The following is a 288358-nucleotide window of genomic DNA, read 5'->3' as shown; positions in this document are numbered from 1 at the left end:
AATTTGGGGCACCCAGATTCTGCAGTGCCCTCCCAGGAAGAGCCTCATCAGCTTGTGAATGGCTCTCTTACCCTCTCCAGATGCACTCAGGGTTAGGGATGTTAAAGAAAACAATGCCCCTTCCCTCCCAACAGGCCATGTCTCAAATTGAATAGAATGCTCCAGATGAGAATTAACCAATGTCATTCTGTGTCAAAGGGTTCCAAATAGGTAAGCACACCTTCCTTAAGCAAGCCTCAGATATACACTGGCTAATTGTTACACACATGAAGCATGGGTCCTCATGCAGCCTTTAGCCAAATGAAATGTCAAGGTCAAAGTTACCATTAGTCTATGGCTCTACTACACTTTCTTTCTCTCTTCCAAAAAGCTTTTACTGACTGGGGAGGAGTCAGGTGAAAACCAGCATTCACTGAGGCTAGCATACACACACGCACACACACACACACACACACATATAAAAAGTACCTATTGACTCATTCATTCAGTTAGCATTTACTGAGGGCCATGATGTGCCAGGAATTGGGGGAAAGAACTGAGAACACAAAGATCACAAGATACCATCCAAGCCTTCAGTGATTTTGGTCCAATAGAAAAGGCATTCTTGTCAACAACAAATTACAGAACCATGTGACAAACAATGAAAATGTGACATTAGGAGGCAACACCCAATACTTTGTGAGAGATATTATTTGTCTATAACTATACTGTCCAGATGAGGAAGCTGAGGGTTCAAAGAAACAAGTTACGCAAGGGTGGAGGCAGAGATGTGAATTCGGAGAGCCAGAGTTCCAAAGTCCATACTCCTCCACTGTAATGATCTTTCACAGACTAAGTCATTGATATTTGTTCTACAAACTGTGTCCTGTGGTCAATTAAGTATAAAAATATAGAATACCACTTCTTCCTCTTGGAAATTCAAAATGCCCATATGACCAATAAAAGTTCTAAGAAGTCTGGCAATAAAGTATTTGTTTAACCCAGTAGTATCCTAGACATAAGTGATCACTGAAATATCCTTTTCTGAGCTCTTTTTTTCCAGAGAATACTTATTAAAATGTTGAGAATTAATGTTATAGGGACTGTAATTTGGAAAACTCACCTCTGTGTTCTGTTGTTAACCTATGGTAAACAAATTCAACTGTCAAGCCCCTGGGTTGGGGGTGGGGGGCAAAGTCTAACTTGGACTTGAAAGGTTAGAAATGTGACAAAGCCAAAAATGTCCCTTTGAAGAAATAACATAAATCATGAGGCTTAACAAGGGACTTTGAGCCTAGACGACACAAAAGTAAAGGTGTACTAGGGCCAAGGTCACTGCATTCATCTCCAAATTCTATTCTGTGTCCAAACAGCCTTCCAGAGTCCCCCAAGTAGGTCTTGAATTGCAGGAGGCCAGTAGAAGTTCTGGAGGCATTAAGCCAAATAGGAGCCAATAGGAGAGGAGAAAGATAACTGGCAACACAAGTCAGGAAAGAGAATCATGACAGGAAGGTGGTTGGGAATAGGGAGTTCCTTGGAGAGAGGGAAAGAAATGAACAATACCCTGTAGTAGCCACTTTGCCTTTCAGGCACTGCTCATGATCACAAAATACCACTGATAGCACCATACTTAGTTCCTTTTTCTTATCAATCCCCCTCCATCAGTTCCTAAGCTTTAGCATGTTGACATTAGATTGTTTGCTGGGGCAAGAGGACTGCCCTGTGCATTGTAAGATGTTTAGCAGCATCCTTGCCCTCTGCCATATGCCAGAATTATATGCTAGTATCACCTCTCCCCTGAATATAAGAACCAGAAATGTCTCCAGACATTGCCAGATGTCCCCCATGGGGCAAAATTGACCCTGGTTTTGAACCATTGCCCTGAATAGTTGTTGCTGTCTATCAACATCCAAACAGTGGTTAGCCTATAAAACAAAGACATAACCACTCTTGAATATCATTACCTGAACCTTAAACTGTTTTCCAGCAAGACCCCACTATTTAGTGCCAGGTCATGTGATGTCTACTCATTCCCAAGGACTGGTCTCAAATTTCACCACCTGCCACTTTGAGACAGCAGTGAGCCACCCTCTCCTGTTCTAACCTACGACTCAGGGTTCAGTGCCTTACAGCAGTCGTTCATGACTGACTTCAATTGAGCATCTACGTATATCTGATTTTGTGCTGTCCCATAATCCCTTTTGAGTGAGCAAACATTGATAAGCGTGTATGATGGTTCAGACTCTGTGCTGGCGCAGTGGGCTGTAGAGACATAAGGACATGATCTTTACCTTTATGTACCTTTGTGGGGAAGGTGGACCTGAAAGTTACAACCCTACACAGCTGCTTGTCTTGTCTCCTCTGTGGGACCCCTGAGAGTACAGGCAAATGTCCAGTCCTTCTTTTGTGCCCACCACAGTGCTGAGCCCACAGTAAGTGCCCAAGAGGTTGCACTGAACTGGAATCAGAGAGGAAGGTGAGCTTCTCTGAGAACACATCTCCGCTGGGCAGCTTCTTTTATTATGAAAGTAATAGTAGTGAAAGTAAATAGTAGTTGTCATTATCTGGAAAAATAATAAGATGGCAACCATTTGTAAGTTACCCTGCCTTTCCTCTTTTTTTTTTTTTAACTTTTGCTCTGTGAAATCCAAAAATCCATGGCCACTGCTCAAATAGAGAAAGTACAGGAAAGGAAAGAGGAAGGGGGGCCAAGAAACGCAGTTAAACATTTAGGAAGTAATGAAGACTTTGCAAAAACATCTATCGACAACAAAGAGGCTAGGGAATACTCAGAAAATGTGAACACATACAAAATCAGCAAATTGTAAGAGTCTGCATTACTGAGTCCTTGCAGAGCTATTCCTAACACTATCATTTCTGAAAAGTGATAGAGAATAGAGGGCTACTTACAGCAATGGATTGTCTTAATCCGAGGCCACTACAGATTGGACCCATGTGTCCTGGTCTAAATTTATTGGGCTGGCTAGTCCAATGGTAGCTTAGCCTTCACTTTCCTGAGAAACCTTCCATGAGAGAGAATAGGCTGCCCAGAGTGCCCACTCCCCTTGCCATTTCTCACCACACAAATTAATGGACTGGCATCTCTTGATGTGAGTCATGTGCCTCAATGGCAATGAGCTTCATGGGCCGACAGCCTAAGGGTCAGTCCTGGGTCACAGGGACTTCAATGAGGATCTGCCCCTGAATGGCTATGTACCCTTGGCTAAGTTACCTTTCTGTATTCAGTTTCCTGAAACATAAAATCGGGAGGACAATGGTATCTACCCCATCAGACTGTTGTAAGGATTTAATGAAGTACTATATGTAAGGTGTTCAACCAATGCCTAGTATATAGTAAGTGCTATGAAATATTAGCTGATTATTATTGTTGATTGAGCACTTAGTAATATCAAGTTTATCATCTAGTGGGAGAGACACTGTATAGATAATACAAGATCATGCCTGTATAATGCTGAGCAGGCGTAAAGGAGTTCAGGGAAGAGGAACTTTATTCAGCCAAGAAACTTTGTAAAAAATGACATTATCTTGAGATGAGTCCTGAATATTGAACCAACGGGTGAAGAATGGAAGACAGAATGTTCCACCCAAACAAAGGGAACAACTTGGCAAAGACACTGGGGAAATTCATGCGCAGAGTATACAGGAATAAATAAAAATGTGTCTGCACACTTTCCCCTTACACAGGCATGCCCATGGGCAATGTCACTCAAAAAATCTCCGCAAAAATTTCTGCAGCACAGGTTTTTCCAAAGTTGTTTCAGGTATTGACATATACATACAATGTGCAATTTACACAGACTCACTTTCAGCCCTAAAAGGAACTTAAAGGAAAAAATATACAGAGTCCCTAAATGCATTAAAAACAGGGCTGTCTCCCACCACACTGGACTGTATATAAGAGAAGTGATTCTCAAAATATTGTTCCTGGGCCTGGAAAATGCAGATTTTTGGCCTCACCCAGATCTACTGGCTCAAAAATTCTGGATGTGGGGCCCACACATCTGTGTTTGAGAACCATGCTTTAGAGAAACTTTCCAAGAAGAAAACAAGGATGCAAGCAACAGCAGGGTGGGCAACAGCTCAGGTGAGGATCTGTGTTCATTGTGCCCAAGCCCGGGCACCATCTGACACAGTAGCTAAAGAGTTTGGGTTTTATAAGCCCATAGGCCTGGGTTTGAACCCCAGCATGGGTACTTGAAGCCTCCCACTTCCCTTAACCTACGCACCCTCACCTACAAAATAGGAATAATGTTTCCTCCCTCTTAAGGTTGGTCCCTGCAAGGTCCTTAGCCCAGAGCAGTTCCTCGAGAGCCAATATGCTGGAAGGAAAACTCAAGCAAATGCATCCTCTCCAAGAGTATTAACATCTCTTGAGTTCTAACAGCCTTTAGAACAGCAGTCTTCAAATTGGGGTACACATGCTCTGGGGGTGTTCAAGCAAACTTGCTTTGAGGGCAAATCCTTAGTTTTCATTGTCACTCTCCCAGAATCAATCTGCCTGCAGGTGGGGCACAGGCAAGTTCTCTCCCTGCCCCCAATCTTCTTTATTTCCTCATCCCACTAAACCCAAAGAAAGACAGAGCTCTTGCTCGTCACAAATCTTAATGTGATGTGCCCCGGAGTGCACACTCCCAGGGCTCCAAGCAGGGGAGTCAATAGAAATGTAGAGGTTGTGTATGCCTCTAATGAGCAGGTAAAGATTCCCCTGCAAGTGAACAATTCAAGTGACTGGTTACCAGTTCTTTTCCAAGTCAGATGGTTTCCAATTATTCAAGGGCCCTAATTGAACTGTCAGCTGATAGAGCATTAAAAATATTTTTTATGATAGAGCACTGTGTGATTTTTTAATATATGACTTGGAAGTAGCTCAAACAATTCAAATGTAACAATATTTCTTACATACTTCCATTTACTTATGTGAACAATGTTTTCAGCGCATATGTCTTTTTTAAGTTGAGGTATAATTGAGATATGACGTTATATTAGTTTCATTTGAATGTAATAATTCAATGTTTCTATATATTGTGAAATGATCACTGCAATAAGTCTAGTTAACATCCATCAGCACTTATGTCTTTTTTTTAAATTTTTGTTTAGTTATTTTTCAAGTACAGTAAACAAAAAAACAGGCTTGCAATTGATGCCAAACTTAGACTCATTCTAGTAATAGGTGATACTCACCCACAGATACATGAAATAATTTTTTTAAATCCCATCTCATAGCAGATACATTTTCAATGACTTTCACTTCTGTGTTTAATAATTATATATCAAAATGTATAACATAGTTATGTTGTTTTTAACCGTATAATAACTTTAATGATAATTCAATCCAGAAGAAATGTTTCATACTTAAACTCTTTTAGTCACATTACTGCTTTAAAATGCTATTTTTGTTTATACATATGTTTTTGCTGCAGAAAAGTATGATAATAAAGCAATAAAAAAACTTTCAAGTATAAAAATATAATACATTAGAATAAAATTCTGTGGGAAATGTGGAATAAAAACAAGGAGAAAAGGAATGATGTAAAAAATTTTGACCATTAAAGAAAAGCTTATTTTTTGTATTTTTTAAACAGAAGGTCATAGTATCAAATCTCTACCATATTTATATTTCACTGGGAGTTTTTTAAAAAGCAATGTAAAGGTTTATCTTTTGATGTCAATATGCCAAAAATTATATTCTTTCCAACTTTTTAAAGTAATGAGGAAAACTGCAGATATCCAGTTAAAAACTTGCATGGGGGTAGGTACACTGTGACTCAAAATTCTTTCAAGGGACATGCAAAGTAAAAATTGTGAAGACCTCTGCTCTGGAAACACCCCCTTCGCTCTCCTGTGTCATTGCTAAGTGATCATGTTATGCAGAAGTGACCTTCTCAGTGCTGTGTTGGCTGCTACAAAGCCGTTCAGAGAAGTAACAGGCCTTACCTCTGTTTTCAAAGACTCATCATCTCACTGAGCCAAACAGAAAAATTTTTTAAATGTAAAATAATCGAGGTAGGTGGTAGACAATGGTCTTTCCCACATGGTGTTCATGTTCTCTGGTGTCCTTACTAACTGAATCCAGGTTGTATTCAGGACAGCAACATGCCAGGTAAATAACGTATTTTCAACTATAAGACGCACCCTCTCCCAAATTTGGGAGGAATAATGGTTGTTAATGCTGCTGTTGAGTTCTGTTTACTTTTACACTGGTGAAATATTATGTTATTTGTGTTATTAAATATTTTACCACATTTTTTGCTTCAATTTTTTTTCTTATTATCCTCCTCTAAAACCTAGGTATGTCTTATGGTCCAAAAAAATACGGTACTCATTCTCACTGGAGGTGACATGTGACAAAATTCTAGTTGTGACACAAGTGAAGACCTGGGAACTTCTGGGCAAGCTTTTGCTTTCTTAATAAGACCACATGGATGGCCCTGCCTGTCCGTTCCTTCCTTCTTCCTAACTTGAATGCTGATTCAATGCCTAGAGCTACAGCATTTACGCCAAAACTATGATGCAGCAAGCGTGAGGACAAAAGTCAGCATACTAAGGATGGAGACGTGGACATATGGAAAGATCCTGAACCCCTGATGGCTTTGTCAAGAAGTGACCTAATGCCAGCAAGAGCCTACCTCCAGATCACTCACTGTATTAAATATATGTGCCCACAAACACACACACACACACACACACACACACTCTCTCTCTCTCTCTCTCTCTCTCTCTCTCTCTCTCTCTCTCTAAGGGAAAGAGTAGAAATAATTTCTTGTCACTCTAGTGCTATAAATCACTGCTAGTAAGACATTCCAGTTACTTTTACCACATAACAAGCTACTTCAAAACTCAGTGACATAACACTGTCATTTAATTAAGCTCACAAAGTCTGCGGGTCAGGACTCAGACAGGGTTCTGCTGCAGCGGCCTGTCTCTACTCCATGATGCCTGAGGCCTTCACTCAGGAGACCCCGACAGCCGGAAGTGACTCAGACACTGAGGAACTAGAACAGCCCGGCCTGAGTGTCTACTTCCAGGCTGGTTTCTTCACTCGTGTGTCTCATACCCAAAGTGGGATGACCGAAGACTGGACTCAGATGGGACTGTTGACCAGAGTCCTATGCAGGTGACCCCTCAGCGCAGTGCAGGCTTTTCACAGCCCCGTGGCTGCCTTCCAGGAGCAAGCATTCCGTAAGGCCTGAGCAGAGGTTGTGTGGCTCTCTATGACCTTGCCTCAGGCTGGAGTCATGTGGTGTCGTTTCTGCATTACTCAGCTGGTTGAAGCAGTCACCAGATTCAAGGACAGGTGACAAGGACCCCAACTCTCAGTGGGAGGAGTATAAAGAACTTGCAGCCATGCTTTTTAAACCACCACATGGGTTGAGGTTTTCTCCTTGCAACTTAACACATTCCTGATACAACAGATGATAGTAAGATAACATAGAGTAGACATGAAGTTGAACGGTACAATTACGCTGTTGAACTCAAAGGAGGAAAAAATAGTAAAAGAGGAATAGTCGAGAAAGACTTCTTTTTAAAGAAAACACACTTTGAGGCCCAGAATGGCACAGCCCAGAACAAAATGCCTAGAGGATGGCAGAACTACTGGTGTCCACCCCAGCACCAGACATGAGTTCAAATTTTAGCCTCCCATTCATAAGCAGCATGGGTTTGGAAAATGTTAGCTGAGTCTCAGTTTGTAAATCAGCAAAATTGAAAGCATGTGCCAGGGTTGTGGGGAGGCCTAAATAAAATAGCTCGAGAAGGGCCTGGAGTGGCACCCAACACCCATTAAAAGTGCTCAATAAATGTTGTGCATTGGTTCATTCATTCAAAGAACTTATGCACATGGGAAAATTGAATGAGCACCAACCATAAAATTGGCAGAGAGTCAGTATTCCTCCAACATAAGTTAGCGCCCTGAACCTTCATTACGGGCTCTGCAAGCTTTACTGACATTCCCATAATGCAAAGCTGAGAGGACTTAGACCAATTCTCCTGAAAGAAAATTAGACTTTAAAAGATCTTCTGATGTTCAGGCTAATTTTAAATCTTTTGCCTGCAAAGCCCATCCCCACTTTGCTGCTACTTTGGAAAAAATCTACAGCATTTCTCAGGAGAGGTCTACCATCCCAATCTGGGATATGTTTTCTAAATATTTGATCTGAATTGATTTATTTTATCCCTAAATTCATTGGGCCACAATCTTCCTGAATGGATTAAGTCAGACCTTCTACTTTTAGCAGCTGGCTCAGTCAGAGCAGTTCCTTGCTATAAATACCTGGGTGCACTTGTGTTAAAGTAGAACTCTTTTGTCATCTGATTGTCCCAGGCTACATGAGAGAGGGATGGGGGAAGAGGATGAAAAATTGGGTTGCAGAGAGAAGGAGAGACTGCATTGCTCTAATCTGCTCCCCAGCTATTTTCAAAGACTCCTAGAGCCAGAGCTGACTGGGTACAGGAGAAAGCCAGGGGGTTCTAGCCCTTTCTCTGCATATTAACCTTGAGAAGTTGGCAGCTCTTTCGGACTCAGTGGAGCCACTTGGACTGTTTCCTATTATTTCATCCACGGAAAGTTCCATTTTCAGAATCCTGTGCCTCAGCCTCTCTGCCTCATAACATATGCATACTGATCCTAGCCTCCAAGGCAAGCAAAGAGACATTTCCTCTGGTCTTAAAGCTCTTGAGTAAAATTAAATTTTCATAATATCTCATACCCATTTTCCTAAATTCCCAAAGAAGGGGACACTGAGCTTTCAAGAAATAATGATCAAACTCCTACTGAGCTCAAAGCACAAGGAAGAAATCATCAGAGCAGAGTCAGGTTGAGGGGTGGGTCTCCCACACAGCTGCCTGGTGTACCAAGAAATATACATCAGGCAAAGGGCACCTAGCCATCACTGGGGAGCTAGTGTCTTTGGAAACTTAAGGAGACAGAGGAAAAGTGTATTTTCCAAACTTCTCTGTAAAAGTAGAGTGTGTGGTTTAAGGAATACTGTAACATTATCCTGGAGATGTGGCTAAGACCCAAAAGGGCCACGCTTTCAACAGTGAATATTTATCATTTTAGGGTAGCCAGTATCTAAACATTCTCCCTACTCTGAGGCTTCTAGCAGCAGTCTTCCTTCTCCATTCTCCCACTCATGATCCCGGTTTTCAGTACCCCCTCCAAACTAAAACTGAACAATATTTGATTTGAACAAATATATTGATTCAAAGTAGCAGGAAATTATCAAGATTCCCACGTGTCAGGCTGGGTACTTCTCCCAAGGATCATAGAAGGTTACAAAAACCTACCTGTGTAAGTTTCAGGCACCAAGGGGCTGTAGCAAGGTCCTGGACCTAGAGATCCCCCAAAATCCCAAGGCCTCCACAGCTATTGCTTTGAGGATAAGGGAAGTGGAGCAGGGCCACTAAGAGCTACTTTGCATATCTGGAGAACTTGGCCAGTGTTTTAGTAATGTTAAAAGCTGAGCCTGCTCAGAGCCAGGGAGATGGGCCTGACTCTAACCCATGATGTGATGCAACCAGAGGGGCTTCCTGAGCTTGTGGGAGCAGCTTGGAGTGGAGGTGGCTCCTGCTTCAAGGAGCCACGCTTGCCCGGACTAACAATGGCAGCCAAGAAAGGCAGAAGAAACCAGACTACTGGCAGGTGTAACCCAGTGTGGGAGGAGTTGGAAAGGGGGTTACAGAGGAAGATCAATGCCAGGATTTAAACCTAGGCATGGCAGCCATACCACAGGGGCTTAACCCTGTGGTTTTGGGAGCAGAAAGGGAGCGTGCTCACAGTCTCTCTCTCTCCCTCTCTCTCTCTCTCTCTCTCTCAGCCACGCTCTCTCTTAGCTGTGCTAGATAGACCTCTGGACCATGTGGGCATGAGAGTAGAAGAGCCATGAAAGGCTCTCTCTCTCTTGCTGTTCTTGACCATGTGGCTGGAGAAGCAGAAGCCTCTTGGCCATGTAGCAGCAGTGTGGGGTCTTGGCAATGTGGTTTGAAAGGATGCAGAAGGACTCCCACTGGCCCACCGTGAGGACATGCCATGCAGCTTTGGATTAAGAATGGGAGCCTCGCCGAGCTACAGACTTCTATTTTCTTTTCCTGAGATACAGTGCCCCTGACTGGCCTGGTTTGGCAAGAGGAAGCAGGACTGTGTCTGCTTGTGGGTGTTTTAAAGGGACTTTGCGACTTAACAGCAACATTCTGCCATTATTCTGAACCTGTATAACTTTTGAATAAATAGTTCCTTTCCTTTTTGCCAAACTGGCTTTGAGAGCCACAGTTCTTATCAGCAGTGGGCAAAGAGAACCCAGAGTAATAGAACCCATGGGGGGTCTCTGTTGCAGGGCCGCTGTGATGCTGCGCAGCAGCCAATGGGGAGCAGCATCTCTAGTCCTCGCTCACATGTGGGGAATGCAGATGTGCCTGAAACAACAGGAGAGAGACAAGTCTTCATCAAGTATTTTCAAAGGCAATTTATATGGGATGACTAAGTGGGGCTTATCTCAGAAATGCACTGACATTCAAATATCTGTCCATGTAATTCACCATATCAACATAACAAAAAAAGGAAAAATACAATTATCTTAATGGACTTGTGGTTTTTGGAAGTTTAGGAAAGAGCGACACAGACAAAGTAGCAGCCACTTCTGTCTTCACCACTCTCCCGAACTCCCCAGCCCTGCCACTGCCACCCACTGCAGAATAATAAGCTGGGATCTACCTATCAAATAACTATGGAATACTGTGTCAAAACAGGGGGAAATTGGAGAAAGTACCTAAAGAGTTACATCAGGGAAGATACAAAACGACAGGTCATGTGGTAGCCATGAACAAAATCGGATGGGAAAATAAAGAGGGAATGTTTCCTAGTACAGTAATTCTGGAAATTTCTCTGTTAGAAGAACTTTGTCATTCAGATACAGTCAATCTTTAAGATGCACTCACGAGGATTCCAGGTTATATCTTGTCTTTGAATACTTGGGATCTCAGAAATACTTGGATGCTCATAGCAGCCCAATTTACAATAGCCAAGAGCTGGAAGCAACCTAGGTGCCCGTCAGTAAATGAATGGATCAAAAAATTGTGGTACATATACACAATGGAATTCTATGAAGCAGAGAGAAAGAAGGTGCTACTACCCTTTGCAACAACATGGATGGAACTGGAAAGCATTATGAACCATCCATCTTTTAATCAGATTAAGGAGATGTAGCTTTCTGACAAAAAAAATGTCTACATGTTGTATCAAGAACGGATACTGATATTTCTACTGTTAACTCTGTCTTTGTCCTGAATATTTTTTCTTTTCTTTATTGTAAACTTAAGCTTTCCTTTATCTTCTGATTCCAAAAGTATAACTTAAACATGTAAATATGGTTTTATATGAATTTAAGTATAGTAACTCTATGCATATGTATAGATCTCACTGTAACAACTACCCATTAATATAACTGAAATATAAGCCTAGTATTAACAACAGAAATTGGGAAAATTTCTTAAGAACAAAAAGAAAATTTCCTCAACCTAATACGGAGCATCCACGGAAAAACTACACTTCATATCATACTTATAGTGAAAGACTGACTGCTTTCTCCTCAAGATCAAGAACAAGGCCAGAATGTCTGCTCTCACCATTTTATTCAACATAATACTGAAAGTTCTAGCTAGCTTAGTAAGGCAGTAGAATAAATAAAAGGCATCCGGATTTGAAAAGAACTAAAACCGACTTTGTCACAGATGTCATGATTAACCATATGGAAAATCCCAAGATGTCTGCAAAGGCACTGATTTGAGCAGGGACACAGGTTACAAGGTCTATATTTAAAAAATAGAAAAATAGAATTTCTATCTGCTATTTGGATATTGAAGAATTGGAAATTGAAATAAAAAAGATACTGTTAATTTAAAAAATAACATTGTATTAGTTTTCAATTGCTGCACAAAAAATTACCAACTTAAAGCAACAAATGTTTATTATCTCATACAATTTCTGAGAGTCAGGAATCGGATGCCATGGGTGGTCCTTCAACTTAGGGTCTCTCAGGACGTTGGAGTCAAGATGCCAGCAAAAGCTGCTGTCATCTGAAGGCTTGACTGGGGCTGGAGGATCCATTTCCAAGACCACTCACTCAGGGCTTGCTGGTGGAGGACTCAGTTCCTCATATATAGAGATCTCTGTTCTTCACCATACTGGACTTGCAACAGACTGGCTCCCATGTCTTTCAGGGAAAGCAATGCAAGGAGAGCAAAGAAGAAGCTGTGATGCCTTTTATTACCTAGTCTTACAAGTAGCATTCTACTTCTGACATATTCTATTGCCCACACAGAGCAGCTCTGGTACATAATGGGTATGGGAGTTGGAACTGTTGGATTGCTGTTATATGAAGTCATTAATATTACAAGGGAAGGATTACTGGGAGCCAATTTAGAGGCTAGCTACCACAAATACCATTTATAATAACAAAAAAAAGTAAAACACTTATGGATAAAGTTAACAAAACACATTAAATCTCTACACGGAAAATGATAATCACTGAAAAAATTGAAGAGGATCTAAATAAATGAGGATATATATGATGCTTATGGATTGAAAGACAGTTTTGTTAAGATACAGGTGTTCAATATAACCTCAATTATCATGTCACCAGGTTGTTTCTTAATAGAAATTGATACTCACTCACAAACTGGCAATAAAATTTATACATAAATGTTAAGGACATAAAATAGCCAAAAAAAACTTTGAAAAAAAGAACAAAGTTTGTGAATTTAGACTACCTCCTGCACTACATCCTAAAATAGTATAAGAACAGGGGTGTCCAAACTTTTGGCATCTCCGGGCCACGTTGGAAGAAGAGTTGCCTTGGGACACACATTAAATACACTGTGACATGTAATCACAAAAAAAGTCTCATAATGTTTTAGGCAAATTTACGATTTTGTCTTGGACCATATTAATAGCCATCCTGGGCCACATGTGGGCCACGAGTCAAGGGTTGGACACCCCGATACACTATTTTAAGATTTACCATAAGTCTACCAATAATAAAATAGTGTGCAATTAACATAAGATAGACACAGAGGTCAATGGAACAGAATAAAGAGTACAGAAATAGACCTCCTTGTACATGGTCAATTAAATTTTGACAAAAATGCCAAAGGAATCCAATGCAAAAGGATTTTCAACAAATGTTACAAGAAAAATTGAATAGCCCAGGCTAAAATAAACCTTGAATATTGGCTTACGCTACACACAAAAATTAACTTAAAATTGTTCATTGGCGGGGGACTTCCGCCAAGATGGAGGCATAGGTAGAAGCACTGTGCTTCCTCCCACAACCAAGTTTAAAAACAACAAAGTTTTAGCAACAAAAACGCAGCCAAAACCACAAAAAATTGAACTTCACGGAAGTCTGACAACAAAGAACCCTTCAGCCAAACCGGTAAGAGGGGCAGAGCCAGCAGCAGAGCGAGGTCAGGCGGGAAAGATCCACCGGACCAACCCGGGCACGAAACCCAGGTGCGCTGGCAGTCGTAGGCGGATCCCAGGTGTGGAGAAGCGGGCGGACCCACTGAGGGCACAAGGCGGTGGACTCACTGAGGGCTCAGGATGGCGGACTCGCTGAAGGATGACCACGGTCACACATTTGCGCGCAGATAAACAGGTGAAGGAGGGAGTGGTAGGAAGCGTAGCCCCGCCCTGGTGAACAACTAAGGTTCCGCTCCTCATACCTAACAGGCACAAACAGATAAAAACATGGCTCAAGAATAACTTAGAGCCCCAGAGCCAATAAATCTAAGCAATGAAGAAATAGCTAAACTTTCAGATGCACAGTTCAAAACACTGGTGATCAGGATGCTCACAGAACTGGTGGATTTTAGTCACAAATTAGAGGAACATATGAAGGCTAAACTAATTGAAATGAATGGAAATACACAGGAAAGCAATAGTAATGGAAAGGAAACGGACTCAAATCAAAGGAGTGGACCAGAAAGAGGAAAAAAATGACCAAACAGAAAAGAATGTAGAAACAAGAATTTAAAAAAATGAGGAGATGCTTAGGAACCTCCAGGACATCTTTAAACGTTCCAACATCTGAATTATAGGGGTACCAGAAGGGGAAGAGGAACAGCCACCAGTGGAAAACTTATTTGAACAAATAATAAAGAAGAATTTCCCCAGTCTGGCAAAGGAAATAGACTTCCAGGAAATCTAGGAAGCTCAGAGAGTCCCAAAGAAGTTGAACCCAAGAAGGAACACACCAAGGCACATCATAATTACATCAGCCAAGATTAAAATGAAAGAGAGAATTCTAGAAGCAGCAAGAGATAAGGGGACAGTCACCTACAAAGGAGTTCCCATCAGACTGTCAGCTGATTTCTCAAAAGAGACCTTACAGGCAAGAAGGGGCTGGAAAGAAGTATTACAAGTCATGAAATCCAAAGACCTACAGCCAAGATTGATCTATCCAGCAAAGCTTTCATTTAGAATGGAAGGGCAGATAAAGTGCTTCTCAGATAAGATCAAATTCAAGGAGTTTATCATCACCAAGCCCTTATTATATGAAATGTTAAAGGGACTTATCTAAGAAAAAGAAGATAAAAAAATAAACAGTGAAAGGACAACAAACTCACAGTTATTAACAACCACACCTAAAACAAAAGCAAACTAAGAGGACAGCTAGATCAGGAGCAGAACCATAGAAATGAAGATCACATGGAGGTTTAGCAACAGGGAAGTGGGAGAAGGAGAAGGGGGGAGAAGGTACAGAAAATAAGTAGCATAGACAGTAGGTAGAAAATAGATAGGGGAGGGCAGTAATAGTAGGAGAAATATAGAATCTAAAGAACTTGAGACACGTGATCATAAACTAAAGGGGGGGAATGGTGGGGGAGGGGTGTGCATGGTGGAGGGGAATGAGGGGGGAATAGAACAACCGTAATGGCATAATCAATAAAACATATTTTTTAAATAAAATAAACTCAAAATGGATTTTAAAAATTGTTCATTGGCTTAATCTGTAAATGCTGCACTGAAAACTTCTAAATGAAAACACAGGAGAAAAATGTTATGACCATAGCATAGGCAAAGAATTCTTAGTACACTAAAAGCATATATTCTAGAAAGAAAAAATTGACAAATTGGACTACATCAAAATTAAGGCTTCCTAGTCTTTGAAAGATGGCATTGGAAAGGAAAGAAAGGGCAAGCCATAAAAAATATGTATGCCATACATATACCACACAAAAGGCTTATACCTGGACTATATAAAGAACTCTTATAGTTCAATTATAAGATATTAACTTAATTAAGCATAGGAAAAATTTTGAACAGGCACTTCACAAAAGAGGAAATATAAATGGCAAGTATGCAAATGAAAATGTGCTCAACATCATTGTCATTGGGGAAATGCAAATAAAAACCATGAGGAACTACCACCACCCACTAGAAGAGCTAAACTTAGAAACAATACCAAGTGTTGGCAAGATTGTAGAACAACCGGAATTCTCATACTTTGCTAGTAAAAATGAAAATAATATAGCACTTTGGAAAAATTTGCCAATTTCTTATAAAGTGAAAAATTCTATTACTATATGACTGAGCAATCCCCTAGGTATTTACATGAGAAAAAAAATGAAAACATATGTCTGCACAAAGACTTATTGTAAGTGTTCATGACTTTTTCATAACTTTTATTCACAATAACTCAAAACCAGGCACAATCCATAAGTCCATCAAAAAGTGAATAGGAAGCAAAATGTATTACATTCCTACAATGGAAATTCAGCAGTAAAAAGGAACAAGCTATTGATAGAAATATAAGCAATGGATCATTCACAGAAACATTATGGGGAGCAAAGTAAGCCAGACACAAAAAAGTATATAGTGTTTGGTTCCTTTTATAGGAACTCTGGGAAAGACAAATGTAAGCGAAGATGTTGTACAGCAAAGCGGTGCTCACTGGGAGCGAGAGGAGGGAATGGACTGCAATTGGCCAACAGGGAACTTGATGGAAACATTACACTTCTGGACTGTAAGTGTGCTTATTTCAGTGTGTGTGTTTGTTGAAACTCACTACACTGCACACCTAAAATGAGTACACTTTATCATATGTATTATGTCTCAATAAAATTAATTAAAACATTATTAAAGAAATACATTTGTAGGGTCAAAAAACAGCAACTACTACAAAAAGTTCGACATTGAAAAATCAGTCCTCTGCCATACCAAATATCCAGACCTGCAAAAGTCCCAGCTCTCTACTTCAAGGTGACCTCTATTCCCAGGAATTTTATGCTTATTAGAAAACCGTGTACATGCATCTGTATACTAGTATTCATGTATGGATCTGTATGTAAGTATACACTCACAGACACACACATACACTCTGTTTACAGGCAAGTAGACATTTTTGATATTATACAGATGCTCTTGGTGCCTAGCATCCCATCTTATCAGACCACCTGGGATTTCTGCTGCAACTCCCCTGGACAGTCCCTTTCCAGCACACTGACAGAGCCCCACCTTGAACACTAGGGTTTTCTCCAAAATCGAATGCAGCCAGAAGTAAGAGTCAGTTAAGTCTATGGAACAACCTGATGGAATTCATTAATAAATGCCCAGCCTTCCATTTTCCAACAGAGAGACAATTCTGGGAGACAATCTGTGTTTTTCAAAAGTCTGGACTTGCATGGGCTTCCCTACATACAGCAATAACTCACTAACATACCCTTTATTTGAATTTTCTGTCCAGCTCTGTTCACTCGCCATTCATTTTTCCTGGGATCACTTTCCATATAACCGCCTTCACCTAAATGTTTTTCTAAGGCTCTGATTTAAAGCCGAGACAGGCACATACCTTATATTTTCACTTAATAGATCTCGTAAGTTGCACTGTACCAACCCATAAGATCTACCATGCTATGTCTCATGGATCTGTGTACTCCACTGCACAAACATGCCATAGTTTTTATAACTACCGCCCATCAGTAGGTATTTAGGTGGTTTGTAGTCACTTGCTATCACATACAAAGTTTTAAAAACATTTCTATGCACACATCTTTGCCAGATAAATTCCTAGAGATGGAATAAGGCAAAAGGTGATTGTGATTGTCTTTAAGTAGGAAGCATTCCTTGATGTGACTCAACTGTAAAATCTTATCTTGACATCTAATGTGTAATGATGCACAATGTGTATCTGTACTTGTGCATCTAATGTGTAATGATGCACAAATCTAATGTGTAATGATGCACAATGGTCCCTATCAGAGCTGATACAAGACTGTATTCAACTGTATCCCCTGTATCCTGAGGATTCTTCTGCTGAACTAAGTCCCCTTTTCTGTGGGATCAACCTGCCATCTTGCTGTGAATGCAAACACAATCAGGAGGAGCCCCTGAAACAGAGAGTGTGCGAACCTGAGCTGAAACACAGAGAACTGGAAACAGAGGGAGAACAGATATATAATCACCCTTTGATTACCAGGAAGTTTAGAAAACAGTTCTCATATTCACAGAAGAAGTGGAGAACTCTGGTCTAGGAGTCAGGAGACCTAGGTCCTGGGTTCTAGCCCCCTCTCAGCCAAACCAAGATCTGTCCTTAGATAACGTGCCTTGACATCCTCATTTCTAAAAAACAACAGCAAAAAAAGGGATAGCCCAAATTGTCCTTTCTCAGGCACTCCTCACTCTAATATTCCAAATTTCTATTACCCAGACAGTCCATAGAAATGGCTACCTTATACTCAGATCAAGTAATGATCACCTCCCACGGAATGATCCCAAGGTATCAAATCAGCCACCAGCTATTAAAAACAAAACACAAACAAACAAAGAAACGAATAAACCAAATCCCTCTCTCAGCCACAGGTGGATGCTTAGAAACTCCTGTGTGAGCAGCCCCCCACTTTAAAGCACAACCATAGTGCAAATATGTGGAGAGCTGATGCAAATATCCCTGAGAACGGGGAACCCTTTTTCCTAGTAGCACTCTGCAGGATCGGGGTTCTGCAGAGAACTCTTTGGGAACAGAGCTTTAACCCTCTACGCAGCTGGAGCTCAGGTTTTAGCATCAGGAAGACTTGAACTTAAATCCTAGTTCCTTCTAGGCCTTAGCCATAGGGCCTTGACTAGTTCTCCTATAGGAATAAGGCAAGTAAAGCCCTTCTATGGGGCTGCTGTGAGAACTAGAAGGGAGAGAAATAGTGAACTTGGATCTCATGCTGAGTGTTAGCTTCTGAAGTTGCGGTAAGGGACAGAGGTGGGGGGCTTGCCTTGGGGAGCCGCGTTAACCTAGATCACAAACACACACATTGGTGAGAGCTATCTTCTCACTGTAGACTGGATGTTTGTGTCTCCCCCCAAATTCCTGTTAAATTCTAACCCCCAATGTGATGGTGTTGAGAGGCTGAAACTTTGGGATGTGAGATGTGAGGACAAGTAAGAAGACAGCCAGCTTTGAACCAGGAAGCAGCTTCTCACCAGACACTAAATCTGCTGGCACCTTGATCTTGGACTTCACAGCCTCCAGAACTGTGAGAAATTCATTTTTATTTATAAGCCACCCGGTCTAAGGTATTCTTGTTACAGCAGCCCCAACACTCTAATAGTAAGGCTATATATTAATCTTTCACCATCTATTTAACTGTTCTGTTGCTATGAACATTTAGGGTATTTCCAATGCTTTACTTTTAGAAATAATGTGTCAATAAATATCTCCATATGCTCATCTCTGACAGCATTACCTAATCAGTCCTAACTACATGTTAGACAACCAGGACTTTCCAGGAGAAGCAAAGGGTAGATAATGATTACACAAGATACAGTATACCCCGTGTTCATCCAAAAAGTATTTGCTAAGCTTCTAGATGCCAGGTAGTATCCAGGCACACTTCATATCTCCTTACAGTGCTTTATCAAATGGGTACAGGCGTGCATCTTTTCATATAGAGAATGTGATTTTGTCATATAAATAGAATTTTTATGAAACAAGAGAGAAGAGACAAGAGCTGCAGTTAAAATATTGGGTTGGCCAAAATTTCATTTTTTTTTCATAAGATAGCTCTCGTGGCATTTACTTGTCTTTAACTTCATTTGAAACAATTTTGTTAGATTGTATTGTGAAAGCTATCAAGATTTTTTTAAAGCTATACACCAAACAATGAAACTTGAGTTCAAGCTCTTCTAATTATTTGCTGCTTGAGTATTGTGAATTCCAGTTCTATTATTTGTTAAGTTAGATGATTAAAGATTGCAAAACACAACATCAAAATTGGCAAATTTTTGTATAGCCATTTTAATATTGAAGATGGAAGAAAAAATACAACATTTTCAGCATATTAGGCTTTATTATTTCAAGAAAGGTAAAAATGCAGCTGAAATGCAAAAAAAGATTTGTGCAGTGTGTGAAGAGGGCACTGTGACTGATCAAACGTGTCAAAAGTGGTTTGCAAAGTTTTGTGCTAGAGATTTCTCCCTAGACACTGCTCCACGGTTGGGTAGATCAGTTGAAGTTGATAGCAATCAAACCAAGTCATTAACTGAAACCAATCAATGTTCTACCATGCAGGACATAGCCAATATACTCAAAATATCCAATCAATAAAGTTATTGTAAAAATAAAAAGTCTTTTATTTTACAGGAAAAAAAACTAAATGGACTTTTTGGCCAACCCAACAGTACTATATCTCAGCCTACCATAGAGCAGGAGGCAAGAGGAACCTCTTCAGAGAAGTGTAAGGAGAAGACAGAACCATCTGGATTTCTCCAGACCCCAAACTGCATATGAAACAGCCTGTTTCCTTCCGTCATCAAAACATGACTCCAGCCACCTGGGTGCAGTTTCAACATAATATATTCAACTCCTCAGCTATTTGCTGAGCACCAATTAGAGCCAATAATAACTTGGCTGTCATTCACTGAGGCAGAATAGAACAGGGGTTAGGAGTGCAGACTCTGCCTTTAAAAGAATGAGATCCATCTATAGGGAACAATCTGTAGGACTGTAAGTGACAAAAGTAAAATGCAAAACTGTGTAGCAAAGGGCACCATATGTATAAAGCAGAGGGGACCTGTATACCTGTTTATGCATAGTGTATCTCTGGAAGGATTCATAAAAATCTGGAGAAAGTGGCAATGGGTAGGAATGAGGCTAAAGAAGTAAGCAGAAAAATCATCTGCATATCATGCCCTAGAATCTGGACTCTGTGTCCTGATCACTATAGGGCACTATTCAAAGACAAATCAGGGCAGAGATATGATTAGATTTTTGTGTGAAGAATAGGTTAGAAGGGAAGAAAAGGAGGGGAGACCAATCAGGAGGATGTGGGAGTAAACCATACTTGAAAGTAACAGGGACTGAATTAAAAAATTAGAAGTAGGGATAGAGAGGAGTGAAAAGATGAATTTTAAAAGTTTTAAAGAGAAATAATTGGCTGAATCTGATGCTGATATCTGTCTGCCTTCCCCAAAGGATAGGAGGTAGGGAAGGGTACATACAGTGAGGTAAGGTCCATAAAAGAGACAAGGGTTATAGGCTTTTTTAGAAGGTGAGATCTGTAGATACTTGACAGAAGTGGTTCTAATTTCAAGTGTACATATTGCAAAAGGTGGATGACATTCTACCAACTGGCATTTGGGAAAGTGCACACAGGAGGAAACATACCACCTCACATGTGAAGGCATAGAAATGGAAAAATGTAGGTCACATTGAGGATGTAGCACACAGTCCAATTCAGTTACAAGTGATGAGGGGCAGCTCTGAAAGGTAAGGTTACAAAGGCACATTGGAAGTCCTCAAGCACCAGGAGGTGAATATCTGGGAATGCTTGAGGACACAGATATGACTGTTTAATGGGATCAGAGGCATGTTTTCTCCCTAAGGCCTCTAGAACTGTGTTGGGATCCCAGGGATACTGGAGCAGGCTCTCAGGATGTTATAAAGCAGGAAAAGAGCTAAGTGTCCAGGCAAGAGATAAGAGAAGTACAGTAACTTTGTTCCTGGCCCCAACTTTGCTGGGCAGGAAACCATACCATGTCTTCTGAGCCTGGATCCCCTCTTCCTGGCTCCTGCAGAGCCCAGGACAGGAGAAAAGATGGATTGTCACAGAGGCACCTGCATCTGGAGGAGCTTCCCCAGCCAGGGTCCCATAAGGTACACCAGCCCTGGGGAACGGGGAGCTGGCTGAGTTTTTTGAAGGGTGCCTGGCTCCCCTCAGCATCTCCTGCTGGGCCTAAACAGCACCTTGCTGCAGCCGACAGGAGCTGTGTCCCTGCTGCTTGAGTTAATTACAGTAATTATACCTGCTCCCTCTTTGGCTCTGGCTCCCTTTGTTCCCAGTTTTCTGCCCGCTCATTTGCAAATCTAATCACTCTGTGGACTGATTTTCTGAAAAAGAGAGATGACACGGAGAAACAAAGATATGGAGCAAAAAATGTGGGGGAGAAGTAGTGGGGGTGGGAGTGGGCTGGGAAGTGGGGTGGGAAGGCAGACAAGAGCCTCAGTGAAGGGAAAGAGCTGTGAGAGCAGGCTGGGCTGCTCTCCTCTGCTAGGGAGTCCCAGAGTCGCCAGCTGAGGTCTGGAAGGTAACACTGTGGAGACCAGGGCCCCCAAAACCCCCCGGGCCTTTCCTCAGAGTCCCACAGTTCTCGCCAGACCTGGCTGGTTTGGCACAAATAACAGGAAGCTGAAAGGGTGTCAAATTCAAACAATACCAGCAGATATTCATGCTTCTGAACTACTGCTCTCCCAGGGATTTGGGGGACTTCAGCTCATCCAGGACACCTACCAACACTTCAGTGTTAGAGGTAGGGGTGGGAGCTCAGGTAGGGAGCAGGAAGGAAGCAGAAACTGCTCTGAGGAAGGAAATCTGAGAGAAGGGCAGTGGGCCTTTCCTTTCTCACCCCATTTCTGTCCTGGAGACCCTTAGGAAAGACCCTGCCTGGCCCAGGGGTTTTCCAAACGTGCCGAGGAGCACTGTGCTGCCATGGAGAATCCGCAGGGAGCAGGAAAGCACAGATGGGCCTGTATATGCTCAGAACTCCTTTCACTGACCTGTGTTCAGTTCACATGAGCTGGGCTCTCCCTGAACTGTGTTTGGAAAGAGTACAAATTCCAAAGGAGAAGAATCCTCTACTATAAAGGGTTAGAAAACAACTGATTTAGTCCAAATTTCTCATCAGTCAGATAGGGCAAACTGAGTCTCAGATGCATCAAGTAGCCTGTCCTATGTCACGTGGCAATCGGATTACAGGCCCCATCACCCCCAGTCGAGGGAGATTTCCCCTGTGCCATGGTGCTTGTCAGGGTGCCGGGGGATTCCAGGGACTCGCCCAAGCTCCTGGCTTTTCTTGGGCCCTCTGGAACAAGGGGAATGTGGCTGATGGTGTCATTCTGCCAGAAGTCCTCAGTGAACCTAGGAATCCTCACTTCTCGGTCCTCTCAATGAACCACATCTATCCCATCAAGAGACAGAGTGATTTCCTCTCCTCTTGAGACTGAAAGGGCCTCTGTGATTGCCACAAAGAGCAAAATATGATGGAAGTGATAGTGCGTGGCTTCCCATATTAAGTTAGAGCTAAGCGATGCAGCTTCTACCTGCTATCATTTTAGGGAAGTTCACCATTGGAACTCAGCCTCCATGCTGTGCAGAAGTCCAAGCTACACGGAGAAACCACATGTAGATGTTCCAGCAATAGCCCCAGTGAAGGTCCCAGGCAACAGCCAGCATCAACTGTCAGACAGGAGAGTGAGGGAACCTTCAGATAACGCCAGCCCCCAGATGCTGAGTCAGCCCCAGCCTCTGAGCCTTCCAGCAGAGGCCCCAACATTGTGGAACACAAACAACCCATCCCTACCATGCCCCGTTCAAAGTCCTGACCAAGAGTCTTCAAGCACAACAAACAGTTATTTCATGCCGCTCAGTTTGGGGGTAGTTTGGTACATAGAAAGGGATGGTCGGAACAGGTGGGACCCAGAAGCTGAAGGAGATATGCCCCATATGAAGTTAGGTTTGGTAAAGTAAGCAACCAACAGCCAGGGATCCCAAGAACAGAGTTGATGGCAGGCACCCAAGTCCTCAGCTAGTATTTGGATTTACCTTTAGTACTTCTAAGTAAGAGAATGTCAGAGTGCAGGTCATTTTGGAGGTGGAAGTGGGAATGCGAGTGGGTGTGAACTCCCCACACTGGAGTCAGCCAGTGTCTACTAAGTACCTATCACGAGTCAGACACAGAACAGAGTCCCCGCCCCAGAGAAGCAGGGATAATTGGGGAGGCAGACACATCTACACTGAGAAGTAATTATAAGGCAATGAGTTAAGTTGCTATTAAAAATAAAAGTACTTTGGGAGTTCTTTGCAAACAGGAGTGCCAGCCTCAAACATCTTATGTCCTGGGATGGTTCCTATCCACTCGGAGGCACCAATGTTACCCTGTGGTTCTCAGCTCTTGGCATCAAATCTGGTAGTCCGGCCCTTGGATTAAAAGGCGTGCAGAGCATCCTTGCTCAGAAAAAGCCAAGGTCTTCATAAGTGTATTACTTATTTTATATAACCCTGCAGAAGAGAATGTTAGTTGTTCCCCAGATTCCACTCTGCCATTTTCCAGAATAATGGGAGCCTCGCTTTTTTGCTGGGTTTCATGGCCATGTGGCATTAGGGTTATGTTTCTCAGCCTCCCCCTCTTTGGAGTTTCCTGTGGCTATGTGACTGGTAGGGTGTATCGTAGGTGATGTAGGAAACTTCTGGGTTGTATCTAAAAGTGCCCTTCTTAGCATCACTTTTGCCTCCTTCCTATCTGGCATGAGGACATGCTCTTCACCTATTTCTGGATGAGAAGATGAAACACCTTAGAAATAGCAGGACTTGGGTCCCTTGTGCTTTGGAACCCGACCTTAACTCTGGTCTGTCTAGTAACAGACTGTTACATGAGAGAAAAATACACCCTTGTCTTACCTAAGGCGCTATTATTTAAGGGGCCTCTGTTACTAAGTCAAATCCTATCCCCACAAAAGTCTGTTACTTTACACTATCGCTTTTTATTCGTTTCCACACACAAGTATTGTGGCCACCCCCCAGCAGATACTCAAAAACTAGCTGAGGAAACTGTTGTACAAGAACATCACTGCTTCCTGCTGCCTGGGGGGCCAGCCTGCAAGGACATGAGACCAAGCTTCCCCACAGGTTTGAATGCCCCTGAGGGTACCTGGTGGTGCTGTCACGCAGTATGCAAAACAGCACTGTCCTAAGACCACTTGGCTCAAAGGTTTAGTGAAAATGGTTTGAATTTTCTCTCTTGAAAGATTTGGTCCTATGAACAAGATACAAGCCGCAAAGTTCCACTTTTTTTCTGTCAGTCAACCTTGGACTTTTTATGAACTGGAGCAAGCGGGGAATGTTTATGCACAGCAATGACAGAAAACGTTGTTCTTCTCATGATACCATGGAAGTCTCAGGGGTATCCAAGTGACCCGGGATCGGACTTCAGGGACAGGAGTTTAGGCCAGCCTTCCCTAAGCACACTCTCCTGGTGGATGTCATTGTACATGGGGGAAAGAAAGGAAAATATCACAGTCAAATGAGTTTGGTAAAGAATGAATTTAAAAAAAAACAAGTTCCCTTGCTGTGCAGTTGGTCAGGGTTTGTAATGTGGGCGCGCATATTACAGATCTCCAACAGGTTACCCACAGTACATCTCTGCACACACAGTGTCCTGGTGAAACATTCCCTTGCTGAGGTACGGAAATGGGACTGTTTTCATTGTCGGTCGCATCTGCCAGGGTGAAGGAGCAGAAATGTTTTTAACCTCTTACTAGGTTAGCAAAAAAGTCCAGATGGGTTTTTCCATGATATAAAAGGCACATTTTTCATTTTCACCAATAACTTTATTGATTTGGATATTTGAGTATGTCAGCTATCTCCCACCTGGTAGAACATTGATTGTTCTCAGTTAATGTCTCAGTTTGATCGCTATCAACTTCAACTGGTCTACCTGACGGTGGAGTATCGCCCAGTGAGAAATGTACAGCATGAAACATCACAAACCACTTTTGACACATTCGATCAGTCACAGCACCTTCTCCATATACTGCACAAATCTTTTGTGTGTGTGTTTCAGTTGTATTTTTACCTTTCTTGAAATAATAAAGCATAATATACCAAAATAATGTGTTTTTCTTTCATCTTCAATATTAAAACTACACAAAAATTCACTAATTTTGATGTTTTTTCAATGCAAGCTGATATTATGGCTGTCACAATACAACCTAACAACTTTTTCAAATGGAGTAAAAGACAACTAAGTGCTACTAAAACCATCTTAGGGGGAAAAATTAACCCTCTGGCAATCCAAAAAATTCTGGAGGAAGTAACATGCCAAACCCACCCCTCTGACATTTTGCCCCTTCCTCCCTCCCTATTCCCCATTGGTGATGATTAATTTTAGGCGCCAATGTGGCTAGGCAATTACCTAGTTATCCAATCAAATGCTAATCTAGATGTTGTGTTGAAAGTATTTTGCAGGTGATAAATATCTACAGTCAGATGGCTGTAAGTAAAGCTTATCCTTGACAATGTGGGTGAGCCTCATCCAATCAGTTGAAAGACCTTGAGAACAAAACTAAAATTTCCCCATGGAAGAAGAAACTGTCCAAAGTTTGGGCACCCAAAGAAGAGAAATGTTAGCCAGGATCAATATAATAAAATGCAAAAATCAAATAAGCAAATCTAAACATTGCTTAAAGTCCTCTAACAGGTCAGTTTGAGAATTGTCTAGAAAGGTAAATTTCATGTACTGAGAAAAAAATGTGGTAAACCTTGCTCTCTTTTTATTTGTCCCAATATGTTTTTGCATAAGCAGCCAAGTAAAAAGAGTGGCCTTATTAAACTTATTCATATAGGCAGATATTAATATACTCAAAATCATGAAAGAATAATTGGTCGAAAAACTAGAGATAACCAAAGTCTCTTTCTTCTATTTTAACAGTCATATGGCATTTTTCTGATTATAAAAATATTGCAGACTTGTGGTTGCAATCACCGGAGTAAAGCAAGAACCCCAACTCTCCCCTTTCACACACTCACTGAAATAAAGCAAAACTGTGAAACACCAGAGAAAGTCAGAGCAGCAACCAGAGAAGAACAGGGGTAGAACTGCATGTCACAGAATTCCAGAATGGCAGTCAAGAAAAGAAACAGTACTCCAGTGTGGTTCAGTCCAAAGGTTCCTGAGAATTCTCACAAATACCCTGCAATCTGGGGAGGCGTGGCCGAGGAGAGGAAGACAGACCTGGGAAAAGCCGTGGGGAAGCTCCAATGAGTAGAAGCCCCTTCATCTCACGGTGGGGCCTTGGCAGAGGTGGAAAGGGCTGCTGGGCCTTACCATCTTTCCAGGGAGAGAGATAATGGGAAAAAAGAAAGATCATAAACAAATCCAACAGTCGGGGGGAAAAAACATAACCCAAGAAATAGAAGTAGTTTTCCTGTGATGGTCCTAGTCTATAGAAAAACTTAATAAAAATATAAAATCACCTTGACCAGTGTAGCTCAGTTGGTAGGGTATCATCCCGCAAAGTGAAAAATTGCCAGTTCAATTCCCAGTCTGGGACATGCCAGGGTTGTGGGCCCAGTACCTGGACAGGGTGTGTGTGAGAGGCAACCCAGTGATGTTCTACTCATACATAGATGCTTCTCTCCTTTTCTTTCTCCTCCCTTCCCCTCTCTATAAGAATAAATAAAATTTTATGTGTGTGTGTGTGTATATATATATATATGTGTGCATATATATACACATATACATGTATATATGTGTGTGTGTATATATATATAAATATATATATAACCAATGAACAGGAGATGATAGAACAATGAAATAAAATTACAAGAAATTTCACAGAGCTAAGGAAACAAATTACGAACCAAAATAACTTACTGCAAATCTAATAAATAAATTGGAACCAGGTGAGTGAAAGGACACACACCCAGCTGAAAAACAGAACCAGCAGGACCGGGGACAGCCTGATGCAGTCACAGGGAATGAGGAGAACACGAAACAAAGAGGCTGAAGCAATGGGATTAAGAAGTATAGACGTAGAGGACAAAGATGTCAGAATACTGGTGCCACTGAGGTTTAACATAGTCAAATCAATAAAAATTCTGAAACATAATACAGGAAAATCTCCCTGGAATGAATAAAGAATCAGCAAATCAAAATGGTGCCTTATATATACCGAGATAATTATTGTACAATAAAAGACATTAAGATATTGCCTAGATAAGTTATTGAACATCAAAGAACAACCAAAACAAATGAATCACGATAGACACCTTGAAGGCACACCCTACCGGAAGTATTACACCTCAGAACTCAATAAAGAACAGACCAGTGGTGAAACGGCGGACTGGCATCAGACCTCAGACAGCAACACCTGATGTCTGCCCAGAAGTCTAAGAAGATGCCTACGAAGGTCCGAGGGAAATAAGGTTTGACATAATTACCAATTAAGACAGGTTGTTTTTCAAATGTAAGGTCATAATCAGATGTTCTCACGGATGACAGAGCACTGGGAGTAGAGCACCCTGGCACCTCTTTTAGGAAAAGAACTTCTCAACGCAACAGGAGAGAGGGCCAGAACAACAAGCACGTTGGAAAAGACCCTCAGGACGACGCCCTATGTGGGGCCTTTGACCTCCGGCCCGGCAGCCCACACGGAGATTCCCCTTCTCTGGGGGATAAGTGAGACCAATCGACTGTGAGCCTTGCTTTCAGGCAGCAGGTGTCAGGTGCATCTTCACGGAAGCAATACGAAGCTGCCTGCAAAGTCCTCCCTATTGTGTCTTTGTTCTGAACCTTGCTCACCTAGTCACTTGCGTATCACTTTCTGATATGAAACAAAGCAAAATGAAATTGTCATTGGATTTCACTCTGGACCCACAGTTTCTGCTCTAAAGAAATGAACTAAAATCAGGGAGTAGCCTTCATTTTGTGGGAACAACTTCGCTGCACGATCTGCTGCAGGCTCCCGGCGGCATAACCAAGCCCAGCTCTGGAGTCCAGCACCTTCAGACGATCGGTGTTCCCACTTCTGGAAGCAAGGCTGGAAGCAGGGTGGCTACTCGTGTCCAGACATTGTCTGGGTGCAGTGTTTGATCAGGAATAAAGGGCACACGAAGTTCTCTCTCCATCTCAATTGCTGACATTGCCACCTCACTGCAAGGGAAAGGAGTTATGGCCCGCCAGGGAGGCTCCTCCACCTGGAACAGCCCCCCAGTGCCGCGAGTGCAGGGACAGACCCCCAGAGAGTGCCCGCAGCATGAGAGGTGCATGTCAGTTAAATTCTCCTCTGAGGCAGCCTCCTGTTTCCTGCCAGGAGCTCACTTGAGAAGCAGTACAGCAGAGTGATTAGAACTTTACATAAGGTGGCCTGAGCATTAACCTTTTCTGCCACTTTCTCACCCTCCTCTGCATCAATTTTAATGTCTGTAAAATGAGGCTAATAGTAGTACCTACTTCATAAGGGAGTGATGAGGATTACATGTTAGCTCATGCAGTGCACTTAGAAAAGCACCTGGCACATAGGAAACTACATACAATGTTAGCCGTGAATGTTCATTTGGGGGAGTATGTAGAAATGTGTGTGCGCACACACGTGCTCTCTTTCACACACACATACAATGCCACCCCAGGCAGGGAGGCTGGCTTCCCTGCCCAGGAGCTGAAAGCAAGCAAACCTCCTCTTGTAAAATTCTCTGAGAAAGTGGAATTGGGGTCTAGGGAACTAAGGTTTCCTTCGTGGGATGCCAAGAGCACCTGTGCCCCAGCCCTAGAATTCAGCATGGACCAGGACATCCTCTTTCCTAAGATCTGGTTGACATTAGGTAACACCCATTTCATCCAGAGCCTTGTCACTTACAAAAGGACTGCCTCTGTGCCTTCCATTAGGTTCTTCTCACAGTGCTATGGATGAAGCGCAATCATTCCCATTTCCAGATGGGGAGACTGAGGCTCAGAGCAGTCAAGTGACTTTCCCATCTCCACAGAGCTGGAAGCAGACAGAGCTGGGACACAATTCTATCCTTCTGCCTCCAAACCAATGCCCCCACCTTGTGTGTGTGCATCGTGTTGTCTCTCAGTGTCTCTCTGTGTGTCTCTCTCTGCCTTTCTTCTTTGTGTTTATCTGATGACTGCTCAGCTGTCTCTTTCCTCAAGTTTTCTTCTCCCATATTCATTTCTTCTATCCCTTTCTTCCCAGTTCAGACCTTAGATTCCCCACGATCCATCTAAAATAAAACAGAGGGCTTAGAACAAATAGCAGCGCAGGTGACCAGCAGGACTGGGACTGAGCTCTGTGTGCACAAACATAGGACAGCTTGGTGACTCAGGAACAAGAGCAGAAGGGCAGCTCATAACAAGGAGAAAGAGACAGAACCATCACAAACAACAGCTCCTCGAACGTCTTGTCTTCTTTTCCATTCCCACTTCCCCCTCATCCCAGGGCCCTGGGATGAGCCACTGCTCAAGCTTCAGGGAGAGAAACCTAGAGAAATAGGGGCAGCAGTGGCGCCTCTGAAGGAGGAGAGATGTGACTCCAGGAGCTGTAGAATTGAAGTCCAGGCAGTTTCGTTCAAATGAACTGAGTGTCTGTAAAGAAGAGGGAAACACGCACCTCAGAGCATCTGGAATGGCAGCCCACGCCATGGAAGCTCATCTTTTCCCTCCCCACAGTAATGACCCACCACGGCCAACTGGGCAGAGGAAGGGTGCCACCTCCTGGTTAGACACGAGTGTAGGACCAGAGCAGCCAGTTGACAACCCAAGTCACACCTTCTGAAGAGCCACATTCACATAGTCTTCAGTGCCTTACACTGCAGCCACCAACACTTGCTTCCAGGCTTTGAAAACGAGCAGACTCCACCAAGCCAGGGCAAAACAACGCTGCTTCCACTCGATGGTTAGGGTCCACAAGACCACCGCCCTCATCAGTCCAGCCCTGGTTACCTGGACAACTGCCTAAATATGGAGTCGAATTTGCTGTTCATTTTTCATAACTGGGGAAGGGAAGGGGAAAGTGTTGATGCTACTGTGAAGGTAAAAAGTCTCATACACTTAAGACAATGGAGGTAAAGGTGAATCACAAGCCTTGACTGGCCACCAGCGCCCTCCAGCCTGCCAAGCCTGTGTTCAACCACGAAGAAAAAAACAATAATGACAGACACTCAGAGGTGCTAGAAATAGAGCAACAAAGGTTATGTCTAAAAGGCAAGATGTAATTAGGGATTATATAATTTGATCAGAATACCCTTGATAGCATGTAAGTCTATTGTTCAGCTTTCAGACATTTTGCTTCTAAATGTTTTCAAAAGCATAACAAAAGCAAAGGTGGTGGCACCCTCCTGGCATGTGACACAGGCGATGCGGTAAATGTTCAGGCACTGTTTCTCCAGCATTGGTGCCTGCTGACACCATCAGCCCAGCACGCCCAGAAAGGAGAGAGAGGTCGCCTGCTGGGAGGAAACAACATGGGGACCAACCCAGCTCTCCTAGGTGAAGGAGCTACGGCTTGAGGAAATTCAGAATAAATCTCTGGTCTTGATTTGCTCCCTGTAAAATGGGATATCAACACCTGTCCAACTTACCTCCCAGAGTTGGTGTAAGGCAAATGAGATCAAGAAAACTAATGTTTATTGAACATGTGTGCTACATGTCTCATCTGGACCATGGCAAGAGTGGAAACTGAGATCTTGGGATGAGCTGAAAGATGACTGGCCTAGGACAAAGTTGCTAAGAACTGTTCGGATGCAAATGTGTTTTGAAGGTAGATCTGCAGAATGTGACTGGAGTGCGAGGGATAGGTAAGAAACAAGAAAACTCGGGGGTTTGTCTGAACAGCTAGACGTGCCATTGCCAGGATAAAGAGAAGCACATTCATGTGGACCAGAGTACAGTTTTGGACGTGAACATTTGGGATCCCAGTGAAGATGTTCAGCAGGCAGGTGGATATTAAGAGTGTGATGTTCAGGATAAATGTTGAGGGCCAGAGATACAACTTGGGGAGTTAGAAGCATACAAGGGGATTTAAAGCCATGGGAATGGGTGAGATTACCTAAAGCATGATATATCTAGAGAAAGACACAAAGCAGCTGACCAACTGACTGTATTCTCCTCCTTTACCTCAACACTCAGTAGACAGCCACCACTTACTTTATCCCTCTCAAATGGGGACCCCCTGGTCTGTCCTCTTAGCCAAACTCTTTATCTGACACCTAGACCATGGCTGTTGCTTTCAGCTGGTCTCATCACCTCCAAAATCACTACATTGGCTCATGATCCATATAGTCACCAGGTTGATCTTGGTGCAACAAATCTGCCTTGACCATGCCTGCTTAAAAACCTTAACATGAACTCTGAAATGAATGGGTTAGCCTGACATCACCTGAACTCCATGACCAAAGTTCACCTAACAGTGAACAACTAACTATTCATTGTTCAGTAAGAACCATACAGCACCACCTATGAAGTCTTCCTGCCAAAAGAAAGAGAACTTGAATCTGATCAAGCCTCCACCTCTAACTACTGGGTTTTTTTAATTAAAAAATAATTAGTTTTTCTTAAGTTGGAGGATGGGTAGAGAACTAATATCAATTAAAAGAGACTGAAGACACGAATGATCTGTGTGCTGTATGTGGACTGGGCTTGGATTCTGATACTAACCAGCCAATTGCAAGAAGACATTTCTGAGACAGTGAGAACTGAACATGGATCAGATCTTAAATTATATTAAATATTTTCTTATTTTGTTGCATGTAAAAATGATATTGTGCTTATATCTTTAAAAAAGAAGTTACCTGGTATATGTTTTTGGTTCTACTTTTTTAAAAGAAATTATACTGAGGCATTATATGGTACTGGATTTGCTTCAACACACTCCAGCTATTAAAAGAGAAAGTTAAAGGAATCAGTGAAACAAAAATGGAAGAGTGCTGGTGGTTATTAAAGTTGGGTTATGGGTATATAAAGCTTCTTTACACTACACTCTCTGCTTTAATGAGTGGTGGAGACTTTTCCATTATAAAAAGTAGAGAGAAAAAAAGAAAAATCATAACACATGTGGCAAGTCCAGTACCAAGCCAGCCCTGTCTTCATCTTATCCTTCTCTCTCTCTCTCTCTCTCTCTCACTCATGACATGTTATGTTCCATATACACAAAACCCCTCAGTTATCTAATGAAATACATTCGTGATTCATTAACATACATTTATCAGGATGTTAACTAATATCCAGTTTAGTTTCCTTAAAGTCACAAATAGTCGAAATGTCCAAGACCAACATCAGCGCATTGCTGGCAAGCAGCACTCATTTCATGTCATTATTGCACACATTCTATTAGAATGCCGCCTACCACATTTCCTGGACTCCTATCCAATTCGTTTTTAAACCTCCACGCCCTTCCTTGCACTGTTTCCTCTTTCCGTAAGTCCTCCTCCACCTCACCATCTGGCAAACTTCTCTAATGTTCATTCAAATGCCAGTTCCTTTATGAACCCTTCCCTGACCCTACCCCATATCTTCTCATCCTTGACCCCCACCTCCCACTCTAATCAGTCAGTTGCTCCTTCCTTGGCTACCCTAGCTCCTTGCATAGAGCTCATTACCACTCTGTGTTATAACTGTGGTCTACCTCCCTGGCATAGTGTAGAACTCCTTGCTGTGTTTTCTCCACAGGTATATCACCCAGCTCTAGTATAGAGTAAGTGCTCAGTAAATTCTTGGAGAAAAAGGGAGGGAGGGAAAAACATGAAAGCAGAACCTCCCTTCCTCCTCTCTCATTGTAGAGAGAGTTCCAAGATAATACCTGCATCCTTAGAGGTCTCAAAAGCATTTTACCCCTCACTGCTCACATCAAGCACCCGAAGGAGCTGACTGCCCACCGGGCTCACACCCCACCAGCACGGACCATCTCTAAAAATGTAAACTACCAGCAGGGACCTCCCATTCCTCCACTTCCTCCAACCTCAACATCAACAGTAACACAATGGACAGCATTTAATCTCCAAGTTCCTAAAGACCACTGCCTCTTTGTCCCATATCATGTAGACTGCAAAGCCCCCATAGCTGTTTCTGGTCCTTTCCTGAAAGCTCCCAGCTGGGAAGCCTCCAGCAGGATGCTTTGATATCTTACAGGATCCAAGTCCCTGATAGAAGCAGGAAATGTGATTATGGCCACTCTCTCCAGCCAATTACTGGCTCGGGCACTCTAACAGCTCTTAGCAAAAATTACCCCTCCATCATGATGAAGGCAGAAACCACAGCCACAAATGAATGCCAACTCCTGCAGCAAGTGGCCTGCAGAGTTAACCCTTGGAAGTCCACAGACCCTGACCCAAACTTTTAATGGCTAGAAAACCACAGGGTTGTGAAAGGGGCCCATGGCCTCACCCAAGAGGACACTCCTACAACCCTCACAGGAGAGCCGTGTGCCCTTCAGGTAGGTGACTGATCCTGGGGTCCTGTCTGAAGCCATTTCTCCTCAGGCCAATTCCATGACCACAAGTTGAGGTTCAGTTTCCACTCAAAATGCAATTAGAACCCAAGGACATGTTGCAATCCACTTTGCAGGCCCTGTCACCTTCCCCAGAATGGCCCCTATGCCCAGTTAGATTTGTGTTCCCTCCCCTGTATTCTGGTTTAAGGGACAAACAAAATTAATCTTAGACACAAAGATAGCAGGGCATGGATGAGTGGATGTGTTCAAACTGGTGGATGATTGCGTGAGTCATAAGGGAAGGGGATAAATCCCCCAAACATCTCAAACATGTTGCAATACCAAGGGACCTCAGAAGTCATCCTGCCCCTCCAACACACAGCCCTGAGGCACATGAAGCCCACCTACAAGGCAGCAGAGTGGAGTGGAGTAGAGTGGTTAAAAGCAGGCCTCTGGAATTGGGCAAACCCAGGTCCAAATGCTGACTGCATCCCTGAGTAGCTATAGATCTGAGAGAAGATTCCTCCAAGCCTGATTACTCATCCATCAAGTCTCCTTTACCTCCCTCACCGAGTTGTCAGGAGAGGTAAATGAGATGACGTATTAATCACCCAGGGCCTGGCACAGAGCACCCCTCAAGGCTCTCACCTCTGGTGAGTGGTGTTTGTGATCAGTCGGGAGGACAACAGAAACTGAGATTTAGTGAGCACTTACATTAATGACAGTGCTGAGCTCCTGCCAGGCGCTCTTCCAGTGCTTCACACGTATTGAGTCAACTCATGTGATCCTCATAACAATCTTAAGAAGCAGAGACTGTCATGATTTCCTTTTTATAGATGACAAAACCAAGACACCATGATGTTAAATATTTTCCTAAAGGTTGCACAACTGGTAAGTGACAGAAGCAGGCAAAATTCAAGATCAGGCTGACTGGCTGGAGTCCAGCTCTTAACCCCCACACCCCACTCCCTCCAATGGAGCACTCCAGCAGCGAGTGCCTTCCAGGTCATGTTGGTAGACATCCCATGTTCCTATTCCAGAGACACATCTGCTGGGAATGAGCTCACCAGCTGTAAGAGACCAGTTTGTCTTGGCCTGGCAAATGTGACTCACCTCTGTATAGAAAACCTACAGAAGTGAAGTGGTGGGCAAGAGCCAGACCTTCAAACCAAGTTATCCTGTGGGAATCAGGCCTAGAAAATGCTTACAGATTGTTATGGCTTGCTCTTGCTAAAACTCCATCACCCTGGTCTAAAACAACAAATATGTATTGTCTATCTTCAAGATAATTTCCAAAGCCTGTATGAGTTCTCCCAAGAACAGAGCTAATCAGCTCATCATCATTCCCCTCTACATGTTATTTTCATTTCCTTGATTGTACCTAAAATGTAGACAATAATATTCTATGTAATAGGTAATAAATATTTCTATGATATAAGACCCCAGGAAAATAAAAGCCTGTCTAGGCAAGGGTCGGGGTGCTCCCCTCTTGAGGGAGTGGCCAAGGCACCATAGGCACTCTCCCCCTGAGAGAGTAGCTGTGCCTATTCCCTTCTTCTCCACAGGATTATTGTCTCCTGTGCATTCATTCTCATCATCAGCCACAACAGGCGGACTCTGCTAGACAGGGTCTGCTACAACCAGCCAATGAATGGGCCTCCCCCTATCATCTCACTGCAAAGAAGTCAGGACTACCTGGCATTTATTTTTGTTTTTATTGTGTTTCCTGTGGTGTCTCCATGGGCGTCCGGGGTCTACCATGATGTTTGGAGCCTCCCGTCAGCAGTTCCCTTCCTAGCCTCCTCCTTCTGGGCAGTTCTTTCCTGCCTTCAGAGTTTAGCCCAAACATCACTCAGTCCCTTCTGGAAGCCTGACCCAGTTAACACCCTGGCTCTGTGCTTCCACAGCATCCTGAATGAACCTCTCACAGAAGCATTTACTGCCCTGCACTGTCATGGTTGGCTCATATCTTGGTCATCCCTCTGAGATGCATGTTCTGAGAGAGTATGGCTAGAATCTCATGTCACTCACCAATCCAACCACCATGGTCTTCTCCCTCTGGCAGCACACAGTAGGTGCTCAGTAAATGTTGTGTGATTAAATGAGGGCCTTTACCCTCCACCAACCGTAGTGAAGAGACTTTGAAAACAGCGTGTTGACCATAATCTTGCTATGCTTATCTAGATTAAAAATGAATCATGATCGAGATCACAATCAAATCTTTCTATGTTCCTCTCTCCCACAACCTCCTTTAGAAGAGGAAAAGGTTGAAGGAAAAGGAGGAAAAGGTGGGAGAGGCATGTTATGATGTGTCAAATCTGAGTACAACTATCTCATTAAGAGAAATCAGACATGAAAAGGAATGAGGTCCTGACACATGCTACAATGGGGGTGAGCTTAGGAAATGCACTAAGTGAAAGGAACCAGGTACAAAAGGGCACATATCGTATGATTCCTTTTATACAAAATATCCAGAATAGGCAAATCCAGAGAGATGAACAGCAGATTAACGGTTGCCCGCAGTTGGGGCGGGGTGGTAAATGCGGGGAATGGGGAGTAATTACTTAAATGGCATAGAGTGTTCTCCTGGGGGAAAAGTTTTGAAACCAGAGAAGAATGGTGATTGTACAACATTTTGAATACACTACATGCCACTGAATTGTACACTTTAAAATGGTTAATTTTATGTTATGTGAATTTCACCTCAGTTTAAAAAAATAAAAGAAAGGGTCCCCAGAACCACCCTGAGGAGCTGGTCTATGCTACTGTGAGCTGTCAAGTGTGGGAAGCCCAACCCTATGCCTCATCACATCCTCTAGCACCCAATACAGTGTCTGCAGCAGCACCCAATGCAATGCAGCACAGGGGCAGGAGAGACAGGGCAAGGCCTGCAGCTTGCTGGCCTACAATCTAACTATGCCCAAGAGAGAGGTTTAGGAACCCCCTGCCCCCGAGAAGGGCATTTTCAAGGAGTCCCTTATACATCATGATTGCCATGGCTGAGTGGAAACATTAGCCAGAGAAGAGCAGGGCCAGGGACAAAGTGCTCTAAGTGCCCCCAGCTTAATACAGAATGCCTCCATAGTCTTAAAATCAATGCAGCTGCCACTTAGCTTGTGAAGGGTCATGCTCCTGGGATGAGGCACATCCCTACGAGTCTGGCACACCAGAAGGGAAAAGGGATTCCACCCAAGATGTCTCAAAAGGATGCACTTCTCTGAACCTGCCCCTGCCTTCTCTTCTTCAGGGGCACTCTAACCTGAGAGCCCCCTGCCTAGCAAGGACATGCCAACTTCTCCAAGCCCAGAGCTTATACTGCAACTTAAAGGCCATTTCTCTTTCTGGGAAACTTCCAGAAAATCAAGAGAGCTCTCGTGTACCTGGGAGTCCAATATAAGTCAATGTCTTCTTGTGTTAGGTGCTGTTTAAGCTAGGGAGTTGGGCAAAGCAAGAAGAGTGATTATAGACCGTAGGCGCCAGGACATCTACAGTGGACACCTAACTGGTCGTCCACAGCTGACAAACCAGCAAACTCCTCCCTCCTCCTCCACCCCCAGTCCACAGGACCGCAGCAGACTCCCAGCCGTCACCTTTGCTCAACAGCTCTATGTTCCTTGTACAATTTCTTGTCTTAGTGGCATGAGAAAACAAGTCTTTCTTTAGTCTGGGGAAACATAAAGGACTTAGGTCAAGGAATGAAGACTGTGTAAGGCAGTTTGGAGGGTTCTGTGTAGCCTCTGCCCACTTAAAAAAAAAAAAAAGATCAAGGCATGAACTTATATGGAGAGAGCAGTAGCCTTGACTGAGTCACATTTACAAATGGAGAATGTGGACCCCACTAGTGGGGGGTGGAAATGGGAGGAATGGGGGGCATGGGCTGGGGTGGGAGTAAAAGACAGAAAACTGTACTTGAACAACAATTCAAATAAAGTAATTTTTAAATAAATGAATATTTTTAAAAAAGAATGTGGACGCAGACTTGGCTACTTTAAGAGTACCCCTACTCTGCCATTTGTCAGCTCTGAGACCTTGGCCAAATTATTTAACCTCTCTAAGCCTTTGAGTTTTCTCATTATAATGAGTTTTCTCATCATAAAGTGGGAAAATTAAGTTTTTAGCTTCTTGGAGAACATCTTCATTACAAGTCTTCCTGAATACTTCACTACAAGCATTATAGAATGGGTCTCACTTTCATTCACTGAAAGGACACTGTACTGGACACAAGATAATAAGTTGTGTTAAAGAATTAAATTTAGGACTTCTGGCCGAGATGGAGGCGTAGGTGGAAACACTGTATCTCCTCACACAACCAAGTTTATGAACAACAAATATTTAAAAACCAGAACGCAAACAAAACAGAGAGAAAATTGAGAAAATTAAATTGTATCAAAGTCCAACAACAACGAACCATTCATCCAGACTGGTAAGAGGGGCGGAGTCAGCAGCTGGTGGAGAGGGGTCATTCAGGAAAAAGCGTCCAGACGGACCCAGGTACGCAGGCAGTGGTTGGCAGATGCCAGGCATGGTGGGGGGGGGGGCAACAGACAGACCCAGTGAGGGTGCAAGGCAGCTAGCTGACCGGTCACACTTTTGCACACAGATAAACCAAGCAAAGAAGCAAGCAGTGAGATAGACCAAGCAACCCAGGGCCCCAGCACCGGAAAATAAAGCCTAAAAGTACCAATTGGAAAAACTTTGGGGGAGTCGAGGTGCGGGGAGAGGCTCCCAGGCTCCCAGAGACTTTGTTGGAGAGACCCACAGGGTCCTGGAGGGTGAACAGCCCACACATCTGGGAACCAGCACCAGAAGGGCCTAATTTGCTTGTGGGAAGCAGCAGAGGGGACTGAAATCTGAGAGAGTGGAAAAAACACCATTGCCCCTCTTGACCCCCACCCACATACAGTGTCACAACCCAGCAACATGGGTTTCCCTCCCCTGGTGAACACTTAAGGCTCCACACCTCATACATAACAGGTGCAAACAGACCAAAACATTATGGCTCAAGAAGAACAACAGCTCAAAGCCCCAGAGCCAATATTTCTAAGTGACCAAGAGATAGCCAACCTATCAGAGGCACAGTTCAAAGCACTAGTGATCAGGATGCTCACAGAACTGGTTGATTTTAGTCACAAATTGGATGAACAAATGAAGGCTTCACTAAGTGAAATGAAGCAAAATGCACAGGGAACCAATAGTGATGGGAAGGAAATTGTGACTAAAATCAATCAAGTGGACCGGAAGAAAATAAAAAATGACCAAACAGAAAACAATGAAGAAACAAGAATTCCAAAAAAATGAGGAGAGGCTTAGGAACCTCCTCTTTAAACATTCCAACATCTGAATTATAGGGGTACCAGAAAGGGAAGAGGAATCAGCAACAAGTGGAAAACTTATCTGAACAAATAATAAAGGAGAACTTCCCCAATCTGGCAAAGGAAATAGACTTCCAGGAAGTCCAGGAAGCCCAGAGAGTTCCAAAGAAGGTGGACCCAAGTAGGAACACACCAAGGCACAGCATAATTATATTAGCCGAGATTAAAATGAAGGAGAGAATTCTAGAAGCAGCAAGAGATAAGGGGACAGTCACCTACAAAGGAGTTCCCATCAGACTGTCAGCTGATTTCTCAAAAGACACCTTACAGGCAAGAAGGGGCTGGAAAGAAGTATTCCAAGTCATGAAATCCAAAGACCTACAACCAAGATTGCTCTATTCAGCAAAGCTTTCCTTTAGAATGGAAGGGCAGATAAAGCACTTCTCAGATAAGGTCAAGTTCAAGGAGTTCATCATCTCCAAGCCCATTATAAGAAATGTTAAAGGGACTTACCTAAGAAAAAGAAGATAAGAAAGATGAACAGTGAAAGGACAGCAAACTCACAGTTATTAACAACCACACCTAAAACAAAAGCAAACTAAGAGGACAGCTAGATCAGGAGTGGAACCATAGAAATGGAGATCACATGGAGGGTTAGCAACAGAGGAGTGGGAGGAGAAGGGGAGAGAGGGTACAGAGAATAAGTAGCATAGATGGTAGGTAGAAAATAGACAGGGGGGAGGGCAAGAATAGTGTGGGAAATGTAGAAGCTAAAGAACTTGTGACACATGGACATGAACTAAAGGGGGACATGGGGGGAGTGGGTGTGCAGGGTGGAAGGGAATAAAGGGGGGAATGGGACAACTGTAACGACATAATCAATAAAACATACTAAAAAAAGAATTAAACTTAATAATATTATAATGTTTCTAAAATGGGAATCCACATATATATTTCTCAGTCTTAAGAATTCTTTAGCCCTGACCAATGTGGCTTAGGGGGTTGAGAGCCATCCTGGAAACTGAGAGGTCACAGGTTCGATTCCCAGTCAGGGCACATGCCTAGGTTTCTGATTCAGTCCCCAGTTAGGCCATGCGCAAGAGGCAGCCAATCACTGTTTTTTTCTCACATCAGTGTTTCTCTTTCTCCCTCCCCTCCCCTCTCTCTAGAACCAATAAAAGAAAAATATATATGTTTTTTATTGTACTTTTTCCATTACCATTTATCCCCCTTATACCCTCCTCCCTGCCCCCACAATCACCACACTATCGTCCATGTCCATGAGTCCGTCTTTTTCCTTTTTGCTGGATCCATCCACCCCCAACCCCCCATAGCTGTCAGCCTGCTCTCTATCTATGAGTCTGTCTCTATTTTGCTTGTTAGTTCAGAATCCTTTAAAACTACGGTTTTCATGTAAGTTTTCAACTGGATACCAGGCTTAAAATTCTAATATTAACATATTTCAGATCACTGGCTCAGAACGAAGTCCTGCTGAAAGATTTCAATATCCATGTTTTTGATGCCATTGCAGGAGTGTTGTCACCAATAACTACAGTTTTAATGACCTTAGGCTGGCAAGGGGGCAGGGGAGCTGACGTAATAAATGCTGCTCCGAGTCAGAGATAGGCCAAACACCACCACATCACACGGTGCAGAGGGAAGCCTCGGGGTGGTGCAGTGGTTACATAGAGAAATTAGCAGGAGCGCTGAGCGTGACTCTGCATGAGGGAGCAGAGAGGTGACAAGAACATGCACCACTGTCATCCACGACAATTTGCAGTATGAACAGCTACTTAGTTTCAGGAAACACTGTGGTCCGTCACATGAAATAAATGATGCTGGTTTGAATTGCTTTGCGTTCGGCCCTTTTGTTTGCATTTACTTGATACATTTCATTTTATTTAAGAGTTGTTTAAACACTGTAACACAGGAAGCTAAGACCTAGTTGTGTGTCAATACATGTTTAAGAAACAAAACGATAAAAGACAAATAACTTATATCAACTCTAAGGGTCTTGAAAGAATACTTTTCCTTTAAACAGAAGCTACATATTAGTCAGATTGTTGAGACACAAAATAAATCACATAAAATGTTTAGCGTGGTGTGTAGAAATGGAGATGATTATTAAATCTGAGAGAATACTGGAGTCCCTGTTCCAGGTAAGATGGAACAAGAGCACTTCACCCTGTTTCTCCCATCTAATGCAGCTGGAAATCGTGAACAGAATGCGTGGAGCAGCTATTGCAGTATTCTCAAAAGGAAGTAGTGAGTTTACCATTTTTCCATCTAGTATCTCCCAGTCTAAACTCAATGCAGCCCAAACCCAGAAAAGGCACAGAGACACAGAGTGCATTCCAGGAGAAGCCTCTAGCTCTGCCTGGGGATCAAGAAAGGTGACACCAGCCCTGACTGGTGTAGCTCAGTGCATTGGGCATTGTCTTGCAAACCAAAAGGTCACCGGTTCAATTCCCAGGCAGGGCACATGCCTGGGTTGCAGGCCAGGTCCCCAGTAGGGGACATGCAAGAGGCAACCACACACTGATGTTTCTCTCCCTCTCTCTCCCCCTCCCTTCCCCTCTCTCTCTAAAAATAAATAAAATCTTTAAATAAATAAATATACTAAACAAAGTAGGTATTATAAAAATGCCCTAACAAATAATCACTAACACTCCAGAAATTAAGGTAAAAATAGAAAGTCTGAGCAAAGAAATAAAAGATGTTAAGAAGAACCAAATGAAAAGTTTAGAAATGAAAAATACAGTAGGGCTTGATAGAAGAATATTGATGACAAAAGAGTAAGTAAACAAACCAGAAGAGAGATGAATAAAATTATCAAAAATGAACAACAGAAATAAATGAAATAAGAAATAAAAAGTGAACAGAGCTTTAGTGTTACTAGAGCCCCAAACAGAAAGACTATGCTACTGAAATTTTTTAAATAAACAATGGCTAAAAACTTCCAAATCTGGAGAAAAAATAAACCTAAAACTTCAAGATCAGCACACTCAAAACAGGATAAACCCAAAGAAACCCATGCCCAAACACATAATAATCAATTTGCTAAAAACAAATTGCAAAATAAAAGTATTGAAAGCAACAGAGAAAAACGCATTATGTATAGAACAATAATTCGAATGACGGTATATTTGTCATAAGAAACCATGGAGACCAGCAAGGAGTCGCACACCATTTTTATAATGCTGGGAGTAAAAAATTGTCAACCAGGATTCCACACTTCTCAAAAAACATTCTTCCTAATTCAACATGGAAGAAAGACCTTCTTAGATGAAGGGAAGCCAAGAGAATGTATTGCCAGAAGACCTGCTCTAAGAGAATTACTAAAGGAAGTCCTTCAGGCAGAAGAGAAATAACACCAGAAGAAAAGTTGGGACATCAGAATGAAGGAAGAGCAACAGAGAGGGTAAATAGCCTGTTAATACAATAAACTAGTCTTCATCTATTAAGATTTTTTTTAATTTATTGATTTTAGAGAGAGGGGAAGAGAGGATGGAAGAGAGGGAGAGAAACGCTGATGTGAGAGAGAAACATCTTTCAGTTGCCTCTTGCACGCACCCCAGCTGGGGACCGAACACACAACCCAGGTGTGTACCCTGACAAGGAAACAAGCTCACGACCTTTGAGTGTGCCAGATGACGCCCCACCAAATGAGCTACACCGGCCAGGGCCGTCACCGAAGTTCTTTAAAATATGTTTGATAACCAAAGAAGAATTATGACATCATCTGGTAAAGTGTGACAACTACAAGAGAAAACAGGAGGAGTAAGAGGAAGTGATGTGTCAGATGTCTGCATTTCACCTGAAGTGGCAAAATACTGACTCTGTGAAAAGACTCTGTGAAAAGTTCAGATGTATACTGTAATCCCTAGAACAACCGCAAAAAATATACAAAGAGATACACTTAAAAATAAATTAAAATGAAACACTAAGAACTGTTTAAGTAGTCTAAATAGTGGCAAGAAAAGGGAATCAGAAGAACAAAAAAAAGGCACAAATAAAAAACAAATAACAAAATGGTAGGCTAACCCAAACTTATCAATAATGACATTGAGTGAAAAATGGCCTACACACATCAAATTGTTGTCAGAATAATTTTTTAAAACTCCTGACCCAGCTATATCCTATCTACAAGAAACTCACTTCAAATACAATGATAAAGGTAAGTTACAATGTTTTTAAAGGGGAGAAGTATATAATGCAAACACTAAACAAAGTCAGAGTGGGTATGTTAATATCAACCACAAAAGATTTCAGAAATGAGAAGAGCGTCTACTGTCACATGGAGGAAAGAAACGATTAGAACTAAAAGAAGTAGGCAGGTCACTCTTAATGACAACCAGGACTAATGAACGGAAAAGCAGCAAGACTGTAGCAGATCTGAACAAATCACCAAACAACTGGATTTGACTCACATGCGCAGAGCACTCTACCCCACAACGGGAGAAGACAGATTCTCTTCCATAGTGCACTCCATCCAAGTGTAGAAGAATACACATTCTTGGACCATTTACAAAGACACACCACACTGTGGGTCATAAAGTAAACTTTAAAAAGTTTAAAAGAATTAAAACTGTACAAAGAACTGTTCTCTGACCATCATGAAATTAAACTTGATCCTAACAGGAAAATCTCTAAATTCTTGGAACAGGGAAATTAGGACATAATTTTTAAATAAACAAAAATGAAACTACATATCAAAATTTGTATCTCACAAGCTATACTTAGAAGTATAGCAACGGCCATACTTCTAGAGAAACTTATAGCAATAAATTATAATTAGAACACAATCAAGCTCTCAAGTTAATAATCTTAAATTCGCACAGTAAGAAACTAGGAAAAGAGCAAGATAAACAGAGAGCAAGCAAAAGGAAGGAAATAATAAAGAGCAGAAATCAGAGTGAAACTGAAAACAGGAAAATATAAAGGAAATAAAAAACTCAAAAGCTGGCTAAATGAAAAGATCAGTAAAACTGAAAAGCTTCTAGAAAGACAGACAAAAAAAGAGAAGAGACACAAATTACCAATATGAGCATTGAAAGAGGTGCTATCGCTCTGAACTCTACAGACATTAAAAGGATAGTAGGAATTACTATAAATAATTCTAGACACATAAACAACTTATGAGAGGGAACCCCCCAAAACCCAAAATTATCTTCTAGAGGGTGGGCCCCTTGTAGTGCAGGCTTCCCCTGATAGGTGAGTGTTCTTTTGGGGGGGTGGCGGTGGGGGGGAATAACTATAAATTCTATTTCTTTAACAATTATAGTACTGTTTGGTTTATCTATTTCATCGTGACTTTGGGTAGTTTGTGGTTTTTAAAGAAGTAGTCCATTTCATCTACAAGGGAGAGCCCCCAAACTGGAATTTATTTAAAAAAATACATATTTATTCACATGGTTAAACTTTAGGTAAGTGCCAAAGCCAGATTTCAAACCCAGGACTGGCTGGCTGCCGAGCCTGCGCTCTGTGTCAGTGTGTCTTGTGGACATGGCTGATGCTGTTGTCAATTTCTCCCCTTCCCGGAGTGGCAAGCCAGAAGGCCAGTGGGGATCACACTGCTCAGGCCACCCCAAGTCTTAGAAGGAAGAACAGAGCAGGACTCCCACTGTGGAACAGCATCTGGGACATCCTGCACCTGCGTACCCACTGGCAGGAGAGCGTGTCTGTGACAGCCCCTCTTCCTGTGGCTCTGCCGTCCTAAGCTTCTCCCCACCACCTCCATTTTCCTCCTTGAACAGGCCTTTTAGAGACTATCGAGCATGACAGAGCTGGGTAAGGCAGCTGGGCTGGAAAATTGCCCCTCTGCCCTGATCCCCAACCCTGCCACTCTGGGCCCCTTCCTTGGCCCTGCCCTCATCTACTCCCAGCTGGTGTCCCCAGGGACCCTGACCCCCCAAATCACTCAGAAGTCACTGTGTATGACTCCACTGCACACATAAGCTCCCTAAAGTGAGGGCTACAAACTATTTCATTGAGCAAATAAATGAGCAGAAAATAAATATTCCCTTCTTTTCTGCTAGTGGGCCTTGAAATTAGCAAGAACCACATGTCACTTTAATGTCATTGTCAGGGGCCAGCCCTAATGGTGATATCACAGTGTTCCCTGAGACTGGGACTCAGTGGCCGGGTGGGAGGCAGGCAAAGCTGAGGACCAGGGCAGAAGGGGAAGTAGACACTGTTCAGGAGCAGGTCCCGTGTGAAATCCTGTCGTGTTCATTTCTGGGCCATTTCCCAAGAGGAGAGAGTTAAATCTCTAAAAAGTTCACCGTGTTATGGTATCGAGTTTGGGCATAAATAGATTTTCAACACTTCGGTCATGTTCTCAACACCCTGCTACCTCCATCCCCGGTTCAGGTGGCCTGGTGGGAAAGAGCGTCTTGTTGTGCCTGAGTGATGGTCTCTCTGCTCCGGAAGAGTTTCTGCAACGTTACTGAGTGGGACAAGGAAGGATTAGCAAGTCCTCGGATTACTTGAGCAATGAAGATATACTGCCCACGGGCCTTTTCATTTGGAACTTAGTCTTGGTCAATATCAGCATGGTAACAGCAGGTCAATAAATCCAGTATCAGCGGCAGTGAAGAGGTGTCGATGCCTGCTGCCGGCAACTTAGTTTATGGTGAATCAAGACCTCGAACGAGGCTTTAAATTTGCTGATGCTTTTTTCTGCGGGGTTTGTCGCGGCTCACCCAGCCAGATCGATTTGATGCATCGTGCTGGGGAAGAGGAAAGGTCTGTGGCTCTCAGAGTATTAGCAAGTTCATTTCACGCTGATGCTGCTACAGAGGCCAGAGGAAGGTTTACGGAAGCAGCATTCATCAAGCCAGCCAGTCGCCCACGACATCCCTCAGGCTTGGAGCAGGAGACGGAGGAGGGAGGAGCTGGCGGCTGGCAATCCACAGGAAGAATCATGGCTTTGGGGGGTGAGGGGACAGGTCAGGGGAGAGGATCTGGGGGCTCCCACAGCCAGGAGAGGAGCCGGATGTGGGAAGTGGCCTCGTTCACTTCAGCCTTCTGGAGGGATGGGGCACAAAGGACATTTTTCCTTCCCACAGAGTCTGGGGCAGATGGACTGCAAAAATGGCTCTCCTTCACCATCCTTCCCATACCAAGTGCAATGTGACTTGGAAGGTCTTCCCATCAAGGGGTTCAGTCTCGTGGTCTATCTTACTGTTTGTTCTTTGAACCTAAGCTGCCTTGTGACTCGCTTTGACGGACAGAACACAGCAGCAGGAGTGATGGCACACCAGTTCCACACCTACGCATCAAGGGGTGTGCCCATGAGAACAGGGCTGTTCTCATTCTCTCCCTCCCTCCCTCCCTCTTTCCACCCACCCATCAGGAAAACAAGATCACCTAGCCTCCTGGAAGATGAGAGAGAATGTGGTTATCGGAGGCTAATCAGCCTCCAGCGAGCCTACCAACTGGCCACAGATGTGTAAGCAAGCTCAGCTGAGCCCAGCCAAGATCCACAGAGCTGGCCAGCTGATCTATACACCTGTGAGCAATGGTAAGTAGCTATTGTTTTAAGTCAGTGAGGTTTAGGGGGTGTTTTTGAATGTGGTATTATGCCGATAGATCACAGCTCATTCAATCATTTTAATAAAGAAAGCAATGCGCAGGGAAACCACCCCAGACCCTGAGCTATAGGGTTTCCTCCTTCTCTGAGAATGGGATTCTACCACCTGGTGCCGAATACCTGAAGTTTATACACTATACACATGCAACAGAAGAACAAAACCACCAGGCAATCCATCCCTTCCCCAAATAAACAGCCAGCATTTGCCCAATTTAACTTATTCTTAGGGCCAAGGTCAACCTGATTTCTAAGTCAGCCTGCCCAGCTCCAGGATGCTGGACAACACTTTTCTTCTGAAGTGGATGGGCAGATGACCCTTGGGCCTCCACCTCCCCACTTCACCTGAGTCACGGAACCATTTAGAGTCAGTGGCAGTATCAGCCATTTCAGGCTAAAAAAAAAAAAAAAGGCAGCGTGCCAGGGGTCTATGTGCTAGTTTTCTACTGCTGTTCTAACAAATTACCACAAATGTACTGTCTTAACACAGGGGTCCCCAACCCCGAGGCCACAGACTTGTTCACTGTTAGGAACTGGGCTGCACAGCTGGAAGTGAGCGGCAGGCAGGCAGGCCGGCAGGCTGGTGAGTGAAGCCATACCCCATGGCTCGCATTACTGCCTGAGCTCCGCCTCCCATCAGCTCTGCTGCAGCATTAGATTCTCACAGGAGCAAAACCCTACTGTGAGCTGAGCAAGCCAGGGATCTAGGTTGCACGCTCCTTATGAGAACTTAATGCCTGACGATCTCAGGGGAAGCTGAGGTAGTGATGTCAGCACTGGGGAGAGGCTGCAAATACAGATTATCATTAGCAAAGAGGTTGGACTGCACAGAGACCATAATACATCAATTGCTTGGAGACTCATATCAAAACCCTATCAGTGAGCAGCAAGGGACAAGTAAGCTACATCTGGTGGCAGGTCATGAAGCCAATCCCCCTACCACCAGTCCACAGAAAAACTGTCTTTCACGAAACCAGTCCCTACTGCTAAAAGTGTCAGGGACCGCTGACTTAACACAGATTTATTATCTGACTGTGCTGGAGGTGAGAGGTCTGACATGGGTCTCGCTGAGCTAAAACCGAGGAGATAGAGGCTGCCTGCATCCTTTAGTCCATGGCCCCTTCCTCCATCTTTGAAGCCAGTCACGATGGATTGAGTCCTTCTCAGGTCACAGCTGTCTGACCTACTCTCCTGCCTCCCTATTTTACTTTTAAGGACTCAGGAGATTAAAGTGGACCCAATCAGACAATCCAAGATAACCTCCCCACCTCAAAGTCCTTAACCTTTCTTTAAAATATATTTTATTGATTATGCCATTACAGTTGTCTCATTTTCCCCTTTCATTCCCCTTCACCCTGTACACCCCCTCCCACCCACATTCTCCCCCCTTTAGTTCATGTCCATGTGTCATAAGTTCTTTAGCTTCTATATTCCCATACTATTCTTGCCCTTCCCTTGTCTATTTTCTACCTACCATCTATGCTACTTATTCTCTGCACCTTTTCCCCCTCTCTCCCCCTCCCACTCCCCTGTTGCTAACCCTCCATGTGATCTCCATTTCTATGGTTCCACTTCTGATCTAGCTGTCCTCTTAGTTTGCTTTTGTTTTAGGTGTGGTTGTTAATAATTGTGAGTTTGCTGTCATTTTACTATACATGTTTTTTATCTTCTTTTTCTTAGATAAGTCTCTTTAATATTTCATATAATAAGGGCTTGGTGATGATGAACTCCTTGAACTTGACCTTATCTGAGAAGCACTTTATCTGCCCTTCCATTCTAAATGAAAGCTTCTCTGGATAGAGTGATCTTGGATGTAGGCGTTTGGATTTCATGACTTGGAATACTTCTTTCCAGCCCCTTCTTGCCTGTAAGGTGTCTTTTGAGAAATCAGCTGACAGTCTGATGGGAACTCCTTTGTAGGTGACTGTCCCCTTATCTCTTGCTGTTTCTAAGATTCTCTCCTTCATTTGAATCTTGGCTAATGTAATTATGATGTGCCTTGGTGTGCTCCTCCTTGGGTCCAACTTCTTTGGGACTCTCTGAGCTTCCTGGACTTCCTGGAAGTCTATTTCCTTTGCCAGGTTGGGGAAGTTCTCCTTTATTATTTGTTCAAATAAGTTTTCCACTTGTTGTTGTTCTTCTTCCCCTTCTGGTACCCCTATAATTCAGAGGTTGGAATGTTTAAAGATGTCCTGAAGGTTCCTAAGCCTGTCCTCATTTTTTGAATTCTTGTTTCTTCATCCTTTTCTGTTTGGTTGTTTCCTCCTTCTGGTCTGCTCCCTTGATTTGAATCCCAGTTTCCTTCTCATCACTATTGGTTCCCTGTATATTTGCCTTTATTTCACTTAGTGAAGCCTTCATTTGTTCATCTAATATGCAACGAAATTCAACCAATTCTGTGAGCATCCTGATCACCAGTACTTTGAACTGTGCCTCTGATAGGTTGGCTCTTTCTTCATCGCTTAGTTGTATTTTCTCTGAAGCTTTGATCTGTTCTTCCATTTGGGCCATTTTGTCTTGTTGCACCTGTTACATATGAGGTTCGGACCCTTAGGTGTTCACCACGGCGGGGCAACCCATGTTGCTGGGTTGTGATGCTATATATGTGGGGGAGAGGTCCGAGACAGAACAATGGCACTTGCACTGTTCTCTGTCAGATTTCAGTCCCTTCCATGCTTCCCCCAAGCAAACTAGGCCTTTCTGGTGCTAATTCACAGGTAGGTGGGCTTGTGTACGTTCCAGGACCCTGTGGGTCTCTCCAATGGACTCTCCTGTGAGGCTGGGAGTCTCTCCCAGCACCCCAACCCCCCACAGGTATTTTCAATCAGTGCTTTTAGGCTTTATTTCCTGGCACTGGGACCCTGGGTTGCGAGGTCTGTCTCACTCCCCAGTTTCGCCTTGTTTATCTGCACATGAATGTGGGGCTGTCTGTTCAGCCAGCCCTGCCTTGCATGCTGTGCCTGGCTTCACGATCACTGCCTCGCTGGATCTGCCCGTTGCCACCCCACACCCAGGGTCTGCCAGTCACCACCTGCACTCCCAGGGGCTGCCCTCTGCCAACTTGCATACCTGGTGCCACCACTTTTTTTTGCCTCAACCCCTCTCCACTCAGCTGCCCAACTCTGCCCCTCTTACTGGTCTGGATGAATGTGTCTATTTTAACTCCTTGGTTGTTGGTCTTCTATACAGTTCAATTTTCTGTCAGTTCTGGTTGTTATTTTGTTTCTAAATTGCTGTTGTCCTTATTCTGGTTGTGCGAGGAGGCACAGTGTGTCTACCTACACCTCTATCTTGGCCGGAAGTCCCTCAAAGTCCTTAACCTCAATCGTATCTTCAAACTCCATTTGAGTTGTAAAGTAATGGAGGCACAGTTTCCAGAGAACAGGACATGGACACTTTTGGAGGCCATTATTCTGCCTACCACAGTGTCATTGTGATTTTGTATAATTGAGGATTAAAAGACAGGAAGCTTTTCTTTTTCTCTGGTGTCTCCATAGAATTGATGAGCCTACACCTGGAATCTATGAGAAGGGCTTGTGTTCGAGAAAAAGGGAGGGATGGAAATGACCCAGGTCAGCAGCCTCCCACAACTCATCCACAAAGTTGTAAGGCATACCTCCGTCTATGACACAGTGGTCTCACTAATAGGAAAGCAGGGACCTGGCTCCCAATTTGAGGGCGGGACTAGACAGCCTTTGTCCACAAGGAACACTGCTCCTCGTGTTCCTTGTGGACTAAGGAACAGAACTTCCAGAGGAAGGAAGAACTTCTGTGTAAGGAACTACACTGCACAGAACTTCCAGAAGCTGGTGGCATCCCCCATGGCAGCTCTAAGGAGGTCACTCAGGAGCCACGGCAGGCTCTGCAACCCACGAGGTTCTTTCCCCACTGCTGAGCTTTTGTGCTAAGAGTTGAGAAGCTGCAGAGATGGATCGCAAGAGATTTTGTCCACAAGAAGGTTACAGACAGGATTACACAAAATAGGCGCATAAATTACTATTTAAACTTTTACAAAGAGGAAACATCGCAAGAAACAAATGGGTACAATGTGACACCAGTTCAGAGCAGGAGAAGCTGGGAAGTGAGCAGAGTGGACAGGAGAGGTGAGGGAAAAAAAGGAATCTGGCAAGGCTTCTGAGAAAAATTTAAGGGAGCATATTATAAATTTCATAGTTTGAGCTGGGCCAGGCAAGCTCTTTCTGCAAAGGGGCAGACAGAAAATGTGTTCACTTTTGTGGGTCATACAGTCTGTCTTGCAACCATTCAGCTCTTCTGTGGTGGTGCAAAAGCAGCCATAGACCAGGAGGAAGCACACCAGCGTGGCTGTGTTCCAGGGGACTTTTACTCATAAAAAGAGACAGGGCGTCAGGTCAGCCCCGGGTGGCAGCTGGCTGTTCCCTGCTGTAAGCCCTGTGGGGGGCACCCTGTGGAGGTTAGCAAAGCCATGGAAGGGTTTATGCAAGATGTAATGCTCTGGTTCAGCTTTGGTGAATGGACAGAACAAACCAAGAAAAGGGTAAAAACAAGGGTTTTTATGAAATATTAAACAGACCAGGACCTTAAGAGTTTCAAACAGAAGACTTCATATGGGGGAAGTACTTGAAATACAGCTGGTTTTATGTTTGTTTGTTTATCTATTTATTTATCTATTTATTTATTTTTATCCTCATCCAAGCACTTTTTTTATTATTATTTTTAGAGAGATGGGAAGGGAAAAAGAGAAACATCAATGACTCCCCAACCTAGGTGTGTTCCCTGACCAGAAATCAAACCATCAACCTTTTGGTTATGAGATGACGGTCCAACTAACTGAGCCACACCAGCCGGAGCAAAATGCACAAAGTTTTAGTAGGGTTATTTTGGGGAGAGCCTTGATAAACAAGTAAACAAGTTTAGATGTAAAACAATGGAAATCAGGAACACGTTAATAGTTTCTGAGTTGGAAAACTATGGCATGCAAATATTTTTCAAATCACTAAGTTCAAAGATTAGCCCCTGGGGCCAGGAAAGTATGCAAAGCAGAGGTCCTGGGGACTGTCCTCACAGGATAAAAAACTTGTCCCCGGCCAGCACGTGCTCAGACTGCTGCCTGCTTCCACACACAGCTGGAGGTGGTGTGCACTTCACACAGGGCTGGGACCAGAAGATTGTAGGTACCCATCAGGGTGTGGGCTTGGCTTCCCCAGAGCACCAGGCATTCTTGCCTTTCTGTCCTCTGCAAAGGGGACACTCCCTCCATCTCTTCCCCTGCTCACTCCTCCTCCTCCTCCACCCCAAAGCTCTCCTGCTGCTGTGAACCGCGTGTTGTAACAAATTAGTTACCAAAGGCTCCAACAAGCTACTGTCGTTATCCCCAGCAGGAGAAAAGCAGCCACGACCTGGAGCTGGGACCTTGTTAGAGTTTGTAATGAGCTGACGGGAAAATATTTCTGCCTGATTAGAATCCCTAATGAGCTGCTGACTACGGTGAGCAGGGGAAGGCCAACTTCCAGCTCTTTCCTCAAGCCCTCGCACACTCCCTGCTCCCAAGCAGAGCCCTTGGCAGGGAGGAATTCTTTGCCAGCAGTTAAAACCATGAAGAACAAGCACAAAGCAGGCCCCCAAACTCCCTGCCCATCCCAGTCCTCCCTCTCCCTAAGAGGATACCCCATCTCACTGGCTTTTCCATGCACACAGACTGCTGCCCCTGCTGACATCCAAATAATGCCACCTGGACCTACCTGTCAATGAGCGCAGGTGCCCCGAGGGTCCTGGCCAGGTCCTCACTCAGACAGAGGAGGAAACGTGGAAGAACACTGCATCTGACCAGCCACCGGACATGTGAGGCCACAGGCCACATTCCCACAGCGACCATGGGAGCACGGTCTCCCGTTTTGCTCGGGTTCCAGTTGGAGAATGTTTTGATGTCCCCATTTTCTTCCAGTTGGCTGGTTTTAGAAAGCCTCTGGGTTCATTCTGGAGTGAACTGACTCACCACAGTGATCATTTTTAGAAGGAAAATTAAAACTCGCAACATATTTGGGGTGGGGTGGCTATTCATGGTTCAATAAAAAATGAACATTCAGGTTCAGTTTGGGATTTGGGTTGCAGTCAAGTCCCTGGGTCAGCAGGACTTGAATGTTTGAAGGCTTGAGATTTTCCTGTCGCCCTGGGTCAGGGATTCGGGGGAAGAAGACATTGTGGTGGAAGGGGAAAGTGTTTCAGGTTGCCCTGCCCGTGGGTTCTGCCTGTGACTCAGCCCAGGCTGTTCCACAGCCCAGAAGGGGCAGCTCCCACTTCATTCCTGTGGGTCCCCACCAATATCGGGGAGCCCCCTCATCGTGCCCTCCACAGAAGAAGGCTTCCACTCTAAGCTCAGTCACAAAATAATAGGCATTTTAACTCCCACTTGGGCAAATCACACCAGAGCATTGGCTCTCAGCTTTAGCTGTGCATTATCATCATGTGGGGGCCTTTTAAGAACACCAGTGCTAGGGTCCGCCCCAGAGTTTTGGATTTAACTGGTCTGGAGTATGGTGCAGGTATTGCAACTTTTAAGTGTACAGCTATAGCCGAGAACCACTGTTCTAGAGTAATGCTTCTTAGACTTCAGTGTGTACATGAATAGCCTGGGATCTTTCTAACATGCAGGTTCTGGCTCAACAGGTCTGAGATGGGCCTGAGATTCTGCATTTCTAACAAGTTCCCGGGGGATGCCCTGGCTGCTGGTCCTTGGACCACGTTGAGTACAAAGGATCTAATATATCATCCTGAAGTGCTACTGCATGTATTAGACACTATGTTTGCCATGACTCTGTCAACTGCAATCAATGGAAATCCAATCAAATTGGAATAATCAAAAGGAGGAAGTAGCTCCTTCTTTCTCTCTGCAGCATAGAAGGAGCTACTACCCTTTGCAACAACATGGATGGAACTGGAAAGCATTATGCTGAGTGAAATAAGCTAGGGGTTGAAAGACAAATACCATATGATCTCACCTTTAACAGGAAGCTAAACAACAAAACAAACAAACAAGCAGAAAAAAAACAAACAAAAAACAAAGACACTGAAATAGAGAACAAGGGATAGTGACCAGAGGGGAGAAGGAAGGGAAGTTAAGGGGAAAATGGGGGGAGGGATTTGGAGGAACAAATAGGAAGGACACAGGGACGAGAACTAAGGGGGGTGGAAATGGGAGGAAGGTGGGGAGCAAGGGGCGGGGGAGGCTGGGATGGGAAAAATAGACAAAAAACTGTACTTGAAAAATAACTAAATAAAATTAAAAATAAAAAATAAAAAAAAGGAGGAAGTGATTGCTACAAATAAATGGGAGATCCAAGGGCAAGGCTGGCTGTAGGCATGACCGCATCTAGGAGCTCAAATTATGTCTAGGACCTTCTGCTTCTCTTTCGCTTTTCCTTGAGTTTTCTCCATTTTCAGGCAGGTTCTTTCCATGTGGCAACCAAGGTGGCCCAGGCAATTCCAGGCTTGCCTCATTCACGCAGCCAGCAAAGCCAGAGAAAGGAGCCTTCTGCTCTCTCCCCCACCATCCATACTAGTCCCTGAGAATGGCTTATAATCTCCAACTTGGGTCATGTACCCACTGCTGGGCAGAGATGGGCAGAGCTCCCTGGGTAACAGCCTTACCTGAAATATTTATTAGGGCATGAGGGTTTCCCAAAGGAAAGGATGCAGAGCAAACCACTAAGGAGCGCCCCCTATGTGCCAGAAGCTCTTCAGACTTCCTTTCCACCTCCCCTTCTCTTGCCACGAGCTCTCACCAGCATTACTCTTTGCTCCTCGCAAATGGGCTAAGGCTCCCCTCACTACACACAATCTGTCCCCAGTAGGCTCGCTGCAATCAGCTGCTTATATCCTGCCTGGGCAGAAACCAAGAAAGAGATCCTCCAAGCTGCAGCTTTCTCCATCTCTTCTGACCTCCAGGATCAGGAGAGGAAGAGGACCAAAGAACAGACAGTACTGCTGAGGTGGGAAAAGCCTTCAGAGATCGTGCTGAATCTCCCTTTCACGGATGAGACCGCTGGAGCGCAGAGTGGCTGAGTGGCTTGTCTAGGAGCACTCAGGTGGACTGGCGGAGCCAGACCCTACATTCAGGCTTTCTGACCCCAACCCAGCATTTCGTAGTGATGTTTATGTTGCCTCGTCTGAGCTCGGAGCCAGTCCAACGTAGGCCTCGGGCCTCCTTAGGCCACGAAAGCTACTTGTGCATAAAAGACAGAAGTGCTCAGATGGAGGCATCTCTGAGCTCTCCAGGCCACAGTCAGACAGCACGTCCAGCCCACTGCTACTGTCTCCGAATTCCCACAAGTCCGTGTGTGAGGTGCACATACCCACAGGGGTCCGCCTGCGGAGGGGGAGGGGCGGACGCAGGCCCCCAGTGTCTGTGGGTTCTGAGCACAGCAAGGGGGAGACACCAGCAGAATTCCACTCAAAAGAGCCCCCAGACTCTGGAAAGGGACTTTCAACACCCTTTAATATTATTTATACTAATAATAGTTAACGTGTAATGTGTAATGCACAACAAGCCCATTCCAAGTATTTTACATAAATTAACTCATTTAATCCTCACAAAACCACTATGAGATAGAAATGCTTGTTACTCCCATTCTACAGGCGAGTTAATACCACGTGTATGTGATGAAGTAATTTTCAAGGCATTTTTCTCTCAGTGGTCACTTACCTGCCCCTCAGCCACCTGGGAGACAGGAAAGGCGTTAATACTTTGATTTTACAGGCAGAGTGATTTACTGCCACAGAGGACACGAGATTCACCTAAGGCTGTGACACCTAGTGCCTGCGACCAGGCCAACCTACTGCCCCTGGAGATTGCTGCTGCTCCTCGTCACAAGGGGGTACCCATGCCCTGGGCGCCCATATCCTTAGAGACCTTCCCATATTAACTAGAAGAATTTCGGGGGGGGGTTAAGAGCAATCAGAGGGCATCATGGGACAGGAAGAACTGGCCTGGGCTTGAAGAATAGGAAGGGTTTCTGTAATATAAGGAAAAGGATTCACTCAAGATTTATTAAGCACTTACTAAGACATACCTGAGCGTGATGCCAAAGCCTGGTGACAAAGGACAGATTCACACCCGGCAGTAATCGCAATACCAATAGATGTGGTTTACTGAGAACTAGGGTTAGTAGAAGCACATGCTCACAAAACCTCTTCTGCCTTGAGAGGGAGGCCTTCCCATCTCAGTTCCACACACTGGCAAGGAGGCTGCGAGTGTGGATCAGCTGTCCGAGGCCACGCAGCGGCCGTGGCGTGCTCAAGCCGATTGTGTGCCTCTCTCCCCAGCTCCACAGTCGGTAACAGCACCCTGGGAAGCTGGAAACTGGCCCTGGCAGGAGCACTTACACCTCGGAAATGGGTGAACACCTTGGAGAGCGGGGCTGTCTGACGTTTCCCAGCACACAACGCACAGCTGAGAACAAAGGGAAGGGGCTGGGCCTTGAACCTACCTCTCCCGCACTCCTGAGCTGGTGTTTCAGCCCTTGTCCTACCCCAGTAGAGCTCAGTATACCCAGGACCCAGCAAGCCCAGCCAGGAACAGCCTTCAACGATAAACTGACTGTCCTCAGGCCAGGTTTGCCATCAGTCCTTGGCCTATCTGCCTGCCCTTCTTCATGTGTAAAATGGAATCACAGTAACATTGACCTCATGGGGTAGCTGAATGAGTTAATACACATGAAGCTCTTAGAATAAAACTTGGCACATGGCAAGCACTGTGTAACTGTTAGGTTTCATTTGTTAGCTACAACTGCAGTGTTTAAAATGCTATTTAAAGAAAAATATGAATTAGTTGCCATTATCTTTAAATCATATTTTTGTGTGAAAATCTAGCTATCTAGATCACTTTTGAAAATTTGTATAATCTGACCTCACTGTACCACGTGGCAACAACCAGCTAGAACCAAATCACACCTGCCCCCTACCTGCTCCTTGGATTGTGCCCTTTTGGGGGGACTGCTCTCATTTTACATACTGACCCCCCACAACACCCCCCAGCACACACACCCAGCATCGGTAGGCATCTGAGTTTGGGGCTCCTGCTCTATGCTTCTTAAAATGCACAGACTGCACGTACTAGGATGACGACCTGCCGACCACATGCTAATTCGGCAGGCTTTCCGCCTGCCTTACACCCATCTAGAGGTGAGGAAGCTGGGGCAGCCGGCTGTGCCCAACTCGGTGTTGGAAGTGCAGGGTGTTTTGTGCTGATCTCAGCCTTTCGACTAGGGCTGGGTGAACCCTGTGGTTCTTATTACGATTTGAAGACAGCCTTCAACAATAACCACCAGGAAACTGAAAAAAAGAAGTTTGTGACTTCCATGACCTGGAAATTACACACCACACTTAGGGCCACACAGTAAGGTCTCCTGAGGGAGAGAGGAGGAAGGAGGGCTGGAGGGAGGGAGAGGGAGGGAGGGGGAGAGGGAGAGCAAGCTCACAGGTGATTGGTCTAAGGTTCTGCCTGCCCCCACCCCCGGGTTTTCCAGAGCTCGCTCTGTATTGGTGAATTTAAAACATAAGAGGGCAATTTAAAGTGGGCAGAGGGGGACGGGGTGTTAGAAAAGAAACAAGGAGACAAAAGAATCAGTTAAAACAAAGGAGCCACAGTGGGGAAAGGAGGTCTCTTTAGTCCTGTGGCTGGCAATGTGTGTGTTCTAGATAGCTGTCTTTGCAGCGGGCGCCTATTTCAAATGGATGCCCAAGCAATCGAGTCCAAGTCAGACACCTGCATTATAAAAAAGAAGAAAAAGTCAACACAGGGACTCAGAGCCCAGGTCCTCTGGTTCCTAATTCAACACCCACCACCCACCTCTGAATGGGAGCCAGGACCGGGCGGGGTGGGGTGCGTGAATGTCCCCAGTGTCCCGAGGGCTCTGCCCACCCTTTCTGCTCCCTGCACAAAGCACCAGAGGAGATGTGGCTCTCAAGTAGTGTTGTCAGTAAAATCCAGAATGCCACTTAAACTTGAATTTCAGGTAAATGACAGACTTTTTAGGATAAGTATGTCCCATGTATTATTCAAACTCATTAAATTTCAGATAAATTATTTTAGTATAAGTATGTTTCCAAAAATGCGTGAGACATACTTATCCTTTAAAAAAAAAAATGTTCATTTACCTGAAATTCAAACTTAACTGAGTATCCTGTGCTTTTATTTGGTACATGCTGCCACCCAAGAGAGTCCCAGAGGCCTCTGCCAGCCCAGCCCTGCAGAAGCCACAGGAAAAAAAAGGGGGGGAGGAGCCCCTTGGCCCAGGGCTATTCAGGAGCTCAGGGTAGAGGCAGCAGCAAAACGGCCCACCCCCACTCACGCCACACCTCCCCCCTCCCAACCTCCCAGTGAGAACCATCTTTGCCTCCCTTACAATGTGGTCAGAGTCAGAACTGGTTTTATTCCATGTTGTGCATGGTGCCGGGATTCCAAAGCTCTTCATCCACCAACTCCTGCCCCCCACCCCCATCACCACCACTTCATTTCTGCATTCACCGGGAAGCCGTAGAGAAGTATCAGAAACAGAGGGACCAGCAGCCAATTAATTCAGTGTTGGGTTTATTTTGTTTTTGCACCAAACCTGCCTAAATCCCCCGAGGCTGGAGGAATTCAGGAAAGAGCTCCGCTCTCCAGACCTCAGCACCCTCAGGCCAGGGATCCCCAGCAGCACACCCCCTGGGACTGTGCCTTCAATTGCCAGGAACAGTGAGGCTGGTAAGGACCTGCCCCTGAGGACCACTGGTGCTCAGCCCGGCTCCTGACCCCTCACCCTGCCAGTCTGCCATCACCGTGCCCTTGCTCAGGCCGAGGCTATGCTGCCCTCCTGCAGCAATGGTCCATGACTCCAACCACAAGGGCCTGGCATGGGGGAAGGCAGCAGGCAGGGCCTGGGCTGACTGGGGGTGCCTCCCCCACACCTGTTCCCCAAAAGGGAGAGTCTACAGGCAAGAGCCCAGGTGAGTCTGGCCAGCAGACTGAGTGAGTGAGGGCAAACCCATAAACAGTTGTTGGCTCTGACTGGGGCCACCCACGCCCCTCTCTGGGTTAATGATCAGGCCCGAGGCTATGCCAGCTGTTCTGGGTGGAAGGTGACAGCAGCAGCAGGAAGACATGGCACCTTCAGCTCCATCCCCACCCCCCAACCAGAAAGCAAAGGGCCCCAAGGCTGCTCCCGTGATGGGGGCTGCCCCTCCCCTGGCAGAGAGGTAGGTGATTGCAGCCAAGAGATGGGTCAGATGGCAACTCCTGGGGAGTCCAGGACAAGGAAAAGCAGCCCACTGACAAGCTGTCACTGTCAAGTTGCTTTTTTCTTCCAAACTTCCCTCATTTCCACCCCCTGCCTAGCCATCAGCTTCAGCTAACCCTGTTCCCCTGCTTTGCCCTTCCACCTGATGTATGTTCCTCTCCCTCATCTCCTCGCCCCATTCATTGCTACTCCCCCAGCACCTACAGCAGTGCCTGACATGCACACGGCTCTGAGACAGCACTTGCCTCCGCTGAATGGAGCTGCCTGCCCCAGTCTCAGGTCCTTCCCAGGTCGGCCACAGCCTTAGGCTGATGGAGTCCAGCATCTGGGCTCCGCCCAGGACAACTCTAAAGAGCAGATCTAGCTCTGGCTGGCCAATCAGTGGTTCTCCCTCTGCCCACTCCTGCATCTCCCCCCTCCCTTCCCCAGGTGTTGGTGTGAGGACACTCCTTCAACAGCCTGCTCCGAGAACTCAGCTTCAGAGTCTGCTTCCTAGGACGCCAGGCCCCCAGCAATGCACACCTGTGGACTGAAGAGGGAGACCTGGAGAGGGGAGGAAAGAGCTTTGACTCTTTATTGTCGATCACCTTCCACATCCAAAAAATACCTCCAATCTGCCTACTTCTTTCCACATCCAACGCCTCCACAATAGCCAAAACCACAATCCTCTCTCCAGAGCCCTGCATGGCCTCGGCAGCAGACCCCCTTGATGCCCACCCCAGACCCTCTAGCCTCCTCTGAATGCACCTGCAGCTGTGGTGGGAGGTTGTCGAGAAGATGGCCCCTTCCCACCCCGAGTGGCTCCTCTGCCTAAGGGCTCTCTCAGCCCAGACCAGGGCAGTGCACAAGTGTTAGGGATTTGATGCTCCCAGGACACTCCTCAACCAATGAGGGCAAGAGTCATGGACAAATACTTGTCCCCACCCATCGGAAGGACAATGCTCAGGCATGTTCCACAAGATTACTCAGAGATCCCCAGTGGGATTCACACAGCCCCCATTCATTAACCCATGCTTTCCTTATTGGCTTTCCCCTCTTTTCTTCTCAGTTCCCCCATTCTCCCACTTGTCCTTCCCAAATAAAAACTACCTGCACCCAGATCCTGGTCTCAGCCTCTGCTCTGGGGAGAAACCAAACTAGGCGAGCCTCCTAACCAACACCCTGACTTCTATGCTTGCCACTGTGAGCTTCTGAAGACAGCAGGGTACTGGCTTTCTCCCAGACTCAGGCCACAGGGACTTCACCTGGGTGTCTCAGTTTATTGTTTCATTCAACAGCTATTCATTGAGTGCCCACCCTTTGAGAGATTGGGTACAGCGACAAATGAGATCCGTGCCTTCATGGAGCTGACATTCCACCGACCCCCCCCCGCCATTCTCTCACCCTCCCTCCCCACCACCCACATAGACACGTGCTTTTTTCATCTCCTTCCTCCTTACCAGGGAAGTCCCAGCCCACATGTCTGGTCCTCAGAGAGATCTTACCTGCCCCACCCTCTTTCCCCCTTAACTTACCCGCCCCCAACAACTGCCCTCACCAACCTGGTTCCTTTCTCATGGCAGCTGTCATTATACGTGTCTCCTCTACCACCATGCTCACTCCATACGCACAAGACGATGCCCATTTCTCTCTTATTATATCCTCTGCCCTTAGCACCATGCCTGGTACCTAGTGAATGAATGAAGGAATGAGGGAAGGAAGGAATATACAAATGACCTAATGACACCACTGCCATGAGTGAACGCTAAGAGGAGAAATGAGAAACCCAACCTTGGGGGTGGACAGAGATGGGCAGATAAGGAGCAAAATTTCACCGTAACCGCTACTGGTGACCGAGGTGACCACTGTGAAGTTGTAAACCATCCAGCAGCAGCGAGAATGTCCTGGAGCCTGGAGCAAATGGCAAGGAGGAGAAACAACAATGCAGAAAGAGCAGCCGCCAAACACTAACCATTTCATTCTCCTTCTCCATCTTCCAGCCAGAGTGTCAGCAATGGAAGGTGCCTCAGGGCGGGTCTGGTATTTTTGCAGCAGCATCTTTGGCAGAGGCATTTTTGCTGCGAACATCTTCATCCCACAACTAATTGGCCATAAGGCAATTCTGCCATTAAGAAAAAAAGATAAAATAACTGGTTGATATTTGGAGGGGAGTTGTTTATTTCACTCCTCCATTAATGAAGTTATCACAGTTATTTCCATTTTTGTATCATATATAAATCTTAGGCCTCATAATGGTCTATACCATGACAGATAGTCGTGGTGATGGTCTTTTCTTTTTCACATTCAATGTTATTTTGTATTAGTGTCATGGGTACAGCAGTTAGACACCCATGTACTTCACAAAGTGATCCCCCGATATTCCCACTGCCCACCTGGCACCAGGCACGGTTACGACAATATTACTGGCTGTATTCCCTGCGCTGCATTTCACACCCCCGAGACTCTCCTGTGATGCCACCCATCTGCCCTGCGGTGGTGGTCCCAAAGGAGTTAGCGTTTCTTTCAGATGACAATGACTTGCCCTGAGAGTTGTTTTCTTATTTCGAAACTCCCTACGTTGGGAGCAGGAAGAGAGGCCGAGGGCCCCCTCTGAGGATGCAGGTTTGAGCCCCACAGAATGAGGGCAAGTGCTCAGGTACAACCCACAATATAAAATCAGCTATTTGCACAGTGTTACCACGAACCTACACACATTTTAAGTGTCTTTAACATATTTTGTACTTCATAATAAAGTCTTTTCTAATGTTGCTAAGTCATTTTTAATGTGCCTCTTTAACTTTTCAAGATTTTGTCTTTTTAGGGCAAAATTACCTTACATCCAATTAGTTATGTAGCAAAAATGTTGGCAGCAAAAATGCTTCTGGCAAAGATGTCTACAGCAAAGATGCTTGTGGGGAAAGTATCTAAAATTGTGTCAGGGACCATTTATTCTCTCATTTCACAGGTGAGAAAACCAAGGCCCAGGGAGGCACCTTGGCCTACAAAGATCCTGGGATTTGTGACCATCCTCCAAACCCTACGCTCCTCGCTCCTGGCTGCAATCTGAGCCCCAGGCCGGCCTGTTCCAGGAGGCAAGCACAGCTTCCCAGGCACCGCTCACCGTACTGGGCGAGGGGGCTGCCAAGCTGTGCGCCAGCGACCAGACATTTGCTGGCTGATTATATCCCTCTCCTTGAAGCCTGGCACTCCCATGTTCCTCTCTTTCACCAAAGGACTGCTCTGTGGAGACCACCCAGACTCCCGCTTTCTAGAACGCAGGCTTCGGATTTCAACAACCCCTCTCAGGGTTGAAATTTTGCCTTGTTCCTGCCTGTTGAGGACTCAGAGAAGCTCGATGCCCACGGATGCTCCGTGCATCCCACGTGTCACTCAGACAGTAAGGCAAGCCTCCAGATTGAAACTGCACAGTACTAGGCTCCGCCCACTCACTTGGGTTTTTGTTCTGATAATAAACGCATTCCAGGCTGAATGACAGACTATCATTGACGACTGGAAAATGTCCCAACCAAAGTCTTTTTATATCTGGTCTTCAGAAGAATGAGAAAACATACAGGAAAAATAATAGCTCACACTTATTGAAGGTTTATTATGTGCTAAGACCTAGAAACACTATGTTGGTTTTAATACAATTCTTTGAGGTAGAAACCTTTATGATCAACCCCATTTACTTATGAAGAAACCGAAGTTCAGCAACATCTAGCTACCTGCCCAAGTTCACGCAGCTAGGGATAGAACTGGAATCCAAGCCCGGGTGCATCTGACCCCAAGCTCTTAACTTCCTGCCACCATGAAACCACTCACACTTTCCCAGAGGTCACCTGGGTTCCAGACACCAGAAAGGAGGCCAAGTTGGGCCAGACCCCACTGCCTTCGGAAAATGGGGCCCCAGAGCCAATCAATGATCAAAGGACGATAAGGCCTGAAGATGAGGAAAGATGGTGGCTGTTACCACCCAGGACACAGGATCTCAGATGACCACAGGCCTGCCTCTCAGCCTTTTGTGGGGCCCAAAGCAAGACGATGAGGCTTCGGAGCACTCAGCCCCCCTTCTCTGCCCACCCTTTTCTAGCAGCCCTGCCCCACATCCCCCACAACTCTCTCTACATGCCCATACATAGACACACTCAGGCAACTCCCTGTCACACCTGACACCACTCCATCATTACACAGACAAGTGGATAGGGGGTGACATGTCATTCCTTAAGAGCAATTACTGCTTTAAGTGGCTGTAGAAGGAGGCAGTGCTAAAACAAAGAAATAGTTGACTCTCTATCTTAGTGTGTCTCAATCAGCTGAAAGGTAATTTGTTCCTATTAACAGAAAGAATATTAAAATTTGTGAATGAGCTACATTTTGGAAAACAAGAGTAAATTCAATATCTTCCCTAAAATAACAACACAGTCACTTGAATTTAATATGTGCTCTTGAGTAGAAGAGAAAATGGCATGACAGCTAGTTCAATAACTGTGGAACTCACAACTCATTTTGAATACGGCGCAATCCAAGTTAATAATTAGAACTGGTGCATTCTTAGTGATTGTGGCATTTACGAATTACTATCTCACTTTACTTTCTCCCACCCAGTTTTTTAGACTTTATCAAAACCTGAGCATCCGGCCCTGGCCGGTGTAGCTCAGTGGATTGAGCGCGGGCCTGCGAACCATACAATCGCGGTCCGATTCCCAGTCAGGGCACATACCGGGGTTGCAGGCCGGTTCCCTGCAAGCCAGTTCCCAGCAGGGGATACACGAAATGCAACCATACATTGATGTTTCTCTCCCTCTCTCCTTCCCTTCCCCTCTAAAGATAAATAAATAAAATCTTTAAAAAAAAAAACAAAAAACCCTGAGCATCCTGGGGAATATATTCCCTGGCACAGGAATATCATCCATCATGAAGGCAACAGCTGGAGAGAAATGCTCTAAAGAAACTGCAGGTACAGGAGGGCACTTTGCCAAGACACACAGGAAGCCCTGACAGCTTGTGAGGTGCTTCCTGACTTCATTCCACAAGGTCTCTAAAACCTGCCTCCTCCATGAACTCTTCCTCCACCAGCATGAGAGAATGCTCCAATCCTATGCCAGGGCGAGGTAGGCTACCTGTCTTCATCTGCTCAGCTGCCAGACAAAATGCCATACACTGAGTGGTTTAAACAAGAGAAATCAATTTCTCACAGTTCTAGAATCTAGAAAATCCAAGGTCAAAGTGCCAGCAGACAGGACTCCTGGTGAGAGCTCTCTCTACCTTGCAGCCAGCCACCTTCTTACTACGTGCTTTCCTTGGTATGTGCAAGCTTTCTCTTCTTATTGAGACACCAACCCTGTCATGATGGCCCCACCCTCATGAAATAATCTAACCATAACTACCTCCCCAAAGCCCTATCTCTAAGCACCATCACATTGGGGATTAGGGTTTCAACACACAAATTTAGTGGGGAGGGGAGACGAACATTCACTTCATTACAGGCGCCATAACTAATGGGGATGATCAATATAAAAAATTGGTTCTCAGGTGACTGACATAAAAATTGAATCATTTCATCCATTGATTGATTGATTCATTCATTCATTCATCAAACTGATATTTACTAGTACAAGCTATATACCAATGCTCTGCTTTGGGGTTCCAGTGTTGATTTAAGTAAATCTAGTTCCTGCCTTCATAAAGATTATCATCTTCAAGGCTGACAACCAGAATCTGTGGAGGAGAGAGCACCAGATGTCAGTGTAGGCCTCCACCGAGTTTATTTTATTCATTCACCCAGCAAACATCTAGAGTTTGATTGTGCGCAGGGACACAGGTAGAAATCAGACATGGTCCTTGCCCTCAAAGAACTCACGGTTCAGGAGGCAGCGGCAGATGGCAAATGCAACGTGTTAGTTCTACAGAGTTAAGTCATGATGTGCGTGCCTGTAACACTGGTGCATGTAATTACACAGCAAAGAGAGAGAGAGAAAATGATCAGTAAATATCACAGTGGTCCACCCACCATTCCTCCCGGTAAGCAATGCCGTAAGGTAAGAAAGTGAGGCTAGTGCACCTCCAGTTTGTCCCACCTCCCACTACCTCATGTGGTGTGACCATGGCCTGTCTCACTGACTTTCATTTATTACTAAAAACACACTTTCTTCTTTCCTCAGGGCCCCTACACACGAGTCAACTACTTCATCTGGTCATCAGCCAAAGAAGTGGGTTCAGTTTCATCCAGGCTGGGCTGAACTGCTCACAGGCTACCACGTGCTTTAGGGGTGGGTTGACCGGACACTGTATCACACCAACCAGGACACCACTGAGAGTGAAGGGAGGCGATGGTGACACTCATGCCAGAACAACAGGCATAAGCTGAGACCTGGCAGGCGAGGCATATGCCATCTCTACTCATGGGTGACTTCAGGGATATTTATTTATTCATTTACTTATTTATCTGAAATAACATAAAAATCACAAAATCTGAGAAAAATAATATAATTATTCAGTCGCCCAACATATCTTTATAATAGTTTTTTCCCCCTATTTGGGGGGAATATATGATCTTTGATCACCTTTTCATAGGACCAGATCTATATATCTCCTGAAGAATAAAAAGATAATTAATTTTTTTCCTTCAGCATGGCTCATTAAAGTTTATTTTTATTGTTTAGTTGATATGCATAAAACACTTGAGACATACTATTTGCATTACTACTACAGGTTTTGCCCTATAAATACAGGAATTCTAATCAACTCCATGATTCATAACACCCATAAAAAAGTATTTGGTGTGTTTATAAATGTATAACCTAAGTTATTAAGCATTGTTCTGTTGGAGAAAGCTTCCATTACACCAGGCATCAGTGAGTACCAAATTTTCCACCTCTTACAATTTTATTCATCTGGTTAGTGGAAGAATATTATACAGACCAGCTTCTAACTCTGTACATTTTAATCTTTTTTTCTTCTATTCTACCAAATATTTCTCATGTTGGGCACAGGACACCATCACATTGTGATATTACCTCTGACCCCGCACCTTGGTATCATAAAGCCAGGGGAGTCAATACAGTAAGGAGTAGAGAGTGTGTATGGAAGTGAGCCATTCCTGCAACAGGACAACTAGCAAATGACTGCGAACCACAGAAGCATATCCCACTAAATACCAACTGAATGCATCTCCAGCCCAACTGCCTCTCCGCTGGATCCCCAGAATTCCCAGGGCCATTCCAATACCATCCAACACAGGGAAAGTGTGACACAGGGAAAATCAGAGCAGAAATGGCAGTCTTGATGATCTGCAGTTGAAATATCTTATTCATGTGAAGATGGTTACAAAAGCACATGACCATGTGAACACATAGGAAGTGAGGGGCTCTGAGGCTTAACTCTATTACCTGGGTGGTATAATGGCCCGGCCAGCAGCATCCTGGATGTGGTCTGGCCAAGCACACACGCAGGGTTGGGAAGGAGGAAGGGAGGAGGCAGCCCTTCTCCCGCTCCAGTGGCTGTTGCTGGGGTATGAGACTTTACAGTGGCCCTTAGGCTCAATGGCCTACGGTCCACACCCCCACTTTGGGGCTATGGGCTGGGTAGGGCAGCTTATGTGGGGCAGCAGCAGCTTTCTCTTGTGTTTTGTTCATTTGCTTTGATCTAAGTTCAATTCTAATTTCAAACACGCAGGAAAGAAGAGAGTACAATGAACACCCAAGTACCATCCACCAAATTTCAACCATCACTAATAATTATGCCAAGTTTTGCCTTATAACTGAACCATTTCATAGTAAACTTAAAACCTCATGACACTTCACTCATAAATATTTCCACACGTATCTCCACAGAGTAGGGGTATTTCTCCCATTAACAACGAACGGTACCAATAGTGAAATGAACAATGATAGCAGCAATTCCCCCAATATCACCTAACTCTTACTTCATATTTAAATTTCTACAATTGTCCTACAAATATATTTTAGAGCCATTTCTTTGAAATCAGCATCCAACAAGTTACAGGCAGTTAATTTGTTTACAATGCCTCTTAAGTCTGGTCTTATCTAGGACTGTCCACCCTCGAGTCATTGACTCTTCAAAGAGACGAGGCCAGCTGTCGTATAGGCTGTCCCACATTCTAAATATGCCTATTTCCTTATGCTGTCATTTAACTATCACTAGTATTTCCTGCAAAATCAGGAAGACCTAAAGGCTTGGTTTTTTAAGCCAGATTTATTGAGGTATAATTTATGTATGTGTAGTAAACATCATACAGTTTTTTACTTTACAGTTTTATGCTTTTCAAAAAAACGCAGTCACGTAATTGAAAAGTTTGGTCTGATTCAGGTGAACATGATTGGTCAAATGCCTTAAAGCAGGACTCTGAACTTCCTATTGAACTTCACATCACATCTACATGAACATGATATCCAGTTGTTCCACTACTAATGATTCTAATTTTGAACATTCTGTTTCTATAGCTTTCTGAACTCTGAATGTGTATTAGTTCTCCATTGCTGTGCAACAAATTACTACGCACTGGGCAGCTTAAAGCAACCCCTACTTATTAGCTCACAGTTCTGTAGGCCAGAAGTCAGGCACAGCCATGCTAGGTTCCCTGCTCGGGACATCACAAAGATAAAATCAAGGTGTTAGCAGGCTATGTTCCCATCTGGAACCTCATGAAAGTTATTCATATTTTAATTCAGTTCAGACTGATCTTGATTGTTAAGGGGGGGACTTGAGAGGCATGTCTGCAACCCAGAGGATGCCTACTACTACCACCTTAAAAGTTGGTGGAAAACCACAATAACTTAATACAGGCAGGACCACCAAGAGATCACATTCTTCAGCAAGGAAGGCTTGGGTCATTCCACAAGACAGAGAACCCAGGACAGCTGGATGCTGGCTGTTCAAAGGGAACAAGGAACAAGGGATAGATGGCAGAAAAAGGAAATGGGCCACCTAAAGGGACATTTCAGCGAGCCAGTTCTCTCCGTAATTCCTCTTTTCCAACACCCTAGTTCCTAGTAACCATCAAAAAGTCTGTCTAGCAGTCACCAGGTATTTGTTGATTTTTCCCTAACACCTGGTTCCTGGTGTCACAGGAAAAGTGCTGTCCGTGGCATGTGCTGATCTCCCTTGTTAACAGAGGTGGTACCTGGATTGGGGACTGGAATTTCTGAGACGGAAGGAACGTGAGTTATGGGAGCCAGCGCCCTCTCTGCACAATGAGGAAGGGGTGGTCAGAGTGGGCAATAGCCTGTCCAAGATTCCTGGAAGCGAGTGGAAAAGCCAGGATGAGCGTCCACGCCTCCTGGCTGTCCATCCGGACCTCATTCGGGTAACTGTTTTGGCCCCCTCAGAAGGCCGCTTTGCCACACCCTAAGTATGCTCTTCCTGTATCTCTTGGTGAGCATGGAGACAGATCTTCTGTTACTTTGATGCAGTCTTAATCAGCTCTTATCAAAGCAGTTACAGTGCAGTAGTGATAACACCGAAACTAAAGCCTAGCTTCTCACCCCAGCTTTTAAACATTAAATTATGTAGGTAGATTATAGTTTCTATGGATTTCATTCAGGGTAGTAAGGGGCAATACAAAATATTTGCCCTGGGCAAACTCTTAAACCCTCTCTACTCATTTACTTGTGTGTAAATGAGGAAAAGTAATAATACTGACCTCATATGATTATAAATTAATAGATGCAGTATGTGATGTATTTTACATGTTGGCTATTACTGTCTTACTGTTAACCCCCACTTGCTCTACAGCAGTTTCATCTCCAGGTTAGGCACTCACTTCTTAACACAGCTTGTGACTTCATGTACTCATTTATAGCTTTACCTCCTCCCAGGGGCTGCGGCCAGAAAGACGAGGCAACCCGATTGGCAAGGCCTAACCAGTGTTCCCACTCCTGTGCTTGTGGGGAAGGGGAGGGGTAATCTCCATCCCAACCATGTGGAATAAGTTTCTGAGTGGAAAAAGACTATTTCTTCTGCATACTCAGAAGAAACAAATGAAAGACAGCTGTATGTTTCTAGAGGGAAAAAAACAGGAAGCCTGTATTTCTTTACAGAAGCAAAAAATACATATTTCTGTTGGTTTAACATGCAAACAGTATATGTATGAATATAAATCCCTGAGCAATTGGACTCAGAAGTGGTACCTGCTTGGCCCAGGTAAGCGAGCTGGACTTTGCACCCATGCAGGGCAAGCCTAGGGCTACAGTTGTTCTCAGCAAAGCAGAATGTGGGGAAGACCTTCTGGTGGGGTCACTGAGAGGCTGGGATTGGTCAGAAGCTGAGGGAAGTCAGGGGTATGAAGGAGGGAGGGAGGGAGGGAAGCAGCGAAGCCATGTCTAGCTGACCTCTCAGTCTCCTGTGCCTCAGAGCCCATTTCTGCAGGGGCCAAGGAAAGGCCCTTGTCAGAGTTGCTCAGGTGTCTCTTCTGGACTTGCATGGAGCAGAGACATCCATGTGCCCAGAAAGGAGACGCGGCAACACAGAGCCACTCATGGTCACAGCAGCACCACGGGGTAACCACAGGGAGTGGGGCCGGGCCAGGCAGCACAGCTACTGCACCTGAGACTCCAAGAAGCCTCCTTCCCTGATGGTCTCTTCTATTTTGTCAGTCTTGGAAAAAGGGTGGGGGGAATGGGAGATGCTGTTTACATCCTGTAACCATGGCCTTGAGTAACCAAGCGTTTAATGTCAGAGAGCGGGAGGGAGGGAATGGGAGAGAGCAGGAAACAGAGAGAGAGACAGAGAGAAACAGCACGTGGGCATATTTGCCATCATGGTCATTACTTTAAGTCATTTATCATGCATTTGATTATCTGTGCATAGTTTTCTAAATTTCATTTAGGACGCAGGAGTCAAGAGAGCAGCCGGGGTCGGAATGCACAGGTTCATATTCCAGCTCTCCCTGTAAAATACTGCAGTTGTGGTAATTAGACAAAATAATGGATGTGAAAGTACAGAACAGCAGCTGGCATGCAGAAACTATCACTGTCATTGACTTGATGGCGCAGTAGCCAAGGATTGCCCTCAACAAGGTCCCCACCTTCTTTGACTTTAGATCAATTCTAACACAGAAACATATGTGGTAGTTTTTGTTTGTAAACATACAGACACACACACACACTGGGCTAAAATAGATACATGGACATGGAAGACACATTCTGTGATAGGCTGAACTCCAAAATGGCCCCCAAGATTTCCACCCCCACCAAATGCCCCCATACATAACTCTACACACCTTCTAGAATTCCCTCCCTTCTAAATGTGGGTGAGACTAATAGGATGAGGTGTCACCTTGTGATTTGGTTGGCTACTAGGCAAAGATGGAAGGATTTCGCCACATCGATTTGAAATTAACCAAAATGGAGATTATCCAAGCTGGGACCTGATGAATCAGGTAAGCCCTTAAAAGAGGGACTGGGTCCTTCTCGAGGATAGAGAGACATCTGGCTGCTGGCCTTGAAGAAGCAAAACAGCCATGTAATGAACTGGCCGCAGAGAGGGGCACCTTTGGGAGCTGAGGGCCTCAATCCAGGAGGCCAGTTCTGCGAACAACCTAAAAAAGCTCAGAAGAGGATCCTGAGAACACGGCCAGGCTGGTGCTGCATTCAGCCTGGATCTCAGCCTTGGGGGACCTCGAGCTGAGGACCCTACTGAGGTGCAGGGCTCCTGACCCACCAAAAGTGTAAGAGAAATGTGTGCCACTTTAAGTCACTAAGTTCATGGTGATTTGTTACACAGAAATAGAACACTGATGTACAGTCTGTGTCTGCTTAGAGACAGCTGAATTGTCAAAAATGGGGTGTGCCTGAGTGTGTGTGCACTCAGGCACACACGAGAGAGGAGGGATTTAAAATATGGCCCCATTATTTTTGGAGTATAATTGAAAATCTGGACTATCATTCATTCAACAAGTATTTACTGAGCATCTACTTACTAACTTCTGATTTCAAAAAGCTTATTATTTGGATTTTCCTTCAGGGAATGGAATAGACTCAAAACTTAAGCAAAGAATTTGGGAGAAAACATTAGGAATAAAAGCAAGATTCTCTCTTCCTCCTACACCCTCCACCACTTCTCCCAACCAAACCCCAACTAAAACAACATTTTTCCAGGCTGGTGGGAAGGGGAGAGTCAGAGGAAAGTTATGAAAGCTGAGACATCCCTGGGTCCCAGAGAAGGAGTCCTACTTCCTCCTCTTTGCACTTATTTCAAGTCTCAGAGTCCAGAGGGGTTTGACGTCAGAGGACACCTGTGACCATTTTATGGTAGAGCCACCTATGGACTGGAGGTAGGGTCCCAGAAAGAAAAAAAAATGGTCTCCAGGTTTATGGCCTCAGAGCTCCCCCATTTCCCAGCATGGCTCTAGAATGGCATTCCCGTGATCACTGCACACACAAGTCAAGGCAGAGCTGCCCGCCCTGACAGAGTGGAAGCAGAGGGGAAGGAGGGTCAGCGCCCAGGCAAACTCGGCGGATGTCTGCAAGAAGGGAAGTAGTGGCTCAAAATGACTGAGGACCAGTCCTGCCCAGCGGAAGCCTGAATGGCTGGACAGCATCAAAGGCAAGATGGCCCCTCGCATGCCTTGGCGCCACAGAAACCCTCAGGACTCAGGGGACAGAGAGAAGGACTCTGATGAGACCTCCCCCTCCTGGCTGGCCAGGCTTAGGTTCGAGGCGGGTGGCACCTGGGCCTTCTGGCCACAGTTGCCACTGGGGCAGAGTCAGAACAGGGAAGGCCCAGTGGGGGCTGAGGTGCACATCCCAGGAAAAGCGCTCTGCTGGCGCTGCAGAGTACGAGCAAGGAGGCACAGGTTGGAGGAGAAGGGGTCCCACCTCCAAGATTCTCAGCCTGATGAGCTGCCATCAGACCCACTGCGATGACAATAGACATGATTACAGCTCTTCCTCTTCCCTTTTTGAAAAGCAGTCCAATTGCCAGCACCTCTTTCCTGGTTGATTGCCCAGCAGCTCCATTCAGCGCTACTGGAAGCTGAGTCTCTGCAGAGGACAAGGAGAAAAGCAGAGGCAAGTGGGGAAGGAGCCAAAGATGGAAAAACTCTGGGATTAGGATCCTTTCCATGTTGGCCACTGATTCCCAGAGGGCTCTCTGAGGCAAGCTACCGATTGGACCATCCTGCCCACACCCCTGGAAAGTGGACATACAATCACCCTGATGCCAGAACACTGCTGGTCCTTAGTGTCCCTGGAACAGAGCAGGGACAGGTTGCTCCACAGAGGGTGCTGATCACATTGTAACCCCATGCTTTGGTTTGCATGCCTGCCTTTCCTACCCAAGGAACACCTTTGTTTACCCGCGAGTGTGCGCGCGGGGGTGTGTGTGTGTGTGTGTGTGTGTGTGTGTGTGTGTGTGTTGTGTGTGAAGGTAGTATGTGTGTGTGTGTGTGTGTGTGTGTGTGTCCTCTGTGTGTGTGTGTGTGCGTATGGTGCAGGAGTGTGTGTGTGTGTGTGTGTGTGTGTGTGTGTGTGTGTCCCTCTCTCTATTTTTGTAGGGCCCAGCTCATCCTAGGTAGATAGGAAGTATTATGTGAAGAACTCACTTAAATGCCTAACCAACCTCAAGGACATGTCGCCTTCGTTACCACACCTGAACTCACCTGGTGAGCTACTTCATACAACCCCTATGAGGACAAGTAAGGAAGCACCCCCTGCCCCATGAAAGAACACAGGAGGACAAGGAGAAAGTAACCCCAATGCAATTGCAGAGTAACTGTCCCGCTCCAGGAGAAGCATGACTGGACAGTCTCCTAAAGTTGGCTGTTTAATAACTTGGCTTCAGTTCTCCCTCGAGGAATGACGGCACCTGAAAGAAAGGCAACCTAGTGGCCCTAGCACCTTGCTGTGCACAGAGCGCTCTGAAGACCAGCAGCATCAGTGACAGCTGGGGCCTTGCTGGAAATGCAGAACCCCAGGCCCCACCACACAGGCACAGTCAGACTCTTCATTTCACAAGAACATATATTCAGCTTTGGGCTACAAGGCCTTCAATTAGAGAGAGAGAAAGGAAAGAGCCTGGAGAATTAGGAGCAGGAAGACCAGTGAGGTGATTAAGAGCACCTTAAATGCCAGGTGTTCATTGTATATATTAATTCCTAAACTAATTATTATTCAACAGTCCAATAAGAGAAAAATCAACAAGATACAGAATAAAACACAGGACATCTGGTGCCGAAACCAGCTTGCCCGATCCCAGCGTGTGGCCATGTGACATTTTTAGTGTACGATCGTTCGTACATGAACTAGAAGCCAGCAAAGCTTACCCACCTGCCACTTCCCCCACCAAATCCTTGACAACCACAAACACTAGGCCCCCATCCTCCTTCCTCGGGAAAAATTGGCCATTTCCTACTTTATTCCCAGCACAAAGTAAAAGCTCAACAATTGTGTGCCAAATAACGAAAGTGTTGGGCTAGCAGGCTTAGATCAATTAGTGATTGTAATTGGAGCTGAATGTAATTAATTATATAATTTGGGGCTGTTCAAGTTTAATTCTACTAAAATTACATCATGAAAACGGGGCAGCGGGAGGAAGGATCACAGAGAGAAGGAGCGGAGCCGTGAGCCATACTCCACATGCAGGAGGCGCACCTTGAGTGGCACCCCTCGCCAACGGTGAGGGACTCACGTGGCTGTCTACCTAATGAGGGGGTCTGACCCCGAGTCCCCACTAGACACAGAGTCCAAAACCAAAGACTTCACTACAGTACCAGGGCTGTGCAGCAGTGGGCACTCTCAGCTGTGGCTCGGCTCGATTTGGGGTCATTGATTTGCCTTCACATATTTCTACTGCTGTTCATCCTGCCACGTGAATCTCTTCTCTATCTCAGATGTGTTAGAGCTCAAAAAGGACCTGCGGAGAATCTTTAGACCCACGTACCCTTTTACAACAAATATTTGGCCTTGCTCCTTAGCATCCTGAAGTAAAATCCATAGAAACTATAATCTACCTATATAACTTAATTTTTAAAAGTCACGCTGGCACAGGTGGGTTGCACTGGCCATTCAAATGTAGACTCTTTATTGCCATTGGTTACGTGCTTTTCCAAAGTGGTGAACAATAATTCCTAAAGAAACAAATCATCCCTCCACTCTCAAGGTAATTGCATTCCTGGAATACTCAATGGGTTGTAGAAACCATGCAAAATAATGCCTTGCCTTTACATGTAAAACAGAATTAAGTTGTTGATTCAGTTCGCTGTAAACAGGATTTTCACCACATGGATATCCTGCGGGGCATTTGGAAATCACACATAAGAAAATTCTTTGTTGAATGAAGCTATGCTGCCATAGAAGACATCTAGCATTCCTGGTGCCACGCACTCAGTGTCAGTGACAACCCCCCAATCAGCCTGGAAATCAGAATGTCCCCACACATTTCCAGGAAGTGCTGGGGATAAGAGCACCCCACTGAGAACCAGTGATTTAACCCAATGTCTTTACTTTGCAGGTGAGAAATCAGAGGGTGGGGAGGAAGAGATCTGCTCTAAGTGACCCACAGGTCTCTCGACCCCCATGCCAGTATCCCTCCTAGCTTCACACGGCAGCTTCCCGCACTGAACACTGTGGGAAATCAGCCTCTTAACAAGAATGCCATGGGATCCAATACACAGACTCAGGATGGAGCCCCCAACCCAGAAGCTCCAACTCCCTGCAAGAGAAAACATGGTCATGCAGTGTCCATGCAGTCCTCTAAGCTGGGGAATGACACCGTAATGTCTTTGAGTCTATCTGCCCAAGTGAGCCCAAGACATCTCTTCCCCATCATCCGAAAGGGAGGACCATTCTGTCATTGTAAAGAAGTTAGTTTACTTGTCCTCCTATGTGCATTAATGAGAGCCCCGAAATGATACCAGGTAAAGAAAGAATCCTATTTTGACAGCAAAATTAGCAATTGGGCATTACATGCCAGCACTGCTCATTCAGCAGCAGTTGGCTGGTGTGCTGTGTTAAGGATTCTGGAGCCATGTCCCAGTTCAACCCAAAAGGAGGCAATGATGGATCTGTGAAGTTTGCATTGGCCAGAGTAGGGGGTGGCAGCCCCCTGCCAGATATTTGCCACATCTGTTTCGGAACCCCAGACAAATCCTATCTACTTTCCTAGGTCAAATCTCATTAGCTTTACCAATAACAGTCTGTTTCCTTCCATTGGTTTCCCTGTTTAAAATTTGAGGCAAATGTCTCCTTCTGAATGGTTAACACAGTTCAAGCATGAGATACCAGTAAATTTTTTTGCCACAAGTGACAGTACTAGGACCTCATCTCAGAATTTCACTTACTCGGTACAATATATATATATATATATATATATATATATATATATATATATATATATATCCATTAGAGCATATGTATAGAGCATATGCATATACCATTAGAAGGCAATATATACCTTCATATTGCACATAACAACCATCCTGTTTCATGGTTCCTAATTCATAAAATAATATGCATCACACAAAACTCAAATTAATGCCTACCATTTTCCATGTGAAATCTATGTGCTTTTTGTTAAAGGATCGAGATGACACAATGCATAACAATTAACTATAATTAAGGCTTTGAGTATTTCTTGCCAGGACATCTATATTTTGAAGAAAGTGTCTTTAGACAAAATGGCAATCTATTGGTTATCTTTAAAGTTAATGAAAGTAGGATATCTAGAAAAATACATCTATAGGAATGCAAAATAATCATTAAAAAAGCTGCTTGTTTAATAAATACTTTTAGAAATACAAATTTCAGTAAAATGTGCTTGCATAAATTGGTTTCGAAAAGCTTTAAAATGAAAAAGAAAGGCAAGAAATAATAGGAAGATCAAAAAGATTTGAACACTTTCAAGAATACTCAATTTGAGATAAACTGGTCTTCGGGAGAACTGATCCTTAAACAAAGGGTTTTTGGCAATGTGACTACAGGCCAGCTGGCTTTAGGTGAATTGAACAAGAGCTGGTTTGGCGGAACAGGATGGGAGGTGAGGAAAACAGTGAGGACACATGATTTAAACCAGGTTGGTGTTGGCAGAGAGGCAGAGGAGGGTTGGTGAACACGAGACTCAAGGAGGAAGAGTCTACGGGGGCTGCTCTGAAGGTCAAGGAGGGGTAAAATCTGCCTCGCAGCTTTTGGACCTGCGTGACTGCTGGCAACACAATCCACTGAGACAGTGCATGCAGGCACCTTGGTCAGAATGAAATTCGGGGAAACTCGGGCCTAGAAAAGCAGCATGGAAATGGCCTCATCAAATCTTGATTCCGGGTGGAGTTGCCGACCTGTGTCACTGATCCCAAGAGTTGTTCAAATCCCTCTCTTTCCTCCCAGACTAGAGACTCCCGGTCCACCACTGCCTCCACTGGCAATGGCCTCCCTCCTGACCCAAGCCAGTTCCTTTCATCAGAGGGGCCACAGTTCCTCACAGGCAGGCACCTTATCCAATTCATCTTGTCCCTCCACTCCTCCCCACAATAAATGCACGTTAAAAGAATGCATGAATTCAGGCATGTGTAAGTGAGCACACAGTGACAAAAGGCTTGCTCTGACCTTCACTGTCCCAGCATCAAAGAGCATATGAGAGATGAAGTGTTCCTGGCCCTCCAAGGACTGCACTGGGCAGGCAGACAGTTGAGTGTGGGCAGTGGCAGTGGAGAGAAATGTCAGGAGAACTGCGAGGAGGAGGCAGACGGACAAGCACGCAGTGGGCTTGCGAAGCTCACTACAGAAGGCAGGACTTCAGTGGGAAGCAGAGGGTGTGGACATGAGGAAAGGTAGAGAGGCAGAGTGAACAAGAGCAGGCCATGGAGACGGGTGAGCCCATCTGTACGCACATCAAGAGACCCAGGTATTAGAGACCTCACAACCCAGACAAGGAAAAAGGTGACGACCCTCACATGGGCTCCAGCTCACTCAAACAGACATGTGGTATTAAGGAGAGAGAAGTTTCCACGCACATAGTTCAGGTCCCCAACTCATTCCTGGTTAAACATGGGTTCCATAAACTGGCCAGCAACTCGGACCAATAGGGAGCATCTATGTGAGGCTGTGCTTATCTTACATCCCCCAGGGATGTCTCCATCAAAATAATACTGTGATTAGAGAAACAGGGCTCCTATCAGCCCTCTGAGGGTGACCTGTGAGGACAGCAAGTAGAAGCATCAATGAGAGAATTAAGCCTACTTCAGTCAAATAGCCAGTTTCTAAGAACCCCATGAGGCATGACTGTTGTAAAAAGCATTCCATACAACTGGCAGCCAGCCAGAATGACATGGGCCTTTGTGATGGTTTTGACCAGAAAAATGGCATATAAAGTAGCCAACCAGTAGCCCTTACTCTTATTGTCTCAGCAACAGCAATGACAGCAAGAATGTATTATGATTTAACTTTGTTTGTCCTCGTACAGCTCTCTGGAGAGTGTCCAGTCTGTAATCACCTCTTTATTTCCATCCCTGTAGACATCCCTATTATTCTCCTCCAGACTTCCTCTAGGCTGTCCACATCCTCCAAACATGGGTCTGAGGCCCTTAAACATAATAGCCACCACGGTAGCGACTCTTTGGGTTAAAAATTAGATACCCGATTTTAAGTAACTTGCACACACCCAATAAGGGGAGAAGGCAGATTTATTGACTCTTGTAATTAAAAGATCAAGGATGGATCCATGTTGGGAACTGCTCTGCCTGGTTTCAGGAATTGTAACTGCCCCCCATAGCTAAGGCTGAGTGAGTGATCTCCAGACTGAGCCACTAAAGAGACAAAGCTTGTCTCTGGCAGCAGTGGTGCTTCAGCCTCATCCCCTGTCCCCAGGGCTTGGTGAATTAGTCAGTGACGGGTAAGACCCCTCAGAGGCGGGGCAACCTAAGCCAGACACAATCACTTGGGAGGCCCTCAAGGAAGGACTCAGGGGGCTGCAATAAAGAGGGAGTGATAGACCCTCGCCCCCCAGCTATTCTGACATAGCCTGAGTCCCCATTTCCATCTGGGAGAAGCGATTTCTGGCTCTAATCCACTTAAGCCTAAAAACCTATGACAGGGAGGGCGGTGCAGCCCTTTGCCGGCTAGAGCGGGATTCAGGGTGACCAGGCATAAGAAAGGATTCACAAAGTCCTGTGAAGCCTGCTTTGCTAAGAGTGCTTTCATTCATATGATAAGGGTCCGAGCAGGAAATGAGTATGTCTCCCAAAGTTTCTGCAACCCCCTTACCTGACAGACACTGACTCAGACTAAGTCCTCAGATTTCTTTGAAATGTTATCTATTGTTTGATCCTTGCCACCTGACATTGAGTGATGAGCTTTACCTGTATTCCTGTGTATTACAACCCAGTAAAAGCCATTGAAGGGGCTCCTGGCCCTTCTCCTCTGAGAGATTGGCCACCTCTCCTCCCCAAGCAGATCATGTCTTGGTAGTGTTACTTTCATCTGTGGTGGACGGGGGGACTTGCTGGCAAAGTTGCCCCCACAGATCGGGCCTGCAGGAGTGGCTGGATCCAAGGGTTCGAAGGACGAGACAGGCAAAATAGCCACTGGAGCTTAGCAATAAGTGGAAAGGTAGTCATTCTCCACAGCCCTAGCTGAAAGGCACAGGAAGGTCCTTAGGGTCATGAGCCCATTCTAAAACCAAACTCTGTGACCAGAGACGTAGCCATCTTCCTACTCCCAGAGTCTGTGAGAGATGCTGGATCAGCACACTTGCAGAAATAGGTGTCCCTGAAGGAAAAAGAAGCTCCGTTAAAGCTGCAAAGAATGCTGAGTAGATGGGAGTAGATAGACTGTCCTCTCATATGCTACATTATGTTAGTCTTTCAGTGTTGCTTTGCCTGCCACTTTCACTGTCATTGTCCATTCATGGTCACCATAGCCCTCTGAGAAAGGCAACTTTCGGACAGGCACCCCACTGCACAGCAGGGGAAACAGAAGCTTAGAAACCAAAGCACCATACCCAGTGAAAAAAGAATGAGAATGATGTGCCTGACCTCCTCCTTCCTGGCCCAGGGCAGGCACCCCGGACCCCTGACAAGAGAACCCTGCCCAGCACTGGGAAGAAAAAAAATCAGAACTTATTCTGGACACATCCTGCTGTCACAGGATGATAGCAATGAACTGTTGCAAGTCCAATCTCACTTCAGATCAGCTCATTAAAATGTCCTGAATGCTCCAATTTCCTCACAGTAGTGCACTTCTCCCTGCATACTTGGGAGGGAGAGGAAGAAATGAAAAAGCAGAACCTCCTCTACGCTCCTACTTAACCATGGAGCAAAATCTCTGCCAATGTTAACTCCCCTTACAAGGATTTCCCAAGCTGTGTGTATATCACAGCATCTAGAGCTACCCAAGGGGCTAGGAGTCTGAGACCCTGCTGTTCAGATGAGCTCTGGGACATAAAGACTCACCCTCCGCAGAGAGGTGACTGTCCAGGGGCTGCCACTGCCCAGCTGCACCCACTGCAGGACCCCACCAGCTCCAGGCCAAGAAGGCTACAGGAAGACAGTGAGCTCCCACCTCTCACAGGCTCTATGGAAGCAGTCCACTCCAGCCAAGGGAAATGCAAAGTCAGGAGTTGAGAGCCCAGACTCTGGCCGCAGACCACCTCAGCTCAAACCTGTCTCCACCATTCACTACCTGGTTGCCTCCAGTAAGTAACCTGAGCCCTCTGTGTCTCAGTTTACTCCTGTACAAGGGCAATCATAGTGTTCCCTAGTCCTCATAGGGTTGTGACATGAACTAAGAGAAATTGAATCCATGCAAAGAGACTACTACATGGTCAGTACTCAGTATTAGCTATTATTATTATTGCTATTATTTTATCAGCTGTTGATAGCTAGTTCTTCCACTAGAACAAAGCCAAGCCTAGCATTCCCAAGACTACCACAGAGTTCCGTGGTGTGGTAGGTAGAACAATGACCCCTCTCAAAGATGTCCACTTCCTAATCACTGGAACCTAGAAATGTTAGCTTACATGGTCAAAGGCCTTGCAGGATGGTTAAGTTAAGGCTCTTTAGATGGAGAGATCTTCCTAGATTACCCTGGTGGGCCCAAAGTAATCACAAGGTCTTATAAGAGGTGGGTAAGGAGGGTTAGAATGAGAAAAGGTGTGGCAAAGGAGGCAGAGGCTGGAGCGATGCAGCCATGAGCCAAGAAATGTAGGCGGCCTAGAAACCGGAAAAGGTAAGGAAGTGGATTCTCCTCTAGAGCTTCCAGGAAGAATGCAGCCTCGCTGATACCTTGATTTTTGGATTTCTGATTTTTGAACTGTGAAATAACAAATGTGTGCTGTTTTATGCTACTCAATGGTTAGGATCACGGTGACTGACATGGGGCTCTTGACTACCACCGCCAGACCATGGGTGCAGGGAGCATCTGATGAAAGAACACTCCGAAGAAAGCTTCCCGATGCTCTAAAAGCATCTGTTCACATTCATTCCCTTAAAAAATCTTTATCATGCCTACTCTGGAAAACAGCCCACAGCCACACTCACCACTCAGCAGGGGGCTCATTCCTCGGCTCCTTCCATCTTTCTGGTGGGCTATTTCCAGAGTGTTGGATTTTCATGGGTGATAGAGTCTGATTCCATTTTTGATATTGACTGTTGACAGCTTTCAAGCCCCACCCCCACCCCTCTTCCTTTTGCTCCATCCCTGGGCCAGCTGATGAGAAAGTGCAGGTTCTCCTTCCCTTGGCTCTGGGGAAGTTCAAACTATGCAAACCCTGGCCCACCCATAGAAGCCTTCATACCAGTTCCAACCCTCAACCAAAGAAGAAACCAGAGCCACCCCAATCCTACGTCTCATCCATTTTTCACTGAGCCCAAACCTGAGCCCTTCTCCCTGGAGAATCCTTTTGCTAATTATTATATAGGTAATAAACTTCATTTCACAGCCATAAATGCCTGAGAGGGCATCCAAGAATGCTAGATGCCAAAAAAACACATCATGTTGTGCTTACTGCCTTAAAATCACAAAGGGGCTGCTATACTTTTACACATCCAAAACTATATACCAGCCTCCCCTGCTGGAAGGAAAAAGGGGCCACACCAACAAATTTCTAAAGAAAAACTTTCCAGATGTCTTCCATAAGATTCCCCCTCACTTCTCATATTCCATATGCCACCCCTAGCTGCAAGGGAGTCTGGGAAAGCAAGACCTCACTTTTTCAGCCTCTCAAGTAGAGGGCAGGCAAGAGTTAAGGGGTTTGGGGATAATGTCTGCCATGAGGGCTAGTGAAAAAAAATCAATCATTTATTGAGCACTTACTATGGTTTCTCTTCCCCAAGTACTTTTATAAGTACATTACTTATATTATCTAACTTAATCCTCCCAAGGATGCTATGAAGTAAGTATCATTATCTCCACTTTTCAAATTGGGGAATTGAGGCCCAGAGAGGCTGGGTTACTTGCCCATGATTAGGATTTGAACTAAAGCCAACTCTAGAGCCCAGACCCTTAAATACTACCCTATTCTGCCTGCTTCAGCATTTGCAGATGCTCCAATGTGTGTATGCTTACATTTGGCACAAAAAGGGGCAAGCCCCCAAAAAACCGGGGTAGGAGACCCCCACCATCACTAACCACACATAGTCCTAGCAGTTCTAAGAAAGCAGGAAACAGCAAGAACCCCTCTGTCCCTAATGCACCAGCCTGGGGAGCCCACCCATTGTCAGCCTGAATAAAGGAAATCCCATATTTGGAATCCACAACCTAAATATGACATGAAACAAGGGGTGCTTCCACCTCTGTGGTGTTCTTCCCCAAACGCATAGCCCCAGTCTGACCAGAAAAAACATCAGACAAACCAAAAAAGAGAGATGTTCTACAAAATACCTCACCAGTACTCTTCCAAAGGTCATGGTCTTTCAAGGTCATGATCTTTCGAGGTCATGAAAAACAAAAGTAGTCTGAGGAATTGTCACAGACCAGAGGAGACCAAGCAGACATGACAATTGAATGTAACAGTATCCTTGATGGGATCAATTTTTTAAATTCCTGGCCCTTATTCAAACCAATTACAACTGTAGTTCTCCCTTACATTCCAAGACCCACAGGGGATTCCTGAAACAGCAAATAGTATTAATCTCTACATACACAATGTTTTTTCCTATACATAGATACCTATGAGAAAACTAATTTACAAATGAAGCACAGTAAGAGATTAACAACAATAGTAAAATAGAACAATGGTAACAATATGCTGTAATAAAGACTATGTGACTGTGGCCTGCCCTCCTCTACCTCCTTCTTCCTCTCCCTCTCTCTGATAAGCAAAAATGCTGCTAAGTGACTAAGGGCAGGTAGCAGACAGAGCATGGGCAGCTGGAACAGGGATGATTCACATCCTAGCAGGACAACACAAGATTTCAGAATGGCACACATTTTAAAACTTAGAAGTTGTTAATTTTTGGAATTTTCCATTTAATATTTTCAGACCAAGACTGCTCCCATGTAACTGAAACTGTGGAAAGCGAAACCACTGATGGGGGAGAAGAACCATAAATCAGAATCTTGGACATTAGCAGCTCTCCTGGTGATCCCCGTGTGCTGGCAGGGTTAGGAACCATAGACCAGAGTTTCCGACCGTGGGTGCAGCAGCATCCCCTGGAGGGTTTATTGAAATATTGCTGAGCCCACTCGAGTTTCTGTTCAGGATGTCTGGAACAGGGTCTGAAAATCTGCATCTCTAACACCCTCCCAGGTTACACTGATGCTGCCAGTCCTGGGACCACTGATCTAGATCCTTGCAGCTCAAAGTGTGGTCCTCTGACGGGCAGCATCAGCATCCCTGGGAGCTTGTTTGAAATGCAGACATTCAGCCCCACCCAGACCTGCTAAATCTGTGTTTTAATGGAAGCCCAGCTTAGTCCTTTACACATGCGTCTGAGAGGCACTGCTCTAGAAGGAAAGTGCAGAGAGAGATGAGAAAACAGGAGCTGAAATGGCAGCAGTCAGAGGCTTGACAACCCATCACTGGACCACTTCACCAGCCTGGCCTTCCTCTCACACCTGGGAAAGGAAAACATAGGAAGAAAATATCACAGGAGCTCTGCCACTATTAAGCCAGAGGCAGAACTAAGCAGAAAGAGTGTTTTGTGCCCTGGGCAGGGCTGCCTGGGAGCAGAGCGTGGTGACCTGGCCTGGAGAGAAGTGAGCTGCTGGCGGGAGCAGAGTCAGGCTCCAGGGAAACCAGGACAGGAGGCGCTCGTCTAGGGAAAATGTACATCGCAGCCCAGCCTAAGGTTTAATGTTTATTCTGCTGAGGGCTGACCTCGTCCTTCCTTTAGAAAAGAAGAGAAAGCCAAGCTAGTCCGTGCAGCTTCATAACCAGAAGGATGGGTTGGGGGCAGGGTGGAAGGAAAGGAGGTGAAAGCAGAGCCTTTTTGAGCAAATAGGCTCTTACCAAAATGTTTGCAGACAGAAGGCTCAGGGGAGTGAGCCTTCCACAGTTCCCCTGTGGCCAGCTGTCTGTAGCAGTGGCACCTGGTCACCTCTGGCATTCCAGGCCTCTGGTTAAATACAGGCCCCTGATCCAGCCCAGCAAACATTGCCCCTCCAACAGGCCAGGCTGCAAGAAACATACCCCTCGCTGGAGCTTTACTGGTTCTGTGAAGAACTGTCGGCTGACCAGTTCCCGACTTAGACCCCAGCTCCTCATGGCTGTGCCCTTAAGACCACTTAAGACTCAAGTGTCACTCCAAGTGACTCTGCAACACCTCCCATGTGCTAGCTCTGAGGGTCATTCCACACCTCTCCACTGGTCCTGCCCCTGAGGATCTGCCCTGGGGCCTGTCAGAGCTGCTTTCGTTTTCTGAGATGACATTAGACACTTGCATTCTCAATGCCCTGCAGCTGTGGCAGGAGGACCCTAGGGAGCCTGTCAGGCTGAAAGTGCCACCTCTGATGCTCCAGCTCTGAGGAAATGAACCTGGCAACCAAACAAGGCAGCTTTCCTAATGGAGGATGAGCGACATGGGTAGCTTCTTTAACACACAGATGTCAACATCCCTGCAAATAAAGCATTCCAAGATCCTAAATATTTGCATGTTTACTGAGCACTTACTACAAGCCAGGACATTTGCACTTACTGTTGGCTGGGAACATATCTGAGGGTATTCTACCCAATGGGCCACAGAGTTAGAACACCTCTCTCCTCCACCTGAGGAGCGGAAGGGAAAGAGCCATGTTGCCCCATCGAAAGAAGCCAACACCTGAGGTGACTAAGTATCCAAGTGTTAAGAGAAAATGCTTTTCAAAGTAAGTTTGCAGCACCCTCCTGACACCCTGTCAATGCTGGGAGAAACAAGTCACAGAACTTTACTGCAAAGCTCCAGACCCAAATGAATTCATGGCAAGTCTCACGGGACAGAGGAGGAAGTGGGACAAAGGTCCCATGCAGAAGCCCACACGAGCTCTGTGAACCACAGAGCAGACAGCCGGAGAGACGGCCTCCTGCAGCTCTGGGCTCCAGAGACGGCTCCATGCAGGCCGAGCAGAAAGCAGGGGCCAGCATTTGCACAGTAAAGATGCACTTCAGGCCAAGGGCACGGGGTGAAAAGACACCAGAGTGATTGCTATCTGTCGAAGAATTTGTCTGGTCTTTGTCCCTGGCTCCTGGGAGAAAACCTCTGACTCCCTGGAATTTCCCAGTAAAAGGCGTGTCTTTGACATTCACGTTGTGCCCCTTGGATCACACCTGAGTTCTTCCAGGTGACTCACATGTTCTCTCGAGTGTGGGAGGCACTCAGTAGTCAACAGCTTACTCCTCTCCTACTCTCAAATTGCCCTGCGCCCAAACTCTCCCGGCCCCTCTCCACTGCCTGGGTATCTGTTCTGGGTGCTTGGGCCCACGGGCAGCAGGCTGATGTTTCACATCCCAGGCTGGCAGGAAGCCAACCACTAAACCAAAAGTGAAAAGCAAGTAACCACTACCTTGAAGAAAAGGACATATGTATTTACTTCAGTAACTACAAAAGACACCATAAAATATAACATACAGTATGCATCCTCATGATTAATAGCAGATCTTGCAAATTATTCTCAGGTGCTTAGATACATCCAAATGGTCACTAAGAACAATTATTTCTTTCAGGAAATAAAGGGATTGCAAATTGTCTCTGGTCAGTGGAAAATCTGCTCATTGTATTAGGATTAATAAGAACAGAAACTAGGCTCAAATTCGGGGGTTTTCTGCCCCATGAATCGGGTAGAGTAGGATCAGAGAGACTCAAAGATAATCACTGTCCGAGAGCAAGTGTGCTCAGTGAGAGCTAGGACACCCTCCTGAATCTGGGGGGTGACAGCTCTGGGGTGTGACTGGCAAGGAGAGGGGACCTGTTCTCCAACAAACCCAGAGACCATACTCCCCTCCAACAAACTTGGACTTCCTACTAGTTAACAAAGGAAGGGTTAACGGAAGCCAGGGGACTCCAACCCGGCAGCCTCTGGAGACCGTGCAGCCCCTACAGACTGTACAGGCCCAGGAGTTACAGCCAGAGCCCGGGATGTCCCAGAAATAGGTGCAGAAGACCCCGCTGGGAGGGGGCAGCAGGCAATAAGGCAAAGCACAGAGTCTGGACAGGTGACAAGGAGGTTTCAGAGTGGAACCCTAGCCACAGTAAGTGAGGTTCAGTCTACAGTCTCCAGCACTGGGGCCATCAGATAAACCAAAGGGCTAAGTCAGGAAGCAATTAATAGGACAAGGCAGGTGCCTGGTCACTGGGAATTAGGTGAGAACCCAGGAGAACCAAAATCGGAGGTTTCAACTGAGCCCTGAGTTCTGGTCTTGGGCTTCTGAACAATTGCAAGCAAGGTCTGAGTCTTGGAACATGACAGAACCTACCAGAAGCCGGAAGTGGCCCCACAGTGGCAGGCAGGAGAAACACAGAGGCAAAAAGCCAAGCAGAACACAAGGGCACGTGGTGTCCAGGGCTACTCCTACCTGATGGCCAAAGTGGATTCACACCCAGACCGAGAACTGCTTGCCAACCCTGAGGGGGTCTCTCCGAACACAGCACATAAGACACCAAAGGGGTCCCTATGACAGCAGTGAACTCACAGCTGCAGCAGAGACTCGCTAAGGGGAGACAGACACCTCTGGGGAGTGGCGGGGCAAGGAGAGGGACCCTGATCTCCAGCAAGCTCAGAGACCACGCCCCCTCCCACAAAATCAAACTTCCTGCAAGTTAACTGTGCCCTCGGTGGCACTCACGGTCCATCCTGACACGGGAGGGACTAACGGAAGTGAGGGGACATCTAACCCAATGGCACCCTCGGGGAGTGGGAAAGCAGACTGTGCTGTCGCCCCGGACAAGGACAGAAACCTATAGCATGGTACAGTGTGTGGGCCCTGAGACAGGAGCTGCAGTGTGGGGCAGGAATTCCAGAAGCGGAGCAGGACGGTGCTCGGGGCCGTGACCATGGGCTCCAGGCCACCATGTGGCAGAAACAGGGCAACTGGTAGAGACGTGCCCCAAGAATGAGTGAAAAGACCCCTTGCCACCACAGAGCCCCCCCAAAAAGGGAAGGGGGCAGAAGGTCCACTCAGTGTGGAGCAGGCAACAACCAGCAAAGCAGGGCCAAGACCCAGCTGGTCAGCCTTAAAGCCTTCACCCGCAGAATGAGTTCATGAAGGTCGATCTGCCATAAGCTGAAGGCCTCGCTGAACGAGATCTGCGTCCTTCTGAAGAACGAACAGGTAGTCTTCTTATTGTGCCTGCAGGAAGGACAAGAAGAAAGGTGAGAACCAGAGATAAAGAGGCAAGAAACACTTGGGATTGTTTAGAAAAATGGAAGAGAGTGGCTTTGCCAGCTCCCCAGCCCCCGCCCCAGTGCACAAATCCTGGTCACGTGATCATACCACTGCCTATCAGGGACCAGAGGGACTCAGCCTTCCAAGTTTTCCGAGTTAATTTGATATTTGATAGTGGGCATGTGATACAGGTGGTCGACTCTCCCTTCACCAAGTAGTCGGAGAAAACGGCCCATTCCCTGCGTGGGCCGGATGGGCTGGGAGATGACGCCGGTGGAGGCCTCCCCTCTCCGGGGAGAGAATTTGGCCACAGCACGAGCCTGCCCACACCTGTGCCGCCCAGCACTCTCGCTCCTCTGTCACCACCTCCCTGAGGAAGTGCCCTTCCACTGTCCATCCACACCACAGGGGTGGTGAGGCATCTGAAACGACCCGAGATCCTGAGAGAGCCCAGAGTCAGCTGCCACCCTTTCCTGTGTCACAACCACACCTGTAGGGGAAAGAACACTGGCATCCCTGCCTCGCTGCCTGGCCACTGGCTTCCTGGCCAATTCTGGGGAGACAGGTCCCGGGACCAGGCAGAGGTGGAATGTGCATCAGGCCATCCTGGTCCCAAGCCCAGGGGACACTTGGGTGAGACTGAGACCTTCAGAAAACATTTCAAACTTTACTGAGGGTAAGAATCACTTGAAAAGCATGACTGAGAGGGTAAGGACCTAGACCCCACCATTTTCAAGTGCAGGTGGCCCTCTGGACCACCCAGAACACTGCCCCAAGGCATCGGCCAGTGTGCTGAAGCAGCTCCCTGCCCCTAAATTCCTGCAGGGAGATCTGGATATTGGGACACGGGGACAGGGCCCTGGGGACCAGTGGGAGAAAGTGGAGGGGAGCAGGACTCCTGGGGCTGGAGGGGCAGAGGGGCCGGAGCCCGCACTCACGTGGCCAGCGCTCTGATGCAGCAACGTGACATGTTGAGGAAGGAGCTGGCGCTGGCGCGGGTGCCCAGGGCGGCCTCGATGCCGCGCAGCAGGTCGTTGGTCTTGAAGATGAGCAGCATCTGGCGTGGCACGTGGTTGAGGAGCTGGCTGATCTGGGGGAGGTAGTTGGCCGCATTGTTGCGGATCTCCAAGTCCTAGAGCAGCCACAGGGAGACAGAAATAGTTGGTGTGGGAAATGGAGCCCAGGATGGCAGTACCCAAGCCTGTCACCTGAGGGGCTGTGAGGACACTCCAGGAGGGAGCTTCTGGCACAGCTGCCTTGGTGCTACTAGAAACCCTCCTGAAAGGGAAGCTTAGGACAAGACTTGACATTTGATGTCTGATGAACACCCATCCTCCAAGCCTCCAAACCAGTACCAACTGCGCCAACCTTCCCACCAACCATGCAATGAGGCTGGATCCTCTCAGCTTAGGTGCCCACCCCTGAGTTACTCTTCAAGGCTTCTTTACTGGCCACCAATTTCAGGTCAGCCTCAGAAGGAGCCCTGGAGGTGAGCATCGGCTGAGTCACGTCCCCCATCCCTTCAGCCAAGCCCAGGCTACTGCAGCTCACAGATCTGAGCTCCTGACCCCATCCAAGCTCCGAAGTCCTGCCCATACCCTGCACCATACCCAGCGCCCCTGCCGCCCACACAGCCCTGCCTATTGCTGTGCTCCCCTCGGAGCCCATCTCAGCCTATCCGTGCCCAAGGCCCTGATGCCCAGAACAGCATTCGGGGCTAGCTAGCCCTTGCCCATGCTGGGCTCTGGCTTCCCACTGTCCCTGAGCTCTCCATGGCTCTGGGCAGATGACTGCCCCCTACTAGAGTCCTGAGTGTGGCAGTGAGGCTCTGGTCCCTCCTTGGTGTCCAGAGAAACAATGAGAATGACAGTTGACAACAGCCAACACATACTGCACATTCACCGAGCGGGCCAGGCAGTTTGAAAATGCTTGTGTGTGTTAACTCATTGAATCCTCACACCAACCCTAACCAAGCAAGTGTGTTACCTGCTTTAAGAGGGGAAACTGAGACACTGAGAGCTAGAGTAACTTTCCTGTCGTCCACAGCTGGTGAGTGGTGTGTCAGGACCCCAGCTCTGGAAGTCCTGCTCCCAAGCCCACAGCCTCACCACCAGGCTACCCTGCCCCCCACCTCACAGTGGGCTACGTGAGCCTGGGCAAGTCCTTCCATCTTCTCTGAGCCAGTGTCCTCGCCTACAAACTGGCGCTGCCAGTACCCCCCGTGTTCACCTCCCAGCAACACCAAGAGGGCTATCAGAGATAAGGCATGGGGAGGTGCCCGGTGCCAACTGGAATCACAAGGGGTGCCCCCGTGCTGCCAAAGGCTGCACCGCCTGGCAGTGTTCCGCAGCAGAAGCAGAGCTCACTGCCCTTTGAGGAACGCGTGTGCACCTCTGATAGCCGTGCTGCTGTGGAATTTGAAACGCCCCTCAGGCAGGAGCCATCAGACTGGAACATCTCAGCACAGAGCCAGATGCCCAGAGGCCGTCTGCCTGCTCGCCACCTCCCACCACAGCTGGAGGTCACCCTGCCAGAGGGCTAAGCCCTCATCGAAGCCCCGCTCACCACAGGGACCCCTTTTAGCAAGGCAGGGACTGGCCTGGCAACAGCCCGTCTCGGGCCGAATGGAAGGCACCCGTGCCCACCCACACTGGCCTTCAAGACTGGACGTGTCCGGGTAAGTCGGGATGGTGAGTGTTGGCAGTAGACCCCACTGAACAGCCTTCCCCCCATTCTCCTTTGTAAAGAGAACCCCCTTTTTGTTCTTTTGGCCCCTTGGGGCTATGCTCTTCAGGGACGCAGGGCCCCTCCCTCGCCCCAGGTCACTGACTGATCTCACAAAATACCGGCTCTGAGCTTAAAGCCCCTGCTAAGTGACTGGTTTACACATGAACATGTGACATAATTCTGGCCAATAAGACACAAGGAGGAATCTTTTGGGGGGCTTCTGAGAAGGGTTTTTTTGTTCTTGAGAAACAATATATGAGAAGAGCCCTCACTCCTACCTCTGGTCACCACAGAATAAAGAGGTGAAGCTCGAACCCAGTGAGTCATCTTGGCATCACGAGAGGAGACCAAGATAATCACAGAGGAGTCGGCCCAGAGCCCGAGACAGTCAACCTGCGCCCACCCACCTCCAGGCTTCTTACATGGAGAGCACAGGTTCCTAACTGTTGAAACCACTTTTAGTTGGGAAACCTCCTCCTTGATACAATGTTGCAGGGTCCTTGAATTCTAAGTTAGACTAGGACTCAGAAAAGTGGGCCCTTACATCTCAGAGACCAGGCTCGCCAAGAGTGGCTAAGTTTATTCTCTACCTGGGTTTTTGTCCAAAGCGAGCGAATGTTGTCTATGTCTCCAGAACCTACACAAACGCCTCTCTGCTGGACCTGGCCCCAGAACAGCAGAGACCTTATAAAAGATGGACCAGACAGAATGCCCACGGTTCAGGTCCTCACCGACGAGTCAGAGTTCATGTAGGTACAGGAGACGGAGTATAAGGTGCTTGCACATGTGCGACACAAGTATTAAGGGATCGCTTTTGGCAAAGGTATGAGGACAGGCTTCCTGGGCCGGTGCTCTGGACTGAATTGTGCCCCCACAAAATCCCTAAGTTCTAACCCCAGTGTGATTACTTAGAGGCAGGGTTTTTAAGGAGGTAATTAAAGTTAAGTGAATTTATAAAGGGGTGGGGCACCTAATTCAACAGGACCGATGTCCCTGTGAGAAGAGGAAGTGATGCCAGGAGTGCGCACACAGAAGGCAGGCCATGCGAGGACACAACGAGGAGGCGGCCATCTGCAAGCCAGGGAGACAGCCCCCTCCAGAAGCTGGCCCTGATGATACCTTGCTACGCACTCGAGCTCCAGAACCGCGAGAGAACACAGTTGTGTTGTTAAGACACCCAGCTGGAGGCATTCTGTTATGGCAACCCAAGCAGACGACTACAGGAGCATTCATGCTGGGTCTTTACCAATGAATAAAAATGCAAAAATAAAATTCAAACTTAGTTAATAAAATCAGATATTGTCTACTGAGTACCCACTTGGGCCAGGTGACCCACTTGTGCACTCCTGTGGCTGTAAATACCACCTGTCTGATAAGGACTCCCAAATTTCCCTCAAGCTTGGACCTCCTCTTTGAGCTCCAGGCTTAAGAGCCCATGACACCTCTACCTGAATGCCCGAGAGAACTGCTGACACTCCCAACCCCAAATGCAGCCTTCTCAAAGCCTTCCCTGGGCCAGAAAGCAGCACCACCCTCCCCTGCCCTGTGATTCACCCCAAAGGGCTATGACGCGACTTTTCATCCTCTTGACATCCAAGCCGACAAAAAAGCCCCTCAAATGTAAGTCCACCTGCTTCTCTCCACCTCCGTTGCCATGAGCGTAGTCTGAACCCCCAGCACCTCTCCACGTGGAGCTCTGCCCCAGCCTCCTCGCTAATCACCCCATTCCTCATCTTGCCCCACTCCGGGGAGATGCTTAAAATGGCAAGTCTGAGCATGTCCTTCTCCTGCTTAAAGCCTGTCGAAGGCTTTGCTTTGTACTTAGAATCCAAACTTCTTCCCATGGCTTATACGCCCAGAGCGATGCTCTCTCTGCTTGGTGCTCAATTCTTCTCACTCCACCACCCGCCCCCACACACTCCGGACCTCAGCGAGCTCTCCCGCCCCCAGGCCTTGGGACACTGTGCACTCTCCGCCTGGGATGCTGCCTCCCAGCTCTTCCTGCGGCTGGCGCCTGTCTTGTCCTCCAGGCCCCATTTTAAATGTCAGCCCCTCGGGGCTCTCTCCTCTGAGCACTCCATTTCTGGCACCCCCAACACAAGCTTGTTCCCTCCTGATACGTACAACCTGCAATTATTTCATTTACCTGTTTGTTCGCTGGTTTACTATCTGTCTCCCTCAACCACAGTGCAAATTACAAAGGAGGACTGTTTGTCCACTCACCGCGGGGTCCTCGGCACCTAGTCCAGGGCCCAACGAAAACAAATGTTCGCTCAGTGAATGAGCTTCAGGAGCTGTGGACAGCACTTCTCATGCACCATCAGTAAAGCAGAAATTTCCATCCTCATTCAACAGAGGAGGGAGGCTGCCTGTCTTCTTCTGAGAGGACAAGCTCTAAAGCTGTGTAGGCCTGGGGCGGTTGGTGGCCATCTTTGCCACCAAGCTGCTGGAGAATGATGGAAACTTGGAGGAAAGCAGAACCAAGAGATGGCAACAGGTGCCCTCTTCAGTGACACCTTTTGACACTCTAGATCTAGCTATTACTAAAGCCATCTGCTACAAGGCAGCTTACAGGGCAACCCCCTGAGGCCCAAAGAGGTGACAGGAACTACCAAGGTCATGCCACCAGGAAGAGCGGGTGTTGGAACTAGAACCCAGGACTTTCCTACTGCACAAGCAGGACCCTGTCCCTTGTGGTTCGCCCGAGCCCATTCCCACACGGACACCAGCAAGTCTGCCTCAGCCTGGCACACTGTCAGGCTGGGAAGGCAGAAGTCCATTCCATGGTGGACTGAGAGGCCAGGGAGGGAGGGAGCTGAGCCAGGAAGAATGCAAGAGTCCCTGTGGTGGGGCAGAGGTGAAAATGAGTGCAGGGAGGAGATGTCACTCGGATGGGTCTCAGCCCAGACACCACAGAACTACTATCTAGTTCTGATGAAGAAATGAACTAAAAAGCCGTTTCACTAAAAACTCCGTAGAGCAACAGGACAAGAGACAGTGCATGAGAACTGAAGCACACTCCCCAGTGGGGTGCCCCAGAGGAACCACACAACGGAGACAGTCCCCAGGAGGAGAGAGCAGAAGTGGCGCGAGGCGTGTGTGTGAGACAGTCGCTGGGGACTCCCAGAGGCCCTGGGACAGAGCTCTGTGGGAGCCTGAAGTCGTGTGTGAGCAGGTTGCAGGGAAAGCCTCAGGAATCCGATCACATGATTCATGTGACCTGTTTGAACTCCAGGTTGATAAGAAGGGCAGGAATGGGACATTGCTCCCTGTCCCTCCTTCTGTCCAGGGACACTGTCTCTCCTCCCCTCCCTCCTCATCCGGTGTAGCTCCCATTCTGCCCACAAGCCCCACCAGGCATAACCTCAGACCCTGGGTAGGAAGGGGTCCAAAGGCCATCCCTGGTCCTGCCCCTTCTCTTCAGGTGAAGGCAAGGCCAGGAGGGGGCCACCTACCTCAGTGGCACTGACTGGAGCTTGGCTGATGCCCCTGTTGACCGAGTTCCATGAGCGGGCAGTCAGCATGCAGGCGAACAAGGGGTAGAGGTCGCCAGCTCCCAGGCGCTGGCTGTACTTCTTCACCCTCTTCATGTCAGTCCAGATCAGCGACTGCCAGAGGTGGCAGTAATCCAGGCGGAACTCTTCCGTGAGGACCTGTGGTGCAGGGGGCAGCCGTCACCACATCCGAGCCTCCTCTCCCTATTGAAGACCTAGTCCCTGGCTGGATGACCACTGTGAACGGGATGGATGAAGACTGTGGCTCCTGCACAACATCTGCTTCCCTCTCAAAGTTCAGCCATCCTTGAAGGTCCAAGTTCAAAGCTACTATTTGGCCAGCCTTGGTCCTAAGTGGCAGAAATTACCAAATGCCCACCAAAATTGCACACCCCATGTCCCTAGATAGATGCGGTCTTGAGCTGGAGCTCCGATGGAGAGAATGTGGCAGGAGCTCCACTTCCAGACCTGGCCCGTGCATGCTCCTCCGAGGCCTGATCCCTTAGGCCAAGGAAGGCCTGGGAGGTGGAGCCTCAGTGAGACCGGGCTTTGGTCTCCTTCCCCTGCCAGAACTGGCACGGGAGTGAGTGTTAGACATCTGCTGTGTCTGGACCATCATTTGTTTGGGAGCTCCGTGTGACAGCAGCTGGCCTATCTTAAACTAATGTGTCCAACAGCAATGAACCTTTGAAAGGCGGCCAAGATTTGGGGATGTGGAATTAGGGCTCTGAGAGAAGGAGCAAGAAACCAAAGGGAAGACCTCCCCAAGGACCATCTGCCTCCTGGAATCAAACCAGACCCTGGGTCCCAGGACTGGCAGTAACTCCCCAACTTCCAGGTGGAAGTTGTGGCTCATCTGAACTAACTGCATTCCAGAGGACAGAGCCCCTGTCAGTTCCCAGCCCCCTTTCCTGCTACACACCCCCTCCTCACTGGGGCTGGTGGGACTTCCTCATCAAGTCCCAGTTCATCAAAGGACAGCTCGCGCCCAGGGTCTGGGCTGACCTGGGCTCCCCAGGAAAACATGGCTGTTTTACAGCTAACAAAGCACTTTCACATGTCCAGGTACATTCCCACGTGCTCCTTACAGCAGCCCACAAAGGAAGCATTACCAACCTCACCTTACCCTGCAGGAAGCTGAGGCTCAGAGAGTGTATGACTGTGACTTGCATGAAATGACAGCTCTGGAGACAGGACAGGGCCTCTCCGGACCCCTGGGCCATCTGCCTCCTGTTTCTGTAGCCCATAGGGGGGACCAGTGGGCTCCAAGCTGGGCAGGACTAGGCCCTGGGGCTGGCTGCGTGGGAAAAGACTCTCCTACCTGGTAGAGCCCATGGTCCAACAGGACAATCTCCGCCTTTCCCGTGTGTGGCTGCTTCCGCACCAGCACGTTGCCCGGGTGGGGGTCACAGTGCACAAAGCCATTGACAAAGATCATCTCACTATACATCTTGCCCAGGTGGCGTGAGATCTGGAAGAGAAGGGAGATGAGTGGGGGCTGATCGGCAAGAACACCTGTCTCAGAGACGTGTACTCTGGTCCCTCGATCTGGTCGCTGTCAAGAGGAAGGCCAGAGGGACCAAGTGGGTCTGAGTTTGTGAAGAGGGACCAAGTGGGTCTGAGTGGCCATGGTGAAAGTGAAGGTTTGAGACTGCAGGGTCCTTGAGTTTAAACTAGAAGCTGCGTTCTCATCCAGTTCCCTTTAACTTCAGCTGCACATCAAAACCACCTAGAACCCAGAAATGTTGTGGGCGGTACCCAGGCATCAGTATTGTAAGTTCCCATGGTGATTTTAATACATGCCAAAGTAGAAGAACCGCTGCTTCTAGTTTTCTTGGTGGCTGCAACACCCACCTCCCACACCTGCCCCTCCACTCTGCCCCGATTTTTCTCTTCCCCATTTCTATTATCAGTCCCTTTTCATTGTTTTCCCCAAAGTTGAATGTGGGCTGGAAATCTGGGTTGGAGGAGTCAGTCCACATGTTCTCCCTCCAAAGAGTAAGGCTAGGGAACTGAGGACCGGGAACAGGTGACCCCACCCACTCCAGGCCAGTCCCAGGAGGACCCAGAGTCATAGGCCCTTCTCCTCTCTCCCCGCAGGCCCCTTTCCCTACACTGCTCCTATCAGAGCCCAATGCTGATCTGATTTATGATGTCTGCACAGAAGAAATGACACTGGAGAGGCCGCTTAAATCATCCTGTCACTGCTGCTATCCCTGCCGAGGCGCTCTTCTTATCTCTGCTCCCTTTTTATTAAAGCTAAAAGCCTCTTCCCAGCTAGGGAGCAACTGCTGAATAGAGCCAAACCTGGGTCCACAGATGTCTGCCAATGGGTTTCCACGGGACAAAGAGATGCTCAACCCAGGAAGCGAATGCCCAGGACACGGCCCTTGGCATTCCTCTCAGCGTCAGCTGGACCCAATGGTCACTCACAAACATGCCCCAGCCAGCGGAGGGAAGCTGGGCTCATCGGGTGGGGAACACAAGATTGGTGTCTAAAGATAAAGACTCAAGTGCTTTCCTTGGTCTACAGTTTCTTGCACCAAGTCCAGCCTCCCTCCCTGATCTCATCTTGTACAATGACACTCCAGTCACACTTGTTTTCTTTCTCTTCTTCAATGATCCCCATGCCTTCCTACCTCAGGGCCTTTGCATGTGATATTGCCTTTGCCAGGACTGTTCTTCCCATCTCCATTCACCTGGTTCACTCCTCTCTTTCCTCCCATCCCAGCTCAGCATCTCCTCCCTAGAGAAACCTTCCCTGACCTTCCAGACTAGATGAGGTCCTCCTACCATATACTCTCACAGAATGTTGTACTTTATTTTCATGGCACAAGCACACTATTTATGTCATGAGATGATTACTGACCGTCTAGCCCACTATCATAAACTCCAAAGGTGGCAGGGACTGGCTGTATTTTGTTAAACAGCTTCACTGGGGTGTAATTCACATCCCATAGGCTGACTTTACTATTCATCCACTGGCCTGCAGTAGGCCAAACATGTGGGTATAGGACTCTGCCTTTAACATAAATGAGACCTTTGTGTCTATGTTTTCTGTGGGGTTCTTTTTTTTTTTTTTTTTTGAGATGCTATGGTTCCTGCCTCTATGCTCTTCCTACCCCACCAATTTCCCCCGAATCCCAACCAGTTATAATTGGGCCCCAAATCAATGAAGAATAACCCTATTCTAGTAGCAACAGATATCATCCTTTTGAGAAGGCACAATTATAACCCCACTTTGCAGATGAGGAACTGAGACACATTGAGGTTTAACTTCCCCAGAGCTACCTGGCTAGAAAGGGGTAGAGCCAGGATTCAAACCAGGTGTGACCCCACAGCTTCCTAGTAACCATCAGTCTGTACTGGTTCCCACTGACTTCTGCACTCAACTGAACTTTGTGACTTTAAGCAAGTTGCTCATACTCTCAGCTTCAGTAAAATGGAAATAATAGCAGTGCCACTCACAAGGGCTACCGTAGGGGCAAGAGAGAACATCACGGTGCTCGGAACCTAGTGACCTCCCATCGGTGCCCCTGTTGTTCCTGATCCCTTACAACACTCCTGGGAGGGAAGCCCACCATTGTGCCTTTTTAAGAGATGAAGAAATTGGGGTCAAAGAGCTTGTCTGAAGCCCAGCCGCCACACCAGCTCCCTGGCTCCTGACATTTTCCTCAGGTGAAATGAATACCCAGTGCTCAGCACCGCTGGCATTTGGAGCAGGACTTTGGACCGGTCAAGTTCTCAGACTCGGGCTGGCCTGTTATGGGTTCCAGAGCTACCATTTCCTGTAACCTGGAAGGGGGCTCCAGCCACAGCCGGTCCTGGGAGAGCCTGCGAGTCCTACCTCTGTGCCTCTGGGAACCCCTTTCGTTAGGCACTTTGGAGCTCTGCTCTGAAAGGCTGTGTTTGCCAAACCAATGGCGTTTATTAAGTAATCGTTCATTTTTATTTGTCAAGGATGCATATAAGGTCCATCAGGGCTCCTGATCAGCCCAAGATAAGCAGCGCAGCCAGACCGCGCTGACGGAATTCCAGCCAAAAGCAGAGATATGACATTTCATTTAGTCTGGGCAGACCTGTCATGGGGAGATGTATGATCTCCCTTAAGCTTCCTGAAATACTGCTTGATCGCTCTGGGCCCCCTATTACCACACTGAAAGATGGCCCCAGGGGGTCTGGGGACTCAGGATGGGGGAGTTCTTGCCCATGAGAGCGAGCTGCTGTTGCTGGAGGAGGAGCAAGTATGGCCCACTGCAGCTTGTACACACATGAGCAAAGCACCCAGAGTGGCCCTTCAACACCCCGTCTGTCTGCCCAGACCTGCATACCTTTCCACCTAGGGGCTGCTCTTGATGTTGACTTTAACCAGACTTTGCCAGGATAGCAGGTATGCTAGGCAAAGACAGGACGGAGAACTAGCCTATGCACCCAGCTTCACTCTGGAGCCATCTTGGTATTGCCACTTAGGGTCTGGGTGAGCTTCGGGACAAGTCACCTCCCTTCTCAATCCAGGTCTAAGTTTCCTCAGCTGTTCAGTGGTACTGACCCTATCTGCTCTTCTTCATCCCAGGGAAACCCCAAGATTCAAAATCAAAATGTGGTCACACATGGGAAGGCACCTTTATGTACCATATCACAACTGTGTGTGTTTGTAACAGGATAGCTAATTATTTTAAACTTGGAAAAAAGATACCTGCTATCACCTTCAAAGTGTAATTTTCAAAAAGTTAAAAGCATGACCCTCGTTCAAATATAGAATGAACATGTGTTAAAACCAGAGACATGGAAATAAGGGACAAACAGTGACCAGAGGGGAGTGGGTAGGGGGGAAACAGGGGAAAGAAGGTAAGGGGTGTCAAGGCACATGTATAAAGGACCCAGGGACAAAGACAAGGAGGGGGAGGATTGAAATGTGGGAGGTGGGGGGTGTGTAGGACAGGGGAGAATGGGGGGGGGAATGGGGACAACTGTAATTGAACAACAATTTTTTAAAGCTTTAAAAATTTATTTAGCTCATCAGTAAAGGACCAAACATGAAGGTAGAGTGGCTCAAAGAGAATATTTATAGATATTTAAACAGGAATAAAAGCCTAAGATTCCTGAATTAGATACAAAACTGGTTATTGTCCTTCAAGGCAATAAGAAAATCATAACCTTAGAGGGTTCTCATAACCTTACAGGACAGAAATTACTTGCATCTCTACTGGATAAGATCTACAGGTTGACATATGACTTCAATCTAAGCCCTTAATTAATTTTTCAACAGCAAAGTCCAACAAAAGTACATTCCTCTAAATATTAAAAAATCCTCAGGGGAGCTGGTTAAACAATGCTCAAAAATGACTTTAAAAACACAGTGCGTACTCCTGGCTTTATTTCTAAATTTTGGGTACAAAAGAATTTTAGTACAATTCATTACATTTGTCAGAATTGAACTAAACAGTCTCTGGGAGCCAATTTGCCCAGAAAAGGGCAGCCAGTTCCCTCCAACTCACAAAGACATCGAGGGTCCCAGGAGACATCTAAGGCCATCGCTGGGCACACAACCCTCTCTGCTACCCCTTCAATAATACTTCAGCTATGCCTCATGATGAAGAACAAACAATTGACCTTTTGGCTTTTGGCTTCTGGATTCTGGCTTGAAGGAGGCCTAGGAGCAATTTTCTTTGGTTGTCCCAAATCCAGGTTTATTCGACACCAGCCACCTCCACCATTCTGCCAAAGCTTGGCCCCAAAGAGATCAAAGTTGTACACCTAAGGTGCACCACTGGGGAAGTTGGTGCCATGTCTGCCCTGGCCCCCAAAATTGGTCCCCTGGGCCTCTCTCCAAAAATGGTTGGCAATGACATCACCAAAGCAACCGGTGACTGGAAGGGTCATGGGATTACAGTGAAATGGACCCTTCAGAACAGACAGCCAAGACTGAGATGTACCTTCTGCCTCTGCCCTGGTGATCAAAGCCCTCAAAGAACTGTGAAGAGACAGAAAGAAGAAAAGTAAAATGACCGTTACACACAGTGGAAATATCACATTTGAGGAGACTGTCAACACTTTCTGACATAGGTAGCACCATGTCAGGTGGAGAGATCTTCAGCTAGAGAACTCTCTGGAACCCTAGAGAGATCATGGGGAATGCGTAGTCTGTGAGCTGCAATGTGGACGGCCACCACCCTAGTGACATCATAGAGGACACCAGCAGTGGTGCAGTGAAATGCCCAGCTAGGTAAGGACTACAAAGGAAAGTGTTTCAATTAAAGTCCCTTGACAACCAAAACAAACAATTGAAATTAATGCTGCAATGAACATGGGCGGGGGGCAGGTATCTCTGCAAGATAATTGATTTCATTTCCTTTGGATGTACCAGGTCTGTCCGGAAAAAGTCCAGCCATTATCAATCTAACAAGAATAATTTGCATGTTACCCATGTAACCTGGCAGCCAAGGAAAGTGGGCTGGAATGTACATGTGTGAACAATGACGACTTCACTGTACTAGTCAGTGTGGGTGATTGAGTGAGCATGTGTATTGTGTGGCCATTACATTCAAAGTGACTGAGCGAGTACAGCAAGAATCTCCACCAAATTTTGCATGAAGCTCCATGGAACATTCCTCCATGGAAACTATTCAGATGATTCAGAAGGCCACAGCTATGGGCACCGGTGACTGGTAGCTTCAACACGACAACATGCCCACTTGTACATTACGTCTCATGCAGATTTTTAGCAAAATGTCAAGTTACCCAGGGGACTCGGCCACCCTACAGCCCAGATTTGGCCACCTGCAAATTTTGGGATTTTCTCAAAATGGAAATCACATTTGAAAAGGGAGAGATTTCAGACTGTCAATGAGATTCAGGAAAATATGACAGGGCAGCTGACGGCAACTGGGAGAATTGTGTGAGGTCCCAAGGTGCCTCCTTTGAAGGAGACTGAGGCATCCTTGTCCTATGTACAGTGTTTCTTGTATCTTCCTTAATAAACGTCTCTAGTTTTCATAGTACACAGCTGGATACTTTCTGGACAGGGCTCATACAGACCCAGAAGTACGACTGTTGGATCATATGGTATCAATAGTTCTATTTTCAGTTCTCTGAGGAACCTCCACACTGTTTTCCATAGCGGCTGCACCAACTTACTTTCCCACCAAACAGTGCAGAAGGGCTCTCTTTTCTCCACACCCTCTCCAACGCTTGTTATCTTGTGTTTCAATAATAGCCATTCTAATAGGTATGTGGTGATCTCTCGTTGTGGTTTTGACTTTTATTTCCTTGATTAGTGACGTCGAGAACCTCTTCATGTACCTGTTTGGCCATCAGTATATCTTCTCTGGAAAATGTCTCCTCAGTTCCCTAAGGCTTCCCCTTGCCCTGGTAACCGCAGTATCTACATAAAGGCAGGAAGTGACACCGTCTTAGAACGGGGAAAAGCTACCATTCCGTGCCAGGTGCAGTTCAGGCACAGTGCAGGGACTCCCAGCCACCCTGTGCAGTAGACAGGGAAAGGAAGCAAGACTCCAAAGGGAGAGAAGCTTGGTCCCCTGGCCATCAGTTTGGAACACCAGGATCCGAACCCAGGTGGCCTCACTCCAGGGGACAAGCTCTCAACCACCAGGACATCCTGCCTTTCCATTTACAGGGAAGTTCTACCAAAATCCTCCAAAGGTCCCACAGCATCCAAGAAGTCATTGCATTTGGAGAAGAATCGAGGGGAAATCCAAGGCCGTTTGTCTAATAAAAAACACACTGCTAACTAAAGCCACAGCACAGCAATTTTTAGAAAAGTCAGTGACAAGCATTTTAATTGTTCCATGTAAAAAAAATTGTACTACTCACATAAGTAATTTTGGTAATTATGCAGTGGCTTTATTCTCTAATGGTAAGGAGGGGGGAAGACAGGAATCTATAAAAGTGGTGAGTAAAGAATTAATTTAGTAAATAATATGTAAATCAAGGAGTTATTTTTAGATTTTTCTTAAAACTTGAGTTGGCTGAAAGTACTTCACTTATTCTGTAATTGCCTAGATTAATTTATTCCCACCCCCAAGGGAAAATCTATTTATGTTTTGGGGGCAGGGGGATGTCATGGAAGCAGGGCCAAGATCTCTGAAAGAAAGAGGAGGTTGGTGTTGCAGGACATTAATAATCACATAAGTGGCCCAGTATTAAGCATAAGGAGGTTGATAATTCAATCTCCCAGTTTTTGCCCAGGCTTCGTCAGGCAGACCAACAGCCTGAAAGATCAGACCAGACCACAGCCTAAAGCATTTTCCTCTCCCACCCCTCTTCCCCCCAGGAACCGCCCCTGGGGTACATAAACCTCGATTACTTGCTGCTGCCCAGCCCACAGCCACATCTATGCATGGAGGGGTCGATCTTGGACTAACAAACGCTGGGTGAAAACCCCGAACGTGAAGGCACCGGGGGCCTCTTCAGCCACATGTGATGTGGGAAGGAGTCAGGTGCTGAGTTCATTATTACAGGAAGCCAGAAGTACTCTAGTTTTGCAGCGTCTGGGTGCTGGTGAAAGCCTCTCTAGATGAGGCGTAAACAGGGACATCACCTGAGAGCCTCCAAGGGTCCTCGTCGCCAGAGGGACTGGGAGTGGGTCCCCAGGGCCATGACTATGGGGAGATGCGGTGAAGGGAGGAACAACTGTAGACATCTGACATTCCCTGCCTCGGGCAGCAACGCACCCCAAAGAACTCTTTCCACATCTCCCTCCTCACCTGGGCCCATACAAAAAAGGGGAAAGGGTTTCTTTCCTACACGTTTCCCCTCCTTCTGGCAGGTATTTTCTGTGGGCCGAGGGTCAGAATCCCAGTGTGGTAACGTGTTGAGCAGGTACTGTGGGTACTGCGCCAGCTGCTTCCTGTGTCTGTCATCAAACGGCCCTGCAGGTTGCTCTTGTACCCTACTCCACAACAAGCAACTGGAGCTTCCAAAGGATGACCAGCTCCGCCAAGGAAGGAGGCACAGCTGGTAAGTGGCAAAGGCAGCACCAAACCCAGGAAGGCTGAGTCCAGGGTGACACTGGTCCCCACTCCTGGCAGCCCTGCTACTAGGAAATGAATCTCCAGGAACTCATCCTGTGCCCTCAACTCCCCCCAACCCCAATATCCCTGAGCCTCTCAAGATGTGGTCCAAGAAGTTATGGAGGGATGATGACGGAAGGTGTTTTCTTTGTAGTGATTTCCGTAACTAGGGTGTGCGTGCCTCTGCAGCTTCTTTTCCCTGGTCTTGGGAGCACCTCCCACCACAGAGCCTGAGAAATCATCAGTAGGAGATGTGCTGAGCAAAAGAGAAACGTCTTATTCAGTCCTTGGTGGCACAGGCCAGGCAAGGGGAAAAAACTCTAAGGAGGTGGTAAAGGGAAGCCACCACACGCTCAATCAATGAGCATCACTCACAGACAACAGAGGTGGGTGGACAGGAGGGGAGCAGAGAAGATTCTCAAAGATTCTTTGGAGGGAGACATGCCTCTGTGAATAATAACCTCACGGATTATAAATGACTTTTTTTTACAGAACTTCACAGCTTGCAAACGATCCTGTGATGTAAGCATTGTGATCCCTCCAACTCTACAAATGAGGGACTCAGACCCAGAGAGGATGCAGCTGAGGGTGCCTGGCACCCTCTGAAAACAGGAATTGGGGGCCCGGAACAGGAGGATTAGTGGAAAGACTTTCAGAGTAAGAACTAAGCCCCTAGGTCCCCTCCTAACCCTGACAGAAGTGAAAGGACAACAGCCTCTGGAGGCCATGCCACGTACCAGGAGGGCCATGGAGAACAGAGGGCTGAGTCAAAGTCCACATAATGACCACCGGGTGCCCCCCACCCTCCTCTCCCAGCTGGCTCCCAGGCCCCTGGAACAGACAGGCTGGAGTCTTCGCAAGCCCCCCATCCCTGCACCCATCCCCATTCTTCACAGACTGCAGATGGCTGCCCACCAGGCCTCCAGTCCCCATCCTGCCAACCCCAAACTCAAGACTCTGTCACCTTTCTCGGAGCTAATTTCACACAAATTCAATTGGGCCTCAGCCCAGGCTGGGTCTTAAATACACACTCACTGAAATCCAATTAACCTTCGATAAAGGTCCCGCAATCAATAGTCGCCCTGTGGTTGGAGGAGGCTCCATCCGGCCTGGGAACATGTGCTCTTGTACGACCTTTTCTTTTAATGAAATAAATGACAGTCACTGTCGCTAGCTCTTAAAGTGACTGGCAAATATGATCATCAGGTCAGGCCCTCCATAATATCTGCTTCTGAGCTCAGAAATACAGGGAAACAGGGGCCCCTGCGGGCAGCTGGCTCCCCATGTTCCCATGTTCCCTGGCAGGTGAGGACACCTGGACATTGCTGTCTTGTACCCAGAGGTGCAAAACATCAGGCACCCAGGCCCTCTGGCCTTGTGGCAGGTGATTCCTGAACTTCACTGAGCATTAGATCCTACCTGGAGAGTTGGTTAAGATGCAGATTCTTCAATCCTTCCCAACCCAGATTCTGCTTAGTCGATTTGGGGTGGGGCCCAGGAATCTGCATTGTTAAATAAGCCCCCTAGTGATTCTGAAATAGATGGCTCAAATTCCTACTCCCAGCAAGATGGGAATCATTCCTCTCTCAAATATCCAGCTAACCCAAAACCTTCAATAAAAAAAAAAAAAATTGAGGCCCAGAGAGGAAGATTTATCCAAGATCACACAGTGAGCCACTGGCAGAGCTGAAGTTTGAACCCAGGTCTCATTTCCTAACCTGGCACTCCCCTACCCTACCCCCCTAGGATTTGGCCCTTGTCACTCTTATCTGTCCCTTATACTTCCCTCCCCAAGGAACACAAGGAACACACATAGCCAGGCTGTTCTCAGGAGGAAGAGTCACCAGGGATGGGCTCCCTGAGTCCCACAGTCCTAGGGAGACTTAAGAACCTCAGAGAAACTCAGAAACGTGGCTTCTTTCATACTCTGTGTGCATGCTCATACCCACGCATGCACACCAGTGGCCTTCCATGAGGCCTGTGGCTTTGACATTGGTTGGTAAGAGGCATAACAGATTGATTTCTACAAAGCAGGGCCCATTGCTGGTCTACTCCCAGCATCGCCAATGATCCGCCACAACACAGAGAGGCACATGGTCCACAGCCCCCTGGCCAGCTGGGTTTTCTGTGGAAGTATTTCATGGCATCATCTCAGAATACCAAAGAGCTTCCTAGGTCATACAGATGCTAGACACTGGGGCAGGCAATTAAGGGATTAAGCAATTGATCCTTAGAAATTCCTAAGGAATTAAGACAACTCAGTATTAGGTAAGGGTGAACCCACAGACCAATGGAAGAGAACAAGCTTCCAAAAGAGCCACAGCTGACTGATGACAAAGATGCCAGCCCTAAAAGACGATTCAGTATGACTCCATTTACCTGAAGTTCAGTAATGAGCAAAAGTGACCTGTGGTGTCAGAAATCAAGGTGAGGGTATCGACTAGGAGGCGGCATGAGGGAGCCTGCCAGGCGGTGGAAATGACTTGCACAGTTACTGGCTGTGACTGCTCGGTGCACCCACTGAAAACTCACTGAGGCGGACCGTTCGGATCCGGGCCCTACCTGAGTCCGGCCTGAGTCTCTGACTCTTCATCAGCAAGTGGGGACAGTGAGACCTCCCTCCTAAGGTCCCAGTGCAGAAAGGGCAGAAAGGGCCTGTCACAGGGAGTCATCGGTCAGCCAACACCCATGTGAAAGGAGGCAAAGGAGGAAAGGACAGAGCCCCAGATGATACTAACAATGAAAACAACAATAATCACCTAGTTACCGATTCTGAGCACTAACCATGTTTCAGGCATTATCTAAGTCCTGCTGGTGCACTAACTCAGTCCACACATCTCTCTCCAATGGGACAATGTTTGCATGGAACAGTTGAAATGACCCTTGACATAAGCTGCGGGGAGAAGGGCTGCAGTCAGATACTGCCTGGGCCACCAGGTAAAGTCTTTCAGCCAGTCCTCCAGCTCCTGCCTTGCGGGGTTACTGATGTGGCCATTGACGGGTGGCCCAGATTCCATTGCAGCCCAAGGCCAGTCACTGGGAGGGAGATGGAGAAGGTAAAGAAGAACACACACAGCCCAACCTGGGTTCAAATCCTGACTCTGCTTCTGCTAGGTGTGTGATGTTGGGAAAGTGGTTTAGGCTCTCTGAGCTTTAGCTTTCTCATCTGTGCATGGGGTTAATAACACATTCTCAATGGGACAGTGTTAAGGAGTAGAGACCACATGTGTCACATGCTTGACACATGTTAGTTGCATATAATTATTACTGTTATTGTTACTGTTTTCCCAAATCACTCTGATATCGCTTGCCCAACTATGTATGTTCACAGAAAACCAACACTCTATGCCAGCCCTGCCTCATAGAAGCCACCCCAGAGCATAGAAGCCAATCTGTATTAATAATTCAGACTAATTCGCAGTATGTCAACAGAGGCTCCACTCTACACAGAACATGGATCTTGTCTGCCCTGTGGAGACAGGAGCGGGTAAGACCCCGCCTTGGTGCCCACCAATTTTGACCACCTCCAGCCCGGCTATCCCCTCTTACCAAGCACCTCACTCAGCCACAAACAGGCAGCTATACCAGAGCACGTATTTATTTGTATTGTACTTGTCTTTGAAATCAAAGCTACCCCTGGTTAAATGCCATTACAGCCTGAGCTCACTGGATCCAAAGAGTTTAATGGATTTGGGGGCACTGCCCAAATGAAAAATCCCATGGCAGCTGGCATGCCAGTAACCTGGGTTGGGGTGGGGCGGAGGGGTGAGGCCTCTGGGATCCTTCCTGACCAGCAGGCAGGCAGCCCCTGCTTCCCTTGGAGGCTGTTCAAAACAAGCCAAAGGTCACCTCTCCTACCCTTTTTTCTACTGGACCCCAGGATTTTGTACTTAAGGGTCCTGGTGGGAAAAAGACCCCTAGCTAGATGCAGGACACTCGCCCACACCAACCAATAGGGGAGAAGATAGACAGGCAGAGCTCCTCCTCTCTCCCCTGCAGGCAGTTCTGCCCACCCTCGCCATGCCCACCCTACAGGCTGACAGTGAGGGAAGTGGGGTCAGAAGCCCCAAGTTGTGCTACTGGTCACGTGATCCTGGAAAAGACATTTGCTCTCTCTCCCTCTGAACAGAATTGGAACAGTAGTTTTCCATCCTTCGCCCCCAAGCAGAACTCTTCCAGGAAAGCCCAGTGGCTATATGTCTAACTCCAACGCAGGCTGCAAGCTCCTTAGGAAGGGAATTGTGCCGGTTCCCCTCTAACCTCCATACCTGGGACACAGCAGGGGCTGTAAAAATGATGAGTGTCGTTGAAAAGTACAAACCCACCCCAACTGTGGGACCCTGTGGGGACCAAGAAGAAAATGGGGTCCAGGTTCCACCATAGGCCAGCTTTCCCTGATACCCATGCGCTGAGACACAGAAGCCCCTTTTTCCTTGTTTCTATGAAGTGGAACCATTGGCTACTGCCGTTCCCTTTTAGCCTGGTACCTTCAGATCTGGGGAGTGGCAGGGAGCAGGGAGGGGGGAAGAGGGAGGGGGGTGTGTCAGACCCCAAGAGGCAGAAGGATTAAGTTGCATAAATTTCGCACCATTGTTCTCTGCAGCCGCTCAGCCCCGTGGAGCTTGGACGGTACAAGAAGCGGGAGAGCAATCACTTGTCCAGGCAGGAGCTGTGAGAAGGGGCTCGTACGTGCCTGCCCCCCTTTATGTGCTGGCAACCCCAGCTTTCAGAGACAGGGTAGAGGGTTGTACCGAGTGGCCTGGAAGGATGCTTTGTACTCAGATTTTATCATTCTTCACACAAAAGGCCCCCTTTCAGGGCACTGAGACCTCACCTGGCACAGCTGTCCTCACGGGGCATCCCTACCCAACCTGCATCCCTGGCACACAGCCGTGCCAGATCAGCCTCACCTCATTGACGTCAATCTTGTTCCTCTCCATGTAGTCTCGGTCATTGACCTGCCCACCATCCACAAACTCCATCAGAAGCACCCGCTTGGTGGACAGCTCCCAGTAGATTTGGGGAACCTGGAATAGGAAAGGGCAGGTCAGGAAAGTCTGGAGGGCCGGGAGCTGGGGGGCAAGGACCACTGAGAGGCACTCCTCCCAGAACAGGAGAATAGGCCTAGAGGGACTTCAGCAATGACAGGTGGGAAGAGGGAGGCAGGACAAGAGAGGAGGGCTGCTTTGCCTCCCCCAGCCAAGCTCCTTTAGTGGCCCCTCCCACTTGGGGACCAGAGAATGGCTTCCCTGCCCTCCTTGGTGCCTTCCAGACACCATAAAAAGCCAAACCTAAAGCTGGGACTTCAGGGGAAATGTGTGGAACCTCTCATACCTGAGCAAAAATTGGTGTTAAAAGCTATTTCGGTCTCTCATCAGGCCCATTTCAGGCACCTGACATGAACCCCAACCCTCTACCTCAGTTTCTACACCTGGGCCATTGGTCCATTGTGCCTGTGTGTGAATGTATAAATGTATGGACAAATGAATGTTTACTGGATGATAACTTTTTGAGTCAGGAAGTCATGCACTTTCCCATGTCCATTTCCTACACACAGACCCTGCAGCAAACAACACTGGATCCTCACCCAACACCCATTCCCAATCCTCCTCTCTTTCCCAGCGCCAGGAGAAACTAAATGCTGGCCTTGCAATAGGTGTGGCCCTGTGACACAGTTCTGGCTTAGGAGAACCTAAGTTGAGGTCTACTAGGGGGCCTTGGAAGCTTTTTATTTTCTAGATTTAAAAAAATGAGGTGTTTGTACAAGATGCAACTCTTCTTACTCTGCAGCAGCTATCTTGCAACATGAGGAAAAGCTCAAGAAAATCAGAGATGCCAGCCCTGATCTTGTTAAAGCACTAAGACAGTATCAGCAGGCAACTTCAGCGAGCCTTCCTGCGACTTGAGGAAAATAAATCCTTTCTTGCTTAAGACCCTCTAAATCAGTGACAGTCACCTGTAGACAAATGCATTCCTAACTGATATGCTCTCCAACCCCCTCTGACTCTGAGAACACCCAGCTGCCAAAAAGGGAAGAGATCTCCCCAAGGACAAGCAAGAGAGTGGACTGCACCAGGGCTGCTGGGCTGCCATGGGAGTGAGTGCCACCCATCAGCCCCATCACAGCCAGGAAGGAGGAGTCACCAGGTATCAGCATGCCACCTGTCCCCAACAATGTGATGGGTATATTTCTACTTAAAAACAAAGAAGGTAGTTGAAGTACTGGGGAAAATTAGGACTTCCCTCATCCCGACCCCCAAAACTCACCTAGCAGTAAGATAGCAGCCCTAAAGACCAAACACCTGTTTGCTGCTCCCAGTTCTGCTAATACCTGTTGTGACTTAGTCCAACCCATTAGCTCTTCTATGCTTCAGTTCTCCTCATCGGAGAGGAGACTGTTCCTGCCCCCACTGAATACAGGGTCTGAGCGTAATTAGGACTTACACGCAAGTGTAATGCTCTGCTCCCTGGAACAAAGGTTCCACACAATCAAGGTGTCACTTAGGTTTGCCACTTTCCTGCAGTTTTCGCCATTTGAAAATCTGGGCCAACAGAGAAATCTGTGATTCTTTGTTACATTGAACTTAAAATTCAGTCTTGCTTGGCTTTTTTTTAAGCCTCACCTGAGGATAGATGTGTTTATTGGTTTTAGAAAGAGAGGAAGGGGAGGAGGAGGAGGAAGAGAGAAACACTGATGTGAGAGAGAAATATCGATAGGCTGCCTCCCGTACCTGCCCCAACCGGGGGTCAAACCCGCAGCCTAGTTATGTGCCCTGACGAGGGATCAAACCTGCAACATTTTGGTGCACAGGACAATGCTCCAATCAACTAAATCACCTGGCTAGGGCTACACGGCACTTCTTAAAAGCTATCTTTAAAAATATAAGTATGGGCTTCCAGCCAAGATGGAAGCATAAGTAGATATGCTTTGCTTCCTCGCACTGCCAAAAAAGAAGGATAACAACCAATTTAAAAATTAAAAACAACTAGAATTGCCAGAAAATCAAACTATGGAAGTCCCACAACCAAGGAGTTAAAGACACATTCACCCCTGGTAGGAGGGGCAGAGACGAGAAGCCGGGGCAGCAAGGACACATGACAAGGCAGCTGCAGACTGGGCAGTCCCACATGCGCATGCAGATAAACCAGGAAGAACAACTGGGGAGCGAGACAGACTGCACAACCCAGGGTTCCAGCACAGGGAAACTAAAGACTCAAAACCTCTGGCTATAAAAACCTACAGAGGTTGCAACAGTGGGAGAAACTCTCAGCCTAACAGGAAAGTTTGTTGGAGAGACCAACAGGATCCTAGAAGGTACACAAACTCACCTGCCTGGGAACCAGCATCTGAAAGGGCGCAATCCACTTGTGGGAAGTGGTGGAACTGGATGAAAGTGGGGCGAGAGCCAAGTAAGCAGCATTGTTGCCTCTCTGATCCCTCCCCCACATAAGTGCCACAATGCTGCAGTGTGGCTTGCCCCTCTGGGCAAATACCTATGGCTCCACCCCTTTTAACACAACAGGTGTGCCAAGAAAAAGAAATATGGGCCAAATGAAAGAACAGATCAATGCTCCAAAAACAGAACTAAACAAGGAAAAGAGAGCCAACCTATCAGATGCAGAGTTTAAAACACTGGTAATCAGGATGCTCACAGAAATGGTTTAGTATGATCATAAAATAGAGGGAAAAGTGAAGGCTCTACAAAGTGAAATAAAGAAAAATAAACAGAGAACCAACAGTGAAGGGAAGGAAACCAGGATTCAAATCAAAGATTTGGAACAGAAGGAAGAAATAAACATTCAACCAGAACAGAATGAAGAAACGAGAATTCAAAAAATTGAGGACAGGCTTAGGAACCTCCAGGACAACTTTAAACATTCCAACATCCAAGTCGTAGGGGTGCCATAGGAGATGAGGAAAAGCAAGAAATTGAAAACTTATTTGAAAAAAATAATAAAGGAAAACTTTCCCAATCTGGTGAAGGAACTAGATGTGCAAGTCCGGGAAGCTCAGAGTCCCAAAGAAGGTGGATCCAAGGAGGAACACACCAAGGCACATCATAATCACATTACCCAAGATTACAATCAAGGAGAAAATCTTAAAAGCAGCAAGAGAAAAGGAGACAGTTATGTACAAAGGACTTCCCATAAGACTATCAGCTGATTTCTCAAAAGAAACCTTACAGGCAAGAAGGGGCTGGAAAGAAGTATTCCAAGTCATGAAATCCAAAGACCTACAGCCAAGATTGCTCTAAAGCTATCATTTAGAATGGAAGGGCAGATAAAGTGCTTCCCAGATAAGGTCAAGTTAAAGGAGTTTATCATCATCACCAAGCCCTTATTATACGAAATGTTAAAGGGACTTATCTAAGAAAAAGATCAAAAACTATGAACAGTAAAATGACAACGAACTCACAACTATCGACAACTGAACGTAAAAAAAACAAAAACCAAGCAAACAACTAGGAAAGGAACAGAATCACAGAAATGGAGATCACATGGAGGGCTATTAGCAGGGAGGTGAAGAATGGAGGAAAAGGTACAGGGTATAAGAAGCATAAATGATAGGCACAAAATAGACATGGGGAGGTTAAGAATAGTGTAGGAAATGGAGAAGCCAAAGAACTTACATGTACAACCTATGGACATGAACTAAGGGGGAGGAGGAAGGCTGTAAGGAGGGGGTGCTGGGCAGAGTGGGAGAAAAGGGAGAAAAAAATGGGACAACTATAATACCATAATCATAAACTACTTTAAAAAAATAAAAACCTACTTTAAAGAAATTAAAATAAAAATGTAAGTGCAAGTTTGCTGCTGTTGTTCATGGCTTCCAAATGAAAGGAACATATTTTGGGGTTAAGTTCTTCCCTCCGTGTGTTTGGAACTGAAGCTTGGCAGTGGCCACTCGAGACTCTGGAGACAGGCGGTCAGACAGGCAGGCAGGCGGGGCCTACCTGGGGCGATGTAGAAACAGCCAGGAAAGAGCCGCTGATGGAAAGAGAAACCCAGAGGCTTTCCGGGTCTGCCAACCAGGACCAGGGATGTGCTGGGTCCCCCCCCCATCACCTCCCCCTGCCTCCCCCCAAATGCAACCAACCCAGTCTGACAACAGAAGGCACCCCTGCTTCAGTTGCTTAGGTCTGAAATGACAGAAATATCAAACCTGGGAGACAGAGGATTTGTCAGGGGAGCTCAGCGAGGACATTGCCCCTCGATGGATGCAACATAGAAATGACTGCAAAATGAGAGACGGCTCCCTGCTCAGTTAGAAGGAACTTGGCTTGATGCTAAATCACCATGTGGGTAGGAGGGTTTGAGTTGTAGGGTAAAATTCACTTTCCCAAACACCCATATTTCACCACTGAGCCTTCCTTTGCTTCTACCAAGGACAGGAAAGATGAAAGAGAAAAATTTTAAAGAGGTAATAAAAACCACTGTCCGCAGCCCCGCAACATGACCAAACCCTGAGAGGCTCATGGCCAGGGCACCTGCTGACCCCACAGGCAGGGTCACGCCCTGGCCATTAGGACCTCTGTCTGCATCCAGTGTCTCCTATCACAAAGCAGAAGCCCCACTGCTGGGACCTCTACCTGCACCCACATGTAATTAAACTACCTTAACTAATATAAATTATTATACATCAGTGGTTGTTCTTTGGGCCAGTCCTGACCCCAAAAAAGAGAGTGCAGATTACGGAAAGGTCCAGCTCAAGACCCTGGGCCTTGGTCTTACAGGCTGGCTTCCTCTCTGCTCCTGTGTTTTGGTCAGCACACCTGTGAAGCCAGCCCTGGCTTCTCTGGACCAGTGCCCATCACCGAGGGCCACCCGCCCCCCATATCCTGAGCCCAGCAGAGCAGAGCACAGACTCAGAATCAGACTGCTGGGCTGGAGTCCCAGCCCCGCCACCTCCAAGCTCTGTGACAGTGGCTAAGTTTCAGAGCCACTCTGAGCGCCAGTTGCCCCACCTGAAGGATGGTGGTCACGATGACAACGGAAGCAACACAGCCAGCTTCCTAGTGGCATGTATGGATGGATACCTGGTGTGCTCAGCACACAAGCACTCACCTAGCAGCTACTGGACAAACATCAGCTGCCATGTGAGAGCCATGTAGCACTTCGCATGTGGTTCTGACACACAACCAGAGCTCACAGTTAATGTCACAGACAGCTCAGCATCATTTAGATCTTCCCCACAAGTTACTACCTGGGCAGAATAGCACAGTGGTTTAACACGTAGGCTCTGGAGCGGGCTGCCTCCATTCAGACCCTGCCTCTGCCCCTGACCAAGAAACTGTGTGACCTTGGGCAAACGGCTTCATCTCTTGAGGCCCAGGGTTCCCACTGGTGACATGGGGATAACAATGATAACTCCCTTGTGGGGCTGTTATAAGGATTAACACGTAAACATGTGTAATGCACTTTAACATTATCTAACGCAACATAAGCATGTAAAAAATCTTAACATAAATTATTATACATCAGTGGTTGTCCATCTTTGAGAGTCTTAGGAAACTGTGGCGCTTCTCCAAAAGTATGCACACCGTTGAACGAGGTTCGTCCGCAGTGTCTGGAGAGGCCTGGGCTCCGAACCTCACATTAGGAAACTGCAGAGTGAAGGGGTGAACACAAAATGCCCTACACAGATGACATGTTACGGAACTGTACACCTGAAACCTGTGCAAAATTAATAACCAATGTTACCCCCCCCCAAATTCAATCCAGTTAAAAAAAGAAAAGAAACTGCAGAGTGGCCCTACTCAGGAGATGAGGCCCCCGCCCACCCCCACCTCCATATGGGGAGACACGCCCCCATCTCTTCCAGTCCCAGACTCTGAGCTTACGAGGCTTCTCCCTCCTGCCTGTTGTGCTGCCTGCCTCCCAGGTCAGTCGCAGACCTCGTTGCCTGCCCTGCCCCTTCTCCCAGCACCCACACTCTGATGCCACTCGCACAAACGCCCGGGACTTGACCGGACTTGACCGTTCAGCCTGGCTGCCGCCTCACCCTCTCCCAGTCTCCCCAACACCACATTTGCATTCGGCACTGGTCTGAGGCTCGGAGACTGAGAGCGTGGGGCTGAGGCTGTTGAAGCCCGCTGGAAGATGCCTCACACGCCGAGAGGTAAACTCTTTGCTGAGGCTTAATTACGCACAGATGTTGTGATGGGGTGCCAGCGTGCAAAAGCAATCTATCTCCAGTTTTAAATCCAGCTGAACTGGATTTGCAGCACAAAATCTGCTTCCCACTTGTTATTTGTTTAGGCAAAATTAAGTACTCAGGAGCCTTAACTCTACCCTTGTCTTAGGAATGGTGTGCCGGTTTTAAGAAGCAGTGGGTCAAATCGTTACATTAATTTTTTACCCATTTGGCATCCTCATTTCAAAATTTCGTGTTATTATTATTATTACATGTCTTGGTCTGGCAGATGCTAGTTGGCCCCAGCCAGGGGACAATTTTGCTGTTTCCATGGGAACAGTGGAGGAGATGGTTCTGTTTGTCTGGCTCATAGTTCTAGCTCTGAAGAGCACCCCTGCCGTGTAAGAGGCAACAGAATGTCCTCAGACGGGTACCTGAGTCGAAGTCAGAAAATCTGGGCTGCAGCCCAAGCACCTCCACTCTGACTGCATGTGCAGAATGGGATGACAGTTGTTGCAAGGACTGGATGTCATCCTACCTGCACAGTGCTCACTGCAGCAAAAGGAACATCCAGTGAATATTGCCTATTCCCTTGTACAACCAACACTTCTCATAATCCCACTCTGAGCTCCATATCCCGGGCGGCTTTAAGTACATCCCCTTGGGCATCCACAGAAACACAGATAAGCAAGTCTCTGCCATCGCGTGAGCAGCCTGTACTATAGCACATGTGTGTGTCTGTCCCCAGGCAGCAGCCGACCACCTCTTACTCATCTTCATGCGCCCCAGCTCCTAGCACAGCACAGGCTCAGGAAATGCTCGATAAATGTGGGATAAAGGAATGAAAGACATGGGATATGCAAGTGGAAGTTTATTTTATACTCCACAGCATCAGGCAATTAGTTGATACTATTACCTGTCTGAGAGCCAGGCGTTCCTTCACTGAGCTAGTGATGGGAACTTCAAGGCTGGGCCAGTCTTACCAGATCTGGTCCGTGCATCTGGATGTACAGACCCTCTGGGTCCATGTATGGTGGCAGCTGAGAAGAAGCCAGGCAACCACACCAGGCCATCGAGACAGAGCTGACCCCCAACTCACTCTGGGAGCTCACCACTGCCAGAGGCTCCACCTCCCTCCAGGAGCAACGTGTCAAAGCACTGCCTGGTCACCCCAGCCGTGGCTTTTCCTCTCATCAGCCAAACTTTACAATTCTCAGGTGGCCAGGGTAGACACACCCTCGGCCTCTCCACCTCTGTTAATTAATCCGGATAGCAGAAATACCTCCATTACCTCCACTACCTCCATTTCTCACAACGTCCTCTAAGCCGCCTGAACACCTCAGTCCAGAGCATGAGACCTTCCCATCCAATGTCCTGAGATACCCTCCCCAAGAGGGGTGCTTCCTGACAGCCCTGGAAAAGCTGCTAGGCACTTAGAGACTCCCCTCCCGCATTCTCCAGAGGTCCTGAGTTAAGAAACGCTGATCCCTTCTGAGAGTTAACAGCCAACCTCTCTCTGTACACCATCACGGGGCCCCAACCCCTGCTTCACAGAGAGGTGCCGCTGGGTAAATGGACACAAAGCCCGCGAAGGATAAACTGCATTAGAACAGCAGTGTTGACGTACACCCCATTCCAACCCCTATGAGCCCTGAGGGGGACATCAGGACAGCCCTCGGAGACCAGTGCCAATGCCAACTCCTCAGCAGGGCCTTCCTGCCCTCATCGGCCATGGGCACCCCTTCTTCTGAACCGCTGCAGCTCTTGCCACAGGACCTCTCACCGAGCTGCAACCCTGTGTGGTCTGAGATATCTGCCACAACAAGCATCTTCTGTTACACAGGCAGTTCTACTGTAATACTCGAAAACACAAATTTGTTCCAGTGCTAGTGACAAGGTAGGAGACAATTCGATCATAGTGCAAATTTTGCATTTGCTAATGTGTGCCACCACCCACAAGAAATGCCACGCAAACACAGAAAGCTGCACCCAACTGAGCCACACTGCCCAGGAAAACACAACACGCATCTCTCAGACACCTCCCTGTGTGATGTGGGTCACCCCCGCTCATACCTGGTGTCACAACTTGCTGTCCAGTTGCAGGCGGCCCTCCTTCCACCACTTCACAGCAAGTGGCTCCTCTTCTGATGCCCACTTCACAAGCCAACGTCAGGGTGAAGTGCCACGTGTCCTGGTGTCTCATGTATTTCTATTTAACATGTAAAACTATGCTACCACTTTTATCAGATTCCTATCTTGTTTTATTTTCTGTGTCACTCGTGATGTTCTGGGTGTTTTAAGCATAACTTGTTTTCCCTGTGATCCTTGTGGTTTCTGTTGAGTGACTTCGCATACTGTGGATATTTCTAAGAACACATACATTTGTTTTGGGAGAACCGGCTATATAGAAAATGAGCTGCTGTAATATACATAAAGTGTAGGAACAGCGCCAGAGTACAGTATCACTCACTATCACCATCACCACCATCACCACCACCATCTCCCCATGTTTCATGGAGGCAGAGACTATAGCTTGCAGGCCTCTGGGTTGCACTCAGTGTCTTGAAACTGTAGATCATTCAATAAACATGTTTGATTGACTGACAGGGCAACAATTACATTTGGTATTTCCCCGTAATGTTGCCTTCCAGGGCTTCAATGTGCACCATTCAGGAAGATGCCCCCATTCACATCCTGCAAAGGGGGATACTCGAGGCTGGGATCAGCCCTGCCCTGCACTCTCCCACCAAGCCCCCATTGCCCTGCCCCCTCCTACCTTTAGGAAGTCGAACTGCTTGAGCATTTGGGCCACTTTCTCTGCATTCCTCCCTTCGTTGAGGAAATCCAGCTCCAAAGGCAGGTTCTTCTTGGCTTCATCCACCAGCCACATGAACTCAAACTCTGGAAACAGCTGCTTGACAGCCAGAAGGAGCATCTGAAATCCACCAAGCACCCCATCGGTCAGCTCATAGCACCCACACCAAAACATCCTGCCCTCCTGCCTGGGTCTAAACGTTGACGACTCCCCAGATCTCCCCTGGAACAAGGGTGAGTGGGGAAACTGCTCCCCTGGGGCCCATCAGAAGTAGTCCAAATCCAAGATGATAAAAAGCCACCAGCCACCATCAGTCACCACAACTAGCACTTGCTGAGTGCTCCCCGCCTGGCCAGCACTGGCTCAGCACTTTACTGAGCTACTCCACTTCATCTTCCCTGCACTGGGAGGTACACAGCACACACTCTGTCATCTCCCCATTTCACAGATGAGGAAGCCGAGGCTCTGTGAGGTTTTCAGATGTTTCTGAACTGGCCCATCAAGGAAGCAGAAATAGAATTCCACTTGAGCCCACCCAGCACCCAGACCCTGACTCTTCAGCACGTTGCCGAACTGCTGCCTCTGCTGCCCCCAGATCTGCGCTCGAGGTGCTGTTCACCGAGGGCTGGAGCTGCCACACCGGACTGCGGTTTTGATCGTTTCCGAGGCTGACTGGTGGGTACCTCGGCACTTATGTTACTTTCTATACTTTATTGGTACATCTAAACTATTTTGTGTTAAAAATTAAATTGGAATAAGAAAACAAGATTAAGTGATACAAAAGAAGTAAGAGATAAGGCATTTGACCATGTGGATGAAAAGCTCAGAATGTTGGCAATTTGGCCCCTTCTGGGGATTCTTGAGTGAGGTCGGGATGAAAAGGCGGGTTTTGGAAGACTTATCTGGCATTTCAGTTGTCAGTTTAATGATGTGAAATTAAATGTCACTGGCAGAGAACCAGAGTCCAGCGACATCGGCAGAGCACGCCCCGGCCCCTCTGCGGGCAGGGATTCGGCTCTGAGGCTACCTCCCCACCGGGGCTGTGGATCTGAGACGGCCTCACAAGTTCACCAACAAGGGCTCTCTAGTGGGTGTGTGAGGCTGACACCAGGGCCGTGGGAGAGGTTCCAGCATTCCAGGAGGGAAGCACAGTGGGCAACTCTCCTGCTCTCCGATAAGCCCTCCTGGGGAGACCACCAACCAGTCCTCCCAGTCGCTCTTGGTGCAGATTATCGTCCAGTTCTCTGAGAATACCCGTCTTCACCCTGGCTAGAGCAGAAGGACAAGAGCAAGAACTAAGGACCCAGGGGCCCATGGGTACCTTCCCCAACTGTTATGGACCAAGTGCTTGTGTCCCCCCATCCCCAAATTCATATCTGGAAGCCCGAACCCCAGTGTGACGATGTTAGGACGTGGGGCTTATGGGAGGCTAACTAGTTTTAGGTACAGCCATGAAGGTGGGCCCCTGTGAAGGGATCAGTGTTCTTATAAGTGGAGAGAGAAGAAAGCTCGCTCTCTCTCTGCCACATAAGGACACCCGAGAGAAGGCAGCTGTCTACCAGCTGGGAAGAAAGTCCACCCCAGGAATTGAATGGGCTGACACCTTCATCTTGGACTTCCAGCCTCCAGAACCATGAGAAATAAATGTCGCAGTTTAAGCCACTTAGTCAGTGGCATTTCATTACAGCAGGCCTAGCAGACCAAGACCCCACCCAGTCTATCCAGGAGGATGTACTGGGCCCCCCCCAGGTACCGTGGCTCCCACTTCTTTTCGCCCTGCTCTGTAATATGATGCCCAACACTGAGTTAGGCACAAGTGGTACAAAAGAAAGAAAGCCAAAGCAGAGCCATTAACTACAAAAGCACGTAGGGTTTTGTTTCCAAACACCAGTCCTAGGCTATGCACCAGACACCGTTCTAAAATAATCATCACACAGGGTTATTGTATTCAATTTCTCTCAAAACTCTTTTTCATTTCATTTGGCTGCAGTCTAATTTCTTTTAAGTCTTGTCTAGTCTTTCACAGGCTACACCTGTGACCTTATGATAATCAATTTGGTTTACGTTTTGTTTCTGTTTGTGTCACAGGAAACTAGAAGGCGGAGATGACAACAGCCAGGCCCAGACTGCAGGTGTCAGACCCAGACACCCAGGTGCAGTGTCCTCCAGCCATCGCATCTTGTCACGATGCCCTCAGAGGGCCCTTAGCTGCCGCCAAAGGGGAGGCGGAGCTGGTGCACAGGAAACAGGAGCCCCTGCCCGGGCCAGGGCCAGGGGTAAACACGTCATCATAGGTACCTGAATTCCCCTCTGAGCTCTGAGTTGCAAGAAATCTCTTCTGACTTCAGCTCCAGCCTAAATTCCAGTGGTTCTCGCCCAGTAGAGACAAGGGAAGGGGGCCACAATGAGGCTGAGTCATTTGTTTGACCAATACTTACGGATTACCTCCTAGGGTCATGACCCTGGGCCAGCAGTGGGTACACACAGGAAGTCACTTGCAACCTCCTGGGGCCTGTACCTGGGGAAGAGGCTTCTGGCTAAACAATAAATCCTCCTCATTCACAGTATTGTCACTGTTATTTGTGAAGCTTTTAATTATCATTAATATCCAAACAGCACTGATCGGTACTTTAAAGATTTTTCTGTTACTCATCAATTATAGAGTTATTACTAGTACTATTAGTTATTATTAATACCTAATGTCCTTAATCATAAAAGCAGTCAAAGATTTTATTGACTGATATTAACTGCTAATAACTAATTAGTAAAATAATTCATAACCCCACAAAAAACTGTACCGTACTCATAAAACTTGTCTCTTAAAGCGTTCTGCGGGTGGAGAGTGAGTTACTTCCTTGGTTTCTTTACAGTGAAGGTCAGTTTAAATGGAAGTCCGTGGTTCTTGGCTCTCTAGGAGGGCACCATCCCTGTTACAGGAAGTTGCCAATTTGAAAATTTGGTGCCAGCTACGAAGCCCAGAAAATGTACATGCTCACATAATTTTTCATATAATGCAGAGGGCTTACCAATCCCTTGGACTTCAAGGGAGTTGCAGGGAGGGGTCCGTTAGGCACTGTCTGGTCCAAGTCTAAAATGGTTTGGGCTGCTGCCATTTTAGGCTTTTCTTGGCTGAGGAAAATAAAATAAAATTCAGTTTCACCTTCTGCTTTCATTCAATTCCCTTCTTAAGAACCTGCCTTAGTAGATTTACTTAAGGTTGTTGTTTTGGGGGGTTGTTTGTTTGACAAACAGAATGCAATCAACTAAAATAAAACAGGTGCTGTTATCAATTTGACTTTTTGATTTTTCTTCTGAAATGTATCTTCTCCATAAAATACTTCCAACAGCCAGTATTTTCTGCATTGCCTAGCACACAGTCAATACTCAGCAGATGTTTGCTGAATGTTCATGGGAATAAGCGAGTGAATGAACAAATGAATGGACAAATGACATTTCAAAGGATCTGTCCTCTCCCCAGAGACAATGAGATGTTCACAGGGGTGTTATTCCAATGGATTCAGTTTTCCTGCTTCTGAGCTTTTAGTGGGAAAAGGGATTATCTCCGAATTTTGGAGACCTGTAGTTTTGGAATGCCTGAGAATTTTCTACTTGATCTGGAACCTTATGAATCAATCAAGGTATGCTCAACAATTAATCCTTCCTTCAAGGTAGAATAATGAAATTATTTTCCTAGTGGGTCGTTGGCTCACAGAAGGAAAAATCAATCATGAGTCATACAGAAATCTAACGGGAAAATTAAGAGACACATAAAAACATGATTGCTATTTAATAATAGCAAAAAATGAGAATGACCATTATTTAGTACCTACGACATGCCAGGCACTGTGCTACAAGGTGCTTTATAAATGAGCTCTCATTTCATGCTCTTCTTGCCCATTTTATAGGGAAGGAAACTGGTTCCAGGGGGTGAAGGCACTTCTCAAGGTCACACAGCTTGTTGTTTCAAATGCAGGACTTGGACCCAGGCTTCTTTTGTTTTTTTTATTCTCCCTCCTTTATGTAGCCCTGTCTCATGCAACACAATACAGGACGCTACAGTAGGAAGCCTGAGATAAGGCAGAAGGAGAGCTTGGTAATCTGTAAAATCTGTAAAAATGCAACTGAAAGGCGAGTTCCTGTTATTGAGTTATCACGTACTATGAAAGAAATAATGTTCTATGGAAAACAGCACACTAAATAGAATACCTACACAGATCCATACTATAAAAATGGATGTTCGACAAGGATTGAAAATCAATTCAGAACAATGTAAATAACTTGCCATTCGTGGCTTTATCTTGTCTGATAAGTTATTGAAGTGCACACTGTTCGGAAAACAGAATTACAGGGGGAAGAGAAGCTTCCATGAGGTTGCCTACAGTGCTGAGTTTTTTAAAATATAGATCTTAAAAACTAAAATCAACCGTTGGATTCTGTGCCAAACACAAACGCTACCTAGCCACCCATTGTCCAGTCAACACACTCAGGAAAGAAACAAGATGGCAGACAGCACACAATGAAATGTTCAAATAGGTCAGAACAGGACGGTCACAGGTCTTCGTTTTTAGAGGCCCTGGGATGGGCCAGGTGACATCAAATGGTGGACCAGCGTCTGGTGCTCAGAACAGAGTCCCAGCCCAACACTGCAGCACACCTTGGCGACAGGTGGGACATGGAGGACAGGGTACCCAGCCATGAGCTAGATTCTTTATGGGGTGTTGGGTAAGGGGGTGTTCAGCACCAAACTCAAAAGCTGGAGAGATAACAGAGAGTGGCGCAGGGTGGTGTCACCACTGGGGACCTCGGGGTTATGATCTTATCACCAGCTCCCCAGTCATCCATGTCCTACCCTGCTCTCAAACAGTGAGGATGACTGTGGGGTCCTGTCGGCTGAGCTCCCTGCAGCTGTGGGCCAGCAGGAACCACTGCAAAGCCCACCTGCCAGCAGATGGACGGACTCTGCCTTGTCAGTTCACCCCTTCCTGCTGAATCATTGTTCCAATCTCTGGGCCCAATTAGTCTGGCTCTGGACAGCCACTCAAATCAATAAAAGTCCTTGGCCGTGCATCTACAAGTAGAGGTGCCCCAGCTATTAAAGGGACAATATCAGGTGATAATGACAAAGCTGAAAACACCCTTGGCTATGCCTTTCTCTGTTGTGCAAAGTCACCAACATCATCGGTTCATCAAACACCACTTCCTGAGATTTGGCCTTGGTCTCTCCACCACTGTTCAACTGAGACTGGCCCCTGCATCCCCCAAGGGGAGGGCCAGGTTCACAACAGACACAGAACACTGGGGTGGCACATGCTATTAAGTGCCAACACAAAAGCCATTTCCCCCACCTTCCTGGCTAACAGAACCTCAAATATGTTGCATCTTTCATGTCCTTCAAGGAAGGCAGGCCTTAGCCTGAGAAGGTGAATCACGATTGGCCAACGAGCCAGTCAGAGTGGTCTCGTTTCTCTTGCCAAGACTGATTTAGGCTTGGGCACGTGGCCTACTTCTGGCCAATGAAAAATGAAGGTAATGCTACTGAGGGGCTCCTTTCTGATAAGAGATATGGGGGGGGGGACAGGACCTTTTTGGCATCTAGAAGTCATCTACTCATGAGAGCAGAAACAGCTGCAGCTCTCTTGGGACCACGAGGGACACTGCCTCGGAAGGACATGTCAGGATGGCAGAGCAGGAGACAAAAGGAACCGAGGTCCTTAAAAGCATATTGAAGTGCTGGACTAGTCAACACTGAAGAAGTTGACAGCATTGCCAGAAGTCTTGAAATGTGAGATAACATAGGTTAGTGTTATTTGCCCCACGTTTAGTTGGATTTCCAGATACCTGTGGCCAACAACACCCTACCTGCTACAACAGTAGTCCCCACCTCCTCACTCCCAAAAGTCTCACTCCCATAAGACCCGACAACAGATATGCCTTTGGATTTATAAGCTCACTTCTTAAAACTGCACATATCCAGAGGTTAAGCCTATTAGTCACTCTCTCCTTAGTCTGAATTACTTTGATCAGAGAGCCCTCCTCTCAAGACCACACTGTGATCAATCCCAGGGTTGGAGAGGATAGATGAACAGTTGTGGGCAGTAGGAGAGAAGGATGAGGGCACACAACACCTGGAAGCACCTGAAGGCTATGCAGAATACTGGCCTTGCCAGCCCCTGTCTGCAAGTTTCCAGTGGCTGAGGTAGCCCTAACACTCCCTAGAAACTGTTCATCTCCTGCCAAGCATCCCTGAGCACCATTCTGGGGTTGTCACTCCTAAAAACCAAGGCATCATTTTAGGTCTGGACTCGGGGGAAAAAATACTCATTTCAAATACAAAATAAAATGAGTCTTCCAGTCAGGCTCTTGCTAGCTTTACAGCAGAGCACGGCGACCCAGGTAGAATCTCTCCCACCAGAGACACAGCTTGGAGAGAAGGCAGGGCCATCTGGTGCTGTTGCTAATGCTGATGGTCCACAGAGGTGCTGACCTCAGGCCTGGCTTCCAGCTTCTCCCCTGAAGGCTGCAAGTGCAGGTCCCTGAGCCGTCACACGACGGCTCCCAGCCCCGGCTCTGCCTCAGCCACCATGAAGGAGCCACTTTGTATTCTGCACACGGCCTTAGGCTGTACTTCCCAAGCAAAGCATCCGATGCTTATCTCCAGAAGATGCCAAATCTTTATTACTGCTATTATTGCCATTGACCTTACAGTCACCGTTACTTAGGGAGCCAGTGAGGCTCTGAGCAGAGAAAACGGGTGTCAGCTGTCCTCCCACCCAAGAGGGTCCTCACAACACTGCTGGCCAGAGACAGGTTCCCTCCTGAGGCAGGAGTGGCTGCTGGGTCTCAGGACACCCAGGGGTCCTCCGAGACCCCAGGTCACTCCCAGCGATGGCCATTCCATAGACACAGGTCCTCCAGAAAACTCAGGTTTCCAGGTGGCTTCCCAGGGCCACTCAGCCACCCTGCTCCCTCTTCCAATGTACCCAGCAGCTGTTCCAAACCTTCGCCCCCACTAGAGCCTCCAAAGCCACCTCATACATCCTCTTTCTCAACAGATGGTCTTGCCTCCTACTTCAAAGGAAAAAATAGAGGCTATCAGGCTGGTACAATACAGCTGCCCACTTCCCCACCCTGTCCCCCTCGGCCCCCCACACTCGCCTTCGCCCAGCCTCACCACTTTCCTCCAGTCTCAAAACAAAGGCTGACCAAGGCTGACGTTTCCACCTGCGTCCCTGGAGCCCAATCCCTGAGTCTCCTCATGGACCAGGTCTATCAGTTCCTTCCTCTCCGGAACGTCCAATGCCCTCACCCTGCTGCTGCTGTCCCCACCAGCTACCTGACCTCCCCCTGTGCTCTGCTCCAACGTCTGCCCTCAAGCACCCTCACCATAGAGAGATGAACTTGAAGAGCGGTCCGTGTCAACTGTCTCCACTCCCTGGGGCGCAGCCCTACCTCACCCCCCTCACTCACTCGCCTGCTCTTCCCAAGAAATCTACATGACCAAATCCAAAACAGGCTTTTAAGAACTTTACCCATTTTCTCTCCCCTTTGACAACATTGAGTAGTTCTGGCAGACTGTACTCTCCTAAACAGCTGCAACAATATCTCCCACTCTAATGCTCTTCTAGAACCTCATGCACCCTGCCCAAGAAGTAGGGTCTTTAACCAAAAGGGCCTGTGTGACTCCTGCTCTCTCCAAAGGAGAAATGGGGGAGTAACCTACATGACCGCCAAGGCGCGGCCATGAACCTGTGACGTACTTTCCACCTCATTCTCTTAGGACACGTGCTCTGAGAACCTGGCCACCATGCTGTGAGGAAGGCCACAGCGTTATGGAGCGGCTGACAGGGAGGCAATCCAAGGCCAGCCCGCAGCCCCAGCTGAGCTCCCGGCCCCCACTGGCCAGCCATGTGAGGGAGCCACCCCAACGTGGGTTCTCCAGGTCCAGTCAAGCCACCCAGCCAGCACTGCACAAAACAGACAAGCGTCTCTACGAGCCCTGCCAATCACAGATCCATGAGTAAAACACACAGGACTGTAGTTCTAAGCCACTACATCCTGAGTGGTTCCCTGACTCAGCCCTCGGTAACAGTGCTCTCTGCTCTACCCTGGGTTCACTGCCCCGCCCTCCTGGGCGCATTCCCCAGAGGATGACACTCCTCCAAGTTCTTTCCTCGCCTCTTTTTTTCACTCTACATAATCTCAACTTTTCTACGTGATCTCAATTACTTGCCCAGGTTCACCTCCCATGAGTTTCCTTGTTGATGAGTCCTAAATCTGCAGGCTGACAGAACTTTCCCAATCCAAAACTCTTGACAGCACTCTCACCCAACATTGTTGTTCAACCACCATTTCACTTGGCTCTGAAAGTGAAATCCATTCCAACCCCATTACTCTCATTTAAAAAAACTACATTTCTCAGGCTCCCTTGCCATCTGGCTGCCCACTAGGTTTGGCCAATGGGCTACATTGCTGTAACACTGGAGATAGGAAAAGGTGGAAACCTGTTACCTCGAACAGCATCTGTGGCCAACTTCCAGGTGACAACAGTGACATCTCCCATCAGGCCAGTTCACCACGGGCCCAGCTTCCACCAGGGGCCCCAGCTCCTGGGCTCCAAAATCCGCCTGTTCTTTGCCCCTGCACTTTGAGGGTGGCTCCCTACTGTTGAGGATTGTCTCACAATCCGCTGGGTCTCCCAGCAATTCTGTCCCCTGTGAGCCCCATTTTCTCTTTCAAATTCCCTCTGAAATACTCAGAGCAGTTTCTTTCTTCCCAGCTGGACTCAGACTGACACATATGGTTAAAGGAATCCAAACTTTTAAGCCAGAAACCCACGGATTATTTTAGTCTCCTCCTTCTCATTCATACCAGTATTTGCCCCCACCCCTCGTAAAGCTGGTCGCACAGTCCAGACAATACTGAACCCTTGAACCCGCCCCTCTCCTCCAGCCCCATTCCACTGCTTTGGTTCACATCATTATTTCTCTCTCGAAGCACTGTAGCAGCCCCTCAATTAGTCTCCCTAGCTACAGTCTTTCTTCCTTCAGATACACCCTCTGGGCAGCTAACAGACTTTTATTTTTAATGCACATCTTATCATACCATCCTCACCGACACAAAAGGAAATCAGATCAGCTCAGTTCCATAGTAAATACGTATTTATTACATATACCTCTCCACGCCCGAGCCTGGAATACAAGGCCCTCCATGTTCTGTCCTGCCTACCTTCCCAGCACGCCCCCTGCTACCATTCCAGCTCATACCATCTGAACCAGTGAAAGTTCTCCAACCTCTTCCTCTAAGACCAGGGGCCTTCGCACAGGCTGGGCCGTCCTTCCCCTGACGAGCTGTCTCATGGGCTCCCTGGTGATGCCCCTTTGATACCCCCATCAGTCCAGGTGCAGTGCTCCCGGCACTTTACAGACCCCCCCCCCTCCCCGCCACCATCCTGGACAGGGCTCCTGTCCCCACACTATGGCTGTCTGCGTAGAGACCTGCTGCTTCACTACAGGAGGAATTCCCTGGGGATGAAGATGTTGCTCATTCACCTGATGCAGAAGAGACGTTCGGTGAGGGTGTTAAGTTTAGGCAGAATTCACAGAATAAGCTAAGAGTCCAAAACAAGGAAAGGAAGCAAAGAAAAGGCAAAGAGAAAAGGAAGGAGACGGACATGCTGGCAGCGTAAATGTACCGCTGACCTCTCATGGAGGGTGCTGGCCACTGCCCAAGCCGTGGCTGGTCAGCCCCTCTCCCTTGCTCTGGGCACAGACCTCGAAACGTCCAAGCTCTAGTGGAGAGACACAGTCTCCACTAGAGCTTGTCCAGGGCCATTTCTACGCATGCATGTTTGTGCGTTCAAAGCATATCTGACAGGCGCACATGAAATCTGCAAAAATATTTCTTTGTGATCTACTTGTCATTTTTGTATCCCTTGGCTGGCCACATGCTCTCTTTTGTTATAATTTCACAGACCACAAGGTAACTTTTCTACCCCTGAGGAAATCACCTTTGGTTTGTCTCATTTCTACAACATTCTCCCGAGGTCCCCTTGGCCCCAGTGCTGTTCGGTGTGTTCTGGGACCATCCAATGCAGTTCCCAGGAACAGACCAAGAATGGACCAACCAGGCCATAGGGTCTCATGGTCGCAGCATTGTCATAAGCTCCTCTATCCCACTGGGCTGCTCAGAGGGACACATCTACCCATCGGCCTTGAACCAGTTTCACTGGCGCCGCCTGGATTGCAGGGAAACACAGAATGAAAATGCAGGGTGGTGAAGGGGCAGGTCCTCACCTCCATCAGGAGAATGTCCTTTGAGCTCTGCGCCTGTACCTTCGGGTGCTGGACCTTCACGGCTACCGTCCGGCCGTCATGCAGCACCGCCTTATGGACCTGCGCCAGGGAGGCAGCCCCCAGAGGGGTTTCGTCAAAGCTCACAAACAAATCATGGATCTGTCAAGAGTAGAGAGAGGATGGAGCTATTAAGAGGACTCGATTCAGTGAGAGGGGCCAGGAGGATGAGCCAGGGCCAGGGCCAGGGCCGATGCCACCTGATGCCCCCACAACAGATTTTCTGCTCTGTCAGTTGCATGCCAGCCCAGCTCCTCGCCTGGGCCCTTTTCTGCCACAAAGATTCACACCAAGCACATGGAGAGAGTCGGAAAACAGGTGTGGAGGGTATGTTCTCATACATGTGCAAAGGTGTTCTGAGCACCTCCAACTTAAGGCCAAAGAAAGTGCTATCTAGAACATTTAGAACTGCTCATAATCCTCCCGTTTAATTACCCACCACTGTGTCTCCAAGGATCTCACCTATGGATGTAATCAAAAGTTTCCAGAACCCAGGGCAAACCAAGACAGGGGTCAGATGGAAGATTTCCAACTCCACCAACCTGGAGAGCTCAAGGGACCCTGGTGGGAGGCCACAGACACCACAACCACCTCTTGTTCCGGCCTGAGCAGCAGCCTTGACAGGGGTCCCCGAGCCCATTCTCACCCCAGCCACCCTGCAGAGACTCCATCCCAGGCCTGCGGGTCCAAGCCTTGTCCTCGGTCCTCGCCTGCAGTGCCACCCACAGGCAGCCGGGGGTAGATCTCCTGTCCCTTCTGTGCCTCACTTCCTCTACAAAGTGGAACACATACTTTTATTCTTCCATCTTCTCTCCCCTTCTGCCTTCCCTCCTTCCCTCTCAGAAATGTCATACTGATTTTCCTGAAGGAAAGTCTTTCTGGCTTGAGTGTTCACACCTACGTGGTCCAGATATAAACATTCTACCAGATGGGAAGGAGGCCCCCAAAAGGCTTCCGCAAGACTGACCAAGGCTGCAATTCTCGTCCTCTCCATTTCGTGAAGTCCCTGGATAGCCTCCCAAGTCTGCAGAGCCCAGACGTTCGCGCACACACCTGTGCAGATGTGAGTGTGCAGGCGCACGCCTCCCCTCCGCCTCACAGAGCCCCCAGCTCATAGGCCGAGGCCTCTTCAGTCTGTGTCCCCTGCCCCCCTTTGTCCCCTTCAGCAGCAGATACCCAGCCCCTCAGGCACTCTCCTCTCGGTGGACTTGCAAAGTCATGTGACCTGCAGCCACCGTCCCCTCCCCATTTGCTAGGCTGCACTGTCACTTTGCTAATCTTGTCTCATAAATCACTCCCTCTAGCCCTGTCACCATTTTTTTTAGCTTTCACTAAACTCTATCCCATTTATCAACATCCTGCAGAAGCCAAAGGTCCAGGCAACTTGGGAGGGGCCTACACTTCACTGTCATGAAAGATGGGTACAGACTGGCTTCCCTGTCCCCCTCTTCCTCATTGGGTTTTTATCTGTACCCCTCCCAGTGCCTACTGATCCCTTCTTCCCCAACCATGCACCCATCTCTTTCCCTCCTTTATGAGTTCAGGCCCCATGAGAGCCATATTCTTCCCCCATCATCCACCCCAAAACCCTGGGTCTCTCTGCACAAGACCTTTTATCCTGGACCTTGGAGTAAGAGAATGCAAAGGCCACCATCCACATACATATCATTAGAATATCAGCTCTCAGTGGGCAGGAAGTTTTGTCTGTTTTGTTTGCTTTGAATTCCCTGCACCTAGAATAGGGCTAGAATGAGTCAGTAACAAAGATTTGTTGAAGGAATGAATCTATTATTCTGTTCATTAGAGAAGATCTGGATGAACTTTTTTCCTTTTGAATGGCTGGACCTTCCTGCTCTCACACTCTGCTAATCCAAAGGCCTCAAATGTAAAAGCACATGTCATGTGTGGGGTTTACCTAGGTTGAGTCCACCGGTTACTCCAGGGTGGGTGTGAGACCCAGACTTAGCCAATCAGAACCCTAAATACCCTGGGTCACACTGATTGGTTCTGAGATAGGCATATGATCCAGCTGGTCCAATTGAATTCAATTGTTTTCCTTTTGTTTGAACTGTAGGAGAAGGGATTCTTTCTACTAAAATTGAACTTGAAGCCTAGAGATACCAGGGGTCACATAGAAGAAACAAAGAGGAAAGCAAAGCCAAGAGACAGAGAGATAAGTAAATCCTGATCACAATGGTTGAGCCCCTTGATCTAGCCATGCCTGAATGCCCACCATATAATTCCATTTTTTGTTGTTTTTGCTTTTTGTTTTTGTTTTTGTTTCTTGCTTAAGGCAGTTTGAATTCTTTTCTGTCACATACAACTGAAGGGGCTCTGACTGATATGGTATGTTCTCACCCCAGCTGGGATAAATTAAAGAAACACAGGCATGGTGCCCAGAATCCACAAGAGGCTCAGTAAGTATGAGTGCCATCCTCTCTCCACTCTCTTGCTAGGACAGGAATCCAGGAACTGAGGGGAGGTATTACTTAGCAATGTTCTGATCACTGCATAATGAGATCAACATTCAGTACCTTTGGAAACCCTCTGGTAGCTCCTGAAGGAGTGCCAAGAGCTCTGGACTAGGACCCTCACCTCCCAGACAGTTAGAATGCCTGCCTCCCCACTGCAAAAGCACTTGGGAGTGATCTGACCTCACTCCCTGGGAACACTGGCTCATTCTCTGAGAAGCACAACCAGTCTTCAAATCAGTGTCACTGCAGGGACACTATAGAGTCACTGCAACCAAAAAGTGACATGGAATCACTAGGGCTGTGTGACAAAAATAGCTGCCAACAGCACACCAAGGGGAGGTGAAGAAAGGAAAGGGCCGAGGCAAGCATCCCAATCTCTAGCTTAGATGAAGCCTGGTCTGCCACATCCCCAGGGGATAAGATGGGGGCATCCCATAATTGCCTGCTCCCACCAGGAAATGGAGGCACCCAAGCCAACTCAGCACCCTGAAAAAAGCCCAGCTCTGAACACTTGTCCAAATTCCCAACCTGACCAGTGGAAGTAAGGAGAAGCATGGGAGATGAGGGTGTACCACTCATTCTGCACAGGGAGCCTGTCAGGCAGGTACCCCACCCCACCCTGGCCTGCCTACCACCTCCCCTCTCTATCAGGGAGCAAGTCACACGCCCATACCCTCCTGTGCTTACAGACACACACACACACACACACACACGCACAGTAATTGATTGTTAGTGGATGTTCCTTGCTGGCTTATAAAAAAGGTAATTAAAGATGGGTGCTACAGCCTGTAATTAAATATGAATAAAGTATCTCTAAATGGAACCTTGATTCAAAGTGTTCAGTGGAAGTACTTTAAGCTGATAGATAGTAAGGAAAAATAGACCCTGTCCTGAAAGCAGAATTACACCCCCCATGTGGCTGAAACAAACGACACCCCCCTCCGATGAGGCCTGATCCCCCAGCCCTTCCGGGGGAAAACCATTAGCAGAAATAAACTGCAGCAAGAGCAGCAATTAGATTCAAGCCGGGCCCTCGGCTGCCTCCAGCCGCTCGCAGCAACCTGTCTCCCCTTCTAAGGCTTTCTCTCCCCCAGTCCTTTTTGTTTTCCTCTGGGTCTGGTGGCAAAATCAATTAAGTAAAACAACTGCATTTTAAAATGACTAGTTATGTGCTTTTTAATTACTGTCGGCCCATGATTCAAATATATCGATGTCTTTGTCTAAAAAAGGAAACATAATCAGGAAAAAAGTTTCTCTAGCTTTCTATGGTCTGGTTTTTTCAGGGGGTGTGTGTGTGTTTAAGAGCAGAAAACACTGGCCAGGGTCCATACTCTGCCCAAAATAAGGAGACAGGAAGTCATTCCTGTACTTTCCACCGTCACACCTGACAGTGACAGCAAACGGGTGGCACATGCACGCTTGCTCCCCTTGTGCCGGTTTTAGAGGATGTTCCTAAATGTTTAAATACTCCTACTTGTGCAAGGTGGAGCCGGCTTCCTGCTGCTTGCATGTGAGCTGGACTTAGTGCCCCTCCTGACAAACCGTGGCTGGAGGAAGGGTCCTGTGTGACTTCTGCAATGTCACTGTGATGTCTCTCAGATCACTGGCTCCATGGGAAGCAAGCTGCCGTGCCAGGATGGCACTCGGGCAGCCCATGGGGAGCTCAGAGCCCAGGCCACCTGCCAACAGTGAGCCACCTTGGCAGCTGCACTCCTACCCCACACAGGCCTCCGGGTGGCGCAGCCCCAGCGGACGGCGGATGGCCTCACTGCCCCCTCAGGAGAGACTCTGACCTGGACCTTGACCCACACAAACTAAGAGACCAAATGTTTGTTGTTAGAAGATGCTAAGTTCTGGGGTACTTTGTTATGCAGCAACAGCTAATTCATACACCCCAAACACACCTGTGCCAGACCTCCCAATCCCAGCATTCCTTTCAGCTGGGCCCAGATGGCACCCCAGAATCCCTATCAACGCAGAGCTCTCAGCAGCCACTATTGAGTGACCATTGTGAACATAGGAAGCAAAACCAATTTGCCATTCCTCGGCTTCAGCCAGCCGACAGACACAGGGTGGGGGAAGCATGTTCATAGTTGTAAGTACATAAAACAGAGTTTATTTATGTATTAATCATATTATTTTCCACACAAACAACTGTAAGCCTACTTTTGCTCCACCCTGTACTTACTGCAGCCTAGAAAAATACCACATGGCAGAAATCATGCTAGTACTTGGGCCAACAAAACAGACGCAGTCCCTGACCACAAGCAGACCTCGGTCTGGCAGAAGGTAGCAGCCTCTGTAAAACACACCTGCATTTCAGCAGGCCTGCTGGAGACAGTGACTCCTGCCCAGGTTGCTGCACCCAACCCTCCAGTATGACCCTGGGGGGCCTGGGGAGGGGACAGTCATCAAGTGTCTCTCCCTCTCCCCACGCCACAGCTGCCCTGCCTCGATGTGGGAGTATCCTGCCCCCAGCTTCCCACTCTCAGCAATTTAGTACAGTAAAAATAATAATGACAGTAACAGCTTGAGAACACTCAGACCCTGTCTTCCATGGAGTCTGTGTTCTCTCTGAGGTTCGGAGAGGTCAAACTGTTTGTTCTGCAGAGCTTTCAGGTGCTACTACTGCCAATCTGGGAGGGAGGGAGGGAGGGAGGGAGGGAGGGAGGGAGGGAGGGAGGGAGGGAGGGAGGGAGGGAGGGGCCAGCAGCAGAACCTGAGACCATTAGAACAGAGTGATTCAGACACAAGCCCCCAGTCAAACACCCAGGCTCAAATTCTGGCTCCCTGGGTGCCCCAGCTCGGGCAGTATACAATCCCTCTGTACCTCAGTTTTCTCCTCTGTAGAATGGGAATTTCAGTAGCCCCCTCACAGAGTTGGGGTTTTTTTTTTGGAATTTTTAAAATTTAACTCTTTTTCAAGTACAGTATTCTGTTTCATGAAACAACACACATAATGTATCGGAGTACAGCCTATAGGAGACCCTCGTAATTAGCAGCCGTCAGTGCTCCATCTGATGCCTCCAGGAAGGGGGCAGCGTGGTCAATGAAAAGGACACTGGACGGGGTCAGCAGTTCCAGGCTTTCGGCAGTTTCATCCTCAGTGAATAGGAGCCACCCAGAGACAGTAACAGCCTCCTAACTGACCCGCCCACTTGCACTCCCCTCTCCTCTAAGCCAACCTCCACACACAGGTGAGTGTTCCAGACATAAGCTAACCACATGCCTTCTCTCTGCTCAAACCACTTCACCGGCTTCCCGGGCACCAAAATCCTTATCACGACCCACAGGCTCTGACCCTGCCTACAACTCCTGCCCCACCTCGCCCCTTCACTGACTCCAGCTCTCCCAGCCTCGTCCGCCACCAGCACACTCCCTCCCTGCCTACTGCAGGGCCTTTGCACATGCTGTCCCCTGTGTCCAGAAGACTCTTCTCCCTCCTCCTCATTCAGGTAACTCATCCTTCAAGTCACGGCTCAATGGTCACCTCCTCAAGGAAGCCCCCCAGTGTACATTCCCAGAGTTCATGTACCCTCCTCAAGAGCAAGTCCACAGCTGCACGTTTGCCTTGGTTTGAACTTGCTTACTCTCCCTCCTCCCTTTTAGACCATACAGACTTCTATTTTTGTTCAGCACTGCATCCAAGGCACCTGACATGCAGTAAGTGCAATTTCCTAATGATCGAATGGAGGTGAGTTTCATTTTTCCTTAACCTCTTATTGGTGAGGGGACTTTGGGCCTTCCAGATGCTCCAGCAGAGTTAAAACACTCCCCAGAAGTGGCTACAGTTCCTCCAAGCTGACCAAAGGAGCCCCCCTGGTACTGGGCACTTCGAGAGCTGTGGGAGGAGGAACTCTGTGGAAATGTTGTGATAATAATGATTAATAAAAAAGCAGATAAACACCCAGTGTGGCTGGCCAGCCTGGGAAGCCATCCATTAGATCTGTCATTCATTACAGATGGGGGAGGGGGCAGTCCAATCAGATCTCCTCAGCTTAAGCAAACCTTCTGTAAATTGTAGGCTGCAGGCGCTGACATTTGATAAATTATTCTTCATAATCCACTGTTGGCTGTCATAAATCTAACCTTTCAACGTTTCTCATCTTAATAACTTGTACAGCCTCACAGGGTGACGCTGCCTGTGTCTCTGCCTGTGACAGAGATCTCTGGGGTAGAAGCAACCAGAGATCCTAGACAGTGCAGTGCGAAGCCAGGGACCTCCACAGCCGGAGCCACCCAGGCAGACAGCCCCTGGGCAGGGGGTCTGAGTGCAGAGGGGATGGGCCGTCCTGGGAGGCGTGAGGTGCCGAGGGGCCAAGTGCTTGTACCCCATCAGAGGGCCGAGAGACAGGTGGTGCCAGGACTCAGACCTGAGACTCGGGCAGGCTGAGGTCTATACCCTCCACTGCACATCAGCTCACGTGAAGATACACCGCCTCTCCTTTGAACTTGAGCATGGGCTGGTGTAAGAGATGTCAGGATACCTCTGCTCTGTAGGACTGAATGTCCCACCATGGATAACTCCTTACATATGCATGTTTGTGGCCCTCAAAGTGCTCTCACATAATTCTCAACTTTCTCTTGAGGTTAGGTAGAGGAGACATCACTGCCCCATTTTAGCATGAGGAACATATTTGCTAAAGGTCACTTGTTTACTCATCTGTCAAATGTTAATTGAGTTACTAATATGCGAGGGCACTGTGCTAGTCCACTGGGGACCTGGTGGGGAGTGAGTCCAAATCGGGTACAGCCTCTGGCCTCTGGAGTCACTACTGGAATTTGAAGTCCAGTGGGGACACAGGAATTAATCAAGTAAGCACAAATAAACATAATATGGCCATCTCTGGTAAAATACTACGAGGGGAGAGGTAGCTGGTACCATTAAGGGCCTGTGTTCGAAGGATTAAACCTGGTTAGGAAGGGCTCCCCGGAGGAGGTGTCAAAGAACCAAGATCTGAAGGCCAGGGAGCCAGCTATCTAGCTGAAGAAATGAAGGACGAGCCATCCAGGCAGAGGAAGCCACTCATGTGAACCATAAATGAAAGGAATGAAAGGGCGACAGGAGAGAGCCAGAGAGAAGATGGCCAGCAAGCCCCGACCCAGGTTCCAGGACGGCCTGGGCTCCCCAGGTGCCCCCCACCCAGGGGGAGGGTTCCTGCATCTATTGCTCCACCTACAGGGAGAAAGCCCAGCCACAGGGGCTCACGTGCATTTCCAGCAAGCCCCAGGAACTCACAAACCTGATGACCTCACCTTTGCAAGACCCCAAAGGCCTTTTTCCAACAACCTTCAAATGTCCCTATGCCCAAAACCATAGAAAGAGGGAAAACAGAGCCTCCTTTGCTTACGGTGGCAGCATTTGCCATCAGGACAGACTCCCTCAGCTCCCAGGGGGTGGCCAACAGCCACACAGCAGACGGGCCTCAGCTAGGTTTCCGTGCCTCAGAGCCCCAAACAGAGAGCTCAGGTGCCCAAGCCCTTGCGATCTTCCCAGAACACCTGTACACGTCTCCCTCAGTAGGAAGTTTTCCAGATTTGCTTTGCACGTGATAACAGCAGGGCCCAGGGATTTTTAAAGGAGGTAAACCCAGATTTCCTGAGTCTCCCAGGAAGACAATGACCACATTGGGGAGAAGCACACACACTACTAGGTTTCGCTTGACCCAGCAAAGGGGAGCAGCAGTGGAACACACCAGCCCTCACGGCGGCAGCCCCTTCTGCCGACGTGTTGCCGTACGGCAAACTACCCCGCTTCACGGACCTTCTGCAGAATGGGAGTGATAACACCGGCTTGGTAGGGGCATTGCAAATGTTAAAGGAAATTATTCATTTAGAGCAGGGGGGCAGCGCTCTGCAGCCTGTGGGCCAAATCCGGCCCACTGCCTGTTTTTTGTATAACCCATGAGCTAAGGACGCTTTTTCACGTTTTTAAGTGTTTGGAAAAAATCGGAGGAACAGTATTCTGTGGCATGTGAAAATTACAGGAAATTACCCCCATGTGCATGAGGGAAGTTTTATCAGGACATAGCGTGCTCATTCAGCACACGCTGTCTATCCTGCTCTCACCCTGTTCTGCAACGCCAGAGCTTAGCCATTGTGACAGTGTGTGTGGTCTGCAAAACCTAAAATATCGACTGTCTGGCCTTATGCTAGGCAGGAAAGTGCCACCCCCAAACATGTCCATGTCCTTAACCCCAAAGGGGTGATTAAGTTAAGGCTCTTGAAATGGAAAGAGTATCCTGATTAGCACGGGGGCCCAATATTTCACAAGGGTCCTTATAAAAGGGAGGCAGGAAGGTCAGAGCAGAGATACAAAAAAAGGAAGCCGAGGTCAAAGGATGAGACAGAGCCGGGGAGAGAGAGAAAGATTTAAAGATCACACTGCTGGCTTTGACGGTGAAGGACGGGGTCACCAGCTAAGGAACTCAGGCAGCCTCCAGAAGCTAGAAAAGGCAAGGAAGGAGATTCTCCCTACAGCCTCTTCGAGGAACGCCGCAAGGCGAAAGAACTCATGGGCATGGACAACAGTGTGCTAACTGTCCTCGTGCAACAGCCGGGGTGTTGTGTAAGGGGACTAAATGGTACTGGGGGAAAAAAGGTACGAATTCAGCCAACACCTGAATTTCCGTATTTCGGACCCACAGAATGGTAAGATAACAAATGTATATTGTTTTGAGCCACTAAGTTTGTGGCAATTTGTTACAGCAGCAATAGGAACCTAACACAGCCCTTGACAGAGAAAGTTTGCGGACCCCTGATGCTGACAGAGCACTCGTGTAACCCCTCTTAGCACGTGTTCATTTTTATCCATCTGCTGTATTTCCCAGGGCAGTGGTGACACCAGAAAGCCGAAGACCAAGTCGAGGGGGTGCACATGCAGTGTGGGGAACACAGGACAAGGGTGAACCCCACGATGTGGCACCAGGAGGGCACCTCACGGCTCCCGGTTCTGCTGTGCCAGGTGACGACTCAGCACCAGTCCCCGTCTCCGGCCCTGGGGGAGACGTCTTTTCCTCCCCAGGCTGCCTGTAATGTATGATTCCTTCCCAGCCCGCAGGCCAGTTCCTAGTAGCTACTGGCTGTAATGACATCTTCCCCAGTGTCTCCTCCGCAGGAGCCCCATTTCCTCTTAAACCTCACACAGCACCACCGTCCTCACTCCGCACGGCAAAGACAAGGAGGGCAGTGGGGCCACCAGAGACCCCTCACCACAGTAGTGATGACACAGGTGATTTGCAGGAGCTGCTACAGCTGTTAAAGTGGCAGGCTCTCCTGCTCCAAAGCCACATACAGGGACATGGAGACACACACACACACACACACACACACACACACACTCCTAGTGCTCTTAATAAGATCAGGGTGCTGATGACATTTTTTTAATATCTGGAAACCAGAAACCCAATGGGGTCCAGCCTTTCAGTGCAGAACCGCAGACTATTCCGCCCCACAAAGGACTCACCAGCCTTCTCTGACCTCCAACCCATCCCTCCTACTCTGAGGAAAGAGGGGAAGACTGCGAATCCCAACCCTGTAAAAAAAATCTTCCCCCAACTGCTAGCGGGATGACCTGCTGACACACTTGCCCCCACTGCCCCCTTCATGCTGTGGTCATTTCTGAGGCTGTCCCCCACTGTTCAGGCCAGAACCCTGGGAGTTGATCATCACATCTCCCTCTCCCTCAGCCCCACCCCACTTAATTCACCCCTGACTGTCCAAAATGCTCCCTCCACTCTTCGTCCGAGCCACCACAAAGCCTAATTGGTCTCCTGGTCCCACCTGCGCGTAGAAGCCACTGCAGCCTGGGTGTGTCACTCTCTGCACGGCGCCCACAAGTGGTGCCGACCCGGAATCTCCTGCACAGGCCCAGCGCGCCCCTCCGGCCTCCTCTCTCTATGTCTCTCTGCCCAGCCACCAGCACTCCCTTTCTGCCCCTGGACAAACCCACGCTCTCTCCCACCCAGAGCCTCCGCATTCTTCATTCTCTCCGTCCAACCCTCCCTTCCTCCAACTACCATCCCTGGTCTCCGCGGAACCAGTTCCTCAGAAAGGCCACCGGGCCACCCCAGACTTAGCACCCTATACTTTCCCCTTATGGCCCTTACCACGAGTGTCATTAGGTTCTCATTGCTCGGATCCCTTGTGGCACATCTGCCAATCCCAGTGACGGCATCTTGCTCACCCACATAACCCCTAGGGCCTGCACAAAAGAAGCTCAGTAAACATGTGCTGAGTCAGCAAATGAATGAACAAATGATCAGTGAAGTCCCGGGGGAGAAAGGCGGCGGACATTGCAAACATGCAGAAGCCCCTGCCTGTGGGACAGCCAAGCTGTGCAACCAGCCGGGCACCTGCCCTGACCTGGGCCCAAAGCTCCTTGCTTCCAGCTCCAGGCCCAGGAGCCACCAGCCCCTACAGTCTCCCTCAAGGTTCAGAGAGCTCCCCCATGCCAACAACGTCATCCTCAGCCCTGCCCCCACTTGTCAGCGCAGGCTCTCCACCCAAAGTGCCCTCTCCAGGCCTCGCAGCTGCTTCTCCCATTCCCGGCCCTCGAACCCTGCTCCGGCCTCACCTGCTCCCTCTGTGCACTCATTCCCTCTGTGCAGCCCCACGTGGACGCTCCTGAGAGCTGTGGCCCCCACCTGAACACTTGCCCTCATCTCGTCTTGATCTCCTTTGAGTTATGTCTGTACCTAAAACACAAGCTCCTCAGAGGTGTCCGATCTTGTCAGGAGTACACACAGTACCTTCCTCTGACTCTCTCCGCCCATTCGCATGACTGTGGAAGGAGTCCTGCCCTCCGAGGACGAGGACTAGGGTGCGAGTCCTACCTCTGCCTCTTCGGGGTCTTAATTCCCCACCTGTAACAGGAGGGTGTGGGAGCACTTCCTAACTCTGTGATCCTGTAGCTCTAACCATTATCCTGCACCCCCCGCACTGTGCCCCAGCCCATCCCAACCACCCTCTACGCACACAAGGGCACACATACACTGAAATCTGGTTCTCCACCTGGCATCAGCTTGCCCCCCGATGACAAATGCATGCTGACACATGTGTACCCACACCGAGTCACCTCCAAAGTGGCGCAGGCAAGGCCACTGAGGAGCAGTCCTGACGCGGGGCCTCCCACGGTGGAAATCACCGAGGGAGTCTGGCCTGGGATGCTGGCTTGTTCCCGAAGCTCCATGAATAAAGAAGCAGGCACAGCTGGCCTATTCATAATCAGCATAAAAAATTGATTAGCCCTTTCCAGATTAAACATTATTGTTTCAACGATGAACATAAATCAGGCAGACGTGGAGGGCTTGCCTCCCTCGGCTGCATCAGGTAGACAGCGAGCAGAGGGCAGCAGGAGGCGAGGGGGCTCCTCCCTGGAGAAGGGTGCGGCTCTGAAACGCTACATGGGACAGCAGATCACCCTCACCCTCGTCCCCAGCCCTAGCCTATGAGCACAGAGGGGCAGCACCTTCTCCAGAGGGGAGATGAAGAAGAAGAGCTCCCCCCCACCACCACCATCTAACTGGCTCGCAGGCAGCACAGGTGTCGGACTGAAGGGGAGAGGGCAGACTGGTGTGATGTCAGAGGAAAGAACACGGCCTCCGGAGGCAGATTAGGCCTCACAGACCCATCACCGTGGCCTTGAACCCAGGCCCTCCCCTCTGTAATTGAAGCACGGCTCCCGCTGTGGTCAGACAATACTCAGGTTCAGTTCCCAGCTGAGGCGCCCTCCCGCTGTGTGATCCTGAATGAGTTACTTAGCATCTCTGAATCTCAGCCTCCGTGTCTGGGAAACATGGGGAAAAGGGACACCTACCTCCCCGAGCTGTTGTGAGTCTTAAATGAGACCTTGTGTTTGAAAACATCTAACACATCGTAGGGACAGAGAACACTTAATAAACAATCAGTTCCTTGACCTGCTGGGGTTCTCCACCTGCCTGGCCCGCCTGCCACTGGGAACGCAGGGAGAGGCCTAACCCGCAAGCCTGGGCGACTCTGTGAAGCGCACAGAGCCGCTTTCAGAGAGCAGCAGAACACGGGTCAGGAGCGTGGGTTCTGGACTCAGCCTGCCTTGTGTTTCTGACTCTGCCTCGTACTCTGTGTGACCTCAGACACGTGACTCAACCTCTCCGGCCTTGGGCAGCTGGAGGGTTAGGGGAGACAATGCATATCCCTGTCTCCCCTCAGGATTCATCTTTGTCTGCCCAGCGTGGAAGCTGGTTTTAAGGCCACGGTCACCAGCTGCCTTCTCTTCCCTGGACCACATCTCCACCCCCTGCACTGGCAACACTTGAACCTCCCACAAAACCACCTTCACCAGGGCCCTTGTCTTGGAGCCGTCACTTCTCACACTGTGAACACTGGGTCAAGGTTGGCAGTCACATTCACTGTGAGACGGGGCAGCACCTGGGGCTCCTTCAAGCCATCACTTCTACTCCAGGCCTCACCAGGAGACAGGAAGGAGGCATGAGAACCACTGAGGTCACATCCAGCCTGCCGATGCCACCAGCCCAACCCTGAGCAGCCTACAGGACACTCCTTCTGTTCTCCCTGGGGAGGGGAAGGCAGGCCATGAGTTCTGTTCAAGAAGAGGGGGACCTGCTGCCTCTCTGGCAGTCCCAGAGTGTGTGGGGTCAGCTGTCAGGGCAGCTCCTTCAAGAACAGTGGCTGTGACATTTGTCCTTGGGTTTGTGGCCTCGTGACTCATGGGACACTTACTCTGAGCTCCAGAGGGATGGGGAAGGGAAAACAATTGGCCCCGCCTCAGGTCCGGACACAGCTAAAAAGGCTCCATTCTCCACATGTGGATGACAGGAAGAGGCTCCTGTCTTGGCCCCTCCATCCATCCCGCACTGTTGGCTGACTCTGCCCAAAATGTCTCCCCTTCAGTCACAGGGCTTGTACACAGGCACACACACACAAGTATGCATGCACATACACACATACAAACACATACTATTAGCTGATTTGACTTAACACTACCCAGACCTTCAGCCTGTGGTGACGCCCTAAAGCCTGCACCAAGGCCACCTCTGACAGCCAAGCTGCTACCCTCCAGGAACAAGCCCAGCTCAGGGTGAGCAGCTGCTGAGCGGGAGGGGTGGGACTTAGGCAACCGTGCTCAGGAGTGGTTCTGCTTCTTTTACCTACATGACTTCGGCTGCTACTGAACCTCTCGGGGCCTCTGCTTCCTCCTTTGGAAAACTGGAATGGTAAAATCTACCAACCCTGCAGAATTATTATCAGAGTTAGAAACAATACGTATAAAACATCCAGCCAGTACGTACTACACGGCAAGTAGCAAGTAAACAGACACCGTAGCACACCACCCACTGACATGACTGTGCATGGTGTCTCCGCTTTACCTGTCGTGATGGCTTTTCCTGCCTTGCTGCTTCCTATCCCAGTCCAACTCCAACCTTGGCGTTTACAGGAGAAGGGTCACATCTTGTTCCATCGGCCTGAGAACAGACCTCTGTATTTGTTTTCCAGGGCTACCATAACAAATTACCACACGCTGGGGGGGCTGGAAACAGCAGAAATGTATCGTCTCGCAGTTCTGGCAGCTGAAGTCTGGCATCCAGGTGTGGCAGGCCTGCTCCTCCTCTGCAGGCTCCGGGGGAGAAGCCCTCCTTGCCTCTTCCTAGTTCCTCGGGGCTGCCAGCAACCTTTGCGGTTCCTTGGTCCGTTGCTGTATCACTCTAACCTGTTTCTATCACCACACGTATCATTACGTGAAGGACACCATTCACTGGATTTAGGATTCGCCCTAATCCAGTGTAAACTCATCTTAAGTTACTTCGTGTCATCTTCTAAAATCTTAGTTCACACTCTCAGGGTCTGGGCAGGCATGAACCGGGGGAGGAGCGAGGGGGACACTGTTCAACCCAGTACAATGTCTAACTTATGTTCATTGGGTCAGAGTCCTTATCTGGAATTCCATAAAGTGAAACTGGGGAGGGGAGGGCCCTCCTAGGGGCAAAGCTGGGAAGAGGTGAGGCTGAGAGCCGCCAATGGCAGCTGTGGAGGATGGACCTGTGAATGGAGCTGAGCTGCAGGGAGAAGAGACAAAGAGGAATCGTGGAAGAGCCCCCCAAAACCGACTCTACCCCAACCCTTCCTAAACTTCGGTTACATGACACACTACATCTGCCCTTTGGCCTTAGCTCATTCAAGTTGCAGGTCTGATCCTCACAACTACACGAGACCTAATGCACCCACCTGTTACGGCTTGAACTGCATGCCCCAGGGCTTCAGAGTGTGGCCTTATTGGGAAGTAGCCCCACTGCAGATATAATTAGTGGAGAAGGGGTCATGCTGGCATAGAGTGGGCCCCTGTCCAATACGAGTGTGTCCTTACAAAACAGGGAAATTCGGACAAAGACAAAAACGCCGGGCACTCAGGGAGAGCGCCAGGTGACCACGAAGGCAGAGATCAGGGCGATGCTGCTGCAAGCCAAAGACGCCGAGGGCTGCCTGCACACCTCCAGGAGCAGGTCGCAGCCCTCGAGGGAACCTGCCCTGTCCACTGGGTCCTGGACTTCTAGCCACGAGAGCTGTGAGACGATGGGCTTTTGTTGTTTAAGCTGCTCCGTTACGGTATTTTGTTACAACAACCCAAGTTCCCTTCCATCCCAGCCCCACGGGTCTGCTCTCAGGCCCTCGTCACCACGCAGCCCAGCCCTCGTACGTCCACTCCTTAAGTCTCATTCATCCTTCGAGGGCCAGCCCGAGACCCGCCTCCTGCAAGAACTCAATTGTGAACTTCCCCTGAACTTCTCCTGCTCTAGCCCCACAGCTGAGCACTTAACTGCTCTGTAATTACTCCTTCTGTGTGTCGCTCTGTCTGCCTGGCTCTCGGAGGGCAGGCGGGAGGGACGTGGCTCTAACACTCTTATATCCCCCACAGCACTGGTGCAGAGGCAAGAACACATGGGCTGCTCGACAAATCTGTATTTGCTAGTGAGCAAAGTAAGTGGTAGGCAACTGTCCCGTGTCAGTGAATGGGGCCACCATGAGCCAAGGCCCTGTCTCCACAGAACAGCCCAGACTCAGCAGCTAAGCAAAGGGTCTGGGTACCACCCTGCAAGTCAGACCCCAAAGAGGGGGAGTACCCAAGCATGGTCTGTGCATAGAGGTAAAGTGGTGAGTGCGTGATTATAATCGCCCCAGCCCAGGCAAGTGGGAGGGCTGGTAGAAGGGTAGAAAGAACACCCTAGAATCCTATCCCCTTGAGGGATGAACTTAGGAAAATGCAGCTTCTTTGAAATCCACAGGACACTACACAGTCCCACATAGGGTGAAAGCCACTAGAAGCTCTTTGGGTGTCTTTGACAGTAAAACCAGCCCTATTCCTGCATGCCGGCCATCTTATTCCAGGCCCTGAGCTTCCAGCTGCAAACACAACAGTCCAGCAGGACGAAACCAGACCAGGAGTCAAGAGGCCTGGGTTCCAGCCCTGCTTCTACCCCCACCCAGCTGTGCCACACTGGGCAAGTTGCTCCCCTCTCTGAACCACAGGTTGCTCATGAACCACAGAGGCGGGTGAGATGATTTCTAAACGCTTTCCATTCATGAGTTAGCAGTTCTCCTGAACAACACACCTGTGCACAAATGTGCACACACACACACACACACTACTAGCTGATTTGACTTAACATTGGCAAGTCTAAAGCACTGGCCACTGAAAAAGAGCTGTTTGTCAACTCCCGGGAAGAGCCAGGCACCAGGATATAATCTGAGGTCCCAGTCCCACAGCTCCTGGGATTTACCACCCCAGGCACTGCACTTTAGGTGAGTTACATCTTTCCACCACAGCCCTACCAATGTGAAGGTTCTATTGTCAGGCCTGTTTAGAGATGAGCAGACTGAGGCTCAGAAAGTACAAATAATACAATTAGAATACGTTAGCATTTGGGATTGGTGCAAGGCTCTCTGACTCTAATGCCTATTTTATTGACCTTTATGCCATATGTCTCAGAAAGGACCCTTTTACTCCTAGAATCAGACCCTGCCCCTGCCCCTGCCCCTGCCCTTAGCCCAGAGTTCTGATAGCCTCAGATACTCCACAGGCTCCTACAAGAGTGTCCCAGGGAAAGGTGGAACCAAGACCAAGGCAGCGCTGCCTCCCTGTCAACTCCAAGCCCCAGAAAGCCATACAGTGAGGTCAACAGAGGGTCTTGGTGCACACAGTCCCTTACGAAGCAATCCCTGTGTGATGCGCAGTGCTCTGAAGGAACCCCAGGATGAGTGGGAGGAGACCTGCCATCCTGAGGACGTAAACTGAGCACTGAGATGTCCAAAGAACAAGACTAAAGCACGAGGACTACCCATGGGTCAAGCCAAGCGCTCTGCATGCAGTCCCACCTGGCTGGGAGGTCAGTGAAGGTGGCAAAGGGACAAGGGCATGCAAAGCAGCTCATCCGTTCAACTCAGCCACGTTTACTAACATCTGCTATGTGCAGAGCCCACACAAGGACCCATGGGGGACTCAAACCGGGAAGCGACACACCTTAGCAGCATGCAGAACTGCACGAGCCGTAGCAGCAGTGGACGGAAGCACCGGGGGAAACAGGAGAGCCCACAATCCTGCAGGGGTGGGGGCGGTGAGGAGGCGAGAGAGACAGTTTCACCAGAGACTGGGCCTCAGTTCCCATTCGTCCATTAAGGAACAGTGCCTGGTTCAGAGGGTTTTAGTGTGACACTGATCCCCCTGAAACTATTAAACAGGGTCTGACACCCGGCAAGCATTCAGAGGATGTGTGTGTTGTTGTTAGACCCGTAGCTTAAAAAGTGAGAAAGAGCCTGATGCGTGGGGAAGGAAATGAGAGGCCAGGCCTGGGGGCAAACGCAGGTTTAGGGAGGGAAGCCCTGCGTAGCCGAGGTGGGGCCGAGGTGGAGCCGAGAGGTGTGGAGAAGGCAGGAGGCTGGAGAGCGCATGGAGCAGCTCCAGACTTGTCCTCCAGGGTCTCTCTGCTCCTCGGGCACAACAGGGACGCGCTCCGAGCTGGGGAGTATTCACCTGGAAGCCGCAGAATGATGGGGCTGAAGGTGACTCAGAGATGGGAGAGGGAGCCCCCAAGGCAGGGAGAAGGGTGCGGGGCGGGGGGGGGGGGCAGCAGGGTGGAGGCCAGGGCCAGACGGGCCTGGGGAGGAAGAGCCAGTGCCACCGTGCCACCTCAGTCTCTCCCCTCGGTGACTAATGGCACACCATCCATCCTGGCTGACATTAATGCTTCCTACCATCCATCTCTCACTCGCTAAATTACCATCTATGGCCAAAATCGCTCTCTCATAATTGATAAAAATCTCCTTTTGATGTTCGGCATTATTGGGGGAAAATGTGTTTTTATTCTTCATAATGTTTTTAATATAAATGTATTTTTTATTGAGAGCTGCTGGGAAGGCTGGGTGAGGCCGGGTCAGGAGGGAGGGGAATGGCCCCCCACCCCCCAGTCCTCCCCGCACACAGCTTGGTGGCCGCCAGCTCCTCTGGTTCCATTACCAGAACACTCTCACCGTAGCCTTCTGGGGGACTGTCTGGGGGGACAAAGAAACCAGGCACCGGAACAAACGAGGGTCCTTCTGGAGACCAAAGGAAGCAAACCCACAGGTGGCTGAAGCCCTCAATGTAGTCCTCAGCCCAGGCCAGAGGAGCCGCCAGCGGGTGGGAAAGAGTGAGCCAGCCTAAGTAAGAGGAGGAAGGGAGCGGCTAGATCAGCACCGGAGAGAAAGCAGCAAGGAATATGAGGGCGCGGGCCAGGTGCCACCAGGGAGGGAAAGGCCCCGCCAGCCAGGGGGCCCCAGCAGCCAGGGGCCAGAGGCTCCTCTCGCCCCTCTGCCCTAAGCACTTCCCCAGCCCTAGTCCAACCCAGGGCATGTTTATTCCTGCCTACACCTCACACCCAGCTCCTCCCAGGACAAACAAAGCCGCATGCAGCTGCCACCTGGCAGGTGAGAAAGGCTGGGTGGGTCCTGAACATAGCACAGCCACCAACATGGGCCCCTGGGCCCCCAGGTCTTTTCCTCCGCCCCCCTCCTCCATGGAGTCAGCAGCAGGTGCTGTCAACGGACCTCTGGACCACAGTGTGAAAACTTCTTGGATGAGCAGCCAGCAGTCCCTCAGAGTGAGGGTCACAGGGAGGGAGGAGAGGCCGTCCAGAAGCCCGGGGCAGGCTCCTCCCGAGGCAGCCTGTGGGAAGTTTCTAACAGTGGGAGGGAAGGCGCTGGCCACCGGATAGAATGCTGGGGACTGATCGAGGAGGCGAAAAGAAGATTCTTCTGGCAAAATAGTGTCTGGGACAGAGAACTGTACCAGGTATCGGAAAGCCTGGGTAAAGATCCAACTCTACCATTTCTTGTCAGTCTCTCAGAACCTTAGTTCCTCACACAGATAGAGCATCCAACATACCACAGAAATAATGGCTAATATTTGCTGGCCATCTGCTCTGTGCCAGGCACGCTCTGTGTACTCCACATTCATTAGCTCATTAATCCCTACAGCTAGCCGAGGTGGCAGGTGCTGCTAGTATCCCAATCTTCCAGATGAGGAAACTGAGAGACAGAAGACACAAAACATTCCCAAGGTCACAAATGAATAAAACAACAGGCAGTTTGGCTCCTGCCTACCTCATAGGCTCAACAGGAAGTTTGAATGTCACAGATGGAGGACCAGGGTACAAATGTATAGTCCTAACCAAGGGCCATGTGGGGAACCAAGAGGGTTCATTTTATGTATGAACTTGGATTATTTTGCTGTTTCTATGAGTGTTTTTGGATGAGATTTACATTTAAATCTGTGGATTTTGAGAAGAGCAGATTGCCCTCCATTATGTGGGTGGGCCTCATCCAGTCAGTTGAAGGCCTGACTAGAACAAGACAGACCTCCCAGAGCAAGAAGGAATTCTGGCAGCAAACAGCCTTCAGACTTGAACTATGACATAAGCTCTCCTGGGTCTCCATTCTGATAGCCCACTCTGAAGATTTCTGACTTGCCAGCCTTCGTAAGTGCATAAGCCAATTCCTTAAAGTCAATCAATCAATCTCTCTCTACACTTATTTATCCTACACACACACACACACACATCCCATTGGCTCTGTTTCTGTGACTCACAGAAGAATGAAATCCAGCCGTGGGAGAGCTACCACAGCCTGGAGGAAGGGATGCCCAGTGGGGCGCGTTTCCTGGTTCCCACGAAGGTTTCCAGCAGAGGTCCTGTGTGCAGGCCCGCAGAGCGGATGAGGGTCCTCCCAGAGTCTGCCATTCATTATCTATGTCCACCACCCTGTTCTCCAGCCCCGAGGCCCCCACAAAAGCCCCTGCTCCAGTCTCTGCACTGCCCCCTTCCAGTGTTCCCACCCCCAAGAACCCCTTGCACAGACCAGGTGGTCTCCTGCCACACCCTCCACCTTCCACCTTTGCTCCTGTCAATCCTGACACCAAGAGTATCTTTTCTGTCACCCTGCCAAGCTTGATAAATGACTGGTGTTCTTGGGAGATCTACCTTTTGTCTTTTCCAAACTTTTGCTCACAACTTGAGTGAAATGTGACAAAAATGTCAGCCTCCGCCTGCACCTGTAGATGCATATGAAACAATGGGGTGTGCATTTTCCAGTCTGATGCACAATGCTTCTCTTCTTCATTTTCACAGCCACTCAGGTCAAACGGTCCATCAAGAACACTGAGCACCTGCCACATCCAGGACTATCCTTGGGTACTATCGAAAGTTACAAAACAAGGTCAAGTCTAGATCCCCACCCCATGGAGCTCAGTGGTACACCACTAGTTAAACATGTTTCAGAGTATACAAGTCGAATCCTGATATCCCGCCACCGGTATGAGCAGTGCCCCTAACAAAGATATTTCTGTGCCACTCCAGTAGCTGACCTGATTCCTTAGGTTTTTTCATAGAATTTCAGAGGTAGAAAGAAACTTATCTGATCCAACTATATTCCAGAATAACAAAACTGAATTATTTACTAAAATATATTGTAATGAGACTGGACACCCTGTATGTGTTGTGGAGGGAGGAAGGAAAGAGGGGTATGTGTGTATGTCCGTGACAAAGAGAACCGTGTCGGTGCGGCTGACAATTCTCCCCTCTCCTCCTAAACCCCCTCTGGAACTCCCATCCCCAAGCTCTCCACCAAACCACAAACCTCCCCCCTCTACCTTCCCTACCTGTAAGGATGATATCACCTCCCATATTACTACATCTGTCCCCGTTTCATCCTACCTTGCTCAGATTCTGCTCCAAGTTCTCCTCACCCTTGGGCTCATGTTATGAAAAGAACATTCAAAGACCCTTCATAATGTGACTTCAGCCCAACTTGCCACCTCAGCTCCACTACTCACCAACCGGAATGCCAAATTCTAGTCGACAAGACTATTCACCGTGCACTCTGCGCTTTATGCTTCCCGGCGCCTGCACCTTTGCTGAGCCCATCATATTCATCAGTAACCCTCTCCTCCAACCTCCATCCCCCCCCCCGCCGTCTCACCCAGCTTTGGGAGCCTGGGTCAGAGGCCACCTGCTTCCGAAAGCTCCCGTCCACCCAAATGTGACTCTCCCCTCCTCCCATTCCTATGCCCCTTCCACACACAACCCCTCCCTCTCTCACCTGATAGCTCCATGGGCACTCACACAGCCAGCTCCCCATGGCCCCAGGCTACAGGGGCCAGAATAGGTCTTGGCTGCACCCACAGCTTCCAGCACTGTGCCCCTTTCACTAAATACCAGTTGCTTGGACAACAAAGAGAGACAAGAAATGGAAGAATGAAGGACGAGATGTTGAACCCAAGATGAAGGGAAGAACTGCAGGTTGATAGAGTCTGCAGGGGGCCTCGAAGACTCCTAACCCAGATGAGGAAGGTGTTAACAATAGGTAGGTGGTCACTGTGAAGAACCCCGCCAGACCCTCCATCAGAGCTGAATGCTCCATTTAGGCCAACCTGAATGTTGGCCGCCCTGTTGAGTGGCCAACAGCATCGTGGCTTAGGCCTCACCTGTCCTATGCAGAGTGCAGAGGTGCCGGCCTTCACTCTTTCCACAGTATAGACCACGCTCAGTCAGAAAGAACCTTGAGTCCCATCCACCTGACAGGGCTCCCCTCAGCAAGGAAGGGTCAGGTCTTAAACACCCCTCCCTCAGGGTGATTCTCAGGCTCAGGCGCCATCTTCTGGCCAAGGTCAGCATGGCACCAGTACCCACAGCCTCAGGGGCAGCCGGAGGACCAAGCCTGAGACCATCCCCAACCCACTGCAGATCCGGGTCACTTTTGAGAGCGCAGAAATGACCCCATCTGCTAGAGGTGGGGCTCCCAATTGCTTCCCAGAATCAGTCCTTCAGAACTTAAACCTAACATTCACATTGAAAGGAAAAACGTAAGATTCTTTCTGGTAACACTAGCTGGGAAACTTCTAAGACTGCAGCATGCAAGCACATAGGAAACTGATTTCCCAAAGGATTTCTGCCAAACAGAAGTTTTGTTACATAGAAGACTAAGCACTGGGCTGGGAGTCAGAAGACTCGATGTCTTGTGCTACAGCTCACATGCCCCTCACTGAGCTCTGCAGGTTTCGTCGCCAGCCCCCGTCCACCCCCCACTGGCTGCACACTTCCTGCCTAAGCCAGTCCCTGTGCCAGGGTAGTATCCCTTCACTTGCCCTCACCTCTACACTGATGGCACTGGCTGTGGTCCAGGGATGGGACTGACCAGACCCAACATAAACCACGGGCCAAGATGGAGACATAGGCAGACGCACTGTGCCTCCTCGAACAACCAAAATAAGTGCAACAAAAATTTAGAAACAAAATAACAACTGGAACTGACAGAAAATTGAACTGTTATGGAAGTCGGAAAACCAAGGAGCTGAAATAGACACATCCGTCTAGACTGGTAGGAGGGGCACAGCCAGATGGCCAAGCAGAGAGAGGTCGTGGCACAGGAAGAGGTGACACCGGGCACATAAGATGCAGCAGGTGGACCCTGGGCACAGGGTGGCAACGGGCAGGCCCAGCGAGGCAGCGATTGAGAAGCAGGGCACCGTGCACAAGGCGGCTGGCTGACTGGACGGTGGTCCCACATTCACACACAGATAACTAGGGAGCAAAACAGACCGCGCAACCCAGGGTCCTAGCGCCAAATAAAACCTCAAAACACTGATTGAAAATACCTTTTGGGGAGGCAAGAAGAGGCTGGAAAGAAGTATTCCAAGTCATGACATCCAAAGACCTACAGCCAAGATTGCTCTATCCAGCAAAGCTTTCATTTAGAATGGAAGGGCAGATAAAGTGCTTCTCAGATAAGGTCAAATTCAAGGAGTTCATCATCACCAAGCCCTTATTATATGAAATATTAAAGAGACTTATATAAGAAAAAGAAGATAAAAAATATGAACAGTGAAAGGACAGCAAACTCACAATTATTAACAACCACACCTAAAACAAAAGCAAACTAAGAGGACAGCTAGATCAGGAGCGGAAACATAGAAACGAAGATCTCATGGAGGGTTAGCAACAGGGGAGTGGGAGGAGGAAAGAGGGGGAGAAAGTACAGAAAATAAGTAGCATAGACGGTATGTAGAAAATAGATAGGGGGAGGGCAAGAATAGTATGGGAAATGTAAAAGCTAAAGAACTTAAGGCACATGGACATGAACTAAAGGAGGGGAATATGGGTAGGAGAGGGTATGCAGGGTGGAGGGGAGTGAAGGGGGGGAAATGGAACAACTGTAATAGCATAATCAATAAAATATATTTAAAAAACCACAGGCCCAGCCCTGGCTGGTGTAGCTCAGTGGATTGAGCACGGGCCTGCGAACCACACAATCACGGTTCGATTCCCAGTCAGGGCACATGCCTAGGTTGCAGACCAGTTCCCAGCAGGGGACACACGAGAGGCAACCATACATTGATATTTCTCTCCTTCTCTCCTTCCCTTCATCTCTAAAGATAAATAAATAAAATCTTTAAAAAAAAAAAACCCACGGGCCCAGAGAGCTGCCACCTCGCTCTCATTGCCCACGCCCACGCCGGGACCTCTCGGGCCAGCCCTATCTGCCTGGGACAGGGATTGGTCTGAGAGCATGAGTGACCCTCTAAGCCCTCTGCTACTGAGAGGGGTCCCCAAGATGCTTAGCTATAATCAACCAGAACAGACCAGCCTCAAGCTCCTCTCTAGCCCCCTCCCCTCTTTTCAGGCTGAGATTTCAGGGAGGCCATGCAGTCGTTGAGTCCAGGTAACCTGAGCTCATCCAAGGACATAGACCTAGAAGGAAGATGGTCACGTGCAACCTCGGCTTCTTTCAACCATGCTCCTGCAGCCAGTGACCAAACGGAGCTCCCCCTGAGGGACCCTGGGCAGTCGTGGAGCCCAAGATCTGTGGGGCGGCTCGAAGAGCTTCCCAGGAGGAGAGCTGCTCCCTGAGCAGTGTCAAGGCAGGGACTGGAAGAGGAAGAAAGTGCACAGGGAGTGACTTTCCCCCGCCCTCCACCCCCATCCCCACCCACCCTGCTCCCCGCACAGCCCCTTTCCCCGCCCCCCGCCCACAGATTGAGAAAGTGTGTCACCAGGGAACAAATGCCATCTTCCCAGGAGGGAGGAGGAGGAGGAATGGGGAGGGAAGACTTCGACTGTGTGCCTGTGGGGGCCGGGGTAAGAAACCAGAGGTTTCTGAGCTTCCCAGCTGTGAAGGACGCCCCCACAGAATCGTGACCTTAACGTTGGCCCCTCTTTCTCAGAAAGCTCAAAACAGCCTGTGGGGCAGGAGCCACCAACCACCACGTTCAGAACTACTTGGCCGGGGGACCTGGAGAAGAGGCCCTGGAGATGCAGATCAAAGCTTCCAACCCCAAACATCCTTTGGCCAGCTGGGTGGGCCCACCATGATTGCTGACACCCCAAACGTCTTGTCTCGCTCTCCCTGACTTTCAGAGAGCCACTGACCTGCTCTTGCCGCCCTCCTCCAGTTCTCCATGGACAAGTCAGCCCCCAAGGGTTAATCTGCTGGCTTTCCTCCCTTGCAGCCGCCCCCACTGAGCTGCCACATGCCAGCAACGATGCACTTCACACTGTTATTATAGTGACTTATTTAGTTTTAATTTGGGGGTGAAGCTTGTACTATAAGAAGCAAGAGGCCTACAGTCTTGGGGGGAAGCAAAGCCATGTGTGGGCCCCCACTGTGCCAGTCCTGGCCCCTGTGCCTGGGGTCCTTCCATGCTCACCCTGCTCCTCCCAGCCTGCAGCCTGCTCCTGACTCCAGCCCTAAATGGGGTTTCACCTTCACCTGACCTCCCCCATTTTGGAGGAGATGTTCCTCAGTGGGAAGGGAATCCACAGAGGTTTCTATGCTCCCCCAACCCATGTGATCCAGGCCCCCTCCAGGCCAGTGGGACATTTTTGGCTACATGCTAGGCACCTGGTACTGGCTCTACATTAGGGACAAAGAGCCAGGACCAGCTCCATGCAGATCAGAGGAATGGAACACTGGTCTTCATCAAACCTCTGCCCCTACTCTCCGCCCTGCCCTGAGCAGCCTAAGGAAGTTGTCACTCGTTTGCCTATTGGTTCACTAAACAAACACTGGCACCTACTACTCTATATCAGATACTGTTCGGGTGCTGTAGACACAGGGCAAGAGGACCGTCGTGGTCTTCCTCCCTAAGGACTTTCGAACTGGCAATGAAATCACCTGAGGGTAACTAAAGGAGCCACAAGATGCACAAGCAGAGGAAGCACAGTTGTACACAGGGTCACAGATTTCACAGGAGAGCTGGGCTTTGGCCGGGACACCCAGCACTGGGCCTGGCGTTTGGTGGATGGATGGATAGAGGCATGAAAGCCCTACAAACAGAAGAAACCACATGCCAGGGAGAGAGAGGCGTGAAGACAGTCCAGGCAGACAGAAGGTCACAGGCTAGGCACTGAGGGTACACAGTGAATCTGAGTAGCAGCTAGTATTGCCTGAGTGCCTGCCCCGAGTCAGGGATGGCACTAAAGCACTTTGTATTCATGACCTCTCCTCCCCTCACAGCACCCCTCTGAGGTGGACACCATGCCCCCTTTTACAGGTGAGGAAAGTAAGGAACCAGATAAATGACATGTGCACGGTCCACACCCCTGGCTTCGGAGCCCAAACGCTGGAGCCCCTGCACCCCGCCCAGACACGGTCATAAAACAGACAGGCAACTTGAAGGGATGGGGTGGACCTCGAAAGCCCGGCTAAGGATTTTATTCGAGAGCAGCTGGGAGGCATCAAAGGTTGTAAACTAATCTTGGAGAAGGTATTAGCTGGTCGAGGCTTGACTTTAAGCCTTTATTTTGCTCAGGAAAAATTCTAAAAGACCCAGAAGATTCTCTATCAAAGAGGTGAATGTCAACTAAAATAACAGGTGAGGGGGGAGAGAAATTGTTTTTAGTACAGTATAGATCTTTAAAGCACCCTCAAATTATAGCACAAAATTCGCAGGCCTGAGCCTGACCCACAGCTCAGCGACCTGCAGACAGATGCTCAAGCCCCTCCCTGTCCCCAGAACAGGCCCCCAAGGGTCCAGGCTACTGTGCCCAGTTTAGGGTCTACACATCCTGCAGGTCACTAACATGAGTCCAAAGGCATGTAACCGGGGCTGTGGACGGGAGGGCCCTTCTCCCCTTTCTCTGTTGCTCTGCATGTTGGAATAAAGATCAGAAAAGTGACGTTTGAGGAGGAAGGTTTTAGCCCTTGGGAGGAAGCACTGTTATAATTAGAGATGACTAACAAAAGAAGAGGCCACCTCGGGTAGCAGATGAGAGAATAAGCTTCCTGTCACTGGAGGTAATCAAGCAGAGGCTGGTGACTGCCTTCCAGAGATCTTCTAGAAAAGCCAATGCATGGATCTGGATAGTTTACGGATAGGATCATAGAGCAGTGTGCTGGAGTCACTCACTAACGTGCCCTTGGACATGTTACCTTAGCACCTAAGCCTCCACCCCTTGTCGGCAAAATGGGGTTAATAACAGTACCTACCACATGTGTTTGCATGAGGATTAAGCGAGATAACATAGGGAACATGGCACAGCTGGCGGCACATGGGAAACCGTCCAGTCAATAGATATTATTAGGTTGAACCATATGAATCATACTGGGTTGCAGGTCAAAAGAGTAGAATATCAGCTCTCTCATATGGTTCCACTAATCTTTTTTACTGAAGGTCACAGAGGTTCCTTCTAACCTCTAGGATCAGACCACTGGAAGCTGCATGAATTGTGGCTTCACAGTAGTGGCAGGTCCCCAGCCCCTGTCGGAGACAACGCTGCCTGGACCTTTTCAGAAGTACACCGTCCTGGGGCCCACGCTCCTGGCAGAAGCCGGTACCTCTTTGCCCAGGTCCTCGCGGATGACCTGGCGGACCTCTTGCATGCTGCTCTGCGGGGCCTGGCTGTGCAGCACCTTCAGCGTGCTGGTGTACTCCTGGGGCAGCAGGTACTCCAGCGCCGCCAGGTGCTGGCCCACCTTGATGAAGGTGCCTCGGTTGGCGCAGCAGAGTTCACAGAGACGCCTGGCAGAACGGAGGTGCACCTGCAGGGAGACAGGCCGGGACCAGACAGGTGTGAGTGCATGCTGCCCAGTGGACATTGTTCCCCTGTTCCCGCTGCTTGAAGGCCCCGATTTACGTCCCTACCCCACCCCTAGTTCACACACACATGTGCACACGCACACACACACACTCCTTCATTCACCTTCTCACGTGCTGGGTGTTCCTGATTTTCTTTCCATCAAATTTACCTGGTCTGGGTCCCAGTCCTTCAGCAATGAGTGTTTGTTCCAGGCCTTTAACCAAATCTAATCGACTAATGATTCACTCAAGGGTACATCGAGCTAATGCATTTGCCACCCAGCCCTCAGACACACTAATAATACTTTCTGTTTGGAGGCCAACGATTTACAAAACATGGTCACATGCATTACTTCTTTTCATTCTAGAGGAGCTTGGGAAGTAGGTGTTGGTGTCTTTGAAGATAAGGAACTCAGATGGTTTGCTTATAAAGCAATAGCTGATAAATATCAAAAGCAGGGGCTCTAGAAAATACTCCAAACCTAGAGCTCTTTTAACTTAGCAAACTTTTGCAGTGGTCTCATATTAACTGGAGGAAAAAGTTTTCTGGCACATGGAGCAGGCAGCTAGCAGGTTGTCAGGGACAAGGCAGCCTTAACTTGTGACCTGATGCCCACCTGTCCTTCCAGAGCTGGAGGTGGCCCCCATCTGCCCCCAGGCTCTGCATCCCCAGGCATCACCCCAACTCAGCTGAGGGTCCTGGAATTCTGCAGGCCCTGCCTTTCTGGAGCTACAGCTCCCGAGGGAAGATGGGGCCATGAGCACACAGAGAAGACAGGGGGTCCAGGGAGCTGCGGGGACCTGGTCCCTCTTCCACCCACAACATCAACCAAGAGAGAGTGAATGTCTGTGATGGACTCAGCCTCTCCTGAGTACTATGAAAAATGCTGACATGATTAAGTACATATTGGAGGCAATAAACCACACGAAGAGTTAAATGACAGTTGGTAACATACATGAAAGAAATATTCAGGACTTCTGGCCAAGATGGAGGCGTAGGTGGAGACACTGTGCCTCCTCGCACAACCAAATTTAAAGACAACAAAGATTTAGAAACAAAAACGCAACCAGACAGAAAAGTAAACTGTACCAAAGTCCAACAACAACAAACCATTCATCAAGACAGGTAGGAGGGGTGGAGCCGGCGGTCAGCAGAAAGGGGTCCTGGCAGGAGGAGGTGTTGGTTGGCAACCCCGGTGGGCACAGATGGAAACCCAGTAAGGCTCGCAAGGCGGCTGGCTGACCGTGATCACACATTCGTGCACAGATAAACCAGGCAGGTTTAGAAACGGTCAGTGAGATCACGCAACCCAGGGCCCCGGTGACAGGAAATGAAACCTAAAAGCACCGATTGAAAAAACTTTCGGGGGCTGAGGTGCTGGGAGAGGCTTCTAGCCCCACAGGAGAGTTCACTGGGGAGACCCACAGGGTCCTAGAATGCACACAAGCCCATCCACTCGGGAACCAACACCAGAAGGGCCCAATTTGCTTGTGGGAAGCAGCAGAGGGGACCGAAATCCGAGAGAGTGGAAAAATGCCATTGCTCCCTCTCTGACCCCTCCCCCAGTCACAACCCAGCAACTGGGTTGACCCACCCCAGTGAACACCTAGGCTCCACCCCTCATATGTAACAGGTGCAAACAGACCAAAACATTATGGCTCAAGCAGAAGAACAGCTCAAAGCCCCAGAGCCAATACTTCTAAGCAACCAAGTGATAGCCAACCTATCAGATGCACAGTTCAAAACACTGGTGATCAGGATCCTCACAGAACTGGTTGATTTTAGTCGAAAATTAGATGAACAAATGAAGGCTACACTAAGTGAAATGAAGCAAATTGCACAGGCAACCAATAGTGATGGGAAACAAATCTGGGACTAAAATCAATGGAGTGGACCAGAAGAAAGAACAACCAAACAGAAAAGAATAAAGAAACAAGAATTCAAAAAATGAGGAGAGGCTCAGGAACCTCCAGGACATCTTTAAATTATAACATCCAACATCCAAATTATAGGGGTACCAGAAGGGGAAGAGGAACAGCAACAAGTGGAAAACTTATTTGAACAATAATAAAAGAGAACTTCCCCAATCTCACAAAGGAAATAGACTTCCAGGAAATCCAGGAAGCTCAGAGAGTCCCGAAGAAGTTGGACCCAAGAAGAAACACACCAAGGCACGTCATCATTATATTAGCCAAGATTAAAATGAAGGAGAGAATCCTCGAAGCAGCAAGAGATAAGGGGACAGTCACCTACAAAGGAGTTCCCATCAGACTGTCAGTGGATTTCCCAAAGAAACCATGCAGGCAAGAAGGGGCTGGAAAGAAGTATTCAAAGTCATGAAACCCAAAGACCTACATCCAAGATTGATCTATCCAGCAAAGCTTTTATTTACAATGGAAGGGCAGATAAAGTGCTTTTCAGATAAGGTCAAATTCAAGGAGTTCATCATCACCAAGCCCTTACTATATGAAATGTTAAAGGGACTTATTTAAGAAAAAGAAGATAAAAAATATGAACAGTGAAAGGGCAGGAAACTCACAATTATTAACAACCACACCTAAAACAAAAGCAAACTAAGCAGACAGCTAAAACAGGAGTGGAGCCACAAAAATGGAGATCACATGGAGGGATAGCAACAGGGGAGGTGGGGGAGAAGGTACAGAGAATAAGTAGCATAGATGGTAGGTAGAAAATAGACAGGGGGGAGGGCAAGAATAGTAGGGGAAATATAGAATCTAAAGAACTTATGACACATGGAGATGAAATAAAGGGGGGTAATGGGGGGAGGGGTGTGTAAGGTGGAGGGGAATGAAAGGGAGAAAATGGGACAGCTGTAATGGCATAATCAATAAAATATATTAAAAAAAGAAATATTCAAAACTCCTATATAATTAGTTGCCAAGTGAACCACACAGAAAACTGTTACTCTAGAAATTAAGAAGAAAACACTACAGCCCTGAACAGCCTTGTCCCAGCAGCCAGGAAGCCTATCTGCCCCCTCCCAGCACAGCAGGGCAAATGTCCCCAAGCCCAGGCACGAACAGGTGTCCTCAGGCCCCTGGGGGCCCACCCACTGCTGGCTCTGCTGGACACCGCTGCCTCCCGCCTCAGTGCCCTCTCAGGGAGCCCTGTGTTCACAGAATGTCGTCCTCCTGGGCAGGGTCCTCCAGCCTGAATGTGGGTACCTGATCCAAGCCAGGCCAGGGACAGCCTCTCTTCCCAGAAAGGAGGTTATAGGGAGAGGAGAATTAATTCTAAGAATTAAGAGAGTGCAACCTAGGTGAATCAAAGGGTTGTGGGGGACGGGAGAGATTCGCTTTCTTAGGAGTTTGGAACTGGTCCTGGCCAAGTGGCTCAGTTGGTTGGACCAGAACAGGCTGCAGTTCAATCCCTGCTCAGGTCCCACACCAGGGGCAACCAGTTGGTGTTTCTCTCATACATCGATGTTTCTCTTTCTCTGTCTCCCTTCCTCCCTCTCTCACCTGAGACTATCAATTAGCATGTTCAATCTCAGTTCTAGATTCTTTTTCTTTAACCCTCACCCATTCTCAGGTGAGGGTTTTAATACACTCAGACAGGGAACCAATCATATCCTCACAATACAAGGATTGAGGCCATAATGAACAGATGATTTTTTGCAGCTCAGATATTTGTCTCCCAATTCCAATCTAGCCGAGAAGAGGATCGCAATCATTAGCAGAAGATGAGGTGGCCAGAAAGGCATCCACAGTCCATTAGTCCTAATGTATAGTGTGACCAGAGCCCAGGTCCGGCCAGATACCCCAGTGAGGCTGCCCTGACCATCCAGCAGCCCACTGTCTCCCTGACAAGGAGGCACACTCAACCCCCACTCCAAGCTGTTGCAGGGTCAATGTCAAATGGAAGCAGAAGACTGGGAAACAGTCCTGCCCTCCCAGTAAAGACATAACCCCCCTGAATTCCCTGAGCACTGGCAGCAGGCTGAGTCCTGTACCCTCTACCACACAGAGAGACCTGACAAAGCCACTCACAAGCAGAGGATGGCACTCGGCAGTAGGATCCACAAGCAGCACAGATGGAAGGCACAAGAGGGTGGGAATCAGAGAAAAGGCTTGGCTCCCAGGAAGGGAAGTGGGGTCTGTGCCACTCACGCACACATGGCCTCTCAGCTCCAAATCCACCCCCTTTGCCCTGTGTCGTGACGCTGGAGCTGGAACCTATGTCATTTCTCCTCTGTCAGAGGGCCAGCTATCAGGCTTTGTCAACAGGAGCTCTGGAGGGACCCTGCAAGGCCACAACAGAGCAAAGAGTCTCCCTTTCTGGTCCCAATGTGCTGTTTTCAGCACAGCAGCAAGCAGGTCAGTGGCTTGGGTGTGCCCACTTCAGTGGCCCTCACAGACCAGCCCACCCTCACTAAATTTCTCCACCTCCCGGTGGGCCCTTCCTATGGATCAACTCAGATCCATGCCCTCCAGCCAGTGTTCTGACTACCCAGGAGGCCACTCCTACACAACAGCTCCAAACCCTACCAAGTTCACTGCCACCCAGCAGGCCACTCCCATAGGCCGTGCCTTCCACCACACCTCCTCACCTCTGGGGAAGCCCATACCTGGGCCTTGCAAGTGGGAAGCACGCAGCCAAGTCCTCAGCCCCATCCTTGCTCACTACCCCTCGCCCAGCTGCTTTGTGCTTTTGCTACTTCTGTACCCTTAGAATCTTCTTTTACTCCTTTTAGAAGTAAACTACCTTCATATTAAATTTTCCCCGTTTCAATTACTAGTGTGACTGGACTCTGACTGATAGACAAGGTTAGCCCTTGAAGTTGAAGTTGAATAGATTCGGGTAAAAAAGGAGGGCATTTCAGAAAGAGAGAACAACATGACAGCATGTGTCTATATGTGTTTGTGCGTGGGTGTGTGTATACATGTGCACACGTGTGCATGTGCTTGTGTGTGTGTGTGCGTGTGTTAAAGACCTGTCCCACCATTTTCTCCAAACTGGATGCACATCTGCATGTGTGTGCTGCTGGCAGCCCTCGGGGGATGTGGGTCTCACCCTGCCAAGGAGCAGAGCAAGGGCTCTGCTGTCTCTCACCTGTGGCATGAGGCAGGCCCAGGTAGGATGACTCTTGGCACAAAGTGATGGTCACCTTCAGGACCATCAGTTCCATTGCCTGGGTAATGCTCTGTGCGGACCCTCTCTGGTCACACAAGCCCAGCGAGGCCAGTCTACTGACTCACCAGGTACTTGACACAGTGGCCGTTAGGGCGAATCATGTGTGTCCCAGTACACTCAGTGTGCCTCAGGGCAAGCCCTGTGTGTGTCATAATGTGGGTCGATGACCACTACAGGTCACGCACTCACAGAATCATCATCCATGTGTCATAATGTAATCGACAATGGCTACAGGTCACACACTCACAGAATCATCATCCATGTGTCATAACGTAATCGACAATGGCTACAGGTCACACACTCACAAAATCATCCTCCATTAAAATGAGTCAGCAGCTACTGCAAATGGCACCCATATTTCAGCTGAAGAGGCCCCAGAGTCACCTTCAAATAGTTTCTAAATAAACACCCACACACACACACACACACACACACACACACTGCCACTCACCAGAAAATTAAGATGTTCTTTTAAGGCCAAAAGACACAATGCTCAATGACAGAGCAGGCTCTCCGATCTCCAGGGTCCCTTTCCAGCTCCAGCTCCTACAGCCTCACTGTCCTTTGGGATCAATGGGCAGGTCCCACTCCGAATTTCGAGAAAGCACTGGCTTAGTGCAAACCCCACTTTCAGCATCACTTAACTTGGTACCTTCAGGGGTTAAGCCTGCTAGGAGCAGGGAATGTATATATAGGCCTTCTCCCCAACCCAGGATCCTTTCCCCTGGCCACCAGAGTGCGCTTGGTGAAAGGCAGAGCTTCCAGGACCTCCCGACTCTGCACTTCCTTGAACCTGGGACTTCAGACCACACATCTCTCTGAGCACCGACACAGGCATAAGCACGGGGAGGGACACACAGGTAAACGGAAGTCAGCTTATGACGGTTCCATCCCACAGCGCTTTCTGAAGCAAGGCTGACGCTCCGCACGCGCGCTGTCCAATATGCGGACACTGGCTCCACCCCTGCGCACAGCTCCTGGGCACCTGAAACGGGGCCAGGGCACCTGAAACGGGGCCAGGGCAACTGGGGGGAGGGGGCTCAATTTTTCGCTTTATTTAGTTTTAAATAATTTAAATTAAAATCTCCGCATGTGGCTAGTAGCTACCATATTGGACAGCTCAGGTTTATAAACTAGTAACAACTATAATAAATCACCATTTTTTAAAAAATTCTTATTCATTTAAACTAAAATAAAGTTCACCCATTTTCCCTAACCCACCCCCATTCCTGCCTCTTGCAATCACCAATCTGTTCTCTATATCCATAAGCTTGGTTTTCTTTAATAGTTTTTTTACTATTTAAAAAACTACTTATGTATTTTTCCCATTACTATTTATCCTCCTTATGTCCCCTTCCACCTCCAACCAGCCCCCTGTCCCCACGGTCACTGCATGCTGTCCATAGCTATAAGTACTTTTTCTTTTCCACTCTACCCCACCACCCTCCAACCCGCCCCACCCCCAAAGGCTTGGTTAGTTTTATTTTGTTTTGTTAGATCCTACACACAGAGAGACCATACAGTATTTGCCTCTCTCTGTTTTATTTCACTTACAATAATGCCTCAAGGGCCACCCATTTTGTTGCAAATGGCAAGGTGTCACTCTTTTTATGACTGAGTAATATTCCCTTGTGACTATGTACTGTAATTTCTTTACACACTTATCCATCAATAGACACTTAGGTTGTTTCCACACTTGCCTATTACAAATAATGCTGCAATGGACATGGGGGTGTATATATCTTTCCAAATTAGAGTTTTAATTTTCTTCAGATAAATACCCAGAAGTAAAATTGCTAGATCATACGATAGTTCTACTTTCAATTTTGTAAGGAACCTCCATACTATTTTCCGTAATAGTTGCACCAAGTTACGTTCCCAGCAACAGTACATGAGGGTTCCCTTTTCTCCACATCCTCGCCAACACTTGAATAATCATTTATTTAGTACCCTGTTCTAAGCACTATTTCTGGCCTATAGTAAACACTCAAATATGGGGGGTTGTTATTGTTTTTAAATCTGCATAATATCTCCGTAACATGATCTCAATATGTGTCTTTAGGGATGAATAAATTATCTCTGAGAAGTTCCGTGATGTTCCCAAGGTCCCAGAGCTGGTAAATGGCAAACCACTGCTGTGCTCAATCACGCGCCAGGAACAGGATTCCACTGAATTTCTCTACATACAAGCATCATGAGGATACAAAGAAATACGGCCATGGCCCTCACAGGCCAGGGGCTTACAATGCAGATCGAGAGGTGGACATGCACCCATGAAACCAGAATCACCAATGGCAGGCAGTAAAGGTAGGCCCAGCATGCCCAGGTATGACAGGTGCTGGAGAGGCCACCAGGTGGGCCAGGGTGACTATGAAGTTGAGTCAAGTATAGGCAGCTTTAAAGTCCACTGAAGGTTGCAGACGGTCTTGAGTACAATAAGGGATCATAAAGTATAATGATTAATAGCACTGGCTATGGAATCAAAAGATCTGGGTTCAAATCCTGATTTGCTTCTCACTTGTCACATAGCCAAGGATAAGTTACTAAACGTGGGAGCCTCAGTCTTCTCACCAGTAAAAGGAAGAGAAAAGTGATAACTGTGTTGATCGAATAAAGCAATGCATAAAAAAGAGCTTCTCATAGGGCCCAGCATACAGTCAGTGCCCACTGAATGAATGGAAAGTGACAGAGAGGGGAAAAAAATCAATCTTCCTTGAAAAATGAAAATTAAAAAACAACTTCGTGCCCATCTACTCCCTACACTCTGTTCAGTCCAACGAGTCTGGACCACAATCTAGCAGACAAAAATAATAGCTCATTTCAAGCTGTGTCATCTAAATTGCAAAGCATCTGTGCATACAAAATGCAAATAGCTACAAAGCCCTATTCTAAAAACACCGCTTTCAGGTTCTCGTCCCCAAAGTTCTCCCTGCTTCTGCTACCACGCTAACACACTGGCTGCCCATTTGTTCTCTGAACTTGATTCCTGCCTCCACCCAGCACCCGGTTTCACTGGCTGGTGTGGGTGTGTCGCCGCAATGCGTCCTCACCACAGAGGCCCCACACACCCCTTTCTGTCCCTGACAAAAGATGGCAGGAACAGCTGGCACGTCTCCCCGTCCCTCCTCCAACTTCGTTTCCACTCCCAGCTCAATAACTTGCCTTATGATTATCTCATTACCAATAACCTTGCTATAATGGGTTTTAATCTGCCTTACATTAATTAAAAGCATTCTCATTAGCCAGTTTGGTTTGGGGTTTGGGAGGGGGCAGAGAATAGCTAATAAGATCAACTCACTGCTGATTAGTTATTGATTGGGAGGGATGGAGCAAAGGCCTAAGGAGGGCAAGTCTTCATTCATGTCTAATCCCCAAGAGCAGGGGTCTCAGCCCCCAAATTCAATAGAGTTACCAAAGCCAGACTGAAACATTAAGTTCATAATCGGGCAATACCCCCGGGGGGGGGGGGGGGTTAATGGTGAGTGTGACCAGGGGGAAAAGAGACAGTCAGACATACATACATACATACATACATACCCCACACAACACAGGAAGGATGAGTCACTGAAAGGGGACAGATCCCCAAACAGAAGGATCTTTGATTAATTCTTCTGGTCAAAGATTCAAGACTCTGCATCTAGCAGTGAATCAGACAGATAGGGTTTCAAGTGTTTGTTCTGCCACTCAATACACTATGTAACTTTTGGAAAATTACTTAACCTCCTTGAAATTCAGCTTTCATTTATTCAGTGGACCATGTGTATACAGTGTCATCTACATGCATGGAAACCAGCGGAAACTCGGTGAAGAGGAAGCAGTGTAACCCATCGGGTTACAAGCCTCAAAGTCAACTGTGCTTGCCAGAGTTCAGGCTTGGTCAGTCAGTGGAGTGAGGGTAGAGTAGAAATGGGGGCTAAGAGATTTCTTACTGGCTTTCCCATCTCATAATAAGGCAATACTTAGCTTCCCATTTGACTTTTTTCTTTGGAACTTCAGTATTCTCAGCAAGTAGCACAAAATTCATATATCATGAATGGTATGATTCATGAAAAAACTCCACTCTAGATTCAGAACAGTGTGAGTTACTCTCCTTTGTTCTTATTTCTAATGGAAATGATCAAGAACTTCTTGAGAGTGGGTAAAAGTTATATATTAAAATCTTAGTCCGGCCAAGATGGAGGTGTAGGTGGAAACACTGTGCCTCCTCAGAGGCACAACCAAAATTAGAGACAACAAAGATTTAGAAACAAAAACACAACTAGAACAGACAGAAAATTGAACTCTATGGAAGTCCGACAACCATTCAACCAGACCAGTAAGAGGGGCAGAGTCAGTGGCCAGCGGGGTAGCGGCAGGAATAGGTGGTGGCTGGCGGACCTGGGTGTGGGGAGGAAATGAGCAGACACAGTGAGGCACGCAAGGTGGTTGGCTGACCCAGTCACACATTCACACACAGATAAACCAGGCAAAAATGGTCAGCAAGACAGACCACACAACACAGAGCCCCAGTGCCAGGAAATAAAGCCGAAAAGCACCAATTGAAACTATTTGTGGGGTATGAGGTACTGAGAGAGACTCCCAGCCTCACAGGAGAATTCATTGGAGAGACCACAGGGTCCTAGAATGTACACAAGTGCACCCACCCAGGAACCAGCATCAGAAGGGCCCAGTTTGCTCGTGGGAAGCAGCAGAAGTGACTTAAATCTGAGAGAGAGCAGAGCAAGTGCCGTTGTTCCCTCTCTGACCCCACCCCCACTTACAGCATCACAACCCAGCCACTGGGTTGCCCCGCCCTGGTGAATACCTAAGGCTCTGCCCCTCATTCATAACAGGTGTGACCAGACAAAAAAATTATGGCTCAAACACAAGAACAAATCAAAGCCCCAGAGCCAATACTTTTAAGCAACCAAGAGATAGCCAACCTATCAGATGCACAGTTCAAAACACTGGTGATCAGGATGCTCACAGAATTGGTTTTTGGTCGAAAATTAGATGAAAAAATGAAGGCTGCACTAAGTGAAATGAAGCAAATTGCACAGGGAACCAATAGTAATGGGAAGAATACTGGGACTCAAATCAATGGTGTGAACCAGAAGGAAGAAAGAAACAACCAAATAGAAAAGGAAGAAACAAGAATTCAAAAAAAAAAATGAGGAGAGGAATAGGAACCTCCAGAACATCTTTAAACATTCCTTCCAACAACCGAATTATAGGGGTACCAGAAGGGGAAGAGGAACAGCAACAAGTGGAAAACTTATTTGAACAAATAATAAAGGAGAACTCCCCCAATCTGGCAAAGGAAATAGACTTCCAGGAAATCCAGGAAGCTCAGAGAGTCCCGAAGAAGTTGGACCCAAGAAGAAACACACCAAGGCACATCATCATTACATTGGCCAAGATTAAAATGAAGGAGAGAACTCTAGAAGCAGCAAGAGATAAGGGGACGGTCACCTACAAAGGAGTTCCCATCAGACTGTCAATGGATTTCTCAAAAGAGACCTTACAGGTAAGAAAGGGCTGGAAAGAAGTATTCCAAGTCTTGACATCCAAAGACCTACAACCAAGATTGCTCTATCCAGCAAAGTTTTCATTTAGAATGGAAGGACAGATAAAGTGCTTCTCAGATAAGATCAAGTTCAAGGAGTTCATCATCACCAAGCCCTTATTATATGAAATGTTAAAGGGACTTACCTAAGAAAAAGAAGATAAAAAAGAGGACCAGTGAAAGCACAGCAAACTCACAGTTATCAACAACCACACCTAAAACAAAACCAAATTAAGAGGACAGCTAGATCAGGAGTGAACCATAGAAATGAAGATCTCAAGGAGGATTAGCAACAGGGCAGTGGGAGGAGGAGAAGGGGGGAGAAGGTACATAAAATAAGTAGCATAGACAGTAGATAGAAAATAGATAGGGGGGAGGGTAAGAATAATAGGGGAAATATAGAATCTAAAGAACTTGAGACTCGTGTTCATGAACTAAAGGGGGGAATAGTGGGGGAGGGGTGTGCAGGGTGGAGGGGAACAGAGGGGAGGGAAATAGAACAAATGTAATGGCATAATCAATAAAAAAAAAGAAAAAAGTTAACTAACCAATTTCTATATGGAATGAAATACTCACTTAAATATTTATTGAGCATAAATTAGAGGCCAACATAAAAGGACTGTTATGGTTATGACAGTGAGCAATACAAAGTCCCCATCCTGGGCTTCTTATGCTCTCATAGAGAATTTAAACATTTATTGAATCATTTCAAGTATGATAAGAGTTATAAAGAAGAGATAGATCCCTGGTGTCATAGAAGCATACGATAGGAAACCCTAATCTAGTTTATGGGATGAAAGTAGGCAATTCCTGTACTTAGCATTATGAACTGAGTGTTTGTGCCCCAACTCCACCAAATTCCTATGTTGAAAACTAATCCCCCAATGTTTCTGCACTTGGAGACAGCACCTGTAAGAAGGTAACAGAGGTTAAATGAGGTCATAAGTGTGGGGCCCTGAGATGATAGGATTAGTATCCTTGGGAGGAGAGACACCAGAGGGCTAGAGCATCCCCTCTGCCTCCCTTCTCGTCCCTCGCTCCCTTTCTCTCTGCACAAGCACCAAGGAAAAGCCATGTGAGGACACAGTGAGAAACGGGACATCTGCAAGCCGGGCAGAGGGCTCTAACCAGAGACTGAATTCTGCCGAGACTTTGGAACTTTGACCTGAGCTTTACAGCCTCCAAAACCAAGAAAAAATAAATTTCTGTCACTTAAAAAAAAAACAAAACTCAAGATCCAAAGGAAATACATTGAAATATTAACAGTGGTATCTCTGGACTCTGAAATTATATGAGTATTTTTCTTCTTTGTGGGTTTTTCAGTATTTTCTAAATTTCTTAAAACTAGTAAGTATTATGTCAATATTTATTGAATTTTTATATTGACATAATATTATGTCAATTATACTATGGGGGGGGGGGTAAATCATCCCTTCTTCAACATCTGGGAATAGACAAGTTCAGCTGATTTTTTTTCCAGCTTGCCGTGTACAAGTCTGCCATGCAGACTTCAGTGCAGAGAGAGGAGTCCAGCACCTCCTCCCTGATTCTGCAGGACACTCTGATGCACATGTGTGTCTTTATCATGAACATGGACCTGTAACTCCCCCTCATCCCAAGAAATCAGTCCAGGACTGCCTCAAAGGTCTCTTTTTTTGATGGGTCATTCTTTGCTCTAAATTGTCATTTTGGCAACAAAGGAAAACTCATCATATCTTGCAGGGGCAAAACAAGTTGCAGTTTCTAAATGGTTTGAAGGAGACTGCCACAAATTCCTCCCCTTCCTGGGGCAGCTGGCCACATGTGGTTAGTAATACAGGGCCAGCGCCAGCCTGCCTCCATCTATTTCCCAACTACACCAATCAGAAGCTGCTGCCATTGGACAAGCCACGTGACCTCTGTTCACTTCAGTCTTCTCGTCTATAAAAGGAAGATGTGTACCTACCTCACAGGACTACTGTGAAGGTTCAATGAGGTAGGTGATGCATGTACTCCACTTAGCCAGACCTGGCACCTCTGTACGTGTTGAAAGGGTACGTAGGATTCATTTCAATCAGATGTGGTCAGACAGACATAGAAATGACTGTCACAAAGGAAGAAGTTTTACTCACAGTTCCCCAGAAGCAGGAGGCTTGGCATGCCACGCAGGACTACACAGGGAGGAACCAGCATTGGCCCAAAGCACAAGGAGAGAGGGGGAAATGTGGGCAAGAGCTTTTACTGTAGATTCCATGGGAAAGAAGGGGCCAGGCAGAGTCAGCAAGCTTGGGATTGGACAGTTGGAATAACGGCAGTCTGCCTGGGAGCGCAGGGCGTGTCCTTAGTTGTTCGGCACTGGCCCTGGGGTAGTTAGTGCAGGTGGGTAGTGTCCCAGAGCATAACTGCTCAATAACAAAGGTGCCCGGTGAGCGTGGGCTCTGAACTGGCTGGTGTGCCTATGAAAGGTTCACTTCCAAGTTAGGTGTTTGCTATCTCCATGGATTAGTAAACCCAATTCTCCAGTGTCAGCAAGGTCCCAGATGCCAAAGAATCAAAAAGTAGAGAAGAAAAATACCTGATAAATACAACATTCTAGGTATACTTCCTCAGGGGGCTCATCTACAATGGACGTGAATACAAAAACATATCCCCTGCCCAGACCTGTCCCTGACTCCAGACTCCCAATACCCAACTGCCCTCTGACATCACTCCAATTTACAAGGAGCTCCCCGAACTCAGCATGACTTCCCCACCACTCCCACGGACACCAAGCCTGCTCTTCCCACAGTCTGCCCCATCTTAGGAAACAACTCTAAACTTGGGGGTGCTAAAACCATAAATCTTGATGTCATTCTTAACATCTCTTCCTAAACAAGGGCCAAATTTACATTCTGATGTGAAACAACAACAAAAAAATGACAAAATTTACAAAGCAATGGTTGTTAATGTACTATACATCAGGCAATGAAGGGCAGGGATTCCTATGATTGTGGCAGTTTCCTTCATGAGAAGTTTCCAGGCCACAGAGCAGGGGACGGAATGACCAGAGGACCCTGAGTTGAGGAGACACAGCTAAGAGTCCAGGGAGACCAAAGCAGCTCGAGTTTGCAGGAGAAGCTTGGAGAGGAGAAGACTATCCAAAGAAAGAACACTTGAAGACCTGCAGAGGGTCCATCTCACCTATTCAGCTGAGAATTCGTCAGAACATACTGGTGGGAAGACCCCTGAATCCAGAAAAACAACTCAAAATGACTAGGGTTCACAGGGCTTATATAGGGCCTATTTCCACTAGCCAGACTGGAAATTCTCATTATTCATGAGGCATTTGTTATAATCCCCAGAGAGTCTTGCCTCAGTAACGATCAAATTGCATGGTAGGTATATGAGAGGGGACCCAAAAAACCCCTGGTATTATCCTCTGGAGGGCTAGTCCCTTGTGGAACAGGCTTCCCCTGAGAGGGGAGTGTTCTAGGAACCTATCTGTGTCCGTGTGCCAGCTGGCAGTGTTGCGAGAGGCTGTGCTCACATTCAGTGAATGTCTTAAAGAATCTCAATGCTCCCATTTCATGACGAGTAACTTACGAGTATACCTGCCCACACCACACTGAGTGTTCAGCATCTTTTGACCAAAAGCAGCATGACCCCTGTGCCCCACCCTCCTTAGTCACTCGATCTCACCCTGAATGACTTATTTTTGTTTCCCCAGATGAAAAAAGTCCTCAGAGAGAAACGTTTTGCCGATGTGGAAGAGGTGAAACAAAATATAGCAAAAGCACTAAAAGCCATCAAAATCGACACGTTCAAAAACTATTTTTGAGCAGTGGAAAAAATGCCTCAAACAGGTGTACTGCATCAAATGGAGAGTACTTTGAAGGTAACTGAGGTTTAAACATGAAAGAATAAATACACGAACTTTTATAAATAAATTCCTTTGGGGGGGCTTCGTACATATAACTTTTTAAGAAATTAAACTGTTTTCTAAAGTGATTGTATCATTTTAAATTCCCTTCAACAGGGTGTGGGAGTTCCTCCACACCCTTCACGGTAATCATTCTAATGGCTGTGGAAAGTTATTTCCCTGTGGTTTACATCTGTGTTTCCCTAAGAGTAACAATGTTGACCATATTTTCATGTACTTACTTGTTACCTTTGTATCTCTTATAACTGTTAGACTTTTATACCTTTTGTTAAACTTTGCCACTTTTAGACCTGGATGAAATGTCTAAATTTTTGTCCTTTTTTAAACTTTTTAATGTATTGATTTGAGAGAGAGAGACACCAATCTGCGGCTCCACTCTTTCATCATTTACGCATTCGCTGTGGTGTGCGCCCTCACCGGGGACGGACCCGGAGGCTTCGGCACAGCAGACGCCGCTCAGACCAGCAGAGCTACCCGGCCAGTGCTGTCCGTTTTCCAATGGGTTGTCTGTTTTCTTATTATTAAGTTGTAGGAATTCCTTAAATATCCCACATACAAGTGCTTTATCTGATATATGATTTGAAAGTATTTTCACCCAGTCTGTGGCTTGTCTTTCTTTTCATGTACAGGGTCCAGCACAAATAACCCCCCTTTTATTATAAAATCTTTTATTGTAAAATCATAAGCACATAATGCTGTAACATAACAATATCACACTCAAGCACTTATACAACATTTTAGGTGGAATTAAAACTATAAAGTATTACACCCGTATTACTACCTTACCAACCACACTCAAGCAGGCATTACTTCTACGGGACCCTTTATCAACAAAATCTATCATCTAGAAAGTTCTCCTAAAAAAAGAACCCAAGACATGAAAAAAGGAATGGTTAAGTAAATTATGCAACAGTTACATAATGATGTATTAAATTTTAAATGAACACTCCGTAACTGCGTGGAAAAATGCCAAGGATAACATGTTAAATGAGGAAAACAGTTCGTTACATTAATAGAACACTATGGATACAACAGGAAAGGGTTAGAAGAGAATATATTGAAATCATACTGTTTGAATTGGTAAAATGATGGGTAATTTTTTGACACTAAATTTTTGTAATGTTCGCTTTAGTTATTTTTTATTTTTTAAATTGATAGGATTCACATACCATAAAAGTTACCATTTTGAAGTGTACAATTCAATAGTGCTTACTATATTCACTAAGTTATATGACTACACCACAATTCCAGAATAGATATATTACTTATTTTTTTAAATCAATTATAGTACTTGACTCACTCGTTACATAAATATAAACCCTGAGTCATTTAAAGACAAAACTCCTGTCTTCATCCAATGTATGTGGACCTTAACAGCTGATAAAGGTTGGGAATGCCCCAAGTACACATGTGTTCCATCATCCTGTGTTTTACTAACACCCAAGCTCAGTTAATAATTTCATATTAAAGTGAGGATCAAATTTAAGTTGCCAAGTGACTTGTCAGCACAATGCAAGCATAAATAGGTCCCTGCTTTGTAGTTCTCACATACTCGTCTCCATAATCATTAGTTTGTACTTGAACTGTTGGTTCACTGGACCAGCACACAACACAAGCTGCAGGGAAACAAATCTTGTTCGTAGCACACTCTGCGATAACAGTCCTCGGTAGTAAAGGCATGGTCACTTACAGTGCAGGAAGCCTTGCCCACACAGCATCTCACCTGATCCAGGTAAGAGCCTTGTGGTGGGTACTATCATCTCTGCACCACACAGAAGCAGGAACTGAGGCTCTAAAAAGTTAGGATCCTTACTGGGGCTACTCAGCCAATGCGTACTAGGTACAGGGTTTGAGTCATTGTCCTCTGATGCCAAAACCTATCCCTTCCTACTAAACTCTGCTGCCCCTCCAAGTACACAAGAATTCCTCATGTGTTAAAAAAAAAATCCAGGCAGCCAGTGCCTGCTGTGCTGGACCCACTGTGTTGCCCTCCTCACATGCTCACAACCCTGACTCCCGCCACAGCGGAGCCTTGGCTGCACCCCACAGCTGGAGCGCACGGCTGCCAAGGCGCCTGGCCACGTCAGGGCTCCCGGGAGCTGTTCCAGTAAGCCAGCTAACAACACTAAGATTAGGAACAAATGCATGCACACATGGGGGCCTGGCAAACACCAGTTGCACAAACTGAGACCAGGGAGCCACTGGGAGAAGGGAGCGAGGGCGGCCCAGGAGGCCCCAGGCCTCTCACTGTAAGTGCTGGCAAGGGCACAGCCTGGGCAGCCCAAGGAGGCAGGTCAGGAACGGACAGGACACTGCCACAGTGGGTACAGGGAAATGACCTCCAGTGACAGCCCTCCAAAAATCCCCTGTTTTTGGTATAAAATTAACTCCTACCAGGGAGCTACCAGGCCCCCATGATATAACCCGGACACCCTCTGGCCTCATCTCTTACCCCCCCACTTACTCGCTGTCTCCCATGCCCCACCCACAGTGACCCGTCGCCTCCTGTACTACCCTCCTGTACCTTCTGCACCCCCCGTCTTTGCACGAGTGGCTCCACAACCTCACCACTCCTCTCACCCTCTCGCCTGTCAAATTCTTTTCAGCCCGGACCCAGGCCTCTGTCCCCTTCATTCTTCCTAGTCCTAGCTGGCCTGTTCTCCTCTCCCCCTGCTCTCCCTCTCACAGAGGATGCTACTGCCTCCCTCCATCCCAGAACTAACAGCGGGGCCAGAAGCTCCGCCCCAGCATGGCTCTCAGTCCTCCCTTTCCCTGAGCCTCCCTTGGACACAGCTGGGCTCCCGCCCCTCCTGCAGCTCTGGGGCTATGACCATCTGCTCTGCTCGAGGCCCAGACAACGGAAAGCAAGAAAGCAGGCCCAGACAGGGCCAGGGTACAAGAGAACTGTGACCCCAAGTGAGAGCATGTCGAATAGTACAGGAAGTGACCACTCATCCTGCAGGAGTCGACCCAAAGTCCCTTCCCCCTCAGGCCAGACTTCAGGGGCTATCGCAGACTCCTCCTGATTGTCAAGACCTCCCTGGGTCCCCCTCAAGGTCATCCAAAGGGAACCGCAACCACGGGCCCGCACAGCTGGAATAAGACATGGAAAGGACCACAGCACAGCTCTGGGGTCTGGGCTCGGACTGGGCCCTGCTTTCCTGGCCCACAGGAGAGGTGGGCATAAGGGGATGGGACTGATACCAGCTGGGCGTCGATGCCCAGTCTCTATCTAAACTAGGTCAGGGGTGCGGGGAACACACTGGCTTAGGAGATCAGCAATGGAGAACATCAGGAGAGATGGTATCATGATGGCCCCCAACAGAGAGGAGACCAGACAAAATTTGCCAGCTGGTCCTTGGGGAACCACATAGGGCCTCCAGGCTGCATGGCGTGCTCCAAGCCCAAACAAATTTCTCTGGAGAGTGAAGTGTAACAACAAAAGCTGCCCCAGAACTGCCAGCATTTATAGATCCAGCACCATTTCACATTTGGTTAGGTGAAACTTTCCATCACCAAACTACAAATTCCAGAAGCACTGCAAAGCCAGAAGTTCCCAGAACTTTCAATAAGAAACACAGAAAAGCAGGTGTTGAGGGGCAGATACTGAGAAGGGAGACCATGAGAAGGTTGTGTGTCAATGTCCCGCAAAAACTGACAAGGACAACACAATAAAAATGTAACATTTTAATTAAGTCACTAACATTTATTAAGTACTTACTACGTGTTAAGCCCTAATATGAACACGTTATGTGTGTAATGTCTCCTTTAATTCCATAACCACTTAATAAGGTAGGTACAACTATTATCCCCTGTTTTGCAGGTAAAGAAGCCATGACTCAGAAAGATTAAATAACTTGGCCAAGGGCACACAGCTGATTAGTTGCAAAGCTGGGACCTAAACCCAGAAACTGGCTCCAGACCACAGTGCTGTTTAACCACACTGAAATGCTACTTAGAATACCTGGACACTTCAGAAGAAAAGATTTTAAACCAGGACTCAGTTCTGCCCCTAACTTACTGTCCCTACTAATGCAATAGTGAACAAATGGTCCCAGCTTTCTGGACCTCAGCTGGCTCATTTGTAAATGAGAGACTGAGCAGAATCAGGCATAGCAAGTAGATGACGTACATACCTCCCCTCTCTCACTATACCCACGGCACACATCAGACATCACTAATCTACCACAATGTGCAATCACTGAGCCCAGGCGAAGACTCACTTGTCTCCATTCTGCACTAAGACAACCGCTACTTATCAACTGGAATTGGAAAATGGGATACATTTGTTTTCCCAGAGTTAGACTGTTTCTAGGGTGTCTTCTGACTCTAACAATCTACAGCTGTGTTTACTGGGTTCCTAAAGACATTTTCATTCTAGCCCCACTCTAACTAAAGTTGTCTTTATACTCAACCTCTCTTCCGCAGAATGGACACGATGTTGTTACAGGTGGTCAGCACCACTTTCTTTGCTACCCACAGTGAACACCGCTCCAAACCAATGAAGAGTCTGAGTTTTACACAAACTGGATCTCTTCTCACAGTGGCCTTGCCAGGGCCCTGTCTCACCTCGCCTCAGTGACGGAGCCCAATAAAGGAGAAGTCTAAGGGTAAGACTACTAGCATGACAGAATGAAGGGGTGTGGGTTCCTTTGCATGAAGCACCATGTTTCCAGAAAATTCCAGTTAAAATGCAAATACTCCCTAGAAGTGGTAACACAGGAAGTCATTTTCTGTGATTGTCACCTTGGCAGAGGTTTCTTGACCTGTCTGTTTTTCCACCCTCAGCAACTGAGAGCCGAATTCTATAGAATGAAACAGGTGCCAAATATAGTTCTGTTTAACTATAGTCATTCAAAGAGAAAGTTGCAGAAGGGGTCATCTGGGGAGGGCAGCTGCTAATGGCTGAGAAAGCATAATGAATAAAACATGCTACACAGCTGCCAAGAATACTTGTATTTTAATAAGGAACTGAGTGTGAGGCCAAAGGAATTAATCTCTAATGGTGGAATTACAAGCATCAGCAATGATTTAGGGAGGTATTAAGAAAAGAAAGTTGTTCCAGCATTCCTGAAATCCCCAGAAATGAACTATGAGTGTGTAAGTCCTCAGCAAACAGTGCGCATGCTGCAAATTTAAGAGATTAATAATATTGCTGGCAACTCGTGACTCTGCCTGCCCACCACACAGGCAGAGCCAGATGCCCACCGGAGCCCAGGACACACACTCTTTGGTCTGAAAAGCATTCATCTGGGTATCTAGTTGCCAGAAAGGCTAGAGAGAACACTTCCCTCCACATGCCCCTTAATCACACACACTGAGAAGATGCATAATTAATTTGTTCTCAACAGTTGCTCTGCGTCTGGAAGAGGGAGGGCATTGCTAGAATAGCAATTACAGACCAGAAAAAGCAATGTTAGTCCATAAGCAGAATAACTTATCCAGCCAGCCTGCTTCCCTTCCCTTCCCCATCATCTCTGTTCAGGCCATAGACCTAGGTGTGGAACAGGAGTCTCTTTCGCTTCCCCGCAGCCTTGAGATCTTGGGGGCTGGTGGGAAGGACCACTGAACAAAACCCAGAAAGAATGAGAGAAGGAGGCCTGCCTCTAAGAGGGAGTAGGTGCAAAGCCCAGGTGCAGTGTGAAGACCAACAGACTCTTGGGGGACAAGTGAACACACGTAGGAATTAGATGAAGTTAAAGAACTCGTGTTCCTTTCGGTGTTACTTGCGGTCAGCCCCACTTTCTTGTCCATGGCGATCGCAGCATGAATGCTTATAAAAACATCCGCTGTTAGAGACGCACACTGAAATTGCAGGTGAAAAGTTATTTCTATAATTAAAAATTCTTTAGCAATGAATGAATTACAGCAATATATTTTATATCTAGGTGCCAGGTATATGGTTCCTCAGGTTATTCTCTCTACTTTTTAATTGTATTTGAAATTTTTCATATAGATTTTCTTTAAAGATTCAAAGGCAGGTCCTGGCCTGCCATTCCAAACCCTTTGTTGTCCTTGTGTCCCTGACCCGAGCCAGCCTCTCGTCTCGTTTTGTGCCACATGTCCTGTCCTTCACTCTAGTCCGTCATGCTGGCCACCTTTTAGGTCCTCAAACAAGCCAAATTCATTCCCATCTCGGGGCTTTTAGGCTTGCAATTCCCTCGCCCCAGGACCAGCTTCGTGGGCATGTGACCGGTGCAGCCACTGCAAGCCCCACACTCAGAAGGGCCCCGCACTTGTGGTTTAATGTGGGAGACGGAATAGTGCCACCTCCCCCTCCAACAATAAGGCCCCTGACGTGGCAAAGGGGCATGAAGGTTACAGATGAAATGAAGTTTGCTCATCGGCTGACCGTGAGACAGAGAGGTTCTCTCAGCTTATCCAGGGGGACCCAGGGGGACCCCAAAGGTTCTGTTAAGTGGAAGAGGGAGGCACAAAAAGAGACCCGGGAGCTGGCAGAGTGAGGACTTGGCCAGACATTGCTGTAAAGATGGAGAGAGGGCACCAGAGCAACGGAACGCAGGGGCCTCCAGAAGCTGATGCACTTGTTTTAGTCCAGTGAGAAGCGTTTCAGACTCCTAACCTCCAGAACTGTAAAAGAGTAACTTCGTATTGTTTTAAGCCACTAAGTCTATGATAGTTTGTCACAGCAGCCTTAGGAAACTAATACAGTAGCTGTCTTGACATTTATTTAATTTTACCTTTGAATTTGTGTCTTGCAAGCACAGCCTGGTATCAGGGACAAGGGAGCCCACACTGAGAGATTCAGCTCACACGAAGTCCCAACTCCCCAGTGGGCTTCCTACTCCTCGCCCCCAGTGATCTGGCTCCTAGGCCTCCCCACTGCCACCCACAGGTGGTAACCAGGGTGCCTAGGTGAGGGAGGCCTGCATTCCGCCATCGCCCTTCATCTCCACTGGGTGCAGACATAGGAAGGGTCGGGGTCATACTCTTTCAGTGCCTCTCCCCACCCCAGACCCAGTCACAAAGCAAGGTCAACAGGTGACCTGGCAGTCACCTCTCACCCACCCCCAATCCATGTCCTAAGCACATCCCAGCACAGAGGCTGCAATCTCTTGGTAGACTTGCTGGTTGGGGTACAGGGCCACAGGAAGGGGAGGCTGATGCCCCCACCCCCGGCCAGAGCCCCACATTTTACTTTTGCAGTAGGTCCCCAAAATTCCATGGCCCACCCCACTTCTTCCTCTCACAGTCTTCCCCCAGCTCTTCATCTGCTGGTTTTTTCATCATTCTTCAGTTTCAACTGAAAAACCCTATCAGAGGGCCCATCCCCACTTAAGTCACTTTTCATACCATGACCACGTTATATCCCTCAGCGAGAGCAGACATCGATCGTCCTGCTCGCTTACCTCACTGGTTCTCTAAAAAGTACTTAGTGAGGCTGGCGTGTGCCAGGCGTGGTCCCAAGTGCAGTGGATAAAGCAGCAGGCAAGCTGACCGAGTCCTTGCCCTCCTACAGTGGGCGTTCCGAGTTCATCAACTGATAATTACTTCTTGTCTCCTCAAGAACAAACCATTGCGTACACAACACCTCACGCAGTGCCTGGCACGTAGTAGGTGCCCAGTTAATATTAGCTGCACAACTGACTACCTAATGAGTGGCTTAGGTACTCCGTGCCTTGAGCGGGCATAGCATGAAGGCGTCCCTCTTCATCCTCTGAAGTGTGGGGCCCAAAACCTGTTTCATTAGCAAAACAAAATTGGAGGGAAGGAGAGGCTGGAGACAGACTAGAGACGGGGGAGGGGCAGAACCCCAGTTCCCAAACCACACTGCCTTAAATTAGCCTCACAAATGCCCCTGCATTATCAGTCAAGAAGTTTATTTGTATATTTAAGTAAAGTTATTCTGCTAATTGGATATATGTCTCATGGTTCTACAAGGAAAAGTCTATTAAAAAGGCTTGTAACGGGCAAGAGCTTTGAGGGTAGTTTTATTCAGGGACAGGAAGGAGGCTGAGTAGATTTTAATTTGTTAGAAAATAGCCGCTTGGGGCCAAGACAGTAAGAAGTGGGAAATCAAGAAGAGGCTATTTGATTATTACTGCTGTTAACAAGCGCCTCGATCGCCCTTGCAGCTGCAGAGAGCCTTCCGTCAACTTTATTAGTTAGAGTAGGGCCTTCCCTCTCTCCTGGCTGTCCCAGCAATTCCCATTTTGGAGGCGGGGCCGCTGAGGGGAGAGGAGCTCAGCCACGCCCGTCTGAATGTGGCTTCACATCCCCTGCGGCCTAACCTCCTGAGCACAAAAGGCTGTGAGAATTTTGGAGTTCGGAGGGTTTCCAGAGAAACTGCAGAGGGCTGAGGGAGCAGCAGAGAGACAGCTGCCAGAAAACATTGGTTTCTCAAGTCTTAACAAATGGTTCAAACCCCCTGATACAGCAAGGACATCCACACCTGGACCACTGGCCTAGAGGAACCCCCAGGAGCTCAGCCCTTCCAGAGGAGAGAGCTACGGGAGTGACGCGGTTAAAGGCACAAGCTCAGAGGCCACACTATCTGTGATAAATCCAAGACCCAGTAGTGGGTTGAATGGTGGCACCCCAAAAGATATTGCCACGTCCTAACCCCCAGAACCTGTGATTGTGACCTTATTTAGAATCTTGAGAAGGGATCATCCTGGATTGCCCCAGGTAGACCCTAAAACCAATGACAAGTATCCTTAGAAGAAAGAGAAGGGAAGATGGAGGCAGGGATTGGGGTGATACAGCCACAAGAGTGTCTGGAGGAGCCAGAAGAAGCCAGATGTGGCCAGACGGATCCTTCCCTGGAGCCTCCAGAAGGAGCATGGCCCTTTGGCACCTTGGTTCTCAACGTCTAGTCTCCCGAACTGTAAGAGAATAAATTTCCGTTGTTGATAGCCACCTAATTTGTGTTTATCTGTTATGGCAATCACAGGAAACTCATACCCCTAAGTACCAGCTGTGGGCCCTTGGACAGGCCACTTAATCAAGCTGCCTCAGGTTCCTCATCTGTATAATAGGAATGAAACAATAATAGCTACTTTATAGGGTTGTTACAAAGTTAAAGAAGGTAATGCAGCGAGAACTCAGCACAGCACCTGTCCCTTAGTGTTTAGTCAACATAACACTTGTTCTTAGCATTGGACGCCTACCCAGGAACTCATTAAAAATATGGCTTCCTAGGTCTTGCTCTGAGATCATGGAAACAAATCTTTACAGTGTACGATCCAGGAATCTGTACTTTATAAGGTTTCCCAGGAGACTCTAAATGCCTGAAGTTTGGGAACCACCAGTGAACTGTCCGTCACATTCCCCTCCATGACAGACAGGCAGGCTGAATCACTCCCATTTCTGGAAAGCTGACCTTCCAGATATAGGTTTCACAGCTGTCCTTGGTAAACCACTCTAGTACTATTAAGCTGCCTTAGCGGTGAGGAGGAACCAGCTTATGCCTACCCTGAATCTGTCATCATGTAGCTTCATCCCACTTCCCTTCACTACCTTCAGCAGAGACAGAAACCACCTGGGAGCTTTTCAGAGGGAAAAGTAATCAGCAGTGAGAAGCCCAGCTGTGGTTAGCCTGGAATGGGGTGTGAGATGGGTAGGAACAGGCAGCAGCCGGGGGGTTCTCCAGTTCTTGCCCCACTGGGTGCAGGTCGATGGAGTACCTCAACACAGTACTATCTCTGGGGAGCAGGGTGCTCTGGCCTCCTCCACCTACCACACTAGAACCAGGTGGCAGGGCAGGTGGGGAGCAGCTCTGCGGCAGGAGGAAGCCAACCCCGTGTGTCCAGGCAGCTCGTGTAGGCAAAGGAGCTGCAGAAGCACGCGAACAAGGAATTGGTTGATGTGATGCGCATGTTGATCAGGAGAGAAAGACGCCCCTCACCCAGCATACCCCGCCCCCCATCACTGGAAACCCACGGGCTTATTTTGTTTCATTTCAGCTGTGGCCTTTGGAAAGCGATCATTGCCTCTGAGCAGCAGCAGCAGCAGCAAACATCATCCCATCAAGGAGCTTCAAACCTGAAGCAGCCCCAGGAGATAAATAGGGTGAGCTGGAGGCAGAGAAGAGCTGGAAAGAGAGGGGCTAGACCCAGCAGGGGAAAGACCGAGGCAATGGTTGCTGCAAGCCAGAGTTTGACCCAGCATCAACTATAGGCAGTGCAGCCTGAGCTTCTCAAAGTGTGACCAGCACCAGTGATGGTGTGCAAAAATGTGGTACAAGAGGCAATTTTGGATGGTACCTAGAATGCTTATTTGCATAGGCATTAGGTCCCCCAAAAAAGAGAGAATTACCCTATCAAATCTGTAATTTCACAGATATTTTTCCCTGGAACAAAACCAAGTAATGGAAAAAGAGTCAACAGAATGGAAAATATCATGCAAACACATGAATGGTTGGTTAGAAGGAAGTGCATGGGAAGGAAGGCAAGCCTGCGCTCACATCCGTTTCAAGTACAAGGAAGGTTGAAGTCAGGAAAGAAGTACCCAGGGGGCCACAATTTGAAGTAGGCCAGTGAGTACAAGGGTGATCATTAAATTAATTTTTATGCCTTTTCTTAGGTCTTACATATTTCATATGTTTTAAAAAAGACAAGAGGTATGCAGACATGGCAAGATGGGACATTGTTATTGGCCATGGTCCCATAGGTCACTGGTGAGTCTAGAGTAATCAAGGGCTTTGTGTGGTCTGCCTGGGAACTGCACAGTGAGCCCCATCTCCACGGGAAGCTGCAGCCATGTCAAATTTTCCTCTAGGGTCTCCACTGAAAGGAGTGGACCCCCAATCTCTCCCCAGATCATACCAATACTCAGGAGCCCACTCCTACAGAACCATCCCCGAATAAGCGGGCTTTGGGGTCAGGGTCACTGCAGAAAGTTGTGCAGGTTCTCGATGCAGTGCTCAGAGAGGTTTGGGTACACAGAAAACTGAGAAGGAGGTGCCGGATTCAATCGCAGACTCCCTGTTCCAGGAGCCTGGTCCTTAGATGACCCAACCAGAGCAAATTAAATGCAGCTCATGCTCCTGCAGAAATTATCACAAACTCTGAAAAAGCCAGTCACCAAGAGGGCAAGGATTCAATTTCCCTCCTTCTCTATGCAGAACACTCTCAGACAAATGTTCCATGATGGCCAGCAAAAGAGGGACAGGGTGCATGGAAGCTCACTGAAAAACTTCCACCCCAGGCTGAAAGGCACCGTGCGTGCAAAAGAGCTGTGGCACAATGAGACACCACTACTCTGGAGGAGGCCTTCCTGGGCATGCAACCCACCCCCAGGCTGAGTTACAAGCCCCTCTCGTGCAGGGCTCCTGCCCCATTTCTCAAGGCTGGGAGTTAGTGCTACCCAGGGCCAACACTGAAATGAAGACAAATCGATCCTTCTGCAACTGGTGATTTCACACCCACTTCCCCCACTAGACTGTGATCCACTGGAGGACAGAGGACACATCTAAGTTTCCTTTATATCCTCTGAGCCTGAGCCTCACACAGGACCTGGCACACAGCAGGCTCAGTTCATGTGGGTTAAAACAGATGAAAGAATGGTGGAGACCTCGCCCGGGCTTGGCCAGGACAGTCCCCAGGTTTCAGAGAATATCCCTAAAGCCGGCCACCACTACAGTTCCCCTTGCAGAGCAAAAAGATCTTTAAACTGTCAATTGAATTACCATACCTTCACTAAACCGGTAGTATGGTTATCCTCCAAACTGGCCGTTGTTCTATAGCTTCAGAGTGGAACCTCTTTCCCAAAGCTAGCATCTACCAATTCCTTTAGAAGGACTACATCCACCCCCTCGCCCCCAACACTGAGTGTAAATTCCAAATATTTGTTAAATCAACTGTTAGGCTGATTGAGTAAATGAGTAAGGAAATCCCAGGGAGGAGGCTCCATTGTCCTTATTCTTCTCCTTGTTTCCCAAACCCACCCCAGGCAGCACCACAGGCTCAGTGCTTCTGGTTGGAAGTGAGTAATGGAGACAACCAAGTATAAAATGCAAAAAACAGGAGATTGAGCAAGACCTGGATGTCCAAGACCAAGCCTATGACCTACCACAAACCTATGTGGGCCTAAAAAAATCATATCACACCTCTAGACCCCCAGTTCCACATCTGTACATTAGAGATGGAGCTGGCTGATGCCGAAGATGTCTTTCTCAAGTTCAATGGAATAATTATTATATAAATAGTCATCACCCCCCGCCCGGCCCCTTACTCTACTCCTCTGACCAATATCCACTGGTCTAAATTGAGTCCCTTTCCCCAAAAAACACCCTACTATATGCCATGGTTCTAAGGCTGACAGCATAGGACCCTCTCTCTAAATGCAAACTTCAGTAATGCTGAAATTGTGATCCCCTACTCAAGCCCAGAGTACCTGTGTCCTTCCTTAAACAAGGTCAGGCGTAAAGGTCAGTTAAATTTAGTAGGCACAGAAAGTTCTTGCATAAAATGTAAAACTATCTGCTCTTCTTAAGGTAGATACTGCAGGTGCAGCTCCTATCCCTAAGTTTCACACAAGCACATGGAGGCACCCCAAGAGAGGTGCGATGCCTCTCCCCACCCTGTCCCTCACTGCGTGTGGCAGGAGGAATTGCAGCGGGTGAGCTGCGAGAAGGAACACACCACGGTCTGCTTCCCTTTTCCTCTCTCCTTCCCCTTTGGGATCTATAATATACATACCTGCAGAGCACTGGTGTTCAGCTCCTCCCCAACCCAGGAGGCAGGCCTACCCGAGAGGCTTGTCCTGCCACATCTGTGCCTGGCAGGTAAGCCTAGCTAATCTAGGGGTGAAGTTCAACAAGCCCACTTGCTCACAGACCCAAGCCACATGCTCCAGCCTAGTGATTATCTAGTGATTATCAGTAGTAAGGCTGACAGTTTGATGTCTGCCTGGCAGAGTCCTGCAACTCCTTGGTGATGCTTCTCAGGCAAGGGGGAGAAGGACATTAATCACTACCTCCTCAAGCCCAAATATTAAGTATTATAGAAGCTAATATGGCGCACACAGACTGCTGACCTAAAGCATGTGATACCACAGCAGCCCCATGACCTAGTCAATAACAAGAAACTGAATTCCGCTGAACAGCTTCCCAGTCAAGGATCAATCAAGGTCCCTTCCCATATTAGGACTGCAATGAAGAAAGGAAAAGGCACATGTAATCTCTCTCAGGCTTCCTCTTCTGCTCACTGTCTGACACAGTAAAAACTCAAAAAATATTCAGTAACTGATAACATTAAGAACTTTCATTCATTTATGGCTTAATAAAACTTTGATGACAGGGGTGTACAACCTTTCATCTCTGGGCCACAATGGAAGAAGAGTTGTCTTGGACCACACATTAAATATACAAACACTAATGAAAACTGATGAGCAAACAAAAAGGTTTTAAGTAAATTTACAGTTTTGCGTTGGGCCGCATTCTTAGCTATCCTGGGTCACATGCAACCCCATGGGCAGTGGAACGGACATACCTGCTAGTACTTTCCATGGTTCCTTATGGTATAAAACTTGGCATTTGGTCCCTCTGTGACCTAGCTCTAATTGTATCTGCCAATACGTCCCTTCACACACCCTTACTCTAGTCTCTAGACACTGATCTGTTTCTTACAGATGGTCTCCAAAATTTTACCCATCATCCAAAATCATCTCATCCCCTACGCTGAAGGTTTCAATCTTACCTGCCTTTCCAAATCCCACTCAAAAACCCCTTACTCAATTCAATCACCCACCTTAGGCCACTGTCCCTGCTTCTGTGTACCTTTGGGGGGGGGTCTTAACTACATTGGGATACAATAGGGTTGAACAAATAAGTTAATATATTATAGATAATAAGAGACAGGTGTCTCACTGTCAGAGAAGTAAGTTACATATAAGGAAGGGAGAAGGTTAAATGAACTCTGTGATGTTAGACTGAAATTGAAGATATCAGTACGAACTAATGGTTTTTAATGTATGGATGGGTAAGTGAGTGGGAGGGTGGACAGATGGATAGGTAGATGTGTGTATGCAAGAATAAGTATACATATATATTTCCTGGCCCTGTCTCCGGGGAGAGCCTAGAAACAAAGCAATATGCATCCACATCGTGGTTTATAAATATCATTCTCCAATAAAAGGAGAAGTGATTGATTACAAGGCTGGGGCAAGGAAAATATAAGGAGAGCCTGGGGCATCTTGTGGTACTAAAAAGTTAAGATAGTATTCAAAAAATGATGAGGCATATAAAAAAAAACCCCACACAGGAAACAACCTGAAGGAGCTCCCAAGGGCCAAAGTCTGAAATACTGAAGCAACGAGATTAATAATCATTGTTTTGGGTTGTAACTCATAGATAAAATAAATATCCATGAGCTCATAGTGATAAAAATAATTCCATAAAGAACTGAAAGAGCCCTGGCTAGTGTGGCTCAGTGGATTGAGCATGGGCCTATGAAGCAAAGGGTTGCCCATTTGGTTCCCAGTCAGGGCACATGCCTGGGTTGCAGGCCAGATCCCCAGTAGGGGACACATGAGAGGCAACCACTCACTGATGTTTCTCTCCCACTCTTTCTCCTTCCCTTCCCCTCTCTCTAAAAAGATAAATAAATAAATAAATTTTTAAAAGAATTGAAAGAGAAGGTATACCTCTTCCTTCTAGAAGAATTCCAATTAATAAATGTAGAAATAAGGAAAATAGAAATCACAAACATGTTCATTAAAAATATAAGGAGCTAGCAAGGCAAACCCTGTGCTTCTGAGTTGCTTCTCCAGCTGAATTAAATCAGCCAGACTTTAATTAAGTCAAGTTTCTCATCTCTGTTCTTACAAGCTGAGCTGGGCAAAGACCACTGCCACCACCTCGCCGGTCAGAAAGCTTCATGGTGGGCTGGGAGCCAAAATGGCTCCAACTGCACCCAGCACCACCCAAACAGCTCCAATTCTACCCGGGTCCAAAAATGGCTCAAATCCTATCTAGGTCCAAAATGGCTTGAATTCTTCCCAGCACCATTCAAACCTCTCCTCACCCTGTTCAGGCCTTAGAATGTCTGAATTTCATTTCTTCCTTTGAGTTACCAGTCCTTCTGTGACCTTTCAAAACCCTGATTGTACTTCAAGATCCAGCTTGGTTTTCCAAGATTCCCCAGAGTGTCAGGACACATTTGGTTGCAAGTAACAGAAAACTGATCTCAAACCATCTTAAGCAAAAAGAGGATTTCCTGACACACACAACTGAAAAGTCTGGTTGTGGTCTAGTGTCAGCCTTGGCTAGATCTAGGGACCCAAAGGACACATTGCTGCACAATATGGGCTCCATTCACAGAAGGGCTTTCCCCTCCTAGTGGCAAAATGGCTACCAGCAGCCCTAAACCAACAAACATCCTATCCTCTCAGCCAAACCAGCAGAAAAGACAGTGTCCTGTGGGGGACACCCCCAAAAGTTCTGGAGCTGATGCTCACTGACCAGCCTGGCAAAGGTGACTTCCCTGAATCAATCTCTAAGGGCCAGAGGAATGGACCTGAGTAAGTCGAATGCTCACCCTTAGAGCTGAGGGTGGAGTGAGATATGAGCAGTTCCCCAAAAGAAAGTCAGGATGCTGCTTCTCAATGAGAATGGTTCCTGAGCTGTAGAATTAACATAGGTCCACTATACCCCAACCCCTCGGTCAAAATGAACTCAGTCCTACATCCTCCAGCCCACCGAGTGAATGTCTGCCTCAGCCATGACTTCTTTCTGCCCTGCGGATAGGCCAGTTCATACACATTGTCTGTTTTTAAGCATCCTGAGCGCCAGGGATCTCATTCTCCAAACCACCTGGGCCCCACCCCATACCCTCAACTGCCCAGCAAAGTGCCACTGCACCCCTACGAAACACTCCTTCACATTGGCTCCCACCCCCTCCTAATGCGGAGCTGAGTCACTGATGGAAGTCACCTGGGCACCAACCTTGAATGTGCTTCTCGAGGAGTCACTGCGGGCCAAGCTCCTCTCCTGGCTCTGGCATACTCTGGGACCTGGGGATGCTGGCCTGACAGGTGAGGTGATTATGTTTTACCCTTCATTCACTCCTTTATCAGTCACCTGGATGATAACAGATGAGTGTTCTGATGGAAGAACACACTCCTGCAGTATTTACTTATTCTCTTTAGCGCCAGCTAGCTTCTCCTTCCAAGGCACAAGTCCGGGACAAGCCTACACCCCTGTTATCTGATGCCAACTACCACATGCTACCCTCTTGTCAAACACCAGGCTGCACTTCCCTTACTCATCCCCCAAAGCCATCAACTCCTCCAGGAGCTACGGCACCACGGCCTTTCGGATGACTTACACACGAGGTATAACTGTCTCCATGGCACCCGTCCCCCTGCCTGCTCTGCCCCTGTGCTCTGGCTTGGACCTCTCTGCAGAATGTCACTCTGGTGGGTTCCAGGGCCCATAGCACTAGTTAGATGGGCGAAGGAGGGCAGAGAAATGCAGGGAGGCATTAAATCTCACAGACTGTGAGATCCTCCTGTACAAACTCACATTTCATTCATTCATTCAACAAACCTGGGTACTGTTGTAGGTGCTTCAGACATGGACATACACAACACAGACTAATTCCCTGTGCTCAGGGAACATACCTTCCAGTAGACGTCAGATTTATTTTTGATACCTGCTTTATATGTACATTTCACAAAACAATCCTTAGTAAGTGGTATTACCATTTCCAGCCTACAGACCATGGAGACTACAAAAGGTTAAATGACCTCCCCAGAGCTGAGGCACAAACTCAGGTCTTCTGATTGCAAACCTTACTCTTTGGGGTCTCACTGAGGCAAGGAGCTAGCAGGGGACAGCCTGGCATTGAAACAGACATCAAATCAACTTAGCCCTAGGCATCATCGCTAGAGGTAGAAGATGTAAAAAAGAAAGATCTAATCCCTGATCGAACAGAATTTATAATCTAAACAGAAACACGTGTAACCAACTATCATTTGTGGCAGGAATAAAGAAGATAAGAGTGATTAAATTCAAATAGAAATCTATCTCTGAAATAATACACAGGAAATTATGATTACTTGGCAGGAAAAGTGTGTACCTGAGGAACAGGAATAGGAGAGTCATTTTGTATGTTCAAATATTATATATTTTGAATTGTGTACCATGTAAATCTACTTCCCATTAAATGACACTTTGAAGATGCAACTGGCCAAATCTTGAATATGAAAAATTCTATGGGATAAAGGATCTGGTTTCTTCAATAAGCCATAGCTCAAAAAAATTTTAAAAAAAGAGAGAGAGGTGGGGGCAAAGAAAGATTTAGAAAACATCAACCAAATGCAATATACAGGGTCTGGCACAAATACTGCCACTATTACTAAATCTTTTATTACAAGAACAGTATCACACTCGAGCACACCATATGACATTTTAGGTGAAATGTTCAAATTAAAACTATAGATTATTACACGCATATCATTACTACCAACCACACTCACGCAGGCCTTCCTTCTGCAGGACCCTGCATGTACCTTGTTTGGATCCATATTTGAATGAACCAACTTCAAAAATACATTTTTGTAAAACAAGGGAGATTTAAATGTGGACTAACTATTAGAAGTTACCAAGGGATATTATTAATTTTTTATTAATTTTGTTAGGTATCATCCTGGTATTGTGGTTAAGTTTTTTTTTAAAGGTCCTTATCTATTACAAATACATACTAAAGTACTTACACATGAAATAATACAAAGCTTGAGATTTGCTTTTAAATATTTAAGCAAATAATAATAATGAATGAATGAATAAGTATAAACAAAGGAATAAATAAAGAGGGGAGTAGATGAGACAAGGTTGGCAAAATATTGATAATTTCTGAAGCTGGCTAACAGTTCTATAGGGGATTGTTATACTATTCTCTCTACTCCTATGCATGACTAAAGTGTCCATATTGAAAAGTTTAAATAAATTTTTAAAAATTAATTATTCCACCCACCAAGGATGATTGAGAAGGGCGGTGTTTGGGCTGAGTGTGGAAGGATGACTTGGAATTTTCTAAGGGGCGAAGGGCATTCCAGGCTGGGCAAAGACACATAAATCTATCACAAACCTCTCCCTGGAGGAACCAAAAGTATCCACATTTGACCCCAAACTCAACTTGCATCAACAAAAATGCCCTCTTGCTTGATGCCCTAACTCTCTGGGAAATCTCGTCACAGCATCAAAATCAGCCGCCCTATTCCAAGTGAGGACGGAATGTGTGAGGTCAATGGCTTCACTCCACTCCGAGGCCTGCAAGAGGCCCCAGTGCAGCCTCCAGGGGACCGGAAAGCAATTAACCTCTTCCAGGTGGGTTCTGCCTGACAAAGCAGTTTGGAAGCCAGCTGAGTTATCTCAGGAACAGAGCCTTCGTCCCTCCTGAATCATCCCAGACACTGGCGCTCCCCAGAAACTCACAGGAGTCTCCCTGACAACACCTTGCAGTTCACAGCCGTGGTACCACAGGATCCAGCTTGATGTCAGCCTGCCAGCTGAGCCCATAGGTGCTAAAGCACCTCCAATGAGGTGGTCCTTCCCTCCTTCCTCCCCAACCCCCACCCTCAATCCCCATATTGCTGCACACAGGAAGTGTACCAGCTTTGCAGCCACTTCCGGACTTACTCAGTCCTGGCCTGGCTCAGATGGGTCCCATGGGTCTCTTACCTCGGACTGAAGCTGCGAGTACTCCTCTGAGCCATAGGGGACACTCCTCAAGGAGGTGAGATAGTCGTAACTGATGACAGCTGTCTGAGAACCAAGGAAGGGGAAAACTTAGTGCCCAGACATCAAATATCTCTCCTCTGCCAAAGAACTAAAGCTGCAGGCCCCTGACACAGGTGGGTACATCTTGGGGAATGGGCAGTCCCACCCCTGAGATGCTCTGCACCCAGTTCTTAGCCTAGCTGTCTGCTTCCTGTCATTCAGAGCTCGGCACAAATACCACTTCAGCAGAGTTCCAATCTGAAGTTGCCCCACCCACCAGGAACTCTCAATTGTCCATCATAACAAACCACCATCCAAAATTACCTTGCTCATTTGTTTCCTTGTACATGGACTCTCCCCTCTGCTAGAATTTCACCTCTGTGGGCACAGGGGCTTGTCCTTCCTGTTTGTTCATCATCATATCAGTAAATGCTCAGTAAATACTGGTTGAATGAGTGCTGTTGGATAAACTTCTCCCACCTCTCTGTATCACAAATAAACATCATTTTACGTTTATGTTTGCTCCAATAGCATAAGGTTTTATTGTCAGTCCCCTGGCCAAAACTCCTGGTTAATCAGACTACACACTGGTTAATCTCAGGCATGGAGGAACTGTGGGGATTGCCCAGCCCAAACCTTCCCTTTTAGAGCTGAGCAAAGGAGGACCCTAGAAATTAAGGGACTTACAAAGCCGATATTGAGAGGAGTTTGTTCCTTTGTACCTCCAAAGCTTCTTTAATTCATTTGACACGTACTTGTTGAATACCGACCATGAGCAAGACCAGGTCACTAAGCAGTGCGGAAGGATAGCCAAGGCCACAACCATGTCCTTCAAAATATGCACAGCCTAATGGCTAACTTATAAAGCACTGGTAAAAACCTTCCACGGGCTCACTCTCGCATCTGAGGTCCCGCCCACAGCAGTGGTCCATCCGAGTCACCCAGCTTGAGCCTGTACACAGCTTCAGACTGTTTTCCGACCCATTCACATGAGCACTTCTCAAGCAGAAGCTCCTTCAGAGCCGTGTATAGGTGGAACAGTTTGTTTTCACTCCTCAAAGCATATAAGACAGTTTTAGACCCAAAAAAGCACTTGGTAAACATGGAAATCATTTCATCATCCACAGCCTGCTCATCTATTGTCTGTCTTGATTCTCTGCCTCAGCGCCCCCTAGAGGGCAGGCACCACAGTGGCCTCCCCTCTGAGCTAAGCCAGGCAGAAGGCTCGACAACACCTAGTGGTAAGGAAGCTGTTGGACAACGACCTGGACAGACTGTGCATCAGAATGTACTTCACCAGGGGGAAGAAAGGATGAGTTCATCCTGCAGCACAGAGAGGAGGAAAGAGGCATGAGGCATGTGGTGACCTACCCACAAGCAAAGGGGACAATTAAATAGGCTCGTCTGGGAAAGCCGCTTTCCACAAAGAGGACATGGTCACACCAGAATGACCCGCCTGGGCCACTGAAGAAAACCATTAATGGTCACATAGTCAACTCAGATTCTCTGTCAGTTCAGGGATGGGCAGGGATCCCCAAAGTCCTCTGAGGCCTAGAAGCTCTGGGTATAAGCCCACAGCAGGAACCATTCACACCAGCTGGTGAGAGAGAGAGAGAAAAACACCAAGCTTTCTGATAGAATTTAGTCAAAGCAGCAAAGTCTTCTTTCCAGGTATTTGCTGAGGAGCACCACCCTCTCAATCTGTGACTAAAATAAGCTATGGAACTTAAAATGGAAAGCCTTTAAAGCAGAGATCCAGCTCTGACTGGTACAGATCAGTGGGGCGGACGCTGACCCACAAACTGAAGGGTCACCAGTTCGACTCCTGTTCAGAGCACATGCCTGGGTTGCCAGCCAGGTCCCCATTTGGGACATGCAAAGGGGAATTGACTGAAGTTTCTCTCAAACATCAATGTTTTGCTCCCTCTCTTTCTCTTTCCCTTCTCATCTCTCTAAAATAAATAAATAAATAGTCTTAAAAAATAAAAAATAAAGCAGAGATCCTGTGCAATCCCACTAACTACAGGACGGCAGAGGTTGTGCACACAGGAATATTGATCAGTGTGTGAGGGTACACAGCCATGCCTGTGCAACTGTGTAGCAGGACCTTGGCACATGTAAGGGTACATATGTATCTCCACATGCATGTGTCTGGCATGTCCATCTGCTACATGCATGAACACCTGTATATAATAGTGCGGTTCCTCTCCAGCCCCAAATGAAAAAAACCTACCGTAGCAACTGCTCTGCCCACCCTGACAGCGCCAAAGTCATTAGGGTCCAAGTACTTGTTACCATAGAGGTAGAAGCCAGAGGCAGCAAGCGCCATGCTGGTCCACGAAGCGAGCTTGAGAGCCCTTCTGGCCATGTCCCCAGGCCCTGCAGAGGGAAAGTAGAGAAAGAGGCATGGGTGAGTTTCATAGGCAGACCAGCATTCGAATCTGGGCTCTGCCACGCAACAGGCTGTACGACCTTGGGTCATTTCCTTAATCTCATTGCCCCTCAGTTTCTGCATTTGTAAAATGGAAGTATGCCCATCTCAAAAGTCACTGGGATAAAATGAGAGCATGGGAATAAAATACTTAGCACAGTACCCAGCACAAGCCAACTTTCAACCTCAGTCTTCCTCTAGCAACACCAAGCACTGCTCTGGGTTCTGGGACAAAGGGAAAAAAACAAACGAAGTTCTTGCCCGTGAGGTACTTAGACTCAGAAGGTATGATAGATCATAGACAAACAGATATAATTTATTAGAATGCCAGCTGAGAAGAAAATCAAAGAGGGTAAGAGGAAAGGTGATGAATGTGTGATGAGGGATGCCGTTTTAGGTAGGAAAAGCAGCGGAGCGGGTCAACAGTGGTTGCTTGTGACTCATTATACCACCAAGCACACACAGGCGTCATTAGCCCCCTATGCCCAGGTCAGAAGTGGTCAGGCCACAGCCAAAATGGCAGCTGGTCAGGAGCAGCCAGGTAAGCCCTCCATGTTTGGCTGATTTTTGCTTAGAATAGACTTGCCCTTGTCTTGACTGTGGGCTCTTAGAGTGCAAACACCATGACAGCCCTCACAGCACTACAAGGGGCTTTACTGTTAGGGTTTCAGGGTCCACCTGTCGACTGGATCTGTGTGGCTGAACCCACACTCACAGTCAGCAGGACCAGGCGGGCTCCTGCCTGCCTGATACCTTTTCCCACCCTACCTGGATCTGCCTCAGTCCACCACGTGGCCACCTAGTCGCTCTTTGGGGCCCACGCACTTGATGGGCTGCTTCCCCCTCAATTCCTGGGAATGCCATATCAGACTAACATCCTTGACCACAGCTGCAGCTCCCAAAGGAGAAGTATCCCCAGGAGACGTGCACCACCAAGCCACCTGCAGGGGCAAACCTTACACAGACGTACAGAAACATTCGGGTTGTCACCTTGTATCTTCTGCTCTGGACTCAGTCTGTGGCCATCCCCTCACTGCTCTGTGCCTCCATTTCCCCTTTGTGTGGAAACTATTGCTACAAACAGCCTCATCTTCATTTTCTGTTTTGACTCATGCCTCATAATGTAGCCACGAATTTTTTTAAGTATTCACAAGTATATCTTTTTTCATTTTTTACTTTCGACTTATATTTTATACTGTTTCTCTAAAAGAGCACACAGTTGATTCTTTCCTGTTTGCATTTAATATAATAACTTATGGATTTAGATTTGGCTTTACCATCTTCTTCTATGCTTCCTATTTTTCCTACCTGTTCTGTTTCTTTCTCCCTCTTTTCTCGACTCTTTCTGGACTCAGCACTTTCTATAATAGCATCCTCTTTATTTTCTTTATATTCCCTTTACTTATAAAAACTTCCCTTTCTCTATATCATTCTGCTAATATTTCAATAGGCCAAGAGTTCCTTTCAGACAGGGGCACTTGGTGGTTGAGAACGTGCACTCCGGAGTCTGACAGGCCTGGGTTTGGGTCCAGACAAGGCCACCTACAAACGGGGTAAGCAGGGGCAACCTGTTCTCTCTGAATCCTGTGACTTGGTTTGTAAAATGGGGACGATAACAGCTGTGCCTGTTCGACAGGTGTTGAGGAATGAAGAAATCATGCAAAATGTTTGGCAAGGTGCCACCTGCACAGTAGGAACAGAGTAGCAACTGCCACTACCACTGCTGTTATTCTTTCCTTACCCAACACCAGGCTGTGGTCAAGGGCCTTACTGCTCCCTGCCTGTCAGCTCCCAGAAGACCTCTGCATGCCCCACTTCTGACTTCCCAGCAGGCCCCCACCTAATCCCACCCTTTCACCATGATCTCACACCCTCAGTCTACAGTGCTTTCTGTCCAGCAGGGCGGCATGCTCAGGTCACCCTCTACTTTGTTTCTTCCAAGGCACAGATTCCCAATCAGACCTGGAAGCACAGAGTGCCCTCAGCTCCTTTCACACCTTCCTTATTCAAGATCATCAATAAAAAAAGGTCCATAAGAGGTGATCCAGGCACCTTCCTTGTGGGGCCTGCAGAGAACCCCATGTTAAGAATGTAGTATGAGACCTGAACAAGTGGCTCAGCTGGTTGGAGTATCGTCCCATATACCAAAAGGTTACAGGTTCAATCCCCAGTCATGGTGTGTATGGGAGGCAAGCAATCAATGTTTCTCTGTCTCTGTCCCTCTCTCTTCCTCCTTTCCTTCCCTCCTCTCTCTCTAAAATTAATAAGTATATCCTGAGGTAAGGGTTTTTTTTTAAAAAAGGGAATTGATCCTTTAAAAAAAAAAAAAAGGAATGCCTATGAGCCAGAAAGAGTCCTGGCTCTACTGCTCACCAGCTGCATGACCTTGAGCAGGTCATGGCCCCTTGGAGCCTCCACGTGATCATCTATTGGGTTGGCCAAAACGTCTATTACATACGATGGAAAGTCTTTTTCCATACGATGCCCTGGTAGTTCAAGACAACAATGCTCAGTTATCTTGAACTTCATTTGAAACAATTTTGTTAGATTGTATTGTAACAGCTGTCATATCAGCATTCATTTGTCAAAAACATCAAAATTGGTGAATTTTTGTGCAACCATTTTAGCATTGAAGATGGAAGAACATACACAACATTTTCAGTATATTATGCTTCATTATTTAAAGAAAGGTAAAAACGCAACTGAAATGCAAAAAGAGACTCGTGCAGTGTATGGAGAAGGTGCTGTGAGTGATCGAACATGTCAGAAGTGGTTTCTGAAGTTTTTTGGTACTACTGACATTTTGACCAAATAATTCTTTGCTGTGGGGCTGTCTTATGCATTGGAAGATGTTTAGCAGCACCCCTGGCCTCTACCCACTAGGAGCCAATAGAGGGAGATAGCCAACACACTCAAAGTATACAAATCAATTAAGTTATTGGTGAAAATGAAAAATGTGTCTGTTACTTTACAGAAAAAGCATTACAGACCTTTTGGCCAAGCCAGTACAAAATGGAGCTCGTGACAGTACCTACCTCACAGGGTCATTGTGAGAATTAGCATCGTGAGAATTAGCACCGTGAGATGCTGCTTTAACAGAACGCCTAACACTATCAGTAATGCAACTCCTAATTTCTTCTCTGAAAATCTGAAGAATTTACGTACAAGAACTCCTCGCACCTCCGGGTCCAGGGTTTGGCACAACATTGTACAATTAATAAAGGAGGAGGAGAAGGCCAACACATCCTGCCTGACCCACTCAACCATTCCCCACTGCAAACTCTTTCCCACATCCCTCTAACCTTCACCGTGCCACTTGAGTTTTCACTATCCTAACCCACAAGACACATTCACCTCACTCCTACCTCCCCTCCACCTACCAAAAAGTCCAAATTCTCTAGCACAGCCTTCAAGGCCCCCACCACATCCTCTGCCCAACCCGCCTTTCCAATGTCATCTCCCAAAATATCCCTCTACACTCAATCCCCCATCATCCCTCTATGAAGCCTTTAAGGAGCCAATCAGAATTCATTGTTCCTTCCTCTCTGGTCTTATCAGGCACTGCTTTTATCTCTAATTACCTGGTCTTATATCTGCCTCTTCCACTAGATACAAAGGGCACAATTTGCTAATAAGTAAATCTGCTAATAAAAATACATGATTGAATGAATAATGAGTCTGTTTTTGCCCAGTCCATTCTAAGCATGGACACTTAGGTCCAACATTCTTCTGCTCTCAACGCTCCAGTGGCTCTCACCTCCCTCAGATGAGGACCCAAGGTCTTGGTATGACTTACTAGGTCTGCCCTGACCTAACTGCCCACCTTCCTCCAGAGTCTCAGCCCCTGCCCGCTTGCTCACTGCACTCCAGTGGCACTGACCTCCTTGCCTTTCCTCAAACATGCCAGGCACCTCCTGGCCTCAGAGCCTTTGCACTTTCTGTTCCCCTGCCTAGGACAGGAGTCAACAGACTACATCTCTAAAGGGCCATATACATAGTAAATATGTTTGGCTTTGCAAAAATATAGGGTTTGCAGGCTATAATGTCAAACAATTCTACACTGCATCATAGCTCAAAGCAAAAAGCAGTCTAAATGATAAACAATGGATGTGACCAGAGTTGGTGCTCAAGCTATAGTTTGCCAAACCTTGGCTTGGGTCACAGGAGGTGCTCCAAAAGTATTTACTGAATGAATATATCAATGAACAAATAAAGGATACCCCATGAGCCTGTGCAGAGGACCTAACAACATAGGTCCCCAGCTGAGAATCACAGAGCAAGGCTGACAGTTGGATAGCCATCCTCCTCTGGTCACTCCCAGCACCAGATCCCAGCCCTTGCCTCCTCCGAATCCCATCTCCTAGTTCACCATCCTCTATGTCTGTCTCTGTGGGCGATGGGGCCATTCTAGCCTTGAGACAACCTCCAGGTGGGGAAGCGGTGAAGCAGACACAACTCTGAAGACCCAGTTTTCATGCAAATGTCCTCAATAATAAAAGAGGTGGAAATTGAAAAACATAAAACAGATGATATAGGAGCCAAACTGTGTCTAAATAGACTGGAGCTGGAGTTTTCCATAGGGTGTCAGTGAGCCTTTAACATGCAAATGAGTTGCTTCCTTCAGGGTATTTTAAAAGACCCTGTCAGCTGTGAAATATGTCTGTCCATGAAAAACACCTTTTATTATTAAACCCTTTGCTAATGAATCACCTGCCCTCTTCTATTTATTTGCCTTTTTGACTTTCACCTGAGTTTCCTGTCATAATAAGCACACACTTGGTGAGGGTTGGGGGTGTTCTGGTGCCATCAAGACCCTAAACCTAATCATATGATAATATTAGCAATAACTAACCTCTCCAAAGCCCTTTGTACTGCTTATCTTATTAGGTATTCCACACAAGTGAGTGAGATGAGATAAATATCATCATCAGCCCAGGTATAAGTGAGCAATCCCAGGAGCACAGAGGGCATGTAATATGCCCCAGGTGACAGCTAATAAATGGTGGAGTGAGAGTTCGGGCCCCTTTCTTTATGGCACATGACCTCCTTGACAGGCACTCACAGACCTCCGTTCACCAGCATTCTTAACACTGTTCACAGGTTAACTGCTTCAATCACCGTGGGCAGGGACTTTGATTTCTGACCCTCTACTTACTGCACCCAAACAATGCCAGGCATGTGGAAGATGCTGCTCAGAGCCCTGGAAATCAATACCCTGTCACCAGAGCAACCAAATCACCTCACTAGAAACAACTGATTGTGTGAAACACGAAGGAGAGCTGTGTTACTGTCAAATCTATGGTAAGAATGGAATCCATCTCGGAAGACCGTTAGGGAACACCCCAGCTGGGGATGAAATGTAGCAACAGGAAAAGTCTGCAAAGTTCTACAAATGGAAGTTGATGGTCAACTAAAATATCCATTCCCTGGACAGAACTAAATGCGGAAGCAAACACTTCCAATTCATGGGCCAGTGAGTGGCTAGACCTTTTCAGTTATCATCCATCCCCAGCCCCCTCTTGATGCCACATTTCAGGACAATAGGCCTGGAATCACTTTGCCCTGCCTGGTACACAGATGAGAACAGCCAGAGGAAAGGCACTAAAGGCTCTAATTGCTTTAATCCTGTAAAATGACCACAGCCTCCTCCCATTTCCTAGACAGAGTATTAGACAAATGAGCATTATTTTTTTCTGGGCTGCTCTCAACACTGGAAAAGACCCAGTCATACCTTTCAAGTAATCAGGTTTTGAGGGAAACCTGGTTACTGTTGTGGATAAAAATCAAACAAGGTGCCAATACCATAGTGTCTCAAGTCTGGAGAGATGCTGAGTCAATGCCCAGGGACCTTCCAGTTGGCCTGAGCAGATTTACAATCTCCCCTGCCTGAGAGTGTTGCAGCCTCATGTGGCCACACTCCTCTTCCTAGTGTTTGATGCCCAGAAGGTGGCTGAATCAATATTGAGTAAATAAAGGAATCCCTGACTGATGCCAAGGTCCCAGAGTAGACAGGGAAAATAAATCTCGCCCAAGCAAGGAATAAAAAGTCTCCATTCTGGGAAAGAGGGGCTCAGGCAGAACAGTGGCAAACCAAGTGCCAAGAGCCAGCAGGAGGTTAAGTGCATGAGAATGCAACGGGAGAGGTAGACTGCCAAGTGCTTAAACACCTCCTGTAGCTTGCACAATACTCTCTGACAGGTACACTGTTAGAGCCCTGTTCTACAGATAAGGAAGTTGAGTTTTAGAAAACGTAAGAAACCTGGCAGAAAAGCTAGTAAGTGTTGGAGCCTGAACTTGAATACAGGTGTGTCTTTCCAACCAAGAGAGCACATGGTAAAGTTAAATAAGTGGCCTGCTGGGCCCTGAGGTGGGTCACTGGAATCCCTCTGGTGTGAAAATCTAAACCCAGGAGGTAAATCAGTAAGTTGAGGGGGATGGGAGAGGGAAGGAATGGGCGCCTGAATTAAGCACTATTCTTATATTATAGGTCCCTTGTCTGACAAGAAAATGTGTATATTAAAAAGAAATGAAAGGCACTCTCTGAGCAGAGGTCAAGCCTTGCATCCCTAAGGGCTGCTGAGAAGTAGCCAAGCCCGTTATGACACAATAAGATAGAATATGATGTATTCCAGGAAGTATAAAATAAACTACATTAAAATTTGTCTGTAAGGTAATGTGGGGGGAATTAACAATGTACAAAGTAACACGCATGTTTACTATAATATCAAAATCAAACCAGCAAACAAGGACGGAAAGGCCCATAACCAAGTATAAAGAGTTGGAGCTTTAAGGTCTTAGAATTTCTTATGATACAACAGTAGAAGTTGAAAATAAGTCCCCCGACCAGCAACACCCCACCTTCTAAGGGATGCAAATTCTTGCTCCAGGCCGACACTGAATCAGAAACTTTGGTGACAGGGTCCAGCACTGTGTTATAACAGCCTTCTGGGTGATTGCTATGCACACTACATGTGAAAAACACTGCAATGAGAAAATGCTTAGAGAAAACGAGTGAGGGCACAGATAAACTCTAATTCACTTTCAGCTGGGCAAACATTTCTGGAGCACCCACGAAGTGCCAAGCATCATGAAAGTAATCAATAAATACTCATTGAATTGAATGACTTCCTTGTCAAAAGTAAATGCCACTTAAGCTGGGAAGAGAGCTGTATTAGATGTCTTTCAAAGGCTGCTCTCCAGACACTGGCTGTCGTGGGCACTCATTCATTGTGGGACCAAAAAGCGAAAGCGCAGGGCTAAGGTGCTGGAAGTAAGGAGCGCTCCGGCAAACGCTGTACGTCCAGCTGCGAGGGCCGAGGTCGCTGCGTTGCCCCTGCTCTTGTTCAGGAAACGCTCCTGCCCCAGCTGCCTGAGTCTTGGCGCTCCCAGACTACCTGGAGGTGAGGACGTCTGGGTGAGCCACCTGCTGCCCTCCTCCAGCTCAGCTCTGCCTACAAGCAAGACTGAGCCACCTAAACAGCCAGTTCGCGCTTCAGCCCCCAGGTAAGCCAGACTGCAGAGTCTCCGCAGAGAAGGCAGGGTGCTTCCAGTCACCCAAGCCAAGCGCGCCAGCGCCCCGGGGTGACAAGGTCACTGGCTGGGGCCTCTTCCTGCCCCCGAGGTGGCTGCTGTAGCCCCAGCAGGGGTGGCGCCCGGTGCGTCCACACTGGCTGCCCCAAGTTCCTCGCGCCGTGATACCCTGGGGGCCCCCGGCTCTGCTCCCGCCTCCGAGTGGCCGCCCTACTCACCCAGAGGGCAACCCAGCTTCCGTGCCCGGCCTCCCGCAGCCGCAGGTAACGGAGTTTTCAGGCAGTGTCGCTCTCCTCCACCCCTGGTGTGCGTTTGGTTAGGCCGGGGGCGCCGCGCGGCCTGCTGGGATTTGTAGTTCTTTTGGTTCCCTAGGCCATAGGGACTCGGGACAAAGAACCGTGAGGTCCCGCCTGACCGCTGAACTGGGGAAGGCAGAGGGCTCGCAGATACTTTACCTATCAGATCGCCTTGCTTCTTTGCTGAGGCTGCGGACACAGAATCTTCCTGAAGATTTGTCTGTCAAAAGGCTTTCCAATTAGGAAAGTGTTCAGTAGAGGATGGAGTTGCGGGTTTTTAACCAAACGCAGGTTCAGCTGCCTTCCTCAACGAAAGCCAGTCTCATGAGACAGGTGCTGGGGAGAAGGAAAGCGGTTTATTCAAGTGCCCCAAGCCCATTTTACATCTTAGTGCAGGCTAGGGTTTTTATCAGGAGGGAGAGGGAAAGCAGAACAAAGAGATTGTGGGAGGAGGGTTGAAAGTTCTCTAGCGTAAGTCGACACAGTCCATTCCGATGATTATCTCCAAACTAACCAAGCAGAGGTCCCCTTTTTATGGTTGCGAGTCAGCAGGTCTGCCAGAATGAGGCGCCAGTTGCTGGAGTCAGCCTACGTTCCAGAAGCCAGTTCCTGTAATATGTGCAAAAGGACTGTTAGCATTTATGGCAGGCGTGACAACCCCAGACCTTTTGTTTTTTGTTTTTTTTTTAATCCTCACCTCAGGATGTTTTTACTGATTTTTAGAGAGACAGAGAAATATTAATCAGTTACCTCCCATACATGCTCTGACTAGGTAGCAAACCCACAACCTACTATGTGCCCTGACTGGGAACCGAACCTGGAACCTTCTGGTGTACAGGACCATGCTCCAACCAACTGAGCCACCCCAGCCAGGGCCCAGCCTCTGATTTGAGGCACACATCCTGTATCCCCGATTAGGAGCGAAGCATTGTTCATTATATGTTGTTTAATCAAGAAGTTTATTTCATTGGTTAACATAAATTTTCATATATCTTCCGTAACAGGTCGTGTATTTTAAATAAGGTGTTAGGACAAGTAGGTGAGGAAGAAATTTATTTGCAATTTACTTGCAGCTGCTAAATAGTAAGAATGTGCTGATTCATCTTAATTATCTTTGGCCCCATTTATTCATTCACTGACTGCTATTGAATGTTCATGAGATGTACTTTAGAGACATTCATCAGATGTTCGTTCACTCTACAAACATCTCTTGAGCTACTTTCTGGGGGAACAGAATTGGAGGTGGGCTTCATCTATCAATTCAATGCAACTAAATTTTCAACAGGACTTTTTTTGGACCTTCACAAGGTAATCTAAAATTTACATGTCAAAACAAAGGGCAAAGTATGGCCAAAATACTCTAGAGGAAAAGTAACATGTTTCAAAGACTTAGCCTTCCATATATATCCATTTATTATAAAACTATAAAAATTAAGACATGTGGTATTAGTATGAGGATAAACAGAAGGGGAGAATGAAGCAGCCTCAAGAGCCCAGGAACAGGTCCTGCCATGTTCGGAATCTTGATATGACAGAGCAGGCATTACAAAGCAATGGAGGAAGATAACCTGTTCAGTACATGAGGTCTGTCCAGAAAGTATCCAGCCATATACTCTGAAAAATAGAAGCACTTACTGAAGAAGATACAAGAAACATTGTGCATAAAACAATGACACTTCAGTCCCCTTCAAAGTAGGCACCTTGGGACCTCACACAGTCCTCCCAGTGTCTCTTCCACTGTTCAAAACACTCTGCAAAATCCTTTGTCAGAATCTCCACCAGCTGCCCCATCATATTATCAACAGTCTGAAATCTCTTCCCTTTCAAAGGTGATTTTCGTTTTGGGAAAAACCAGAAGTCACAGGGAGCCAAATCTGGGCTGTAGGGGAGCAGAGTCACATGGAGTCAGATGTTTTAACAAAAAAACACTGCGGGAGATGTGATGCATGAGTGGGTGTGTTGTTGTGATGAAGCTGCCAATCCTGGAAGCATTTGTGCAACACTTTTTATTTGCACTGCACTCACTGCATTGTCCCCCAAAGCCTTCTGAGTTATCCAATTAGTTTCCACGGAGGAATGTTCAAGCTCAATGCAAAATTTGATGAAGATTCATTGGTCTACTTGTTCAGTCATTTTGAATGTAGCACTTATACAGTGAAGTTGTCATTGTTCACACATTCACATTCTAGTCCCCTCTCCTCGGCTGCCAGGTGACATCGATGTCACACAAACTGTTCTCATTATATTAACAATGGCCGGACTTTTTCTGGACAGACCTTGCATAAGCTGGAGCAGGTAGTTATCTGTTAGATTCCTAACTCACCCGCACACAGAACTTAATTCCAGGTAGATTAAAGACTTTAAAGGGAAAAAGCGAAATCAGAACTTTTGAAAGAAAATTAAGGAAAACATTCTACAACCTCCAAGTAGTATAAACTTTGACAAATTTGGACTACCTTAAGTTCAAAAACTTCTCTTCATCAAAAGGCATGAAGAAAAAGACAAGCCACAAACTGGGAGAAGACATTTGCAATACAAAGATAGCAGTAGCATAGAATTACATAATATAGCCTCCACCACCTTCAGTTTGCAATATATAGATATTAACATTAGAAAGTTAATAATTTCCAAGTGGTGGCAGAAGTGTTAAGATAGAGGTATGAACAAAGCAGTGTAGGAACACAAAGAAGAAAGACTTAATTTTGCCCAGGAGAATTTGAAGTGCTCCATAAATTAAGAACTGACCTGTAGGCTGGGAATTAAAGGTTGAATAGGGGCTCCCCAGGAGAAGGGTATTGAGGAGCAGCTCAGGTACAGGACAAGCCATATTAAAAAAAAGCATAAAGATATGGCTGAATACAGTAAAAGACAAAGATATTTAAAGTAAAAGTAGATAATGTAAAACCACAGAGGATATAACAAGTGAACAAAACAGTCAAGGTCCCAGCCCTTGTAGAGTGTCATCTGGGTGGGGCAGGAGGAGACAGACAATAGACAAGCAAAGAAATAACAGCATAGTTGCATGATATGATAAACCCTGTGAAGGAAAGGATCAGGGGAGTGTGGTAAAGAACACCTGAACAGAGTAGTCAGACAAGGCCTCTCTGAGGATGCTATAACCTGATGTATGAAGAAGTCAGCCATGGGGAAAACAAGGAAGTATGTTCCAAGCAGAAGGAATAACAAGTGCAAAGGCCCTGGAATGAAAAAGAGTTTGGTGTATTTGAGAAATATGTTTTAAATTGAGATGGGATACAACCAGAGAGCCTAATAGAAAATGCACTGAGCAACCAAAGACATAAGAGGAAGCAACCATCTTTTTTCAGAATCTTCCAGGGTCTCAGTTCTGTTTCTGGGGCAGCAAAGACTGGGGTTGGTAAATTGAGTATTAGGAATACTATCCAAGAGAGGATTTCATGCAGGATGCTGTATATCTTGTCCTAGAAGTGGACCATCTGGGGTAAAGCATCACATAGCAGTCAACCAGAGGAAAAGCAAAAGAACCCAAAATACAAGGTTCTTCCTTAAGGCAAAGAGAAAAGACTCTTGCAGACGAAGTGATAAAGAAACTGTGTTCCATGCAGGAGGGAGAAGCTGGAGGCCTCTGGTAAGGGAAGCAGGAAAGTTGCATTTGGTGCTAACAGCATCCAAAGGTGGGCAACACCCTACAGGGGCTGTATCCATAGAAGTGGTAGCAAAAGGAAACATGAGCTGGAGACCAGGAAGCTTGAATTAACTAACACCTTCCCAGGACAGAGAATGTCCCAGCAGGACAGAAGCAGTCAAGCCCAGACTTAGGGCGGGAAGGTCAGGGTCCTGCTACCCCCAAAGGGCCATTTATCATTTGTCAGGGGATTGGTGTGTATACATTTGTGTGCTGGGGTGGAAAAGCAGAAGTCGGGGGCTGCTGGCCCTGGACACTTCCAGGTTTCAATAACCATGACATGGGAACTTGCTTGGCCTGCTCCATGAGGTGGTCAGGCTGGCCTGGCTTGATGAAAGGTTAAAGGGAATTTTTTTTAATAATTGGAAGGATATAAATCAAGGTGAGTTATCTGGACTTAATTTGCAACCTGGGAGCTAAAAAAAGTAACATGGACAACAGGGAATTCTTATCTGCCTCTGCCTGGCTGAAGAATCTTGCAAAAGGCACATTAACCAAGCCAAAGGAAAGTTTTTTTCCTCTTCTTTTTTTTTTTTTTTTTCAGATTCATTGAGCTATAACTGATATATCCTTAAGTTTTCCTAACTGCCATAAGGGAGAGGAAAACTCTTTGTGGAAAACAGCTGATGTCTCTTAGTAAGGAATAAAAACCATATGAATTCATAGCCAGAATTCTAAATCAATTTATTAGATATATATATATTCCATATACATTTCTATGCAAATAAATAAATACATATGCTATCATTTATCAAGTATTTGTTGTTTAAGGGCTTTAAATATATTTTCTCATATAATCCTCAGAGATATCTTTATTATCTCCATTTTATAGTGAGCAAACAAAGGCACAGAGGGTTAAGTAACTTACCCAAGATCACTCCTTAAGGGCAAAGCTGGGGTTGTACCCGATGATTCTGATCCCAGAGCCCGCATTCTGCACTGGGCAGCCCACTCTGTTCATAGAAATATTTAGAGAGAGAGTCATTGGAGGCAAGTATCTAGAACCCAAGTAAACTGTGCCCTGAAGTCTTCGAGCAGTTTTAAGAGAAAATAGGGAAGCTGGCTCAGCACTGATCTTTTATTGCCAACCATTAATTGACATCAGCATTCAGATTAGGAGGCAGGATGAACTGGGAATTAGGCAAGTGGATTCTAGTCCTGCCTATGCTACTGGTTGCCAGCCTTGGACCTGGGACCTACCAGTCAGTTACCCTCCCTGTGACTTAGGATCCTCTTGTGCAAAGTAGAGGAAGTTTACAGGCAGAACTCAGAGGGCTCTTCCAACTCTCACGTTCCCTGATTCTTTGCTTACGTAAGCAGTGCCTACCTCCTAGGATCGATGCAGAGGGCACACGTGAGAAATCCCCATGCTGAGTATCCTGTGTACCCTCCCCGAGTGCTTTCTGCACTCTTCTGTGCCTGCCCTGTGCCCCAGGACGCTGGCCAGACTGCTTGCTTCCCCAGGGCTTCTCTGCCATCTGTCTTCTATTTGGGTTTGACCATGAGCAGGAGACAGGAGACCAAAGGAGAAAAGTATCTGTGTTTGTTCACACACACACACACACACACACACACACACACACACATATTCCTGTGACCTGCCCTTCCTGTCTGCATTGCAGCAGGGGATGGGTTCCTCTCCAGCCACAGCTCCAGTCGGGCTACATCTGCCCTAGTCCCAGCTTCTTGCTGGGCTCAGGAACACCATTGCCACATGGTCACCCCTTTAGACCTAGAGGTGCTAATGGCTTCCTGCTATGTTAGTGCCCAGCTGCTTCCCTACCACTTGTTCATCCCCTTAGCTGCCCATAGCTCTTCCACACAGTCCATCCATTCTGTATTGAAACCCTTGAACATGCCAGCTGTTTCCTGTAGGACCCTGGTGGGGAGATGGCTTTCCTCCTTGTTATTGCTACCATTATACTGAAAATCTCTCCACCTGTCATGAACCAACACAGGAATCCCAGACCTGCAGCAGAGAACCTAGAAATAGGCACTTTCAGGGTGAGGGAGCAGGAGTCCCCAAATCTCCCATAGTGGCCAGAGTATCAATACCAAAGTCTATAAAAGCTCTCAGGCTCTCTTGAGAGAGGCAACATGAGTCAGAAAAACCTGGGTTTGGATCTTGGCTCTAATTCACTGGGTTTAAATCCTAGGTCAGCTACTTCCGGCTGTGAGACCTTCCTGTGCTTTAGATTCCTCACCTATAAATTGGGTGTAATAGTATGTACCTCTCAGGGTTGCTGCAAGGATTGAGAAAGACAGCCTACGCTAGCTCACGCTAGCACCATGGCTGAGACATACCAGATGGATTCTCCATAAATGTTAATTCTCTTCCTCTCTGTTAGGTATGTAAGAGGAAGAGAGGGGAAGCCATTAAAACAACTAAGTGAGGGAAGGTGGCTTCTCCAGAAATACGCACCACCTCCTTCATTTCTCCAGTGGAACAGCCAGGGGCTGGAATGGCAACAGACCAAGGAATTAAAACAAGAAAAAAGAACAACTCATCAGAAACCAGGCTTAAAAAAAAAAAAAAGACAATGCCCAAACCCAACTGCAGCAAGCAATTAGAGAACAATAGCTAAATACTTTCTATAATTAGAGCGAGAAACCATCGAGAGTGATCAGAGCGCCTTTGTCTGCACTGACCCTCTACACCCAAAAAAGGTCTTGGCTTGCACGAGATGGAGACTGGGATCTTTGTGTCTTTTTTAGTTTTCTTGAGCAATTAACTCTCACACCACCCTTCTGAAGCCAGGAAAGGAGGGCAGAGGAGGCACTAAGCACCCTCTCATCAGAAAAAAAGGGCAATGTGGCTCATGTCAAGGGTTAATTTGATCTTGAAAGAGGAAAGGGTCTTACAGCTTCCTCTGAGAGCTGCTGGCAGAAACCCCGGTCACTCTGCTGATGGGGCAGGCAGGTGAGTTGGCATTTCTGTAGGAAGAGGAGGCACGTGGACTTTGCCATCCACCTATCGTGCCTCTTTTGCTAAAATCTGATGTAGAGCAAATTCTTATCTTTAATAAGAGATATTCTAGACAAAAGCAAAGGAGAGGATATTCCCACAAAGATTAGTGATAGAGAATTGCTCTCTTGGTTTTCCCAGAAGGACCAAGCCAGCGTCCTGGCCCTGAATCTCTGTGCCTGCCCAGGCACTGCTATTCTTCCTGGGCCCCTAGGTCCAAATTCAGGTCCTCCTTTTCATTCTTCTCAGTTCACTCATCACTAGCTAACTCAGCCTATCAACACCTTCTTCTATACACCCCTCCCATCTTTCCCTTTCTCCACATTCCTATCACCATGAACATTGTCAAGCTCCCCATACATTCATCTCTAGACTTTTCCATAGACTTCCATCCAGGCCCCCTTCCTCCAGAATCTACCCCTTCAAAGACATCCCACAAAGGACCACCTAAAACACTACATCCACAATGCCAATGTATACATGGGGACTTTCTAAACTATGGCACAAGTGCCCCTGGTGGCACACTGGATCATTTTAGGTGGTGTGGTACACACAGAGATCTGCCTGGGTCCCCTTTGCCAGACCAGGACCCCCATCACTCAGCTGCCCCATTTTCCAGAGAACTGACAGGACTGAAGGGAGTTTCATCAGGAAATATCTAGATAGTCATACCCTCCCACATTCCCACATCAGGCTTTCAGGAAGGTATTCTGTTTCTTGAACACCAGGATGCTACAAAACTGTTTCTTTGGGAGAATACCAGGTCAGTGTTGGGAAATCAAGGGCACCTGCAACTCAGCTTCGTGAGAGGCCATGGAGACCTAGTTATCCCGACTGGAGGGAACAGTTACTGGGTATCTACAATGCTCCAGGTACTGAGCTACTATTAAGCACCAGACCTTGTTTTCAGGATACTGATATAATTAAGATGATATCGCTGCCCTGCTAAGAACTCTGTAGACCTATGTCTAAAGCAATGCTGGGGTTGGGGGCTGGGGAAAATCTCCTCTGTCCATGAGTATAACGAAGTTCAGGATCCAGTAGTTGGGTTGCAGTGTGGACTCTCCCACTTGCTAGCTCAGAGACTCCAAGCAAGTCACTGATGATGTCTGCTGGCGCACACACACACACACACACACACACACACACACACACACAGCAATTGATCAATTGATATGCCCTTTAGAAGTCTGGAAGTATATATATTGATGTAATGAACATTGTCTCTGGGTAAGAGGATGCAGGTGGTTTTTATTTTCTTCTGTTTGCTTTCTCATTATTTAAAATTTTTTCCACAGGAGCCCTAGTCAGGTAGCTAAGTTGGTTAGAGCATCATCCCAATATGCTAAGGTTGCAGGTTCAATCTCCAGTCAAGGCACACGCAAGAAGCAACCAATGAATGCATAAGTAAGTGAAACAACAATGATTTGTTGCCTCTCTCTCACACACACACTAAAAGTCAATAAATTTTAAATTATTTTCCAAAGAGAATAAAATCTTTTTCAAATCAGAAAAATAGAATCACTAAGATTTTTAAATGTGCTTTAGTTATCAGAAGTATGCTCCAAGGTCCGCTCTTTTGAGGCATATCCCCTCCTCCCCTACTTTGTCTATCTACATATCTATCTGGCAATGTACCTCAGAGGGTAGTTGGCAGGACCACCTTCTTCAAAACCACTTGGAAATCTTATTAAAATACAAATTCTAAGCCTTATTAAAACACAAATTTTATTTTCAGATTCAGACAGTCTGGAGCGGGAAGTTGTCAAAATCCAGAAATCTATATTTTGACATGTTCCCTAAATGATTCTTCTCTGTACCATAAGCTAAGAACTACTGTTAAGGTGAGCGAAGGATTCTATTGACATTCATTTTCGAGGTAACGATGACTTATTCATGCACATATACCTTTTGAAAGTGTTACACATCTTTGTAAAGTAAGTTTGCTGAATGGGTGACATTTGTGTTGAGTTATATGGGACTATGTCCCTGTCTCTGAAGGGGTCTTGGGCTATAACACTTTTATAGTTCTACCTATTTTTAACTGCTGTTCTTCATCCAGTGTCTGTTGTTCCTTTATAACATCAGTTATTTACTACCTCCTAGTGCACAGATTGTCCTACTAAGAGAAAATGGGGATACTTAGAGAAATGATTCATTCCACATCTGAAGTTGGAAATTAAGATGATGATCTTGGAAAATCTTGTCATAACACAAAGCACAGAAGTTATGAAAGCCTACTGGAGTTGGGTCAGAAGGACTCAAAAGTCAACACAAAGAGCCTCTAACTTGCTAAAAGTGGGAAAATTTCATCATCAACCAGCTAAAAACATCAATGGATTAAAGCACATCAGGTATGTTTAACTCTGTGAGTTTATAATGATACTCAAAAAAAAACTAAGTCACTTCTGAAGAGTGCCAGGAAACCACCTAATTATTTTAAAAACTAATCATTCAAGAAAAAAGAAACAGGCATTTATTCTCTCTTTGTTTTCTGTTCCCAGTGGTAATCAAATCATTGATGAAGGGAAGAATCTCTTTTACAGAAGTATTCCAGCTCATAAATGGAAAAGGAATAATAGAATATCACCCAGTTGTTATTCCTAATGATTTATGGATGAAGCAATGATCATAACTGGCCAATATAATCCTAACAAAGACCACCAGACTTTGAATCTTCTGGATTGAAGTAAACACCACCATCTCTGAAGTTGCTTTATCTCTCCCATACCCCACCTCAAAAGCAAGGCAAACAAAGCCCTTAATCTGATCAAGTCTCTACATCTAATGAAGAATTTACAGGAGATGACAGAGGAGGGATAGCATCACAAAGATAAAATCAAGCCTGTGGAAAACCCTACAGGCAAATGACCTAGTCTCTTCAATAAAATATTGCATGGAAAAAATTAGATGGATGGAGACCTATAAGTAAAAGAGAAATGAGACCTATCAATAAATCACAATAGGTAAAACTTATTTGGATCAAAAAGCAAAACCAAAACCACATAAAAATATATATAAAACACAAAAACATTAAGATAATCAGGGAAATGCCAATAGTGATTGGATCTTTGATGATATTATGCTATTAAGGAATTAATTATTCTTTAAATTTAGGTGTGATAATGGTACTGTGGTTGTGGTTTTTTTAAATGGAGTCTTCATATTTTAGAGACACATGCTAACATTTTTACATCAAATGAGATATGACGTTTGAGATTTCTTCCAAAATAATCTGGGGAAGGGAGTAGGAAAGGGTAAGATGGACAGGATTGGCTCTCTGTGGAAATTTGTTAAAGTGATGAATTCATCGGGTTCATTTTTCTGTTCTCTCTACCTTTGACACGTTTGAAATTTTCACAAATAAAATGTTCTGCAAACTCATGGCTAAAACTTGAAGATTTCAAAGAAGTACAAGAAGAAGATATAAATTATCCATAATCCCACCCTGCAGAGATAATCACTACTATCATTTCACAATATATCCTTCTAGCCTTTTAAATAATATGTATTAGAAATCCTGCTGTGAGTATTGTTTTCTATTTGATTTTCTCACTTAAGACAGTATATTTTCCTTGTCATTAAAAATTCTAAAACATTTTTCTTAATAGTTGCATTAGTATTTTAGTTCCTAGCATATATTTAATCAAAGCTATTTTTGCTGCTAAAAATTTTGCTGCTATAAGCATCCTTGAAAAGCTTTATTTTGGAGAAATATGTATTTTTTAAAATAGAGTTATTAATTAAAAGAATATAAATATTTTCAGAATTAAAACATTTTAATACATAATGTCAAATGGCTCTGTAGAAAGGTTATATTCATTTATGCTCCTACTAGTAGTGAGGCAGAATTCCCCTTTTCCAAAACCTTACTCTTACTCTTTCAGAAGCATTTAATTTTTCCTACTTAAAAAAGAATTCTAAGTCAGTTGAAAAGTGTATTGGAATCAGATAGACCTATCTCTAATCCTGTTAGCTGTGTGACATCATGAGACTTACTTAACATCTCTGGGTCTAAGAAAAGAACAATATTGGGAGGTCATGGCCACTGAATAAGATAATAAGTGTAGTAATATATATTATCTGTACATTTCATAGCACAGTGCCTGGCTTAGTAAACATTAGCTATAACTACCATCATTATCATTATCATTACTTATTCCCTTTCAAAATGAAATTTATAGTTCTGGGAATAGCTATTTCCTTTCATGAAGAGGCCTTTTTACTTGTTTCTCCAATCCAGTCTATCTCTAAGATCACTTAAGTATGCTTTTGATTGCAAGTAAGAGAAACACCAAGTCAAACTGACAGAGCTGCAGTTCTCAGAGGTAAAAGAAAATCAGAAGACATGGTCTGACTCTGTTCCTCTCAGTCATTCCCTGGGCGCTGCTCTTCTCTGACTGTTATTTTCATACTCATGTCCCTAGAATAGGATAACTTTCAACAGCAACCTAGTCTACATTCTTCTTCATTTACTTCCAGGTAGAATAGAAAGAGTCCCTGCCTACTACCCTTCAATTAGATCCTGAGATGTATACTGATTGGGAAAACTGCTTTGCTTGTTTGTTTGTTATTTAGTGGAAATTGATAAGCTGATTTTCAAAGTAAAGGAGCTGGACAAAACACATTATTGAATCAGGAGAACAGGGTAGGGAGAATTGCTGTAAGAGGAACAGAATGAAGAAGCCCCAAACAGAGTTACACATAAAGATAATTGCTACGTGAAATAGGTGTCTTGCAGATCAGTGAGAAAGGAAAGACTTTTTAATGAATGGTGCTGATTAAATCGAGCATCCACCTAGGAAAAAGTGAAATTACACACCTATCTCACCTCTTACACAGTAGTCTATTCCAGGTTAACTTAACCTAAATGTAAAAGGAAAAACTTTAAAACTTTACAAGATAATACAGGAAAGTATATTCAAGACCTTGGAAGAGGGAAGAATTTCTTAATCAAGAAACAAAAAAGCACTAACCATAATAGAAAAAGATTCATAAGTTTGCTTTCTTCTGGTCAAGATGGACATGTAGGTAGACACACTGAGCCTCCTCACACAACCAAAAGAAGGACAACAACCATTTAAAACCAAAAACAACCAGAACTGGAAGTCTAACAACCAAGGAGTTAAAGAAGAAGCATTCATCCAGACCAGTAAGAGGGGTGGAAATGGGTGGAGAGGACTCACGGCAATGCAGCAGCTGGTGGACCCAGTGAGGTGGCAGATTGTGGAGCAAGTAGTCCCACATTCACATGCAGATAAACCAGGGGGAGCAACTGGGAAGCGAGACAGACCATACAACCCAGGGCTCCAGCTCGGGGAAATAAAGCCTCAAACCTCTGATTGAAAACACCAGTGGGGGTTTAGATGGCAGCAGGAGAAACTCCCATCACTGGAGAGACCCACAGGGTCCTAGGACATACACAAAACCACCCATCTTGGAATCAGCATCAGAAGAGCCCAAATTGCTTGTGGATATCAGGGGAAGTGACTGAAAACTGGCAGAGAGCAGTGCAAGCGCCATTGTTCCCTCTTAGACCCCTCTGCCACATACAGCATCACAATGCAGCAACATGGGTTGCCCTGCCCTGGTGAACATCTAAGGCTCCGTCCCTTAATAGTAACAGTTGCGCTGAGACCAAAAAAAAAAAAAAAAAAAATTGCCCAAATGAAAGAACAGATCAAAGATCTAGAAAAAATACAACTAAGTGATGAAGAGATAGCCAACCTATCATATGTACAGTTCAAAACATTGGTAATCAGGATGCTCACAGAATTGGTTGATTTTGGTCAAAAATTATATGAAAAAATGAAGGATATGCTAAGTAAAATAAAAGAAAAAGTACAGGGAACCAATAGTGATGGGAAGGAAACTGGGACTCAAATCAAAGGAGCAGACCAGAAGGAAGAAAGAAACAACCAAACAGAAAAGAAGGAAGAAACAAGAATTCAAAAAAATGAGGAGAGGCTTAGGAGCCTCCAGGACAACTTTAAACATTCCAACATTTGAATTATAGGGGTACCAGAAGGGGAAGAGGAACAGCCACCAGTGGAAAACTTATTTGAACAAATAATAAAGGAGAATTTCCCCAATCTGGCAAAGGAAATAGACTTCCAGGAAATCCAGGAAGCTCAGAGAGTCCCAAAGAAGGTGGACCCAAGAAGGAACACACCAAGGTACATCATAATTACACTACCCAAGATTAAAATGAAGGAGAGAATCCTAGAAACAGCAAGAGATAAGGGGACAGTCACCTACAAAGGAGCTCCCATCAGACTGTCAGTGGATTTCTCAAAGAGACCTTACAGGCAAGAAGGGGCTGGAAAGAAGTATTACAAGTCATGAAATCCAAACACCTACAGCCAAGACTGCTCTATCCAGCAAAGCTTTTATTTAGAATGGAAGGGCAGATAAAGTGCTTCTCAGATAAGGTCAAGTTCAAGGAGATCGTCATCACCAAGCCCTTATTATATGAAATGTTAAAGGGGTTTATCTAAGAAAAAGAAGATTAAAAAAAATATGAACAGTAAAATGACAGCAAACTATTATTAACAACCACAGCTAAGACAAAAATAAAAACAAACTAATCAAACAACTAGAACAGGAACAGAATCACAGAAATGAAGAACACATGGAGGGTTATCAGCAGAGTAGGGGGAGAAAGGGGGAAAAGGTACAGAGAATAAGTAGCATAAATGGTAGGTAAAAAACAGACAGGGGGAGGTTAAGAATAGTATAGGAAATGTAGAAGCCAAAGAACTTGTATGTGTGACCCATGGACACAAACTAAAGCAGGGAATGTGGGTGGGAGGGGGTGTACAGGGTAGAGGAGAATAAAGGGGGGGAAGTTGGACAACTGTAATAAAATGATCAATAAACTATATTAAAAAATAAAAATAGATAAAAATAGAATTCAAATTTTCTGTTTATCGAAAGACCCTTGCTATAGACAAAGTATCAGTTTCCAAACCACATGAAGAATTCTCACAAATCAAGAAAAGGATATCTGGACTTCCGCCAAGATGGAGGCATAGGTGGATATCCATGCCTTCTCACACAACCAAGTTTAGAGACAACTAAATATTAGCAACAGAAAACACAGCCAGAACACAGAAAATTGAACTTTTCGGAAGTCTGTTAACAACAAATTCTTCAGTCTGACCAGTAAGGGGCAAAACCAGCAGCTGGTGGAGTGGGGTAGCACAGGAAAACTCAGTCAGACAGACTCAGGCGCGTGGAATCCAGGCGCAGGGTTGGACCTAGTGAGCGACCAAGCGAGTGACCAAGCAAGCAGCCGCGGGGAAACAGCGAGGGAGCAGAGCTGCGGGTTGACCGTGGTTGCGCATTTGTGCGTGGATAGACAAGCAAGGGAGTGGGCGATTGGACTGGGACCCAGCGGGTTCCCACAGCAAACAGCAGGGAGGGCACCGCCATTTCCCTGCTCTGACCCCACCTCCACATACAGCGTCATAACCCAGCGACTCTGAGTGGCCCGGTCCTGGTGAACCACCTAAGGCTCTGCTCCTACGCAGCGGTGCAAAACAGCAGAGGGTGTTGCCATTTCCCCGCTCTGACCACTCACCCACATACAGCATCACAACCCAGTGACCTGGGAGTCCAAGGCTCCGTTCCTCACACTTAAAGGGCGCGAACAGACCAAAAATGTCACAAGATCTCAAAGCCCCAGAGCCCATAGATCTAAGCAATGAAGAAATAGCAAAACTCTCAGACACACAGTTTAAAACACTGGTGATCAGGATCCTCACAGAACTGGTTGATTATAGCCACAAATTAGACAAATATATGAAGGCAAAACTAATTGAAATGAATGGAATTGCACAGGACACCAATAGCAATGAAAAGGAAACTGGGACTCAAATCAATGGAGTGGACCAGAAGAAAGCAAATAATGGCCAAACAGAAGAGTCAAGAAGCAAGAATTCAAAGAAATGAGGAGAGTCTTAGGAACCTCCAGGACATCTTTAAATGCTCCAACATCCGAATTATAGGGGGTACCAGAAGGGGGAAAGGCACAGCCACCAGTGGAAAACTTATTTGAACAAATAATAAAGGAGAATTTCCCCAATCTGGCAAAGGAAATAGACTTCCAGGAAATCCAGGAAGCTCAGAGAGTACCAAAGAAGTTGGACCCAAGAAGGAACACACCAAGGCACATCATAATTACATTAGCCAAAATTAAAATGGAGAGAATCCTAGAAGCAGCAAGAGCTAAGGGGACAGTCACCTACAAAGGAGTTCCCATCAGACTGTCAGCAGATTTCTCAAAAGAGACCTTACAGGCAAGAAGGGGCTGGAAAGAGGTATTCCAAGTCATGAAATCCAAAGACCTACAACCAAGATTGCTCTATCCAGCAAAACTTTCATTTAGAATGGAAGGTCAGATAAAGTGCTTCTCAGATAAGATCAAATTCAAGGAGTTCATCATCACCAAGCCCTTATTATATGAAATGTTAAAGGGACTTATCTAAGAAAAAGAAGTTAAAGAAACATGAACAGTGAAAGGACAACAAACTCACAATTATTAACAACCACACCTAAAACAAAAGCAAACTAAAAGGACAGCTAGATCAGGAGTGGAAACATAGAAATGAAGATCACATGGAGGGTTAGCAACAGGGGAGTGGGAGGAGAAGGGGGGAGAAGGTACAGAAAATAAGTAGCATAAACAGTAGATAGAAAATAGATGGGGGGGCAAGAATAGTGTGGGAAATATAGAATCTAAAGAACTTGAGACACATGGTCATAAACTAAAGGGAGGTAATGGTGGGGATGGGGGGTAGGGTGGAGGGGAATGAAGGGGGGAATAGAACAACTGTAACAGCATAATCAATTAAAAATTTAAAAAAATAAAAAATAAAGTATACTGCACTGAAAAAAAAAAAAAGAAAAGGATATCTAACCCAATAAGAAACAGAAAAGAGATTTGAACAGGAACTTCACAAAAGATGAAATCAAAGGTGCTCCCGTCATTAGTAATCAGGGAAATGCAAACTAAAATTTATACCACCTGATACAGACTCCAACCAGCGGGGTTTGTGTATTGTAGATGCAGTGAACAAATTCACATGGACTTCAGAAGTCCTGTGGAGAAAAAGGGACAGCACAGCTACTCTCTGGGTGAGAGAGCACCTGGACCCTTGCCTGGACAGGATTTTACTGCTTTTCTGGGAGCATTACCACAAGGCAGGTCTTCATTCATCATTGTCAGGCAGTAATGATCACACAATGGATAACATTTGAATAACTATGAGGGCTTATTCTGAGTCAGGGTCAGTTAGCTAAAGGACCATAAAACTTTGGGAAACTCATTTTCTGCTTGGACCCTTATCAGAAAATTGAGGACATTCTTAGCAAAGCAGGTTTCACAGAATGTTCTGCATTCTTTCTTAGGTCTGATCACCCTAGGGAACATTCCATCCCTACCCAGGGCTGCACGGACCTCCAGCATTGTTTCAGGCTTAAGTCAGGCAGGGGAAGTAAGACAGCCAAGAGATTAGGAGACTTCTCACGGAAAAAATGAGGACTCAGGTTATGTCAAAGCCAAGGGGCGTGGGTCCATCACCTCCTTTTTATATAGCCCCCCAAGTCCTTCCCTGAGGGCCCCTTGGTGACCATGCCTGTCTCACGTCATCCCTCCCTGAGGAATCTTACGGGTCATTGGCTAACTAATCATCCACCCAGGGCCAAGCAGGATGAAATAAAACGGAGCAGAGGTAGCACCCTGCCAGGGAGATAAGCTTTGTCTCCTTAGTGGCTTATGGTCCCAAGGTCTCTTACTCAGCCTTAGCCATGTGGCAGGTTACAGCTTTTGAAACCAGGCAAGGCAGTTCCCAACAGCCACCATTACAAACCAGATGTAAAATTTACAAGATGAGCCTATCAAGTATGGGGCTGGGACTATAAACCATATCAACTGCTCTGTTACATGGCTTAGCTTTATCTGAAAATAGGAAGATCCGTATACCCTATGACCCTGCAATCCACTCCTAGTGTTTAGAGAAACTGATGCAGAAATACTCAAAACTATATCATTTATGAGTAATCCCAAACTGGAAACACTTTTGGTGTTCATTAATACCATAATAGATAAAGTATTGGATAAGTTAGCCATTATCCTCTGTGATAAAAATAAGTAAATAATAATATCTAATATTTACAGGGTGCTTTCTATGTGCTAACTACTATTCTAGGGTTTTAAAAATATAAATGATCATTACAAATACTAATATAGAATTTACCATGTACTGTACTAGGAACTGTTTTAAACAGCCCTCATATATTTAGTCATTTTATCTTCACACTTAACCTATAAAGAGGTACAATTATTACTCCCATTTTTCAAGTAAGAACTTGAGGTCAAGAAGTTAACTAATTTGCAAGATCATACAACAGTTACTTGTAAAGTTGGGAGTTTGACTCAATGGAGCACAACCACTAGATATTACATATGGATCTAAGACAGAACCTTAAGAAAAACAAGCAGATAAATAATTAATAAGCAAAGGAAGGCTGAGGAATTAAAGAAAAAGAAAAGAAATAGGTGAAAAGAGAGGCAAAAGTGCATGTAGTTTCCAGTCATCTCAAAAGGAGGCTGTGGAAACTTGGAGCAGAGATTTATTTTTAATAAGAGTTTTATTGAGATATAATTCATATACTAAAATCCACCCTTCTGAAATGTGCAATTTAGTGTTTTTTATTACATTTAAAGTTGTACAATCTAGTAATCACAACTAATTTTAAGACCTTTTCAACACTCCAAAAAAAACCCCATACCCATTAGCAGTCAGTTCTCTCTCCCAGTCCCCCCTCCCTATCTTCCCACCCTGGCCTCAGTCCCAGGCAATCACTAAGTTGTGTTCTGTATCCATATGCCTCTGTGGGTATGACTATTGCGGGCATTTCACAGAAATGGAATCATAATATCTGGTCTTTTATAACTGGATTCTTTCACTTAGCATTTTCAAGTTTGGGATATGTTATATCATGTATTTCTTCATTTCTTCATATTGCCAAATAGCATTCTATTGTATGGTATACCACATTTTGTTTACCCAGTCGTCAGTTGATGAGGTCCTGGCTGGGTATTTCAGTTGGTTAGTGTTGTCTCCATAAACCAAGGTTGTGGGTTCAATCAACAGTCAGAGCACATGCAAGAATCAACCAATGAATGCATAAATAAGTAGAACAACAAACTGATCTCTCTCTCTCTCTCTCTCCCTCCTCCACCTCTTCCTTTCTCTTTCTCTCTCTAAAAAAAAAATCAATAAATTCTAAAATGACAACATCAGTTGATGAATATTTGGGTTTGTGTTGCCACCCTTCAAGGCCAGGCAGGTTCATGGTATTCGTGAAGATGGAAACATATTCACAGAGCCATTAGGATGTCTGGCATGCTTTTATTCATGGGTGGGCAAGCCATGCATGCTGCAAGCTGTGTGTCTATCTGCATGTCTCATGTTGTGGCCCCTGCTCCCCAGCATGGCACTCATCATGGCTCCTTTCCCCTTGCGTGTCTCTCATCATCATTGCCCCCAACAGGGTGTCTCTATATGTTTAAGTAGTAGAGGGGAACAAAGCCGGCAAGATGCCAGAACACTACATAATATAACATAACATAACATAACATAACATAACATAACATAATTCTGCACATGCGAGCTCACTTCATGTTATGGGAACAGTTTATCAGACCTGGTCTCAAGGCTATGCGAACACTGGTTATCAGGCCCCTCCAATGCTATGGGAACACAGCTTCCCTTAGCTACCCAGACACCTGGGTGAGGAAGCCAGACTGCCTCCACTCACCCTACGGAGTTGTTTCCACTTTTTGCCTATTATGAATAATGCTGCTATGAACATTGTATACAAGTTTTTTTTTAATGTTTTCATTTCTCTTAGGTATATACCTAGAACTTAGGGGTCGTATGGTGATTCTATGCTTAACATTTTGAGGAACTGTCAAAATGTTTTCTAAAGTGGCTACACCATTTTACATTCCCACCAGTAATTTACATGGATCCTAATTTCTCTACATTTACATGAATATATATATACTATTATAGTCACCCTAGTGAGTGTTGAATAGTATTTTATTATGGTTTGGAGTAGAGTTCTTCTCTGTAGGTGGACTTGACCTTGAGCTCCACAAAGGAAATCTCTTCCATCCTCAGCCTTCACACAGGCTCTGCTAAATCTCTCAGACCCCTGGTAGGAATGGTCTCCTCCTGCCTGTGAGCAAGAATAGGCTCAAGTATTTCACTTTCACTTGACCTCAGTTCTTCACTTTCCGTTGACTAAACTTGCCAGTTCCTTGAGTGAATAGATGCCCTCAAAAAAAGAAAAGAAGTTCACAGAATCTACCCACTATGAAGGTAGTTACTTTTCCTATGGGCAGAGTCTGGCCCTGCCCATTCAGACAGGCTTCCATTCTCATGTTGAGAGCAGCTGATTCCTTCTCCCCACTTTTCTGGGTTCCTCCCAGAGAAACACTCTCACCTCTGGAGGATTCTCTAATTGCCCTGGGAGGAATTTGATTTGCCTTTGTCAGGAACAGGGATTTAGGGTGGTTTGTTTTATACAGGGATGTAAATCCCACCCGCCACACAGACTCTGACTTCTGTCATTATAACACTAAAATATTCTCAGCCTGTCCTAATAAGAAGAGCCCTATATTAATGTTGCTGCGTAACAGGGTAATGGGTGTAAAGACTTTTCTTTTAGGAGGCTGTATTGATTGGATTTTGAGGGGTGGTCTCCAAGGATTACCCATGTGCCTGGTGAGTCAAGAAGAACCTAGGAATGTGCGTGCAGCTGGTATGTGGAAGGTTCTGTCATTGAAGGGGTTCAGTCATTTTTTCTTTCCCAGGAATGAGAGAGCAAGAGACACCAATGCCAAGGAGGACAAAGACATCCATGTAGGAAAGTCAAAGACAGGTCAGTAGATTGGAGAAGAGACAGAAGTTACTGCTGCTACCTCTGAGCCCATTCTTATGCTGTTCCATCTGTTTACACTGCTCTCCCACTCCACCTACCACCCAAACCTCTGCCACTGTCCTTCTGGGCCTCACCTACTAATCACACATGATCTTGGTCAAGAAGTATCCTCTGCAGCCCCAGGCCTGGCCAAGTGCCTCTCCCTGGTACTTCCAAAACATCTTGGGCTTGCCTCCAGCATAGCACTTACACATTCTGAGGTTATATTTTTATACCAGGGGCTGAAAACTCAAATGCCTACTGAGGCCAAGAATGTAATAAAAATAAATGAAGCAGATCATACATGAGAATGATTCTGGCTTTTAAACAAAAACAAAAACATCATCCATTTTTCTTAAGTCATGAGTTTCCCTTGACCTATCTTTTGTTTTCTTATGACAGCATCATAGGTACATGAAACATTTTACTTCTATCATAAGAAAAACAGTGCAACTGCAACACTGAATAGCCAGTGACTCCCTCGGTGTGGAATGCAATAGGGAGTGGTGGGGACTGAGGCCCACATTACCACATGGCAAAGCACATTCTGTGAGAATGGAGGCCCAGTGTTCCCAACTCTACTGGTTTTCAAAAGAAGCTGAAAACCTACATTTTTATTAAAACTAAAATCTTTACATCTCCCAATTATTTAAATGTCTGCAACCAGATCTGGAAGTTTTCGTTTTTGCTAGTAGGGGCCACACTGCTTTCCAGTAGAGGCGTGGAGTTGGTGTCTGCAGCCTCTGAGTTGGGATGAAATGCGCTGTCAGTGGAAGCAGGGGAGCCAAGCCAGAGCCCCAGCCAATACAGTGGGAGCAGCTGGACTGACCATCGCTGCTGCAGGATTTGCAGGCCATTAAGTTTTGCAAGCTGTGAAGCATATGGAGCCTCAAGTCAAACAAGTGTTTCAAAGTCTATCAAAATCTGTGAGGCTTACTAAACATTTTTGCTAATTCTTTGCTGCCTGCATGTGAATCCTGGAACTACACTTGAAGAGGGCCTTCAGTGGTGACTATTACAGATGTGACTATTACAAAATGACAAGACAGGAAGCAGCATTAATACTAGCTATCAGCCCTACTGCCAATAAAGGAAGAACCAGAGATGCTTATCAGTGAATTATGCTTTTAAATTTGCCTTCGATAGCAGGCAAAATCAATGAAGCTAAAGATTTACTAGAAGGTCAAGCTAAAAAATGAAGTAAATGTGTGATGAATTTCAAGTGCTTATTAGTGTATGTATATGAGTACCAGATTTTTATGATACCATGCCTCAAAGTTACAAATTTTAAAAATGATTGAGCACAAACTAAATCAAAGCCTTGGTATCAGTTTCTTGGTTTAAGTTTGAGGATTTTAAATCAGATTATAGAATGCTTGGAGATTAATGTTCAATAATTATGGGCAAATGCATACCATTTGAAAAGAAATTTTGTCCATTGCTCATTTAGCAAATAATTTGGTACTTACTTCAAGGCAAAGTGAACATAGTCTCTGCTCTCAAGGAACCCCAATCTACTGGGAGACTGACAAACTGGTAATTGAGCTATATGTCTAATTAATGTGTATTTAAATAAATAAATAAATAAATAAATAATCAAATAAATGTCTGCGACTTATTCAGAAGTTTCCAAGCATGCACAAGACAAATAGAACACTTCTGAAGGCTAGTCTCAGGCCACAGACCCCATGTGTACCAAGTCCCTGGTCTTTAGGACTTGGGATGTACAGTATTTAACTCTGAGTCCTCCCAAATTAGTACAGGGTCTAGTACAGAAAAAGCACTTGATACATTTTTGAAGAATAACAGCTGATATATATTAGTACTCACTGTGCACCAAGCTCTTAAGCACTTTACACGTATTAGCTCCCCTCATGTCATCATCACAGCCTTATGAAGCAGGAACACTTGCTGAAGGTTACAGGACTAAGAAACCAGGGAGGCAGGTCTCAGGTCTGACGTCCAGTTTCTTAGAAAGAGAATCTCGCACTTGGTGGTCGGTAAGGAATAGTGGTTAAGATCATATTCTTTGGGTTTAAGTTCCAGATTAGTCATTTTCTATTTGTTATCTATCTCAATCTGTAAAATGGGGATAATAAGAGCTAACTGTTCATAGGGCTATTGAAAGGATTAAATGAGCAAATAGGCATGGAGGAACTCATCAACTAACAATGACTATTCTTATTATCTCAGTATTTTCCCCCTCAGGGTTGTTCAGTCATAGCCAGCCACAACCACTGTAGCTCCTTTCTCCCCAATCAGGCGTATTCTGGTGGAGTATCTTGTTACTACAGAAAAGACAAGGGAGTCCTGTAAGGAGTCACTTCAGGTATCAGATGGCCGCCTGTGAGCCAGCCACACTTGACAGGAATGAAAATGATTAATCAAAACAAACGACAGTGCTCAAGGCAAGGGGCAAATTGTTCTCCTGCCTGGAGAACAATAGAGAAAGGGATAGTTATCTTGAGTCTAAAGCCTGATCCCCACTGGAGCCTTCTGTTTCAAATCCCCTTAAGGTTAGAGCCAACTTTCAGAAAGAATAATTAAATCTGGAAAAAAAAAAAATGGGGTCAGCAGGTCTCAGAGTGCTTTCAAACAGGAAGCCTCAGAGCTGGAGGAGGGAAGTAGCTGACCCCGAAGCTGCTTTCCTAGCATCAACCCAGAGAATTGCTCAGTCCCAGGAAGACGATATAAGAGCACATCTCACCAAATATAGCATGACCCTGACTTTAAGTCATTACAGTCAAAAAAATTGAATCTACTCATAAATTGACGTTTAAGAACATTTTTGGCTTGCTTAATAAAAATTACTATAATATTTAGTTTTCATATAAAAACAGAGATTGCATTCATGATAACAAAGAAATGAAATACCTAAGAATCAATATCCTGAGAGATATGTACAATCTATTTAAAGAAAACTTCAAAGTGTTATTAAAAGATTTTTAATAACTCAAAACCTAAACAATGTTCCTGCACATAAAAATTGTAAAGATATCAGCTCTCTCTGAGATCACTTATGATCAAGTCAATGACAATCAATATTTCTACAAACTTTTTAAAAAGAAGAACTGAACAAAATAACTCTAAAGCTCATTTGGGGAAAAAATAATTGAAGGGATACTAGGTCATTTTTTTATTCACTTATTTATTCATTTTATAAATTTTGCATTTCCCTTGACTTTGCTTTTATAGCTTTACTAAATATTTCACATTCCATAAAGTTCACCTTTCTGAAGTGTACAGATCACTGGTGTTTTAGTATCTTCTCAGAGCTGTGCCACAATCAGCACTATTGAATTTTCAAAATCCAAAAAGAAACCCTATATGCCCCACCAGTCACTCACCTTTCCCATCCTCCACCCCCATCCTGCCCCATCCCAGGTAGCTATTTATTCTATTTTTTGTCTCTAAGGATTTGTCTATTCTGAACATTTTATATAAATGAAATTATACAATATCTGACCTTTTGTGACCTGCTCCCTTCACTTAGCTTAATGTTTTCAAGGTTTCTGTAGTGAAGAATTTAACCTTGCCCAAACAGAGACCTGGCCTTTGTCCTCAGGTTCTGGGAAGTAATCTCTAAGCTCTTCAAATGTCCTGTTTAATAGGAGTGTCTTTGTTTGCCTTGGAGCCTTGGGTCATCGGATAGTCTTGAAAAGGGCATTAATCCCATTCCTGAGGGCTCCACCCTCACGATTTAATCATCCTCTAAGGCCCCTGCTCTTAACACCAGCACATTGGGGGTTAGATTTCAGCATATTTGGGGGAAGAGAGTTATTCCATAGCGGCACCCTTATCAAAAATCAGTTGACTCTGGCTGGTGGGGCTCAGTGGATTGAGTGCCAGCCTATGAACCAAAGGGTTGCAGGTTCAATTCCCAGTCAGGGCACATGACTGGCTTGTGGGCTGGGTCCCCATTATGGAGCATGTGAGAGGCAACCACACATTGATGTTTCTCTCCCTCTCTTTCTCCTTCCTTTCCCCTCTCTCTAAAAATAAATATATACATAAAAATCTTTTAAAAACTTTTTTAAAAGTCAGTTGACCACAAACGTGTAGGTTTGTTTCTGGACTCTCCCTTTTATTCCGTTGATCTATATGTCTATACTTACGCCAGTACTACACCATCTTGATTACTGGGAAGTGTGAGTCCTCCAACTTTGCTTTTCTAACCTACGTTTTTTAATAAAAATGTTCATACATGTACATAAAGAAGTTGATACAATAGTTCATTCAACACCTGCACAGTGCCCTCCCCCATCTAGGTTCAACAGTTATCAACATTTTGTGGTATTTGCTTCCTGTCTCCCTTCAACCCCTGCTCTCCCCACCTCTCCGTAAACACACACACACACACACACACACCCCTCTTTATTGTTGTTGAGTTAAACTATTTGAAAGCATGTTGCATACATTTCATCCCCAAACCCTTTGGCATGCATCTAAGGACATTATTCTTACTTATTCCTGCATACCAATGAGGGCATTAATCCTCCAAATAAAATTAGCCAAAATTTTATAATGTAGTCTCCTGTAACTCCATATTCAAATTTGTCCATATGTCCCAAGAATATCTTTTATAGTTCTCACCAGCTGAACAAAAATCCAATAAGCTTTTTTTTCTAATAAGTTTTTTATTCATTGCATTTGGTATGTCTCATCAACCTATTTATTTTCATGTATTCTGTTACTTTTTTTCTTTATAACACTGACATTTCAAAGAGTCTTGGCCACTCGTCCTGTAGAACATTTCATATTCTGGATTTTTCTGATTGTTTCCTGTGCCATTTATCTCGTTCCTCTAGCTCCTGAGTTTCCTGTGAACTGGAAGTTAGGTCTGGACTCATCACATAATGGAAGCACTGGGAGTTGGGCTGCCCCTTATTAGAAAGGCCAAAGTGATGACAGCCAGATCTGTCCACTATAAAGGTACACTTTTCCTTTTGCAGTTACTAAGTAATTTGTAAATTTAACCTTTGAAACTATACTTCACTAGAAACCAACACATTTAAAGTTTTTTTAAAGATTGTGAAAGCAAATGAAAGACTTCTAATAAGGAGGAACAGTGAGGTGGGGCAGAGCCACTTTTCACTAGAGAATGAATTTAAATAAAGCAGCAATAACTAAAGCATAATGACATCAAAGCATAAAATACTAGCATTGCAATAAAAACATGCATCATATAAGAGAAAAGAATGTGAGTTGGTAGTTACCCTGGAAATAAAATTGAGTTCAATTGTGTCACTTTACTATAAAATCTGAAGTCCAAGAAGCTTAATAAATGTTGTTAAAGCCAATTAAATTAAGTCCAGGAAATAATTATTACTTTTTGATATTTACTCTATGCTGGATATTGTTCTAAGCACTTTACATGATTAATTCATCTGATTGTCCCAACAACCTTATGAGACTAGATTATACACTTTTCTCATTTTGAGAGGTTAAAGAGGCAGCGAGAAAACTGAGAGAGAAGTTAAGTGACTTGCCGAGTGTTGGGAAATACTCTGCCTGGTTTCAGGAGTTGCAACTGCCCCCCATGGCTAAGGCTGAGTGAGCGATCTCCGGACTGTAAGCCACTAAGGAGACAAAGCTTGTCTCTGGCAGCAGCGCTGCTTCTGCTTCATCTATCTCTGCCCCCAACACTTGGTCAGTTAGTCAGTGATGGGTAAGACCCCTCAGAGGTGGGGCAACCTAAGCCAGACACGATCGTTTGGGAGGCCCTCAAGGAAGGACTCAGGGGGCTGCAATAAAGAGGGGGTGATAGACCCTCGCCCTCCAGCTATTCTGACATAGCCTTGAGTCCCCATTTCCGTCTGGGAGAAGCACTTTCTGGCCCTAATCCATTTAAGCCTAAAAACCTATGGCTGGGAAGGCGGTGCAGCCCTTTGCCAGCTAGAGCAGGATCCAGGGTGATTGGGCATAAGAAAAAGTTCACAAATTCCTGTGAAGCCTGCTTTGCTAAGAATGCTTTCATTCATATGATAAGGGTCCGAGCAGGAAATTAGTATGTCTCCCAAAGTTTCTGCAGTCCCCTTACCTGACAGACACTGACTCAGACTAAACCCTCAGATTTCTTTGGAATGTTATCTACTGTTTGATCCTCACAGCCTGACATTGATTGATGAGCTTTACTTGTATTCCTTTGTGTTCCGAACCTAATAAAAGCCATTGAAGAAGAGATTCTTTGTCCTTCTCCTCTGAGAGATTGACCACCTCTCCTCCCCAAGCAGATCATGTCTTGGTAGTTTTATTTTCATTTGTGGCGGACAGGGGGACTTTTGGGCAAAGTTGCCCCCACAGCCCAGGATGCACAACCAGTAAATTAGGAAGCTGGGAAAAGAACCCAGGGAAGCTGATTCCAGAATCCACTATTACTAATAGTGATACTTATAGTTACAGAGCCACAGCTAGTTAGGAATCAGCTTAGACCCTAGGTTCCCTGAGGACAAATTCTATCCTCTATCTGGAATACCAAGAGTAGAGTGAGTAGACTGTTCTTGAAACCTGGAGCAGCACCAATTCTGGCCTGCACTGGGCTATTTATGAGCTAGCCACTGCTAATTACCTGCAATAATGAGGAATGAATGCTGCAAGGAAGATCCAGCACAACTGAACACAAAACCCCTTTCCCCACAAATGTGAATAAGGTATTTAGCCTTGGGGTATAATATCTTCTTACTTTTGCAGTAGATTTGCCTTCTTAATTATGTTTTGCTAAGATTACTATTAAAGTCAGTTCCTGTTCTCTGTATACCCCAAGGAGAGCAAGGGACCACTGACTGGTAGAAATCCTTCTCATGGACATGCCTCTGTGAAAAATGAGAGTGGATTTTAAAAGCTCTTCCTTACCTCTTTCTTTCAACTCTACATCCCAGGTCTTAGTCTGTGTCTTGCTGATTTTCCATGTTAATTATTATAACCTTGTTCTCAGGGGCCTTCGTTGTCTCTCATCACCATAGAAACCCATTCTGCCTTAAGAATCATCTTTCCTGCCAGTTTCTTGGACCCGGGCTCTCTCAGTCCTCCTTCATCTCCAAATTACCTGCTGAATTAAAACTAAGCTCCTTGATCTTGGCTTCTGGGACCTTCTCTAATTTGCTCCTTTTATTCTCTTTTTAGAAATGATACATTCCTGGAGCAGAGGTTAAAGCAGATCACTGTCAACCAAAATATTAACTGTAATAGCTAATATATTTACATAGCTCATTAGAGTTGAGTTAAACGCATTCACCTACATTACCTCAATTAAGTGTTATAATCAAGGTATTATATATATATATATATACACACACACACACACACACACACATATATAAGGCAGTTAACATGATAAGCATTTTAAGTTTGATAAAATTGAGACAAAAGAAGTTGTGACTTGACCATGATAATACAGCTTATTGGTGAAGCTATAGCTTGAATTTACATCTTCAGACTCCCAGATCATGCTTGTTACCCTACACAATGTGATCAACAATCCTGCGTTGACAAAAAGAAATAATAATGGCTTTTTTTTTTCATTTGGCTTATACCCTGTGGCAGGCAAGGTTCTAAGATCTCCCCCAATGTCTTCCCTCACCCCCCCCCAATCCTGCACATCCCTTGGATAATCCCTGGGGCTGTGCATATGATGGGACATCAGTCCCCTGTAACAGCACAGTAGTCTTCCCTAATCCATGGTTTCACATACACAATTATGCCATTAAGTACCAAGATTTGCCAAAGAAATACACATAAAATCAAGTTAAGTAAAATCTGTTTAAACCTGTACCTGCAGTTTTAGAAATATTGGTATGAAAGCATGGTGCATTTTAAAAAAAAAATAATGTGCGTGAATTTTTTTAGCTCTGTCCACCGAAAAGCCTTCCAAACAAAAATCAACCCAGTTCCACGAGCACTCCGTGAATGAAAATCCGCAGCATCCAGACTTCTTTTCCTCTAAATATTACTTTCTTGCCTAAAGGAGGACTCCTTGGAGAAATGACTGATTCCAGGTCTGGAGCAGGAAAAGTATTAGATGAACCGGAATATCTTGTCACACCAGAAATAGAGTCATACTGAGTGGGTGTGGAGGGGGGTGCTTCTTATGCTGCTCAAACTGGTGTGTTTGGTTTGGGAAAATTCAAAGAGTGATACACTTAAGAGTAGATGCACATTCCTGTATGCATGCTATACTGCAATTGAAAGTTTGTATTTACTTTTTATCACGGAAAATTTCAAACATATACAAAAGTAGACTACCACAAAGACCCATGTCCCTGTTATCCAGCTTCAACAGTGATCAAAACTCAGGGCTATTCTCATTTCATCTATACTGCACTCACTTTCCTCTTTCCAATATTTTGAAGCAGATGCCATTTATATCATCTTATCAAGGATTATGTCTAATCCATAATCTATGTAAAACACAATCTATGTCGAACACATACAGTCAGCCAATGGTTGCTGGTGTCAATTCAACACCAGGAGGCATCCCTAATTTGAGGGTGCAGTGAGGGAAACTATTCAGTGAAAAGCAGTTCAATTGTGAGAGCACAGCTATGGGGTACCCACTAAACAGCTCTGCTCTGTTCCTTGAAGGCCTGCTTTGCACTTCTCAGAGACAGGAGGGAGCTGGCTGATATGGAGAGAAGTCCCCACAACATCTCTAATTGGTCTGTCCTCTTGTATATGAGGTCTCCAAATCTTCAGTTTGATTGGTCCAAAAGGCACTGTCCTGATTGGTCAGAATACAGCCACTCCAGTGGGTCAGAGCTGTTCAGCTCTGATTGGATTGGGGAAGGTCTTGGGTCTCTTGGCTGGAACAGGATTCCAGAACATCCTTTGTAAGGGCTGGCTCAGTCAGCAGAAAGAGTGCTGGCCTGTAGGTCACTGCAGACTCCTCTCTGAAGTAGAGTTTTCTGAGAGGCTCTTGTGTAGAAACAGTTGCAAGGCTGTTTGTTTAATTTGAGCACAGGTGTTTTGTTTTGATTGTATTTTGAGCCGTTAGCCACCAGAAGCCCTTTTTAACTGGTGTCTTCTTTCTCAGGTTCATAGTTCTAAAGGTAACTCACTAAGGATCACACAATACCTTCCCAGGAGAGTGTTTCAGGTTGGGGTCTGCTGGTAAGGGATAATATTTAAAGAATAATTTTGCGTGTAAACGTTTTCAGTATCCAAGAACTCTTCCTTCGCGTCTCACGGTTTTCTGTTTTAAAACTCTTCATCCTTTTATTCAATGTAGCTGTCTCAGGAAGTCTCTTACATTTGGGACTCCTGAAAGTGAAATGAGACTGAGTAGGGAATAGAATAAAGCAACTTGAAAGGCCGCTCCGCTTCGTTAACGCCCCGTCATTTTGCAGCGGACGGGGTGCATTTGCTATTCTTAACGGAATGGCTTATCCCAGCTTGCTCTGGTTAGATGGAAGCGAATTGTGGTATTCAAAGAACTACAAGTCCCAGCAGGCCCTACGACTAGGGCGCCTGCGTATTGAGCGTTCCTTCCTTTTCCTAACTAGCCCAGGAAAGACCCGCCTCTCGGTGCTGTCGCTCGCGCTGAAAGCAAGCGGAAGAAGATGGCGCTCACCAGGTGGGTTGTTAATTCGGGTCCTCGGTGCGGAAGGGTCTGGAAGTACCCACTTTTTTCATTTCTCTGTCCACACTCTCTGGGCAGTGACCAGGCCCGTGGCACAGAGCATCGTGGGCCGAGACCACCGCTAGGCCCTCCCGCCGGCCGTCGGGGCGACTAGGCCTCGTCGAAGCTGGGGTCTTTTCTGAGTGGCTTCCCGGGTTGAGTTTGCCCCCTCCCTAGGGCCGAAAGGAGCGCCGTGGTGAATAGTTCTGCGGCTTCAGCTGCGGAAGAGTCGTACTTGCTTTTCCCTTAAGCTTCTTGTGAGGGTCTGGAGAGCGCTCCCTCGGGTCCGCGGTTTGGTGGATGCGATGGGAATGTGAAGGGAAGTGGCTTTGGGGAGCGGAGTGAGGCGGGCGGGAGGCGACTACCCGGGTTTAACGGCTGTTTGTCATCTTAAATCTCTTTCTGGGCTTTGTTCCGAAACAAGGATTCCGGGGTTGGGGCCAGAGGTAGGTTAGAAATGGTACTGAACTGAGGTTTTAAGTTAGCCACCGTAGTGGCTGTTGTCTAATTCGCACCGCTGCTCTGCACTTAAACTTTGGACCTTAGAATTTCTTCCTGAGGACCGCTTCAGATTTCTGTTGTTGCTGGTTGCCTTGGTAACCGCGTGCAAAGTGGTCCTTGCCTTTATGAAAAAAGATGATTAAGTGGGAGATTCCGAGGACTTACGTAACTCCTACTAGTCCGCGCGACCTTACTGCCCCATCTAAGTAGAAAAACTTTCCGTGCAAACCCAATAGGGAGAGTTGAGTATCAAAGAGGTGTTGTGAGGAAAGGAATCGTTTTAGGACATCCGCCTGAGCTCCCAAAACACACTTCATTCTCGCACACACCTGTTTCCTGTTTGATGACAGTTATGAATCCTAAAAATTTTTGGATCAGAAAATTCTTTTGGGAATTGATTTTTGGTGACTTGCTCTATCCTAGGGCTTGTATATATACAAGTAGGAAATCTGACAGCCTTCGGCTGTAGGAAAGATGATGAGCCAGGTATACAGATATGAAACAAAGAATCCAGGATGTTCGTGTAGTATTAACCTTAAGTGCAAAAAGAATTAGATGTAATGAGCTGAATGGAGAGTTTCCTTTAGTAAATGATGTGGGCATCAAACATTCGATTGAGTTCCCTCTAGGTGGGAAGTACTGTGACAAAGACTAGTGGAGTTATGAGGAAGGGTTTTGTGGAAAAGGTGAAATTTGAGCACACACAGGAAAAGTACCAGAGATGATATGGGTATTGTGTGCCCAAAATTGCAGTGGGAGTCTGCAGTCTTTATATAGCTTGACTTGGGGACTGCACAGCTTCTGATTTTGCAGAATTAGTTCTAGATGATTTCATTTTTAGAGATGGTCTCAATTTTCCAGGTGAAGTGTTATTTCCAAAATCTACCAGGGATTAATAGTAGGGACTTAACATAGCGATGTGTTACAGTCTTGTCACCAGTGATTGTTACTAATTAAAGATTTAACGTCATACTGATTTAATTGTCTAAATTCAAGTGTGTGAGGGGGGACCCCCCCCAAAACAGAATTTAGTTATAAAAATGGTGTGTTCTTACATTTTTAAATTTCAGTAACCTTCAAAGTACTTTTCACTTGATGCAGTATATCCATTAAGATGGTTTTCCCACTGCTCACAACAGTTATTGAGCTTGTCAGTTTTGATTTTGTGCTTCTGCTATTTTTTGTTTTACCTCTTCCACATTGGCCTTTGAGGACTTTTTTCATTCTAGTCTTTCTGGGAGAGAGGGTAAATGTGGAGGATGGGGCACAGGGGGTTGTGTCATTTTGGGTCAAAAACTGCTGAGCACTCAGCACAGTGTGGGCAGGTGCACTCATAAATTGCCCATCATGAAATGGGCAAATGCATTGAAAGAGTCTTAAAAAATAGTCACTGAACCCCTGAACACAGCCTCTCAAAACAACACCAGCTGATACACTGATAGAGATCAGTTCCTAGAACACTCGTCTAGTGGGGGAAGACTGCACTACAAGGGGTCTGCCCTCCAGAAGGTAATTCTAGGTTTGGGGAGGTGCCCCCTCATGATTAAAGTTATGTATTCAGTAATATCCCTTGTATGTAATATGTTTTTTTAGTGAATGGGAAGAAGTACATTAAGAGGTCTCAACAGTGTCACTATTGACATTTGGACTGGATAATTCATTCCTCAATGGAGCTGCCCTGTGCACATAGTGAGATGTTTAGCAGCATCTTTGGCCTCTACCCACTAGATGCCAGTGACACCCCTACCCCCTTTCCACCCCAGCCCCCAAATCCTGACAGAATGCCTCTGGACGCTGTCAGATGTCTCCATTGTAGATGTTTTGCCCCCAGTGTCCGTCTGTATGTCTCCTTTCCTCCCCATTCCTCTTTCCCCACCAGGAGTGTGCTTGTTTGTGAGAATGTCATCCTTTAAAGGGAATAACAAGAGACCCTGTGAAAGGCTAGAGTATGTTCTGACCTTAATCCAGGCCAGTTACCTGTTTACTCGATTTCCAAACTGTACTTTGGCAGGCTGCCTGCTTTTTAATCATTTTAATGACTAGTTCTTCCTGTTGAAGGTAAAGAAAAGAAAAATGAAACATACTAAAAATTTGGCTTCTTTGTAGTTGTCTTTTATCCATCCTATGTATTGGGTATATATGGTTTACTGAAAATAGCTATGGTTATTTATTCTCTGGACTCCATTTATTCATTCATTCCATTATTTATTGAAAGTCTACCATGTGTCAGGTACTGTTGCAAGTGAAGGTTTTACAGTATTGAATCAAGACTACTCCTTGCTTCACAGAACTTACATTCTAGGAGAGACAAACTATATATGAGTAAATAAATTAATAATGCAATTAGGTAGTAAGTATTAAGAATAAAGATGTGAGATGGAGTTTTGGACAAAGTGGTCATAAAACAGCTCTAGGGAGTTATAATGGAGCAGAGACATAAATGCCCAGAAGCAAGCACTCAATAAAGATCTGGGGAAGAGTTTTCTATAACAGCACTATAATGTTCTTAGTACATAAATAAACTGTTTTATAGCAGAGGGAGTAATAGTAAAGGTAAAGATCCTAAGATGGCCTTAGGAAAGGCAAGAAGGCTATGGTGACATAAGATGGTGAGTGTGAGGGGTAAGAGTGAATTTATTTCTCCTGCAAACATTTCAGTAGCGTAGCCCCCGCTGTGAACCAGACAATGCCAGAAGAATTAGGGATGAAAGAAGCAGAAGGCTTGATTCCTGTGCTCAGGTTGCTTGCTTGCACTTTGGTGGGAAGGGGGGAAAAGGTAAATGAAGAGAGTATTACAGTACAGCAAGATAGTGTTATAGTAGTAGTACACAGAGGGTCTTGTGGAAGTAGGGATGTGGGCAACAAACTCAAACAGGGAATCAGAACAGCTCCAAATAACCAAGTATTTATGGAACAGAGGTTGAATGGGTTTTCTCATTTAAAGTTTGTATCAACCCTGTGATGTAAGTAGTCTTTGATCTGCCAAAACAGGTTCAGAGAGGTGAGCAGCTTATCCAGGTCAGTAAGTGGCATAGGTAGGCTTTGAACTCTGAGCTCTCGGCCATCACATTACCTGACATCCTCCCTCCCCACTGGATTAGATCCCAAACATGCAAAACCTGACTATCAGTCAGAGACCCGACCTCTTTTTCCCTTCAGGGGTGTCCAGCCTTTTGATGTCTGTGTGCCACACTGGAAGAAGTGGGTTTTTTTGGCGCACACATTAGATAATTGTAACATAATCGTAAAAAAAATCTCATAACATTTTAAGTAAATTTGCGATTATGTGTTGGGCTGTATTCACAGTCATCCTGGGCTGCATGTAGCCCGTGGGCCACAGGTTGGATGCCCCTGCAATTGCCAAATTAAAAACTGACAACAGCCAACACAACAGCAGCTGTCTAGTGTGAATGGGTCAAAATTATACATTTTCTTGTCAGAGCAACAAAAAATACCATCTTTTTTGATGTGCCATGGAATTTTAATAACTAGCTTATGTGTGCCATGAGATGAAAAAGGTTAAAAAATCCCTGGTTTAGTAGAAAGGCCGTTTTGGATAAAAGAATGATAAATTACATCTTTAGGCTTTAAATCTGACCTCTTAAGTTTTATTTACTTTGGTTATTTAAAAATACTTATTTTTAGAGAGAGGGGTTGGGAGGGAGAGAAACATCAATGTGAGAGCGAAACATCAGTTGGTTGCCTCTTGCACACACCCCAGCAAGGACAAACGGACAGCCCAGTCATGTGCCCCAACCAGAATCGAATGGGCAGTCTTTCATTTTGCAGGAATGATGCCCATCCAACTGAGCCACACCGTCCAGGACTGATCTCTTAAGTTTTAAATTGCATTCTAAACTAGGTACCCTTGTGAAAGCACACTTAAATATGCAATTTGTGTTTCTTTCTTTTATCAACCTTTTTGTTAGATTCACTTCTAACTTTTACTGTTTTATATTGCCACTAAAATATTTAAAAACATGATGCACCAGAGTAAAATAGTTAAGAATAAGGCATGTGAGCAGAGACACTAAGAAAATCATACGTTGCTAGACTATTGGCCTCTGAAAAATTGGTAATGTATACTTGTTACCTAAAAATAAAAGCAGAAGCATAAAAACTCAATAGTTTGTCTAGTATGTGAAATATCTGTTAATTCTTGTTTCTGGGTACCATTTGCCTGCATTCTAGTCAAATGTTTTTTACTCTGTGTCTCTGAGTACTTATTTCTTTCCAGGCATAACAAAATGACTAATGAATTCTGCCTTGGATCATCAAAAACTGCGCTTTTGCTCAAAGGAAAAAGTCTTACAGGAAAACAGTCTCTGGTGGCCAAATTGCAATAATCAAATTAAATATAGGAGTTTTTAAAATCTGACTTTTATTATCTTTGCTTATAGCTTTTTACCTGCACCTACCCAGCTGTCTCAGGACCAGCTTGAGGCTGAAGAGAAGGCCAGGTCCCAGAGATCACGACAGACTGCACTGGTGTCCTCCCGCAGGGAGCCTCCCCCATACGGGCACCGGAAGGGCTGGGTGCCTCGGTTATTAGAGGTGAGTATGGACCTTCAGTCTGGATTTATTAGATTGCGCTGAAATATTTTATAGCACCTTTGTAAAATAGATTTAAACCCGAGAATCTCCACAGATGAGTGTCAGTATGATAGAAATTCTGGGTGTGCCCTCTCAAGACATATATTTACTTCTCTCAGAAGATTAATCTTTTTCTTATTATCATCACTGCTTTGTGATCACTGGAGAATTGTACTAGTTTATATCTCTTCTTATGCCAAACTATTAAACATGTACAAGAGAAACTAGTATACCTTCCATAAATCTAGGGATTATAGCATTTGGAAAATAATGGGAAAGTAAGAGGGAAAAAATGAAAGAACGATTTCATGTTTGGATACTTTGCCCTCCCTCCTCCTCCCTATACGCACAGTACCATATAACCCTAAAGAGACAACCTTCCTCCCAGGAGAACTCCAGCAGCATTCCTTTTTCTGATTTCTTTCCCATTGGGTATAGTGCAAAGAGCACTGACAGGGAGTTTAAAAAACAAAACTGGTTTTGCATCATACAGTGTTACTATTTGTGTGACCCCAGGCCAATACTAACTAACCTTTGTTCATCTGTTTTCTTGTCTTCATTTTGCGAATGTTAATATATGCCTAATAAACATATTAGATAAATTTTTAAGAGGTGTAAGAGATAGAATCTGATGGTTGATTTGGAGGCATGAGCAGGTGGGAAAGAATCTAGAATGATCTTTTTATGCATTTAGTTCGCAAATAACAAACTTCTTTGGCAGTGCCCATTCTCCTGACTACTCAGGATCCTGTACATCAGTTCAATACATATTCCTTTCCCTAATTCCAAGGCACAGTTTCCCATACTTGCCCCCTTTTTTTTATCTAGGGAAAAAAAGCAAGCATTTGATATTTAATTCATTTTGCCTCCCAAAAACCTCTTCTGTATCATCAAACCTTTTTCTTCTCCCAAAATTTATTCTGACTCCTGCAGATTTTCCTCTTCCATGTCCCAAGGAATAACTGCCCTGTTAAAAATCTTTCGTTGCCTATACCATTTATTGTGGCGTCCAGTTATTTTCATTTTATCACTTTGTTGTATTCTGTCCTATGGTTATGATTTTTACACATGTGAAGGGTTCATGCCCATAGCTTTTTTCATATGTCTCCAAGTGTAATCATAGTGAATGAATTAAGTATTCATTGGATTGAAACTTGTTGCTCGGCACCCTGCGAGAAGCCGTCTGCATTCTCAGCCTGTCCCGAGTTTGTCATGCCCCCTGCCTCCCGGAACTCTGTGTAAGTCTCAGAGGAACACCCAGCTAGATCATGCCTTCTAAAATGTTCCGTGGGTTTTTTTTCCCTCAGCTGTTCTCTGGTCCTTAGTAATATTAGATGTGAAGGCCCTTCTTAAATAATTTTTGTTGTTGCTGATTGTGTAATTTGTGAGAAGCAGACCAAAATAAAAGATCACCAAGGAGGCTAGTGCGGGGTGAAAAGGTAGCAATTGGCATATCTACTAAAGGACTTGAGTGTCTCTTTCTGAGGTATTACAGATATTCACTTGGCCTCAAAGATTGCAGGTGGCATTATTTTACATACAACAGAAATCGCATCCTTGCTTCCATTTCAGCATTATGATATTTAAGAACTATTAGCTTTTTAAAGTCTTAACTTGACTATCAAAGGTTCCATATATATCCTGGTGGAACAGAACAGTTTATTTAAAAATCATACCAAAATGGCCAGCTAATTTTGAAATACCATGAATGCTTCTCGAGGGGAGTGAATGTTCTACAGAAGAAAGCATTTTGTTCTAGGTTTCAAAGTAAAAGCTGTGATTTTCTGGCAAGCTTAATAACCATATAATGCTTCATCTGCAGTTCTAAAGTGCTTATTATAGTTGAAGGACCCTAGCAAATCTGAGCATGTGAGAGATGGATGGTCTGGGTACAGGTAGCACCTTTCTCGGAACTGCTTTAACTATTTCTGTCTAATTTGTAAGAAAATGTCCCCGTCAGCTTTATTGTTTACTTTCAAACATGCCAAACCTTTTTTTTTTTTAGCAATTATGCAGTTATGCATATTTTACCTAGGGAATCATATATCCATGATTTACTGAAATATTTCTTGAAGGGTGAGGTCTTATAAAAGTGGTTCTTTTCATAAATTATTTTCATCTAACTCTTTCTAAATGATTCATTTAAATATGTTTTCCTATCATTTCTTAGTAGTGATTTACCCCTTTTTTTTTTAGCTAAAAGAAAAGTATTTCAATTCAGTAGGACATACAGAAGCTTTTTTGGAGTCAAAAGAGCTGGGTTCATGTTCTGCACAGGCTAGCTGTGAGACCTCGGGAAAGCCCCTTAGCTTTCCTTAACTTGAATTGTCCCATATGAAAATAGGAGGTTTTGAAGAATTGTCAGGATTAAGTGAAATAATATAAGTATAAATTATATTTTTTAAGTTATAGTAAGGTACTAATCAAATATTTTAACAAAGTTATATTAACTTTCGCGTTTATTTGATGTTAACATAGCTTTTTTGTATATTAAACTTCATTGACAGACGTTACTTTGTTTGTTCTACTTTAGAATCTTAGTTCTCCTAAATAATTATATATACAATCACCATTAAAAACGTGATATGCTTATTTCTAGTTTTCCTTTTTTTATTTGTTTGCTTCTCATGGAATACTGAATGCTAATATCATGTTATTAAAACCGGTTCCAAGAAAAAAAGCCCTTATATTTCTGCCGTAACTGTAGCTTGACCTGTTCCTCACTAAGAAAATTATTTTTGCTAAAACTAAAAATCCTTCCCTTCTCTTAAACATTTTGCTTAATTTTTCTCTGCCACATATATAAAAGCCAGATTCCTTGCCATGGTCAAGAAGCCCTTTTATAATTTGGTGTTTGTCTGTCCATGCAGTTTGTCTGTCTTATCACCTCTGTGTCTGGCCTTTTGTCCTCAATAAGCTACGGCCCCACTGGACTCTCATTTCCTAGAACATGCTAAGCTTATTCTTGCAGCAAGGCCTTTGCACTTACTGTTTGATCTGCCTAGAAGATGCTTCCCTTGGGTCCTCCCATGACTGACTTCTCATCATTCAGGCTTTAGTTCATCTTACCTCCTCACAAAGGCAGTCCCAGCCACAGCATCAAAGGTAGCCCCTCTTCCAGTCTCAGTTACTTTCAAGGCATTTATCACAAGCCAAAAATTATGCTTTTATATCTTTGCTCAGTAGAGTATACACTCCCCAAGATTAGAAAACTGTTTTATTTATTGCTATCTCTCTAGTTTCTTGCATAATAAAAGCTTTGTCGTTATTTGGTGAATGAATGAGTATAACTTGAATCTCAGATTGCTATTATATTTTTATTTCTTTTCAATACATAGGATTTTGGAGATGGAGGTGCTTTTCCAGAGATCCATGTGGCCCAGTATCCACTGGATATGGGACGCAAGAAAAAAATGTCGAATGCACTGGCCATTCAGGTGGATGCTGAAGGAAAAATTAAATACGATGCAATTGCTCGACAAGGACAGTCAAAAGACAAGGTAATTCTCAATTATTTTTCCCCATTGATAATTATTTTGTGAAGAATTTTTTAATGTGTTGAAATAATCTATTTAGTTTATGTTAAAGGTAGCAATGAAATTTACTTAGGCTAACTGAAGATAGGACTTTATAACAATGTGAACATGATGTTATGACTTCATAACAGCAATGACTTTTTACTTTGAAATTTTCCAAATTGATGATAGCTTTTATATGCTTAGGTTTTTCCTTATTTTACATTTTAAAACAGTTTTTTGTAGTAATAACCTTTTTTAAATGCTAGCAAATTTTAAAAAATATAAATTTATATCTAATTTTGCCTAAAGTATCTTCTCTCATATACTTACCTACAAAGTACTTACGTACATAGATACTTAACTATTTTATAGTTCATTTGGCTATAATAATTACGCAGACTTCTTTTTTCCTTGATTAAGTATAAAACTGGTACTTAGTATCCAGATTTAGGATGGCCCTGCTTACAAAGTAATCCAAAGACCAAAAATAAAATGTACTTAAAGTAATCTCATCACAGAATGGCTATACTTAAGCAAGAAACTATTTTTAAGAAGACCTAGTTTTGTTTTGTTTTTCCCATAAATAAATGCTCCAAATAGAGGTAAAAGATTTCTTCAGAGTTGAAGGTGTTGGGGAAAATACTTAAGAACCTTCAGTACCTGGCTCAGTCTCTTTCCTGGTTTCATTTTAGCCTCTAAAACAGCAGGGCTGATAACCCATCCTTTGTTCCCAGTCCTGGCTGATGAGTTTCTTGGAAAACAGTTCCGCAGTCAGGCAATTTATGTCTCAGGTTTCAACTGGGCTCCCTTGGTGTTTCTCCAGCTTTTAACTCCTACTCCTGTCTGTCCTCTTTCAGCTTAATAAGGTGACTCTCCATCTATTTCCACGTCCATACCATAAGAAAATTGTCAGCTTTCTCTATCCTGTTCTTGTCTTTTAGTCTTGACTTTTCCTTTAACCGTTCTAAGAAAATCTCTCCTACCTAAACCTAATCTTGCCACATGTATTTTAGTGTCTTTTGGATCTCATCCCTTCCCCTTTCCTTTGTAACACCACCTTTTCTTTATTCTTCTTAAGGTTGTACTTTTCACTTCTCTTCTGCTGGCTTCTTCCTGTTAGCACTTGACTATGCTTGCTTTTCTCATCTTTTGAAAGAAAAGTTTGTCTCTGACTACCTTAAGGCTCCCTCTACCGACTGCCAGATTTCCACCTAATTCTCTTCCCTTTCCTTCAAGCTTCTTGCAGGAGTTGTTTTCTGCTCTCATTGCTGCTTCCCTGTGCTATGGCTTCACCTTAACCAGTCTGCTGAGATAGATCTCTGGTGAAGGTCTTTAAGACTTTTCTTCCTCACAATGCATTCTCTTTGACTAAGGCAATTCATTCCTTGGCTGACATGTCACTTGTGTGCTGATGACAGTCAAATCTGTGTCTGCACAGTTTTCTCTCCTGGGCTCTAGGCCCTTGTAACGGCAGATCTATCTAGATTTCCCCAAGTACTATCTCAAGTCCAGAACTAAAGGCATAATTTTTCACTTAATCTGCCTTTCTTATTCTTTTAACTCAGTGATACCTTCCTAATTGACTATACTAAAATCCGGGAGTCATTTTTTTCCTTTTATTTTGTTGATTAAAAAAATACAATAATAATATATTCTTATGGTAAAGGATACCAGTACTGCAAAAGTATATACAGTCCTGCCTACTTCTCCCACTTCACAGAGGTAGCTACTATTACTACAATGATACATAGCCTTCCAGACCTTTGTTATGGATTTCGGTATGTATGTATATGTATTCCCACTTTATACACACACACAAATGTATATACCTTTTTTTACATGAATAAGATTTTAATACCCATAACTTCCATAGACTTGCTTTCTTTTACTTAATAGGTTTTGAAGATCTGTGTTAGTATCTATAGGTCCACTTCATTTTTTTTGAAAATTTATATAGAGTTCGATGGTGCACTTGTCCCTAATTTTTTTTAAGCATTGGTGGTTTCCATTTTTTTAGTTTTGTAAACAGTATTTTATTCAAGACACAAATACAGACATCTTTTTGCACATGAATATTTTTGTATAAAATAAATTGGACTTACTGGATCCAAGAATACTCAGATTTCAGGTGTGACACATATGCCAGTATATTCTCTAAAAAGCCTTTGCTTACGCCCTGGCTTGTGTGGCTCAGTGGATTGAGCACCTACCTGCAAACTGAAAGGTCTCAGGTTCAATTCCCAGTCAGGGCACATGCCTGGGTTGTGGGCTGGGTTCCTGGTTGGGGCCATGCAAGAGGCACCTGATCTATGTATCTCTCACACATTAATATTTGTTTCCCTCTCTCTCCCTTCCCCTCTCTCCAAAGGTAAATAAATAAAATATTTTTAACAAAAAGCCTTTGCTTAACAATCATTCCATTTTCGTATGTTTCCCTCAGACTTTCCATCTGTTTAGTCACCATGATCTATCTTATTTTCTTAACACTGCTCAAGTGTATTCCTTTCTCTGCCACTTAGTCCAGCCCCTATCATTTTTTGCTTGCATTACTGCAGTAAAATCTGAACACATCTCCTTGGCATTTGTCTTTGCCTACCTGAAAAAACAAATACATCCATGTTTCTCTGCTTATCTTTCTCTCCTTAAGATCTTGCACACTTGAAATCTTTCCATAGCCTTTAGGATAAGAACCAGCCAAGCTCCTTACAGCATACTTGACCCCTTGTTTACCTTTCTACCCTATACCCTAGCCTCAACTCTCATGATTAGAAAACTGAAATCTCAAAACATAAAGTCCAGTTTTAGCCCTTCTATTTATTTTCAGTACAAAATAACCACCATTGTAGGTGGTTGTTAAAGAAGAAATAACTTCCAGGTATTCCCTATATACCACGAGGAACTACTTGCAGTTCTAGTATGGTATATTCTCTCTTACCTTGGGAACTGTACACCCCCCCCTCCTTAAAGCCCTGTGCTGAGAAAAGCCCCCCCCCCTTCTTTGTCTAACTAAACAACTATTGCTCTCAATTTACAGCTTGCTCTTCACTATTCCAGAATGCCCACCCTGATCTTCCTTGGCTAGATAGGAATCTTCCTCCCTGTTCCCTACATTTACTCTATCATAGCAGTCATTACCTTTTGTTGTAACTATTCATTAACTAGTAGTCTGTCATTGGCTGTAAGTTGTTAGAGGTCAGAGATTATATTTTCCTCTTAGGCACCTACCTAACTTAGTGCCTGACACCTTGACACACAGGCATTCCCCAGTGTTTGTTCAAGGAATGATAGCAGTTTTTATTGAATAAATGAAAACCACTTCTGAAGCCAGTAAGGAAGCATAGTCCACTCCTACAACAGGAAAAGCAGATCCCTACATATGCCAACAGACACTGGAAATTTACCCTGTGTGAGGAGACCTTCACTCCAGGTGCCTTCGATTTGGTGCATCTCTCCGTCTTTGGAATAATCACTGTTTACTGATATGTGCTGCCTCTCCTCTCTCATCTGTTAGGAAAAAGCATTTTAGAACAATAATTTGGCATTGGCAGGTTGTGTGATTTTGAGTGAAATACAGTTTTGGTCCATTTTGCATTATATTCCAAGATTGGCAACCATGAATTTTATCTGATTTCCAGAGAATATCTGAAAGGTTTTTTTTTCTCTAACAACCATATTGGTGATTATTTTGTATTAAAAGTAGAGTAGAGATGTTAAAACTGAACTGTTTTAGATTGCGGTCTCTAAAGAGTTGTTCCTTTATACAGTGAAAACCTTACATGTTTGCCATCAAGCAAGCACCAGAAATGAACCCCAAACTAGTAGTTTATACAGGGATCACTCTCAGTTTCGTAATAATCCTAACCCTGATGAGGGAGTCTATGCATGTGTGGGGGCAGGTTATGAAAGCTCTACCTTTTAATTTTGCTGTGAACCCAAAACTGGTTTAAAAACATAAAGTCTTAAAACCGACTGCAAAAGAGCACAATGAAGGTTCTTTAAAAAAAACGAATGGAGCATTCAGTGAATGTGGGAGACAGATCTTGACTAGAGGGACTCCCTGGACTGTTCTAACATTGTTTCGAGCGGATGTGTTTCCTTGCTGGACTTCATGCCCTGGAGCATACATTTAAATTCTTTGTACAGGTTTTATCAATATGTACTTTAATTTTTTAATTGGATAAATTAACATATGGAGTTTTTAATGCATTTAATAATTCTACATTAACTGAGTACCCACTATGCATTGGCATTTGGGGGTCGGGACACTTCTTGATTATTTGGAACTGTCTTGAGCATTGTATAACATTTAACATAACTGGCACTACCTTTTAAATGCCATCCCCATTGACTTAACTAGACATACCTCTCATATTTACAAAGGCCTGGAGAGGGGAGTTGGAAGTGCCAGTAATATTCTATTTTAAAATCACTGGTTTTCCTAATTTAGAAGAAGAAATTGGCTACTAAATATACAAAATGAGTTTTTAAAAATCTTATTCAGGAAGCTGATATGCCTAGTTCTTTACATAGGATGAAAATAGTTTGTTGTATTATTGAGTTTACAGTACAGTACAAATACTTCTGATTCATATTAGAGGAATCAGTATTCTTCAGAAACCAGAGAGTTCTCAATGAAATATTAATAGAATAAGAATGGAAAATGCTAATGCTAAGTATAAGAGGTGGAGAACAAGGCAGGATTCCAAGGGATAATATTCTAAGGCAAGTCTAAGGCCACTGATCTGTTGTACATGTAAAGTAAATACTGTGTGCAAGACTTAACGGTAATACAAAATTGAGAGGGAAAACATTTCTTGAAGTAAATTTTGGTAGAACTATCAAGATATTTTTCAATTGTAACTTGAGTGATAAGTCTTAAAATAAAAAGCCCCAGTGTTTACAGTTTTCCTTCCAAAATAGTTCCACAGGAAATGTTCCATGATACTACCTAAAAGATGCCTTCAACCTCTCCTGCCTCCCCAAATCCAACAACTTTAACCCCAAAATGATTTTGTATGCTATTATTTATTACCTTATTTGTGTGATTTCACGAACTAGCTTAACCTAAAGATAGTGTTTTCTTTCTACCTCTGAAATACATAAGGGCTCTGCCATGTGGCCCTTATGTTAATAGCCATAAACATATAACATGCATTATAATGCACATAAGTGTGCACATATAACATATATGCACATATGTTTATAGGCTTGTCCTTTAGTCAGTCCAGTCCTTTGACAGCTTTCAGTAATTAAAAAAAAATTTATTCTACAGATGAGTTACTGGTGTATCTTTTCACAAAGCTCATTTGTTCTCCTGATACCTTCAGGAGTTTTTTGTATTTTTCAGATAACGTCCCCATCCCCTTTGCCTCCTGGGATATACTGAATTTCTTCAGCACATTTGGTTCTCTGACAATAAAAATTGGGGGTTTATGTTAATTACCATGGAGGACTCTTGCTCTTCAGATGTCCTTCACTTAGCTTTGTGAGCTGCTAGAATCTTACTGACGCTCATTTAAAGGGTTATTAACTTTGGAATACCCAAATAAGAAGCAGTAAATGGCTCTTGTATGCTAAATTAGTATTGAAACTTTATGTTGAGCATATATGACTACCAGGGAGCCATTTACTTAGAATCTCTTCTTGTAATGATTGCTCTGTAAAAGTATTTAACCCTTCATAGTCTGGTATTATTTTCTAGAGAATTGCTGTATAACTTTAATTTTTGTCATGTAGATTTTTTTCCTCCTGGTGAAAAATGAGACTTTTGAGGTCAGTGACTAGCTGCTTGATCTTCATGCACGGAGCCTCACTCCTCTCAACTGGAGTGAGCTTTAGGGTCCCTTCTAAAGTGCGCACTCGGAGGTTGGTGGCACTAGCAGCTCATATACAGTACATGTTTTGTGGTAAATCATCTCTGCTTCTTACCTGATCCCTTGTCTAATTCCTGAGAAGAACAAGCTAAAGATTTTAGTCTCTCAACATGAGTGAGTTTTGTGTTTTTTTTTCTGGGAAATTAACAGCTTATAGAACATTCTACAGAGCCTAAAATATACTCACCTTCAGTATGAGATAGAGCAGCTCTAAAGTTCCTAAATTCCTTCTTTTGTACAAAAAAATACTGACTGAATGCCTCCTGTGGACCAGACATTGTTACAGATACTTTGTGAATAAGAGATTCCTCATCTGTAATGTAGGTATAATCATTGTGCCTATCTCATAGTATTGATATGAAAGTTAAGTTAGTTAATATGTATAAAGTGAAAGAACAGGGACACAAAATAGATGCTTAATAAACATCAGTTTTTATTATTGTTTTACTTTAATAGGGGACACAGATAAACAGTAAAACAGATAAGTAGTTTTATCCTGAGAGCAGAGCTTTGAAGACGGTGAACAGAGTGCTGTGACACTGAACGATGAGCTGCATTAGTGAGGGTAGCCCAGGGCTGCCTAAACCAGTACATGCATGACCTTCGAACTGAGACTCGGGGATTGGGAACTCACTTGAAGAACTGGGGACAACACTTTTATAAAGGCCCAGAATTGGGGAACAGCATGTTGTGTTCAAAAAACAGAGGAGCCCGTGTGACTGAAGCATAACGAATGAGGGAGTAAGAGGTACAGAGGGAGGTTGAAGCCGTAGGCAGAACCAGAACAGGTTGTATATGGGTCATACAGTGTTTTTTTGCTCTGATTTAGAGTAAGAAATTGAGAATAGCATGCATTTTCTTTAGCAATTTTAAGGAATATTGTGTGTGATAGGATGCAATTATTGATATAAGACTATGGCTTATAGTAGTAAATAGGGTTTTTTGCAGAAAAATTTTAAAGATTTCAGGTACTCAGAAATTTGGTCTTATTTATTCATAAGTTATCCTTCCTGTGTGTATCAAACAATCCCTCATTCAAGCAACAAAATGTAGAAGGCTATTTGTTGAATTTCCAGTACCTCTTTTTTTTCTATAAAATCTGTCGTATAAGTTTTTTATGAAAGTATTTGAGACATATAAATGGACACAAAAGTAAGATTTTATTTTTTTGTCAGGGGCCTGCCACACCAGTGTCAGCCTGATAGAAACCATGTTGAGTCTAGAAGAAATCACGTAGCAGTCCTGAATTTGGATAATGAGTATAAAACAAGCTGTGTATGTAGAATGTATTTTGAGGAGGTTTTTTTTTTCATGTCAAAAATCTCGTAAGATTTTTAACAATGGTACATGGTCCTTTTCTAATCAATTTAATGCCAGAAACAAACAAACATTATAAGTAGGGTGAGTCAATGAAATTTTCCAGGCCCAGTGAATTTGGAAGTACTTGGTAACCTGACTTAAATTCTGATGAGCTTGTAATCCAAAATAATGGTGCTATAGGCAGTTTATATCATCATTAATTTCAAGTCCTAGTGAGCCTCAAATATAGGGATCACTGATGCATAAGATTTTGTTGGCACAATTTATTTGGATCTTAAATAATTTAAATGCATGAGGTCAAAGGAAAATTATTAACTTAATATAGCCAAGGCAGCAATTTATATATTATTTTACGTCTCTTTGGTTTTAAAATCTAGCCAAAATATTTATCCTAAATTTATACATTTGCCAAGAGGACATTTTGACTTCTGAAATGACTTAATGGGGTTGTTTTTTGTTTTGTTTTGTTTTGTTTTCATTCTCTGCTTTTCTTAAGTCTGCTTCTGTTTGAACATTTCAGGTCATTTATAGTAAGTACACTGACCTGGTTCCCAAGGAAGTCATGAATGCAGATGACCCAGACCTGCAAAGGCCTGATGAAGAAGCTATTAAAGAGGTAACTGGGAATCGCCATACAGAATAATTTTAGGTGACGTTTTATATCTTTATTAGATTCCAAACCGCTCAATGTGGTTTTCCGTATTTCAGATAACAGAGAAGACACGGGTGGCCTTAGAGAAATCTGTGTCACAGAAGGTGGCTGCGGCCATGCCAGTTCGAGCAGCTGATAAACTGGCTCCTGCTCAGTATATCAGGTATGAATTGTGTCTGGAAGTCTTAGTTTCATGTCAGACTTGGTTGGACTTGGGGATCTTGGTATTCTTTCACTGTCCTATTTAGTCACAATTGTAAATGCAGGTTTTAAATGATAACCTGAAGCCTGTTGACTCTGTGCAGTTGAAAAAGAAAAAACTTTAAGGTACCACTTTTAAGATACTAATTATGCTATTTTCAAAATATTTTGTTAGCGTATATGATCCAAACCACAATTACTATTTATGGTTTTCCACTTATATAGTAGATATTATATATTTACATAATATTTATGATATAAATATTAATACATTGGTGATGTTACATAATACAGTGCTATTATATAATAAAATATATAGTGTTGATAATATTGTATTAATATTTATATAATAGTAAACATTCTTATACTTTTTTCAGATTGAGGGGTTTCATTCAATTAAATCTTTATGTGGAAAGATGATTCACAAATAGATGTTAAAGGAAAATTAAGAGTTGGTAGGGCTACTGCCATTATTCTTTCTCTGCTTACAACCTATAATTAATCAAAAGCTCCAAACTGTAAGTTGCCTGCTGAGAATATTATGGATCATTTTTTCCTCAAATGCAGACTTAAAAAATAGGTACTATTTTCTAGACCTCTTATTTGTGAAATTGAATACGGTGCCATCCATGGTGGAAAATGGACAGAGATAGATTACTAGAACTAATATGACTTTAGTTTACATTTTGTTTGTAACTTGTAATTGCTATTAGTTCTCTTACCTGCATTGCTATCTACTCTACAATTTTCTGATAATAATTTGTGAAGGAATTGACGATGCAGTTTAGCTTAGGATTATAATAGCAGAAAAATACTTAGGGAAAGCTTGATCTAGCTATACCTCTTGTTTCATCTGTATTCTTCAGATACACACCATCTCAGCAAGGAGTGGCTTTTAACTCTGGAGCAAAACAGAGGGTGATTCGGATGGTGGAAATGCAGAAAGATCCAATGGAGCCTCCAAGGTTCAAGTAAGTAGGTGGCTTTATGGGAACAAACCACTATTCTTAAAAAAGATGTCAAAGGAGAAGAGTGTACATTAACAGGTAAATGGATAAACAGATTGTAGGACTTCTATACATGGAACACTATTGAGCAATAAAAAGGAATACTAATACACACAATAGCATGAATGCATCTCAAAATAATTATGCTGAGTTAAACACCAGACAAAAAGAATTACATACTGTACAGTTTAATTCTTTTAAAACCCTAGAAAATGCAAACTAATCTGTAATGACAGGAAATAGATCACTGGGTACCTGTGGGGTTGGAGGGGAGGACAAAGGAGATGAGAACAAGAGTGTATGCAGACCTCTGACCAGTGTGGCTCATTTGGCTGGGCATCATTCTGCAAAGCAAAAGGTCACTGGTTCAATTCCTGGTCAGGGCACTTCCCTGTGTTGCGGTTCAGTCCCCAGTTGGGGCCTTACCAGGAGGCAGCTGATCAATCAGTGTTTCCCTCCCTTCCCCTCTCTTGAAATAAATAAAAATCTTTTTCTTTTTTTTTAAAAAAGGGCACACAGAAACTTTTGGAGATGTTGGGTTTGTTCATTTTGACTGATGATGGTTTCCTAGGTAAATACTTGTGCTGAAACTGAATCAAGTTGTACACTTTAAATACGGATGTATAATTAGTTGCATGTCAGTTGTATTTTAATAAAGCTGTTTTCTAAATGGGAAAAAGTATACTATTCTATGAAGTTATAATGGAGTTGTGGAGATAAGCTAGGTAGTGATGATGACAAGGTTGGCCATGTTTTAGTAATTGTGGAAGCTGAGTGATTGGTGTATTATAAGATGGACATTCATTAAACACTCTGTTTTTGTATGTGTTTGAAGCTTCACATAATAAAAAAAATGAGAAGGGGAGACTTCAGACTTAACTAACTAAAAAGCTAAAAGGGGGAAAAGTATAACACTCTGTGTGTGCTTTTATCTGTACATCAGGATCAATAAGAAAATCCCCCGGGGACCACCTTCTCCTCCTGCGCCTGTCATGCATTCTCCTAGCCGAAAGGTAATCTTAGCCATTTGTAAAACCTTATTTTGTATTCATGATTATTAATTCTATAAATAATTTTCCATAGAATAAAGTCTGGATGGCTGTATAGGTACATTTTTCCACATTTATGTGTTTTCTTTTTTAATTTGTTTTTCAAGATCAAATAGGAACCTACTCAAGACTGTAGTGTATAGTTCCAGAGTGCTCATGAAAATCTATGTAAAATGTTAGCTATTTGTTTTATTATTAACCTAACTCCTGCCTATAATGGAATGAACAAGGCCTGCTGACATGAAGAATGTTATTTATAGTTATAGGATGTGAGTACCTGAGATCGTTAGGTCTCTAATTGATAATCTGAGTGGCATTTCTTTTCTTAGTATGTTTTATTACCCAACAGAACAAGTACTCATCTGAAAGAAGTCGCATCACTTTAAATATGGAAAAATACTAACCAGCATTTATAACTGTCGAACATACTTAGATTATTTTCCATTTTTTATATTAAAGTTATTACTAGACTCCATGTAAAAAGGAACATAGTATATAGTGCTACTAAATAAATAGAATGAGTCTTTGCCTAAATTAGCCTTTGACTAAATTCCTCTGTATAGCTATCTCCCGTTGAAGAAAAAGAGTACGCCTGGGTTTTTAGCTAGACTATAAATCTAAGAGTGTCTCCTCTTCTGCTCTTTTCTCAACTCAGATGACTGTGAAGGAACAACAAGAGTGGAAGATTCCTCCTTGTATTTCAAACTGGAAAAATGCAAAGGTAATTAAGTTGTTATAAAATCAGTCTCTTAGTATTAGAACCTACTGGAACACCCAGGAGGGAGCTTCAGCCTAGGTAACTTCAGGTGAAACCCCAGTGTCTTAGCTGTATGTTTTCATAAAGGAACACCCAACCCAGTATGCCAGGGACATGAATACCATAGGTTCTTAGTCATCAGAAGCACATAGAGAAGGAATAGGTAGAATTAAAAAAAACACATCAGTGAGAGAGATAGTACTTTTTAGAAAACTCAAATTTATATCTAAAATTATTTTTTAAAAAATTAAATCAATTTAAATGATTGACAAATACAGCAACTACTTCAATATATTTAGTGCTTCAGTTTTTCAAACTATTTGCTTCTGTTTATAGCGTTGCAAGCATTAAGTTATTTAAATCCTATATATCTATTGTACTAGCTGCCAAAGCTTCCAGAAGTCTATAAAATGATGTGAAATAATCTTCCTAATCATTATTTCCTTATTTCACGATTCTGTTTTGGATGGGTGAAGACCACTTTAACCCATGGATTACATGTACTCACAAATTATTCCCTAGAGAAAGTTATATACTCATCCTAAAACAAAAGAATTGTCGTGTTGTTTAATTGGGGTGATTAATATGTAGGAACTATGTGGTATTTTTAACTGATTTTGTAACACTTCCTTATATCAGAAATAAACACCTTGGACTAGAAGTCAACATTTGGGAGTCTAATTAGAAATCTGGAAAAACACAGCTAAGTCTGAAAGTTACATGGATGTTCAAGCATATTCCTTGAATTGTTGAAATAGGACACAAAATTTCAGAACACAGAATCTCAGTTGTCTAGCAAACTCTATCTTTTTCCATTTACTACAACTTAGAAGGTTCCAAGAATCTGACAAAACATTTAAACAGTACTGCAGATTGTATTACCTATAGATACTATTATTTAATGATTTTGTCCATCTTTGTGTGACTGTTACATTTACTCAAGGAACAAATATTTAGCTATTTGATAGTGGTTTCCCTTTATTACAATTCACAGTTATTTACATGAGAATCTATTTTCTCAGAACATGAGCTCTGAAATCATACTGAGTTTAAATCCTAGCTCATCCACTTATTTAACTGTATGTCCTTAGGAACATTACCCAACTGCTCTATTTTAGTATCTTTATCTGTGAAGTGGAAACAATAATGTCACCAGTCTTACAGAGAGGTACTGTGAAGGTTAAATGAGACCATAATGTGTGAAGTGCTAAACAATCCTCCACACAGAGCACTCAGTGTTAGCTGCTGCAGTTGCATAATTGTGAAGAGAAGTGTAAGGAAAAGAACTCCAGCTAAGTGGTTGTCAGAATGGGCATATTTAAGTATAATTTTAAAGACATTGTTGTTGTTCCTGTGCAACTGACATTTTCTGCCTGTGTCAAACACTAGGGTTATACAATTCCATTAGACAAACGTCTGGCTGCTGACGGAAGAGGACTACAGACTGTTCACATCAATGAGAATTTTGCCAAACTGGCTGAAGCCCTCTACATTGCTGATCGAAAGGTTGGTCTGCTATAATTTAATTGTAAATGCTCCTGAGAATTTGTAAATACATTCTTGGGTACCTTAAGACTGTTATTTTAGCTACGGTACTGAGTGCCTAGAGAAACTCAGTGGCATGAGTGCCAGAGATGGCAGGTGCTAGCTGTAGCTCTATACCTGGTCTCAGCCTTTGTGGACTCGGATACATCCCCCACTGCTGGCAACCCAGCTTCCTCACCACATTTCAGAATAATCAATTGCCTACTAAAGACTGATACCATTTTGCGAAGCTTGCCAGCTACTGTTACTAGGTTTTGTAATTTTCCTCTATTTTAGATGTAGATGACCCCCAGAAGGTCAGTAGCAGGGATGGACAAATAAACTTGTTGATGAGTCTAATGGTACAGATAGTGGCATTCATAGTATTGGCTGTCAGTTAATATTAAGGATTAATTTGTGACTTTGAAAATCACATAAATCATGCATATGTTTAGAATACAGAAAAGTATTACATCAAGCACCCTTATAGAAATTCCCTTGTAGATTAAGGCTTTACGTATCTTGAGGTGACTTGATTGATTTTGAAAATATAACCAGTTCCTGTTATGTTATTGATACTGAAAATTACTTTAGATTGTCTTTAATTTTTTTTTTTATTGTTTCTAAGCATTAATGAAGCACTGACTTTCAAGATTTGGGGGGGTTGGGGGAGGGTGTGTAGTTTTAACTATTAAGACATTTCTCAGAGTGTAAAGTCCAAGTTTGTAGTGCTCTCTAGTCAAGCTCTCTTTTAGTGGGCAGGAATCTTCATTCTAAAGCATCAACAGATCTGAATTCTGTATAACTGCTTTCTCAAGCCAAACGTCAGTCAGGGAGTTTGATAATAGCTGTAATTTATCCCTCAGTAGTGTCTTATTAACTTCTGGTTTCACTAACAGGCTCGTGAAGCTGTGGAAATGCGTGCTCAAGTAGAGAGAAAGATGGCTCAAAAAGAAAAAGAGAAACATGAAGAGAAACTCAGAGAAATGGCCCAGAAAGCCAGGGAGAGAAGAGCTGGGATCAAAACCCATGTGGAAAAGGGTATGACATTCTCATTACCGAATTGAATTTATTTTGTAAATAATATGTATCTCATTTTAGAAAATCTCTATTGATTTTTACTGCATACAAAAGTAGCCTATACATAAAAAGGAAATGTAGTATTTTAGAAGTTGTGTAAAAATGAAAGAGTAACTTCTCCCTTATTAAGCTGAAGTAGCAAAAAAGTAAAGTTATATATTTAAATGTAGATGTTCAGTATGGGACTACAGTGGAAGTTTTTAAAGTTCTGAGCCATATACTTAAAAAAACTGCACATTATTCAGATGATAGCCTTGGTTTTCTCTTGTTGAATTTTCTTGAAACTTGGAAAGGAAGTCTCCATGTGAATAATTTAGCTTCACCATATGATAAAATAACCCAGAGTTTTTCTATCTTGTAGGCTAATATATCTCTAATTGTTAAATCTGCCTGTATTTTTTCTCTTGCTTTGTTTAGTGGTCTGCACTGGTACGTTAATTCATTTAGAATGAGGAGAGTAATTTAATTCAAGACAATTGTGAGAGTAGTTATTTGTTTCACTAATAAAACCTTGACTAGTATAATTTTATTCATTCATTCAGTTCATATTGAACACCTACTCCATGCAAGGTTGTTTTCTAGATACAAGGTGTTTGCTAGACAGGGGGGCCTGAGTATAGTAATGAACATTCTGGGGAGTATAAACAGACCCAGAAAAGTTAAGTGTGTAGTGTATTAGAAGGTAATAGTCACTGTGGAAAAAAATGAAACAGCCCTGGCTGGTATAGCTCAGTGGATTGAGCGCCAGCCTGTGAACCTAAAGATCACTGGTTTGATTCCTGGACAGAGCACATGCCTGGGTTGCACCCGGGTACCCAGGTGGGGGCATGCAAGAAGCAGCTGGTGGATATAACTCTTGCACATTGATGTTTCTCTCCCTCCCTTCCCCTCTCTTTCAAAATAAATAAATGTTAAATAAATAAGTAGATTGAAAAAAAAAAAAAACAGGGAAGGGGGATAAAAGTGCCAGAAGGAGAGGGTAGCCACGATAGGCCTCACCTCTGAGATGGTAACATTAGCTCAGACAACTTGAAGGAAATAAGAAAGTGCCTATCTAGGAGAAGAGCATCCCAGATAGAAGAAATAGAAGTGCAAAGGCACTGACTTGGGAACATGCTGGGTGTGTTCAAGGAAAAGCAGGGAGGCCAGAATGGCTGGATTGGAGTGAGAAAGGAGAATAGTGGGAGATGAGGTGTCAGGGTCGTTAGGTCAAATAGGAAGAGTAGTGTCCAGATGATTTTAGCCCCTGTAATAACGTGTAGCTAAGTAAAAGTATGTACTTTTACTTCAAGACGGGAAGCAATGGAAGGGTAGTGAGCAGAGTGACATGATCTGACATGTGTTAGAAGGCTGTGGGATGGGCAGGGAAACCTTTGGAAGGCTAGTGCATTAATCCAGATAAGAAATGATGAGAGTAGTGAAAACATGGTCAGGTAGTGGATGTATTTTTGGAGGTAGAGCTGACAAAATTTGCTTATGGATTGGGTAGAAGTATGAGAGAAAAGGTGGAGTCATGGATGACTCCAGAACTTTTGACTTGAACAATCAGAAACGATTGAGTTGCCATTTACTAATATTGGGAAGACTGCACAATATAGAGGTTTGGGAGGGAGAGATTAGGTGTTTAGACCTTGACATGATAAACTTAAAATGTAGGTATTGAGCAGGCAATTAGTTATAGGAGTCTGGAGTTTAACCCTACGGAAGTAACCAGGATTTTAAGTAGTGATCCACTTCATTGAACCATGTATAAATGACTTAATGAGGCAATGTATAAATACCTGCCTGTTGCACATGTAACCACTGAAGGTAATTAGAAGTAAAACTTCCCTGTATCTAAGTTCTCTAAACTAATAAGAAAAAAACAGCAGAATTCTTCTTGAGAAATGAATTAAATTTTTGAAAAGGCTATTGCTGTATATTAATGAAAACTAACATTTATTGAGAGGTTATCATGGTAGGTATCACTTGAGCACTTTACCTGGATTACCTCGTATAATCCTACAACCAAATGCAGTGGTACTACTTTCATTGCATCTTCACTGTTTTTACAGAAAAGGAGACTACAGCTCAGAGTGGTTAAGTAACGCACACAAGGTCACGTTGCAAATCTGTGGCAGGAACAATTTGAATCTAGACAGGCTGTCTCCAACACTCATGCTCCTATCTACACTGTACCTTCAGGCTGGAGAGAATAGAGAAAATGAAGATAGACATAAACACAGTTGATAGAGATCATGATGCAGCCAGCCCCTATGGGCCACAAGCAAAGCTAGCAAGCAGTCTTTGAATATATAAGGGTAAACTTACACATAATTTTTTTTCCTGACAGGTTATTACAAAAATTATAAAACACATTGAAAAGTGGAAACGTAAAATGAACACCCATGTCTCTATCACCTACATTCTACAGTTAATAATTCTTTTTAATAATTAATGTAGCTAAATTTGCTTTATCACATATCTGCCATCTCTTTATCTTTCAATCCACCTCACTAAAAGTTAAAAACATCAATGCACTTTACCCCTAAATACTTAAGTTGCATGCATGATTCTAGAATTCACATTAAAAAATTAAACCAGTATACTATTGGATTTAAATAAATTGCAAGTAAGATAAAAGGGCTGACTGTCACCACAATGAAGTTCATGGAATTTTTGTCTAAGGTTAAAGATTATATTCTCTTGTTCAACGTATTATTAATGGGTAATATAGTGATGAAGATATTTTCAACTCTGTCCACACAGAGGATGGGGAGGCACGTGAGAGGGATGAAATTAGGCACGACAGGCGGAAAGAGAGACAGCATGACCGGAATCTTTCCAGGGCAGCTCCTGATAAGAGGTAGGTACTATTTGAGGTAAACACGAATTATGAAGACTGGCCTTTGTGAATCTTTTAGAGAGGTTTAGTCCACTGATACCAATGTGGCTTCTCTTTAGTTTGATAACTTAATAAATTAGCACTTACTTTCTTGAACTTAATTTGTCTTAACAGAAGAATTGATAATCTGTGGAAGTAATCTTTTCTTCCATCACCTTGTAGGGTCAGCTAGACTTGAGAAAGATGAGAATACAGAAAAGGAAATTCAGATCATGTTTGTGAAAGAAGGTACTGGGGTAGGAGGACTGTTCTGGTCTGTTCTCTCCCAATTTCAAATGATGAGACAGATTTACTATGTGCCTGTTCCTCTAGACAGGAAATAGGCTGTGATGCCTTTATTGAGATCCTTCTACATGCAGAGCACTCCAGGAAGTACAGTGGGAGCAAAGCACGTTTTCTAAGAAGTGAAAATTAGTCTTTTCTCATGAGTAATCTCACCTAAAATTCAAAACAGCAGAGCTACTATATAAAATGATTTGGGAAAATTGACAAAGCACTTTTTAGATCAAGATAGCTGACATATAGTTGACATATAGACAAAGCACTCCTAAGAAGCACAAGAGTTGTCACAGAACAAACTTCGAATAAAGTAGGGGTTAGTGGAGTTTGTAGTTCACCAAAGGCTGAAGACTGAAATTGCTGAAAAGTTGAGGAAATGCTATAATATGGAAGTGAAATTCTGAATGAGGGTTAAATGCAAATATAAAACGTTTTCTTTTCTAATGATTAGATTTCAAGACTCATCCTATGAGCAGATACAGTCCATTTTTTCAATTCATATCTTAAACATGAAGAAGATGATTTTTCTGCTGGTGGTGTTCTTTGTTGTTTAATGGCGTATTTCATCTCCCTGGATAAATGAAGTCATGGGAAAGCAGAAAATTTGAATTTAGAGTTGTGGGTAAATGTACAGTGCAGAGGAGGAGGAATGAAGTGTGAAAGCACAGTTAATACACTTTTGGTCTGAAATTCGTAAGCCATAAAAATCAAAACACTCTGCATAAATTGGGCCCCTAAAACCAGCGAAGTGGCTATGAGAATTGATAACAGAAAAACTGTAAACTGGTGATTGGATGAAAATCAGGTGCTCTATAGAAATCATTTCAAGACCTGAGTTTATAGCAAAATAAATGACAGTTACCATGGTTTCTGTCATTCTGTTGTGATGTAGATTGCATTACATACAGAAACAGCAGGGGAATTAATACGAATGTCAGAAATCATACTGAGTAATTCAGTCATTGATGTGCTTTCCTAAAAATTCTAACAGGAAAAAATTACTAAATGTGATTGGGTAAAAAAAAAACAGATTCTAGCTTATTGAAAATGATTCAGGTGATATACTTAATTTGTATCCAGCGCCCCCATCTAATAATAGCAAATATAGACTACAGCAGTTTCATATCTCAGCATGTGTTAGAAGGTGATTGCTTGTATTTTAAAGACTTCTATGTCAAGAATGAGTCTCTTCACAATTCTTCTCAGCTAATAGGAGGGCATAATTATAAAACCCTACCACTTTTAATAATCAACTATCTGAAATGCTGTAAAGGCTGCCAGCCCGATTATGCATTATCAGGGAATATATGTTCACGAGATGTTAACAGAAAACTCATTTCCTTTGCTTCTGAGATTGGTTGTATTTTTAAAATTGAAATTCAGCTTGTCTGGGAAGGCTTCTCAGTTAGTGACATTGTATTTCAAAACAGGTCAAAGCTGCAGAGAAATGAAAATCGAGATATCAGTGAGGCCATTGCACTCGGTGTACCCAATCCTCGGACTTCCAATGAAGTTCAGTATGACCAAAGGCTGTTCAACCAATCCAAGGTACAATAGAAATAGCGTATCTTAAGTGTTGGATGAATACCGATCCTTGGGGAAAAGCATATAAACATAGCATAGATTTAGATAAGTACGCTAGCATGACAACAGAAAAAATTGGAAGTTGCATGTTGTAAAGAGACAAGAAAGATGAAACACCTCTAATTTTGACCTTTTACAATTAGCTAAGAATCAAGACTCTAGTAGAAAATGAAAGAGATTAGGCTATAAAACTTGGTTCTGGTATGTTATTCTTTTATTTCTAAAATAGAGCCAGTGTCCTACAAGAGTATCTCTTCATTTTTGTTGAACTTTGAAAAAAAAATGTAATGGTATTGAAACACATAAACTTGGGATCTTTAAAAACTGTAACTGTGTGTGTAAAACTAGATTAAAATTAGTCAGGAAATCTTATTTCTAGTACCAGTTGTCATTAACTAGCTAGGACACAGTAGGCTGGAAGTAGTACCTTTGTGTTTTAATTCATGCAACATTGATTATTTACTCTGCATGACTGAGATCAAAGATAGATGTGCCTTTGCCCTCAAAGAACACTTGAGACTACTGGAGAAGAGGACATGTGTATATAAATAAAGACGAGGCAGGCCGTGTTAAAAACATAGAAGTATTAAATTCTACTGGGTATAGAGGGAGAAAAGTTGTGACTTGGAGGTTTTAAAATCTGAAGGTAGTGCCCAGACCTATCTAGCTCAGTTGGTTGGGCATCGTCCTACCAGTGTTGCTGGTTCGATTCCCAGTCAGGGCAGTACCCCTAGGTTGCTGGTTCAGTCCCTGGTCAGGGCGCATTGGAGAAGGGCAACTGATCAATGTTTCTCACATCATTATGTCTCTCCCTCTCTTCCCGACCCTCTCTCTAAAAATAATTAAAATCCTTAAAAAAAAAGATAGTAAGCTCTTCTCCTTATTAAATATTACTGGGTGCTTTTTAAATTGCAGGTATTGTTCTTTTACTTGTATTATCTTACTTAACCTCTACAAAAACCCTATAAAGTCACACTGTTATTACCTCTGTTTAAAGATGAGATTATGGCCCTGGCTGGTGTAGCTCAGTTGGATTGAGTGCAGGCCTGTGAACCAGAGGATCGAGGTTCGATTACCAGTCAGGGCACATGCCTAGGTGGCAGGCCAGTTCCCAGCAGGGGACACATGAGAGGCAACCATACATTGATATTTCTCTCCCTTTCTCCTTCCCTTCCCCTCTAAAGGTAAATAAATAAAAATCTTTAGAGAAAAAAAAAAAAGATGAGATTGTGACAAGTAAAGGTTTAGCTAGTAACTGATGGAACTCCAATTTCAAACACCGGCTGTCCTGATTCCAAAGCTTGTGTTCTTAAACATGCAGTGTTATCATACCAGTCTGCACTAAGGGGGTAGGAATGAAAGTTCTACGTAAGTAAATAATTGACAGTCACCCCTTACAAGCTCAGGTTTAAATGTTATTTTTCTAAATATATGAAACAAGTTTAAGATTTTCATTGCGAGCTCTATTATCATGCTATAATAGTGATGTTCTCGGGCAGTTAAGAGGCATGTTACTGTAAAGCAGGGGCCATATCAGCCTCCTCACGGTTGCCTTCAAAGGGCTGAATGTAACTTCAACTCCTTAACAGTTAAGGAATAGTTACATTTATATAGTCCTAAACAGTTAAGGAGTAGTTACACTTACACAGTCCTGAATGTAACCATTCCTTAACCGTTAAGTAGTTACATTTATATAGTCCTGAATGTAACTACTCCTTAACTGTTAAGTAGTTACATTTATACAGTCCTGAATGTAACCACTCCTTAACTGTTAAGTAGTTACATTCATACAGTCCAGAATGTAAGAAAGCTTAGGAAATATAATAAATATAAAAACACTTTTTAAAAAAGCACTGTTAAGGATTTGAAATTACATTCAGCCCTTTCAAGGCAACCATGAGGAGGCTGATGTGGTCCCTGGTGAAAATGAGTTTGACACTTCTGCTCTAAATGGCATTAGGTGTTTTAGTTCATCTTCTTGCTTCTATACAAATTAAAATAGCCAAATATCTACTTATACTAGCATCTCCATTTTGACTACTTCACTACAGTAGTCAGACTGGTTAATGAGACCCTTATCTAAGGACACAAAGATGATTGAACAAGTGTATGAACATTTTTTAATGAATTATCTTTTTGAGTTCACTTGAAAATGTGAACTATAAATGTAGTCAGATTCACATGAAAGTAGTCTTCACATGTAGTGAGATGGAGCTTTTAATAATACTACATGTATTTTTAATGTCCTCTTTTTCCACAGGGTATGGATAGTGGTTTTGCAGGTGGAGAAGACGAAATTTACAATGTTTATGATCAAGCCTGGAGAGGTGGTAAAGACATGGCCCAGAATATTTACAGGCCCAGTAAGAATTTGGATAAGGACATGTACGGTGATGACCTAGAAGCCAGAATAAAGACCAACAGGTATCAAGTAAACAGCTCAGTTTCAGTGTTTGCACCAGTGAGAACAGAGCATTTCATAGTCCTTTCTCTTTTTCTGTAGATTTGTTCCCGATAAGGAGTTTTCTGGTTCAGACCGTAGTAGGCAAAGAGGTCGAGAAGGACCAGTTCAGTTTGAGGAAGATCCTTTTGGTTTGGACAAGTTTTTGGAAGAAGCCAAACAGCACGGTGGCTCTAAAAGACCCTCAGATAGCAGCCGCCCCAAGGAACATGAGCATGAAGGCAAGAAGAGGAGGAAGGAGTAGATACACCTCTTCATAGTGAATGGACTATTATCCATAACCCTAATGATGCAAGTCATATGGGGGAACACCTTGTAAATGGGCCAGATAAAAACCAAATTTGGGTATCATACCCCAGCACTACTTTTTACTACGGGAGAAAGGGCGGATGGAAAATTCTACTTTGAACTATTTAGTTTTTTTAAAGAGTGAGTTGTGTATGTGCTTCTCCCACCTTTTAGCATTTATAGAACATACTGTCCCACACATGAAATTAAAACCACTTCCTTTTGTTTGATGTTAGAACTTTGGGGTTAATATTTGTCTAAGAATGACAGCTTATAAGTTACCCCAGCCACAGTGAGTAGAAGGATGTTCACATATTGGAACTGTCCTACCAAATGATGTTTGCCCCTGTTGTGCTGTTTTAATCTGGAGTGGGGAAAATTAAGCGCTTGCTTGGTGCACCTATTTGTTTCAAATAAAAACATTTAGACAAAATTTTCAGTTGTGTTACTTTATTTAATAGGCAATAACAGCCTCAAAAATCTTCATCAGATGTTTGATCCCCTTGCAAAACTTTTGGTCTCTGAGCTTGAACATGGAGCTGAAAAAATCAAATAAGCACTGTAAAGAAAGGCAATGTCTGCAAAAACATTAAAACGGAAAACTGCTGCCCTGACCAGTGTGCTCAGTTGGGTTGGGTATTGTCCTGCAAAGCAAAAGGTCACCAGGGCACCCAGTGAACGTTTTTCTCCCTCCCTTCCCCTTCTCTAAAAATAAATAAAATCTTAAAAAAAAAACCCTGAAGACTGCCACCTTAAGGTTGCATTTTTATTAGTAAGTCAGCACCAATAAGAGGATGTTTGCTCATAAGACTCCTTGAATTTCAATTAAAAGTTGTAAGTCAGTTTGACCCAAGGTCATGTAGTAACTGGAAAAGCCAGGATTTCAACTCCTGGCCTGTAAGTAGACTGCTGTGTCCACTACTTGGTGTTAAATACATGCTTGCTAACCACTACAGGGTCTTCCTTTATTTCCCTCCCCAGACCTTTTAGAACTGGGCACTCGACCACCACCTCCACCATTCTCAAATTTCCCCAAATCCCTGTCATTTCACACTTCTGACCTATTTTATTGACACAGAAAGCTCATGATATGACAAAAATACTTACTTTTACTCCATCAATAACATGACTGTCCTGTTGTAGTACATTCTGAAGTTGTTCTTCTGAAGAAAACTGAATCCAACCCATTCCTCTGTGAAAGCCAGTCTCTTTGTCCTAAAAATTCAAAATTTAGAAAACAATCATGAAGTTGAGAGTTTCCATAAACTCCACATTAAGCTACCAACTTTCTCATTTACCAAAATGGGATAAGACATTTTAATCAAATCAAAAACCTTAATGCATATTCACTCTCCTAGTTAACCAAAGCTTAATCCCTATGTTACATCATTCTCTCTGCTTTTCTGCTGCCATTGAAGAAATCTAATGAGTTTTCTGTGCCATTCTGGATACAAAACACACTTAACTGCAATAGTCAAGGGAAATTTTTATCATATAAAGAAGTACTCGTTTCTAGCTTCCTCACTTCTAGAAAGGAAATTAAGCTTTAGAAACTTGTTATATCTCTAGTAATTCTGAGACCAATCACCCTCATCACCACCATTACATTATCTCATACTCCTAATAAAAAGCACAAAAATATATATATTACCCTTATTTACCTAGTTCCAGAATTCTGGTTAATTTCAACAACTTTGCTATTTTGTACAAAAGGCAGAGTGATTATCACTCAGCCTATACACCCATAGAAAAGAGATTCTGGTATGCCTGGATTTACCCTGCCCCCACCCCTATCAGCCCTACTATGTAAAGGACAGATACCAAGATGTCTATTCACTCAATGTACATAATCAGTCTTGTTACAAAGTCTTATTGTGCTCTGCTCCTCAAAACCAAGCTCCTAAAAACTGCCCCCATCCTTCAAAAGTAACCTATGTGTTAACCTAAAACACAGGAAGTTTCTAGTAATGCCCCAGTCATTCATTCCTTCAGGTAAACAAGACAATTTCTAAAGCACTCTCCTCTACCTTTTGGAGACAGGACTTAAAACTGATTTGTGTTAAAACTTAGATACTACATATCTAAAATGGGAACCTGGTTTTCTAAATTGCATACAAAGAATTTAACTAGTAATTTTTTTCCTGTCACATTTTATTTAGGTTTAAACCTTTTGTTTCAATCTAAGATCTGTTAAGTACAGGTCCTAAATTACTTTGTTTATACTTTTGAGAGGGAAATGGCAACCAAAAAATAGCTGTAACTTTTTTTGGAAAAGCATCAAGAAACACATTTCATACTCTTTGTAAAACTGTACAGTTTTTAAGCTTATAGATTTTTGTGTCCATAATATACACACCTCATTCTTTTAAATCAACAGTATAAAATTCCACTGTATCAATGAATTAATATCTACTTAATCCCACCAATGTACATTTAAGTTTTTCCTGTTATAATTAGACAACACTGCTTTGAACATTTTCACCGCACACTTCCGTAGATTAAATTCCTAGAATTGGTAAAACAAAGCAAATGCAAATTCTTATTTTTGACAGATTTTGCCAAACTATCCTCCTAAAATGAAGGTTTCCATTAAACTTGACAATTTGGGTGCCAGTTTTCCTACACCTTCGCTAGCACTGGACATGTAACCCATTGGACTTTGGAAGGCAATCAACATTAAAGCGAGAGTTTGAGTACTTAATCTAGGTTGATATTTTGCCATAGCCTTTTCAATGCCATGGGCAAAATAGGGGGTAGTTTTAGCAAGGCATGTGTAAACTCTACTCATATCATACCCTGCCAAAAAGAGTAATTCTGGAAAGCCACAGAAAAATACTGCCCAGGATAAAGTAGAACAAATTATAGATTAATTTCTAAACCCTCATGAGAAAGCAAAGGAAATGTAATAAATATAAAAACACTTTTTAAAAAAGTGCCCAATTTAATGAGGAAAAAGGTTAAAATAGCTATTCTTCACTATTAGCTTTATGACACACTATCCTCTGTAAATCGGACTCCTGATACAACAATAAATAACTAGCATTAATGCCTAGAATAAAGTTTTTCCTTTTTTAAAACTTTTTAATCAGTATCACCCATAATTGTATCAAAAAAAGACTGAACAGCTTCACTCCATTAGATGTTCAGATAAGTTGATTGCTCTGACGAAAAAAAAAATCATCAGGAATTAAAGGATAACATCAATACTGAAAAAAAGTAATACTCACAAAAGGTACAGTGCACTTTCGTACATGGCCGAACTGTGCAAAGTGTTCTCTCAGCTCACCTGCATTAGAAAATGTATTAAAACTAGTTAATACATTTTGTATCCATCATATCCTACACTGTAGATAGAAACCAAAGGGGGTCCTAGACCCCCAAACATCTTGTGAAAAAGAGCTACTTTGCATTTCCTGTAGCCTTAAGAGTTAGAAGGCAGCTAAGGTATTGCCTATAAAGCTGTAATGTACCAGATTTGGGGGGAGGTGATAGGGTGGGGACACAGAGACAAATTGCTGAGCTGACTGTAGCCTTCACATCCCAGGTACTGTGGTAGGTACAATACTCCCTATGAGATCACATAGGAGACAATTACAATATAGAGTGTCACTAGCTACATTAGAGATTTCCAAATAATATCTGAGTTTATCTGCCTTTCATAATTTAAAGTTTACACCAGGTTAAATAGTTGGTTTTCTAAAAGTTGAGTTGACCCATCCTACCCTTCCTGCCCTCTTCCGCACTGCTGTACAGCAAATGAAATTCTGTGTATGCGCCCTGTGGGTTCCCATTTTGCAGGTCATTCTTTTTCCTTGTCAGTAATCCTATCTCCTCCTGCCCAAACTGTAACCATCCTTCAAGACCGAGGCCAAATACATACACTGAATATTGTTTTACTGGGCTTCTACTGCAATACAAGACAACATACTAGCCCTGTGAAGGCTCAAAGATGAACAGTGGATAATGTTAAAAGACCAAAAAACACTACATGATCTCTTTCTCTTCTGAACTACAGTAGTTGTACTTTCTGATTTGCATTTATATTACCTGCTTACTTCCCCTAGTTCCTTTAACTTCATTGGTTCAATACCTGCCTACGTTTGTTATCCGTAACTCTCCTCACCTCCACCACTACAGTGCAAGCTCCGCGTGTTGAGTCCACTGTGTCCACAGTGATTGATACGCAGTCAGGCAATATTTGCTAAATGTATAAATGTCTAGGAATCCTTCAAAAACCCACAGGGACTTGATTTCTGAAGAGCTCTAATAGTTGGTCAAACCAGTTGGCAAGATCATAATCTCACAGAACATGTTACTGGAGGATAAACAAAAGTGTTAAATATACATGTTTTAAACCAAATATTAACGTTTTAGAAAACAAGCACTTCTAAAACATACTAGCTCTGGAAAGTAACTTTTTCCCCAAATTATCTACAATTGTTATGGAGAAACAGCTACAAGCACCAGGAATAATACCTACCATACAACAGATACTCCTTAATTACTTACTGAATGAAGGAAGGAAGGAAGGAACTTAGAGCAACTGTTTCAAAGTGGAATGTTATACAGAGACTTTTGGAAAGTTTAAAATCAGCCCATTGTGGTCTGGGATCTGGTATTTTCAAGATACTGAAAAAATCCCTGAACATTTCCACAGTCTCATAAGGCCTAAACTAGACATATCACTGGGCGTGGTCTACACCTGTAACATAATGAAAAGGTGGGACACAAACCCCATCCTACAGTCTTAGCTGGGCCACAAAAACTAAGAAAAGCATAATCCTTGTTCCACCGTTTAACAGAGCTGGTCTGATACATAGATTATCTATGAAAGTGACCATAAGCAAATGTAAAATTTTAAATTGTTAAAAATGCAAATTGTAAAACTGCTTACTTGGTAAGCAAAGGTAAAAACCTTGTCTCAAAACAGGAGGTGACAGAAATCAAAGTTGGTGAGAGATTTCCGTACTGATTATTCCCAACCCTCTTTTCTGCGGTCTATGCCTCTCCCATGAGCTTCAATTTTATAAATCGTGAAAACTACCATGTATTTACTCTGTATCTAGCACAAGTCCAGGTAGTTTACATATAAACTCACTTAATCCAATCAACAATCTTAGGAGAAAGATATTATTGACTTCATTTTATAGTAACTGATGCGCAGTGGTGACCCCTTTACCCTAATTACCTCCCGTTAGTCAGGTTACACAACTATTAAATGGCCAAGTTGGAATTCTAGCCCAAGCAGTATGGCTTCAGAGTGCACTTCTCAACCTATGATACACAACATCCTTTGTCCAACTGCCTGACGAAGACCTTAAGAGGTTTTTCAAACTCAGCATATTTAAACTTTACTCATCTCCTTTCGAATTACTTCTACATTCTTACCACGAAATTCACCAACGCTAAAAACCTGGAATTCATTCCTCCCCTTTCTTCCTTCTGTACCCTACCCGCCTTCAAGCCGTCCCGAGAAGCTGTCGATTTTGTTTTGGTAACATAAGTGAATCTGACCTCTCTTCTACCACCACCCTAGTTCAGGCCCTCATCTTTCAACTAAATTACTGAAATTGACTTTTAATTCCTCACCTCGCCTCTACTCTTGCCACTTCGAATTCATCCCCTACACGGTCATCAAAATAATCCCTTCGAAATAGTAAATCTTAAAAGTTTCAGAGTAATAAGCCCTTTTTCTACCAAATCACCCCAAAAGGCAGGAGACCGTGAATTCGTGCTCCAAAAGCTCAAGAGACATCCCTAAAAGATTAATTGCAAACATTCTGCTGCTTGGTGGGCTCAGAAGCAACCGCAGCCAGCCTCCTAATTCAGCCACCACGCTGATTTAAACGCTACACAGGAAGCAGGGCTCTTGAGGATCGCTTACACATAAAAATTCTGCCCCCGCTACATCTCCCTCACTCACTCGAGGCTGCGGTCCAAGGAATTTTTCTTACAAAAGCAATGGGCCGACTAGCGCTCGTCCTCAGAGCCGCAGCAGTCCTGACCACCGAAGCCGCCATCTTTAGATGGAGGCACAACCAGGACGTGTGCTCATGACCCCGGAAGAATTAGCCAGATCCGGAGCACGAAAATCTGCTTCCGAGTCAGATGACGGCGACCGGCGAGATGGGAAAAATGGCCACGGTTTTAGGCTCTGTGGCTACGTTGGCGACGGAGCCGGGGGAGGACGCTTTTCGGAAGCTTTTCCGCTTCTACCGGCAAAGCCGCCCCGGGACCGCAGACCTGGGAGGGGTCATCGACTTCTCGGCGGCCCAAGTAACCCGCGGCACGGGGCCCGGTGCCCACAAGGTATGGAGAAAGCTCCGCGCGCCTGCTCGGCGGCTTGACTTGCTTTCTGGAGGGGTCTCCTTGTTCCCACCTCTTACCGCGTACAGAGGTAAGAGGTTTCTTATGAAGCGATCCCAGACCCCGTGGACACGAAATTGAACTGCCCACAAAACGCCACATTTTGACGGAAAAGAGCTCTGCTACTGGTTTCTCCACGGGGCCACTCGTTGCTGCGCTCTCCATCAGAAATGTCTGGGAATTGGTATTTACTCCTTCCATTAACTTGCATTTCTACTTAGTTTGTGTAAATTACTGTAAGCCGTATTCGTAGACGTTATGGGAAGCGCTCTGCATCTTGAAAGAGCCAAGTACCCGAGTAATTCCAGACCTGGGAGAGATCGATATTGTCAAGCTATTGCTCAAAACTGCCGGTACCTGTCTTGTCTGAGCCTTTGAGAAAGAAGGCATTGCAAGACTTGGGTAATCTCTCTGAGTTGAAAGTAAAGGGCTGTCGAGTCCAAGCATTGTCCGTTGTTTCTACCTTTTCCCATGGAAATTAAGAAAAGTATCGTGGGGGTTGGGGGCACAGGGAGAATCACATTTGTAGAGTAATGTTTATATATTTCTTAAAGATTTATTTACTTATTTATCTTTAGAGGGGAAGGGACGGGAAGGGAAGGGAAGGAAAGAGGAAGAGAAATACCAATGTGTGGTTGCCTCTCCTGCGTCCCCTGCTGGGAACTGGCCTGCAACCCAGGCATGTGCCCTGACTGGGAATCGAACCACACTCCTTCAGTTGGAAGGCCCGCAATCAATCCACTGAGCTACACCATCCAGGGCAAATATTTTATTTATTATTTTCAGAGAGGGGGGGAAGGGAGAGAGATATTTTTTACAATTGCATTAGCACTGAGGATACCCGAGCCCTTAATTTGCCGTTGGTATTGTACCCAGATGGCTGGATGAGGTGTTCTTTCCAGGTTTAATAATAGTTCTCAATAAAATTGGAGTGCCATAATACCACCATATTTATCTAGAGCTCAGCTTCTTAAGAAACCTCACTAGCCAAAATGGTTTTAGAGTTATCAATAAAACATACAGAAAGTCTGCGCCCCAAGAATAATACACTCAATTTGTGGGATAGCCCTCAGGTCCTCATTCAGCAACTTTTGCCCATACTTGACTATAATGCTTAGATATTTTTAGAATGTAAGTCACCTGAGACGGTGACATTCTGTGTAGCATATACCTAAAATAGTAACTTCTCTGTAAATACACTATTGAGTATTCACTGCTCACCCCCCCCCCAAAAGACAGACTGAAAGTAGCATATTAAAGGAAAATGTTACCACTAAAAGACACGTAATGAAGAGCAGTGGAGAAACTGAGGGAGGCAACAGAAAAACTACTAAAAGCTCAGAATTTGGTTCAGTTTAGCATATGATAGGTCCACAAGTTTACTTTGAGGGTATTGCTGAATTACAGTGCACTGTTAAGTGTGGTTTGTTTAAGAAATCATCACAAAGTGTTCAAAATTAAAACATTTTATTAGCCTCTAGGTACCTGGAAAGAGTTAGCTTGGTCAGGACTCTCAGAGAGTTCCAGGTAGCTATTTTATTATACAGACTAGTTATATACCAGCTACATGTTGGTATTTTGCCTGGAAATCTCCACACTTGGTGAAGTTAATAGGGTAAGAGAACATAGCTCTTTGGAAGAGAACATTTGATATATTCTAAAGCAAGCCAGACCCTAAATTTATTATTCACGAAAAGAGCAAAGTTGTTTGTGTTTTTTTCCTAAATGTCCTTTAATGACTTCATGTGGGATCTCTTAACAATTTAATGAGCCATTCGTAAGATGCTCTACATGCAAATAAAACTTCATGAGGCCCTGAAAAACCTAATTCCTAATTAACAAAGGCAAAAAAGTTGGGAATGTCTGTTTGAAGTTTTATCTAAAAAAGAGCAAATATTATACTTTTAGCAAACAGGGTTCCCAGTGTTTTAGTGATACATTTGTTTCTGTATGGCTAAGAGTGTTCTCTTTCCATTCTCTCACTCTCCCCAGCCTGGTGTTCCTCATAGCTTTGTTTAAACACCAGCAGTGTGCAGATGTCTCAGAAGCATCATTTTTAGCCCTAACCAAAGTAAACAGCATAGTGACTCAGAGTATTCCAGTATGCTTTGATGACCAGAGTCCAATAAGACATCACAAACACGTGGTATCATGAGAAAAAGTAGTCTTAAAGGCCAAAATCAGCCTGCTTCTCATTACTACCTGTCTTAATTTTGTATAGCTCTCTAGTGTTTCTTAGTATGTAGATGAGGAGACTGAGGCTCTAAGAAGTTAAGTGACTTATCTAAGTCTTATCAAGTAAGTAGTGGTACTAAGTTTAGGACCCCAGACTTAGGACACCTAACTTTGCCCCATACCTGAAATGTCTTAAGAGATCTGAGGTTCTTGGAGTTGACCCGTAAAATAACTTTATCCCTCTGACTTGTTTCCTTCCTGCCAGGTGGTCAGATCTCAGCTAAGTGTGTCCTCAGTCAGTGACCATGATGCATACAGAGCAGGACTTCAGCCAGTCAGCAAGTGGCAAGCTTATGGACTCGAAGACTATCCTGGTGAGTGCAGCTGACCTAGAAGGTGGAATCAGTTCATTTGTCTAATCTCAGAGGAGGCACTTGTACACTAATACGTAGACAAAGAAGAAAGTAAATGCATTGAATGTTCCACTACCCAACCCCTCCTAAATTCTGCATCATCTAAGAATTCCATTTATTTAGCACTCCCAAAGAGTAGAACAGAAGTCAGCAGTGCTGTTTGCAGCACAGAAAGTGGCACTCCAGATACAAATCAAAAACTAGGACACTGACTCTGGGCTCCCTACTGCAACTCTCTGAACACCCACCTCCTCTAGCAGAAGAACTGCTTTGAGCAATAGCATAATTCACAGTGGTCATTCCAGACACACAGTCGCCATATTCTCAGATGGCATAACAACTTAAAAATTGTTGCTGTCATCATAGCCGGGTATTTTTAAAAAGGATTATCATTAACGAGGTTAAAAGTGCTAACAGACTAACCTAGAATTTTAGTTATTTTAGTAGTGTTGGGTAGCTCACTTTACAGATAGATTAAGGTAATAATGATGAGTGGGAAATGTTGCCCTGGGTGGTGTGGCTCAGTGAATTGAGTGCTGACCTACAGACCAAAAGGTGTCCGGTTTGATTTCTGGTAGGGGCACACACCAGGGTTTTGGGCCAGATCCCCAGTTGGGGACGTGTGAGAGGCAACTGATTGCTGTTTCTCCCACACTGAGGTTTCTGTCCCTCTCTCTCCCTCCCTTCCTCTCTTTCTAAAAATAAATAAAGGAAATCTTTAAAAACAAGTGGGTAATATTATTAATATAAAATAATTTAACATTTAAAATTATATTTTAATAAGATTGATTATTATGAACTATTCAGAAAATATGGAAGTGCCTTATTTGGCCAAATAATCTTCTGTCATCTTGTTTCTTTCTAGAGGAGATAAAGTTAACATTGTACTTGTGATTTTAAATATGGAGTAAAGGCAAGAGATGCTCCTAAAAGGAAATAATTAATTTTTTTGTTGTGCTAAGTGGCCAGGTCTGTGTTATAGGTCTTAATACAGTATGACCACTAAAGTATTAGTATTAATATTAGCATTAATAACGTGGAGGGTAATTTTATTTATTTTTGTTTAATTTGTTGTTCCAGTACAGTTTTTTGCCCTTTACCCCATCCCTGTCCACCCTCCCAGCTGGTGTACTTGCTTTTGAGTTTTTCTAGGATTTTACACTTAAGCCACATCATTTGAATTGGTACCTCACTGTGTCCCTAGAGACTTTAATGTCTTCGCAGACATTGTAAGCTGCATTAACTAGAAGTACAATATAATGTCCAAAACATGGGAGATGACAGTCTCTTCTTACTCTAATTTGATTGGAGGGATTTTGTTTACTTATGGATTCTGCCTCTTTTTTTTTTTTTTTTTTTTAAGATTTTATTCATTTATTTTTTTTAGAGAGAGAGGAAGGGAGGGAGAAAGAGACAGAGAAACATCAGTGTGTGGGTTGTCTCTCAAGTGCCCCCCTACTGGGGACCTGGCCCACAGCTGAGGCATTGCTCTGTTTGGGAATCGCACCAGCAACCCTTTGGTTCGCAGGCCAGCATTCAATCCACTGAGCCACACCAACCAGGGCAGATTGTACTTAAGGAAACTGGAAACACTGCAACCTGTCCTTAGGAGACTTAACAGGAAGCTGATGGGTCTCAAGACCAGAAATTGAGTCTGGGGAAGAGTAGGCTTGAGGGGGACATGATAATGTTGAATATTTGAAAAGTTGTACACAAGAGGGATGGGAAGCAGTGCATGATAGTGAGTAAAGCCTAGGCTCTGGTCCCAGGCTACCAGAGTTCATGCCCCAGCTCTGCCATCTACTAATACGACCTTGGACAAGTTTCTTAATTTCTCTTGGCCTCACATATAAAATCTTATGAAGTACCCACTTCATGAGATTATTACGAGGATTAAATGTGAATATGCATGTGAAGTGCTTAGGTCAGTGACTAGCTAATAGTAAAGGCTTAACAAATATCAGCTATAAAGCTGGAAGTACTCATCAAGAAGAATTAAAACCCAATTTGGGTTTGCTCTGTGTGTCATAACCTAAGGCCAATGCATGAAAATTTAAAAGAGGGCAATTTTAACTCATTGAGAGGAAGACAACAGTTGTCTGAAATGGACTGTCTGAAAAGGTATTAAATTTCTTGTCACTGTTCAAGCTTGCACTAGATCAGAAGTATTCTTCCTTTAATCTTATACTATGGGGGTGCTATAAGCTTTTTAAAATAATGCTGATAGCATATGGTAGATTATTGGGGGTTTTTTCATTTTTCTTTCTTTGAAAACATCGACAGTCCTGTCACTGTCCTAAATTACTTGGAGAATTTTACTGATACATGAAGTGCCAAAGAGGCCTCCACACTTGCAAGCAAATGTCCCCATTTTTATTCTCCAGTTTTTCTACAGTTCAGCCAGTCCCTTCACTTTTTTGATCCTACCTTCTTTCACCTTTTATATCTTTTAGGACTTTGTTCTATTCCTTTCCTCACTTTTATTTTTAACCAGTTTTCTGCAGGCTGTTTCTTCACAATCTATAAGCATGGTTTGGTCATTTTAACCCCTAAAAACTGTAAACTCTCCCGTTATTTCTTTATTCTTCTTCGACTCCTCTTCAGTCTGTGTTTCTTTTCATAGCCAGGCTCTTAAAAGGCATCTGGTCAGAGGATACGGAGGTATCCCAAATCCCTTCCTCCCAGGTTACCAGTGGCACTGGGTGAAGCAGTGTCTTAAGTTATATTCCCAGAAACCTAATGTATGTAACCTGGACAAACACATGACTAAAGAAGAGACCCAAGATCTTTGGGAACAGAGCAGAGAGTTTCTAAGGTAACTCTGTGAAAAAGGTGAAGGGATTAAGAAAAAAAAAAAACCCTCATGTACACAGATAACACCGTGGTGATTATCAAAGGGAAAGAGGGGTGGGGGGAGGTAGAAGGTGAAGGATAACTGGTGCTGGAAGGAGACTAGACTTGGGGTGGTGAAAACATAATACAATATACAGATGATGTACTAGAGAGTTGTATGCCTGAAACCCATATAGCTTTATTAATGTCACCCCAATAAATTCAACTTAAAATTAAAACTGACAAATAAGTAAATAAAAGGCATTATCTGTATTACAGTCTCTGCTTACTGTCTCTACCTGCCCTATCTCCAGGTACTTCACAACGGACAAAGTTTTTCTACCTCTTTATCTAATTCTTAAGCAAGTACTTAGTATCTGTTTGGTGAATTAATCCTTACCATGCACAGATTCCAGTTAACTGTTGTTACCCTTCTTTTACGAAGGAGAAACCCGAGGTTAGATTACTTTCAAGGTCACAGGGATCTCAGCACACATGCTGTGTACGCGTCATGCCATACTGAGCAGGTATACGTACCATATTCCCTCCCTGCTGTTTTAGTTGGGAGGCAGAAATCACACCCCTTATTTTAACTGTGGTAATTTAAAGAGTCTAACACCTGGTGAAAATTTGAGAGGCCACTTTTGGCATTTTCAATTCTAAAGTTCACTTTTGGGTAGCAGTCAATCATTTGTGGAACGTTTGTTTCTCTTGAGAATAACCCTAACGCTGAAAGCCGAAGATATTTGCATAGTGGTAGATATCTAGTGTTCATCAAATTTATATCAACTTGAAGAAACTCCTCTCTCTCTAAAATTAGAGAATAGGAATGAAAACATTTGCTTACAGGTATGGAAGCATGAGCAACAGGAAATGAAGGGTAAATAGTAAAGTAGAGGGTATAAGGAAGTCAACAGAAATAAATTATCTGAATAACTGATGGAGAATTTCCTCTTCTTTCTTTCCCACCCATCTTTTGTATAGGATTTATTTTCATCCCAAATCCCTTCCTCCCAGGTTATCAGTGGCACTGGGTGAAGCAGTGTCTTAAGTTATATTCCCAGAAACCTAATGTATGTAACCTGGACAAACATATGACTAAAGAAGAGACCCAAGATCTTTGGGAACAGAGCAGAGAGTTTCTAAGGTAGGTTTTGTCAATTACAGTAAAAGCGTTAGTATTCATTCAAGTTACTACAGATCTTTAAAGGAACTATTCTGTAACGAAGTGACAGGAACTGACTGCAGCAGTTACCTGCCTTCCCGAGGAACATTTGCACAGGTGCTTTGACGGTTACAGTAAAGTGAATTGAGATCTGTTTCAGAGATTTCCTTATCAGAGCTAAGACATCAAGTACATTCTCATTAATCATCAGATGACTGATTTTCATTTAGCTTCAGCCCTTTTTTCTGCTTAGAGTGAGTTCCTTTGAAGACTAGTGGTATCCCGGCAAAAAGTAACTGAAAGCTCTTTACTTCTGCGTCCCAGATGAAGTCGGTTCCACTAGCTATTCTGTGGTAGATCAGTTCTTCCTGAGAACTAATGTTTGTACCTTACTGTTGTTTCAATATTCATTCATTCCAGAAATATTTATTGTGGATCAGTTGTGTATCAGGCATGATGCTTAGCATTGGCATTACAAACTAGGCCACGGTCCCTGCACTCAGGAGCACATAGTCTGTGGCAGTAATTCGGCATCAACAGGAATAATTATAATAGAGTTCAGCCAGAAAAATGCTGAGGGAGCCAGAGGAAGAAATAATTCTTTTGGGCAAGAAAGAGGTGTCAGAGAAGAAAAAGTTACTTTTTAATTGAGTTCTCGTTGTCTTTTTTTTCCTCTGTCCATTTGAACTGGGTCTTCCAAAAAGATGGGTTTGGCCAACGTGAAAAGCAAAAACACTACTTAGGGTAGAGAAAGCAGCCTGAGCTAAGAGGTTATATTTAAAACAGAGTAAGCTCTGTGAGATAGGAGCACAGTGTGCCTTCATGTGTTTATTCTACTTCTACAATTTTGAGTTTCTGCTGTGTGTCAGATACTGTGTTTGAGTGTTAGAGATTCAAAGACAGGTAAGACAGGGTCCCTGCCTTCCAGAAATGTGTGGGTTAGTCAAGGACAAAGACATAACCATGTAATTAAATACAATTTGGCAGGTACAGAAATAGAGTTTATAAGACACAGGAATGGTGGTTTAGGTGGCTGTGTTGGAGGTGGATTGTGGAAAGTGCTTCCTAGAAGTCATGGGTAGAATTGGAAAGAGGTGAAGCTGGAAAGGTTCACCTCTCTCTATGTTAGGGCCAGACTGCAAAGGGTTAAGTGCTGTGCAGAGCACTAGTTCTAGAGATAGGTTGCCTGAGTTCAAATCCCAGCTCTGTCACTTAAAAGCTTTGTAAACTTGAGCAAGATTATTAACCTTTCTATGCCTCAGAATTGTCCTTTTCTCATTCAGTAGTGTGAGGATTAAATAAGAGTATGTGAGAAATCCTTGGAACAGCCTCTTAAAACCATTACACCAGCTTTGTGTGTTCTGTTTGAACTTAGTTGCTCTAATAGTGCTGTTTAAGTGAAATTAGTCAAAGAGAGCTTAAAGTTTGATATTAAAGCAGGCTGTGTTTTCAAGTAATTTTTTCCTTCTGACAAACAACTCAGCAGAAACTTCAGTTGTCATCTTCTAAGATAGGTCAGACGAACCTCTATCCAAAATAAAAAAACGTGATATTCATACCTTCTGTTGTCAAGGGTTGGAAGAAATTGATATGCTCAGACACTGCTGGCAGCATTGAAAATTGATAAGGGGCCTGCCTGGTGTGGCTCAGTGGATTGAGCACCTGCCTGCGAACCACATGGTTGCCAGTTCTTTTCCCAGTAGGGTGTGCCCAAGAGGCAACCACATATTGATGTTCCTGTCCCTCTCTTCTTTCCCTCCCTTCCCCTCTATCTAAAAATAAAATACATAAAATCTTTTAAAAAAATTGCCCTGACTGGCATAGCTCAGTGGATTGAGCTCAGGCCTGCGAACTACACGATCCCGGTTTGATTCCCAGTCAGGGCACATGCCTGGGTTGCAGGCCAGTTCCCAGCAGGGGACTCATGAGAGGCAACCACACTTTGATGTTTCTCTCCTTCCCTTCCTCTCTAAAGATAAATAAATAAAAAATCAAAAAAAAATTGATTAAGGCCCCTGGCTGGTGTAGCTCTGTGGATTGAGCACAGGCCTGTGAACCAGAGAATTGCGGTTCGATTCCCAGTCAGGGCACATGCCTGGGTTGCAGGCCAGTTCCCTGCAGGCTGTTTCCCAGCAGGGGATGTACTAGAGGCAACCATACATTGATGTTTCTCTCCCTCTCTCCTTCCCTTCTAAAGATAAATTGATTAGGGCCTAAGTTCTTCTGTCACTGCCCGATATGTATTTGTTTTCTCGTCTGGGAAACAAAGGGATTGGACTGGATAAGCCACCAAAGTAGCTAAATCATGGTCAGAGTACATGCCAGCTTTCCCCACATTGCCAGCATGTACCAGAAAGAGGGTCTGTTGTTCAAAAAGATCCCCTTGCGTATTGTCGTTATCTACCATATCATCCACAGGGAGAACCATGGAAGTAGAAGACCTCTGAGGATCCTTTTAATTTCAACTTCCTGTGTTTCTGTGGTCAGGGAAGAAGAAAGTCTAAATAGAAAATAAATAGGAAATACTTGAATTTAGAAGCATAAATATGTTTGTTCACAAAATTAGGGCACCTCAATTCTATGTTTTGTTCAAAGTTTATTATCATTGAAGAGTAAGTATAGCTAAAGATTCTTGCACAAGAGTATAATAGGTATAAACATCTTCATTGTAGCTTTGTAATGGGGGAAAAAATGAGAAGCAACCTGTCAGCAGGAGACCAGACAAATCAGCCATGTTTAAAAAGTTTTAAATCCTACTCTCTAGCAAATATAGTAGGGTCTGTAGTTATTATGAATAAAATCATTTCTCAGCGTCTCCATCCCCACCCCCTTAATGTAAGCCACCATCATTTACCACAGTAGCCTGACCAGTTTCCCTGTGTCTGTTCTTGTGCCCCTTCAGTCTGTTTCAGGGTACAGACATGACATCATCTTTTTTAGCTTCTAATCAGCGGTGCTGCTATTCAGTTCTGATGCGAACCACCCAGAGTCAGCACGGACGTCACAAGTTAAGGGTGTGGTCCCCAAACTTACTGCCCCCACTTCAGACACCAGCCACAAGTTTGGGAGGTCCCCAGCTTACCCACACTTGTGACCACCTGGCACAAATATAGGGAAGTTCCCATGACTGCCTTAGGTTCAGTAACTGTCCTGAACTGTTCAGAAATCGAGAGCATTACGCTTACGGTTTCAGAAGGGTCCTGAATGCAAAGCATCCTTCCATATCCTCTTGCCCTGGAATCAGGATGGGTCACTCTCCCAGGCCTTAGTGTTCAGAGTTTTCATTGGGGTTTTACTACTTAAGCATGATTGATTAGATCACTAATTACATAATTGAACTCAATTTCTGCATATCACTTCTGAAAAGACTCAGTACTCTGATTAGATGGTTGGTCTTTCTAGCTTGACAGGCCCATGGGTGTGGTCCTGGGGCCCACAGTAAATAACATAGACATTCCCGAGGGTTTAAAAGCTTTCTCCGGAGAACCAGAGTCAAAAGTCAGTCAAGTTCTTTGTTATACAACGCTTAGAATAAAATCAGAAGTTTTCACCAAGGTCTACGAGGCCTAGGTGATCTGGCCCTAGCCACCTCTCCAGCCTCATCTCCTGCCATTCCTTTTTACTGATTCTCCAGCCATACTGACCTCCATGCTATTCGTTAAACACATCAGGTACACTCAGATTTTTATTTATTCATTCATTCATTCATTCATTCATTCATTTTTAGAGAGAGAAGGAGAGAGACATCTATTTGTTAGAGAAACACCAATTGGCTGCCTCTCCCATGCCCCCAGCTGCGGTCCTGGCCCTCAACACAGGCGTGTGCCCTCACTGCGAGTCAAACTGGGGATGTTAATTTATTTTTAGCGAGAGAGGCAGGGAGAAAGGAGGAGAGGGAGAGAAACATCAACAAGTGAGATAAATGTCAAGTAGTAGCCTCTCTCACACCCCCAACCAGAGACCTGACCCACAACCCAGGCATGTGCCCTGACCGAGAGTCAAGCTGGAGGCCTTAGTCAGTGGAGCAGCACCCAAACATCTGAGCCACAGCAGTCAGGGCCATGCTCAGGTTCCCTGTGAACGCCGTTCCTTTACTTGGGAAGCTTTTTCTCTTGGATAACCAGTGACTTCTTCCCTTAGGTCTTTATTCTGATGTCTTACTAGAAGTGATTCCCCTACCAATTAATCAGTCCTCTTTTTTCCTCCCGCTTTATCCCCTTGCTCTGTGTTTTTATTCTTAAGTGCAAAAGGTACTTACCATATATTTGTGGAATTAATTAATGGATAATTTCGTGTACCTTTTGAATTTTGTGAATGTATTATTTAATCGAAAATAACTTCAAAGAATAAGAAATACAAATTTAAATAAAGCAACTTTGTTCCATAAGCTTATGAAATGCCTTGTATTCATTTTATATATATATATATATGAAAACTTTTATTGATATCCTCATTGTGAAAACAAATAATCTTTTCCCCTTTCTGCTCCTTTTAGACTTTGTTATGGTGCCATTAATAGCATTGATTATAGTGAATCCAGAAAAGAAGGCCACTAGCCCTAGGAAGCATCAGCTCTGGGTAAAAAAATAAAAGTAAAAAATAAAACAATTTTTAAAAAGTGCTATTAGAGGCTAAGACAGGAAAATGTTTCTAGACTAAGATAGGATTTGAAGATCACCACTCAAGTAAAAAGAAGAAACTTGTTTTGGTAGAGAGGTGATAGCAAAAGTCAGATTGCAGTGAGGATGGCAAGTATTGAGTCCTTTTATAAAGACTTGATTATAAAGGGAAAGTGCGATAGATGCAGGGCAGAGGGAAGCAGGACATGCAATGGAGGCTTGAGTGAGCGGTCAGCTTGGGAAGTTGACCTTAGTGGAAAGAAATGGGAGCACTGCTGAAATGAGATGGGAAGAACGGGGCAAACACTTTGAAAAGTTTAGGGGAGGGGAATGGAAATCGTTCACTGGATCATTGGATCAGGCCCCTGTGCTCATTGTCCTAGAAGGAAGTAAGAGAGGGACTGAGCCCTTGATGTGAATGATGGTTCAGAACAGTAGGTAGGTTAGATAAGACTAAATGTTTGCAAAATAGCAAAAGGATGTTAGCAATTAAGGTAGAATTTGTGTCCATTTGCAGTGATTAACAAAGATTTAGGTTGAGAAAGGAGACAAAACTGGAAACACTCATACCCAAAAAAAAAGGAGTTCTAGGGACAGGAGATGGAACTTTAAGACAGAAAGTTGTGGTTATGCAGAGAAATATTCAGAACTGTGAAAGGCACAATTCCCAAGCCTTTAAAAATGATTGAAAAAAGCAAAACCTGCAATAGCATTTTGAAGTTTTTCTTTTTAAATCATTTTAAAGTTGTTTTTAAACAACTTTAGGCTCTTTTCTGAGTGTTTTTGCTTTCACAGTGATTCACTAACATCCATTCAGGCCAGAAAGAAAATACTAATGCTTAATTATGACACCCAAACTACCACTGCACAGAGTTCATTTCCATCCAAGTAGGGGTTTGGTTGAAAGCAGCGCTGTGGAACATGATCGCTGAGAGAAATGCCAGCACTTATCCATGACAGAGAGTGAGCAAACTGCTGTGTGGACACATTCACTGGGGAGAAGGTGGCCCGCCCGCCCATCATCCTCCTGCTAGTGCCTGGAGGGGCAGCCAGGACAGGGAGCCTGGCTGTTTCTGTTTGCAGCAAGAACCAATAATTAGGGTCACACTTGCTTGAAAACATTTTTTTTATAATTGATAAAGGTTTAAGGTTAGGTGCCAGCATATTCCCTGCATTCCTGAGGGTGGCTGTGGCAGCTCTGTTGGCACTGAGACAAGTCAGGTTTAAAAAGAGAACAGCCTACCCATGCCTTTCATTAATTTCTCAGTATTCTGCTTGGAAATTATTTGGGAGCTTGTTAAATTCAATTTTGGCTTTACGCTGTCCACAATGTTCAGGGGTGACTTTTCTGGACACTTTTTTACCCAAGAGGTCCATGGGAACCAGAAGTGTCCCTAAGATAATACCCAGACAAGAAGTATCTGGTGTTGGCCACTTCTGCTGCTCTCACAGCTGAAAGGCAAGTGTTAAAACAGTTATTGCTACTTCCAGAAATTCTATACAAAGGTAAAAAGTGAAGTCAAGTTCTTAGAAGAGGGTATGAAATGAGGGATGGAATCTTATACCTACGTGGGTTTAACACATTACACAAGAATATATATTAAATTCTTAAAATGGCATAGACACTCAGTGATCACAACTTTCACTAATCAAGTCCTTGAGCTTTGTTTTTCTTTTCTGTTAGGAGAACTGGGTTTAATGCTTTTTGAAAGGACAGCTCCGACATCTTTTATATCCTTGGACCAATCCCCTTTTATAAGGCAAACCCAAAACCTTCCTTTTATAGTGATAGTTTGTTTCTAAAAAAAGGAACTATATTTAAAAAGGCATATTATAGGGTAGTTTCATTCCTACTTGATTGTTACTGTAATTTTGATAATTTTATTGTTAATATCATAAACCTATGTTAATTAAAATTATGTATACCCTTTTATGTATACCCTTTTGAAGAACATTAGACTGAATCTTTTGATGGAAAGGCAGCTCGCTGGTGCCATATCAAATGTCTAAAATACAATCACCTTCTGAATTATTCCCAGAGCTACATGTTACTATCTTTCTTTGTTCAGATCAGTCTGATTTTTATGTAATAGTATGGGTTCTAGAAAAAGATGGAAATGTTTTGTCCTGTTTTTTAAATTTTGTGTAGGATGGTGTTTAAGTGTGGTCCCAGACCAGTAGCTTGGGAACTTAGAAATGTACATTCTTAGGCACCACCCTAGATCTACTGGACCAGAATGTATAGGTGCAGGCCCAGCGTGTGAATTTTAACAAGCCCTCCAGGTGATTATGAAGAGCATTAAAGTTTGAAAACCACTTGGCAGAAATTAAGTAGGGTACACACAAGCTCTGTAAAAGCTTTCTGTACAGCTCTTCCCTTTGCTGTCTACATCCTCAGGACACCCATCTATTTTGAGATCTAGATTCCATTTATACACTACTGACTTTAGCATCTTTCTTTTCTCCTTCATTGAAAACACACAGCTTCAATATCCATGAAATCACTGTTCTGTTCTTTGGCAGCATTTTCTTTTGTCTTTGAGATTTTCTTGATGTTTTGCTTTTTTTTTCAATTACAGTTTACATTCAGTATTACTTTCTGTTAGTTTCAGGTGTATGAGATTATCTTTAAATAAGAAATTAGGTATTAAATAGTATCTTGGAAAGAGGAATAAATAGAATGGATTACCTCTGTAGGGTACTTATGTAACTTATATAAGTACCCTATTATATTCCTATTTATATTAATATTAACTGCCAGATTCACATGAGTCCAGAAGTAAGAGGTTATACTTATTTTTCTATCTCAATGCTACTAAAATAGAATATTTTTTATGAAAGCAGTATCAGGAAATCCTTTTATATTACCTTTAACTGAAGAAACATTGATAGAACTCAGGTTGTGTTGCTTTCTTTTAAAGTTTTTACACATTAAATAATGGTGGTTATACATAACTGTTCACGTCAGCTAATTGCAGTCACTGTCCAAGCCTACATATCTTTTTCCCTAAATTGTTAATAGTTGTCTATCCTGTTATGCCAGAGGTCCCCAAGTTTAGTGATTAACCAGGAGAAGTCACAGGGCTCAGGCTAGTTGTACGTATGAAAAAAAGTAATTGTGGTGAAAAAATACGGAGCAAAATTAGCAAAGAATACAGAGCAAAATTTTTTAATTTCTAAAATTAGAAAAGGACATGGAGCAATGTCCAGGGAAAACCCGACTCAAGCTCCAGAGTGCTCTCCCAGTGAGGTCACACAAGATGCACTTCATTCTCCTGGCAACGAGTTGTGATGTGTGAAGTGTTACCTGCTAGGGATACTCAGTGCCCAGGTTTTTACTAGCACGGTCGCAGTGGCAGTCTCTGTCTACCATACCAAAATTTCACACTCCCAGAAGGAAAGCAGGTATTCAATATTATACCAACCTACTAAAATGAACAGCAGAAGACTTTGGTACCAATATAGTTGGTACTGTATTGTTAGTACCAACAATTTAGGCACAGTGAGCTACAGATTTGGGAATGGTGTGAGCCTCCAAAATCCACTTTTCAGCAGCCTGCCAAGGGCCATCCTTGTAAGCAGGCCTGTCAAAGGATAACAGTCAGACCTGCTATGCCTCTTTTCTGCGTGGCTGTCCTAAATAAATTAGGGTGTGTTTTATTTCTTTTAGCTACTGGTCTTGATGTGTCTATCACAATGTCCTTAGAATGTAAACTCATGAAGACAGGTAGCGTCTATTCTGTAAACTCTTGGTCAGGTATCAAGATGAGTGTCACTTAGAGCTGAGCCCCTAATAAATCCTTTGCTGCTTCTGCTCCTGCCGTAAGCCTGTGTTGCCTAGTGCGTCGCTCCCTGTTGAAAGGCTGCCCATTCTTCAGTGCTGCGCTCGACTCCCAACTCTGCCACGAAGCCCCAGCTGATTAGACAACTGACTCTGAGCTCTTCTTTTTCTTAATTCTAGTGGCCCACAAAGTCTTGTGCTGTTCCTTTTAGTAGTAGATTTTCTACTACTACTTAAATTTCCCCATAATTTCTTCTTATGCTTACCTGTCATCTCTTGTCAGAATACAAACTCCTTAAAGTAGTCTGATCTTTTTTAAACAGCAGTTCTTGAACAACAAAAATATTTTGATTGATAAATTACTTAAATTACATAGAAACTAAGTAAAATGATTAGACCTAGCATTCTTGTATTTTTAGATATTTAGAAGTAGACCAACAACCTTCTTCTTTAGAAAAAGTTGATCCCACAGATTTGATCAAATAAGCCTTTAATTGCAGAAAGGGCAGTGCTATTTTACAGAAACTTCCTGCAGTTTGAACAAGGGATGTCAGAAACCAAATTATAGCAGTCCTTCCTTAGTAGTTTGCTAGCCTTAGTTGTCTAAGCTATCTAAGAAGTCATGCTAACCCAGTTATTGATTACATACTATATTTTGCCAAACTTGCCCCAACCTGCAATTCTGGGAAGCCATCATCATTAAAGTCATAGTGATAGCTGTGATTAATCATACACCACTTTTAGCAAACCAAATTGAACACGTTGTGTTGGGCAGATTTCAATTACTCGTAGTGCTCTTGGTCCTGTTTCCCATGGACAGATAAAGATGTTTCTGTTGCCATTCTTGTTTTATCATTGAGATGCTGGACACTTTCCATTTAAAACTGATTCCATTGAGTAGAGGATTTAGAACCAAGGACAAGAAATTAGAAATGTTACCACTTTTTTAGTATTATTATATTCTTGCCCAACTTATCTATTCTAGTTTCCCCAATGGAGACCTTGGCTGATGGCATATACCATGGAATACCACATTTAGACTCCAAGATCTATACAAACAACTGTTACTGCCATTTAATATCAATAAAATTCTCCTTTGTCTGTAATTTTTGCAGATACAAAGAAGTGAATAAACGGAGACCCCGAAGCTTACTAGAGAAACTGCGATGGGTGACCCTAGGCTACCATTATAACTGGGACAGCAAGGTATTCGAATTTTCTTGCTCATTCCATTGTTTTCCATTTTTGTGCTTCCTGGGCCCACAGAGAGGGAGTTCTTCCTGGTCAAGCTTACAGTATCATTATGCATTCACAGAAGGATCTCTTTTATTTATTCCCTCCCAAAATCCTGTTGACACACTATCCCAAGAGGCATGGATAATTTATCAAGAGAAAATTTTTTTTCCTTAGATGCCCTCAGGTTATATTATTATATCAGAAGTCATCAGTACTTTCTGTAAGTAGGTGTTAGGGATATCAGTTTTTCTATACTGCCTTCAAGAGCGGTCGGCGCTCAGTTATGACCTTTATTTTCATTATTGTTTACTGTTTGTTGAGCATTTATTTCCTACATAATATCTTCCTGGAGTAAAAGAAGATCCATATACTTCTGGTGTTCTCATCAATCCATAGAAGGACTTTTAGGATCTAGATGCCTCAGCCTTCTGTGTAAAGTTGGAGCAGGAGACAAGTGGGAAGGAATAGCATAAAATTAACGAAGTTCCATGGGCATTTTGTGTTTTGAGGTACAGTTTCTTTCCTGACTTCTTTGCTTCAAAGAATGTCTCCTTTATCCCTGATAGTGCAGTGTCTCTTGTCTCAATGAGATATTTACCACCAAGTAAAAGGACTATTTCTGAGAGTAAACTGAATAAAACAGACTGAAATTGACCATCTTGCTTCTAACCAGTTACTCTCTAAAAGCTCTATAGTTTCATTCAACCCAGCTTATTAGCATGTATATTAACTGATCAGAATAATGAGTTACCTAAAAATACTCGTGATACAATTCTTATTTTCAGTGATAGCGATTTAGTGGAAAACTAAATATCTGTATTTGAGAAAATGGCCGTGTGAGTGTCTTCAGGTTAGACAGGCTTGCCTTCAACAAGGATGGTACCTGTCTCATAAGGTCGTTGGGATGACTGCATGACTGAGGCCTGTGCAGTGGTTACAACAGTGCCTGGCTATTCTGAGAGTTCAGTACATTAACACAAATGTTAGCTGGTTGTTTTTTATTATGTTATTTTTGTCGTTGATATTGTTATTCTCCAGGGACCTCAAAGTGAGCTTCATTTACTAAGAAAAATGTGGAGGGAACATTATCGAAAACTAAGTAATCAGAGAAAAGTAAAAGAGAATTAAGAAAGAATAGTGCATAGACAGCTTGGAGAGGGTTCAGAGCCGAAAATAGAAATTACTTCATTGTAGCACAGGTGGTATAGTGTTAGAATAGCAGCTCTGAGTGGTTTGATCTTCTGCAAGGATTAAAACTTTAAATGGCAGAGAAACCCTGAAAGTTCTCTAACTACACCCTTAACATTGAGATGTTGAATAGGAACTCTTTTTCTATGCAGTTCAGGAAAAGAAGAAAAAAATAAAACAGGGAGATTCCAACTGAAGAGGGTTGGCCATCCATCAAAGACTTCCCACAAAAGTCTTCCTGAACCTGAAATGAAAGCTTGCTTGCGGCTGAAGTAAATACATTCTCTCCAGAGCCATGACTTTGTTGCTCCAGGTAGAATGGGTCATGTGAGATACAGAGTGAGACAAAAGTGGATTTTCTATCAGATTTGTGGTTGTTGAGCAGAAGGAGAAGTGGGAGGAGCACATCCAGACCAAGGAAAAGTGTCAGGCTGCTGCCGCCGCGTGGCCAAGAAACCTCTCCAACTCACCTGTACAGGAGACTGCTGTCTGTCATTCTCATGACGTGGATAGGCTTTGTGCAGAGAGTAGGTGTTCTGGCCTTTGATTTCTTTAAAGGCTTGTTTATTGATTTTAGAGAGAGAGTAAGAGGGAGAGAAAGAGGGAGAAACCTGTGTGCCCTGACCAGGGATCAAACCTGCAACCTTGGTGTGTCACGTATGCTCTAACCAACTGAGCTAGGTGGCCAGAGCTGGAGTTTCTTTGTTGTTGTTGTTTGGTTTTTTGTTTTGTTGTTGTTTAAGAGAAGAGGGTATTTGTGATCCTTAGATGCTAAAAATAAAGGAATTTCGGATTGGTGTGTGCTCTAAATGACTTCATGTTAAGGTCCTGCCACGAGGCATGGTGTGAGTCGGTTTCAGTTCAGATGTCTTGAGCACGTTGTCCCTCAGAGTGACCACCAGTGAACCCAGCACTAAACCAAATGTCAGTCTGAGGGGTCCATGACCAAACTGGCAATAGTATTTGAGTGGCTTTTTGTTGTTGTTAAGATTTTATTTAGGGAGAGGTAAGGGAAGGTGATAGGGAGAGAAACATTAATGTGAGGTTGCCTTTTCTGCGCCCCCTACTGGGGATCTGATCTGCAACAGGCATGTACCCTGACTGGGAATCGAACCAGTTACTTTGGTTTGCAGGCCGGCACTCAATCTGAGTTGCCTTTTTAAAAAAATAATAATAAACTTTGTATTTCAGGCTACTTTTAGATTTACAGAAAAGATAAAATGTAGTATAGAGATTTCCTATATATACCCCGTGCCCAGTTCCTCCTACTAACACCTGTCTCTATCATTAAAATGGTACCTTTGTCTCAATTAGTAAACCAATAAGTAATACATTATTATAAGAGTAAAGTCCATACATACATCATTCAAATTTTCTATTTAACTGTACTTTTTCTGTTCCAGGACACCCACATTACATGTAGTCATTATGTTTCTTTAGGCATCTCTAGGTCATCTTTTTTATTTTTTATTGATTTGAGAGAGAGAGAGAGAGAAAGAGATCAATGTGAAAGAGAATCATCAATCAGTTGCCTCCCCGCAGGGAATCAGACCTGTAATCTAGATACGAACCCTGTAACCTAGGTATATGCCCTGACTGGGGATTGAACCCATAACCTTTTGGTATATGGTTTGATGCTCCAGCCAAATGAGCCACTCAGCCAGGGCTGCAGTAACAGTACTGAGTTACCTTTTAACCCTAAAAGAACTATTCTGTTTGGGATTAAAGTATACTAGAGAGAGGTTGTAGTCATTGCTTAATGTATAGACTCCCTGAAGCATGAATTTTTCTAGTTTATCTCTGCATAGCGCTGTCTGCTATACAATAGGCACTCAATATTTTGAGTGGCTTATTGTTAGATTCTGGGATGCCTCAAAGAATGGATGAATAAATCATGCTATGTTAATATTCGTGTAAGCTAGATGACTTTTAAATGGTAATTAAAATGGTAACTTATTTCAGTTTCCTACTTTCCTGAGATCATTGTTTTTCTTATTTTCCCTGCTTTTATTAAAGAAATACTCAGCAGATCATTATACACCTTTCCCTTCTGACCTGGCTTTCCTCTCAGAGCAAGTAGCTGCTGCCTGTGGGTTTCAGGGTTTCCGAGCCGAAGCAGGGATCCTGAATTACTACCGATTGGATTCCACGCTGGGCATTCACGTAGATAAATCTGAACTTGATCACTCCAGGCCCCTGCTATCATTCAGGTAAGTTTGTTCTAGAGATTCGGGATTACTTTTTATCACCTCATTCCGTTTCTAAAGCATGTTTAAACTAAAATAAAAACATTAAACTTTTTACTTTTTTAAGTATGTTTTATTGATTATGCTGTTACAGTTCTCCCAGTTTTTTCTTCCCTTTATCTCCCCTCCACCCTGCACCCCCCAACCCTCCAGCATTCCCCCCTTCTTGTTCATGTTCATGGGTTGAACATACAAGTTCTTCAGCTTCTCTGTTTCCTATACTGTTCTTAACCTCTCCCCTTCTGTTTTATGCCTACCAATTATGCTTCTTATTCCCTGTACCTTCCCCCGTAATATTTCCCCTCCCCTCCCCCACCGAACACTCTCCATGTGATCTCCATTTCTCTGATTCTGTTCTTGTTCTAGTTGTTTGCTTAGTTTCTTGTTTTTCAGGTTCAGTTGTTGATAGTTGTTTGTTGTCATTTTACTATTCATAGTTTTTCATTTTCTTCTATTTCTTAGATAAGTCCCTTTAACATTTCATATAATAAGGGTTTGGTGATGATGAACTCCTTTAACTTGACCTTATCTGGGAAGCACTTATCTGCTCTTCCATTCTGAATGATAGTTTTGCTGGATAGAGTAATCTTGGATGTAGGGTCTTGCCTTTTATGACTTCAGATACTTCTTTCCAGTCTCTTCTGGCCTGTCAGGATTCTTTTGAGAAATCAGCTGATAGCCTTATGGGCACTCGTTTGTAGGTAACTGTCTCCTTTCCTCTTGCTACTTTTAGGATTCTCTCTTTATCTTTAATCTTAGGTAGTTTAATGATGATGTGCTTTAGTGTATTCCCCCTTGGGTCCAATTTCTTTGGGAGCCTCTGGGCTTCCTGGACATCCTGGAAGTCTATTTCCTTCGCCAGATTGGGGAAGTTTTTCTTCATTATTTGTTCAAATAAGTTTTCAACGTCTTGCTCTTGGTCTTTTCCTTCTGTCACCCCTATGATTTGGATGTTAGAGTGATTATAGTTGTCCCAGAGGTTCCTAAGCCTCTCCTCATTTTTTTTGAATACTCGTTTCTTCATTCTGTTTGGATGTTTGTTTGTTCCTTTTGTTTCAAACTGTTGATTTGAGTCCAGTTTTCTTCCCTTCACTGTTGGTTAGCTGTATATTTTGCTTTATTTCACTTTGCATAGCCTTCACTTCTTCCTCTATTTTGCAACCATACTCAACCATTTCTGTGAGCATCCTGATTACAAGTGTTTTGAACTCTGCATCTGGTAGGTTGTCTGTGTCCTCGTCACTAAGTTCTTTTTCTGGAGTTTGGTCTTTTCTTTCATTTGGGCCATATTTCTTTGTCTTGGTGCACCTGTTAATGTTGTAGGGGAGCAGGGTCTTAGGTATTTGCCAGGGTGAGGACACCCTCTTTTGCTGCTATGTGGCACTGTCTGTGGGGGAGGGGTCAGTGAGGGAACAGTGCAGCTGGCTTGCTCTGCTGTAGCCTCTCTTTGCAACAATCTCCCTTATATGAGACTGGGAGTCGTCGTCCATCCGTCTCCTCCCCACCCCGCCTCGTCCCCCTGCCATGGCATCCCGCACAGTAGTTTACAGCTAGCTTGAATTTTTTAAAGGATTTTATTTTTCTTTAAGATTTTTATTATTTTTATAGAGGGGAAGGGAGAGAAACATCAATGTGTGGTTGCCTGTCGAGTGCCCCCAACTGGGGACCTGTCCCACAACCCAGGCATGTGCCCTAGACTGGGAATCGAACCTCTGACCTTTTGATTTGTAGGTTGGCACTCATTCCACTGAGCCACACCGGCCAGGGCAACTTGAATCTTCAGTTTCCTGTTCACACAGCCCTGTTGGTTAGCTGTATATTTTGCTTTATTTCACTCATACAGTCCACCACCTTGTGGAGGCCTCTCAGCCAGCTCCACCTTGCCCATGTAGTCTGTGCCTTGCCGTGTGACCTCTCCACTGAGCTTCCTGTTTCTGGTCTCTGCCCCTCCTACCAGTCCGGGTGGATGTTTCTTTAACTCCTTGGTCGTCAGAGTTCCATGCAGTTTGATTTTTCTGGCACTTCTGGTTGTTTATTGTTTTTAGATTGGTTGTTATCCTTCTTTTGGCTGTGTGAGGAAGCAAAGCATTTCTACCTACATCTCTATCTTGGTCAGAACCCCTATATGCATCCAAAAACATTAAACTTTTGTGAAAAATGACTGGATCTATAATTTTTCACTTCTGGGCATTTTAACAATGTATCATAAGTAAAACTAGTATAGTCCTTTAAGAATAACCAAGTCACAGTTCATATTTCTGTTGAAGATGCATGGAGTCTGCCTTTTGTAATGAGAGGTATTGTCAGTGTCTGTGGAATAGGCAAGTGCAGGACCATATAGCAGAGTAAGCATCTCTTTTGGAATGGAGAAGAGCAAAGCTCACAAGCCTAAATAGGTCCCTCTTGTCTCCCTAAACATAAGTTGGAATTTATACAGCGTACTGCACCTGTATCTGACAAAGAGAGTGCCTGACAGAATCTTTTATTGTTACCTTATCTTTAAAATGGACAGGAATGATAAAGACGGTGAAGGGCTTAAATGTCGTACTCCCCTCTTCTCCACGAAGGATACATTCCCCGACTCCCAGGAGATACCCGAAACCACAGATGGTGCCAAAGCCTACACATACTGTGGTTTTTCCTTACATACATAGCCTACGATAAAGCTGAATTCATAAGTTAGGCACAGGAAGAGACTAACACAATAGATTATAATAAGAGTTACATGAATGTGGTCAGTACTTTGAGGGGGTCCCTTGCTGAAGTCTTTGGACAGGCTCAGTGCTTCTGGGCACAACATGCTGCTGTCAGTTAGAACACATTGCCAGTCCGTGTCTTCCACCCACAAACGTGGTGCCTGTTCCATCTTCACTAAGCACTCACTGCGGCTGTAACTTTTGTACTTTGAGGTACAACAACAAAACTAGCACAAATGCCTTTTTCCCTCACAAGCTCACAGGTAGATTTGTTCTGACTGTATCTTAGCAACCTTAGTAAGAAATTTTTTTTCTTATTAAGTCAAGAACTTCTACCTTTTCACTTAAAGGAACCACTTTTTGGCTTCTGGTCGGCATATCTGAATTGCTACCATCACTACTTTTATGCTTTGGAGCCATTGTTCAGTATAATAAGGGTTACTTGAATCAGACACCGCAATACCCGGACATTTGATCTGATAACTGAGTTACTACTAAGTGACTAATGGGTGGGGAGTGTATACCACATGGATTCGCTGGACAAAGGGATAAAAAATCGTGTCCAGGCTGGACGGATCAGGGCGCCCACTACAAGATCTCATCACACTACTAGAACAGGGTGCAGTTTAAAATTTATGAATTGTTTCTTGAATAGTTTATTTCTATTTAATAATTTGGGACCACAGTTGAGAACGTGTTACAAACTGCAGAAACCAGAACAGGATAAAGGGGGACTACTGTAATTTTATTGGAAGACTTAAATCCTAAAGAGGCATCAATAAAACTTACATGGATAATGTTAAAACTAAATTCTTACTTTGCTTTTTTAACTGCTTCAAATTTTATGTCACTGCAGTCCTGTGGGCTATGACAAGTTTAAGTAGCAGATTATGGATCGGTCATTCATAGACACAAAAGCCAAAAGAGAAGGAGCATAGCACTCTTTGAAAAGGAAGATTTAGGAGCAATAAGTATTGAGCTGAAATTAGGAAATAATACAATTAGCAGTAACATCACCAACCACGGTTAGTTAACAGAAACTTACTGTTGTGTGTTTTACTTACTTTTTTTTAGCTTTGGACAGTCTGCCATCTTTCTCCTTGGTGGCCTCAAAAGAGATGAAGCCCCCACAGCCATGTTTATGCACAGCGGTGACATCATGGTAATGTCAGGTTTCAGTCGCCTGTTGAACCATGCAGTTCCAAAGGTTCTTCCAAGTTCCAACGGGGAGAGCCTGCCTTGCTGCCTAGAAACACCTCCCCCGGCTGTCGTCCCCAGAGATTCGGTGGTAGAGTGCTGTTCTGCGGAGGACTGGCAGGTGTGTGCCAGCTACTTGAAAACGGCTCGTGTTAACATGACTGTCCGACAGGTACTGGCCACAGACCAGGACTTCCCTTTGGAACCCACGGAGGAGAATAAAAGAGACATCACTGCTGAAGGTTTCTGCCACCTAGATGACGAGAATAGCCAAGTAAAACGAGCTAGGTTAAACCCTGACAGCTGAGACTGGGAGAGCCCACTCCTTTTACTTAGGCAGATCTTATAGTAAATGACTGCACCATTTTGTATTGCCATTGGCTTCAGCACCAAGACAGGCCAAAACAGAGACGGGAAAACTCATCATTGATCACACTGTTGCCTTGGAACCCCTTCTGAAGAGTGAACCGACTCATCACAAACACTGCACTGCCTAACCAGGACTGGACCAGACCGGTGTTTGACATGGTGCAGTCCTGCTTAGGCAGTGAGAAACCCAAGGAGGTAGGACATTCTACAAGAGCCTTCTCAGCCTCTCGATTACCTCTGAGGGAAGTAGAAATGAGTTTCCATGGCTGTGGAGTCTTTAAATACCTCAGATTTTGTTAATGGGAAATGTGATAGCCCTCCCACCAACCTATCTAGTGATTTTGTGATAAAATTGCAGTTCCATGAACCAGCCATTAGTCTCACTTATTCATTCTTCTCGTTAATGTCAAATCTTTTGATCTTCCATCTTTTCTGGCCTTCACAGAAGAATCCTATAACCACTAAGACAATGGAAATGGAAATCTCACCCCCTACAAAAGAAATTAATCACAGCCATCTCTTTCCTAAAATGTAAATATTTATAAACTCAAGGAAAGGTAACAGTAGTTTCTCCAGATGTCTTTTAGGTCTCCAAACTGTTGGCTTTTTAAGGCTATTTTAATGGTTGGACTGAAAGAGTTCTAGGAATGTTCTGTACTGTTTTCTCTGTGAATAAACTTACTCGGTTTTAAATTAAAGATCTGTATCTATCTTTGAGGGTTAATGTATCTGGGAGTAGTTTTTTCCTGCTTCTGCGCACTGTGTTATTCTTGCTTTTAAAGTTCTCTAGCCATTTCTACCCTGCACCATCCTGCTCTCCCTAAGTACCCTTCGTGGCTGTCTCGGAGGAGAGAATATTGTTTGATGTCCCAGTCACTGCTGTCTTTAACTGTAGGCTTGGAAAATACATGAAGCGTCGTTTTAATCTTTGTACCCCCACCAACTCAACTCACTGTACCCTGAGTGAAGTTACTGGACGTTTCTCTGGACCTCAGTTTCCTCATTCGTGAAGTGAAGATAATATTTACTTCCGTCTTCCTAGAGGGAAATTGATTATTTCAAATGATAATGAGAATTTAGTGCTCCTTTCTGGAAACATCCTGTGCCATTATTTTACTTCTGTTTGGATGCGTAGGAACATCCCAGCTCACTTGTATGGATGGCTGGTTGGAAGCCACTGTGATAACTGCTGCTTGCAATGTGATTTGCTGAATTTTCATTTCTATTCTGTCCTTTTTCTTATGAGCATTGACCATTGAGTTCATATTGTAATTCGTGGTAGGTTTTTGATTGATCAGTTGATTGATTTCAGAGAAACATTGGTCTGTCATTCCACTTATTGATGCATTCACTGGCTGATTTTCCTGCTTGTGCCCTGACCAGGGGTCAGACCCACAACCTTGACATATTGGGACAGTGTTCTAACCAACTTAGCTACCTGGCCAGGGCATGTAGGGGTGTGTGTTTGTTTGTTTGTTTGTTTGTTTGTTTGTTTGTTTTAGAAGGACTAAAAAATTAATAGAGTAATCCTTATATGTAACTAGTTTCTTAAATTAGTCATTAAAGCCCCAGCCAGTTTGGCTCAGTTGATTGGAGTATCATCCCATAAAGGAAAGCTCCTGGTTTCAATTCCCAGTCAGGGCACATATCAGGGTTGCAGGTTCCATCCCTGGTCCAGATGCGTACAGGAGGTAGCTAGCCAGTACTTCTTGCATTGATGTTTTTCTCTAAAAAAGCAATGAAAAAATGTCTTCAGGTGAGGCTAAAATACAAGTAAAAATAAAATTAGTACATTATAGGAAATATTCCTTAAATTTTCCGTAATGTAGATTATATGTGACCCACTGGGAACCAACATACTGTTTAATAAACCAACAGTCAGCTTATCCTCCAACATTTTAGTACATTGCTCTTTATTCAATTAAATGTTATATAAAGGTGTTGACTTGTGTTTAGGGGCAGTGTTGTACAAAACATACGTACTCATACCGTACACTCATGCTCCACGAAGCTCGGTGTGTGTGTCATGAGAAGCCGGTGGAAACTGATGTCAACCCAGAGAGGAGCAGGTGCCTCCCTGGCCCAGCTCCCTTTGTTTTAGTTCCCACCAAACATTTTCTAAGTCAGGGCCGCAAACTGTGACCCTCTTCCTAGTTTTGTGCTGCCCATGGACTAAGAATAGTTCCTACATTTCTAAGTGATTGCGGGGGGTGAGGGAATCAAAACAAAAATAATATTTTGTGACACATGAAAATTATATGAAATTCAAATTTGTGTCCATAAAGTTTTATTGGAACACAGCCAGACTATCATTTGTTTCCGGGTTATCTGAGGTTGCTTTCATGCTAGACTGACAAAGTTGAGTCATTACAACAGAAACCAGGTAGCCTATACAGAGCCTAAAAGATAACAGTCTAGCCTCTTACAGAAAACATTTGCCAATACCTGAAAGGAAGCTAGACCCCTCTGGAAAGGAACCTGATGCCAGGGGAAGGGACTAAGGTTATGTATTCCTTTTTTCTCTATTTCTTACTACCAATGCCAGAGTACATTCATTGTGATCTAGTCTGTATGTGACAGACACCAAGAGTGGAGGCACAGAGGTTGGGAGTGGGGAAATTGGTGCTCTGGTGCCCTGCTAGTGGGAATGTACCTGTGTTTTGTCATGTATAGTGCGTACTTTTTTGCTCAAAATTCTGAGTGAAAAATGAGTATGCATATTATACATGGATAGTACTAACTCCGTATCTTGATAATGTTTTTTAATT

General features: G+C 45.0%; 4 protein-coding genes, 1 long non-coding RNA gene and 1 pseudogene across 8 annotated transcripts; 4 read left to right on the top strand and 2 right to left on the bottom strand.

Annotated features, from left to right (window-relative positions):
• Positions 1-84523: 84523 nt before the first annotated feature.
• On the bottom strand, positions 84524-196514 carry ADCK1 (aarF domain containing kinase 1). 3 transcript variants are annotated; one of them, XM_037145271.2, is made up of 11 exons: positions 196424-196514; positions 188478-188623; positions 186206-186289; positions 152721-152924; positions 125836-125994; positions 115505-115663; positions 106505-106621; positions 93884-94033; positions 92524-92721; positions 87280-87473; positions 84524-86305 (listed from the first exon to the last, which is right to left on the bottom strand). In XM_037145271.2, exons 2-11 carry the CDS (start codon positions 188610-188612, stop codon positions 86134-86136), a joined length of 1572 nt encoding a protein of 523 aa, XP_037001166.2. In that variant the 5' UTR covers positions 188613-188623; positions 196424-196514; the 3' UTR covers positions 84524-86133. The 3 variants fall into 3 exon arrangements, with proteins under 3 accessions (XP_037001166.2, XP_053529261.1, XP_053529262.1); XM_053673286.1 differs by lacking the exon at positions 196424-196514 and adding an exon at positions 186569-186647 and having other exon boundaries at positions 188478-188528; XM_053673287.1 differs by lacking the exon at positions 125836-125994 and having other exon boundaries at positions 196424-196506.
• Positions 196315-206590, top strand: LOC128628580 (uncharacterized). Of its 2 annotated transcripts, none has more exons than XR_008393001.1 (3): positions 196315-196468; positions 205237-205484; positions 205635-206590. It is a non-coding gene; the product is annotated as an uncharacterized LOC128628580 (long non-coding RNA). The 2 variants fall into 2 exon arrangements; XR_008393000.1 differs by lacking the exon at positions 196315-196468 and adding an exon at positions 204890-204974.
• A 10291-nt stretch (positions 206591-216881) lies between these two features.
• On the top strand, positions 216882-217322 carry LOC119049301 (mitochondrial import inner membrane translocase subunit TIM14-like; annotated as a pseudogene).
• An 8304-nt stretch (positions 217323-225626) lies between these two features.
• On the top strand, positions 225627-255740 carry SNW1 (SNW domain containing 1). The gene is made up of 14 exons (XM_037145268.2): positions 225627-225691; positions 230638-230791; positions 234169-234330; positions 242062-242157; positions 242250-242356; positions 243261-243365; positions 244345-244414; positions 245106-245171; positions 246597-246713; positions 247631-247772; positions 250560-250656; positions 252405-252522; positions 254819-254982; positions 255062-255740. Exons 1-14 carry the CDS (start codon positions 225678-225680, stop codon positions 255261-255263), a joined length of 1614 nt encoding a protein of 537 aa, XP_037001163.1. The 5' UTR covers positions 225627-225677; the 3' UTR covers positions 255264-255740.
• On the bottom strand, positions 255741-261355 carry SLIRP (SRA stem-loop interacting RNA binding protein). The gene is made up of 4 exons (XM_037145269.2): positions 261231-261355; positions 258535-258593; positions 256415-256522; positions 255741-255846 (listed from the first exon to the last, which is right to left on the bottom strand). The coding sequence occupies exons 1-4, from the start codon at positions 261325-261327 to the stop codon at positions 255781-255783; spliced, it is 330 nt and encodes a 109-aa protein (XP_037001164.2). The 5' UTR covers positions 261328-261355; the 3' UTR covers positions 255741-255780.
• Positions 261356-261425: 70 nt separating this feature from the next.
• ALKBH1 (alkB homolog 1, histone H2A dioxygenase) lies at positions 261426-285962 on the top strand. Its single transcript, XM_037145267.2, has 6 exons — positions 261426-261616; positions 264114-264222; positions 268078-268240; positions 277774-277864; positions 281099-281292; positions 285099-285962. Exons 1-6 carry the CDS (start codon positions 261434-261436, stop codon positions 285526-285528), a joined length of 1170 nt encoding a protein of 389 aa, XP_037001162.2. The 5' UTR covers positions 261426-261433; the 3' UTR covers positions 285529-285962.
• Positions 285963-288358: the final 2396 nt, after the last annotated feature.

This window comes from Artibeus jamaicensis, unplaced genomic scaffold (assembly GCF_021234435.1).
Source record: "Artibeus jamaicensis isolate MK-2021 breed Jamaican fruit bat unplaced genomic scaffold, CSHL_Jam_final contig_851, whole genome shotgun sequence".
Classification (NCBI taxonomy): Eukaryota; Metazoa; Chordata; class Mammalia; order Chiroptera; family Phyllostomidae; genus Artibeus; species Artibeus jamaicensis.
Note: the sequence above shows the minus strand (reverse complement) of the source record. Positions and strands in the feature narration are given on the sequence as shown.

What these genes read in the sequence shown, in the direction of transcription:
- ADCK1 (XM_037145271.2), bottom strand. Translation starts at nt 188,612, where the DNA reads ATGGCCAGAAGGGCTCTCAAGCTCGCTTCGTGGACCAGCATGGCGCTT. An exon ending in TGGGCAGAGCAGTTGCTACG is followed by an intron (nt 186,290 to 188,477) that starts GTAGGTTTTTTT and finishes CTTGGTTCTCAG; the next exon opens with ACAGCTGTCATCAGTTACGA. An exon ending in CTCCAGTCAGTGCCACTGAG is followed by an intron (nt 87,474 to 92,523) that starts GTAGGTGGCCCC and finishes TGGCTGCTCTAG; the next exon opens with GACTTGGAGATCCGCAACAA.
- SLIRP (XM_037145269.2), bottom strand. Translation starts at nt 261,327, where the DNA reads ATGGCGGCTTCGGTGGTCAGGACTGCTGCGGCTCTGAGGACGAGCGCT. An exon ending in TCCTTGGACCGCAGCCTCGA is followed by an intron (nt 258,594 to 261,230) that starts GTGAGTGAGGGA and finishes TTTCTAATGCAG; the next exon opens with GTGAGCTGAGAGAACACTTT. An exon ending in GAAAGTGCACTGTACCTTTT is followed by an intron (nt 256,523 to 258,534) that starts GTGAGTATTACT and finishes TTGAATTTTTAG; the next exon opens with GACAAAGAGACTGGCTTTCA.
- SNW1 (XM_037145268.2), top strand. An exon ending in AAGGACAGTCAAAAGACAAG is followed by an intron (nt 234,331 to 242,061) that starts GTAATTCTCAAT and finishes TGAACATTTCAG; the next exon opens with GTCATTTATAGTAAGTACAC. An exon ending in TGCATTCTCCTAGCCGAAAG is followed by an intron (nt 244,415 to 245,105) that starts GTAATCTTAGCC and finishes TTCTCAACTCAG; the next exon opens with ATGACTGTGAAGGAACAACA.
- ALKBH1 (XM_037145267.2), top strand. Translation starts at nt 261,434, where the DNA reads ATGGGAAAAATGGCCACGGTTTTAGGCTCTGTGGCTACGTTGGCGACG. An exon ending in TGGACTCGAAGACTATCCTG is followed by an intron (nt 264,223 to 268,077) that starts GTGAGTGCAGCT and finishes TCTTTTGTATAG; the next exon opens with GATTTATTTTCATCCCAAAT. An exon ending in CAGAGCAGAGAGTTTCTAAG is followed by an intron (nt 268,241 to 277,773) that starts GTAGGTTTTGTC and finishes TAATTTTTGCAG; the next exon opens with ATACAAAGAAGTGAATAAAC.